This window comes from Papio anubis, chromosome 16 (assembly GCF_008728515.1).
Source record: "Papio anubis isolate 15944 chromosome 16, Panubis1.0, whole genome shotgun sequence".
In the NCBI taxonomy this organism is placed as follows: domain Eukaryota; kingdom Metazoa; phylum Chordata; class Mammalia; order Primates; family Cercopithecidae; genus Papio; species Papio anubis.
The window spans coordinates 54,821,116-55,071,313 of NC_044991.1; the positions used below are offsets into that span (position 1 = coordinate 54,821,116).

General features: G+C 42.1%; 2 protein-coding genes and 2 pseudogenes across 5 annotated transcripts; 3 read left to right on the forward strand and 1 right to left on the reverse strand.

Annotated features, from left to right (window-relative positions):
* The first annotated feature begins 3,077 nt into the window (after window positions 1–3,077).
* Window positions 3,078–5,693, forward strand: GFRA4 (GDNF family receptor alpha 4). Its single transcript, XM_031656024.1, has 7 exons — window positions 3,078–3,214; window positions 3,329–3,379; window positions 3,627–4,022; window positions 4,102–4,211; window positions 4,305–4,439; window positions 4,674–4,765; window positions 4,949–5,693. The coding sequence occupies exons 1-7, from the start codon at window positions 3,078–3,080 to the stop codon at window positions 5,027–5,029; spliced, it is 1,002 nt and encodes a 333-aa protein (XP_031511884.1). The 3' UTR covers window positions 5,030–5,693.
* An 8,287-nt stretch (window positions 5,694–13,980) lies between these two features.
* ATRN (attractin) lies at window positions 13,981–192,413 on the reverse strand. Of its 3 annotated transcripts, XM_031656597.1 has the most exons (29): window positions 191,905–192,413; window positions 138,136–138,219; window positions 132,867–132,980; window positions 127,653–127,781; window positions 126,036–126,241; window positions 124,198–124,366; window positions 114,482–114,572; window positions 113,057–113,300; window positions 111,493–111,676; window positions 110,590–110,744; window positions 108,271–108,355; window positions 100,883–101,103; window positions 97,796–97,917; window positions 96,759–96,897; window positions 94,965–95,155; window positions 91,367–91,586; window positions 89,613–89,798; window positions 88,810–89,043; window positions 82,745–82,882; window positions 79,150–79,243; window positions 76,978–77,030; window positions 75,236–75,330; window positions 72,271–72,349; window positions 68,716–68,873; window positions 46,431–46,492; window positions 30,985–31,063; window positions 26,120–26,227; window positions 20,856–20,970; window positions 13,981–18,427 (listed from the first exon to the last, which is right to left on the reverse strand). In XM_031656597.1, the coding sequence occupies exons 1-29, from the start codon at window positions 192,354–192,356 to the stop codon at window positions 18,303–18,305; spliced, it is 4,332 nt and encodes a 1,443-aa protein (XP_031512457.1). In that variant the 5' UTR covers window positions 192,357–192,413; the 3' UTR covers window positions 13,981–18,302. The 3 variants fall into 3 exon arrangements, with proteins under 3 accessions (XP_031512457.1, XP_031512459.1, XP_031512458.1); XM_031656599.1 differs by lacking the exons at window positions 13,981–18,427; window positions 20,856–20,970; window positions 26,120–26,227; window positions 30,985–31,063 and adding an exon at window positions 41,406–41,919; XM_031656598.1 differs by lacking the exons at window positions 13,981–18,427; window positions 20,856–20,970; window positions 26,120–26,227; window positions 30,985–31,063 and adding an exon at window positions 42,652–42,921.
* Window positions 172,686–174,199, forward strand: LOC101002851 (annotated as a pseudogene). The gene has a single exon (XR_161770.5). The product of XR_161770.5 is annotated as a splicing factor 3A subunit 3 pseudogene (transcript).
* A 5,578-nt stretch (window positions 192,414–197,991) lies between the features above and the next one.
* LOC101006788 lies at window positions 197,992–212,719 on the forward strand (annotated as a pseudogene).
* The last annotated feature ends 37,479 nt before the right edge of the window (window positions 212,720–250,198 follow it).

A 250,198-nucleotide genomic window follows, 5' to 3' on the forward strand; every position in this document is an offset into this window, starting at 1 on the left:
CATGAACAATCCACCCCTGTTTAGCATATAATCAAGAAATAATCATAAAAATGGGCAACCAGCAGCCCTCAGGGCTGCTCTGTCTATGGAGCCATTCTTCTATTCTTTTACTTTCCTAATAAACTTGCTTTCACTTTACGGACTCATTTCGAACTCTTTCTTGCAGGAGATCCAAGCACTCTCTCCGGGAGTCTGAATCTGGACCCCTTTCTGGTAACAGATGTTGTAGAGTGAAGCACAACCACTGCAGGGGCATCTTGGTTTACATTTTGCTTCAGTGGCCGTGGTTAGCACAGTAGAAAGCACATCACAGTCCTCCGATTCATAAAAAAAAATTAGGAAGTGAACCACCACAAACCACAGACAGATGTACTGAGACAGGATAGGTAGTCAAGAAAGTGACCACATTCTAGGCGCGCAGCAGCAACTGTGGTGACCGTACAATCAGCATTGGCACTGCAATTGAGCTCATTCAAGCAAAGCTATCTTCAGCAGGGACTCCCCCTCTAGAGAGCAAGCGCATTTTTATTTTACTTGTCCTCAAACTGATCCTTTGCTCATTATAATAGTAAGAAACACACCCCTGTGTGGAGATTTAAGATGCTAATGAGGCCGAGCACAGTTGCTCATGTCTGTAATTTCAGCACTTTGGGAGGCTGAGGTGGGCGGATCACTTGAGGTTAGAAATTTGAGACCAGCCTGGCCAACATGGTGAAACCTCGTCTCTACAGGTGGCAGGCACCTGTAACCCCAGCTACTCGGGAGGCTGAGGCAGAAGAATTGCTTGAACCCAGGAGGTGGAGGTTGCAGTGAGCCAAGATTGTGCCACTGCACTCCAGCCTGAGTGACAGAGCAAGACATTTCCAAAAAAAAAAAAAAAAAAAAAAAGTCAAGACAAATCATGGGAGGGCTTTTTTGGTCACTTTAAAAATCTCAGTATTGAGACTTTATTTGAGACAGGGCCTTACTCTGTTGCTCAGGTTGGATGAGATTTTTAACCTCAATATTTACTTATAGAATAACTTTTTGGTTAGTCAAAACAACGCTGTGTCTCATTCTGATCAGAAAAAAACATCAGACAACTCAAGAGAAACATTCTACAAAATAACTGGCCAGGATTCTTCAAAAGCGTCAAGGGTAAAGATGAGGAAAGACGAAGGAACTCCCAGACTGAGGAGACTAAGGAGACAACTGTGACATGGGATCCTAGAATGGATCTTGGAACAGAAAAAGGACATTAGTGGAAAAATGGGAAACTGGTCTACAGTTTTGTTAATAGGATTGTACAAAGGTTAGTTTCCTAGCTGTAATGATCGGACTATGATTAAGTAAGATGTACCATTAGGGGAAGGTGGGTGAAGGGTGTAAGGAAAATGCTTACATTTTCCAACTTCTCTGCAAGTCTAAAATTAGTCAACAATAAGAAGTTTAAAATAGGCCAGGCATGGTGGCTCACACCGGTCACCCTAGCACTTTGAGAGGCCGAGGTGGGAGGATCGTTTGAGCCCAGGAGTTCAAGACCAGCCTGGGCAATAGGGTGAGACCCCAACTCTATTCAAAAAAAAAATTTAAGTTTAAAATAAAATTATATTAAAAAGGAAAAGAAAAATGCTGTTTCATAGTGTTCCTAATTTAGCATGGGAGGGACCAGGTCTCCCTGGGTGGTTGTCTGTGTGTTGCTGGGTGTGTGTGGTGGGGCTAGTGTGTTGGGGTCCATCTAGGCACATTCAGGTGTGGAATCCCGTGGCTCCCAGGTTTACCTGAAGGTGCAGCCTGGGGTGGAGACTTAATGAGGGCGGGGAGTTGTTGCAGCAAAGGCTCCTCCCAGGGGTATCAGCACAGACAGCTGGGTTTTCACTGTGCTCCTGCTCCAGAGGCGCTAGGAAGGTGGCGCCTATCAGACTAGGGCTCTGCCAGCCATCCTTCTCTGTTCAAGGTCCAGCATGGTCTGCTGCCTGGGGCTTGTGCTGCTGCTGCTGTTACTGGGTGAGCGCCCCTGTCTTCCTCCGGACTCCGAACCCTGGCTTCTCTGTCCCTGCTCCTCAGTGACAAGGTGGGAGGGCAAGAGATTCCAGAAAAAGCTGAGCCACAAGAAGGGTTGCCAGCGAGAGGCCTGTGCTCAGGGCTTGGGGACACCTGGCAATAGACCCCACTATGTGCTGAGCACCTCGCCTCCCAGCCCAGTCAAGCCACCACCGCCACCCCCGTCCCGAGTCCAGCCTTGGCACCCCTGCCCCAGGAACTTTTGCCTATTGTCTGCCGTCTCCCAACTCTCTCACCCTCCCCTCAGCCTCAGCCCTCCTACTCATTGCACAGATTCCTTGCTGTGAATCTTCGGTGTTGTTCATCTGTTGTTCCACCTTCTTGGACTGCTCCTTCTCTGCGTGGATGTCGCGGAGGGAGGGGTCACTTACTGAGTGTAGTGTGAAAAGTGGAATCTGGTAAAGGTTTAAGGCGGAGATTTTGCAGCTGAGATGAGCTGCTGTGAGGGTGGAGACGGGGTAAGGGTGTTCTGGGCAAGGGTGACAGGTAAGCAACAGGCAGAGGTGGGTCCGAACTCTTAGGCCACATGAGGTGCTGGTGTGTGCAGCCAAGACCTGGGGATGTGCCTGGCAAGGCTGTGAGAGAAGAGCAAAGTGTGCCCTTTGAGGAGGGGAGGAAGGGAGACCCCGCTGCCGTCTATCCCCTCTACTCAGGGACCATTCTAAGCCCTCGACCTATGTTCATCCTTCCTGCAGAGGCCGGTGCTGAAGTCACAGCAGGAATCACTCTCACCACAAGGTCCAATCCACGGCCTGAAAGACACGGCCATTGCCAGAGAGACACCTTGCTCCCAGCCTTGGGGTGGGAGACCACCCCCTAACCCCTGTGCACAAACACACAGGGAGATGGAGGAGGGGCCAGGCTGTGCACATCCACTCAGGCTGGGCACCAGAAAGGCTTCTAGTCTGAATGAGGTGCTCCAGACTGGAGAACTTGTGAAGGCTGGGGGGGATTCGATTAGCCTGGTTTTGGTGACTGAAGTTCTGGGAAGGGGCTGCCAAGTCCCAACTTACAGTTACCCTGGATGGCGCAGGATGACCTCGACTCAAGGGAGCATCAGGAAGGAGGAGCACGAGGTCAGGAAAGAGGGAGAAACAGAAACCAATAGACCCACCCAAAGCGTCTCCATGGTGGGGGATAAGGGACGAGGTGGAGGGGTAGAAGAGGAAAGGTATGGCGTCCCAGCCTGTCATTAAGAGACTAGGAGCAGCCACTGTCTTCTATGCCATCTCTGGTTTTAAAGTCTCCATTGGCCAGATCCCCAGAAAGCCTCATTGTTCCCCAGTCAGGTAGTGCCCGTGAGTGTGGGAGGAGCCCTGGACCCGTCTTTGGACCTGTGAGGCCGTTGTGGGAATGGTGGTGATGCCTGGGAAGGAGGGGCCTAAGCTTCTGGGGAAGGCCTCAGCCTTGATGCTCCCTCTCCATCCCTGACGTGTTGCAGGGCCCTCCAGAGCCCGCCGCTGCCCATCCCCACGATGGAGAGCCTATCAATGCCAGTCGGCCCCGCCTCTGGGCCACACTCTGTGCCTTCTCGGGTTTTCAGTGTCCCCCACCTTCCAGGGGCGTGGACGGGCTGGGTGAAGTGTGCACGCGGGGCGCACGGAAACCTGCAGCCTGCCCGCTCCTTTGCCAGGGTCGGTGAGCTCGGCCGGAGGGAACCGATGTGTGGACGCGGCCGAAGCCTGCACTGCGGACGCGCAGTGCCAGCGGCTGCGCTCGGAGTACGTGGCGCAGTGCCTGAGCCGGGCCGCGCAGGAGGGCTGTCCCCGCGCCCGCTGCCGCCGCGCCCTGCGCCGCTTCTTCGCCCGCGGGCCGCCCGCGCTCACCCACGCACTGCTCTTCTGCCCGTGCGCCGGCTCCGCATGCGCCGAGCGCCGGCGACAGACCTTCGTGCCCTCCTGCGCCTTTTCCGGGCCCGGCCCCGCCCCGCCCTCCTGCCTTGAGCCCTTGAACTTCTGCCAGCGCAGCCGGGTCTGCAGGTGCGCGCGGACGGAGGCGGGGCAGTGACTAGGGTTGGGGCGGAGCCTCTCTCCCGCTCACCGCCCTCCCGCCGCGCAGGCCGCGCCTCCTGGCCTTTCAGGCCTCATGCACTCCCGCGCCCAGCGCCCCCGACGGCTGCCTGCCGGACCAGCGCGCCCTCTGCCTGCGCGCCTACGCGGGCCTCGTGGGTACGCGCGGCTGGGATCTGGGCGTGGGCGGGGGCTCTCTAGGGGATATCTCCGCCTGGGTGGGCCGATGACCTCGCCCTCGGGTCCCCGCAGGCACCGCCATCACCCCCAACTACGTGGACAACGTGAGCGCGCGCGTGGCGCCCTGGTGCGACTGCGGAGCCAGCGGGAACAGGCGTGAGGACTGTGAAGCCTTCCGGGGGCTCTTTACAAGGAACCGCTGCTTGGGTGAGGGGCCCGGGCGGGGGTGGAGGGGGCTGGGAGCCATTTTAGAGGGGAAAATGGAAGACTGTACAGTTAAGTCACTCTGTCACAACTGTCCTTATTTTGTTATTCCTCACCACGCACCTTCCGTCCCAAGAAGCCAGTCTTTGCAGCAGTAGTTCTCTCATTTTGTGCCCTGTGCTGGGCCCTGTGCTAGGGTTTCCCAGCCAAGCCCACCCTGGACCCCTCCCTTCATAGATGGTGCCATTCAGGCCTTTGCCAGAGGGTGGCCCCCAGTCCTGCTGGACCAGCTGAACCCCCAGGGGGACCCGGAGCACAGCCTCCTGCAGGTAGGTGCAGGGAGGGGAGGGTGAGCTGGTGCCTCCCCCACTGTCACCTTCCCCACTGTCACCTTCACACCTTTCCGTGTTGGGTGGACCTGGGTGGAGGCATGAAGGGCTTGGGGTCGGGGTGCAGGCAGAGGGCAGAGCCAGGCTTTTGCCTCAAGTCTGCACTTGGCTCCCACCCCCAAGGTGTCCTCCGCAGTCAGGGCCCTGGAGGGACGCTCTCTGCTCTCCATACTTCCTGTCCTGGCTCTCCCGGCCCTGCTCTGACTAGGACAGCGACCTTGGACAGCACAGCTAGCTACCGCATCCTGCCTGCCTGGGCTGCCTCTCTGGCCTGCTGGCCCCTTGAAAAGGGACTGCCTTACCCCCCAAGCCGGCCCTGGTGCTCTCACCCCGCTGCCCTTTGTAGGTCTGGATACCCTGTGTGCCATCCTCTGGGGCGAGGGATGTAGGCTGGGGCCTGACTGCAAAGCCCCCAGTCTCCCTGTCAGGAGGCATCTTGGTTGTAGCTCCCTTTATCCACAGACCTTGAGACCACTGGCGTCTCTCACAAGGTTGCGTCAGGAGAGGGTCACTTTTGTAGCTGAGACCTCCCTGGAGCCCCAGATCTCCTAGAGAAGGTCAGAGACCATTCAAAAATCCCAGAATTCTAGGAAATTATATCAGCCTCCCAAGCAGATAACCCCTTAAGGAATCCATCGGACAAGACCCCTTCTAACACTGCATCCTCCCAGCTGGGCATTACCCACCATTGTAGCCACCTGTGCACTATGACCATGCTGGCAGAGTCTTCCCTGTTCCCCATATGCTGCTTGATGGGCCCCACCGTGTGCCCTGCCTGGCATTGGCCCTGTGGCCATCTTCCCCCTGGTTTCCTGCAGCTGTAGGAATAACACACAGTGCTTATTAAACCTATGTGTGCTGAGACTGACCTTGCTTTTATGTGATCTGTGTCCTGGAGCCTGGGGACCAGGGTCTGCCGCTGGATGTATCCCTGCTGGCCTGTGTGACCTCCGGTGGCCTCAGAACCTTTCTGGGCCCCATCACCTCACCTAAGGAAGCTGAAATGAATCACCTCTCAGCTCCTCGTGGCAGGGATTTTCATTGCTTTTGTCTCTTCTTTCCTTCTCCCCTCAGATAATGAAACTGCATTTCCCAGCCTCCCTTGCAGCTGGGGGTGGCTGTGTCACACACACTGCCCAATGTGGACACAGCAGATGCTAAGAGCATTGGTTTTTTTTTGGTCTGTTTGTTTTTGAGACAGGGTCTCACTCTGTCACCAGGTGGGAGTGCAGTGGCATGATCACAGTCCACTGCAGCCTTGAACCTCTGGGGTGAAGCGATCCTCCCGCCTCCTGCCTGCCTCCTTCTTTCTCCAAAGCGTGGAGACTCCTGATGAGGAAAGGGTTCCTGTGTCTCTAGCGGCTCCTTCTCAGTCTGCTTGAGGTTTGGCAGGAGGCTGAAGTGGAGATTGTGGGGTGCTTGCTTAGAGACCTCTCTGGGCCAGTGCAGCGCATCCCTCAGCCGCTGGGAATGGTGGCTGGTAACACAGCTCAGAGCTGCCCCCTTCTGTAGGGAATTGCACTCCCAGAAATGCCTGTCTGCTTTTACTCTGCTCCCAGAGGCAACTGCAGCCAGTGACTGCCTCAAGGGACAATGCCGTGTGCTGTTCCTGCTCCAGAGCCCCTGTGGGTTCAAGCTGAGGCTAGACTCCAGCTGGGACCCCCATCTGGCTCAGCTCCTGCCCCTGCCCTACTCCTACTACTCTCCTCACTGGCAGGTTCCCCCAAAAGGCATTCCCTCCATAAACCATGGCATTTGAGAACTCCTGTCTTGAGCTTGGCTTCTAGAGATCCTGACCTAAGACACAGGGATTAGGTACAGACCACACCAAAACTCAGGTCTGGAACTGTCCTGATTGGAAAAAGAGCCACCAGCTCTGAGATCGGGTGTGGACTTAGCAGCTCACATCAGACCCACAAACACTACTTCCTGGTGGCTGGCCACCAGCCTCTCAGCTTCAGTCAGGACTCTCTTTTTTTGAGACAGCCTCGCTTTGTCACCCAGACTGCAGTGCAGTGGCGCGATCTTGGCTCACTGCAACCTCCACCTCCCAGGTTCAAGTGATTCTCCCACCTCAGCCTCCCAAATAACTGGGATTATAGGCACAGGCCACCATGCCTGGCTAATTTTTGTATCTTTAGTAGAAACGGGGTTTCACCATGTTGGCCAGGCTGGTCTTGAACTCTTGACCTCAAGTGATCTGCCTGCCTCAGCCTCCCAAAGTGCTGGGATTACAGGCATGAGCTGCTGTGCCCGGCGAAGGACTCTCTTGACTGTAACAAACAAATCAGAGTGGCTTGAGCATGTGCCTGAGCCATGTGGGCTTCAGGCACAGCTGTCTCTAGGAGTTCAAATGATGTTGCCCCTGCTGGTCTGTGCATTGGTTTTCCCTGCAGCCAGGCAGGCTGTCACCGACAGGGTAAGACTGCCACCAGCAGCCCCAGTTTGCAGTGTCTCCTTTTAGCAGCCTCAGTAGGAAAGTACCTCTCTCTTCCAGCATTCATGGACTGTCCCAGGCAGAACCCTGATGGGCCCAGCATGGGTAATGGGCCTTTTCCTGTAGCTCAGTGAGTGATCTCAGCCCACCATGGTTACATGGAAGGGGAAGGACAGTTTCCCAAAGGAAAAAAAGGAGTCGTTGGGCATTGAAGCTGAGTCCAGCCCATTCTCACTTTACGAAGAAGAGGGAATACTCTAAGGCACCCAGCGCCTGCGTGGGAATGGACACCTGTAAGTGGGTTGGGGAGAGGCAGGGTGTATGTGTTGAGGGAGAACTCATCACCTTGCCCCGCTAACCACAATGGCATGGTAGCCCAAATGCAGAATTAAATATCGGCTAAAGGATTTGCCTTACTTGAAAGTGTGTTCAACTATTCTCCATTTTTGACTCAGTTAATTAGAGTAAAATATAAGCATTTAAAAAAAAAAACAAAAAACTGAAGAAGCTGGCACAGTGGCTCACGCCTGTAATCCCAGCACTTTGGGAGGCTGAGGTGGGCAGATCACAATTGCTTTCTTGTTTCCGGGACACCGGGTGGAAGGGAAATCTTGCTAGGCGTGTTATACAGCCAGTACCTGCAGGGCTGCAGGCTGTGTGTCTGTTCAGATGTGACCCATACAGATGCCAGGAATGACATTGCTGTTGTTGACAGAATTTGTCAAAATGGTGACCAGCTGGTGATAAGTTTTAAGGAAAACGAAGTTCAGTTTTCCCTTGATGTACACAGTAGTTGCATTGCTGGAAAGGTGGCTGTATATTAAACCAGCTTTCAAATACTTTGTGTTCACCAACATGGCGAAACCCCATCTCTACTAAAAATACAAAAATTTAACCAGGCGTGGTGGAGCATGCCTGTAATCCCAGCTACTCAGGAGGCTGAGGCAGGAGAATTGCTTCAAGCTGGAAGGCAGAGGTTGCAGTGAGCCGAGATTGTGCCGCTGCACTCCAGCCTGGTGACAGAGCGTGACTCTGTCTCAAACAAAATGAAACAAAACAAAACTGGAGGCTGGGCAAGGCAGCTTACTCGTATAATCCCAGCACATTGGGAGGCCGAGGCTGGAGGTTTGCTTGGGACCAGGAGTTTGAGACCAGCCTGGGCAACATAGAGCCTGTCTCTAGAAAAAATTAAAAAATAACCAAGCATGATGATGTGCGTCTGTAGTTCCAGCTACTCAGGAGGCTGAGGCTGGAGGATCACTTCAGCCCAGGAGTTGGCTGCAGTGAGCCGTGATTGTGCTAGTGTATTCAAGCCTGAGTGACAGAGTGAGACCCTGTCTCAATAAAAAATAAATGAAAACCAGAAATGAAATGACCTCAAATAAAAATAGAATTGCAGATTAAAAATATAGGCATATGCTTTCCAAAAGATTGGAAAGATAAAAAGGACAGAACCGGCCGGGCGCGGTGGCTCACGCCTGTAATCCCAGCACTTTGGGAGGCCGAGACGGGCGGATCACGAGGTCAGTAGATCGAGACCATCCTGGCTAACACGGTGAAACCCCGTCTCTACTAAAAATACAAAAATTAGCCGGGCATGGTGGCAGGCGCCTGTAGTCCCATCTGTCTAAAAAAAAGACAGAACCTATTTGAAAATTATGAGATTGCTTCATGGCTGTCAGTGGTCCCAGAGATATGCCCACATCCTAATCCCTGGAACCTGTAAATATTACCTTATATGTAGGCAAAAGAGTATTACCTTCTGTGGCAAAGATGTGATTTTTTTTTTTTTTTTTTCGAGACAGTCTCACTCTGTCACTCAAGCTGGAATTCAGTGGTGCAGTCATAGCCCACTGCAGCCTCAAACTCCCAGGCTCAAGCAATCCTCCTACCTCAGCCTCCTGAGTAGCTGGGACCACAGATGTGTGCCACCACGCCTGGCTATTTTTAGTAGAGACAGGGTCTCCGCATGTTGCCCAGGCTGGTCTCCAACTCCTGACCTCAAATGAACCTCCCGCCTTGGCCTCCCAAAGTGCTGGGATTACAGGCGTGAGCCACTGCACCCAGCCAAGTTATAGATCTTGAGAGGAGCTTATCCTGGATTATCTGAGTGGACTCTCAACACCTACATATCGCACATCTGCATCTTATGAGAGCGATGCAGAGGTGTCTAGAGGGAAACTAAGACACTTTGAGCAAAAGACCAGGGGAAGACAGAGATAGGGATGGGGGTGATGTGGCCACAAGCCAAGGAATGTCAGGAGCCACTGGAAGATGGAGGAGGTAGGCACAGATTCCCCTAGAGCCTCTGGAGAGACTACATATCTGCCAACACCTGCATTTCAGACTTCTCATCTCCAGAACTGTGAGAATCAGTTTCTCTTGTTTCAAGACACTGAAGTTGTGGTAATTTGTTCTGGCAGCCCCAGGAGACTAATAGCGCTGTCTAAGATCATTAGAGTTTGGCTTCCATTACTTCTACTTGAAAAGGTCCTGGGTTATACACGGTGTTAAGTCTGGCCAAGCCTCAAGGCTGAGTCCAGGTGTGGCCCCCATGACCAGGAATGGGTCATACCTTGTTCCTCCACGTCTGACTGTCAGCCTCCTTGTCCTGCAGGGAGTTGTCACTTTTGTGCACGGGCTTTGGGAGACTGCAGTCCTGCCCCCACACTACCCTGCTGTGACTGGGTCTCTCTGTTACCTGTTGCCTGGCAGGTGGCTGGGAGTGGGGGTGATGCAAAAAGGCAGGTGCTGGAAGCATCCGTGGATTTATTGCTGGAAACTTCACGGCTCATGAATGCCCATCCTGGTGTGGAGCCCAGTGATTAGGTGCAAGGTTGAAGTGGAAACGACTCACCACCCACCAAGTGAGTCAGGCCGGGCCATGTGCACAGAACCAGCTCATTTTTGCATGAAATGTGGACACAGGTTGGTGAAATTTCTAGAGGGCCAGGAGGACAGGGGCTGTGTGGGCTTTAGAAGCAGTCCCTCAACCAGACAGCAACTTGCCAGTGAACCTGGCATGCTTGCGAGCTGAAGCAGAAATGCACTGGCCTGCCTTGCCGGGCTGCAGGGAAGCCCTGGGTTGGAAGATGTCTTGGGAAGCTGCTCTGCTGGGGACATGTCTCTCCACACCCAAGTGAAACTTCAGTTCAAGGCAGAAGAGAGAGAAAAATTAAGATGAGGATACGCACTAGAAAGTAAAACACACACAAACTCAGAAATGGGGTCTTCAAGGGGCAGGAACCAAACGTGGAAGGAAAGGCTTCAGGGCATGCCAGTGGGCCCTGGCAATTCCGTCCAGCACATTTGAGACAGCCATTGGGATCTTCCGGTCTAATCGCTTTCTTGTTTCTGGGACACAGGGTGGAAGGGAATTCTTGCCAGGCGTGTTATACAGCCAGTACCTGCAGGGCTGTAGGACGTGTGTCTGTTCAGATGTGACCCATACAGATTCCAGGAATGACGTTGCTGTTGTTGATAGAATTTGTCAAAATGATGACCAGCTGGTGATAAATTTTAAGGAAAACGAAGTTCAGTTTTCCCTTGATGTACACAGTAGTTGCATTGCTGGAAAGGTGGCTGTATATTAAACCAGCTCTCAAGTACTTTATGTTTATAACTGGGTTAGGTTCTCCACACAAACAACTGGGAACAGACTTTTTCATTCTCAGAAATATCCAGCAGGCCTACCACGCATGCTGCCCCCTCAGGGCCTCTGCACCTGCCATCCCTGTTTGGAATGCTCTTCTCCCAGACCTCCACATTCCTTCCGGCCCCCTCCACTCATTATTCTGCTCAGCTGTCACCTTAGCAGAATGGCTTTCCCTAGCCACACTATGTTAAGAAGCAATCCCCCCAGCACTTTCTACCCCCAACCCTACTTTTACCTTTCTTCATAGAGCTTATCTGACATTTTATTACCAACTCCCCTGGAGGACATGGATTTTTGTCTGTTTTGTTCATTGCAAAATCTCTGGTCCTGACACAATGCCTAGCCCTGATGTGCTCAATAAAAATTTGTTGAATAGGTGAATAAATCTAGAGAATAATTAATTCACTTAAGCAGGGTAAGAAAATATACCTAATTCTACTACCTTTGGCCTATAGTGCTCTGTTCCACAAAGTCATTCAGGGGCCCAGTCTCCTTCAATCCTGTTGTATTACCATCTTCAACATAAGCTTTCAAGGTTGATGGAGACAGTGGAGGAGACACTGTCACTCTAAATGGCCTTGAAATGACACATCATTGGTGAGGGCTGGTCCCAAAGCTCTACCCAGATGCCATGGGCCCAGGTCATGCAGTCGAAGCTGTGGACTCAGGAAGAGGAAATGTGTGGTAAGCATCTGGCCCAGTTTGCTATTGTGATCACCAAAACCAGTTTTGTGCTTCCTCTCCTACATGGGTCACGGGCACCCTCTCCAAGGGGGACAATACACGGTCACATCCCGCTCAGACCTCCAGGAGATGCAACCTCCCTCAGGTGGCTCTTTAAAATCCACAATCCTCAATTAACAAGACAATCCACCTCACACCCAGCAGGTAGTGATGAGAACAGGCAGGACACCCTCCTAAGCCTTCCTGCCCAGGAAGGAGCGGGTGCAGATACAGCAACTGCTGCTCTGCGGTGTTTTTGCAATCCTGCTGGGCCCTGTCCCGGGCTGCAGGGAGTCCTTGCTCAGGCCCAGTTCTGCTCTTGGGGCCACATCTGAGCTTGTGACATCCTCGCTGGACACAGCTTTCACAACCATCTTCCTGCCTGAAGATGAATATAAGATATCCTGAATCGCCACTGTTTTTTTTTTTTTTTTTTTTAAGGCCTTGCTAATGGTTTCTTAAACTTACTACATCTTTATTTCCAGGCAGGTCCAGGGTCAGTGACTACATTCGTGGTTTGTTCCTGGAAACAGTTCCCATGTCAGCTTTTTCTTTGCTTCCTTAACCACGTGCCCCTCCCTCAAGTTGGCTTTGCAGTTTCCAGGCTCCAGTGGGAAGACCACACCCTTCATTGGATGGTCACCACGAGGCCCAGTCACTGTGTTCAACTAAGTCTCATGGGGCCTTTGTTGCTCACCTGCACCTCTTACTATTGGAGACTAGAAGCAGTTGGCTTTTCCAGAATTGCAAGGCCCTGGTTGACATCTTTCCACCCTTTTCCCTTCTGCTTGTAAACTGGCTAATTCTTTCTTGAAGTAAACTTTTTCTCGTGATGCCTCGCCAAAAGCAGCCGGTAACAATCAACACATAGGATTTGTTGTTGTTGTTGATTCCCCTCAAGTCAAAAAGTCAGCAGACATGGAGTTTGCTTTCCGAGTTACCGAGCGAAACAGCCTTACCAGATGTTTTGCTCCGCCTGGCAGGGACCTCAGTTGTCCTGCCAGCTGCACCTGTCTTCTCACTGCTCGCAACCTGGCCACACGCTGAGCCAGTGCCATGTACCTAAGGTTTTGGTTACAGGGGCACTGCACTTCAAAGTGCTGATTTGTATATTGGTGAGAATAAGAAAAGCTAACTGGTGACAAAGTCCCAAGTCTCAGTGGATCAGTAGAGTGAGTTTTGCTTTCCAGTGATGCAATGGCCAGCAGAGCTCTTACTGATCAGGTGGCCGACCTCTAAGGGGTGACTCAGGGACCCACAGTCTCTCCAGTGTCTTTAACACGTGGCCCCCAGGAGAGTCCCCTGTGGGAGCATTTGTGTGCCGTTTGGAATTGGTGCCCATCGCTTCTTCCAACCTTCCCTTGGCCACGGCTTAGCTTGGTCCCAACCTAACTGCAGGGAGGCTGGGGAAATGATGAGCTGTGGGCCCAGTAGGTTTGGTAAACACAGCATTGCCTCTGCCACAGTATCACCAAATCACAGGGTTTCTATCCTGTTACCGTTGGTGGCTCCCACAGCCCTCCCTGGAAGAGTTTCAAGGTCTTTCTCAACTTGTTTGTGGCCACTAGTCCAGCCATTTCCCTCCCCAAGCCAGACCTGAGCTCTGGTGGGCAGGCCTTCTCCAGGCTCCTGCCCTCACCTCAGGCCCTGGCCCTAGTACCCTGCCACCTTCCCCTATAGGAGTGACCGCCTTGTGTTTCCTTCCTCCTTTCAATGACCTCATCCTTCTGGAAGGAACCCATAGCACTGAGAATCTGCACTCTGCACTGGGGCAATGAAATGCACGACTCTGACCCACTCTGAGGGCAGGAGACAAAGTGAGGTAGGATGCACAGGAGGCCCCCCCCAAACAAGGCCTTGCCAATGGGAGTAACTTCATCAAAAATTCAAGGCCAACGACAACGACAACGCTGTGGCCACGGTTGAGACCTGTCAGCACACTTGAGATTTAGCAGTTTGGAGACAACCTAGAGGGACATTCAGGAGCCCGTGAGGACAGCGCAAAGTGGAAGAATACATTGGAGACAACAGCGTGGTTAGTGGAGGAGTGAGACAGCTGTCCAAACCTCACTGCTCAGATCTGTCCCTGCCCCCATGGGCCCAGCTGCCCTGTAGGCACACAAAGGCTGTTGTGGAAGGTCTGTGGCTCACAAGCTGCCTGGAGGGGTGTCTGAGGTACCTGCCAGGGGTTTTCACTCTTCCCTCCATAACTGCCAAGTGCTTCCTCTGAGGCAGTCTGAAAACTGGTAAATGCTTTTTTTTCCCTTTAGGTTCTAATGAACAAAATGTAAATACAGGCAAAACAATGCAAAATCAAAATGAAACACTCAGAACAAAAGCCACATTTTTACCAGATCTACTTTTATTTCAGAAGGAAGTTTGTATTATAGTATTTACTTTTGTTTATATACAAGTTCTTCACATTTGTGTTTAAAATGCACAGACCTCCCTTAGTTCTCTTGTTCCTGCTTAAATTAGCTGTTATTTTACAATACAAAAAATACCAAAAAATTGCAGTCCTAAATGTATGTATAACACCCACAATCCCCAGCAATGAAATAGTTTACAATACTTACTCCATATTTACATGAGTGTAATAGATGCTAAATTATACATATTAACAAACTAAGCTTGAATCCAAACAAACGAAACCGTAAATAACTATAAAACAAAAACATTTCCAGAGCCAGAATTAGTTCAACGAAACAGGCTTCACTAGTGTTTAGAATGTTTTGTGCACAAATGCAGTTACTGAAAGTCAATTCCATTATTGCCTTTAAAAGAGAAGGCGCCAATTTTCCTCTCCACTTCAAAACATCTCCTTGTAGGCAGAGTGTTTGACTCTCATCAAGGGGCAATGTCTCTTGGTGGGCCGGCTATCTAGAAACCACCGCAGTGGCTGAAGCCAAGTTTGGTCAATGGGGTAAACATTTCAGAAGGTAGGCAGGGCGTGCCCTGAGGACAGGAGGCCTCTGCCATCCTGGCTCTGTCCTCAGGATAGCCAATTCTCACAGAAACCACCACAAGGAAAGATCTCCTGGGTTGACAGGGGTGTGAGGCCTTGGATTTTAATTCTAAAATCTATTTTTACATCTAAGTCACTACCCTAGCATTAGCTTAGGTTAGTGTTTAGCAAATACTTGTTGAATGGATGGGTGAATAAATGAAATGGAAGGATCAAAGATGTTCATGAAAACACCACCATCTCCCAAGGAAGTGAATCAGCCCCTGGCCCCAATACACCCCATTAAATCAAAGGAGTAGGATTTGCACTGGAAGGTAAAATGCCTCTTCCCACCGGCAGTGCCCTGCTCTTTTTATTTCCCAGGTGTCTCCAGTCTTGAATGGCAGGCCTTACCCACGGGTAGTCCAGTACTTTCCTTCTGCTGACAGTCTTCTGTCTAGGACTGCCTTTTCTCCGGGTTAGCTCAGGGGATCTGGGATTGCCTTCTCTCCACACAGGGAGGCGCAGGCTTCTCCCCAGGCTATGCGCAGGGACGGCAGGAGGCACACAGGAGTTCAGGGTATGTCGAATTCTCCACGGGGAAATGGGAACTATTTATCAACAAACTAGCTCCCTTCTCTCACTCCCAGTTTTCAGTATAATAAACTGATTCCAGGAAATGGTCATTAAAAATTTAGACAAAACTACAAAAAATGGAGAACCCTCCTTTGGAAAGTCTGATTGCCACAGGTTTTAGTCTTTGAACTTAAGACTAACAGAAACATTTCTCAGGACAAGACTGCTCATCCCTCACTACCCAGAGTACCAAGAGGCTGCCAGAAAGGGTCATGATGTGCTTGCAGGGCCAAGGGCAGCAGCAGAGATGCCTCTGCCTCCCGAGTCTCCTCAAGCGCTGCCGTTTTGATTCCCTGCCTGATTTTTCATATGACTCTGACAGATGGGTCCTGTTTTAAGAAATACCTAATTGGTGCCAGATGCATCTGAACACATCACACAATGGGGATGCGTTTCTTGGGTTATTCATGTATTGGGGCCTGGCAAGAGGAACTCTCGGAACCTGGATACCCAGCATATGGCACAAAAACATCTTAGATGAAACTCAGACATTGTTATATTTAATAAAAATACATGAAGATTTTTTCTGTTTTATGTACACTCCGAATGTCTGAGCATTCTGGACACTACTGTATAGTTATGTACAAGTGCAAGGTCAGTGTTGTCTTGACTATTTTAATTTATATACAGGCTCTCTTGTGACACGCAACATTGCCAGATGAAAACCCATTCCTTCTTGGTAACAGGCTCCAAGCCCAGCGCCTCTTACTCCCTGCCATTCCCTTTTTCTGCCCTGAGGCCAGAGGAAGCTGTTTGCTGTTGGTTGCAAAGGAGAAGCAGGTGGATTCAGCGGCTTCCCCACTGCTGGAGCAGGATGAAACTTCACTTGCTCCTTCCTTCCTTTTTAAAAATAAACATTATCTTTTAGGAAAAAAAATAAGACATAACCAGATGGCTGTGGGTCATGGTGCATGATATTTCAAGGCATAGGACTAACATGGGGAAGAGACTTCTTTGGCCAAGGAAAACTGGTTCTTTGAACAAACAAAGAGGATCTTCCTTGTGGGAGGACAATGCCCAGGGGCCTCCCTTTTGCCTTGCCAGCGGGGCGGAGTGGGGGGGGCGGGGGCGCTGTGGGAATTGGTGGGCCAGTCCACTGCAGGTGCTATGGGTGCTGTTTTCTGTAGCAGGGATGGGGGAGCTCATGAGAGGAGGGGTCTTTTCTAGAACGTCTGCTCTTCAACAACAATGTGAAAAAGAAGCTTTATGAGAGGTGAGTCTCAAAGTAGAGGTGTTTTGTGCATCAGATAGTGTTTTATGGTTCAACTTCCTTGAAAACATCTTTCCAGGCAATTCTTCATGGGAGTGGAGTTAGTGTTGGGGAAGAGACAATACTCTCTCTCTAGGCATGGCATTTAAAGGTAAAATGCCACAGTTTTGGCTCTTTTGAGTGTTTCTCCAAATTCACAAACTGGAGCATTGCTGTCCAGCGGTCCATCCCAATAGGGTAATGCCAGAGATCCCAGGTTTTGAAGCAGAAGAGAGCTTCTGGGAGGCGGCCGCGTAATGCCAGAACGGAGCACCATAAATCGGGAAAACACAATTTCCAGGCAGTGCCCTCTGGGAGAGGCGCAGGGGACTGTCCCACTCTCTTAAATCGAAATTTGGTCATTTTCCATTTGGCATAGAGTTTTCCCTCCTCATCCATTTTTTTCCCACGTGCTTTTCATCCTTGTCAGCATTTGCTGCCCTCCTCACAGTCACCACCTTGGTCTGAGAGGGAGGGTGGGTGGGGGGGTGGGTCGAGCCCCTCCTGGGGAAAAGAGGGCAAACAGGTCCTTCTCTAGGCTTTGGGCAGCTTCTGCCTGACAATGGGAGGCTGTCTCTCTCCTGGCATCTGAGTCCACCCCAGCCTAAGAATGAACCACAAGTTCAGAGGAGGCTGCAGGACACACAGCTGCTCTCTGATCCAGGGGTCCCAAGTGTTCTCAGTGCTCTTTTCTGCTCAAGGAAACGTGACATGAATGAGTCCCTTCCTCTGATCACTTATCAGGCCTAGGGTGACATGGGGGTGGGGGCAAGGGGCGCCTTCTTGACAGTGTCCTTTTTGATAATAAAAACAGGAGCTTTCACAGTTCATTCATTTCTGCTTTCCTCTCATCCCTGCTGCTAGGTCAGACGTTCCTTGGGGCGAGAAAATTCTTTCCTGGCTGCAAATCAGATTTTAGAAAAAAAGCAGATTGCCAATGGTAGCTATTTAAATTTTACAAGAATGTAGGAATGCAATTATGTAAAAACTTAGGCTTACTAACTTTCCAATTGCTAGATCTATTTAAAGTCTAGGCACTTAGTGTTGTGTGTATGTATTTGTGTGTGTATGTGAGAGAGAGGGAGGGTAAGATGGAGAGGGAGGAGAGGGACAGGCAGAGAGAAAGGAAGAGAGAGTTTCAAATGGATTAAGACTAAATTAATCAAGTTGCTATAGAAAACTACCTGTTATACCAGTTTACATTTGAAGTAACGCTGCTGACCTTGACATTGAAAATAGCCCCCCTTCTATCCTAACTTGATATGATCAAAAGAGATGGACCATTATTAATTCTCAACTAGAAAAAAAGGTACTCCCTGGAAGAGAGAGAATTGCCTAAATCGTGCAAGAATAAACAGCACATCTTTTAAAAAAGATAGCAGGCTTCAGATGAAAACAAGTTAATTCATCTGACTAGTTTTTAAAAGACCATGTTCAAGAACAACTGATGACGAACATCTACTTGTAAACACTCCATCTTTTGTTTTTTGCAGTTGAGACAGTCCCAAGAACAGTTTTCCACAGTGAACCTGAGTGTCATTCCTAGTTCTCTCACTGGCTCTACAGCGGCCTCCTCCAGCAACCATCAGCTCATTCCTGGACCTGTAATTAAATCAAGTATTTCCTATGCAAAAGTAAAAGGTTAGATGCTGGAACACGGATGGGAGAAACCGTCAAAGAAAGCTTGTGGTCATGCAGGTGAGTCAGATGCTTTGAGGGTTTCCAGTCTTCTGCCCCGCACCGCACAGCCGTTTCCCCGCCGCGTCCTTCCCTGCAGACAGCTCTGGTGTGCCACTCACTGGCTCGTGCGCGGGAGAGTCCCTGGTCCCAGCATCAGATGCAGGTCCCAGGCTGTGCAGGGGGCTGCTGCTTCCGGTTTCGCACGGCTCCTGACTTCTCCTTGTACACTATCGGCATCTGCTGAGAAATGTCCACCAGGGCGCTGGCCACAGCAAGACCTTGGGAGAACCACAGAGAGAACACAGGTTGGGAGCAGCTGGCTTTTGTTTTAAAAAATAATTTAAACATTTATTTTGCAATCCCATGATGTAAAACAAACCAAAAAAACACAATAAAAAACCCCAAAAAGGTACACATACACAGGGAAAAGTCTTCCTTCCACCCTGACCCTCCCTCTACCTTCCCCTCCATCTGGGTAAATGTTTTCACTAATTTTTATGTATTCTTTCAGTGTGTATTTATGCAAATACAAATACATATTCTTCTCCTTTCCCTACTTTTTACACAAAAGGTGTAGTTTGCTTTTCAGCACATCAACCAAGCAGAGTGCTCTGCTTGGTGGTGGGAACATATAAATGAGATTGCAGACGTATGCTAAGTGCCCAATTTCTCCTGCCTGCCTCCAAAAGGAGCCAAGAAACAGCAGCACCCTTTATGAGGAGATTTGGATTCACCCACATCATTCAGTCAGCATTAGTCACTTCCATTCCATACCACGATATAGGCAGGGCAGGCTCTGGGGCCAGGCTTTGGAATAAGCAAGGTTCTTTAACCTCCCCGTGCCTTAGTTCCCTCATTTGTAAAATGGGGATAATAATAGCACAGGGCTAATGTGAAGTCAATGAGTGAACTGACATAAAGTCTTAGTACCTGGCAGGCATAAAATCTTAGTATCTGGCACACAGCAACCAACGATCAATAGCAATTACCCTTCATGCTCATCACTGCCCCACCGCCCACTTTGCTTTGGCGACTTGCAATCCTGTTTTCCTTCCTGTATTGGTAACAGAGTAATCTGACATCCATTAGGGAAGGCACGGTTCTGGGGGAGCTGGATTCCTAATACACATGGGAAATGGCCAGTGCAGGCTCGGAGCCCTGCTGAGACCTGCCAGGAGCTGTGTTAGTGGAGCGTGTTACTCACCTTGCTGAGCCTGTGAAGGGGAGTGGGGGTGGGGGTAGACAGCTGTAAGTGCCTGGCACATAGTGGGGAATGCTCTAGGAGTCCAGAAAATGGCACCACTTAAAACAGGGGGTACAGAAAGGGCAGCAAAGACGGCCCCACTGTTGGGTGAGTCTCAGGCAGTGAACAGACCTTTATTAGGTGTTTTGGGTGGTTGGGGCACGTCAGGCAAAGGCTGGAGCAGGAAAGGCTACAGGGCTGCACACCTGTCACCTCGCTGCCCCAGCCACCACCCTGCCTTCAGGGAGCATCAGCCACTGTTTGCTGGGCTGGGTGGTGGCAGGAGACACAAATTGCACTTGAATGACAGATCAGAGAGTTGTCCTGGCCTCAACATGGGAAGGCCGAGTTAGGGGCTCAACTCACAGGAATCCCTAGGTGAGATGAAGACAATGAATCCTGGCCGAGCCATGCAGAAAGGCCTCCCTTGTGAAGATACCACAGATCCTAACCGTTCTAAAGCTGGGCTGGAGGATCTTCTGGGTCTGAGGGTGCACTGAAGGGACAGTGGAGCTCAGGGCCTGGACCAGTATCCTGAGGTAGCCTTTCCACCAGACACAGGGTTCTCTCTGGCTAAGGTAACCCTGACCTCAGAATCATCTCAACTGAAAGTTGTCTAAAATGATTACATTGAGGCATCCTCCAAGCACTCTGTAATTAAGCGAGATACTTTCAAAACTGTATTCCATATTTTCTGTCTTTTTTATATAATTACGATTCATATATTTGATGGAGAAGTGTCACATGCATTGGTAAAATATTATGCAGTAGGCTGTAAAAATGTTTAAGATAGTTATATAAAAAAAGCAGAATAAAAATTAGATCTATACAATCATTTCAACTAAATTGCTGGTCAGGGCTGGAAAGAACACAGAACAATGAAAACTGGAGGGTTGTGGGACAGCTGTGCATGGATTTTCAGACGTTTCCTTTATGTTATCGTTGTGTTTGTACCTTATATTTAAAACAGAGAAAAAGCAAAAGAAATGCAGGAGGGCTAGAAATACCAGTTGAAGAAACACCAGCCCAGGGCAGATGGCTGGAAGTTGTGGAGTGGAGAAGGCGACCGAGGAAGAGCATGCAGAGTGAAGGGAGCACGCCCAGATTCAGGGGTAGGACAGGGCAAAGGAGACAGGGAAAGAGCAGCAGAGGCAAAGGGGGACCAGAAACTCCGACAGCAAAGGAAGGTGTGCTCAGAGGCATCCACGAGCACTGAGAGGCCGGGGAGGCAGGAACGCTGAGGAGGTCCCGGGACGTCCCCCCAGGAAGGGATGATGACCTTGGGAAAACAGTTTTGGGCATATAGATGAAAATGGGATTATCTCACTGAATCCTTGCCATGGCATGGGCAGGCACTGCTGGTTATCACCTTCATAACCTTGTTCTCTAGGAAAGGGAAGTATCCCATGCTTAGCTCCCTCACATGTTTAGAAGGTGTCTGTCGCTGGCCCGTATCTACTCACCTGACTGCCCAGGAGGAGGGATGCCACCCAGGCCTCGAGGGAGCCTCACAAACACAGAGAGGACAGCGGCTTTGTTGCCAAAACATGGCTCCAGTGCAATGGGTTTGGGAACAGTCTGGCGGAAGAAAACAAAATTACCTAAAGTGATAAGCTTTAACGTACACGGACAACTTAACGGTCATTGGTGCTTATAAGAACCATCAATTTTAGGTCTATAAAAAAGGTACATTGCAGTTTTTAAGATAACAAAAAAGGGCAGGTGAGAGCTAACAGTACTCTCTGAGCACCAGTGACAGGGGTGGTACTGCTTGCTACCTTCCACTGAGGTCTCACAGTCTGCTGCCAAAGGGCTGCATGAACTGTAGGGAAGGGGTCATGCCAAGTGGGTTTCTTCTGGATGCTGTACTTTCGCTCGATTTGAAATTCTAACTCAGAATTGTAGGTCACAGGAATGGCAGTGGTGAGTGCTTGGTAGATTTGTCAGATAGTTCTGCATACCTGGCTCAAACACAGATGCAGATATTATGGAGACTTAAAAAACATTCTATTTTGTCTGTCCTTTAGACACTAAGTAGACAAGCCTGCTGGATGTAAAAGCTTGTAAAAGCTGGGTGGCTGACCAAGTGGATTCTTTGTCTATTCTCTGGATGCATTTGGCTCTGGAAAATGTGTCTTCATCTTCTGTGGGAGCCTTTAGATGAGATTTGTCCCCTATATTAGTTTCTTCTCTTTTTCTTTTCTTTCTTTCTTTTATTTTTTAAAGACTAGAAATGGGGTCTCACTATATTGTCCAGGCAGGTCTTGAACTCCTGAGCTCAAGCGGTCCTCCCACCTCAGCCTCCCAAAGTGTTGGGATTAAAGGTGTGACCTACCGCACCCAGCTTATATTAGTGTAACAGACTACTGCAAACTTAGTTGCTTAAAACAACACACACTTATTATCTCACAGGTTTAGAGGTCAGAAGTCCCAGCAAGCTCTGTAGCGTTCTCTGTTCATGTCTTCCATGAGTTCTGGGGAATAATCAGCTGTCTCCTGAGGTCTCCCAGGCTGAAGTCAAGTTGTCAGCTGGGTGGGACTCTCATCTGGAGACTCTGGGGAAGACTCTGTTTTGAAACGCATTCAGGGCTTACGTAGTGGCTCACACCTGTAATCCCAGCACTCTGGGAGACCCAGGAGGGAGGATCCCTTGAGCCCAAGAGCCATGATCTTGCCACTGCACTCCAGTGTGGGTGACATAGCCAGACTCTGTCTCACAAAAACAGAAAAACTTCTGTGGCCCCTCCATCTCTAAACCAGGGATGGTGTATCAAGTCCTTCTCATGTTTCCAATCTCTCTGGCTTCCTCTTCTGCCACCCACCATAGAAACTCTCTGTATCTTAAAGTCACCTCCCTTGTTTCATTACATCTGCAAAATCCCTCTTGTAGTACCTAGAGTAGTATGTGACTGAATAAACATGGGACGGAAATCTTGGGGGCCACCTTTAGAATTCTGCTGATTACATCCACAAATATGTCATCAATTTCTTCAATTTGGTTGAAGAAAATAATTTCCAGTTCCACTCTGCTGTGGCACAAGGAACTGACTAGATGGGTGAATGGCAGAGGCAGGGAGATCAGTTATGAAGTAACTGCAAGAATCTAGGTGAGAGACAGTGGTGGCCTAGATCAGGTGGGAACAGTGGCAGAGGTGGGACACAGTGGCTGGGTAACATTTTTGAAGACGGAGTCAAGATTTGCTGATAGACTGGCTGTCCAATGAGAACATGACATCGAGAACGAGACAAGAACAATTCCATGATTTTGGCTTGAGCAACTAGGGTGATGAAGGTGTTATGAGCTGAATGGTGGAAGGTATGTCAGAGAAGCAAGCCTGAGAAATAAACATCCAAAGCTCAGCATGTTAAGATGTCCAAGTGGGGACACTGAGTAGGCAACTGATGTTTGAGTTGGAGGCTCATGGGAGCAGTCTGGGTGAGAGGATCATGGTGCTTAAACCTGTGATAGTAAAAATCACTGAAGGAGTGGGTATAAAAGACACAAGAAGGGGACAAAGACAGGGCCTGATGCACACCACTGTCAAAAGATGAGGAGCACTGAGCCAAGACCACTGAGCAAGAACAGCTAGAAGGCAAGTGTGTGGTGTCCTGGAAGAAAATCAAGGAAGTGTTTTAAGGAGCAACTAACTGTGTCATATGCTGCTGACATATACTATGTTGTTCAATACTTTAGGCTTGTCTATTTTTTAATCCCACAAATATTATTTTACCAGGACAATGTTTGTTTAGATTTATATACATGATTATACTTTTATTTACTCACTATTCTTTCTTACTAAAACGTTAGTCTATCCTCCTGGGGGTAATTTTCCTTCATTTTAGCACATCCTTTAGACATTTCTTTTGTGCAGGTATGCTGGTGGCAAATTTTCAATTTTTCTTCTAATTTGAAGATACCTTTATTTCATCCTCGTTCTCAGAAGGTACTTACTGGGCACACTACACTATTCTAGGTTGGGAGCTCTCTTTCAGTACTTCGAAGACATTCTCCCACTCTCTTCTAACTTCTGAGAAGTCAGCAGTCAGCTTGTCATTCCTTAGAAGGTGATCTTTTCCCTTTTTTTTTTTTTTTTTGAGATAAGAGGTACTCTGTCACCCAGGCTGGAGTACAGTGGCGTAATCTCAGCTCACTGTGACCTCTGCTTTCTAGGTTCAAATGATTCTCATGCCTCAGCCTCCCAAGTAGCTGGGATTACAGATGCGCGCCACCATGCCTGGCTAATTTTTGTATTTTTAGTAGAGACGGGGTTTCACCATGTTGGCCAGCTGGTCTTGAACTCCTGACCTCAAGTGATCCACCCACCTCGGCCTCCCAAAGTGCTGGGATTACAGGTGTGAGCCACCACACCTGGCCTCTTTTCCCATTTTTAACAAAAATTGTGGTAAAATACACATAACATTTACCATCTTGACCATTTAAAAATGTACAGTTCAGTGGTATTAAGTATATTCACATTGTTGTGCAACCATCATTACCATCCATCTCCAGAACTCTCTTCATCTTGTAAAACTCAAACTTTGTACCTATTAAACACTAACTCCCCATTTCTCCCCGCTCCCAGCCCCTGGGAACCACTGTTTTACTTCCTGTCTTTATGAACTTGACTACTACAAGTGTATCTCTTAAAAGTGTAATCATACAATGTTTATTTTTTTGTTTCTAGCATTATTTAGCATTGTAGCATGGGTCAGTCTGCTCCCTTTGGAAGGCTGGATAACATTCCACTGGATGCTTAGACCACGTTGTGCTTATCCATTCATCCATCCATGGACACTTGGGCTGCTTCCACTTTTTGGCTACTGTGAATAATGCTGCCAAGATATGTCTTTAAGACTCTGCTTTCAGTTCTTCTATGTATAAACCCAGATTGCCAGATCATATATAACTCTATTTTTAATTCTGGGGGGAACAGTGGTACTGTTTTCCACAGAGGCTCCATCACTTTATACTTCCATCAACAGTGCACTAAGGTTCCAGTTTCTCCACGTTGTATGTGATACTTCTCTGGCTGATTTTAAGATGTTCTCTTTGTCTTTGGAGTTATACAATTTCATTATGAGAAATCTAACTAGTTTTCTTTCCTTCCTGCCTTCCCTCTTTCTTTCTTTAATCATGCTTACAATATGTTTTGCTTCTGGAATCTGTATATTCATGTTTTCCATCGGTTCTGGAAAGCTATCATCCCTGAATATTGCCTCTCCTTTGTTCTGGGATTCTGGAAATAGATGAGTTGGATCTTCTCATTCTATCCTCCATATTCTTAGTATCTATCGTACTTTCTATCTCCTTGTCTCTCTGAGCTGCATTCTGTGTACTTTTTTCAGATTCATCTTCCACTTCGTAAATTCTCTCATGTTTCATATGCTGTTTAACATGTAAACTGAGTTTATTTAAAAAATTTCAATGAGTGTATTTTTCATTTCTAGAAGTTCCATTTGGTTCTTCTTCAGCTCCGCTTGGCCATACTTGACTCTCATCTTTTATGATTTCATCTTTTATTTCTCTAAACATTTCATACACAGTTACATTATATTCTTTATATTTCAATTCTAACATTTGGAGTCCTGTCCACATCAATCTTCTGTTGTTTCTGCTATTCTTATTTATGGTGGCTTGCCTCTTCTTGTCCCTGGTGATCTTTAATTACTTCATCTTGGTCTGTGGGACTCCAACAGCGCTGAATTGAAGATGTTTTTCTACAGAGAGGATTTCCATATATTCAGGTGGGCGTCATGGTGTTTACCATCTGGAACCACTTAGGACAAATCATGGTTCTGGTTTTGGTTTATGGTTTGTTCTTTTTAGGGTAGGGAAGGAGACTATTGCCTGATTTTACCTATTTCCTGTGAGCTCAGTAACATTTTAAATAAGTATGTTTTATTCAAGATATATAGCTATTTCTCTAGTGTATCTTAAATATTCCATCATTTTGCCCAAGGAGAAAGTCTTACCATTTTCTTCATCCTTTTGGGGAGGCAGGTGATAAATATTTTCCATACAGTGTTAATACATAGTGTATTATCATTTTTCTGTTTAAAAAATTCCCCCAAATATAAAGAACAATGGGCTGGGCAGAGTGGTTCACGCCTGTAATCCCAGCACTTTGGGAGGCCGAGGCGGGCGGATTGCTGGAAGTTAGGAGTTCGAGACCAGCCTGGCCAAGATGGCGAAACCCCGTCTCTACTAAAAATACAAAAATCAGCTGGGCATGGTTGCGCACGTCTGTAATCCCAGCAACTCAGGAGGCTAGGGCAGGAGAATCGCTTGAACTCGGGAGGTGGACTGCAGTGAGCCGAGACTGCGCCACTGCGCTCCAGCCTGTGTGACACAGCGAGACTCTGTCTCAAAAAAAAAAAAAAAGAAAAAGAAAAAGAAAAAGAAAAAAAAAGAAAAATGATTCAATGTTCAATGTAGTTATTTTCAAATAAAAGTTTTGTATGCCACAGAATACTTAAAAGAAAATCAGACAAATCATTTATATTTTAAAATCCCCTGAACACAAGACTGCTCAGTGACATGAAACAAAGACTGAAAAACAAAAGCAAAAGAATACCCAACAACTTCATTGTTTTAGCTTATTGTTAAAAAGAAAGAGAGGGAAAAAAGGAGGTAATGGAATAAGGCTTTTGCCTCTCTGGTTTCCCAGACTTAGGAGCCTAAGTTTTAAAAAGTCAAGTTATAGGGACTTCTGAGTCACATTCTCACCTTTATACTCCCCCCAATAAGATCAGGAGGCTCCTCATCTGTTTCCAAGGCGACATTTACGGAGGCAAAGGGACGGCTGGCCATCTGTTGCATCTCTCGAAGAAGTTGCTGATAAATAACACGGCAAAGTCATTAATGGAATGAGTACTGAGGGGCTTTTATTAGTGAATGCTACATGTTAAAAACACCTCATCTTCCCTGATTCAAACAAATCAAGTCCAAAATGATACTTTTTAGACTGCATATTAGATAACATTAGGGATTATTAAATTTTGTTGGATGTGATAACACCATTGTTCTTATATTTTTAAAAAGCCCCTGTTAGAGATACTTATTCAAGTACTATGTTTATTGTAGCACTATTTACAATAGCAAAGACTTAGAACCAACCCAAATGCCCATCAATGATAGACTGGATAAAGAAAACATGGCACATATACACCATGAAATACTATGCGGCCTTAAAAAAAATGAGTTCATATCCTTTGCAGAGACATGGATGAAGCTGGAAGTCATCAGTCTCAGCAAATTAACACAGGAACAGAAAACCAAATACTGCATGTCCTCACTCTTAAGTGGGAGCTGAACCATGAGAACACATGGACACAGGGAAGGGAACATCACACACTGGGGCCTGTTGCGGGGGGTGGGGGGGCAAGGGGAGCGAGAGCATTAGGACAAATACCAAATGCATGCAGGGCTTAAAACCTAGATGACAGGTTGATAGGTGCAGCAAACCACCATGGCACATGTATACCTATGTAACAAATCTGCAAGTTCTGCACATGTACACCAGAACTTAAAGTAAAATAAGAAAATAATGATAAAAATAAAAGTACTGTGGATGTAATGCTATGATGTTGACTTGTCAAATACATAAAATGGTATGGCCCTATCTCCTCGTCTTTCTACTACTAAAGTCAGGCTTGCTTTCTTCCTACTGAAACTTACACCAATAACTCACACAACACAAAAACCCATGCCTCATTATATGGCAGATAGGAACGGAGCGAACCCTCCTTTAGAGAGGTGGTATAAGCTAAAAACAAACAAATGTGAAATTTTGCAGAGTAGAGGGACAAACAGGGGCACTGGATTTAGGGAGGCTTGATGTGAACTCCTGCTCCAATAGTCTACAGCTGTGTGACCTTAAGAAAGGTGTTTGAAGTCTCTGGGCATCAGTGTCCTCCCTCTGAAATGTGTTCCTATCCCATAACGTTGTCACTGGGATCAAATGAGATACTATAGCACAGCGCCTAGCACATGGTGAACGGCCTTTCACACATCATTAAGGATATTAGAGATCTTCTGGGCATGATGTTCGCTTTGAGGTTATGCCTTGGGAGACAAGTAGGCCTTACTTCAAATTGCCTCCTTGGAACTACTGTAGGAGACAGAATCTTGGCCTGGATAGATATGGCTCTGTTCTAGAAGGGCATTTTTATGATAAGTATTTTCTTTTTTTTTTTTTTGAGACAGAGTCTTGCTCTGTCGCCCAGGCTGGAGTGCAGTGGCCGGATCTCAGCTCACTGCAAGCTCTGCCTCCCGGGTTTATGCCATTCTCCTGCCTCAGCCTCTCGAGTACCTGGGACTACAGGCGCCCGCCACCTCGCCCGGCTAGTTTTTTGTATTTTTTAGTAGAGACGGGGTTTCACCGTGTTAGCCAGGATGGTCTCAATCTCCTGACCTCGTGATCCGCCCGACTCGGCCTCCCAAAGTGCTGGGATTACAGGCTTGAGCCACCGCGCCCGGCCAAGTATTTTCTTAAAATACCAACATTCTTACATTTTATAAAACTGTAGGTCCATTTACTCAACTAAAAAATGCAGCAATGCTCCTCTGGGGTCTGTGCTATTCTAAGTGCTGGGGTCACAATAAGACAGGGTTCAGGAGGCAACGTGTGTAAAAGCACTTAAAACGGGGGCTGGTGTGTAACAAGGACTAAACAGCGTCAGCCGCTACTATTATTGTTTTTAAAAATAATATCAAATAATTGCTTCTACAATTTTTGAGAGGGAATAAATAATGACTGACATTTTAAAAATGATGAAATATATTCTGAATGGTCAGCTTCACAGTTACAGAGAAATTCCAAATCACAAGGGTAAAAGCATAGTTTATTAGATGATCAACTCCATACTAAACATACATATATATATTTTTTAACCTTTTTCCTATAGGCTGTGCATCTTACCTTCTCTCATGCATGTTACAATTTCCAGTTGATTGTTTAGCTTCTGTGTTATTCATTTATTTCTGACATACTTAAGCCTTCATTTTTATGCAGACAAATCTCTACTATACTGTTTTAATAACTTTATACAAAAATAATAATTTTGTTTCCTTTCCAATAGTAACAATACTTCTTAGTGCCCTTTCACTTAGTGCACAGTCTAGAATATCCAGCACAAAGGTGAGTGACTGCAGGATTACAAGAAGATAACGAACTTGGGCTGTGAAGACAGAAGTCCCTAGTTAAGGCTGTGAAGACAGAAGTCCCAGAAGTCCCTTGTTAAAGCCTCGTACTCCCTCTTAGTTAACTATGTGGTGTTAAGTTACTTCACCTTTCTGAGCCTCAGCTCATCCATAAAACACAGCTAGTGACAATACCTATTTCATAGGTTTGAGAGGAGGATTAATCTATGTAAAACCACTTAGAGCTCAGTGCCTGGAATTTTGAAATGCTCAGATGTCAGCTCTTGTTAAAACTAACTTGTCTGGATACAACCTCTGGTGTTTGTTTTACCATGAGTGATGCTGGTTATCCAGATAGTCTTCATAGTGTTAAAAAGGTATTTTTGATTTTACTGTGAGTTTTGTTTTCAAATTAGGAATGGGTATTGAGTTTTAATAAATGACGAAATGATTACTTGGCCTCTAGGAAGAATTCAGGTGTTATTTTTTCCCCATTGATAGGATATATTCTTTTTTTCACATGATATAATAGGTTTTCTAATATTAAGTGACTCTTCCATTACACTGCAATTAGACTGCTGCACATACATTCACCATGCGGCTGGCCTTTATATTTTGGTGCTGCCTTTGTCAGGTTTTGGTACCAAGATTTCTGTGTATAAAATCATTCAGACTCTTTCGAGCTTTCCATCTGTTCCTTCGCTTTACAGATTTTAGAAACAATTAATTCTCATAAGCACTCAGGGAGGAACAGGCTATCATTATCTCCATAAGCTCATCTCAACCTTGAAACTCCCTGGGTCTAATGTTTTTCTTGGAGAGAGTAGCACTTAGACAAAGTTTTCAACTCCTTTCTTGGTTACTGGTTTACTGTGGCTTCTTACTTCTTACTCCACTGTGAATAAATATACATTTAAATTAAATTGAAAATATAATTTTTTCAGAACATCATGTAATTCATTAGGATTTTAAAGTGTATCAGTAATACAGCTATCTAAAAAACCCTTTGAATATGTTATCCCCTGAATTTAAAACCTAATAATAAAGTGTGTGCAACATTCCCTCTATGATAACATCATCTTTATGTGGGTCAGAAAAGGTGGTACTGTGGCCCACAACAAGAGGCCCTTATCCTGGAGCCTGTCTTAATCCTATTCAGACATGAACGTCCTATAAACAGTGCTGAATGCTTGTGAGCTGTGATTTTAGATACTTCCCTTCTCTTCTAAATCTTATCTATAAATAAATTTTTATGTAGAAAAAGGCATGAGCAGATCCAAAAAAAACCCCAGACAGCTTCTTTGTCTAGCTCTTATATACAGGTGAGCATTTCCATTAGCAACAATGCAACAGGCATGACTAAATGAAAGGCAAAGTAATGATGCAAGTGAAAATTGCCATAAACAAAGTTTTTATGTTGTAATTATTTTAATGGTGGTTATTTTTTTAAAAATATTTATTTATTTATTTATTTATTATTTCAATAGGTTTTTGGGGGAACAGGTGGTGTTTGGTTATATGAATAAGTTCTTTAGTGGTGATTTCTGAGATTCTGGTGCACCTATCACCCGAGCAGTGTACACTGTACCCAATGTGTAGTATTTTATCCCTCACCCCCCTCCCACTCTTTCCCCCGAGTCCCCAAAGTCCATTGTATCATTCTTATGCCTTTGCATCCTCAGGGCTTAGTTCCCACTTGTAAGTGAGAATATATGAAGTTTGATTTTCCATTCCTGAATTACTTCACTTAGAATACTGGTCTCCAATTCCACCCAGGTTGCTGCAAATGTATATAAATATATATATATACACTACACTACCCCCCCATTTTCTTTATCCACTCATTGATTGATGGGCATTTGATATGTTGTAATTTTCAACCAAGTTTATGTATTTAAATTTGTCAACTGTAAATGTCTGCTTGACTTACTACTTTTGGAATGAAGCTCTGGAAACAAATCAAGACTTATTAAAAAATAAAATTCAAGTGGAAAACTTGACTACACACACATTTATCTTTCCTTGAAAAATGAAAAATTTTTGAGATGCTTAAATGGTTGACTTCCCTCTCCCATGAAAAGTTCTTGTGAAGGTGGTGCCTAATCATACGGTGGCTGGGCTGTGCTAATAAGCCCTTGGATCTCTGGCCTCAGTCAGGACTTGGGTTCTGGTCGGAAGGATAAAACTGGCATTTCTAAGTCAACACCAGAGTTTCCTTTTAGGAAGGTAAGACCCTGTGGTGCAACTAATTACACTTTATGTAGCACTCATCTAAGTTTACTGACCATATGCTGCGGAACCATGGATTGCAGAAAGCGCTGCCTTATTCCTGCCGTGGAGATGTCTGTCTGTCCATTATCACTGAATAGCTAAAACCCACTTGCTTAAGAGAAAAATAAAGGAAAAAACCTCTTCCAGAGATTCTTTAATCTTTACTCACTGAGGCTTACCTCTCTACGTCTGGAGGCCCAACAACTTTGTTTGATCTTCCAAACCACAGCAGCCACCAGGAGCAAAGAGAGGAAACAACTGTGAGAAAGCAAAGTACTGAGTTATTATCCCAGCCCCCAGAATCAGCACCCATCGTTGCCCACACCACAGGCCAGGCAGTGAAAACAGCTCCCAAATGCCACCTCTGGGCTCCCTTCTGATGCTTTGTCACAACAATGTGCTGGCTCAGGAGGCAATGAGTGAGACAACTTCGGTGAGCCAGGCTTCCTAGCCAGGCCTCTAGACTGTATTGTTCCCACGTGGTACTCAGAGAGAGCCCTGACCTTCCACTCGGCCTTTATCACAATGGCCCACAGTGGCTTATCCCAAATAAGCAAAATAATTCTAAGATAATTATAACAAATATTAGTCATGCTGTTTATTCAAGTTAGCAAACATTTACTGGTAAAATCTAAGAAGGTGAAAAAGTTAATTATTAAAGTAACAATCAACTTTTCATAAGGAAGAGGCAAACAGAAGAAGAAATGTATATAATTTTTAGTGTATATTCAATATTTTTACAAATACGTATTTTTAAATAAAACACATTTGAAATGATCAAACCCAAGCCAACAACTTTCTTACAAATATTAAGAGAAAATAACTCCTAGTGACCTTAATAGTTGAAGAGGATTTCAATGCTCTCTCATGTATAAACCAGGTGTGGAATGATTTGAAAAGCAACAGTGATGGCAAAGAGAATAGCTGACTTGCGGTTAAAAGGAAGAACGAGCTTAACAAGTAAAAAAAATAGATAACTGCTATAACTGCATTTTTACTCATTAACTTGTAAAAGGGGCTAGCTACAGGGTATTTTTCCAGAGTGCTACATGCAGACGTAAGGCTCTCTGCCAGTGTCATCAAGGTACTCTCTTGCTGGCTGAGCTCTGCGTTTGTAGGATGGGGTCAGCTTCATGAATGGCACCTCAGTGCACCCAAGTGCTGATACCAACACAGCCCTCCTGGGCTGGCTGGATAAAGGGACTCTAAGATGCTAGGATGACTGAACTGCCCTTACCTCAAGGCTCCCTCAAGGCTCACTGCCTCCCTAAGGGGTACAAGGGTGCAGACCCCTCCAATGGGTGCCCTGACAAAAGGCAATTCAACAGGATTGCCTTCCAAACCCCCCAGGATCGTCACTTGGTGGAAAGCCTTCATCTCTGGGTCTCTCTGCTATCAGGACACTGGCAACTCTTCTCTCTGACAGTCTACATTGCCTTTTTTTTTGAGACAGAGTCTTGCTCTGTCACCCAGGCTGGAGTGCAGTGGCATTATCTCAGCTCACTGCAACCTCCGCCTCCCAGGTTCAAGCGATTCTATTCTCCTCTTTTACCCTCCCGAGTAGCTTGGACTACAGGTGTGTGCCATCACGCCCAGCTAATTTTTGTATATTTAGTGGAGACGAGGTTTCACCACGTTGGCCAGTCTGGTCTCGAACTCCTAACCTCAAGTGATCTGCCTACTTTGGCAAAGATTACAGGCCTCACATGACTGGCCTACATTGTCTTTTTAATCAATACTTTAATTGGGTCAGGTCCTGTTCTAGGCTCATGGAAAACACTGATAAACAGAGCAAAGACTACTGTCCCATGGAGTTTACATTCCAGCAGGTGGAGATAAACAGTAAGTAAATAAGCAAATTACAGAGCATGCCAAAAGGTAGGTAAGTGCTACAGAAATAAAAAGATGGTAAGAGCAGGGGGTTCAGGAGTACCAGTGGCACTCCAGAGCAGGAGGGTCAGAGTAGCTGGGCCTTTGTTTCTCAGAAGGTGACATTTGAGCAACAACTTGGAGAAGGTATGGGAGGTGGCTCATGGACGCCTGCAAAAGTGCATCTGGAAAAAGGGGCAGTCAGTGCAAAGCCCGAGGCAAGGCTGTGCCTGGGATGGCTTGGGGAGCCTCAGGAGGCCAGCATGTTTGGAGTGGGGTGTGTAAGGCCAGAGATAAAGGCAGAGAGAAGGGTGAGGGTGAAGGGCAGATCATGTGAGGCACTGCAGGCATTATGAGGGCACTGGGAGAGAAAGCCAGTGCAGGTTTTTAAACAGAAGTGTTGTGATTTAATGTTTGCTGAGAAGACCATTAGGGGTGCAATGGCATTATCAGGGTAACCAGCAGTCTAGGTGAGATGATGGTGGCTCAAACCAGGGCGGTGGAAGCAGAGGTGTGAAAAGCACTTTGGAATCTGGACATATCAGGAGATCCATTTTAGACACGCAGAACCCTGAGACATCTACCGGACAGCAGAACCCTGAGACATCTACCGGACAGCCCGGGGAGATATCCTGGGCAGACATTCTAACCTGGAGGCTGGCTGCCAGGTCTGGGCTGGGCAGGGCATTTGGAAAGCATCAGGATATATATGGTACTTCAAGCAATAAACCTGGCCATGGTCACTAAGAGAGTGAATACAGATAGACGAGAATGTCCTGGGGCTACCCTAACAATGAGAAGTTGGGGAGAACAGGAAGAACCAGTAAAGAGGTCTGAGAATAACCTTCTCAGTCTTTCTTGGCTTCCGTGTGTAATCCTGATTTTTGTCATTTTTATTTTAATAGATAAACATAAGGAAGCAGCAAATTCACAAGGAAGAGCATGAAGCCAACGGGAACAGCTTCTAAGTTGGTCAAGAGCCTGTTGCCGCTGCTGAGAGGCGAGGACCCTGGTGTCACTCAGAAGCCTCTCTTGGGTCCACCTGTAATACAGTCTGTGCCTGCTTCCCTCTCAGAGAGGGTGAGAGGGCCCTTCTGTATTCAATGCAGATCTGTTGACAACACCAGTTACCCAGTTCTTTCTACTTGCTGCTCCAGCTACAAGAAGTGACAGAACAGCAAGCAAGGGAGAGTCTCTTATTTCCCTCTTTATAGAGGCTCCTTCCTGAGGCTGGAAAAGCATCTCATTAGGACACAAAGAGGTCTCAACAGACTGCATCAGGACCTAGAGTTTACTTCTCTGTGCCCTGAGTCTGGAAATACTTTTTCTAACTCACCTTACATTGATTTTCTCATTTGAATCATCGAATTTCCCCCCGACTTTTATTCTCTTTTCCATATATTAGCCATTTTTCAGAGTGCTTAGGATTATCTGGATACCTTTCCCCTTTTCCTTATAGGCTCCATTTTGAATTCTTTTGGACCAGGCTGGGAGCAGTGGCTCACGCTGGTAATCCCAGCACCTTGGGAGGCTGAGATGGGAGGATTGCTTGAGGCCAGAAGTTTAAGACCAGCCTGAGCAATATAGGGAGAACCCAACTCTACAAAAAAGAAAATATTAGCTGGGCATGATGGTGCATGCCTGTAGTCCCAGCTCTACTTGGGAGACTGAGGTGAGGAGGACTGCTTGAGACCAGCCCAGGAGTTTGAGGCTGTAGAGGGCTGGGATTGCACCACTGTGTTCCAGCCTGGGCAACAGAGACCCTATCTCAAAAAAAAAAAAAAAAAAAAAAAAAAGCTAAATAAATTCTTTTAGACATGGTTAACTTGCTCTGGGAAAATATTTTCTTCCCCATGTCATGAAAATAATTCTATTCTTAGCTAAAAGTTTATCATCACTAGTTAGTAAACATCGTCTAGAAAAACCAAAGTTCCGGATTCTTTTCCAGAATTTCAACCCCCACAAGGAAGAAGCAATGAAAATGCCATCTGTCCTTGTTTACTACATGAGAGGCCATGGGCCTGAAAAATACTTCCCCCATGTATTCTGGTAGTGTCATTCGGTCATCCAGGGACTGAATGTCCAGTAGAAGTGGCTGGTCCTCACCGGGCTGGTACTTGGCAGCAGGGCCATCTTATTCCATACACATGCTCTAAGAATTTAAGGATGTCTACTAAGTGGAGCTAGAATACAGCCCCTATATCCCTTAGAAGCAAGCCACTGACACAAGCTTTTTTCCCTGAGAGGTTGGTGCCTATGGTTCCTCCTTACTCTGCACTTATCCTGAAGAGTCTAAGTTTACCTCCCACAAATATCTTACCACATTATGTACTAGATGCTGAAGGCGTGTGTGTATGGGACTGAACGAGAGACAGTGCCCTGCTCCCCTGAAGCTTGGTCTACTGACCCAGATATTAAGCAAGTAAACATATGAATATATTCTTCAAAGTGTGATGAATACCACGATGAAAAATAATATAGTTCTACGGGAGAGAGGAACAAGGGGAGACAATTTAGCTTAGCCCTTAGAATTTTCAGACAGACATGAGTGTCTTTTGTGTGCTAATGAATGACTCATGGGGAGAGGGGCCTAAAGAGCCTCAAATGTGGGCTGGTCACCAGAAAACCCAATTAGCTGGTTAGAGGGTTAGAACTTTCAGCCCCATCTCCCAACCTCCAGGAAGGGGAAAGGGGCTGGAGATGAGTTCAGTCACCAATAGAAAGTGATTGCATCCATCCTGCCTATGTAATGAAACTTCAATTAAAAAAACTCAGAATGATGAGGCTTGGGGGAGCTTCCGGGATAATGAACATATCCACGTGCAGGGAGGAGGCTTGTCCAGAGAGGGCATGAAAGAGCTGTGCTCACCCACCTCCATGCCTTGTGCTATTCATGTCTTCCATTTGGCGGTTCCTGAGTTGTACCCTGTATAATAAGACTGTAATTCTATGTATAGTGCTCTCCTGAGTTCTGTGAGCTGTTCTAACAAATTGTCAAATCTTGGAGTGAGCAGTCACCAGAAGCCCTGAATTTGTAGTTGGCCCAGTAGCAGTGAGGTAGCCTGGGGACCCATGTGTGCTTAGTGTCTGAAGTGAGAACAGTCTTGTGGAACTGAGCCCCTAATCTGCAGGATTTGCTTCAACTATGGGTAGTGTCAAAATGGAACTGAACTGTGGGACACTGGAGAGAGAATTGGAGAATTTGTTATTGTCTGGAAAAATCAAGCAAGGCATGAAAGTATACAGAATGAAGGGTAGTGGGAAGAGTGTTCCAGAAAATGGGATAAGCATGTACAAATGCTCAGTGTAGGGCAAGAGCTTGTGCTTTTGAGGACATAGGAGATGCCCCTGGTAGCAGAAATGTGGAAGAATAGAGTGCAAGCTGAATGTGGAGAAGTAAGCGGAGGCCAGTTCACCCAGGATGCTGAATTTTATTTTAGATACAACAGGAAGGTAAGGTGCTAGACATATGTTATTTAAAGGTCTTCTCTGGACTTTTTGTGGATTCTGGAGGGGCTAAAGTCAACTGAAGGTCCAGGCAAGACTGTGATGCTAGGGTTGGTGGGGTGGGGAATGGAGGTGGAGAGTGCAGTGATGGCTGTAGCTCTGGGGCCTGGTAAGGGAGTGCCTGATGAGTGAAAGCAAGAGAAGTGGCTTGGAACCGGCAGAGCCATGTTGCCAGTTAGTGAGGTGGGGAACGCTGGTGAGGAAGGATGGAACTGGTCACTTCTGGGCATGCTGTGCTGCAGATGGGGAAGGCAGAGTCCAGTCAGAGAACACAGAGTGAGAAGATGGCCAGGGTCAAGGTCTAGGAAAAGATCAACAGTGAGAGGCTGAATAGAAAAGACTGCACAGTAGGGAGGCCAAGAAGCAGTGGTAGGGCAGCATGGGTCACAGACGGCTGGAAGAGTCTCGCTCACAAAGCGGTCAGCTGGTTGATACCACTGAGAAGTCAAGAAGAGGAGAACCAAAAAGTATCCTTTGGATTTGGCAATATAGCGTTCTGCTTAATCTGTGGGGTTACATTCCCAGCCTCCCAGTGGATGCCTGAAATAATGGATAATACTGACCCTTACATATACTATGATTTTTAGATCTGATAACCAAGACACTAGCAGGCAGGTAGCATAGGGGTATGGATACCCTGAATCAAGGGATGATTCCTATCCCAGGTGGGACAAAGCAGGATGGCATGACATTTCATCACACTACTCAGAATGGAGTACAATTTAAAACTTATAAATTATTTCTGGAATTTTCCACTTAATGTTTGGACTACAGCTGACCCTGAGTAACTGAAACTGTGGAAAGTGAAACCACAGATAAGGGAGGTTATATATGCTAGTTACTCTCAACAAAAAACCCAGATGGGGCATAGGGATGGCAGTCTGCAAGCGCAGAACCCATGGATACAAGGGAGAGGGTGGTTTCTGAAAACTGCCAGAGTGTTCATGGGCAGCTGCATTCTGAGTGGCCACACCAGACAGTGTCTTCCCCTCCTCTGCCTGAGCCGAGCGGTGGAGGTAAGGCAGTGAGTGCTGGCCCTGGGCCAGGGAGGCCAAGCAGGATAGGGGCTCTCGTTCAGCACAACCCACCACATGCTGCCCCTGCTCCACACTCACTGCAGGCTGAGGCAAACAGAAACAGTACACATGGGCAATCATGGAATCCTCAACACAACCAAAAATCAGACATTTTGAGAAAAACGAACATTATGCAAGAGAGGTGCCAAACCACAAATCTGAGGAACAGTTATTCACAGCAAAAACTAAGGCTCCAAAAGCAAATCAAATTATTAATCTTGCAAAGGAATATGAAAGGAAATTTCATTCATAAAACCAAAACAGGCTGTTAGAAAAAAGATATTAGAATTAAAATGGAAAATAAAACAACTCATTGCATGGGCTCCAAGAAATGGATCTAACTTTGAGTAAATTAATGGGCTTGAACGTACTGCTGAGGAGCTCACCTAGAGCTCAGAGCAAAAGGAAAACGAGAAAGTGAGAGTCCAGTTAAGAAGTATGGAGGAAAGATGCAGAATCTCCCCCATTCATCTAACAGAAAATTCTAGAACAAGCAAATAGAATTAAAGGAGAGGAAACAATCAAAGAAATACAAGGTAATGTTGCAAAACTGCAGAAAGACTCCAGTCTTCACACTGAAAGGCTCCCCACAAGTATCAAATTCTTTCCAACAATTTCTCTGAGAGAATTACTCTAGGACATAGTTCCACCCAAAAAAAATACCCAAAGAAGGGGAAGACATGAAGCACATAAAAACAAAATGGTAAAACTTATAAAAACTGTCCCTCCATGATGTAAAATACTGTAATTACAATGTAGAATTTAAATGCCAGGTAACTCCTATTTAGGTGGTTATAAGTGATCGTGGGGGAATAAAGATGGGGATCTCTCAGAACCCTAAAGCAGCCAGCCCCTGTAGGAACTGGGATCATGGAGGTACCAAGAGTGGGGGCCATGCTCACGTTCTCTCAGCAGTCTCAGAATATCTGTCTTCTTTTCCATCTGGCCACCTATGCTTTAGCCTGCACATAAATGGGTGCAATACCATCCCAGTCCCTGACTCCATATAACTTGCAACTAACTCAGGGTTTCTCAATGCCAGCTGAACATCAGAACCACTGGAAAGCCTTTAAAATTCAGGGTCTATACCACAACAATTAGACCAGCATTTCTGGGGGGTAAGGCCCAGGCTGCTGCTGCTTTTAAGCCTCCCATTGGTTCTAATGTGTAGCTAGGGCTGAGTCATGGGATAACTGCTCCAAGCTCTCATAATCTAGTTTAAATTTTTGGGAGACCTCTAATTGGCCTTGTTCATCTCTGCAGGTCATATTGTAGGTTAGTCTACACATCAGCTGCCCTTAAGATTTAGACTGTTAAATAACTGCATTACAGGGTAATTAGTGCTGTAACACAAACACGAGTAGAGTGGAGTCCAAGAGGGATGGTCTCTGGAGTAAATGTGACAGAAGACTTTAAAGAGTAGACAATTATGTTGGGTTGTGAAGGAGTAATATGACAGGTCAGCGGGGTTGGGGGTGCATATATCCACTTTTCCTCTCCATTTGCCTCAAAGGCCCTGCTGTTCACATAGCCAAAAAGGAAGGAAATTACAACTTCAAAGGGACTCATAATTTGGTGGAAGTCACAGGACAAAGCTTCATGAAATACCGAATTTGTAGGAACGTAAGATGATTCTTTGGCCCTGGGAGAACCATGGGAGATGGCTGGTGTCAGTGAGTCCGTGCTGTTCAGCACTAAGCAGAAGAAAAACGTGGGGGGAGATTTTAGGATTTTAATTTTTCTATGATAACGGGATAGACAGTGGTTTCCTTTTGGAATCTACATTTCTGTGGAAAGAACAGACTTCCTAGTGAACGGGAGGAGTTTCACCAAGTTTCCAACATTCCACATTACTGGCACTGTGTCAGTTGGGGGAGGTTTCTGCAGTACCCTCGAAGCTCCAATGAGCTGAGCTCGGCATACTCTGAAAAAGGTTACAATAGAGGGTGAGTTCCTGGCTTAGTGGATGGTGCAGCCTTGGAGCTGAGGGAGTGATACTCTGTCTTGATGCACCACAAGTTTGTGGAAGTCTACCCATTTAGAAAATGGATAGATTCCACTTGCGTCAAATGGAGAGGCAAATAGACTAAATTTGCCTAAAATTTAGAAAATAGTAAAACTATACCCAGATAAATTAAAGATGGATAAAAGAGGAACTAAACATTAAAAACAAACAAACAAACAAACAAACAAACAAAAAACAGTAACAGATAAAACACCCATGAAGAAAATATAGGGAAAGACTGACAGATATATCTGGTGAAAAATACCATAAATGGGATTAAAAAACAAACAGCTAATTAGAACAGAGAGACAGAAAGACACACAAACACACATGCTCACACATGTACACACAGGCATGCACAAATATAAAGAGTTCCTAAATTTCAGTAAGAAAAAAAGGCAAACATCGCAATAGAAATACGAGCAAAGGATATGAACAAGAACTATAATATACCAGTAAACATCACTAATAATTAAAAAAATCAAATTAAAACAAGATACCACTGACACCTCCCAGACTGGCAAAATTAAAAACAATGACAACTTCCAGTGTTGCTAAGAGTAACAGAAACAGGCACACTCATTCTTGCCATAGGAGTGAAAATTCATGCCATTGTTGTGAAGGGCCATTTGGCAGTGCTTCTGCATCTTGATACACCCATTATAGGATAAAAAACGATCCCAGAAAGATATTCACAGAAAAATGCAAAGACATATGCAATAAAAAGACAAGACAAAACAAACAAACAAAAAAAACTGAAGACAAGTAAGAGTCAGTTGAAAGAAGAAATGATTTTAAAAATATGCTACATTCAAACTATGGGAAAAGTTGCTTTAAAAAAAACGAGGTAGATCTCCACATGGGAGAAGTAAAACACATAACACTGAGTAAAAAAGCAAGTTGTAGAACAACATGTAAGGAGGTAGCCCATTTTATAAGTCAAAGAAGTCAGAAAAAAACACAATTTATGTGCAGTATACACACATAGAGAAAAACTTTTGGAAATAGAAACAACAAAATGTTAACAGTGGTAGTTTCCAGAGAGTGACTTGGGGAAATTTTGAATTTTACTTTATTTTTATATTACCTAAGTTTTACGATGAATATAAATTACTTTTGGTAGTGTATAATATCAGAATTCTTGTCTTCATGATGGTTTTCTATTTTAAAAAGTCTTAAGATTTAATATTTTTGCTTTAAAATATTTGGATTAGTGTAGCATATTTATTATACCTTTTTGTGCTGTCTTTATACATTCTTTCCCTTTGCATTCTCTACATAATTGCTATCCAATATAAATTTAATGTGAGTCACATATGTAATTTTAAGTGTCATAGTAATCATAGTAAACAATAAAAACAGCTTTTTCTGAACATTATGACATTAAAACATTATGAAATTAACTTTAATAATATATTTTTATTTAACCCAAGACAGGTAAAACATCATTTCAACATGTGATCAACATACAAATTATTAAGTCATTTTACACTCTTATTTTCTACTAAGCCTTCAAAACCTCGTATTTTATACTTCTAAGCCATCTTAATTTGAACACTAAATTTTCATTAAAAATATTTGATGTTTTTCAATTTTATAAAACATTTGAAGAGATTCATATATCCAAGTTATGGTGACCACACTTAAAAGTGTTCCAATGAATGAACTGAATATCAGTTTTTAAATTATATTTAAATTAATTAAAATTAAGTAGGATGAAAATTCAGTTGCTTAGTCAAGGGTCACAAGCCACATGTGACTAGTGGCTTTCAAGTCTGTACTGACCTTGTAGCTTCTTATTTACTACTATCTACTTTGTATTTTCATTTAATTTTTCCTCACTTAAGGCCAATTGGAGTCTTTTAAACTTTGATCCTTGGTTATGTATTATATCCTACTGGTCAATCTCATTTTGTGCCAGTACCACAGTGATCACTGTAGCTTGACAAAATGTTCACTATCTGGGAGGGATAGTGGGCTGTCTCACTCTAGGACCCATTTTTTTCTTGGTCATTCTTTCTTCATCTAATTATGCTGTAAGTTTGAACAATTTTATCTATCAAAGGAATACAAATGTGAATTTATTTTTTGGGGGTGAGATATAGAAATAGAATTGATTTTTCCCTTAGACATACTGAATGCCTTTATTTAAATTTTTAAAAAACATTTTTATTGATATATAATAGTTGTACATATTTTGCAGGTACATGTGATATTTTGATCCCTGTATACAATGTGTAATGATCCAATCAGGGTAATTGGGATATCTATCACCTCAAACATTTATCTTTTTTGTTTATTAAGTTCTTTTATCTTCCTCCAATATTAGATGAACACAACTAGTTGCTTCTTAGTGGAGAGGTCATCACTCAGAAAATAATTAAAGACCATAGAGGAAAGGATCTCTCACACTTTGGAGAACAAAATGCATTAGCAACTGAGGTTAAAAAAAAAAAATTACAAGTGAACTTTATACTGAAAACGGCAAGTTAAGAATTTGTCAGTAACTCTATTTCTCAATCTCATCAGCCCACAGGAGGCAAACACAGGCCTGTCGGGATGTCCATGGATCTTGACAGGAGGCCATCTGCTTCCAGCATCACTCAGGAAAGAACTTCTTTCATGGTAAAGAGGGTAGAGGGCCACCTAATGGCTTTCTATAGGAAATACAATCATACGGTTTTCATGCCACCATCTGTCCTTACTGATAAGAGCTCCAAGAATATGTCTCTGAACAATGTAGAATTGATATTTTACATTTCTCGAGTAGAACAATTTTGTACTTACTATTTCTAATACTTTATCTGCAGATACTTTTGAATTTCTACAAATGCACTCATGTCACAAGTAATAATGATTTTAATTTTTCCTTCCCAATTCTCATATTTTATTTTTCTTGTGTTACTGTACTGGTTAGAGCTTCGAGCACAATGCTGAGTAGAAGTGACAGTGGATCTCTGTCTTGTTCCCAAACTCAAACTTCTAACATTCTACCATTAAGAAAGTGGTTTTCTGTTGACTTTATCAGTGTTCAAGAAGTTTCTCTTTCTAGTTTTCTAAGAAGTTTTAAAAAAATGAATGGGTATTAAATTTTATCAAATGCTTTATCTCCTCCGTTGATTAAGATGATCACAGTATTCTCCTTTTTTTTTTTTTTTGAGATGGAGTCTTGCACTGTCGCCCAGGCTGGAGTGCAGTGGTGTGATCTCGGCTCACTGCAAGCTCTGCCTCCCGGGTTCATGCCACTCTCCTGCCTCAGCCTCCTGAGTAGCTGGGATTACAGGCACCCACCACCACACTCAGCTAAATTTTTTGTATTTTTAGTAGAGACGGGGTTTCACCATATTAGCCAGGATGGTCTCGATCTCCTGACCTCATGATCTGCCCACCTCAGCCTCCCAAAGTGCTGGGATTATAGGTGTGAGCCACTGCACCTGGCCTAAAAAGGTTATGTTACCAGTGAAGCCACCTGGGGCCTAGAGTTTTCACTATGACAAAACTTAAATTAGTATTGTTTTTGAAAATGGATACAGAACTATTCAGGCTTCTTACTTCTTCTGTGTCAATTTTGGCAAGTTGCATATTTTTCTTTTAATGGTCCCATTCCATCTGTTTCATTTTCAAACTCATTCACATAAAGTTGTTCATCAAATATCCTTCTGGAGGAAAAAAATGTCTGCGGGATTTGGAGGAATGCCCCCCTTTTCATTTCTTACATTGGCTACATATTCCTTCTCTCTTTTTTCCTGGTTAATCTTGCCAGGGGTTTGTCAATATTATTCTTACTCTTTTCAAAGATCCAATTCACAGTTTTTAAGATCCTCTCTACTGTACTTCTTCCCTTAGATAATTAATTTTTGCTCTTATTTATATTTTTCTTTCTTCTACTTCTTTAGGTTTAATTAGCAGTTCTTTTTCTGAGTTATTGAGAGGAATGTTTTTTCTTTTCTAATATTGCTTTTAAAGCAGTGATTTTCAACCTTAGTTGCACACTGGAATCACCTGGAGAGTTTTCAAACGTTTGGAGTGCACCCCTAGAGGTTCTGAGTCAAATGGTCTGAAAAGTGGCTTGGATATCAAAAGCTCCCCAAGTGATTCTAGGTGCAGCTAAGATTGAGAACCACGGATTTAAAGCTATAACCTCTAAGTACAACTTTAACTGCATCCCACAAGTTTTCAATATTTTCTTCATCAACTAAATCATCTTAAAATTTATGTTCTGATTTAATTTATATACATTTAGAGTGCGGTGGTTCATGCCTGTAATCCCAGCACTTTGGGAGGCTGAGGCGGGTGGATGACTTGAGGTCAGGAGTTCAAGATCAGCCTGGCCAACATGGTGAAACCCCGTCTCTACTAAAAATACAAAAATTAGCCATGCATGGTGGCACGTGCCTGTAATCTCAGTTACTTGGGAGGCTGAGGCAGGAGAACTGCTTGAATCTAGGAGGCGGAGGTTGCAGTGAGCCAAGATCATGACACTGCACTCTAGCCTGGGCGACAGAGAGAGACTCAGTTTCAAAAAACAGAAATAATAATTTATATGCATTTCAAAAATAGCAAATGCAATGCATGGTTTGAGAAGTCAGGTAAATGGTACCTTTGGGGAAGAGGCAGGGGGTTATGAATGAGGGGAAACACAAGAGGAACTTCTAAAGTATTGGTTAATATTAACTCATGTTTTGAGTGAACAAGAGAATGGAACAGATGGAAAACTATATACAACTTGCCAAAACTGACATAGAAGAAATAAGGAGCCTGAAATGTTCTGGGTGAACAAGAGATAATATTACCAATACTCTAGACACGTTCAATTTGTGATAATTCACTGAGCTACACACATAGGATTTGTAAATGTTTCTGTAACTTTATATTACACTTAAATATACTTTTTTAAGAGAGAAAATGGATCCCATACAAAGAGTGGGAATTATAACAGCACTAGTCTTCTCAATATTATACTGGACACCAGAAAAAACAGTATAATGTCTTTTTTTTTTTTTTTTTTTTTTTTGAGACGGAGTCTCGCTCTGTCGCCCAGGCTGGAGTGCAGTGGCCGGATCTCAGCTCACTGCAAGCTCCGCCTCCTGGGTTCACGCCATTCTCCTGCCTCAGCCTCCGGAGTAGCTGGGACTACAGGCGCCCGCCACCTCGCCCGGCTAATTTTTTGTATTTTTTAGTAGAGACGGGGTTTCACCGTGTTGGCCAGCATGGTCTCGATCTCCTGACCTCGTGATCCGCCCATCTTGGCCTCCCAAAGTGCTGGGATTACAGGCTTGAGCCACCGCGCCCGGCCTATGTCTTCTAAATTCTAATGGAAAATGATTTTGAACCTAGAATTCTGTAGTCGGACTTTTTTTTTTTTTTTTTTTTTTTGATACAGGGTCTCACTCTGTCACCCAGGATGGAGTGCAGTGGTGCAATCTCCACTCACTGCAACCTCCGCCTCCTAGGCTCAAGCCATTCTCCTGCCTCAGCCTCCTTATTAGCTGGGACTACAGACTTGTACCACCAACCCAGCTAATTTTTGTAATTTTTGTAGAGACAGGGTTTTGCCATGTTGTCCAGGCTGGTCTCAAACTCCTGAGCTCAAGTGACCCACCCACTTCAGCCTCCCAAAGTGCTAGAAATACAGGTGTGAGCCATAGCACCTGCCCCCAGAAATTCAATCAAATTGTAAGGATAAAATAAAGATATTTTCAGTCAGGAGAGCACACAGTAAAGTTATCTCCCAGGCATCTTTTCTCATAAATCTGGAGAATGTGCTCCAGTAAAAAGAGGGAATGGATAGGAAGATGAAGACATGGGATCTGGGAAACAAAGACTTCAATATAGGAGGAAGGCAAAGGAAGTTTCCAAATGACAGTTGGGCAGCAGGCCCCAGGAACAAGTGCACTTGGGGGCAGGAGGCGGAAGGGTTCTAGGGTGGGCAACTCCAAAAGAAATTCAAACCAAGAGAACACCTTCCTGTGTGTGACCATTGTGAAATTTCTCAGTTCTGTCACAGTACAGTGATACTTTATTTTATTTTATTTTTTACTGTTCTAAAGGTATATCGGCAAGAGTATAGTGATAAATCAGGGGTAGGCACATAGAAAAATCAAACAATTAAAAAACCAAAACATGGAAAATACTACATGTAGGATAAGCAAAGAATGATCCTTCTACCCAAAAAATGTGGTAGTGTAATCACTGTTCAATGCAGCTGTAAATAAGAGTTTTCTGGCCATAACATAAATAGGGATCACTGATTTAGCCATGCATTGTGATACAATGGTATTAAATGAAAGAGAAGAAGGGGCTTTTGTATGCTTTTGTGGTATGAGGGGAGATGCTAGGGGAGGTCATGTAACACAGTATATTCTCATCCTCTACAGAAGGACAAAAGAGAAAACTGAAAAACCAAGTGTAAATACAGAGAAGTAAAAAACAACTAAAACAATTTAAATTGCGGGACATGGGGTGGGGAAGGTGCAAGGCAGGCTATTGCTGCTTTCTGTTTTAAAAACTGCAGCACTTTTTTTGTCTTTTTCAATTATTCGTACATAGTATTACCATAAAGATAAAATTAGGGAGGCTGAGGCCGGAGAATGGCGTGAACCCGGGAGGCGGAGCTTGCAGTGAGCTGAGATCCGGCCACTGCACTCCAGCCTGGGCGACAGCGCGAGACTCCGTCTCAAAAAAAAAAAAAAGATAAAATTAAACTAAGAAAAAATCTATGGAAATAAAAGAGAAAATCCCAGGGCACTAAAAAATCACTTTCAGCTTTAAAACTTTGGATAATCACCAGAATCATCTCTTGAACAAGAATAAGCATATATGTAGCTCACATCAGTAACCATTATTAATTAAATGTTGTTTTAGTCCCCAATTCTCCCCATATGAAGAGTCAAATTATCTATAGGATACATGCAGAATTAATACAGGATACATGCAAAGCCCCCCGCCGGAAGCCAGAACATACAGAACAAATGTTTTCACTTTATCATGCTAGACTGAGTTTATATTATTGTAACTGACATCTAAATTTTCAGGAACACATATGAAGTAAATTTAATCTGTGGTGGAAACACAGGATTTTTCTTTTCTCTTTTAGAAGCTGATACTCTATTAATGTATCTAGCGCCTAAATCAAAAGAACAGAGAGAGTCTGTATAAGCAAAATTACCTGAAGAAAGTCACGAAGAACTGTACCAGGTCCATAAAATTGCTGTGCTGGGAGAAGGCAATCTGTGACAGAAAAACAGATAGTGTGATTATGCAGGTCATGAAACCACCACGGATTCAGGCTTCTCATTTCAAGAGTTAAGCTGAAAACAGAGTTTACATTTTAAAGAAGTTAAGGAAACTTTTTTCACTTAAGGAAAAGTACCTCACCCTTTTAGTTTTCTTGTTTAGTTGCCAGCCCCATAGCAATATGCTAAGGCTTTAGCACGGCCTCCTGCAACCCCCTCTGAGCTTCATACCAGTTCTGAGGTTCTCTTCGTTTGACCCTGGAGACCCTCGCACGCCTCCATGAAGCCTGGCGCTCCCGCCCTGCGCCTCCACCCACACAAAGCTCTCCTTGTTTGCCTCAGTACCGATTCATGGCTCTGCCTCCAGGTGGGCAGCCCCATTCTGTGCTCTTCATTCTGTCAACATTTATGTACTCAGTGTGTACTGACTGCAAGATATTGTCCTTTTACAAAAAATTGTGCCTCACATTTTGCTACACTGAACATCATCTGACACTACGTCATCAGAACTTAAATAATTTTATTATACAGTTAATAGTCTTCATACCAAGAACATAAAAATACAACATATTTCATCAACTCTAAAATAACATTGGCTGAAAAAGGCATTATTCTGTGTATTATTTAGGAAAAACACTGTCAATTTAACTATGACATAATAATGCTTTTTAAATCACTGACCATAAGACACATCGTGATTTCAGGGATATTAGTCCACGAAAAAATGCATACCTCTGAATTGATAAAATACGAGAATTGCATCCTTACTATCACCTACAATATACGTGCTACTAGCCAGATATTGTGGTGCCTTGCCTGCTTTTTTTAGGGAACTCAGCTCTGTCTGGAGAGACAATGGTACTATCAACCAAACAATCACTGACCAAGGTGACAATCCCAGTACAGACAATTTGCATGACAAATACAGGAAGGTAAATGACCAGGATCTGCTTTCCTAGTCCCACACAACCCCAACCCTTGCACTGTTTTTAGAGCCAGACTCACAGGGGTCAGAAAAGAGACTTCCACTGTTTGCTTTCTTGATGGCCGTATTTTCTTTTTGACATTCCATAAACAAATAAGTTCCAACACTACTCAAGCCATAGTACATTATGGGGCTTGGAATTTGAAGCTTTTGTGTCCTCCCTCTGGCCACCATTTATAATAGGAAATACAAAGTTACATCAATTTCATATAATAAACAGAAACCCACTTTCTTTTCTTGTCCTTCATTTATCACAATAACCATTTCCAGCTCCTCGAGAGAAGCAAAGCTGCGGAATATGAGCCATGGTCCTCACATAAAAGTTTTAAATAAGATTGGAGGACAATTATATAAACAAGGTCAATTGGAGGACAATTATATAAACAATGAAGAGTCCAAGTTATAACACATAAAGAGAGAGAAGGAAACAGATTAGAGAACACCCCAGCCCTGTCTGGATTTCAGTCTTTTAAAACGTGTGTCCTTAGTGTTTACACTTAAAGAATCCATGAGATACTTGTACTCCCTGCTAGATGCCAAAAACCACAGGATGCTAAGGGCACTGTCTGAGGACCTATCTGGTGTTCATGTGCCACACAACACTCCTCAGGGCAGCCCCTGCCTTTCCCCACATTGGATGCTAATGGTTATTAGCCTGATTTCTTGCTGAAGCAGGACAACTCCATGTTCATGTCCAAATTATAATCATAAAGAACCTCATATAAAACAGCTGCCAGTATGGCTGGTACCCAAGACTCTAAAGGGGTCCTCTTATGTTGAATCTTTATCATCTAAGTCTCCATAGTTACAAGATTGTGTGAGGAGGCAAAACTCGTAAGATGAAAATGTTTACGAATGCACTGACCACTTAGAAGCATCTAACTCTGCTGAACACCCCACCCACTGTTGTCAGTCTTTGTTGGTCAATCTTTGACTGATAAGGTGATGAACTTATTGTTTCAAACTGAACACTTCTGAAAATGAAGGGGAGTGCTGTTAAAAATTACACTAGGTAACTAAAAATTACTCAATGTAAAAAGCATAAACTTGATAACAAGCATAAATTGGGCTTTCGCTACTCACAGTCATACAACGCAAACCAACTGTAAAATCAATTTTGCAAAAGACAAGATTTTAGTGGAAGTGCTGTTGGAGAACTGCTCACACAAAACCATTGGCAAAGGAAGACTTGGCAGATTTAGCCCTTCAGTTATCAACTGAAGAAGGGATAAAGGATGAAGGCATAGGAAGTGTTTCATAATTCTCTGAACGAGATTAAGAGAGGACTTTGGGAAAACTGAGGAGTTTCCTGGCTGTTGCTTTTTACATCCTGCTGTGAAATCAGTCTCAAGTGAAGGACTCCATGATGCAGCTATCTGATTTCTGGGCACCTTGTGCACAACTGAAGCCACACCCCCATCTCTTTATCTTGCTCTATTTAATTCATAGCCCGTATCTGCACGCTTACTTATAGCAAATAAGATCTGTGAGGATTGAGGACAGAGGCTTCCCCTTATCCCCACTGACCATATATCTCCAGTGCCTAAAGCAGCCACTGATACATTAATTGACACTTAATAAGCATTTGCTGAATAAATGCCAATACGTTAACAAGAAAAATAATGATCTGTCTCATAGAACTCAGTAAGATCTGATTGATTTTTTTTTCTTTTATGAATTTGGCTCATGAAGCAGGATCATACCTGCTTCATGATTGTAACTATAAATTTTGTTAACTCTAAAATTATTTTCCCATACTTTTTTGTTTCATTTTTAAAGACAATATCACAATCAAATCTTTCTTTCATAATTTATTATGGAAATGATGAAATGGATTTGGGGCCCTTTCTGATACTGAAGGTAACGAAAATTTCCTATATAAAAATCTATTTTAATACAAAGAAGAAATTCTAATTATATTTTATAAATAAAACTCATAATGTCATTCTTCTACATTTCCAAACAGTAGACACCATACTCCACACTCCAAGAAACCTAGAATTCACGTCCTAATCCTTCCACAACCCAATTCCAACTCCACTTTCATCACTATGTCTAAGGTGTATCTGCCCCATGGGCCTTCCGGAATGTGTTCATCAATTCTGAAAAACTCTGAACTCGGAAGCTCAGTGAGCCCCAGGGTTTGGGGTAAGATATTATGGACCTGCACTTCCTCAACCACTAATGTTGCGCTTCAGCCAAAAGTGCTTCTGCTCACTACATTACTATACCTGACAGCAGACGGTCACCAGAGAGCCTCCCTGCCTGTGTGCATGGGGGTCCTTCCTGTCTTTCCTGGCTCAGCACACCACTGCCTCCCTTTTTCAGCACCCCTGGCCCCACTGGAAACTCTGGCAGGCTCTCCTCTACGCTCCCTCACCACTGATCTGCTTCCCTCTCAGGGCGTGTGATAATCACAGTCTATACAGGGGTGTCCAATCTTTTTGGCTTCCCTAGGCCACTGTGGAAGAATTGTCTTTGGCCACACATAAAATATACTAATCCTAACGATAGTGCTGATGAGCTTAAAAAAAAAATTTAAAAACCCTCATATTTTAAGAAAGTTTATGAATTGTGTTGGGCTGCATTCAAAGCCGTCCCGGGCTGCATGTAGCCCGCGGGCCATGGGTTGGACAAACTTGGTTTACCATATACCATGGCTGTGTACAGATAGATATCCTGAGAAGAGGATTCCTGCAATCTTCTGTCTATGAAAATACCGATTCCTAACTTTTAAATTACTGTTGTAGAAGAATGAATGAAAAGGTAACTCCCTACCTCCCATACAAGAACAGATATACTTTTGTATTCCAAGAACTAGGCCATGGCTCTCAAACTCTGGATAGCTTACAACAAAGTCAGAATCCCAGGCCCTATCCCTATCTCTATATCTTTAAGCTCCTCAAGTGATTCTGATACTAGTCTCCATAGGCCACACTTCAGGGAACTCTGAAGTAAGAAATTATTAAACATCAGACTGGACGTAGTGGCTCACGCCTGTAATCCCAGTACTTTGGGAGGCTGAGGTGGGTGGATCACTTGAGGTCAGGAGGTCGAGACCAGCTTGGCTAACATGGCAAAACCCTGTGTCTACTAAAAATACAAAAATTAGTTGGAGTGGTGATGTGCACCTGTGAGCCCAGCTACTTGGGGGGCTGAGGCACAAGAATTGCTCAAACCCAGGAGGCGGAGAGGTTGCGGTAACCCAAGATCGCACCACTGCACTCCAGCCTGGGCAACAGAGCGAGACTGTCTCAAAACAAAACAAAACTCCTCCTGTGCTCCTTTCCCTAGACAATTTCTTTAGCATTTCAGGAACTGCATTGAAAAAAAAATATTCTCACCTTTACTTGGAAGGTTAAAGCCCCATAATTAGTTTGGCTCTTTTGGGGAGTGGGAGGGAGATGGGGAAGGATAAGGGTGAAGGAAGACAGGACAGTGCTTTGAAACAAAAGGAGAGGCCGGACTGAAACCTGGAGGCAGGGAAAGGGAGGGAATGGAGGGGAAGTTTCACATTCTGAAAGTGCCTGGGAATGTGAGGTGTCCTTGTGGCAGGCTAGGGAGGCTCTGGAGCTTAAGTGTCATTCTATGTCCAAGCCTGTGCCACACGAGAGTGAGGATGCTGCCCTCAAGAGTGAGGGGCCAGGGAATCGGGCACAGCAGTCAGCGACTGAAGATCAGACCAGGGGGCCTTCCCCAACCTCTGAGCTCAGTTCAGCCCTGAGGTTTCTGTATGTTCCTGAGGGAAGAGAATAGGTCTGTGCCAAAACAGGCTGAGAATGAATTTCTAATTAAGTACAGCGGGTAGAACCTGAGTCCAAGATTACCATAAAAATAAGGAAATATGGCATTTCTTATATTCCACTACCACATAACAATGTGATATTTTTGCATCTACTATGTGCCATCCACAAAGTAGGTACTCAAAAGCTTGAATAAATGGACGAATGAATGAATACTGAACGACTAGGAAAAGTCACTGCTTAATCAGAAAATTTGAAAAGAGAGAAGAAAGGACCTCTCATTTGCCTCTGGCCTCAGTCAGGACTTGGGTTCTGGTCGGAAGGATAAAACTGGCATTTCTAAGTCAATACCAGAGTTTCCTTTTAGGAAGGTAAGACCCTGTGGTGCAGAACTAATTACACTTTATGTAGCACTCATCTAACTCTACTGACCATATGCTGCGGAACCATGGACTGCAGAAGGGCTGTATTATTCCTACCGTGGAGATGTCTGTCTATCCATTATTATAAGCACGCAACACAGGGAGAGGAAGAGAAAGGACAGCTGGCCACCCTGTGAGGTGAAGTCTTTCTGCTTCAAGGCAGCATCTGTCTGAGAAAACGCAAGGTATGTATGTACTGGGCAGAATCTCCGCAGGCTCCCATGGACCCCTGCAGACCAGTGGCTCCACCAAGGGTGAAAGCCCAGCCCAGAATGAGCCCATGTGCTCCTCTACTCTCCCTGAGGCCAGTGTCTGCAGCCACTGAAGACCTCGTGAGTGTCCACCGCTCACATCAGAACCAGAGAGAGCCTAAGTGCCCATGGCTGCCACGGGGCTCCTGGTCTGACCATGCCAATCTTTCCTTTCTGGACACTGCAAGGCCGGAAGCCAGAAGAGGACTGATTCCTCCCATAAGAGCTTAGCCCTATAAGCCAACAGCCTTTCTACTCAGGCCTTGGCTTTGCAAAGGATGGAAGATTCTGTGAGCCCTGGCTGAGTATATTCTAACCTGGGTCTTGTGCTGTCACCTCCTTGTTTTGCTGTGACATAAAACAACTCTTTCTTTTTTCTTAAAAATGAAACAAAACAACAACCACCAAAGTTCATATATGGAACTCTATGTCAAGACCACAGCTCTGGACCACATCCATATGACCATCACCTGGCCTCACACACCACACACCTAATGCTGGTTTGTGCTGGCACAGAAACTGTATACCCAAGCTCTGGTCAGAGCCCCATGGCTAGTTAATACTATTCAGCCACTCATTCCTGCCATGCAAACGAACACTCACCATCTGTCTGCTCCCAACCTCCCACCTCAATACTGCTCTATGCTTGCTTTCTCTGATTTTCTCCTAGCAATTCCTTTTTACCATTCTCCAGAATTTCTATTCTATCACACCCATTAACAATTTAGAAATCAATAGAGAACTACATGCATAGTTGAAATATCAAAAGGTACTGAAAGGCTAGTCATGAAGCAATGTTCCCTGCTCCTCCTCTGCTCTTCTGAAGGCTTCTCTCCAGGGGCCCCCACCTTTAACTAGGTTACTTTTCAGTTCTTCTGGGAGTTGCCTTTTTATCATTCATGTTTTTATTAGTTCCTGATCTATCCATTTTAGGCATCATTTTAACCAACTTCTTACTGAAACAGAAGGTGATTTTGGTCATCAGCCCTGCCCCCCTCCCTCCAGTATATATCACTGCTCTTAGTGCCTCTGTTAGTTCCTGTGCCATTATCCTGAGGGTGATAGTGATGGAAAGATGCCACTACAGACAGGAAATGGACATAACTCTCTGGGATATGGGGAGACGATGTGCCTGCTACCCACACACAGCTACAAGATCAGGAGACAATGCAGCCATAGCCCACTGAAGGGCAGCTTCCAGGGCCCCACAGGGAGAAGCCCTCAAACCCTAATGCACCTGTGCGTGGGGGTGAAGGCAGGAGGCTTGCTGGGAAGCTCCGTTTTTCATTCTTACCAAGGCAGGTGGGCTGGGTTGAGGGAGAGGGAGTTTTGCCCCTGACCCCTGAGTGTTTTAGAGACTGCCTACTGGTAACTGGTAAAACCCCCGTACAATGCTGTGTGCTTCCTGTAAAGGTGAACAGAACTTCAGCTCCAGGGTGCACTATGCTGCACGCCTGCCCAGCAAAGGCATGCTCCTGGAGTTGTCTTTAGGAGGCCAAATCATATACTCATACCTTTATTTCTTCTTCTACCACCTGTATTATTTTTTTCATTGTGTAATTTTTTTCTTTTTTAGTAGGGATGGGGGTCTCACTATATTGCCCAGGCTGGTCTCAAACTCCTGGGTTCAAGTGATCCTTCTGTCTCAGGCTCTCAAAGTGCTGGGATTACAGGCATAAGCTACCATGCCCAGCTTCTTTTTCATTTTGGAAAATCTTAAACTTTTTAAAAAGTAGAAAGAGCACTATAATGAACCTCACGTGCTCATCATCCTGTTTCAGTAAATTATCAGCTCATGGTCAACCTTGTTTCATCCGCACTCCACTTACTTTCCCTATGATCATATTATTTTGAAGCATATCCCAGACCTCCAATCATTTCCCTTTTTACTATTTCAATATAGACAGGAGCACTTAACTATCTGCTTTGTAAAATTTGGATGTTTATGTCCTCAGCCCTCCCTTTTCTTCTACCTTCTAACTCTCTGGACAAAATTCTAACCAAGAACAATCCAATCTTCTAACTCTACGCTGCATAGACTAAGATAACAAATTCTTGGTTTCCAACCTCAGCCAGCCCACAGCACTGGTCAGCAATTGTTCTGACAATATCAGAAAAAGGTGTTGGCTCCTTTATAAAAGTCATAAAAGTTGTAAAAAAGAAAAAGTTCTGGTACCTACCATAAAGCCCTCTTACTAACAATTATATACTCATATGGCATACATTTAGGGAGTATCTCCAACTGATTAGCACAGGACACTGAGGACACTGAGGTATAAAATACAGTCCTTGCCATTAAGGAATCTTTGTATGGCGAAAACAGACACTCCGCTGTGGAGGTGAAGAGGAGGAAAGGAAGTTGCTATGGGATGTGTGTCATCAGATGGTCCCCTTCCCTGGGTTTCTACACAAGAATTCCACCTGGACTCCCTGACTTAGGCCTGGCTCCTTCCAATCCACACTCCCAACTGCTGCCAGTGGGGTCTTTCTAAACACTGATCTTTGGTGACTTTTCGGCTTAAAACATCTCAACGACTCCCAGTCACATCTGGACTCCAGTTCACAGCCCACAATCTCCAGTCTCTTCATAATGGCCCTCCCCAGCTCTCCACCTCCTTGCTCACAGCACTGTCACCAGCTCTGCTAAACTCCTGGTAGCTCCTGAAAGGGCAGGTCATTCCCTTTCCCCACCATGAACACCCCCTTCCCCCAGCTCCCACGCTCCTTAGGGATCAGCTCTGGTGTGGTCTCTCTTAACTTGGGCTCAGGTGACACAGAGCACTCCGCTCCCCTCTCATGGCTCCCAGGAACGCATGGGCACACCTCTAACACTGAGCTTCTAATGGAGGTGCCTGCTGTCCACTCACAGCTGCTGCTCTGGGCCAGAAAGTCTGCTGGCTGAATGAATTTTAAGGAAGTCTAGTGGGTTCCTGGCTCTGGAGATCACAGGAGAGAAGTCTGCTAGAGACAAAGATTTACCCATCCAGCCACAGGCAATGTTCCCAGATGGTGTGGATGAGATTACCCAGGGAAAAAGTGTCCAGATGAAACCCAAGGGAACAATAGCATTAAAGAGCTGACAAGAGACAAACCAAAGCCAAAGCTGAAAAGCAGGAGATGGGACTTTCGAGACAAAGGAATGACACATTTTTCCTTTATGATGAAACCCACAGGGCTGTACAAGAACCTTAAATATAGTTTGAAACAAAGAAAGACACATACTTTAAGTACAGTTTAATTCTTTTTTTGTTTTGTTTTGTTTTGTTTTGAGACAGAGTCTTGCTCTGTCGCCCAAGCTGGAGTACAGTGGCGCAATCTTGGCTCACTGCAACATCTGCCTCCGGGGTTCAAGTGATTCTCGTGCCTCAGCCTTGCAAGTAGCTGGGACTATAGGAACACTTCACCACAGCCAGCTAATTTTTTGTATTTTAGTAGAGACAGGGTTTTACTATGTTGCCCAGGCTGGTCTCAAACTCCTGAGCTAAAGCGATCTGCCCGCCTTGGCCTCCCTAAGTGCTAGAATTACAGCATGACTTTATAATTCTTAAAACTCTTAAGATACAGATAACTAACACCAGGAGGTACGGATATGCAGTTATTATACAGTAAATATAAACATGAAAAGTATATCTGACACTATTCATAATAGCCAAAGAGTGAAAACCACCCAAGTATCCATCAATAGAAAAATGGATAAACAAAATGTGGTATATACATATAAGGAATATTATTCAGCTATAACAACAAGGAATAAGTACTGAAACATACTAAACACAGGTGAACCTTGAAAACATGATGTGACTCAAATAAGCAAATCCATAGACACAGGAAATACAGACTGGGGGTTGCCAGATGAGGGAGGAATGGGGACTGACTGCTAAGGGGCTTCTTCTGGAAGTGATGAAAATATTCTAAAATTGACTGTGGTGACGGGTGGCTGCACAGTTCTGTGAATATACTGAAAACCACTGAATTGTGTACTTTAAATGAGTGAACTGTATGGTATGTAAATTATATCTCAATAAAGCTGTTATAAGAAAAAAAGCACATCCAAGTGAACAAAAGTTTCACACATCCCTTGCTCAGTATAGCGATCCTGTTAGCACCCATAAACAGAACTCTAAAATCTAAATGAATGCCCAGTTCTCAATACCAATTCTGTGTTGCCTCTACTTGTGAACACTGGCCTCTTACATAAAACAGTAGATGAAACACCCAGCATGCAGACAGCTTCTATATTAGCTTCACATTACAGTAACAACCTCTGTTGTAGAGTCGGGAACAAGCCAGAGCCTCACCACCTCACCTTCCCACCTCACACACACACTGTCTGCCCATCCATCTTTTATCTCGAATACCTACACCCCTAAACTATGAACATAGCTGAAGCCGGCTGAGCCCCGGCTTACTGGGGAGAACTAGGATAGCTTTCAGAAAGCAGGGGCAGAGGGAAGTGTGCTCACCCATAGGAACAACCGATCAAAAAACAGGCACAACCGGCCCCAACACACCCGCCACCCTCCTAGAAACAGGACTTTTCATTCTGTGGGTTTTGTTTGTTTTTTAACTGCATCTACAAAGATTTTTATAGTCAGTTTCAAATTCCCTCAGCAGTTATAGAGTTTGATCTGTTCCTAATTACGGAAAAGAATCCTGGGATTGGTTCAGAGTGAAGGAACTTGAGTTTAGTATCACCATTTTAAAGCCCCAATGCTTACACAAATTTCCAAGTAGAGAATTAGATTTCTTCAGTTACTTTGCTTTAAAAAAATGATAATCTCACAATTTTTAAAATCTCATTTAAAAAATGAGAATCAAAGGCAAAACGGCTTTGCCTGCATTGAAAGCCATACTGAAATTTAACTGAATGGCCTACACTGCACTATTTAGACATTTCCCTACTCTCTTCCTTAAATAAGTCTCTCCATTTTTACTGAATTTGCACAGTTGCTAAATGTGTGTATTTAAGAGCCACGCTACACACCTAGAAAAGCTAAGGCTCTGGGGGAAAAACAGCAATAAAGAAACACGCAGCCCTTGTTGAGAACATGATGTACCTATCCAGGAAGACACCAGCTCAGCCCTCCACATAGCGCACAGCCAGATACGGTTCCCAAAGCAGAGAGAACCAGTATCAACCAGGCTGTCGTGCGAGGACTGAGAACACACGATGATACGGGTCTAGTCACAGTGAATAGTGTGGTCATTTGTACCAAACAGCAAAAAGACACGCTTGCAATAGAACTTACCTGCATTTTCAAGGAAATCTTGGCAAACTAAATGGTGAGCATGCCATCGTTTATTTTCACAAGTGCTCCTGAATGCAGTGTTCATAAGTGCATCTTAATTTAAGTTAGTGATCGAGCCCAGATAAGGAGCACCAAAAAACCAGGAAGAAAATCAACATCTCCTTGATTCTGAAACTTAAAATTATTACTTCTTAGAAGTAAGTGTGGGGAAGAGCTCCCTCTAGAATGAAAGCTCTAAAACCATTTCAGTGACTTTCAGAGGGTGGAGCAATAGGGAACTGGAAGGAAAAAAACTAGAACTCGGCATTGGCAACAAGTATGGCTACCTCCAGCACAAAAGCCTGCTTATACGCACAGACTGGGAAAAGTGTCAGCAGTGTTAAGTCAAGATTTTCACTAAGAATCTAAAAAGTATTAATCATTTGTCAGCTATAAGCAACAAAACATGATGTTCAATTAGATTCAGAATATGGAGAGGTATGTCAGTACAAAAACAATCTCAACGTAAAATGAGTTAATAAAATTTATTTACTAGAACCCTAATCAAGTGTTTTACATGAAAATAACCTACTAAATACACATAACCTATATCTTAATAGTGTCAGGAGATGTTGCCAAAATGAAATTATACTAACTGGAACCTAGAGCTCAACCCCTTTCGGATCGGAGAAACAACTGAAACCCCTGCAAGCTCTATTCCAAATGCAGTCTACGGCAGGGAGAATTCTAAGAATGCCCCCAAGATTTCCACCTCCTGACGGGCACGCTCTGTATCTTCCCTCCTTCTGTGTGGGTAGGCCTGACCTAATCAGGTAAGTTCCCTTAAAACCGGGTCTAGAGATCAGAGTCCTAAGAAGCCAGAGAAATTTGAAGCTTCGGGATACATATTCACTATGTGTGTAGGAATACAAGATCTAAAATTTTCATTTTCAAATGTTATATAAATGCAATCATGCCATATATAAATTTCTAAGATTTTCTTTTTCAATCAGCAAAATTTGCTTTTGATTTATCAAAGTTGTTGTGTTTCTGTATATCAATAGTTCATTTCTTTTTGTTGCTGGGTATTAGGCCATGGTGTGTATGTAGCATCACTTATTTAAGCATTCATTTGTTGAGGAATATTTGGCTTGTTTCCAGTTTTGGGCTATTATAAATAAAGCTGTTAAATATTACTGTCAAGTGCTATAAACACGGGTGTACAGATATTTGTGAGAACACTGGTTTTCATTTCTCTCGGATAAATGCCTAGGAATGCAATTGCTGGGTTATAAGTATAACACTAGTTTTTTAAGAAACAGACAAACTATATTCCAGAGTGACTGTACCATCTTATATTCCCACCAACAATGTATGAGTGATCCAATCTTTCCCCACTCTCTCCAACATTTGGTGTTATTACTATTTTTAATTTTAGTCATTTTGACAGGTGTCTAGTGATATCTCATTGTGCTTTCAATTTGCATTTCTCTAATGGTTATTTTATTTTTATTTTGAGAGGGAGTCTTATTCCGTCGCCCAGGTTGGAGTGCAGTAGCACAATCTCAGCTCACTGTAACCTCTGCCTCCCGGGTTCAAGCAATTCTCCTGCCTCAGCATCCTGAGTAGCTGGGACTACAGGCATGTGCCACCGTGCCTGCCTAATTTTTTATTTTTAGTAGAGACTGGGTTTTGCCATGTTGGCCAGGCTGGTCTTGAACTCCTGACCTCAAGTGGTGATCTGCCTGCCTCTGCCTCCCAAAGTGCTGGGATTACAGGTGTGAGCCACCACACCCGACCTCACTAATGGTTATTGATGCCGATCATCTTTTATGTCATTATTCACCATATGTATATCCTCTTTGGTTAAATGTCTCTTCATGTCTTTTGCCCTTTTTTTTTTTTTTTTTTTTTTTTTTTTTTTTTTTTTTTTTGAGACAGAGTCTCGCTCTGTCGCCCAGGCTGGAGTGCAGTGGCTGGATCTCAGCTCACTGCAAGCTCCGCCTCCCAGGTTTACGCCATTCTCCTGCCTTAGCCTCCCGAGTAGCTGGGACTCCAGGTGCCCGCCACCTTGCCCGGCTAGTTTTTTGTATTTTTTAGTAGAGACGGGGTTTCACCGGGTTAGCCAGGATGGTGTCGATCTCCTGACCTCGTGATCCGCCCGTCTCGGCCTCCCAAAGTGCTGGGATTACAGGCGTGAGCCACCGCGCCCGGTATTTTTTGTATTTTCAGTAGAGAGGAGGTTTCACCATGTTAGCCAGGATGGTCTCGATCTCCTGACCTCATGATCCGCCCGTCTCGGCCTCCCAAAGTGCTGGGATTACAGGCATGAGCCACCCCGCCCAGCCTTTTGCCCATTTTCTAATTGAATTGTTTGTTTACTGTTGAGTTTTGAGAGTTCTTATACTCTAAATTCAAGCGCTTTCCCAGAAATATGGTTTGCAAATATTTTCTCCCAGTCCATAGTTTGCCTTTTCATCTTCATAACAGGGTTTTTCACAGAGAAAAACTTTTGGTTTTATGTGCTCCAGTTTATCAAGTTTTCCTTTTATGAATCATGTTTTTAGTATCAAGTCTAAAAACCTTTTGCTTAGTTCTGGGATTCAAAGATTTTCTCCTCTATTTTTTTCTAAAAGTTTTATAGTTTTATGTTTTACATTTAGATCTGTGATCAATATTGAGTTAATTTTTATAGAAGATGTGAGATTTAGAGATTCCTTTGTTTGCCTATGGTTGTCCAACTGCTCTACACTATTTGTTAAAAGGCTGTCCTTTCTTCACTGAATTGCCTTTGCAGCGCCTTTGTCAAAAATCAGTTGGGTGCAACGGCTCATGTCTGCAATCTTAGCACTTTGGGAGGCCAAGGCGGGATCACTTGAGCCCAGGAATTTGAGACCAGTCTAGGCAACATAGGGAAATCCCATCTCTACCAAAAAAAAAAAAAAAAAAAAGAATTAGCCAGGCATGGTGGTATGCGCCTATAGTCCCAGCTACTTGAGAGGCTGAGGCAGGAGGATCACTTGAGCCAGGGAGGTTGAGGCTGCAGTGTGCTGTGATTGCACCACTGCACTCTGGCCTGGGCAACAACGTAAGACCCTGTCTCCAAAAAAAAAAAAAAAAAAAATCAGCTGGAACTGGTGTGGTGGTGTGCACCTGTAATCCCAGCTACTCAGGAGGCTGAGGTAAGAGGGTTACTTGAGCCCAGGAGTTCAAGACCAGCCTGGACATCATAGTGAGACTCTGCCTCAAAAAAACACCAAAAACAGAATCAAATCCTAATCAGCTGGACGTTCTATTTCTCGGATCTATAGATCAGCTTATCCCATTAATCTATGTGTCTACCCCTCCACCTGAAACAATGTCTTGATTACTGTCCTAATAGTAAGCCTTAACATTGGGTAAATTGATTCTTCCCATTTTATTCTTCTTTTTCTAAATTGTTACAGCTATTCTAGAACTTTTGCCCTTTCATATAAATTTCAGAATAAGCTTGCTGTATCTACAAAAGCATCTTGCTGTGATTTTTAAAGACTTTTTAAAATTGTAGTAAGATATAACATAAAATCACTTTAACCATTTTTAAGTGTACAAATCAGTGGCAATAATTACATTTACAATTTTGTGCAACTGACATCACTACCTACTTTCAACGCTTTTTCATCACCTCAAAGGGAAACTCTATAATAGCCATGAAGCAGTAATTCCCCATTTCCCGCTCCCCTCTAGCTGCTGGTAACCTCCACTCCACTTTCTGTCTCTTAAGAATTTGTGTACTCTATCTCATTGTGGTTTTGATTTGCATTTCACTGATGGCCAGTTATGATGAGCATTTTTTCATGTGTCTGTTGGCTGTATGAATGTCTTCTTTTGAGAAATGTCTGTTCATATCCTTTGCCCACTTTTTGATGGGGTTGTTTGTTTTTTTCTTGTAAATTTGTTTGAGTTCTTTGTAGGTTCTGGATATTAGCCCTTTGTCAGATGAGTAGATTGCAAAAATTTTCTCCCATTCTGTAGGTTGCCTGTTCACTCTGATGGTAGTTTCTTTTGCTGTGCAGAAACTCTTTAGTTTAATTAGATCCCATTTGTCAATTTTGGCTTTTGTTGCCGTTGCTTTTGGTGTTTCAGACATGAAGTCCTTGCCCATGCCTATGTCCTGAATGGTATTACCTAGGTTTTCATCTAGGGTTTTTATGGTATTAGGTATAACATTTAAGTCTCTAATCCATCTTGAATTAATTTTCGTATAAGGAGTAATGAAAGGATCCAGTTTCAGCTTTCTACTTATAGCTATCCAATTTTCCCAGCACCATTTATTAAATAGGGAATCCTTTCCCCATTTCTTGTTTTTGTCAGGTTTGTCAAAGATCAGATGGTTGTAGATGTGTGGTATTATTTCTGAGGACTCTGTTCTGTTCCATTGGTCTATATCTCTGTTTTGGTACCAGTATCATGCTGTTTTGGTTACTGTAGCCTTGTAGTATAGTTTGAAGTCAGGCAGTGTGATGCCTCCAGCTTTGTTCTTTTGACTTAGGATTGTCTTGGCAATGCTCTTTTTTGGTTCCATATGAACTTTAAAGCAGTTTTTTCCAATTCTGTGAAGAAAGTCATTGGTAGCTTGATGGGGATGGCATTGAATCTATAAATTACCTTGGGCAGTATGGCCATTTTCATGATATTGATTCTTCCTATCCATGAGCATGGTATGTTCTTCCATTTATTTGTCCTCTTTTATTTCACTGAGCAGTGGTTTGTATTCTCCTTGAAGAGGTCCTTTACATCCCTTGTAAGTTGGATTCCTAGGTATTTTATTCTCTTTGAAGCAATTGTGAATGGAAGTTCATTCATGATTTGGCTCTCTGTTTGTCTGTTACTGGTGTATAAGAATGCTTGTGAAAGAATGGCAATCATAAAAAAGTCAGGAAACAACAGGTGCTGGAGAGGATGTGGAGAAATAGGAACACTTTTACACTGCTGGTGGGATTGTAAACTAGTTCAACCATTATGGAAAACAGTATGGCGATTCCTCAAGGATCTAGAACTACCATATGACCCAGCCATCCCATTACTGGGTACATACCCAAAGGATTATAAATCATGCTGCTATAAAGACACATGCACACGTATGTTCATTGCGGCACTATTCACAATAGCAAAGACTTGGAATCAACCCAAATGTCCATCAGTGACAGACTGGATTAAGAAAATGTGGCACATATACACCATGGAATACTATGCAGCCATAAAAAAGGATGAGTTTGGGTCCTTTGTAGGGACATGGATGCAGCTGGAAACCATCATTCTTAGCAAACTATCGCAAGAACAGAAAACCAAACACCACATGTTCTCACTCATAGGTGGGAACTGAACAATGAGATCACTTGGACTCGGGAAGGGGAACATCACACACCGGGGCCTATTATGGGGAGGTGGGAGGGGGGAGGGATTGCATTGGGAGTTATACCTGATGTAAATGACGAGTTGATGGGTGCAGCACACCAACATGGCACAAGTATACATATGTAACAAACCTGCACGTTATGCACATGTACCCTAGAACTTAAAGTATAATAATAATAATAATAATAAAAAAGAATTTGTGTACTCTAGACAGTTCATGTAAGTGGAATAATTCAATATCTGTCCTCTTGCAACTAGCTTATTTCACTTAGCATGTTTTCAAGGTTTACTTGTGTTGTTGCATGTATCAGAATTTCATTCCTTTTTAATGCTGAATAACATTTTATATATGTATGTATGTATGTATGTGTGTATGTATATATATACACATACACACACACACACACACACACACACACATACATACCACATTTTGTTTATCCATTCATCCACTGATAGATACTTGGGTTGTTTCCACACTTCGGTTGTGAATAATGCTATCAACATTGGAATACGACAAAGGATTTCATGAACACAGATGCTACGAAGATTAGAGGACAGCATCAACAAATTATCAACATATTTGACCAGAGCAACTAGGCAAAAGAAAGAAATAAAGGGCATCCAAATTCAAAGGAGGAAGTCAAATTGTCCCTATTTGCAGTTGATATAATCTTATATATAGAAAACCCTAAAAGCTCCACCAAAAAACTAAGAACTGATAAACTCAGTAAAGTTGCAGGATACAAAATCAACACACAAAAATCAGAAGCATTTCTATACAGGAGTAACAAATTAGCAGAAGAAGAAATCAAGAAAGCAATCCCATTCTCAATAGATTTTTTTAAAACTTCCAAAAACAACCGTAGGAATAAATTTAACCAAGGAGGTGAAAGTCCTCTTTACAAGGAAAACTATAAAACATTGATGTAAGAAATTGAAGAGATCACAAAAAAATGGAAAGAGACACCATGTTTGTGGACTGAAATAATATATTGTGAAAAAAACCATACTACCAAAAGCTATCTACGGATTCAATGTAATCTCTACACCAATGACATTCTTCACAGAAATAGAAAAAACAATTCTAAAATTTGTATGCAACCACAGAAGACCCCAAATAGCCAAAGCATTTTTTTCTTTTCTTTTTTTTTTTTTGAGACAGAGTCTCGCTCTGTTTGCCCAGGGTAGAGTGTAGTGGCGCAATCTTGGCTCACTGCAGCCTCTTCCTCCTGGGTTCAAGAGACACTTCTGCCCCAGCCTCCCAAGTAGCTGGGATTACAGGCCCCACCACTGCACATGGCTAATTTTTGTATTTTTATTAGAGACAGGGTTTTGCCATGTTGGCCAGGCTGGTCTCAAACTCCTGACCTCAGGTGATCCACCCGCCTTGGCCTCCCAAAGTGCTGGGATTATAGGCATGAGCCACTGTACTCAGCCAACCAAAGCATTTCTGAGCAAAAAGAACGAAACTGGAGGCATCCTATCACCTTACTTCAAAATATGCTACAAAGCTATAGTACCCATAACAGCATGATACCAGCATAAAAACAGATACACAGACCAGTGGAACAAAATAAAGAACCGAGAAATAAATCCACATATTCACAGCCAACTGTTTTTCAGTAATGGAGTCAAGAATATTCAGTGAGGGAAAGGACAGGTTCTTCAATAAATGGTGCTGGGAAAAGTGGATATCCATGTGCAGAAAAACAACACGAGGTCCCTCTCTCTCACCACATACAAAAATCAAATTTAAATGGATTAAAGGCTTAAGTATAAGACCTAAAACCATAAAACTACTAGAAGAAAATATCGGGAAAATCCTTCAGGACATTGGTCTGGGCAAAGATGTTTTGTGTAAGATGCCGAAATCACAGGCAACAAAAGCAAAAATAGACAAAGGGGATTATATCAAGCCAAAAAGCTCTACAAAGCAAAGGAAACAGAGTGAAGAGAAAGCTTATAGAATGGGAGAAAATATTTCGAAACTATCCCTCCAACAAGGGATTTATAACCAGAATACACCAGGAATTCAAACAACTCAATAGAAAAAAAACGTGATTTAAAAATGGGCAAATGATCTGAACAGACATTTCTCAAAAGAAGACATACAAATGGCCAACAGGCATAAGAAAAAAACTCAACATCAATAATTATCAGGCAAACGCAAATCAAAACCATAATAAGAAATCATCTCATCCCCGTTAAAATGGCTATTATTAAAAAGACAAAATAACAGATGCTGGCAAGGATACAGGGAAAGAGGATACTAGTTCACTGCTGGGGGGAATGTAAATTATTTAGTACAGCCACTATAGAAGACAGTATGAACACTGCTCAAAACAGATCCACCACGTGATCCAGCAATCCCACCGCTGGGTATATATCCAAAAGAAAGAAAATCAGTATACTGAAGAGATACTGCATGCTACAAATGTTTATTGCAGCACTATTCACAACAGTGAACATACGAAATCGACCTACGTGTCCATCAACAACCGAATGGACAAATAAAATGTTGTATATATTATACAACGAAATATTATTCATTCACAAAACGAATGAAATCCTGTTCTTTGCAGCAACATGAATGGAACTGGAGGTCATTATGTTAAGTGAAACAAGCCAGGCACAGAAAGACAAATATATTTTCTCATTCACATGTGTGAGCTAAGAAAACTGATCTCATGGAGGTAGAGTGTAGAATGGTGGTTACCAGCGGCTGAGGGGCTGGGGAGATAGAGGTTAATGGGCATAAAAATAGAGTTAGAAGGAAGAAGTTCTAGTGTTCAATGGCACAATACACATCATGATTATAGTTAGCAATAATTTATTCATTATTTCAAAATAGCTAGAAGATGTGAAATGTACTCAACACAAAGAAATGATAAATGTTTGAGGTGATGGATATCCTAATTACTCTTATTTGATCACTATACATTGTATGCATGTATCAAAATACCTCATGTACCTCATAAATATGTACAATTATGTATCAATTTAAAAAGTAAAATTAAAAATACATTTAAAAACATGATATAAATACCTAGAAAAAGGCCGGGCGCGGTGGCTCAAGCCTGTAATCCCAGCACTTTGGGAGGCCGAGACGGGTGGATCACGAGGTCAGGAGATCGAGACCATCCTGGCAAACACGGTGAAACCCCGTCTCTATTAAATACAAAAAAACTAGCCGGGCGAGGTGGCGGGCACCTGTAGTCCCAGCTACTTGGGAGGCTGAGGCCGGAGAATGGCGTGAACCCGGGAGGCGGAGCTTGCAGTGAGCTGAGATCCGGCCACTGCACTCCAGCCTGGGTGACAGAGCGAGACTCCGTCTCAAAAAATAAATAAATAAATAAATAACTAAATAAATAAATACATAAATACCTAGAAAAAATATTAAAAAGTGAATCAAATAAAGAGGAAATTCAAAATATCCTATAACTACTAAACAAGCTGAATCAGCAGCTAAAAAATAACTCCACAAATAAGACACTAGGATCAAATGATTTTACAGGTGAGAGCTACCAAGTACTTGAGGTTCAGTTAACTCTAATCTTACATATTCTCCAGAGATGAGAAAGAGTGAAAACTCCTCAAATTATAATTATTAAAGGTTAGTTTAACATGATACCAAAACCATAACAAGGACAGCAAGAGAAAATTATCGGACATTCTAACTCATGAAATAGATACAAAATTCTAATCAAAAATGTTATAGCAAAACTGAATCCAACAATGTGTAAAGTAAGGCAATAATACGTCATGCCCAAATTGGGTTTATCCCAGGAATGCAAATGATCTGCAGACCCTGGCTTGTGCAACTGGGTGATGGTGGTGTTGTTTACAGAGAAAGGAAGCATGGAAGTCTGGGGCTAAGATCACAACAAGGAATATGCACCAAACAAAGGGAGCTTTGACTACCCAGGTAGGGCTGTCCAGGCAGCAACTGCCAGTGCTGGTCTGGAGACAGCACTGAGAATCACCAGAATAGATGTGGCACCACAAGTCCCACATGCAGGAAACTGAGTAAAGAGAGAAAAGGACGGGGTCTGAATCCTAGACAAGCCCAGTGTTTAAGGAAGAGGAAGAGGATTCTCTAAAAAGACTGAACAGAGAATGAGGGAAAGAAAAATCCAGGAAGACAAGAAAGATGATGATTCAAAGCCATGCAATGAGAGAAAAAGGGGAGTGAAGAATTCCATCATTGGGGCCCACTATGACAGGACGGTTTCAGGATGTGGTAAGGGAAGAGGCCAGACCATTGTGAGCAGATGTGTGACTAGACAAGAGGAAACAGGAAAAGGAAGCGTAGCTGATGCTTACAAGACTGGCTGAGGAGGGACACAGGGAGTATGCAAGGGCAAAGGGAGAAGCCAATGAGAGGATTAACAAATGTTAGACCATGGAGACAGGAAAAGTAGAGAGGGTGGTGAGAAAAAGTACAACATAGTTTTTGTGCTCTATATTTCCAGAATGGAAAGATCAACTGTTCTTTAGTCACAGTCCCAAGGCATCCTAATTGATGAGCGTTAACTTGTTTTTGTTGTTAATTTTTAAGTTCAGGGGTACATGTGCAGGATATACAGGTTTGTTACATAGGTAAACGTGTGCCATAATGTGCCATCATCTCATCACCTAGGTATTAAGCCCAGTATCCATTAGCTATTCTTCCTGATGCTCTCCCTCCTCCCCATCACCCTCCAACAAGCCCCAGTGTGTGTTGTTCCCCACCATGTGTCCATGTGTTCTCAGCTCCCACTTATAAGTGAGAACATGTGGTACCTGGTTTTCTGTTCCTGCATTAGTTTGCTGAGGATAATGGCCTCCAGCTCCATCCATGTCCCTGCAAAGGACATGATCTCATTCCTTTTTATGGCTGCATAGTATTCCATGGTGTATATGTACCACATTTTCTTTATACAGTCTATTGTTGATGGGCATTTAGGTTGATTCCATGTCTTTGCTACTGTGAATAGTGCTTCAATGAACATACATGTGCATGTATCTTTGTAACAGAATAATTTATATTCTTTTGGATATACATCCAGTAATGGGATGGCTGGGTCAAATGGTATTTCTGCCTCTAGGTCTTTGAGGAATTGCCACACTGTCTTCCACAATGGCTGAACTAATTTACACTCTCACCAACAGTGTAAAAGCATTGTTGTTTCTCTACAGCCTTGCCAGCATCTGTTCTTTTTTGACTTTCTAATAACAGACATTCTGACTGGTGTGAGATGGTATCTCACTGTGGTTTTGATTTGCATTTCTCTAATGATCAGTGATGTTGAACTTTTTTCATATGTTTGTAATGACTTGCTTCTTAGGTTGATTATGCTTCTGAACTTTGGCAAACGGCAACAGCCTCCGTCCAGTGACCATGCTTCTGTGGTTAAAGGTGAACCAGTCCCTGAAAGCCCACCTATCCCCAACCTCCACATTCACCTAAATGAAGAAGGTAAGAAGCAGAAGGTATTGAGGAAAGGCCCCAGGGGACATGAGTATAAAAAGCTAAAATGGGGCCATCGGTCTTGGAAAAGTGGGAGTACACTGGCCCCCTCGGAACAGAGGAAAGGAGTAGGCTGACAACAAGACACTGCAGCAGTCATACAGCCGCTGACAACTACCCTTCAGGTCACATGCACAGAGAACTGGAGACTTGGAAAGGCTGCATGATTTGTATAGGAGCCAGGAATCAAACCACCTCTGTCTGACTACAAGGCTGATGTTCTTCAACACAGCCTCCCCAGCTGTCCTCCTTTAAACTTTGATAGCATTTCTGGGATCATCTCATGTCACTTTCCACACTCTGGCTTTCACTCGTTATATGTGGGTTTGTTTCACTTACATCCACCTTACTCTAGAATTGAAGTTCTTTGTGAAGCCCTACAGGTTTTCACATGGCAAGTGCTTACTGAAGAAGTGAATACGATTATAATGACCAAATCTGTTATATGCCAACTTGCTTTCAACAGTGCTTTTGCAAAAGTCCTTCCCGAGTGATACAGTCCATCCCCACTCCAATCTTCTGTGCAGCATGCATGTACTCAGCACTTCTCTGCCATAGACATTACAAAGGCAAGGCCACATTGCACATCTCATTTACCACAAGCTCCAAATTAGCAAATTTAGTCTTACTAAAGAGATTTCACCATCTTTGCAGGTATGAGACCAAAAAGCTCTTCTTACCTGAATTTTGATGGGCCAGGTGAAATTACTGACATAAACAAAGAAAGTGATATTTGGGTGGTTGCGAAAATCAAACTTCTCATTAGAGAAACTATCTTTGTACTCCTTAATGTTGGTTTTTGAAACAACAGGCATCTCTTCTCCAGCCTGGGTTCCAGCTGTTAGAAGAAAAACATGAAAAAGAAGAGACATTTTTGGGGGGGTAGGGGGAGAACAGAATCTGGCCTCATTAATAATAAGGACAACATTTATCAAACATTTCCTGTGTTCCAGTAATAGCCTTTAAGAGCTCAATCTCATTTAATCCTCACAGTTGCCCTATTATTGTCTTCATTTACAGATTGGGAAATTGAGGTTCAGAGAAAGTAACTGACTTCCATCAAGTCACATAGCCAGCAAGAAATGGAGATAAGATTTAAAGCTGGGCAGGCTGATATACAAGCCTATGCCCCTAACCAAAATGGCTTTACCAGCTGGGTGTGGTGGCTCACACCTGTAATCCCAGCACTTTGGGAGACCGAGGTGGGTGGATCACCTGAGCTCGGGAGTTCAAGACCAGCCTGACAAACATGGAGAAACCCTGTCTCTACTAAAAATACACAATTAGGCAGGCGTGGTGGCACATGCCTGTAATCTCAGCTACTCAGCAGGCTGAGGCAGGAGAATCGCTTGAACCCGGGAGGCGGAGGTTGCGGTGAGCCAAGATCGTGCATTGCACTCCAGCTTGGGCAACAAGAGTGAAATGCCCTCCAAAAAAAAAAAAAAAAAAAAAAAAAAAAAGGTTTTACCAGGAATCCATGTAACTCCCTTCCACCTTTGCCCCACCCCCAAACAGGCGACACACATGATCATGAAAATACGACACCAGTAGAATCCTATCAACAAGCACTGGCATTCACTTTGCCCACACCACTTCAATTCCTTTGCATTTCTCCTTTACACCTCCTTGGCAATGTGTCAGACTCCCATGCCAGTAATGCTGATGTACCACTCACTGCCTAACCCACAGTAGCAGGGAGGAGGGGCTCAAGGGGTCACTCGGTCCTCCCTTCTACCGCCAGCTACCATGGTATTTAAGTCCTCCTAATCTGGTATAACTCCATCCTATTCTCAGACAGTCCTTCAATGTTCCACATTCTCCCTCAGCCAGGAGTTCAAGTGCTGATAAAGATTAATGAAATGGACTTTTTTCCATGTCTGAGTTAGACCCTGTGACTAGAGCCCAGATTATCACGTCTTCATTGAGACACTCATTGCAAATTTTTTTTTTTCTTTTTTTGAGATGGAGTTTCGCTCTTGTTGTCCAGACTGGAGTGCAATGACGCAATCTTGGGTCACTGCAACCTCCGCCTCCCAGGTTCAAGCAATTCTCCTGCCTCAGCCTCTTAAGTAGCTGGGATTACAGGCATGTGCCACCACACTCAGCTAATTTTGTATTTTCAGTAGAGACGGGGTTTCACCATGTTGGTCAGGCTGGTCTTGAACTCCTGACCTCAGGTAATCCACCTGCCTCAGCCTCCCAAAGTGCTGGGATTACAGGCATGAGCCACGGCCCAGCTCACTGCAAATCTTTCACATGCCTGGAGATGCTGCCTTTCTCCAAAGACTCTGATAATTCAGACTTTTTCTTAAAAGTCTCTCCTCATTGCGAGTTTCTGAACTTTTCTCGAATTCAACACAATGTTTTAAGACGATAAATGTAAGTGGCGTGCACAAGGTAATACTCTTATTTTGCATCACTCTAATTGGTTTTTTGATTTTAAAAAAACCCAGTATTGTAATAGTAATAATGATGATAAAATATAGTTACCATTTACTGTAACATTTCAAGCACTACACTGACTACTTCATTTATTATCCCATTTAATTCTCACATCACTCTACTTGGGAAGGTGTTTTTTTTTTGTTTTTTTAAATTTTTTTTTTTTTGAGATGGAGTTTCACTTTGTCACCGAGGCTGGAGTGCAGTGGCGTGATCTCGGCTCACAGCAACCTCTACCTTCAAGGTTCAAGCAATTCTTCTACCTCAGCCTCCTGAGTAGCTGCGATTACAGGCACGTACTTCCACGCCTGGCTGATTTTTGTATTTTTAGGAGAGATGGGGTTTCGCCACGTGGGCCAGGCTGGTCTTGAACTCTTGACCTCAAATGATTTGCCCACCTTGGCTTCCCACAGTGCTGGGATTACAGGCAAGAGCTATCACGCCCTGCCAGGACGGCGTTTTTACTATCCTACTTTATACAGGAGGAAACTGGCTCAGAAACCTTAAGTAACTTGCCTAACAGCACGGTGCAAGTAAATTTAATGGACAAATTTCAAACCCGTATCTACTTGTTGAGTTATCAAGTAGTGATTATCCTTTTTTCTTTCTTTCTTTCTTTTTCTTTTTTTTTTTTTTTTAAAGAGATGGGATCTTGCTCTGTTTGCCCACACATGAGTGCAATGGCACGATCATGGCTCAGAGCAGCCTCCAACTCCTGGGCTCAAGTGATCCTCTCATCTCAGCCTCCTGAGTAGTTGGCATTACAGGTATGCATCACCACACCCGGTTTTTTTTTTTTTCTTTTTTTTGTAGAGACAGGGTCTCACTATGTTGCCCAGGCTGGTCTTAAACTCCTGAGCTCAAGCAATCCTCCTGCCTCAGTCTCCCAAAGTGTTGGGATTAAAGGCATGAGTCATAGCACTTGCCCTTCATCCTTTATTTCTTTTCTTTTTTTTTTTTTGAGACGGAGTCTCGCTCTGTCGCCCAGGCTGGAGTGCAGTGGCCGGATCTCAGCTCACTGCAAGCTCCGCCTCCCGGGTTTACGCCATTCTCCTGCCTCAGCCTCCCGAGTAGCTGGGACTACAGGCGCCCGCCACCTCGCCCGGCTAGTTTTTTGTATTTTTAGTAGAGACGGGGTTTCACCATGTTAGCCAGGATGGTCTCGATCTCCCGACCTTGTGATCCGCCCGTCTCGGCCTCCCAAAGTGCTGGGATTACAGGCTTGAGCCACCGCGCCCAGCCCATCCTTTATTTCTTTAGATTTTCTACACAGTAGATCTTCAGTGAATCACAGTAAGACAGACAGTAAGAGCTGCGCTTTTAGAGCTTGATGTAATTCCCAAGTTACATTTCTCTGCACCTACTGAAATCTCATTTTATTTAAAATGTTTTCATTTATTGAAACGATGAGTCATTTGAATTTTTCACTTCTGAAGCATGGATTTAGACAATGATGGTAGTGCCAGTGGCCACAGCAAGAACAGAAATGGTGGTGGTGGGCTAGGGTAGTAACCACACACAGCCTGACACCACAGCAAACTCTGGTAGGTATAACCTCATTTAATCTATACAACAATTCTAAGAGGTAAGTATCATGTTCACTTTACAGATGAATAAAATAATGTTAAGGTTTACAGAGGGATTTAGACACTTGCTCAAGGTCTCATAGTTAATAAGTGGCAAGGGTGGTTTCAAACCAATCTGTCTCCTAAGCTCGCTTTCTCAATTCCTATATTACATTTCTTAATCTATCACACCTCCATTTGGGGGGTCTTCTCTAGGTGTGTCTTTACCTGAGAAGCTGGCAGCCCAGGTGATGTTGAGGTTGAAATTCTTGGAGGCATTGATGAACATGTCCAAATCCCTGTTTTGCTGATGAGAGGTACAAATTATTAGAAAATTAATTAAAACAGTTTCTAGATTTTAAAATAAAGCAATAAAGTTTACTCCTCTAAACGTTCTTAATAACAAATATTTTATGATGTATTTAGAGAAACAGAAGAATTAGCAAAATTTCTAACCAATTTTCCTTAATACAAGCACATATCCCAATAAAATTTCATTCCCTCCCATAAAAAGTATACGTAATTTAATGCTTTATCAAATGCCTAACTGCATGAGAAAGTGCCTTTTAAAAAGACCCCTATCAGAGCACAATGATTTGCATCTTCTGACCTGTCTTGGGGGATCAGTCTCCTAAAGATTCTCTGGGCAGCTGTTTTCAAATGTCTGAAGTTCACTCCTATCAATAAAACACTTGATCAAGTGCCCTAAATTATATTTATTTATAACTGAAACCCATGTAATTCTAAACTCATAGATTATATACAGTGTAAAACTTCTCCAAAACTTGAAACAGCCTTTAAAAAAAGCATATAAAGCTGAAATGTACTTAATTTAAAAATAATTTTATTATATTCATGATTTGAAAAATACTTTTCTCTTACTAAAAATATTATTTCAAGAGAAATATGATTGAGTATGGCTTCTTAGTTATGAAAATCTTGTCGACCACTTTATAGCAGTTCACAGGGCTAATCTAACTTAATTTATTTTGATCCTTGGTCTTAATGACTAATAAAGATATTGCTGAGGAATCTGTTAAGCCAACGGAGGAAGTGTACTGTCGGTGATATTAGGTAAATTATAACATTAATAATTAGTCAAACTGAAATTTTACTAGTACATTTCTTAACTGGAGTCAAATAATTATTTCTGCAAACTAATCAATGTTATATTTCTATCTTTTACAGAAGAATCCAACTGTACTGAAATTATTCATTTTTAAAAGATCTTGAGAGGTTAGAATAAATAAGGGTGTTGTTTTGATCACTTTAATAGCACAAAATCACAACAATGGAAACATTTCCAAACAGCTGTTTTTAAAATGTGATCATTAAACCAGAAATTTCCCTCACAAAGCATTTACCTTCTCATTTACTGATAAGACCTCACCTTCATCTTGAAAGGACAGCTCAAGTGTTTACTTATTTGTATTTAGTATTTGCTGGCAGCACACAACTAACAATTACAGTCATCCCACGTAACTAACAATTACGTGGGTCATTGGTTCCAGGAATCCCTGAGCATGCCCAAATCCACACATACTCAAGTCCGCAGTCTGCCCATAGAACCCTTGCATATGAAAAGTCCACCCTCCGTATACTCAGGTTTCACATCTTGCAAATACTATATTTTCATTACACGTTTGGTTGAAAAAAGTCTGCGTATAAGTGGATCTTCACAGTTTTAACCTGTATTGCTCAAGGGTCAACTATACGTCTTTCCACAGAAAGAATCAATAAACTTAAAATCCTTGTGCTTTTATAGAAGACAGAATATATGCATTTGGATAACTCTAGTAAGTATCCTGTTAAGATAAACTGGGAAATCCAGAAAGGTCCAAATATTTTCATGATCACTTCCCACCTGGTTAAGCAGTATTACAAAGATTCTACTATATTTATTTTTTTAATGAAATTAATAGCATCAAGTACATCCTGAAAGATTTTGAGCACTTCAAACACTTGTTTATGAGGCAGTGAATATATTACATGTGTGGTACTTTTGTTATAATCTTATTCTAAAATCTTTAAGAAAAAAATTCCAGTCAATACAGCCACTCAAATGATATATTAATACCTACAGTTTTTCCATAAAATAATTCACTTAAAGTAATTTATTATTTTTACTTAAAAAGCAATTTACTTTTGAGAATGTATCTTTTCTAGTATATTTTTTCTTAATTTTATCATTGAAATAGAATATTAAAAACAAATCCTATTTTCATTTACTTGTAAACATACCACACTATAGACTTTGTTCTACTTTTAAAATTAAATTTAGTAATGTTTATAGATAACATTTGTTAACAAAGCAATATACTTTGGCTTACTGTCATACTGTTTTCCATGTATTATTTGTCACATTTATTGTCAATGGAATTTTGTAATGGTAAATGGCTTTGTGTATGTTCACGAGAAGTAAGAAATCTCCAAGGAAGTTCCTAAATAATTTACCATTAAGTTTAGCAAAATTTCTTTAAATACTGAAGTGGGTACTGCATGGCTTTATATTTCATTGAAGAAGCTGTACAGGTGCATCTTCGTGTTCTGGATGCTTCAGTTTTAAATGTCACGCAGTGTGGCCTTCCTTCCACCATTAGGTAATACCTTAAGGCAGGTTGGGCTTCATCATTAATGACAGCAGATAAAAAATCCACATTTTACACACATATTTTAACAATTTAAAGTACTCCCGGCTAAATTCTTATTGGACCTCACTAAGCCTTTGCTGTTTTGCCTCCTAATGAGGCTAAGAATTCACTCTAGGAGCAGAAGTGTTCCCTCCTTTGCTGTCTGATTGGGGCTGCATCACTGGCATTTCAATCAGCAGAGTCTTTAAGCTTCTGGTCACTCTTGAGAGAGTAAATCCAGGCTCTGGTGTCTGCCCTCTGATGGTGGAGTCCCCTTTCTGTATCAGGCCGTGATGGGCTGACAGGCACAGTAAGTACGTGTGGAATCAATGTCAGTCTGCGTCTAAGATCCTGGTAAATCTTATTAACACCACTTTTGCCTTTTACGTGGAAAGCAGATAATACAGATTCTAACATTTCTTTCCTATACCTCTAGAGATCATCTCGTATAGTTTGGAGAGCAGTTTGGAGAGCACTGCTAAGGCAGTACTTCTATCCATAATGACCAAGAAAGAGATCCATACAAATTCAAAACAAAATAGGAAGACTTTAAAAAATCTTACTTCATCAGGAGTAGCCACAAAATTGATAGCTGTGTAATAGCGGTCATCTTCCTGGGATAGACTAAAAGTGAACTGATAGTCAATAAGAAGAGTATCTATGGAAAGAAAGAAATGCGTATTTAAAAACTACACACATGCACAAAATAGAACAGGTCTTTAGAGATACAGGCTGCTTTTCTTATAAAGTAATGAGGAAGGCACTTTAACTCACCTGCACCTAGGTTCCTCAAAGAAAATCAAGTCTGTGGGCAGTATCATTTTATTTGGGTTAACCCATCAAACTGCTTTAAAGAAATGACCAGTTGTACAGTTTCAGCATAATATCAAATAACATCCATAATTATCTGAAAAGGCTATTGAAAGGGTATTACTATACCCTTTTCCAACTGCATGTCTGGTAAGGCCAGGTTTTTTTCATGTGTTTAACCAAAAAGATGTTCTGCAACAGACTGAATGCAGAAGCAGACACGAGATTACCACTGTCTTCTATAAAGCCATGGCATTAGCGTTTGATTCTAATCACTTTAGGGTTGTATCTGACTGTGGTTTTAATATCTCCATTCCAAATAACTAATGATGTTAAGTCATTTTTAATGTGCTTATTGGCCACTGTAATATCTTCTTTCATGAAATGTCTTTTCAAATATTTGCCTGTTTTTAACTGGAACTGTCTTCTTATTCAGTTGTAAGAAGAGTTCCTTATGTATTTTGGATACAAACTCTTTATCAAATATATGATAATTTGTCAATATTTTCTCTAGTCTGTGGCTTTTTATGTTTTGGATGGTTTTTTCCTACAAGTTTTAAATTTTTATATAGTTTCATTTTAAATTTTTATATAGTTTCATTAATCTACTTTTTGTTTATGAATTATGCTTTTAGAAACATATCTAACAACTTTTCCCCATGGAAGGTCAAGATATTTTTCTCTTATTTTCTTTTAGAAGTTACATGTGTGTATATACATATATATATAAAGTCACATTCACAGTTTCCAAGCACACATGAATTTTGAAGGGACGTTATTCAACCCAGTACAGCAGGTATATAATTACAATGGATATGCCATAACATTAACTCCTTTTTTCTGGTTCCATACTCTGGTCTACCATGTGCATTCTCCCATAAAGAGAAAACACATTTACCCATAAAAACCTGGTGACCTTGCCAGACTGACCTTTCACCCCAAGGTGGTTAACACAAATCAGTTCCAGACAGAATGACAAAAACTTCAACCATATTTTAAGAATTCTGTTTTTGATCTATATCCTAAAACATGAAATATGATGACCCCAACTAGGTAATGGCAAATAAAGTTTTAAGAGAACATAACATGGAAAGACAGAGATGCATGCCTCTCTACTCTCTCCTGCTATCTGCTATGGACACACTAACGTTAACCCCAAACACAATTAAAACAGGTTAAAATAGTGCTCCTATAAGTAGTAAATGTAATGGCAAATAAAGTTTTAAGAGAACATAACATGGAAAGACAGAGATGCATGCCTCTCTACTCTCTCCTGCTATCTGCTATGGACGTTAACCCCATACACAATTAAAACAGGTTAAAATAGTGCTCCTATAAGTAGTAAACTTAACAGAATGTAAACATATCAAGTTTGGGAACACTTCATTGGTGGTTGCTATAGTCCTATAGCACTTATCATTCTCAAACGAGGTTAAACAATGAAGTTTTACTGAACTACTTTGCTTCTAGAAATAAGAATTGCAAAACCACTTACAATAACATGTTCCTTTGAGAGGGTTTCCCTGGTATCGATTTTCTACCTCACATCTGGGGGAAAAAACAAAGACTATTTATACTTCTATTTAAAACAGAAGCTGAATTCATTTTAAAACCAAGCAGATCCTTTTATATAAAGTACAGACAGTCTGGAGTCATTATAACTGCATCCTTCACCATAACTCAGCTCAGGTAGTCTACGAAGAGCATGCATGTTTCAATACTGACTGCTCAGCAGTTCACACACCAACTATATGAAGACAATTGACAAGCATTTGCCAAAGCAATGAGAAAAATCCAAACACAATACACCTATTTGCTATAATGAAAAACACATTTTCAATTTTGTGTGGACTACATATTCTTCTAAAAGTGCAGTCAAAACATTTTTCAAATACTAATTTCTCACTTCTTTCCTATGTTCCCTGGATAAACTAATTCTCTTCTTTAAACACAAGTGAGGGAAGACTAAATACCAAGAATCACTGTTTTTTTAAAACCCTGGAACAAGTGTTCACCAGTATGTAGAAAAAAAATGTGTTCTCCTCAGAAAACAATTTCCCCATAGATATCATCTATAAACATCAGCAAAACCCAGCCTCCCACTTCACAAAGCCGTTTAGGTAAACACAACAGCTATGCACGAAGAGGAAAGGGCGGGAAGCAGGTGATGGCCTTTCCCAGGCAGGCATGCTGTGTCTCTTCAGCCAGGGTGATGAGCAGCACCTGCCTACATCTGTGATCTTGAAGGAACTTGAAAGTCTTACTTGATGCCACCTCATGTCTTTGTTGCATCAGCTAACTGAGGGTAAGAGTGATTAATTTTGCCTGATCACATTTTTCTGTTTAAAGGAATGTGGACCTAAAAGTTAAATTTAACCTTGGATTAGACTTTTCTTCACATATTGGCTTTAGGGCAACACAAAACTAGTAAGCATATATGCAAATATAAACTAAAAAGGTAGACAGATCAAACCCTGCTGAGTAGCACTGGCGATGACGTCTCAATCACTGGTGGCATTATTACTACTGTTATTTAAGAAATAATGATGTTTGGCTGGGCATGGTGGCTCACGCCTATAATCCCAGCACTTCGGGAGGCTGAGGCAGGCGGATCACGAGGTCAGGAGATCGACACCATCCTGGTTAACACGGTGAAACCCTTTCTCTATTAAAAAACATAAAAAATTAGCTGGGTGTGGTGGTGGGCGCCTATAGTCCCAGCTACTCGGGAGGCTGAGGCAGGAGAATGGCGTGAACCCAGGAGGCAGAGCTTGCAGTGAGCCGAGATCGTGCCACTGCACTCCAGCCTGGGCAACAGAGCAAGCCTCCGTCTCGGAAAAAAAAAAAAAAAGAAATAATGATGTTTACAATGATTAATCGGCTCAGTGTTTTGATACTAAACACTTTTAAGTCTCCTCTTGAGAATGAGTAAATGCGGATGCATGCGTTTTATGAGGTTTCCCCGTGAGACAGCCCGGTATACACTGATTGAGGAACTATCCTTCCTATTTCAACTTAACAGGACATCAAAAACAACTATGGCTAGTCCCACTATTGACAGATGTGGGGAACAGTGATTTGCCTCAAGAGCACCTTGCTCAGTGGAGGCAGGGCCAGGTCTGAAATCTTAAACGTGCCTGATGCTGCTGCACCTGCATCCTCATGGATGGGGACTCCAAACCCTCCCCAGGAAGATGCCTGACATCCTTCAACAAGCAAAATGCTAGAGTAACAGCAAATGTTAAAGGTAAGAGGATCATTTCCACAATCAGACAACCAAACGCCAAATAAATGCCATCACCAAAACACCAGCTCTTCCAACTCTACTCTTTGGGAAAGAGTACAATCTCTTCACATGACAAAAATCAAGTAGTTGCTGAAGTTAAAATGACTAATCTGAATGGACAACCCAGGAAATGTCAGTATCACTTAAACAAAAATGTGAATTCAAGAGCCATTAAGGAATTGCTGCTAACTCGACGACCTCCCCAGTTTGGGGATTGACCTGTCTGAAGTAGAATGGGCAAACTTTCAAACTAATCAACCCAGAGATCCCTCAGAGTCCACAGCAACAAGACACAGGGAAGTGGGTGGCTCTCAGGATGGGGTTCAGGCAGCTGCACAGCCTCTTGGTCCTCCCTGGTGGTCCAGGGAGTGTGGTACTCACAGCTGGCACTCGTCCCCCTTGACGCCCTTGGTGGTGCAGAAGCACTTGCCCGTGTTGGTGTTGCACAGCGACGCGTGCCCATTGCACTTGCATGCTGCAGAGAAGAAAAACGAATGGAGGTCACAACTGGCTTAAAAAATTCTGACTATTGGAGACTTTTTCCAAAACAAGCAATTTTATCTGAATTGAGTTCAGTAGGAAAGACAGATTAAAGTAAGAGCATTCAATGGGCAAGATTCATGATTTTTCAGCTAATGATAATAATGTATAGGTAACATTAAAGGAACCAAAATCAAAGGACAGGAGGAAAGTAAATGCTGGTACCCACTGCCTTCTGAAGCAATGACTATTCTGATCTTTTCAATAGACTCTCTTTTTCACTGCTATGATTCTTTCATTCATTCAATAAATACTTGTGAAGCATCTCTAGAACGCCAGGTGCCGGGTGTGGGGACACAGACATAGCTGCTGCCCCTAGGAAGGTGCTCCGGAGGTGACTATCCTCTGAAGGAGGGCTGGTCTTGGCTGAGGTGCCTTCTCCATGATGGCCACATTTGGAATTACTGCAGGACTCAGAACCAGGATCCAACGCCAAGGTCAGCGCTTTAGGGGCCCTCAGGACGCGCCACCCTTGCTTCACCTTCTTTTTTGCCTTTACAGAAAATAGCTCTTCCCATCTCCCTCCTCTGGCCATCTCAACATCTCTCCTTTTATCATCCAACATAATACAAGCTGTGACAAATATTATACTCCAGTTGAAGAAAATGAAAGGTTTTTTGGTCAACACCTTTTCACTTTATACCCTGTTTTGCTGGTGAATAAATGAAAGGCATTTAGTTGGAGAGAGGTATGCTTTAAAAATAAATCCTTTGGGGAAAAAAATCACCCAAAGAAAACTATAAAACAGAATAGTGCAGAGATTAACAGAATGGATGCTAAAGTCAGAATCCTGAGTGTTTGATGCTTGGCTCTGTTAAGACTGGGGGAAGGTGTGTAATTTATTAGTGAGAAGCAAAGGCCTTATGTCCATCTGCCTGGGTTTGAATCCAGCGTACTCTACTTGGCTCTTCTGTCACTCTGGAAATGCTACTTAACCTTTCTGAGTCTCAGCTTCCTTGTCCATATAATGGGGATAACAACGGTACCTATCTCATAGGGGTGTTTTTGATGATATGTGTATGATGTCTCAAACATAGTAAGCATTCAAGAAACCATGGCTACTATCCTTACCTAAGGACTATACAATTTTAAGAAAAAAACATCAAAGACTTGGTGCCATTTGCAGTATTCTTTTTTGTTTTTGAGACAGGGTCTTGCTATGTTGCCCAGGCTGGAGTGCACTGGCGCAATCTCGGCTCACTGCGAGCTCCGCCTCCTGGGTTCACACCATTCTCCTACCTCAGCCTCTCGAGTAGCTGGGACCACAGGCACCCACCACCATGCCTGGCTAATTTTTGTATTTTTAGTAGAGACGGGGTTTCACCTTGTTAGCCAGGATGGTCTCGATCTCCTGACCTCGTGATCCGCCTACCTCGGCCTCCCAAAGTGCTGGGGTTACAGGCGTGAGCCACCGCGCCCGGCCGATTTGCAGTATTCTAAACACCACGCTTTCTATTGTGGATTAGGACTCTGAAAAATAAGGCAAACTCTAAGTTCTATACAATTGTACTCAGGCCCTGTAGATCTCACAGAGGAAAATGTGATGCTTCCAGATAGTAGCTGCTGATGTGGGGATGATGGCATCTGGAAGTACAACCAGCCCAGTAGTTAAGGTAAGCACAGACTGGACGTGGTTCTCAGCTTGGCCACATCTCACTGTGAGACCCTGGGCAGTGTACTTGATCTTGGGGATAATAAAAGCACCTGTATTTTGAGTGGCTAACAGCACAATGCCTTGTACACTTTACCACTCTGTTAGGTACTCTAGTTACTGTCTAACGGATAAAGACTATTCACAAAGAGTGGGAAAATATTTTTACCAAGTACCTTTTAATCTGAGCAAGAACTTTTACTTAGGAGTAATGGGGAATGGCATTAAGGGTAATAAGAATTGCCCACGTCTACTGAGTATTGACTAGTATCCTGCAGAATGTGTGTCATGTACTGCTCTGCTTTCATCTCAACAACCACCCTATTATTATGAGGAAACTGAACCCCAGGGAGAGTAAGGGACATACAGCTAGAACACTGCCTCTCTCCTGGCTGGTCTTGGATTAGATTCTGAAGGGTCATGCCAAAGTTTGGAGTTGGGATCTGGGAAGTAGGTAGAGATTTCCCTGTTTACTTTTCCTGCTCAGAACTTTGAAGAGTCTTTCAACTATAGTACCCATTATGTTTTTCAGCTGGAAACTAGAATTAAAAAAGCAGTTCATAAGTATTACTTGTCATAATTTTTGATCTCATAATAAAATGTCCTATTGTTTGCAGGCTTCTATTTGACATAAAAGGGGAAACACAGGATTTTCTTTTTTTTTTGAGACTGAGTCTCACTCTGTTGCCCGGGCTAGAGTGCAGTGGCGTGATCTTGGCTCACTGCAACCTCCACCTCCCAGGTTCAAGCAATTCTCATGCCTCAGCCTCCTGAGTAGCTAGGATTACAGGCACCCACCACCACGCCCAGCTAATTTTTCTATTTTTAGTAGAGATGGGGTTTCACTATGTTGGCCAGGCTGGTCTAAAACTCCTGACCTCAAGTGATCCACCCGCCCTGGCCTCCCAAAGTGCTGGGATTACAGGTGTGAGCCACCGTGCCCAGCCAACATGGGACTATTTAAATCTTTAAAATACACTAGAAGTATTGAGGAGTCTGGCTCCTGGTTAAAAAGCCTCTGTGTGATTTTTTAGGCCTGACCATAGGCAATGACATAGGCTTTACCTGGCTGCCCTCGGGGAAGGGGGACCTCCCTACAGGCAGAGCGTGACCTATGAGATGGGCCTGAGTGTGGGGCTCTGAGAGAGGTGCAGTTAAGGACTCAGGTCTACCTCATGGGTCACGCTCCTTCACATGTTTACATTCCTAGCCCTGGAGCCTTCATTCCCAGGCTCCCTATCTGAGGCCTTGGGCTGAGGTCTTCTTCAGGCACCAAGGCCTCCTGATGGGGGGAAGAGGGGGAATTCAGAAGACACTTTCCTAACTGACTCCAACTCAGGACTTTCCTACTCCTAGCCCTTACACCTTGCCCTCCCCACAACCTTAGGGTCCATATACTGCTGGAACCTTTTGTCCGGGGCTCTCTCCTCAGTGAGACGAGCCCCAAGACTCCCATGTCTGAGCTGATCCCTCTGACTATTGACCTGTGCCCTGTTCAATTGGAGGAAAGGAAACAGAAGTTGGCACTTTCTCTGGTTTTGGGCCCTTGTTTATACCACTGCAGAATGTGGTCAGCTTAACTCTAACATTTTTGGCTTGTTGCTTTAACCAGCTACACTGAAACCTTAGTTCTTTCTTCCAGCTCAGCTGAGCCTCTGACCAGTATGATTTAATAAGAAATGTGGTATCCAAAACAAAGTGGCTTTTTTCCTCCTACTCAAGTCAAATAGAAGTACTGTGTTCCACACCGATTTGCCATGAGTAAATCTGACCAATTTGACTTACGCTGACATTTCCCTCCGTTGGTGGGATCACCATAGAAGCCAGATATGCAGGTCTCGCAGTGCTTGCCTGTGGTCAGGTTCTCACATTTCTCACAGATGCTCTGATTGATGCATTTACTGTGGCCATTGCATTGGCAAGCTGGAAGAAAAAGAGTTTCAAGGGGTCTGTACCATGGAAGAACTGCATGGAGTAAGTTCAATAAGATTTATCTGCAACTATCTCTGTAGTTAATTTATCTTTGATAAATCACCCAAACTGGCCCATTAAAAACTAATTTGAGAAATAAGATAAAAAATATCAAAGAAGAGCTAGTCCAGGAAAACTGAAAATGTATCACAGCAAGGTGAAAGCCCATAGTGACACTAAAAAATATTTTTTGTTGTTACTCACTAAAAAATAACATATGCTCATGACAGTATATTTAAAAAATAGAAGGATGGGAAAGATCATATACAATCCAACCACCCAGAGACCACTGTTCACATTTGATATCTTTTCTTCTGGTATTTTTCTATACAGTGTTACACAATTATGTTCATATTAATATTCACCTTTCTTTTTTAACTTAGATCACAATTATTTTACCACATTATTTCATTAATTATAAACAAAACTTTAAATGGCAGAATGATTTTGATGAATCTTAACTGTTATTTTACCATTGCCTTATACTCTAATATTTAGTTTGCTTTACATTTTTCATTATTAGAAAAATAACCATCTTTATGGATAAACATTTCCACAAGTGGGATTACTAAGACTCCTAATGGATATAAGGCTTTACAACTAGAAAGGTATATGAAGCTTGGACCTCTGAGGACTGCTCAGGACAGCTGCACAGGCTGTGCACTGCAGAACTCTAAGGAGGAATGGGATGGGGGAGATATTTACATAGTTGCACAACCTGCTCTGTAAGCAAAATCTGATTCTTCAGATCTGCCTTGGTTGATCAATGTGATGTAGTTTTTCACCATCTTGGCAACCTTCTATAGCCTTGTACCTGTTCTGTTTATGCACCTGTTAGTATTTGAGTGTTTGAAAGAAAACTCAGCTGGGTGTGGTAGCTCACGCCTATAATCCCAGCACTTTGGGAAGCCGAGGTGGGTGGATCACTTGAGGTCAGGAGTTCGAGACCAGCCTGGCCAACATGGTGAAACCCCGTCTCTACTAAAAATACAAAAAATTAGCCAGGGGTGGTGGCAGGTGCCTGTAATCCCAGCTACTTGGGAGGCTGAGGCAGGAGAACCGCTTGAACCTGAGAGGTGAAGGTTGTAGTGAGCTGAGAAAGCACCACTGCACTCAAGCCTGAGCAACAAGAGCAAAACTCCACCTCAAAAATGAAAGAAAAGAAAAGAAAACAGAAAAGAGAAGGAAAGGAAGAGAAAGAGAAAAGAAAGAAAGAAAGAGAAAGGAAGGAAGGAAGGAAGGAAGGAAGGAAGGAAGGAAGGAAGGGAAGGAAGGAAGGAAGGAAGGAAGGAAAGAAAGGAAAGGAAAGGAAAGGAAGGAAGGAAGGAAGGAAGGAAGGAAGGAAGGAAGGAAGGAAGGAAGGAAGGAAGGCAGGAAGGCAGACTCAAGGCAATGTGCCAGCTATCTTTAGGTGGCCCTACCACCCAAGACTGGGAGGCACTTGGCACATCCATGAACATGCTAATTGCACCCAGACACCCAGGTCCATTGCTCCTTCCTTCTTCCAGTGAGGGAGGAGTGCACACCAGTCAACAACAGTCCAAGTGGACCAGAGCTGGAGTGACCTGAGGCTGGCTTGCTAGCTTTTCTAGGAGATCATACCACACCTTCACAACAGCTCAGCACACCCAACCACTCACCAATATTGACAGATCTACACATTTAGTTATTAATAGAAATTAACCTTGAGGATTAACCAGTATAAGAAAATTCTCAATCTCCAAATACCACCAGGATAAACATGCACAGCAACAAATCCTGAAGGAAGGGTTAATGGAAGAAATATGAGAAAATGAAAAATACAAATTTTAGTACATTCAACAAGGCTTAAATTATTGCATCCACAATATAAGAGAGCAAGCTCTTAAAAAAAAAAAAAAAACTCACAATATTTAGAGCCCTCACAAAATGTAAAAGAATGAATAAAACCAAATTAGAAAAAAAAATCCTTAACAGGTTAAATAGGTGACTACGTATTGCTAAAGAGCAACCTGAAAGAAAATGCTATGAACTGGCTGGGCGCGATGGCTCACACCTGGGCGCGGTGGCTCACACCAGCACTTTGGGAGGCCGAGGTGGGCAGATCACAGGTCAGATCGAGACCGTGCTGGTCTACATGGTAAAACCCTGTCTCTACTAAAAACAAAAACAAAAACAAAAAAATTAGATAGGAGTGGTGGCGTGTGCCTGTACTCCCAGCTACTTGGGGCGCTGAGGCAGGAGAATCACTTGAACCTGGAGGCGGAGGTTGCAGTGGGCAGGGATCATGCCACTGCACTCCAGACTGAGTGAAAGAGTGAGACTCTGTCTCAAAAAAAAAAAAAAAAATAATGAACTGCACGTTAACAAATTCGATTACTGACATGAAATAGACAAATTCCTAGAAAAACACAGATTACAAAGAATAATTAATGCTAATCCTTGACGATCTCTTCCAGTAAATAGAGGAGAAGGAGTACGTTCCAACTTACTCTAAGAGTCTAGTACTACCCTGCTATGAAAGCCAGACAGTAATCACAAAAGAAGAAAACCACAAACTTATATCCCCCTCATGAATGCAGACACAAAATCCCCAACTAGCAAATAGAATCCAATAGCAGATTAAAAATATACATCATGATAAAAAAGTATACATCATGACTTTATCCCAGGAATGCAAAACTGGCTTAACATTCTTAATTAGTGTAATACATAGTATTAACAGAATAAAGAACAAAACTGCATGATCATCTAAGTAGACACAGAAAAAGTGTTTGACGAAATCTAGCACTCATTCATTACAAAACCCTCAAAAAACTAGAATAGAAGGAAACTCTCAACCCAATAAAGGGTATGTATTAAAAAAAATCTAAACCAATATCATATTTAATAAAGACTGAATTATTTTCCCCTAAAAAAGGGAACAAGACAATGATGTACACTGAAAACTACAAAACAATGCCAAAAGAAAGTAAAGAGGTAAACAGACATTCCAGGTTCATAGGCTAGAAGATTTAACCTTGTTAAGATGGCAAAGGCCAGGCGTGGTGGCTCACATCTGCAATCCCAGAACTTTGGGAGGCAGAGGCAGGAGGACTGCTTTGAGCTCAGGAGTTCAAGACCAGCCTGAGCAACATGGCAAAACCTTGTCTCTAAAAAAATACAAAAATTAGCTGGGTGTTGGTGGCTCACGCCTATAGTACCAGCTACTGTAGAGGCCGAGGCTGGAGAATCACTTGAGCCTGGGAAAGTGGAGGTTGCAGTGAGCCAAGATAGCACCACTGCACTCCACCCTGGGTGACAGAGTGAGACCCTGTCTCAACAAACAAACAAACAAACAAACTGGCAGTACACCACAAATTGGCCAATAGATTCAATGCAAACCTTATCAAACCAGTTGGCTTTTTGTTGTTGCAGAAAATGGCAAGCTCTTCCTAAAATTAATATGGACATGCAAGAAACCCAGAATAGCTATAACAGTCTTATAAAATAAGAACAAAGGTGGAGGAATTAGATTTCCCAATCTCAAAACTTATACAAAGTATCAAAACAGTAATCAAAACAGTGTAATACTGGCAAAAGGAGAAATGTAGGTCAACAGCACAGAAATGAGAGCTTAGAAATAAGTTCCTAGATTCACAGCCAACTGATTTGCAACAAATGTGCCAAGAAAATTCAATGGTTAAAAAAAAAAAAGTCTTTTCAACAAATGGTGCAGGGACCACATCCACAGGCAAAAAGAGAGTTTGGACCCCTACCTCACACCATAGACAAAAATTAACTCAAAATGGATAAAGGACCTAACGTAAGACATAAATCTACGAAACTTTTCAAAGAAAACTTAGGAGCAAATCTATGTGATTTGCTCTGGGCACTGATTTTCTAGATACAATACCAAAAAGCACATGGGATAAAATAAAATATTGATACATGGAACTTAATCAAAACTGAAAACTTCTGATTTCAAAAGGCATATTAAGAAAGTGAAAAGAAACCCATATAATGGGAGAAAGTATTTGCAAATAATATCCAATAGGGACTTCAGAATTCATAAAGAACTCTTACAATTCAATAATAAAAAAGACAACATAACTGAAAAATGGGCAAAGAATTTGAATATATATTTCTCTAAAGAAGATATACAAAAGGCTAACTAATGAAGTTGATGTTCAATTTCATTAGTTATCAGGAAAATACAAATCCAAACAACAGTGAGATGCCATTTCTCATCCACTAGAACAGTTTTAGTTAAAAAGATGGTCAGTAACAAGTATTGGCAAGCACGTGGAAAAATATGAACCTTCATATGATGCTGGTGAGAGCATAAAATGCTGCAGCTACTCCAGAAAACTTCATGCCTATTATTCTTCATTTCCATGCCCAGTCTTAGGAAACCACTAAACATCTACTGTCTTTGGACATTTCATATAAATGGCATCATGCAATGCATCATCTTTTACACCTGGCTTCTTTTACACAGCATGCTTTTTTAAGGTAATCCACATCAGAAAATATGTCTGTACTTCATTCCTTTTTATTGCCAAATAATATTACACTGTATGAACATACAACACTTTGTTCATCCATTCGCCAGCTATTTGGCTTGTTTTCACTTTTGCTTATTATGAATAATGTTGCTATGAGCATGAGGCTATGAGAATGATGCTATAAGCATGAGCATTTATATACAAGTTTTTGGGTAACATATGTTTTCAATTTTCTTGGGTATGTACCTAGGAGTAAAACTGCTGGGCCATAAGATAACTCTATATTTAACTTTCTGAGGACCTGCCAACCTGCATGGGAGTTCCAATTTCTACATATCCTTGCCAATACTTGTTACTAACTGATTTATTGATTATAGCCATCTCAGCAGGTGTAAAGTGGTATCTAATTGTGGCTTTGACTTGCATTTTTCTAATGATGAATGATACTGAGTATCTTTTCGTATGCTTATTGGCCATTTGTATTTCTTCTCTGGACATATGTCTATTTAAATCCTTTACCCATTTCTTAATTGGGTTGTCTTTCTATTGTTGAGTTTTAAGAGTTATGTGTTTTGGACATTAGATTCTTATTAGATACATAATTTGCAAATATTTTCTCCCATTCTCTGGGTTGTCATTTTACTAGATACATTCTTGATATTAATGAAAAAGCAGAGATTTAAATATTTCATTAAAAAGTTAACTCCTAGTAGATTAAAAATAAAATTGCAGATCCCCCAAATCTTAGTATGGAAAAAAGGGAACATGGAAAATTTGATCCAGTTTAGTAGACAAAAAATTGGTTCCTGGTGTTAGTTTACATTTTCCTCTTCTATTTCTTTTTCTGATAATGGTTTCTTTATCTCCAATAACCACTTTTTCGGTTGGGTTCACATTTAGCTTTTTTCTGGAGGGTGGGAGTTTATATATTTTGGATGATCATCAGTTGTTACATACAGTGCAGGTATTTTCTCCCAGTCTGTCTCTGGCCTTTTACCTTTGTTTACAGTGAACTTCCCCTTATAAAGTCCTCACAAAGAGCCCTGTTGTCAACAGCACTGTCTGACAGGCTCTTAGAGAAGTTCTTGACCGCTAATCTCTGAGCAGTCTTTGCACCAGCCCAGCCTCTCCCAGTTGTTCTAGAAGCAGACAGACACATTGCTGAGTGGTCACTTCAAGTCTGAATCAAAGGTCAATTTCTTAGAATTGGTTTCTTAGAAACCCACCACCACTCCCAGCAGGTCCAGGTCAGGCCTTGGATCATCTTCTCATCTATTCCTTCTTGTACCAATCATTAGGAAGAAGGAAGGGGCTGAGGGGAGGGAGTTACATACACACAACGTAGCTTCCAAGGTTTTATTCTTCATAAATCGGTAATGAAACACTTGAATTTGGATATGCAAAGCATCTTACCTGGACAGTGAATGAAAGACCAGTTGTATCTGCTGTCCTCCAGACACATGCTGGAATTGAGCAGGGGCTGTGGATAGAAATTTCCTGTAGGGGCCTGCGAAGGCATCTTCACTGGTCCTTTATAGGAACCCTCTATGCATTTCCCTTTGCCAGTATTGCTGGGATCAGTACACCAGCCACAGCCTGGTTGCTCCAAGCAATGACTACAGGTACAGTAGCCTGAACAATTTTCAGCTATTAAAAAAAAAAAGTTGCAATTGACTATCACAGGTAGATCTGAATTCACTGTATTTAAATTACATTTTTCTTTAACAGACTATTCAACTGGCATGAGTCAAAAATACTATTCTGTCTTGATTATTTAAAAGAGATAACGAATGTAAAGAACCCAGTATTTTGCCCAATACATAACAGAGATGACCCTTCCCTCCTTTCTCAATTCCAGGATATTGAAGGCAAAAGGGGCCTTAGAGGTTATCTATTGGAAAGCATTTACTTTACAAATTAGGACATTCAGATATGGAGCTATTACATGGATTGCGCAATATGCCATTGAGGATGGACAAGTTATTTCTGTACTCTGTGATCTGTCCTACATTTATTTACTGTCAATGTGCCTGATTCTGTATGAAGGTTGTCATCAGGCAGCAATGTCTCGATGGTAGTCTCTGGTCAGGTTTGAGCAGAGGTCATGTCTAGTCTTGTTTCTAAAATGTTAAGAGGCTGAGAGCACAGCCCCATGTCTGAGTTGTTGCCTATACAGAGGGCATGCATAAGTGCCTAGGGCTCCCTTTTTCACTTACGGGGACAGGTGCTCATTGTATACCACTCCATACACTGGCCAAAAGGGAAAGAGGCCACGTAGGCATTGGAGTCCACACACTGCTTCATGTTGCTGCACCACATGCACTCAGAGCTGCCACTGGTGCACTCTCCACATGCTGTCCTCAAGGCACACGGTGTCCGGCACTGCTTGGCACTGTGGTTTGCTGGGAATGAAACCCAAGAGAGACACTTAGAGCCCCCACCATGTCTGCTAGGGTTAAAGACTTTTCTTTCTTTCTTTTATTTTTTTTTTTGTTTGTTTTTTTGAGACAGAGTCTCACTGTGTCTCCAGGCTAGAGTGCAGTGGCATAATCTTGGCTCACTGCAACCTCCACCTCCTCAGTTCAAGTGATTCTCCTGCCTTGGCCTCCCGAGTAGCTGGGACTGCAGGCGCATGCCATCACGTCCGGCTAATTTTTTGTATTTTTAGTAGAAATGGGATTTCACCATGTTAGCTAGGATGGTCTCGATATCCTGACCTCGTGATCCACCCACCTTGGCCTCCCAAAGTGCTGGGATTATAGGCGTGAGCCACTGTGCCCGGTCAAGACTTTTCAAATGTGGGTGATGACCCATTAATGTGCCATGCAATCAATTAAATGAGAGAAAACAGAAAACAATAAAAGTCATCAAGTGCTGTTTAGTCAAGTGTATTTACATACTTGTGGAAAAAAAAATTTTATTTTCAAAGAGCATCAAGGACAAAGATGAGCAAACAGTGAATCTTTCCATAAAAGTAGGGCTGTAAGCCCCTTAGAGTTTGGGGACCCAGGATGAACTTTAGGGTTTTACAACCCACTTGAGTATGTAAAATCTCATGTTTGCAATTTTGGAGGGAAGAAGGACCAAGGCATTCATTAAATTCACCAAAGGATTCAGAATTCTGAAAGGCTGCTTGGCAGCTCCCCTAGAGAAGTTTAAAAATCATATTTTAAGGTGACTTCTACAATGCTATGAATTCTCTTCTACACCTCTGTAATTCCTCACAAATTATCTTCCCAAAACTGGACACAATGCAAATGGAGGCCAGCCTCCCAAAATAACCCACAATTCCACCAACTGCTTGTGAGTTCCTCTGCAGGAGGAGGCGGCTCGTTTTGGGTTGTCTTCATGCCACAGCAGCTACCCCTGGGCCTGCCTTTAGTTAGGCGAAATGTAGCCCAGAGAGACTGAAAGCTGGGAAGCAACTCTGAGTGTCTGTTCGCTCAGTACTCTCCCACAGCTCTCGCGCAGTTCTGGGTTGCCTCTGTCCTCGGTTACAGAACTGCTCTCATCACTTTTCTCCCTGTTGACACTACCTTTCTGAACACTGTCCCTGTAGTGACTTGCTTTACTAATCTTTTCCTTGTTTTTATTTCCCTTCTTTGTTTGTTCTTCCACTGCATTTCTCTGCCAACACCAGTATATTTGCCTTTCAGAGCAATTCTCAATACTTTTTCTGGTCAATAAGCCTATCAATCTCATTGTTAATTAAAATATCAGTTTCTTTGAGTAGGTTATTATTACTTTGAATAGTTAGTTATTTTTGGTTTTCTTTATAATTAAAACTATTCAGGGTCCCAGAATATTTCCTTCTGCTTCTGAAATCTGGGTTATACTCTGCTTTGCATGCTTGAAATCAATACTTCATCTGTTTTCATCACTACTTCACACATCTCAGCAATTAACTATGCCTCCTATGGTTTCTCTCACATTAAACTCTGAATACCACCTAATTCACCCGTGAACTTACCAGGCCTTTCACAGACGCTACCATTGAGTGGGTTGATGCAGGTTGCAGCCTTCAGTCCCCGAGTACTGGGTTCTGATAAAATTCCACAGAATCCAGCATCACTGGGCTCAGATGGCATCCACTGTAGTAAACTATTTGTAAATGGGGACATATCTTCCCAGCACCAGTAGGACACATTGATCTTCCGAAGGCCGACCCATGGGGTTAAAGTGAGCTTGGACTAAAGGCAAAAGAGACACAAGTATGAATACAACTAACATTTTTTTTTTTTTTTAAATTTTGGAGATGGAGTCTTGCCATGTTGCCCTGGCTGGTTTCAAACTCCTGAGCTCAAGCGATCCTCCCACCTCGGCCCCCCGAAGTGTTGAGATTACAGGCATGAGCCACCATGCCTGGCCTGAATATAACCAACATCTTGACCAAAACAAGCTTCTAGATAAAAACCACCAAGTTAAGTATACCCCATAGACATAGGAAAACCTCTCTATCCCTTGACTCAGCCATGGTAGATTAGGACAGATCATCACTTCAATATGGCCATTTTATAAAGGATAAAAATGTAGCTCAGAGAAGACAATATATCGTAAAATTCACAGAAATTATAGCAAAGCAGTATTTAAGTTCTGAAATACCTATATGAAGAGATGGCTATCCCCAAACACAAGTTGAGTATCCCTAAACTGAAATCCAAAACACTCCAAAATCTAAAACTTTTTGAGTGCCAACATGATGCTGAAGGAAAATGTTCACTAGAGCATTTTGGATTTCCAGATTAGGGATGCTGAACTGGTTAGTATAATGCAAATATTCTAAAATTCGAAATGTTCCTCGTCCAAAGCATTTTAGATAAGGGATATTCAACTTACACCACATTTGCTTTATCCATTCATCCATCCTGGCACTGGATTTTATAGGGAATAACAGGACAGTGACACCTGGGATAGTCTGTCTTCTGCTCTCCTGAAATTTCCTTCTCATTGCAATTTTAAAAAAGTTTTAAAAATCAAAATAAAAAGTTTAGCCAAGAAATAGTAAGTATTCCTAATTTTGGTAGTTATAAAACAAAAGATATACTGTATTTCCCTCCCTTTGTTTTCTTTTGAGACAGGGTCTCGCTCTGTTGCCCATGCTGGAGTGCAGTGACATGATCATGGCTCACTGCAGCCTCAAATCCCTGGGCTCAAGCAACCCTCTTGCCTCAGCCTCCCAAGTAGCTGGAACTACAAGTATGTGCCGCCACCATGCCAGGCTAATTTTTTTAAAAAAACTTTTTGTAGAGACGGGGCCTCCCTATGTTGCTCAGGCTAGTCTTGAACTTCTGGGCTCAAGCAATTCTCCCTCACTGGCCTTCCAAAGTGCTGGGATTACAGGCATAAGCCACCATACCCGGCCTATTTCCATTTTAGAGAGGAAAAAATACACATGCCTACTAAAAGACCTAAAAAATAAATAGATCCAAAAGAAAGAAAGAAAGTTAAAAATACTTTTTAAAGGCCCTTCAAGAATTTCTTTGCCTTCATGATAAAACTCAGATCCATTACTACAGTAGCCACAGCCTCGCAGGGTCTGGCCTTGGTTCCTTCTTGAAGCTCAACTATAAAAATCCCCTCCCATCCAGCCTGCAGTCAACCATGCAAACTTACCTGCAGCTCACTCAAAGAGCCATTCCCTTAATCATCTCCCTCTATATCTCACACATGGGGGTACTAATTAATACACAGGAAGCCCTTCCCTCTTCGACATCCTAATTCACTCCTTTTCACCTTCAGGGGTCACCTCCTTCCAGCTTTCTACCAGCCAGTCTCTGTCCTAAAGGCTAGGCTGGGTGCCCTTTCTTGTTTTTCCATAAAAATCTGGGCTCTACCAACTGGGCTACATCTAGAGGTATAGCTGTGGAAGGTCATTACACTTCAGTTGTCTCTCATCTGTCAGTCTTATCATTAAGACTGTGAATTTCTGTTCATAAACATGGCCACAGCAGATTAAAATACCTAGAAACGTTTAGAGTTAGAAAACCTAAGGAAGAGAGAAAGGGTACCAGAAGTATATCTGTGGCCACCTGGTTGAACCCTTTTAACTTCTGTGGACTTGAGAGTCATTGTTAGAGATGCCAGGGTAATCAACAAAGCTGGGAGCCATCCATTTTCTGAGGGAACGAATGACTATGGGAAAGGTCAGCTACCAGCCAAAGATGGAATGCTGGAAGAGACCCACATTTGGACATGGGAAGAGAAACAACAGAGACAGTTGCCAATGGAGATTCTGAAATCTGAAAAAGCTATCAAAATATTATGAAATGCCAAATGTTGTCACAGTAGCCTGAGGTAAACACACTAAGAATATGTCGCCAATGTTTGAGTGTCTATACCCTATCTAAGTTGCACTGAAAAAAGGGACTAATTGGAGAAAAGTAAATACAGGGCACCTCCCACCAGTCTCAGAATGGCCCTATAGGTGGTACACAGAGGCCACATGCAGCCAAGACCCAGGCCACATTTCCATACCTTCACATGAAGAAGGCTGTACCCAAAGAAGCGTTGCCCTCAACTCCTCCCTGCTTGATAAGAACATTTCCACTAAATGTTTCTGTACCACAGCTGAAACTGCTGAAAGAACTTTGTTTTATGAGTCTACTTAACTGAGGGTAGCATCACAATTTATGACTCTGGACTAAAAATGACAAAATGTGATCATGCAATATTGACTATAAGCCCCCTGAGAGCACTGGGTGGACAGGCAGAGAACTGAGCCTTTCTGGGCTTAGAAACTCTTGACAAAAAGGTACTCTCTTCTTTTGAGATGGTTGGGCTGTGAAAGACCCAAGCAGATGTACATTTCTTTTGTTTTGTTTTGTTTTTTTGTTTTGAGATGGAGTATCGCTCTGTCGCCCAGGCTGGAGTGCAGTGGCGCGATCTTGGCTCACTGCAACCTCCACCTCCTGGGTTCAAGCAATTCTCCTGCCTCGGCCTCCTGAGTAGGTGGGACCACAGGCGCACGCCACCATGCCTGGCTGATTTTTGTATTTTTACTAGAGACGGAGTTTTACCATATTGGTCAGGTTGGTCTCGAACTCCTGACCTCAGGTGATCCACCCGTCTCAGCCTCCCAAAGTGCTGGGATTACAGGAGTAAACCACCGCGTCCAGCTGAGATGTACATTTCTTAATGGTAATTATACAGTATTATGCACTATTATAATACCTTAACTTCAAGGAACTCAGGTGATTTAATCCAACCTAGCTAATTATCAGTGACCGAGAATCTCCTTCTCCCCTAGCAGAATCCAGAGGTAAAACAGATATGAAATCACCTACTGATGTCACCAGAGTATGTACACATATACATGTTGCAATTCATCCCCCACATAATTATTCATAGATCTTATATATACAAAGTATTAAAAATTTTAAGATAAACAAGGCATATGAGGAAGTGACTCTGACAGCACAAACCCACAGTCCCTCAGGCTGCGTTTACCAGCACTCCCCCTCTTGCCAAGCACATCACACATATCCACAGCCTTCCACATTCAAATTGCAGTCATGGCCTTGATAGAAAGGTGGATACCAGAAACTTAAGTTTTGAGGATTTTAACTCACCATGCTCTGAGATGACTGCATTATTCGCAGCTGCTTAAGGACAAATTCTACCTTCTTCTGGGTTGTAAGAGAAGCCAAAACGGCATTGTGGTTCCTACAGAACAATTTAGCATTGTCATAATTCTCCTTGGCAGTAGTAATTTTCAAACATGAGTTTCCAACCAAATGCCAGCCAATGCCACAGATATTTTCTTTCATTAAGGGGAAAAGAGAAAAAAAAGAGTTTTAGAAATCAGACAAAACTACTATATTATTCGTTCAAATTACTGAATAGCGAAATGGGTTTCTAATTTAAATTCTAGGCACTTCATTAGGATGTGGGAGCCTCTGACACATTATTAAGGGCCAAATGCAGAATACAATAATTTAAAAATGTTTACTAGTGATATCTCCCGGATCCTAAAAAGCATATTCTGAAGTCACTTCTCCTATGTCTTAGAGGAAAACACCAGTTTTGTGCCAATATTAGATTGGTACACTTCCTTCTGAAGAATAATTAGAAAGAAAACTAAAATTCTAAGTGAAGAGCAGACAAATGAATATGCATATTGGACGGCTGGGGTAAAAACTGCAAGAATGGAAACGAATCAAGGAATTAACAAATCTATAGTCTCCAAAAGCTGCACTATATTTTCATATTATCAGGTGGAAGGTACAATCAAGTATACACAGCATCCCAAAAGCAAGATGAGAAGGTCCTTCTTGGGAAACAACCCAAGTGATATGGCTATAGCATACACGGCAAGCTTGTAATCTGCTACCTGTGATCATCCTGAACCCACACAAGGTACTGCACAGAAGCTATGAATGCTTCTTGGAAGACAATGAAAGAACAAAGTAACTTCACCAGAACCAAAGTACTCTGGAGACATCAACAATGTTCATTAACAGTAACAGTCACTGAGATAAAAGAAAGGTACCATGGGAAAGAGATCATTTAAGAACAGACAAAGACTTGCTCCTCACAGTGTAGCAGTCGATCAGATAAAATGCACACTCCAGGTCCCACCCCACATTTGCACCAGAATATGCCTTTCGCAAAATTCCCAGGTCTTTTGCTGTACCTTAAAATTTGGGACACACTGAGATAAAGAAAAGAATCCCACTCTGCAAGCTGAATCAAAAATTTCCAAGGGACATTCAAAAAGGGCCTGGTCCAAACCAACTTCCCTGAACAAGCTCAGATGTTATGCAGAGCCAAGGAAGTTCCCCTTCCTGGATCATCCTGGTTGAACAAATATATCACAGTGGTTGAATCATGGCTGGCTGGTCTCAGGCCCTGAATTCATCATCCTGAACCTCAGAAGTAGCATATATTGAGGTTTTCAGGGCTGGAGATCACCCATAAAAGTGCTGCTGACAGAAATATCCATCCTCTCCTTCTCAGAGAAGGCCCATTAGCACGTGCCGACAAATAAATCCCAGTGGTTAACAAGAAGTACTCTCCATAAAGTGCTCAGCAGACTGGCTGCTGAGACGTCGTGTTCTAGTCCCAGGTTATTGAAGGTGGATGGGAAAGAGACAAGGAGCAGGCTCAGTGATACAGAACCAAGCTGTTACTCAATTCTCCAGAGCAGTGAAGGACATTTCACTTTATTTCAAAGGACAGTAGGAGGAAATACTTAAGAACCGTATTTTAGTTAAAAACAAAATACCTCATAATACTGGTGTGGGGGATGAATGGACAGAATTAGCTTTTCCCCTCTGCTAGGTTCAAGCTAGGCTGCACAGTGTTGGGTGAAATGGGGTGAAGTCTTGGACCCACACACACCAAGATGACCCTGCAAGGCCTACCGGGCAGGGCAATGCACTCCTGATTCCGGGGCTCCCACTGGCAATTCTGGTCCAGGGCACAGCTCCTGCAGCTGGTCTTCTTGTTACAGTAGTACATGGGGTTATCCTTGGGGCAATTCTCATACCTAAAAATGGAGATCTAGAACACAGTGGACAAAAGCTTTTCTCCTGTATCCACAGAGAGAACTTATGGTGAGGACCAACAGGACACTGTAGACAATAAAATCTAATTGAGGAAGCAAACTGCAAATAAATAGATAGATAAACAGATAGATAGATAGATAGATAGATAGATAGATAGATAGACAGACAAAGTTGCAGTAGCTCTGCAGTGGGAACACTACAATGTAATGTTCTACTCAAGGACATGCTTTTAACTGGCAAGGAAGCAGCCCACTCTTTTAAACACCATGCCTCAACCTGCTCATCTGTAAAATGGGAATGTTGAACTTGCTGCTTTTCAAATGCTCACTTCAAAAGTCTGAAAGTTTTCTATTTTATGAACTGCATGAGACTGACAAAAAAAAAAGTCTTATAAGCTGTCAAAAACTATAAAAGCCTGGGTCATCTTATAACTTAAATTTAAAAATCTATATATGATGAGCAGTGAGATTATGCCAAACCAAGATATAAAACAAGGAGATTTTGCAAAGTCTGTCATTTCCACAGTTCAATATGGGCCACTATACACCTGACTCACTCTCAGTCTCAAACCCTAACTTGCTATCAAAACCTGGCACTGGTAAAGTGAGGTGACTATTAGATGCCTCAAACTAAGGATCCAGTGCTTAGTCACGGCCATGCCCACGGACAACAGTCCTACCTTCTTCTAAAACACAACAAATTCCCGGGGCTAGTAGCACCCTTGGAATATAAAGAACATCTCTTCCTGAAGGAAAACCTTAGGGATAATAAAATCCAAATAGAAACCCATTTGAAAAGTAACTCTGGGCCATTATTTATATCATATACACTATAAAAGCTAAACCTATGACAAATTAGGATTTTTCTGAAATCTTTGAGAAACAGCCTCTGACCTGGCCTTCCGTGCAGCTGTGGTTCCTGGGGACACAATGGTCATTGCACCAGTGGCAGTCATTGGTGTTGGCTGTGCAGCTGTAACAATCCGTGTGCTGGTCACATCTGTCATGGTCAAGAGCTACAAAGAAAAGAAAATCTCATCAACTGGGACAACTTCAGTTGAGCACAATCTGAGACTGAAGTTAAAAAAAATCGTAACAATGATTAAGAAGTAAAATGAAGAATGAAACTGGCAGGAAAACATATTTGGTATGTTCTGGTTAAAATAATATTTAGAGATAGACAATCTAAAGAAACGCTGCTTTGTACCCCAAAGAAAGAAGTACACAGAAAGTGAAAACAAGGATAGGTTAATTTAACTACTATAAGATATAATGAAAGTAAATTCTGGCTCTTTGAATACTTTTCTTTCCAAGAAAAAAAAATCAACTAGTAATAGAACGAACATCAAAGAAGCCCAGGAGCCAAAATATTGTAGGAGATCAAGTCATTCCTCCTAGTTATAAATGCAAGGCTAATTTGGGCACAGGAAGTAGGCAGCACCACAGAACTGTGCAGGAGGCATTAGGCTGAGCTGCATTTTGTATGTACATGTAAATTCAAGAGTGCAAGTTTGAGAACTTCTGGGCTACTACAGACCTGCTGCATCTCCTGTTGACTCTAGAAAAGAGAAGCTGCATGGCTGGGCGCAATGGCTCATGCTTGTAATCCCAGCACTTTGGGAGGCCAAGGCGGGCGGATCACGAGGTCAGGAATTCAAGACCAGCCTGGCCAACATGGTGAAATCCTGTCTCTACTAAAAATAGACAAATTAGCTGGGCATAGTGGTGCGTTCTTATAATCCCAGCTACTCAGGAGGCTGAGGTAGGAGAATTGCTTGAATCAGGACCTGGGAGGCAGAGGTTGCAGTGAGCTGAAATTGCGCCACTGCACTCCAGCCTGGGCTACAGAGTGAGACTCTGTCCTCCCCGCCCAAAAAAAAAAAGAGAAGCTGCACAACCATGTGGTCTCATCTGTTCAACCATCTCGTGTACAATGCAGTACAGTGAAGCGATATATTAAAAAGTTCTTTTTTATTTTGTTTTTATTTATTTATTTTTTGAGACGGAATCTCAAAAACTCCGCACATGGGGGAATTCACAAACAAGAAAAGCAGGTCCCACCCTCACAAAGACCCCAGCAGTCAGCTCCTTAGGCTGCTCTTGCTGTCCTGGTCATTATCCCAAGGATTGGGATCACCCAGAAAGTGGCCTGAAACAGGGAACTGAAGTCTCAGATGAGATGACAGCAAATAGGTTGATATGAACACCTAAGGTAATTCAACACTATTTCCTATAAACATGCACATGTAATTTGAACTTTTAAAATTTCGTTTAAAAATGAACTATTTCACTGATTTTATCCCTTTCAAGAGACGAACTAACCCTGCTAAGCTCTGGTAATCTTGGTTCTCCAGCACCCGCCAGCCCACCAATGAACCTGGGTGAGTTGCCTGGGTGGCCTGTTTTTTTTTTTTTTTTTGAGACAGAATCTCATTCTGTCACCCAGGCTGGAGTGCAGTGGCATAATCATGCCTCACTGCAGCCTCAACATCCTGGGCTCAAGCGTTCTCGCCTCAGCCATCCTAATAGCTGGGACTACAGGCGTGCACCACCAGGCCCACATCTGGCTAATTTTTGTGTTTTTGGTAGAGACAGGGTCTCACTATGTTGCCCAGGCTAGTCTTGAACTCCTGGGCTCAAGCAATCCCTGTGCCTCAGCCTCCCAAAGTGCTGGGATTACAGGCGTGAGCCCCTGTGGCCAGCCCAGGGTGTTCTTACTGAGAATTTATGTTCGTGAAAGTTTAACTTGGAGCAGCATTCCAGGAATGAAAGCTGCTTCTATCCATCATAACTCTCAAGTTAACTGCAACACCAATCCTACTAGTAAGAAATTCAGCCAACATACTTTAATTGATGTAAATAAATATCTTGTAGAGACAACATTCTTCCTTTTAAAGAACTTTCTGGCCATGCACAGTAGCTCATGCCTGTAATCCCAACACTTTGGGAGGCTGAGGGGGGCAGATCACTTGAGGTCAGGAGTTCCAGACCAGCCTGGCCAACATGGTAAAACCCTGTCTCTACTAAAAATACAAAAACTAGCCGGGCATGGTGGCAGGTGACTGTAATCCCAGCTACTTGAGTATTACAGGCTGAGGCATGAGAATCACTTGAACCTGGGAGGTGGAGGTTGTAGTGAGCTGAGATCGTGCTGCTGTACTCCTGCCTGAGCGACAGAGACTCCGTCTCAAAAAATAAATAAATAAAAATAAAATAAAAAAGAATTTTTAAATATATCGCTTCACTGTACTGCATTGTGCTCTATGTCACAGCAATACAGGACAAGCAGCAAAGCAGGTAGAAGGAAGAAAACAGCTTGGAAAACATGAGGGGAGGTTCTAGAAGCAGGGATCATTGCCCATCCTCAGTAACTGTCTGTCTTGATATCACTGTTGTATCCAACTAGAGAAGCCAGACAAAAATACTTTGCAAGGACAGCAGCTCTCCCTCTCTCCACCAAAATAATTTACTTCAACATGGCTTTTCCGGGCTGACTCTCCTAATTTCATCCTTAATGTTAGATCTGCATCCAATATGGTAGCCAGTAACCACAAATGTATTTTAAATTAAAATTAAATTAACATTTCAAGTATTTGATAGCCCACGTGGCTAGTGGCTACCATATCGGGACAGTCCAGACACAGAACATTTCCGTCATCAAAAATAAAGTTCTACTGGATGGCACTGCCTCAGAGCAACCACAGCCAGGATCTGGGGTCAGTATGCAAAGTCTACGCAATGCCAAGAAGGTTATGTCTCTATCACCCGCAGACAGCCTCTACGAGCCACATGGCATGTCCCCATTCGAGATGTTTACAAACCAATTTTCAAATATCCAAAAACACTTTCTACAAGTTATTACTGAATAATCTTGGATAATAAGGTGAACATAAAAAGTATACATATGCTAAGTTCCTTCACAATTCAGATAAAATGAGGTCTCAAATTCATTAAAATCTAAGCAGGGAAAAAAAAACATACTTCTTTTGGAAAAACATTCTGATTTTAACTTTTCTTCTTGTTCATCAGTTGCCAGCGCCCACGAGATACACTGAGATGACCCTGTGTCCCACACACACCGGATACCAGGTCCTGCTGCTAAACAAGCGGCTTCACTCCGATGCCCATCACACTGTTCCGAGGTGAATACCAGGATGTCACTGAGAAGGAGACTATTGAAACCACCGAACACATACATGGTGCTAAGAGGAAAAAGGGAGAGAATAAATTTACCAGAGACTTAGATAACAATTGCATGCTATACTTTTTTTTTTTTTTTTTTTTTTTTGGAGACAGGGTCTTACTCTGTTGCCTAGGCTGGTCTCAAACTCCTGGGCTCAAGAGATCCTCTCGCCTCAGCCTCCTGAGTAGCTGGGACTACAGGCACACGCCACCACATCCAGCTACCATGATACACTTTTTACAGACAATCTTCAAACAAATCTTACATATCATAAGTCTTCTAAGAAACTATTTTTCAAGGTCTTAAAAAATATTCTTGTTCCCTTCCTTTCCAAATTCATCCTTTCATCCTGGCCTATAACCACCCAGAATAGTTCCAATAAGCTGCCTCCTCATCATAGCTACTGTATTAAAAAGTTCTCATGATAGCCTGGTGACTTTTAACCATGAGTCACTGGAAAATTTCAGTGTCAGGATATGCTCACATCTTTTAACACTAAACAGCAATTCTATATCTTCATTTTTTAAATATTAAAAATAAAAATGTACAAATTTAAAGCACAGGTAAAAGCCTCTGTAATTAAAGTTGTATACTGGTACAATTAAAGTTGTGTACTGGTACATGGATATGAGCCCAATCATAAACAGATAAAAGCACACATGTACATTTAGTAGACAGTAAAAGCGGCATCTTACATTAGTGGGAAAAGGTGGTCTTTTTAGTAAATGGTATCAAGATAACTAAACATATGGAAAAAAATAAAATTGAATCTATTTCTCTATATTCCAGGATAAATTCCACACCTTCTGAAAAAAACAAAACACACAAGTACTAGAATAATGGGTGTATTTCTCTATAACCTGAGAGTGGAAAAAAAAAAAAAAAGACTTAAAATCCAGAAGGTAGGGGAAAAAAAGATTGAAAAATCTGGTTATATGAATTAAAAAGACGTTTTACATGGAAATAATGCTATAAGCAAAGTAAAATAACAAATGATATGCTATGAAAAAAAGATTTACAAGTTATGTTATAGGAAAAGGACTATCCCTAACATAGAGGGGGGCTTCAGCCAGTTTGCAGAGAAAAAATGCAAATGATCTTAAACATATGAGGAGATGCTCTAATTTCAGTGCAAGAAAAATGCAAATTAAAACTATACTGAGGTAGCATTTCTCACCTGTAAGACTAGCAAAACAAAAACAGCACAAACAATTGACAATATATGGATTGGTGAGACTATGGGGCAACAGTCATTCTCACACACTACTGCTGGGCATGTAAAATGGTGCAGTACAGAGAGATTTGGCAAGCTCTAACAAAACTTTGCATTTACTTTTTGAATCTGAAATCACATTTCTAGAAGTCTATCACAAAGACAGAACAGTAAAAATACAAGAAGAAGTACATGAGGCTATTCAGTACAGCACTAACCACTTATGCCAGAGGGCACATTTTTTTTGTGAAAAATCAGACCTCGGGGATGACCTTGAGCAGTAGGATATAAATAACTCCCACAAGCTTAGCTTTCCAATAATGGAACACTAGGCATAAATGGGTTAATGATAATAGCAAAAGACTCAAATAGCCCCAAATGTCCATCAATTGGGGATGTGACAAACTATAATACATCCACATAATGAAATATTAGGCAGATGTAAAAGGAATGAGGAAAATTTCTACATACTTCTACGGAGTGAGCTCCAGTACATACTGTTATGTGGGGGGAAAATGGAATGCAGAGAAAAGTATTTAAACAATGTAGCCATTTATCTACTGAGGGAACAAGAAGGTCAAACACACAAACATGCAGACATAATTCATTTTCCTTTTAAAAAAGGACACTACAGTTTCTCTTTAACCTGCCTTCTTAAAAAACCTAGAAACAATAGCCAACCCAGTAGCAATGAATATAACTAGTGCTTAGATTGCGCCTATCTAAAAACCATTCTTTCTCCCTCCTGTCACCCCTTAAATACTAGAACTTTTTAGCGAAAAACCTAATTTCATGTCTGGATGAAGAAATGTTCACAATGAGTCCAGCAGATCTTGTTATATTGGAAAGAAAAGAAGACTAGGGTAGTATCAGATAAACTCAAAAGCTAATGTAAAGATGCCCTCATCGGCTAAAGATGGAAAATGTTTGAAATTTAATAAAAACACAAACTACAATAGATTAAAACACATGAAATATTTTTAAATCCATGAGTTCATAATGATACACATCTCTCATCCCTGGAAAAAAAAAAAAAAACCTAATTTGTCATCTTTGGACAATGCTAAGAAATCAGTACATTATTTTGAAAACTGGTAAACAAAGGGAAAGAAACCTATGAAGTGATCTTGCCAAAATACTGAAGAGAATCTGATCAAGTTAATTTGCAGCAATTTTAGGAGAGAGAACAATATGTTATATGAAAGCCCAGAATACAACAATCAAAATCTGGACTATGGGAAACTCTACAAGACAAACAACCCAGTCTCTTTAACAAGTAAGGGGGAAAATGATGGATGGGGTCCCTACAGATTAAGAGAAACTACAGAGACATTTTAACCAATTGTAACATATGGATCTCATTTGGATTCTGAGTTGAATGAACTAAACTTAAAAAAAAATTGAGACAATTAGGAGATGTAAACACTGAATGGACACTGAGAGATATTAAAGAACAACTTTTTTCTTTTTTTTTTTCGAGTTGGAGTCTTGCTCTGTTACCCAGGCTGGAGTGCAATGGCACCATCATAGCTCAGTGCAACCTCAAATTCGTGGGCTCAAGTAATCCTCCCACCTCAACCTCCTGAGTAGTTGGGACAACAGGCGCGCACCACCATGCCCAGCTAATTTTTGTATTTCTAGTAGAAATGAGGTGTTGCTGTGCTGCCCAGGCTGGTGTTGAACTCCTGGACTCAAGCAATCCTCCTGCCTTGGCCTCCCGAAGTGCTGGGATTACAGGCGTCAGCCACCACCCCTGGCTTAAAGAATTAACTTTAAAAGTGTGATAACTGTATAGGGGCTGTGTTTTTAAAATTAAGTCTTCATCTTTAAAAGACAGCCAATCCTCATTATAGTCACGTGGTGCTGGATAATGGTGTTTTCATCAATGATGGATGGCATGTACAATGGCTGTCATCTAGTAAGCTAAGGTTAATTTATTATTGAAAAAAACAATTTTTAAATAAATTTAGTGTAGTCTAAGTGTACAGTGTTTACAAAGTATACAGTAGTGTTGAGTCCACTCACTCACGGACCTCCCCAGAACAACTTCCAGTCCTGCATGCTCCCTCCCTTACAGGCCATGGTAAGTGGCCTGTACAGGTGTACATTTTTTTATCTTTCATATTGCATTTTTACTGTACTTCTCTACATTTAGATATGCTTGGACACACAAATACTTACCACTGCATTACAATGACCTACAGTATTCAGTATAGTAACATGCTGCACAGGCTTGTAGCTAGGAGCAACAAGCCATACCATATAGCCTAGATGTGTAGCCTAGGTTTATGTAAGTACACTCTGTGATGTTGGCACAATGATGAAATTGCCTACGGATGCATTTCTCAGAACGTATCCCTAACATTCAGCGACGCATGACCATTATCTGCAGATTGTAGATTCCATATTTGCAAATTCACCTACTTACAAAATTTATTTCTAACTCCAAAATCAACACTTGCAGTAGTTTCACGGTCATTTACCAGCATGTGTGTGCAAAGAATGGCAAAAAATTGGACTTGACACACATGCATATTCCCGGCTAAGGTCAAACAAGGAGATGCTCTCCCTTCTTGTTTCAACTCTCACACTACAAACAAGTGTCCCTTCCATGATCTATCTAGTGCCATATTTTATGTATTTTTGTACCTTGTGTTAGTGCTTTCACTGTTGAAAATGGCCCCCTATGCAGTGCTGAAGTGCTGTCTAGTGTTCCTAAGTGTAAGAAGGCTGTGATGAGCCTTACTGAGAAAGTACATGTGTTACATAAGCTTTGTTCAGGCATGAGTTAAAGTGCTGTTGGCTGTGAGCTCAATGTTAATAAATCAAGAATATATATTAAATAAGATGTTTTTAAATAGAAACACACAAAAAAGAAAGTTACGTATGCTGACTGGTTGATGAAAATGTTGTCATCAGAGGCTTACAGAAACATAACCCTGTATTTCCCCAGCAGAAAAAATTCAATATTCAAGAATTCAGTGTGTATAGTTACTTTATAGAGTTGTGAATAATGAAAATAAATTGCAATCTGAAATATATATTTTTTGAGTTAGGGTCTCACTCTGTCACCCAGGCTGGAGTGCAGTGGCGCCATCACAGCTCACTGCAGCCTCAAACTCCTGGGCTCAAGCGATCCTCTGGCCTTGGCCTCCCAAACTGCTGGGATAACAGGCTCGCGGCATGATCTCGGCTCACTGCAAGCTTCGCCTCCTGGGTTCACACCATTCTCCTGCCTCAGATTCCCGAGAAGCTGGGACTACAGGTGCCTGCCACCACGCCCGGCTAATTTTTTTGTATTTTTAGTAGAGACGGGGTTTCATCGTGTTAGCCAGGATGGTCTCAATCTCCTGACCTCATGATCCGCCCGTCTCGGCCTCCCAAAGTGCCGGGATTACAAGCTTGAGCCACCGTGCCCGCCAGGTTTCATTTTTAACCTTGCTATCGGCTTACTCAGTACCACATTAAGCAGGCTAGATTCAACTAGTTAATTTGTTGCTTAAACCAAATAAGCAACCTCCTTTTCCCAGTACAGTTGGTGTTCTCAGCAATTGTGAATCCATCTGGTTGCACAGGGGCTCTGCAAAGTTAGGGAGAGTCCCTCAGAGACACATGGAGCAGGCAACTGAGAGGCACAGTTGCATCTCCTGCCACCCTAGTGCGTCACAGCTATCTCTCCTCCTCCTTCCTGCCTCCCTCAAAACCTCAATGACAACTAAGGAAGGCACAGCTCACTCAATGCTGTTGACTCACTTAAAGCATGAAGAAATGATGTGAATCAAAGTTTCTTTTTCAGTAAATTATTTCATAAAATTAAACCAAAACTATGGCCTTTTAGTAGCTGGCCTCCCTCAGGGTCCCCTGCCACCTACCCAATCGTATCTTAACACACAGATACTTACATATCAGGGTTCAAACATACCACTGGAATCACATTAAAAAAAAAATTACAACTCAGGCAAGGTATTCCCAATTTTGACTCATGGTTAAATTATATTTTATGGTAAAGTCTCAACTTACTCTGAGTTTGAATAAAACCTAAGAATGTTTTATAAAAGATTCATTTGTTTGCTAGTTATTACTGTACTAATACCTGCAATTTAGCAAATGTCTATTACGTGCCAAATCCTGTGCTAGGAGAACTAGGAACACAAACGAAGACAGTTGAGGCCAGGCTCCCGCAGGCATAATGACAAAATGGTCCCACTGCATTCCAGATGAAAATCTCAAGAGGCACTTGCTAGAAAGGTTTAAGGGTCTTCTGTACTGAGGAAATCCCAGATTATGATTTATAATAACACATCAAATTAGCAAGGTGGCCAGAAATCCTTCCATTTTAGTCTCTGTCAAATGTTCTCACAGTAAAACCATACACATTGCTAAAAAACTAAATAATTACCTTATAAAAGATAGCACCTTTTCCTAGTAGCTAGTTCCTAAATTGTGTCAACTATTCCTTCACAACATCTCCAAAATATGTCACTTTCTCACCTTTCCTTTTTTTTTTTTTTGAGACAGTCTTGCTGTCACGCAGGCTGGAATGCAGTGGCATAATCTCGGCTCACTGCAATCTCCACCTCCTGGGTTCAAGTGATTCTCCTGCCTCAGCCTCCCGAGTAGTTGGGACTACAGGCACCTGCCACCATGCCTGGCTAATTTTTTTGTATTTTTAGTAGAGACAGGGGTTTTGCCATGCTGTTGCTAGGGTGGTCTTGAACTCCTGGGCTCCAGTGATCTGCCCTCCTTGGCCTCCCAAAGTGCTGGGATTACAGGCATGAGCCACCGTGCCTGGCCTCTCATCTTTCCTAATCTAAGTTAAATTACATTCCTCATCTGTCTTTCATCATTACAACAGAAATTTCAAAAGCCAAAGGAATTCTAACATGATACAGGCATTCTAACACTTAAACATCCTTAGGATTTATATGGCTTAGAATTTTAAAAGGGAAAGCAAACAGCAGTAATAACAGCAGAAACTGAATGAGAAAAATTAATAACATGATTAGGCTGTTTAACTTCTTAAAAATCTCTAAAGCACACTGTAAGGAGCAAGTAGAGTGGCCACTCTGAATCTCCCTTATTTGACTGAGACTTCTCCAAGGGCCGATTTTTTTAAGAGCTCTGGTAGTTTGGGCCAGGCATTTTTGAGCAATACAATGCAATGAACTGCAGACTTCTGATTATCCAGAGCTTACAGACTTGATCTATATTAAGCTTCACAATCTCCCCACCTCTGTTCTCCTATCTTATCCCCCATCTGAAGTGCCCTCTCTCCCCTTTTCCAAACTCCTTACAATTCAGATACAACTACTAGAAACTTGAGTACCACAAATGATAACAAAGGACATAAGACAAGGACATGCACGTAACTTTTGTTGCCCAGGCACTCAGACCACACCAAAAAGCGTGCTCTTGCGTGCTAACAAAACCAGATCAACAAACATGGCATTCAACGTAATTCACCTCCACATCAAATATTTTAAACATCAATCAGAATATTTATACCCACATAATCCTGTAAAAAAACTACTGGGATGAGGGAATCTTGTGAATAATATGTTAAGTCCAATTCCACTTTACTTTTCTTTTTTCTTTTCTTTTTTTTTTTTTGAGATGTAGTCTTGCCCTGTTGCCAGGCTAGAGTGCTGTGGTGTGATCTCGTCTCACTGGAACCTCTGACTCCCTGGTTCAAGCGATTCTTCTGCCTCAGGATTCCTGGTTCAAGTGATCTCCTGCCTCAGCCTCCCAAGTAGGGGGGATTACAGACACGTACTACCAAGCCCAGCTAATTTTTGTATTTTTAGTAAAGATAGGGTTTAACCATGTTGGCCAGGACGGTCTCGATCTCCTGATCTCGTATTCCTACTCGCCTCGGCCTCCCAAAGTGTTGGAATTACAGGCGTGAGCCACTGTGCCCTGCCCTTTATTTTCATTTTAAACACAAAAGAAAAGGAGCAATACTTCTCCAAGTACCTGTTGTGTAAGACTGCTGAATGGCCAAATCTGTTGACATCATGGTGGAGATCAGGTCTGGGAAGCACTGACCAGCGGTCACAGGCTAGGAGAAAGAAAAATATATTTTAAAAGGGACTACCATTTCTAATCAATAGGACCTGACATTTTCTTTGGGAAGAATACTACAACAAAGAGAACCTCATAAAACATGCCTCTCAATTTTCTCAGTTACATCATTTCTGGGTTAAAATGCAGCAGCAGCAGAGCAACGAGGCATGGAAGAAAGGCGGGATCACACCGCAATTCTGACTAGCAAACGCACCCAAAACCCATGACACATGGATCACTCACCCGATTGCCTATCAGTTTGATCCACTAGAATGTTGTTGTTGTTTATTTTTTATTTATTTATTTTTTTAGACAGAGTCTTGCTCTGTTGCCCAGGCTGGAATGCAGTTGTGTGATCTCGGCTCACTGCAAGCTCCACCTCCCAGGTTCACGCCATTCTCCTGCCTCAGCCTCCCAAATAGCTGGGACTACAGGTGCCTGCCACCATGCCTGGCAAATTTTTTGTATTTTTAGTAGAGACGGGGTTTCACCGTGTTAGCCAGGATGGTCTCAATCTCCCGACCTCGTGATCTGCCCACCTTGGCCTCCCAAAGTGCTGGGATTACAGACGTGAGCCACCACGCCCGGCCAAGAATGTTTTTTAAAGCAAGTAAACTTTACATTCTACAAAGCTTGTATCAGCAAAACATATGGGTTTCATAACTATTTTCCACTCTTTTCTATATTGATTTGCCCAAATTTAGTAAATAAAATGGAAAAATACAGGTGGAAAACGAAATTTCAAAAAATTTAAATGTTATCTAATTTTTAATAGTCCTTTCCTAGATGCCCTAGATTGATTAATTTTCCTCTGTTGTGACCCATACTAGCAACATCTCTTCTGGATCTAATACCAACTGGTGCTGCTATACCATGCCAACCTCACACTCAGTGTCTCACTCTCTGAGCCCTAAATATGTGCCGGTCTTTTCTATCTCTGTGTCTCTGCAAAGTGGGTTTCCTCTGACCGGCGAGTGCTGCCTAACTTCACCTACTTGACACCTAGTGTCCCCAAGGATCCAGAGGGGATGGCCCCTCTTCAAGAAAGTGTTCCCTGTTTATCATCACTCTTACCCTCCATGACTTAAAGGGTACTCAGAGGTGCTCTCATACATTCTTTTCAGCCAGAAATACCCTGAAGTGCAATTCTATTGTCTGTTCATTTCTCTACCTCTTCCACTTTGAGGCTAAGGGCTTTAAGTTATTCATCTGATCTTCTCAATGTACAAACTGAGTGGCTGGCACACAAATGTCTGTTAAAAACAAATGTCTAACTTGGAATAGTCAAAATCACAGAGACAGACTGTAGAATAGTGGTTGCCAGGCATTGTGGGGAGGAAGAAATGGGACATTATTGTTTAATGGGTATAGAGCTTCAGTCTTACAAGATGAAGAAAAGTTCTGAAGATGGACGGCAGTGATGGATTTATAACATTATGAATGTGTTTAATATCACTAAACTAGACATTTAAATATAGTTAGGATGGTAAATTTTATGTGTATTTTACCACAAGCAAAAAAATAATGGTTTAAAATGAACATCTGATGATTTTTATGAAAGAAATCATCCAGTATGCATTTGCTTTGCATGAACAAATACTGCCCTCTTCCGGTCTAGTATATTGCTACACCAAGACCATGTCAGAAACCAGTTTTCTAGGGAATGAGATAAAGCTAATAAGTGAACCAATTTTAACACAATGCTGGTGGTTGCAACTATGTAACATTACCAGGTAGGCATAACATTACAAAGGAGAGACTAGACACCTTAATTCAGCCTCAAAAATTAGCATTCAAGCAATTAACAGGAGTTATTTCAAAAAGAATTTAATGTAGAAATAATTTTTATCAGATATGTAACATTAGTCAAAGGAATATAAAAAATACCATTTGGACCTCTTTCAAATGGCCTGACCTTTTTTTTTTTTTTTTGAGACGGAGTCTCGCTTTGTCGCCCAGGCTGGAGTGCAGTGGCCGGATCTCATCTCGGCTCACTGCAAGCTCCGCCTCCCAAGTTTACGCCATTCTCCTGCCTCAGCCTCCCGAGTAGCTGGGACTACAGGCGCCCGCCACCTCGCCCGGCAAGTTTTTTGTATTTTTTAGTAGAGACGGGGTTTCACCGGGTTAGCCAGGCCTGACCATTTTTAACTGGCAATATTTTCAGTCTCCTTTTAAATGTTGCTTATAGACAAAAAGATGCCGAAGCTAAAATGGTTTTGGGAAACTTACCAATGTCATAGGCCATGAAATCTGAAGAGAAGCATTTGGCACCATGGCTCATAGATGTGTCATTGTGTGTGTTTCCTCCAAATACTAGCATGGTTCCACTCACTATCACAGCTGTGTGCAAGTAACGGAAAAATCGGCTGTCCTTAAGAATGGTCCTTTTGAGTTTATTTAGAAATAATAAATACAAGGTTAGTTTTTAAAGAATATTTATGTATCTGCTAATGCAAGCACAACCACTTTATTAACCTCAGACTCAAAGGTACAAATCCTTCCAGATTTTTCCCTACATATAAGTAACTTTTTCAACAATAAATATATATAATTTTAAAGACCTGTAAGAATTTTGGCAAATATTAAGAACCTTAAACTCTTCATACTCTGTAGCTATATAATTCTAGTTTCTGGGCAGAAATCATGTGAAATATTGACAGAAGCTTAATGCATAATGGTTTCTTAATAACATAAAAACTAGAAGGAAACCAAAACTTTCACCTGCACAGTCTCAGCATACCCACAAAATGGAGTATTCCACAGCTACTCAAAATGATAATTTTTATGACAGAATATAAAACAGTATCCATAGCAGGGTATCAAGTAGGTGAGGAAAAAGAAGAGAAACCATCGCTTTATAATTATATTATTTCATAACTCAAATTTGCTTTATATTTGTTAAAAAAAACCCTAAGCATTTTCTAACCAACCTACTACAGAATTACAGAATAATGCAACAAAACAAATACTAGCTACTTTATTACCCTCTGTTTATTTCCCAATTTCTCTATATACAATGCTGAACAGAATTAACTGCCAGGCATAAAAACAAAAAGATAGCACAATATTTTCTCAACAACTGCCTCTACAGAATTTACACCTTAAAGTGAAAGCTCAAGAAAAAGTACCCACCACATCTGGGTATCCACATGATATCGGTAGAGATCATCTGCAAGCCGGTACTTATTGGCACTGAAAGCCTTGTAGCCACCATGAACATACAGGGCCCTGGTCCTGTGGTCATAAACACTGCTATGGCCGTAACCCCCTTGCACAAGGGCACCCTGGGTGTGTAATATACTCCACGTGTTCTTATCTGGAAAGGAAAAACAGTTAAAGGCAAGCATGGCAGGCTCCTCCTCTCTACTACTGAAAATGTCCAAAGTGCTTAGGGCATGAGAAGGGATTTCAGGAGACCTGATACATATACTTTTTTATCTTTATATTTTAAAGAAAGTCACCTAAACTTGTAACAAAGCCATGTGGCCTAATTCCAGTCTGTTCTATGTTCTGATGTTCTAATATGCCATGTAAGAAAAGAATTAACTAAATTTAAAACACTCAGGGCCAGGCGAAGTGGCTCACATGTATAATCCCAGCACTTTGGGAGGCTAAGGTGGGAGGATCACTTGAAGCCTGCTATGTTGGCCAGCCTGGGCAACATAGTAAGATCCCATCTCTACTAAAATTAAAAAATTAGCCAGGAGTGGTGGCACGCACCTGTAGTCCCAGCTACTAGGGAGGCTAAGGTGGGAGGATCACTTGAGGACAGGGCATCAAGGCTGCAGTGAGCTATGATTGTGCCACTGCACTCCAGCCTGTGTGAGAGAGTGAGGTCTTGTCTCAATACATAAAATAAAAAGATCAGATTCCACTCAAATGAACATTTAATTCCCTATAACCTTTGGTGACCAATATACAGATATATTTTATAGGCCTACTTTTCAGAAAATGTTAATTATACCTGGTATTCCTACTGCACAACAACAGATACAATGAAATTTAACCAAAGGAAATATTTTATATTAAGGGTAAATCATACTCTGCTAAACCAATCTCTAAAAGGCTAGGCAAATACTTTTTTTCTTCAATATTTGTTGTTTTGAACCATTTTCTTTTTATTTATTTTAAATACCCAGAGTACTTTGGGTCATCTTTGGCTCCTTACCAAACTGACAGTAAAAAACACATACTACATAGGAGTATCAATAATCTGTATTTCACTGGTAATACATCAATGTTAACTATATTGGTTTTTGTTTGTTTGTTTGTTTGTTTTGAGACAGAGGCTCACTCTCTCCCTAAGGCTGGAGTGCAGTGGTGCAATCTTGGCTCACTGCAACCTCCACTTCCCGGGTTCAAGCGATTCTCCTGCCTCATCCTCCTGAGTAGCTGGGATTATAGGTGCCTGCCACCATGCTGGGCTAAATTTTGTATTTTTAGTACAGACGGGGTTTCACCATGTTGGTGCCAGGCTGGTCTTGAACTCCTGACCTTAGGTGATCCGCCCACCTCAGCCTCCCAAAGTGCTGGGATTACAGGCATGAGTTACCACGCCCGGGCCCAGTGTTAACTATGTTTCAAGATAAAGTACTGAATCAATATGAGGTTGAACCTTTCTAAACAGTCAAAATAATAAGCTTAGAGGTTTTGAATCTGATGTTCAAAAGGCATCTACTAGAAAAAATATACCTACCCAAATCATATTCCTGCACATTACTTATATATCCATAGAGAGGGCAGTGACCAAAGATGACCAGCATGACCACTCGGCCATTCTTCAGCGTAACAATGTGTGAGGAGTGCCCAACCACTGCATACTGCTCCTTTGCCTTAGGAGTCAACAATACCCATGACTCATTATGAATGTGAAAAACTCTCAACTCATTGGTCACATTCCCAGTTGAATCAATTTTTCCTCCATACATGTAAATTTTATCCTAGGAAAAAAATGCAAACAAAATTTTAAAAAACACTGAAAAGATTAAATCTGAGAACAGAGAAGAACAAAAGCTCAATATTACTTTCAGCTTAAAAAAGGTTAGTAAAGAAACTAAAAATAGAACTACCCTATGATCCAACAATTTCAATATTGGGTATATATCCAAAAGAATGGAAATGAACATACCTAAGAGATATCTGCACTCCTATGTTAACTGTAGCGCAATTCATAATAGCAAAACATGGAATCAATGTAAGTGTCTATCAATGGATAATTAGATAAAGAAAATGTGGTGTATATATACACAATGGAGCATTATTCAGCCGTTAAAAAGAATGACATCCAGTCATTCTGTAGCAACATGGATTGAACTGGAGGTCATTATGTTAAGTAAAATAAGCCAAGCACAGAGAGACAAATATCACATTATTAATCATATGTGGGAGCTAAAAAAGTGGATCTCATGAAGATGGAGAATAGATTGGTGGTTACCAGAGGCTGGCAGGCTGGCGGGGGAGAATGAAGAAGGAAAAAAAGAATGTAAATGTATTTATTACCACCAAACTGTACACTTAAAAATGGTAAAGATGGTACCATTATATATGTATATTTTACCTCAATAAAAAATAAATTAAAAAAATTTTAAGGGTTAGTAAAGGCACCTTTCAGTGAATTACTAGGAAAAGGATAAAAAAAGGAAAAAGGGAAATAAAACTAATCATATTTTACATCTCTAATACTTCACCAGTTTTCTTGGACTTCCTCACATGAATCTTTTACAGTCTAAAAGGACTTGGAAAAATAAAGTTGCCTCATTCTACCATCTATCTACAAAAATGAGGAAATGAAAATGTTTATTCAGCCACATTACAATGTAGCTATTCTTGGCTAACTTGCTTATGAGAATAAAAGCTAATTTACACTTTTTAATCTACATCTTTAACCATTTAGTGCCATAATTATAATACCCCATTACAGTTTGAAACCATTAGAATCTCTTGAGTTAAAAAAGTTTCCATTTTAATTTCTACTTATAACTTAGGCAATTTTATAATGCCCCCAAACAAAAAGTTGTCTCCAATTAAAAACCAAAACTGAGGTAGCTTTTCAACTATGTAATACATGAAGTAACTGAGGAAAACTTAGTTTCTTGGTTAGCACAGAGTGGAAATACTTTACCTTGTATAATGCCAAAGAATGACCATATCTAACAACCACATTGTTCACAGAACGGTTTAGTGGAAGCCACTCCCTAGAAGCAAGGTCATACCTATAAAACAAACAGATCATATTTTCACCCAACTAATAAGACAGAACATCTTATACTATTTTATTTGTGATATAATCCACTTTGGAGATGCTCACTAAATCTACCATGGATATAGGGGGGCACCTGTCACCTTCACAAATAAACCTGACACCTGGGCCCACTGGACAAGTGATAACTCGGGAAAAGGAGCTGGACTATGAAATCCTGGGAAAAGAAAGGAACAGAAACCTACTGGAAGGTTCTAGCACTTCCTGAAAACCTCTTCTATAAACAGTCTAAATCATTTAAAGGTTGCACTGTACTCAAGGGACTCAAAATTTTATTACAATAACTTTTATTTAATCATGAGAAACTGAAGATAGGTACCAAAAAAGGAATGATAAGTAAAAGAAAATTACTAATCTTTCCTTTTCTTTATATAATTGACTAAAAATACATTTTCAAAAGCCAGAATACCATTATAGCATTTCACCTGTACTATGAATATAAAGACCTTAAAATACAAAAATGCCAAAAAGAAAATAATTTATAATCCTGCCATGCAATTTATACTTATTCATGCATTATTGAATAATCACATTCAATATCTTAAAGCACTCACTTTTGAGTTTTTGCTTTTGAGAAAAACTCTACTGTTTTTATAAAAAGCATACATGTTCATTATAAAGAATGTAACCAATACAAAGAATAAAGAGCCAAAAGTTTTTTAAAAAGTTCCCACATTCCATGATCTAGAAATAAATATCATTAATATTAAGTAAACATCATTCCAGACATCTTTCTATGCATATAAGAGGATAATGTTAATAAAGTGTTAATTTTAATTATTTTCATAAAATAGAAAAAAATAAACCAAAAAGAAACAAATGATATTGCTATACCTTAAGTAAATATTTCTTTTCTATAAAAGTTTACCTGGATATTCCAAGTACTTAAAACATTTTGAAAAACATTATCATATATATGCACAAAGGTATAAGAAAGTTTGTCACAATAGCAAAAAAGGAATACAAATAAATGTCCATCCATTGAAAATCAACAAATAAATGGTAATATACACAGATAGATAACATAAAGAATAAGTATACAGAATGAAAAATATACTCCAGCAACATATGTCAACATAAATCTCAAAACAATGTTAAGCTGAAATAGCACACTGCAAAACATTGTTTCTATAAAGACTAAAAACAGAAAATTTATTAATTATACTATACTTTCATATATATATAATGTATAACATATATGTAAAGTATAACATACGTATGGAAGTATGAACAACTGATACCAAAATCAGGATACAGGTTATCTCTGGGACTTTGGAGGGACATGCAAGGGACTTCAACTGTGTTAGCAGTGTTTTATTTTCTAACCTGGTGGTGAATCCATTGGTGTTAATTTTCTCTAAGCCTTTTTTTATCTTAAATATTTTATACACGATCTGAAGCAAATATAACAAATGGTGACAACTATTAAATATGAATTGCATATAAATTGGCACCAACTATTTTACATATGTTTGGAATATTACACACTTAAAAATACATGAAAAATTATTTAGAGGTTGAATTTAAAGTTATATGCAATTTATTTTTGTACAGAATTCACTAACTTCTTGCTTTAAAAGTTGAAAAATCTTAGCACTCACATTTCCTCTCATTTCTTCTTCAAATTTTTATTATAAAATTTTTATAATGTCCAGGTCCTTAACATTTGCACTACAATCAGTAAAAGTAATTCCACAGTTACTTAGTCCTGAATTTTAGCTGAATCAATCTCCTCACAGTCCCTTTACCACAACCTCTCTTTCTTGAGCTCTTCAATTCTCCTCTGGATTTCACTGTCAAGTGGGTTTTTGTTTTGTTTTGTTTAAGTAGAGCTCATAGTACTCTTTCCCTGAATTCACTCCTGTTTGAGAATATCCACCTTCCAGGTTTACAGCAGAATGACACCTTGGCTGGGTATACTATTCTTGGACCATCCTTTTTTTCCTCCAGAACCTTGCAGATGTTGCTCCCTTGAACACTGCTGGTATTGAAAATGTTGCTATGGAGAAGTCTGTGGTCAGCTTATTTCCCTCTTTTTTCATGGTGTGCTTTTCTGCCTGGAAGCCTGAAGAAGTGTGAATCATTCTCATTCTCTCTTCTTCTCTGCCTACCCGCAACCTCTATTTTTTTATGACATGATATTGTATTTTACTTCAAATAGAAATAAATCCATCCAGGAATATGTTTTTATAAAATGGACTGCATACCACTGCAAAGCTTCTGTGGAATTCTGACTATGAAAGGTGATTCCCGAGGACTCATATAGCTTCCAACTACACATATAGACCTTACGTTCAAGCCAGAGGCTTATTTCTGTAAGTTTAAAAGAAAGGAAAGAAACAGAGGAAGCACAGAAACAGGTCTCCACATTTCTGTCAAACGGCACAGAGAGTGCCCAATCTGTCTCTTAATGTATTTTGTTCCTCTTCTGTCAACAAGTCAGACCAAGAGCTTGTCAGAGACACTTAGGTGCTGACAGGTCCCCAAAATCTGGCTAAGGTGAACTGCCAAAAGACACTTAAACAACATGTTAATCATCTCTTAACACTGAGAAAAAAAAATAAGACAAGAACAATAATACTGATGCAATAAAACATAAATTCCAAGTACCAGATAAATGCTCCTTCTGGGAACTGAATCCAAGATAACAAAGACAGACTCAGGAATTCAGAAAAAGATGTCTTCCATAGAGTGACAGCACCTCCCTCGACCCCTCTAGGATGGGTGGCAAGCCAATGACCATCATGTACCACAGGGTACAGGTTTCAAACTCCATAACAGACTGGAAACCCAATTGGGCCACCTAAAGACCAAGGCAAAGGCTCTGTGAAGACTAGACATGACCCCAGCCAGCAGACGGCACAAAACTACCTGAGGCTTCCCAAATAATAATTTGTCCTTTATCCCAAAAGTTCAATGACTTTATTTTTCTTGGATACACTCCAAGCACAAAAAGTTCAATAACTTGATCAAATCAGGTTTTGTCATTGAGAAACTATAGAATTTTTCTGAAACGCCTTGTGCTGTTTCAACCCATCTGTTACGTGTGCTAGGTTCTTTTCTTCAGTGACAGCAATTACAGTTCTATTTGATCACCTTCTGTCCTTCATGTGTTTTTGCTTTTCTGTTTTTTTTTTTCCAATGTATTACACAATTATCTCAATCTGTCAGTAATTAAATTTTCATTCTAATTTTTGCTATATCTAATTTATTCGTATTTCTTTAGGCCTACAACCTCCCAATTCTTCTGTTACTATCATCTTCTTGTCTTCTAGCTTGTTTTTCTGAATTCAAATTCTCATTAAGTTGATCTGCAGCACGAAGCAGTTGGAAGGAATCTCCTTCTACTCCTTGAAGCTGCTTTTCTTCCATGATGGGTTCTTGTTAGATTTTACAGGCTGCAGTCTTTCTTCCTCTTTATTTTTTCATCATAGAATATTTGCACTAGCTATGATGCCACTTCTTTCATCTTGTTTGAGGTTAGACATAGCTCTCCAGACATTTTATTTGCAAAGTGTGGGTGATTTCTTAATTCTGTTCCCACTGTATCTAAGATAAGTTTATCGAATTTCCATCCTTTCCATAGCTTTAGTGTGAGGGCTGGTATTTTATGTTCTATCTATTCTTCTGAAGTCTAAGGAAATGTTGGGGCTCAGATGAGAGGGTGTGCAGCCAGTTAGAATAAAATACCCAGACTCTCCTCTCCTCTCCTCTGAAATTTTGTTTGTGATCTACCACAGTGCTCAGATCATATTCTAATTATAATAGAAGCCCTGAGTTCTGGGTAGGGAATCAGCCACTTGGTCAATTTCTCCCCTTTTCACCTGATGCTCCCCAGCAACTATGTCTCCTACTCTTTAGTTACAGTCAAAAACAGTAATGCTCACTCAGTTTGCTCCCTTCTAGATTTTGGGCTATCACTGAGAATTATCAGAATCTCCCCCAGTGTGGTTTCCGTGGGGTATGTAAGAGGTCAGGTCACACTTGGTGTTCCATGAGTCTGCTTTCACATTTATTGGATTCGGTGATGTTATTTTGCTTATTTGGTTGACCGCTGATCGATTTATTATTATTTTTTTAAACTTAAGAAAAAAAAAAAACTCTCTTCTGCTCAAGAGAAAGAAATTTGGTAATAAAGTTTCAACTGCCAATCTTAATCCAGGGGACCAAGACCACTTATTTCACAAGAGGACCATTGGGTAACAAAATGGGAACTGCTTTTTAATGCAACTAAAAAGTTTTGCATTAACAGGACTGTGAGGAAAATGGACAGTAACAGCAATTCCTAAAATACTTTCATGTAAGAGTATAAATGACTATAAAATCTGTAATCTGGCCGGGCACAGTGGCTCACGACTGTAATCCCGGCACTTTGGGAGGCCGAGGCAGGCGGATCACGAGGTCAGGAGATTGAGACCATCCTGGCTAACACGACAAAACACCAACTCTACTAAAAATACAAAAAATTAGCCAGGCGTGGTGACAGGTGCCTGCGGTCTGAGCTACTCAGGAGGCTGAGGCAGGAGAATGGTGTGAACCCAGGAGGCAGAGCTTGCAGTGAGCCGAGATTGTGCCACACAATCTGTCGTCCAGCCTGGGCTTCAGAGCAAGACTCCGTCTCAAAAAAAAAAAAATAAATAAAAATCTGTTATCTAAGTTCCACAAACACTACTTCTAAAATGAATCACTAAATTAACTTTTCATGAAAGTTCATTATTTGGAACTATGCTAATATTTACATGAAACCAATAAAGCTGTAGAAAATCATGTTTTGATCAAGTAGGAAAAAAAATTTATGATCCAAAAAACAATGTGGCTCATGAAGTATGTCAGTCAAAAAAAAGTAATAGATGATATTAATATTTCCAGGAACAGATGTTTGTGAAGGAAATAAATCATTTACTCTCCCGTTTATTTGATAAATACTTATCTGAGTACCTTCTATGAGCTAAGCTCTGAGTGCAGTGAGTAAACAAGGTCCCTAACCTTGAAGAACTTCACAAAGGCAGACAATGAGCAAGTACAACAGCGTGCACTGACATAACTAAAAATCACGAACAATGCCATAAAGAAAATGAGGACTATAAAAAAGAACAAAAGGGAGAAATGTCTGAACTGGATGGTCAGAGATGATCTCTCTGTGGGATAACCACACTGAGATCTAAAGGGTGAGAAGACACCAGCCCTGAGGCGCAATAGCAGGAACAGTCTAGACCAAGGGAATGGCAAACGCACAGGCTCTTAAGGTAATGATGTACACTGTACGTTTCGGGTAAGAAAGTAGGCTGGTGGAGCAGAAGTGCTGTGAATGATGGCAGGATAGGAAAAGACTGAGTCTGGGAAGGTAAACAGTGGTCACATCATGCAGGGCCATTAAGTCCAAAGGTAAGACACTGATGGGTTTTAAGAAGGTAGTAAATGATACTATTTACGTTGTTAAATGGCACCCCAGTTCATGTTTAGCAATTTGATTAATAGGAATAAATGGAAATGAACAGATTTGATAGAAATCTACTGCTGAAGACTAAGAGATAATAACAGGCTGTACATAAAGATAAAAGAATAAATATGACATGTATTTGGTGACAGAGTTGAGGGCACTTAATATGAAATTATGGTATGAGGAGGAGAACATACGGAAATATCTAAAGACTCCCAGATTTCTTGCGTCAAGAGAGAAGGAGGATGTTAGGGTAAAATCACGTAATGGCAAATATGCGCCTTTCATAACATCTAGTATAACAGCAGAAGGCATAATCACTTTCATGCCTTTAATTTCACCTTCTCTTCTCATGGTGGCAGCACTAGAGGTGATCAGATTTGGGATAGATTCTAAAGGTAGAGCTAACAAGATTTGACCTATCGTGTCAGACAGACACTGGGGTAGTCCTCATGATCTCCACCTCCTGGTATTCATACCCATGTATAATCCCCTCCCCTAGGAGGCAAACAGGATCTATGACTTGCTTTTAACCAACAGAATATGGCAAAGATGATAGGATATCATTTCTGTGACATCCATCCTGCTAGCAGACTCAGTCTAGAGACTCTCCTTGCAGCCTGATGAAGTAAGCAGCTATACTGGTGAAGTCCAGCTGACAAGAAACTAGGTGGCCTCTAGGAACTCAGGTAAGCTCTAGGAGCTGAAGGCAGCCTCCGTAAATTGAGGACAGCCTCAAGTCAATAGCCAGCAGAAAGCTGGGACCCTCAGTTTTATAACCACAAGGAAATTGACTCTGCCAGCAACCTGAGCGAGCTTGGAAATGAATTCTTCCTCACTCAGGCCTCTAGATGAGAATGCAGACCAGCTGACACCTTGACTACAGAGGACTCCTAATCAACCAAAATGGTGATAATAAATGCAAATGGTTTTAAGCTGCTAAGTTTGTGGTAATTTGTTATGTAGCGAGAGATAACTAATAAATATACTAATATGGGGTGTGAAGAAACAAGACGGCGCAGATGACCCAAGATTTCTGCCTTAAGTAAACAGAAGGATGGAGTGGCCATTAACTGAGATAGGGACATCTGGGGGAAGAGCAGCCTTGAGAAAAAGATAAGTGTGGGACATGCTGAGCATAAGATGCCTAGTACACAGACAGAAGGTTGAGACATCAATTAAAGAGTTGGAGATAGGGGCTCAGGTAAAAAGTCTAGGCTGCAAATACAAATTTGGGAGTCACCAAGTATAAAAGGCCAAGATACCATATGAGGTCACCAAAAGAGTGAATAAACAGACAGCAATGGACCAAGGGTTAAGCCCTGGCCTGACATCATTCAGAAGTCAGTCAGTTGAAGAGAAACCAGCTAAAGAGGCTGAGAAGGAATATGGAATTAAAAAAATTATCAAGGGAACGTGGCATCCTGGAAGTCAACTAAAGAAAGTGTTTAAAAGAGGAGGGAAGGATTAACTACATCAAATGTTGGTGCCAGATCAAGTAAGATGAGAACAAACAATGGAAAATAAAAAATTCAGCTCCTAAGTCACACTAGCCATATTTCAGGTGTGAAATAACTACATGTGGCCAGTGACACGACAGGGTAATACAGAACCTTTGCATCATGCCTGAAACTTCTATGAGACAGCACTGATCTACAGAAGACGATAAAGGGGCACAGATGTAGGTGAAGGGGAAATGTGGTGGCAGGAGTTTGTGGAAATAGTTTTCTGACCTTTATGTTTCAAAAGAGAAGCAGGAAGCAAGGCTATTAACTGAGAATGAAAACAGAAGAAAAGGTGGTAGGAATTTGAAAATGAAAAGATATTAGAGTTAAGAAGGAGAACAGGAGAGGGAAAGAGAAAGAATCAATGAACTATGGACCCATGTGGAGATCAAAGACTATTAGGGTATTAGAGAGAAAGATGTGAAAAGATTGGAAAGTGTCTCAGGTAAGATCCCCTGCAAGCAGAGCTGGAGATGGGGATTCCTGTAGAAGTGATTTACTGAGGGAATGCTCTCTTGACAAACATCAGGAAGTGAGACAAGCAAGGCAGCAGGAAGAAGGAGAGGATAAGCAAAAAGGTGGTCTCAGCTGAAGTATAGCTTTTGCCTGATCCCAAGGGGAGCCCTGGAACATGAATTTTCCCATGTAGAAGCAGGGTCAGACTCATGTACCTCCATCCAGCCAGTCAGCAGCTGGGGGCCAGGGTGACCATCCCATTTCATCCAGTACTGAGGGGTTTCTTAGGACACAAGACTCAGTGCTAAAACTGGAAGAGTTCCAGTTAAACTGGTTGGTCACTGTACTAGGGGCTATCCTGGGGGTAGAGCATAGTATGCTAGGTGTTCCTGGGTAAGACAGCTCCAGTCTGCTGAGAGAATTCTTCAGAGAAAGGGTCAGCTATGAACTGACAACAGCCAAATTGCACAGCATCAGGTAACTGTGTGCACCAGCCAGGCAAAAATAAAGAGATTTGGGCAAGGCACCAACAGTGTCCACCACAGAAGGGGGGTAGAATGTGGAACATTTAGAAATGAGATTATAGAGGGGCTGCAGTTATTGATAATGACACAGTCTAGGAGGTGCCCACACAAATGACTTGCTGAGGTAGAGTCTGGAAAGACAGCATGAGCGCCTGAACAACTCTGGGGCTTCCTCTGGGTTGTCCAGCCAAGAAAGAATAGAGACTGACAGCTGTCTTTCCCCCAGAGGGAAGGGGGATGTGTAAGAAAAGCTCTGTAGAGATCTAATCTCCTATGAGATCTCTGGGTGCCACCTGTGCCACTCCCACTGCTGGCAAACAGTTCTTCTGATGAAAACCATGAAAATACCTAAAATCTGTATACCTAAAAACTATAATAATATGTGACTTTAAATTCATATTCAGGAAAGCATTTGTGTTCCAGGCAAAGAAAATAGTTTGAATCTATGTATGGGGAAAGAAAAGAATCTGGAGGAAGACTACTAACCTGACCTGACCATTGCAGAAATTAAAGGGCTTGAACTAAGGCAGCAGCAATGGGAACAGAGATTGGGCCAGTTCAATCCTACACAAAAAGAACAAAGCTGGAGGTATCAGGTTACCAGACTTCAAACTATACTACTGGGCTACAGTAACAATAACAGCATGGCACTAATACAAAAACAGATACACAGACCAATGGAACAGAATAGAGTCCAGAAATAAGGCTTCACACCTACAACCATCTGATCTTCAACCTCTGTCTCCCAGGTTCAAGCAATTCTCCTGCCTCAGCCTCCTGAGCAGCTGGGACTACAGGTGCCCGCCACCATGCCTGGCTAATTTTTGTATTTTTAGTAGGGATGGGGTTTTATCATGTTGGCCAGGCTGATCTCAAACTCCTGATCTCAAGTGATCCACCCACCTCAGCCTCTGAAAGTGCTGGGGTTATAGGCATGAGCCACTGTGCCCAGTCTGACCAAGTTTTATTACAGAATTTGCCTGTGTTTCTTTGATTTTGCTAGACTAGTTGTGCAATGTGTTTTAACGACTATGGGGGGATGCAGAAACTAGGCCACCGCTGCCATATTTCCAGAATCCCTTAATGAACAGATGCTGGTTTTTTGGACAATCTTCATTAATAGAAAATGCCTAGAAAAAAGTTCCAGGTAATAAAATCAGCAAGATTAAATTTATAAATTTTTTTCTACAAGTCCACCTCCACAGCTAATTCCACTATGACAACACATATTCTCCCTTCAAAATGAGCAGCATGGGATCAGCAAATAGACTTTGAACCCTGGGACGTATTAGACGATGGTATAATTTCCACTAGCAAACTATAAATTCAAACCATTTGACCTTGGAACTATTAATTAAATTAAAAGATAAAGTAATCCCCTACTTATATAGAACTTACTACAAAACTTAAAGCAAAACATCAGAGACAGTATTTGAAAAACATGAATGCGTATCATGACAATGAATTTTTTGTAGCATTCAATTTTAAAAACTCAACATATGTTAAAACAATTTGAAAGACTACTACCAAAATATTAACAGGGATTTTCCTTAGGTAGTAGAATTACTGGTGATTTATTTTTGCTTATCTGTGCTTTATAAATTTTCAAAATAAAAAACTAAGCTTCTTGCAAAAATGTTTAAAATAACTTACGCTAGAACCATGTTGTAATCTGAGTGGTTGAACATATATCCTCCAACAACCCACATAATGTTTCCACTGACCACAGCTTTATGAGATGCTCTGGGGAGCTTTAAGTTAGAATATTCCTCTCGAGTCCAAAATGACTGGTTAGCTGGTACAGGAACTGAACATCCAGGACCTAATAAAAACATAATGAATTAGCTTCACAAAATACAGCTTTAAAGCTTACTGCATTTCAAGTTTTCATCATCTAAATGTAACAAATACTTAAATAATAGTCTTTCCTTTAGCATTTAAATATCAGACAAATCCTTTAATTTGTTATTTTAATTTATTCAGGGCATTGACCAAGGGTAAATCACATACTTTCTAATGATGACTTGACTATATCCAGGTTAGAGTTTTTTTGGTAATGAAATACCTGCTTAAGCAACTCTCAGGAGAAAGCCCAGATAAATAAATAATTAATTCACATGAAAAATCTTAAGGATAAAATATATAGTTATCCCTCAATATCCACAGGGGATTGGTTCCAGGACCCCCTTGGTACCAAAATCCACAGATGCTCAAAGTCCCTAATTTAAACTAGTGGTGTAGCACTTGCATATAACCTACACACATCCTGCCATATACTCTAACTCACGTCTAGATTACTTATAATACTTAACACAATGTAAATGCTATGTAAATGGTTTTCGTATGTGTATCTTTTATTTGTATTATCTTTTTTTTTGAGACGGAATCTCACTCACTCTGTTACCCATGTTGGAGTGCAGTGGTATGATCTCGGCCCACTGCAACCTGGGCCTCCAGGGTTCAAGATATTTTCCTGCCTCAGCCTCCTGAGTAGCTGGGATTACAGGTGCCTGCCACCATGCCCAGCTAAATTTTTGTATTTTTTAGTAGAGACAGGGTTTCACCATGTTGGCCAAGCTGGTCTCGAACTCCTGACCTCAGGTGAGCTGCCTGCCTTGGCCTCCCAAAGTGCTGGGATTATAGGCGTGAGCCACCATGCCCAGCCCATATTATCTTTCATTGTGTTTTTTTCTGAATATTTTCTACACACGGTTGTTTGAAATTGCAGATGCAGAATTTGTGGATATGGACGAATAAGTGTGATAACTAGACCTGGGAGCAATCATACAAACTATCCATCTTCTGGTAAATCAAGAAACTTAAACAAACTGAAGAGACAGGCTCCATTCTTGGGAGGTTTGGCTTCTGCTGCAATATTTGCACAATGGTAGATACTGAAATGCTTCAATTATTAACTCTACAATGTCAGCCAAACCCAACAAACTAAATTTAAACAAGCATATTTCCTTTCAAAATAAAAAGGTTCTGAGGAAGGGGTAAGTTTACAAGGAAAATCACCAAATTAATAACAGTTATTATCACTCACCCCTTAAAGAATTCCCTAAAGCTTCTTTAATTATTTCTGTAGATAATACTATTCGCTAACTCCTTTTAAGATTCTAATATATAACTGATTCCAATTTTCTCTGAACTTAGAGTGTGTTTCTGAGGAAATATCATTATTGTCAGCTCTTGTCCGATCTCCCAGCTTGGCTCTCTGCTACATCCTTTTATGACCGAGTCCAAGTTCTTCAACTTTCACAAACAGGTTACAAAAAACGGCCTACCCTCCATAATTCTAGAGACCACGACCACACATCTATGAAATGGAAATTCATAAGCAGCTGGATAGAGGGATGTTTCAAGCTTAAATGCTACCTGGTATTTGATTAATATAAACTATATAGGTGCTAAGAATAAAGTCAATCTATTTATTTAGCTGGGAATGTTCTATAAATGGAAGAAAAAATAAAAATGAAAGAAGCTCCTACCCTGCCAGCCTGAGAAGCAGGAGCATCCTCTGACATCACTTGAATTGCAGATGCCTCGACGAGGAGAACCACAGTTGTCTGTACAGTAAGGAATGTCACATGCTTCACCTTTCCAGTTTTCAGAACATTCACATTCAACAGTATTGCTGTTATTACTGATCTTACACTCTCCTCGGCCTGAGCAGTTATTCGGACACATGTCAAAACTGTGAAAATAGCAGGGTAAATTACATTAACAGAACACAACACAACACTTCGATTAACTTAGCAGAACTTTCTCCCACACAGGTTTAAGAATCTCACTGTCTCAGTTCATTCACAAGTATAACTTCAGTACTTAAAGATTCAGTCCAAATGGGTTTGCTCAACACTGCATAGCTAGAGCCTGAGGTACAAGTAATGAAATCAAATCAACCCTGCTGGATTCTCATAATAAGAGGATAAGAATAAATAACTCATAAAGTCAAAGAAATTACAAGGAGGGAGGAGATTTTTGCAGAACTGTCAGCTCCTCAAGGGTGGGAGGATTATCCTATTCTTCTTAGTAGCCTGCTAATGATAAGCTTTACAGAATTGCTGAGTTCATGGTTGCAAGTTTGGAAAGGAAAAGAATAAAACAAACTGCCAACAATAAACCACCATCCTCATGGTACATATTCCTCTGTATAGTCTCTGAAAATTTGTATATAATAGAATTTAAGGTTACTGCCCAGATTGGTATATTTAAAATTCCTTAGTAATTTTATCTACTCATTTCAGAAGGAAGAAGGCAGGCTACTTTAACTTAATGTAAGAATTGAACTATGGCCAGGCGCAGTGGCTCACAACTATAATCTCAACACTTTGGGAGGCAGAGGCAGAAGAATCACGGTCAGGAGTTCGAGACCAGCCTGGCCAACATGGTGAAACCCCGTCTTTACTAAATACACAAAAAAATTATCTGGGCATAGTGGCGGGTGCCTGTAATCCCAGTTACTCAGGAGGCTGAGGCAGGAGAATTGCTTGAACCCAGGAGGTGGAGGTTGCAGTGAGCCGAGATCGTGCCACTGCACTCCAACACGGATGACAGTTAGACTCTGTCTCAAAAAAAAAAAAAAAGAATTCAACTATAATGCATCCCATAATAACATAAGATACTTGTACTGACAGTGCTTTGAAACAATGTAATTCAGAATTTAAAAGAGGGGGATAAATGAGCTATCAAGGTACTTTAATGATATAGATTTCTCCTACTATTGAGTACATGACAACTACTAATATTTGTTGAGCTGTACTTTGTAAAATTCCAATGTTTTTGTCCATTAGCAGAAAAGTCCCCCTCTTCTAGGAGAAGTTCAACAGCAGCAACACCTGGGTTTAAATTGTGTTCCCACCACTTACTTTGACAATCTACTTAACCTTTTCCTGTCAGTTTCCTCAATTATAAACGAGTAGAAAAACAGAGCCCAGACCTCAATGAATTTATAGAAAAATTTAAAATGAGAAAATCCATGTAAACTGCCTGATGCTATGCCTGGCACACTGTAAGCTCTCAATCTATGTTAGCCATTATTGTTGTTAAAACATAGTAGATAGTCTCCTGAATGAAACCACAAATACTAGACTTAAGAATCTTACCTGTAAGTAATATTAAATCCAGTCAAATTATAAGCAGCATCACTAAAAAAATGCAGCAGGGCATAACCTGATGTGGCAACAACCTCAGGGACAGTCTCATTGCCATCTCTCTCAGGAACAATGAGGCCACTGAAATGAAAACACACTTCTTATAGAGGGAAGCACAAGCACAGACATGTCAAATTGTAGCAGACACAAATTTAAAACAAATCCGTCCTTATAATTTAAAAACCACATCCAGGAAGAGAGGCAAATTCCTGTGATAAATACATAGTGCTACCCTACTAGTTCTGGATCCTTGAGGAACAGATCTGAATCTTTTGCTAGGCTTCCTTTATTCTGAGTTGTATTTCTAATGAGATTTGAAATCAATGACCCTATTCTTTTTCTTATAAAACTTTTTATAGTGCTTCTTTGAAAAAATAAACTTCCACAATCACGTAAAGTAACAAATTTTATGAGTGATGAATACTACACGTATATTGCTGAAAGACATGAGTTCTTTTTGTTTGTTTGTTTGTTTGTTTGTTTTGAGACAGAGTTTTGCTCTTGTTGCCCGGGCTACAGTGCAGTGGCGCAATCTCAGCGCAACCTCTGTGTGCCAGGGTTCAAGTGATTCTCCTGCATCAGTCTCCTGAGTAGCTGGGATTACAGGTGCCCGCCACCATGCCCAGCTAATTTTTTAATATTTTTAGTAGAGACAGCGTTTCATCATGTAGGTCAGGCTGGTCTCGAACTCCTGACCTCAGGTGATCCACCCACCTCAGCCTCCCAAAACGTAGGGATTACGGGCGTGAGCCACAGCGCCCAAGATATTTTATATAAAATATTTATATAAGAATATGAAGAAGCTAAACAAACACCCATAACTCCAACACTGTTAGCATTCTAATGCATTTTCTTAGCCTAATTGATGTTATTTACATTGTATATTCTATTTTACAAATAAAACATATGCATTTTCTATATCATTAAAAGCTCCCTAGGTTGTCCTTAGGACCTCACTCACAACCCAGCACATAATAGATTCTAAATGTTTGTTGTGTGACTGGTATAAAACAAACAAACAAACAAAAAAACACTTACTGAGTAAAAAGGTCTAAATGATGCCTTTAAGACTCTAGAGCCATAATACCAACTTGCTTTCCAGAAGAGATATGTAACTTGAAATCATATCAATACAGAATGAAGGGTCCATCCCACTTCACTCTGCCAACAGCAAGGACTACTAGGTTCTATTTTAATTTTGCTAATTTAATAAGTAAAAAGCAATATTTAAATTGTTGTTCTGAGTTCTTTTTACTCCTGAGGTTAATCGTTTTTCTTATGTCTACCTGCTGTTGCATTTCTTCATATGTCCGTGATTTTTGCCTCATTATTGATTCGCGACCACCACCACTACCATCATATTTGGTAAAAACCGAGATCCTTGCCAAGCCCTACGCAATCTGTCCCAGACATACAACCTCATGCTCATTCACTCTGACCTAGCAATTCTATTTCTTTGTAGAAAAAATACTTGCTCATGTACACAATGACCAATATACAAGAATCCTAACCACAGCACTGTTCAGATGGCAACAGGTTGGAACCCATCTAAATGCTCATGCCCAGAAATCTGACTGCATAAGTCACTGCATATTACATAGGTCTGCGGGACTAAAAAGAAGCTCATCAGGCATTCTGATAAGGGCATAGGGGAGAAGCAAGCTGCAAAACAATGGGCCTAGTACATGTGTACACTTACATGTACCTATATAAATGCATACAAAAATGACTGGAAGAGTCCATAAGCAAGGAATCAAAATGAAGAGGGAAAGGATTTTCATTTCATTTGTTTTGCTTTGTTTTGTTTTGAGACAAGGTCTTACTCTGTTGCCCAAGCTAGAGTACAGTGGCACGATCACAGTTCACTGCAGTCTTGACCTCCTGAGCTCAAGCAATCCTCCCACCTCAGCCTCCTGAGTGACTGGGACTACAGGCACACACCACCACGGCTGGTTAATTTTTAAAATTTTTTGTACAGATGAGGTCTCACCCTGTTGCCCAGGCTGGTCTTGAACTCCTGGGATCAAGTAATCCTCCTGCCTCAGCCTCACGAAGTGTTGCGGTTACAGGCCTGAGCCACTGTGCCTGGCCCTTTATTCAATATATATATATATTTTTTTCTTGAGACAGAGTCTCCCTCTGTCGCCCAGACTGGAGCACAGTGGCGCAATCTCGGCTCATCGCAACCTCCACCTCCCTGGTTCAAGCAATTCCCCTGCCTCAGTCTCCTGAGTAGCTAGGATTACAGGCATACACCACCAAGCCCAGATGATTTTTCTTTTTTTGTATTTTTAGTAGAGATGGGGTTTCACCATGTTGGCCAGACTGGTCTTGAACTCCTGACCTCAGGCAATCTGCCCACCTTGGCCTCCCAAAGTGCTGGGATTACAGGTGTGAGCCACCACGCCTGGCCCTTCAATTTTTAATATGAAGACAGAACTCTAGGAACTCTGAAACTCTGGTGCTCCAGGAGTTACAAAATAGTGATGCATTTTCTACTATGTATTCAACTAACAAATATTTACTAAGCATTTACTACCTGTGAGACACTGTTCTAGGTACCAGGAATACAACAGTGAATAAGACTATGTCCCTGCCTTCATGTAGTTCACATTAGAAAAACAACAAATAAGCCCAGATACTCCCCACATACATAATGCCAGGTAGAGACAAACGCTATGAAGGGAAGGAGAGCAGAGGGAAAGAACAGAAGGTGCTACTTTAGAAAGGGTGAAAGGAAGGCCTCTTGGAAGAGGTGACATTTGATTGGAGATGTAAATGAAGGATTAACCATCATCATGCTTTCACTGGTTATATACACCAGAATCCCTTGAAATGCTGAAGGAATAAGTACTGACAAGACCAGGGCCACCTGGAAACAGGTATGTCAAAAGCAATCTTCGGCTGGATGCAGTGGCTCACACCTGTAATCCCAACACTTTGGAGAGGCCAAGGCGGGAGGACTGCTTGAGCCCAGGAGTTCAAGACCAGCCTGGGCAACATTGTTAGACTCCATCTCCACAAAAAAAAAAAAAAAAAAAAATTAGCTGGGCATAGTGTTGCATTCTTGTGGTCCCAGCTACTAGGGAGGCTGAGGTGGGAGTATCTCTTGAGCCCAGGAGGTTGAGGCTGCAGTGAGCTACGTTCCTGCCTCTACACTCCAGCCTGGGGGAGAAAGAAAAGGAAAAGGGAAGGGGAAGAGGAAGGGGAAAGGGAAGGGAAGGAAAAGGGGAAGGGGAAGTGGGAAGGAGAAGGGGAAAGGGGAAAAGGGAAGGGGGAAAGGGAAGGGTTCCTCTAGATCACACAGTCTAACAACTGCCCCACCAGCGCATAACTTTCTTTAAAAAAAAAAAAACAACTCTAAAAGGAATAATGTTCTTTTGAAGAATTTTCTCAATCACTGTCTCTGCTCTACCACTGCTACCACTGTTTATCAAATATACCGTCCAGGTGAACCACAGAGTGATGTACACCTGCTTGGCTCATGTTCCTACAAGGCTCCTGATAAGCTGATTCAAAGTGCCTGGCATACAACAAGAGCTCCATGAATTCTGATTAACAAACACAGTAACAAGTGAATCCCCAACAAGTACTATTATGATAACATCACACTTAGTTTTTGGGCCTATGTTAAAGTTTGGGGTGCTTCTTGCTACAAGTTACATTTCAAATGCTGGCATAAAGATACACACTCCAACACTTGGCCAATGCCACTTTAAATGTTCAGCACAGCCATCCACCCTGCTCTTTGGCCTTGTAAATGAACCTTTAAAACCCAGAAAATGGCCTTGGTTCTCAGTTCAAAGATACGTCCGAGAGATTTCTAAGCCAAAGCGGGTAGAAAAACACGAGGACACAACAGTCACCTGATCTCCTGTCCTTGTGTACTGTTTGCCTCCTGTTAACTCCCTCACCCACACGGGACATCAGCCAGACAAGCCCCACGTGAGAAACACAAAAATATTTGTTGAACTGATTTCTTTTTAAAGTAAAGGAAATAAAACGTTTGAGACAAAGAAATTTAGAAAGCCAGTTGCAGGTGGTTTCCTAAGGGGATATGCATTTTAGAAAAATATACAGTCATACACCACATAATGACACTTGGTCAACAATGGACCACATATATGACAGAGGTTGTATAAGATTATAATACTGTATTTTTTCTGTACCTTTCCATGTATAGATATGTTTAAATATACAAATACTATTGGGTTACAATTACCTACAGTATTCAGTACAGTAAGATGCTGTACAGATTTGTGGCCTAGGTACAATAGGCTGTACCATATCAGCAGGATGTACAGTAGGCTATACCATCTATTGGTGTAAATACACCCTATGATGTTTACACAATGATGAAATCATCTAATAACACATTTCTCAAAACGTATTCCTGTTGTCAAGTGACACATGACTGTATTTTAAAATCCTCTATCAAGTAAAAGGAAGAAAATTAGAGACAGTTTTGAATTCCCATGTGGCCAAAAACATAACAAACAACACAGCTACTTGTTGCTAATCAAAAGTAAAACACCCTAACAATTCAGAACACTCCATATATTTGGTGTTAAATTGCTTCTGTTTAACTACTAATGTAAATGTACTTACTGAAAAAAATATATATAATAAGTATGTTCCTGATTTCTCCACAGGTAGCCACTGTTCATTTTATGTGTACTGTTCCAAAAAGTTTCCCTCACTCATGATGCACATACATATACACACACAGTTATATTTGAACTCAACAAATAACTCCTGAAGGCCTATGCAATGGGCACTACACAAGGAACGTGATGTATGTTATTCCTGATTTAAATTTTTCACAGAAATAGTTTCATTCAATATATTACTCTCAAAATATTTTGTAACGATAAACTTCACCACCACCACAAGAAGCAGGTGAACTTAATAGAACTATCACAATTTTACAGATCAGGAAACTGAAGAGAGAAGTCACGTACTATGCCTAGAAACTTACCCAGGGCTACAGAAACCAAGTTAGCACTAACACACAAGTGATGGTGGGACTCAAGAACTAGTATTTTTTCCATAAAATAAATGTGTTAAGTGATAATAAAGGTGAACCCAGTAAGAATGCAATCCAGAAGATATGCTTAAATTTAGAATCAAACAATGATGAAAGAACACTTATATGACTGAGCTTACCTAAATGCAGCAACTAGCGGTGCATAAATTGAGTCCCCATCATAAACGTATAAATGGTCCCAACTACACTCTGTAGCAAAATGATTGAAACGAAGTCTCATTATTCTATTTGGCCTGAAAAGAATAAAAAAAAGGAATTTATAATAAAATTATTGTAACTATCAGACATTTGAGAATATAAAAATTCAGATTTTTAAATTAATAATATGTAACACAGTCTAACAACTGCCCCATCAGTACTCCTTCATTTGTCAAAGATTTATTTAGTACTCTCCATGTGCAAGACTACTAAACATGCAATGGGAAACAAAATTGATGTGGTCCATGATTCTGGGCCTTACAGTCCATTCAGTGGCCACTCTTTAATGGCCTCTGAACCAACCAATTAGCCTTACCATTTCTGCACTTCCTTATTCAACTTCAGATTCCACACTACGTCATTTCATAAACATGCCTGCCAATCCTCTAAATTTGCCAGCCCCTCTGATTTTTCATGACACTGGCTGGCAAAAGCTCTGTTCTACAGGAAACCAGTTATCTGCTCTAAGATTGAATCAGGAAAAAAAAAAGACGGGGGGCGGTGGAGGTAAAAAAAAAAAAAACAACCTAAGCTGTATTGGAGAAAGCCATACCTCTACACCACACCACTGGATAGATTGGTTTCGGCATTGGTCTCTGCTCTCCAACTGCAAATGGCACTTAGATTCTACCAGCAATCCTACCAATTCTCTCTCACTCTCCACAACTGCTACTCTCAACGACTATTTCAAATCACCCAGTCCCACCTCCCTGCTTATGCTCAGCAATCAGACAAAAAACCCTAAAATTCCCATTTTCCAAAATTCTATACCTATCTGCCTCTCTTTCTGTTTCTCAAATATTTTACATCTCTCTCTCATCTGGAACTTTTGCATCCACATTTAAATCTGCTTAAGTATCACATATTTTACAAAAATAAAAACAGGCCGGGCGCGATGGCTCACGCCTGTAATCCCAGCACTATGGGAGGCCAAGGTGGGCGGATCACGAGGTCAGGAGATCGAGACCATCCTGGCTAACACAGGGAAATCCCGTCTCCACTAAAAAAGACAAAAAAATTAGCCAGGCGTGGTGGTGGTTACCTGTAGTCCCAGCTACTCGGGAGGCTGAGGCAGGAGAATGGCGTGAACCCAGGAGGCGGAGCTTGCAGTGAGCCGAGATTGTGCCACTGCATTCCAGCCTGGGCAACAGAGCAAGACTCCATTTCAAAAATAAAAAAAATTAAAAAAATAAAAATAAAAATAAAAACAAAAAGCCTCAAATCCCGACTCTCCCTCTACCAAATACCTGCCCTACCGTTTCTCCTCCTAATAAGGTAAAACTTTGCAGAAAACTTTGCTTTCTCCAGTGCCTCTATCTCACTCACCCCTTCACTCTCTAGCCTGGCTTCAGTCCAACACTCCACTCAGAAAGCTCTGGGAATATCAACATCATTATATCTTGCTGATGCCTAATTCTATTTCTCCAGTTTAGATCTGTCCTCTACCCCACACTTATCTAACATCCCTAGGTTAACAACTAAATAAATACATAAACAAGTAAACTCAGATGGTGATGAATACTGTGAAGAATTATTAAAAGAAGGTGATGTGGCAGCACAAAAAGCAGTAGGGAGATAGCCCAGTAAGCTTTGGCAACATGAGAATGACAAGAGACAAGCCATGTGAAAAGCCCAGGGAGGGAACAGCATGGTCTTAAGGGAGAAAGAGGCTGACATGTCCAAGCAACATGAAGAAAATCAGCGTGCCTGAAACACAGCAAACAGAAAATCTTAAGAGATGAGAAGCGGGAGGTGGGCAAGGGGCAAAAGCAGGAGGCCAATTTCAAGGCTACTGTGTGGCCCAGGAGAGAGAGGATGGTGGGTCTCCCAGTTGTAGAGATGGAGGTGAAAAGGAGTCTGGTGATGGATTGGGGAGACATTCTTTTTTCTTCGAGACGGAGTCTCGCTCTGTCACCCAGGCTGGAGTGCAGTGGCTGGATCTCAGCTCACTGCAAGCTCCGCCTCCCAGGTTCACGCCAATCTCCTGCCTCAGCCTCCTGAGTAGCTGGGACTACAGGCGCCCGCCACCTCGCCCGGCTAGTTTTTTGTATTTTTTTTTTTAGTAGAGACGGGGTTTCACCGTGTTAGCCAGGATGGTCTCGATCTCCTGACCTCGTGATCTGCCCGTCTCGGCCTCCCAAAGTGCTGGGATTACAGGCTTGAGCCACCGTGCCTGGCCGACATTCTAAAGGGAAAACTGACAGAACTTACTGACAGGCTAAATGTGGGGAATAAGGAAAAGGAGGAATGAAAGTTTCTTTGCTTCGTTTTTCGCTTACACTGAGGAAGAACAACCATTGAGAGCATATTCAGAAAAACAAGTGGAAGAGGGCGTCAGGTGGTTATGAACTGATAGGACAGAGCAGAGCTCCTTAGAGCAGCACTTCTCAAAATGAAGTCCACAAAATGCTACAGGTCCTGAGACCCTTATGGGAAGTCCCAGGAGGTCAAAACTATATTCACAGTAAAACTAAGATAGCATATATTTTATCGCCATGCTGGCATTTACTAATGGTTCAAAGAGCAATGGTGGGTGAAACTGTGGGCATCTTAGAACAAATTGAGACAACAGCAGCAAATGGTACTAGTGATCACTGCTGTTCTTCACCACCAATTGCTCACAGGAAAAAGAAAAACTGCCAGTTTCATTTAAGGATATCTTGATTAAGCAGTTTAAAACTTCTAATTTTATTAAATCCTGACCAATTAGTAGACATCTCTTTAATATTCTGACAAGATGGAAAGTAAATATAAAACACTTCTCTTGCCTAATAGAAGCGCCATGGTTTTCTCAATGAAAACCACTTTTGCTACTGTTTAAGTTGCAAGCTGAATTAGCTACTTTTTTCTTACAACACCATTTACCATGCTTACTTGAAAGAACAATAAACAAATTATGGTTATTCAGAGTTGGATATCTGGCAGACATTTTCTTAAAAATTAGGAAAGCAAGCCTGTCACTTCAAAGAAAACAACTGACAGTATTTGCTGCCAAAGATAAAATACAAGCTTTCAAGTAGTAATCAGGATTTTGGAAAATTTGTTATCTGCCATACTTAGAACTTTTTGAGGAGACTGATGGTGATATTAACCAATGTGATTTTTTAAATATTATGTAAGGGAATAAATATATCAACATATGGAAGATCTGCATAATTCAATGACCTATTGTTTTCCAAATGACCTATATATCATGTTACCAAATCATAGATGGGCAAAAGATCCACTCAGTGCAAGAAAACCAATGGATTTTAATTTAACAAGTACCAGAAGTTCCTTCACATAGTTTCAGATTCCAAACTGCAATTTACTTTTAAGAAATTACTACTTAAGTTTTGATATGGTATCAAAGAAGGCTATATACAATTATTTTATAATACTGTACTATTAATATCTTTTTTCCTACTTCATATTCAAGTGAGGCCTCATCTTCTTGACACGTTTCAATCACAATAACATACTGCAACAAAGTGAATGCAGAAGATATGATAATTCAGCTCTTTTATCAAGCTAGACATTAAAGAGATTTGCAAAAATGTAAAACAATGTCATTCTTTTCACTACAATTTTTTAAATATAAGGTTCTTTTTCATTAAAATATCATTTGTACTAACATGTAGTGGGCTTACAATTGTTGCTTTTAAATGAATAAATAATATTTGTTGGTTATAAGTTCTAATATGGTGAACACAGACAAACATAAACTTATTTGGGGCCGGGGGCGGTGGCTCACGCCTGTAATCCCAGCACTTTGTGAGGCCAAGGCAGGACGATCACTTGAGGTCAGGAGTTCGAGACCAGCCTGGCCAACATGGTGACACCCTGTCTCTACTACAAAATACAAAAACTTAGCTGGGCATGGTGGCACATGCCTGTAATCCCAGCTACTCGGAAGGCTGAGGCAGGAGAATCGCTTGAACCCAGGAGGTGGAGGTTGCAGAGAGCCAAGATCACACCACTGTACTCCAGCCTGGGCCACAGAGTGACACGCCATCTCAAAATAAATAAATAAATAAATAATAAACAAACTTATTTAGAATCCTCAAAGTTTAGAGTGTAAAGAAGTCCTGAGACCAAAAAAGTTTGAGAAATACTGCTTTAAAAGTCTCCCATGAAGACAAGGAGAAAAAAAGCAACAGCTAGAGGGACACAGTGGGTCCAGAGAAGGGATCACTTAAGCAATAACAGTTATTACAATTTTCTTATCCACAACAAAAATAGATACTTAGAAAAATAACACAATATTGTAATTTTCTTTCTTTTTTTTTTTGTTTTTTGTTTTTTGTTTTTTGTTTTTTGAGACGGAGTCTCGCTCTGTCGCCCAGGCTGGAGTGCAGTGGCCGGATCTCAGCTCACTGCAAGCTCCGCCTCCCGGGTTCCCGCCATTCTCCTGCCTCAGCCTCCCGAGTAGCTGGGACTACAGGCGCCCACAACCGCACCCGGCTAATTTTTTGTATTTTTAGTAGAGACGAGGTTTCACCGTGGTCTCGATCTCCTGACCTTGTGATCCGCCCGCCTCGGCCTCCCAAAGTGCTGGGATTACAGGCGTGAGCCACCGCGCCCGGCAATATTGTAATTTTCTAATGCTTTAAGCAAACCATTAAAAATATGTAACTGTGGCTGGGTGCAGCGACTCACGCCTGTAATCCCAGCACTTTGGGAGGCCAAGGTGGGCGGATCACTTGAGGTCAGGAGTTCCAGACCATCCTGGTTAACATGGTGAAACCCCATCTCTACTAAAAATACAAAATTAGCCGGGCGTGGTGGCACGCACCTGTAATCCCAGCTACTCAGGAGGCTGAGTCAGGAGAATCGTTTGAACCTGGGAGGTGGAGGTTGCAGTGAGCCGAGATCACGCCACTGCACTCCAGCCTGGGTGACAAGAGCAAAACGCTGTCCCATAAAAAAAATATATATATATATTAAAAAAAATAACCATTTCTGAACTATTACAGTTGGAAATACACAAATTTGTGGTGTGTACAATTCATTTGCAGCATTAAATCAACATGAAACTTTTAAATTAATGAAGGCTAAGAAAAATAAAATTCACTTGTCAAATGAAAGGTTATCAAGTAAATGTTTTAAGTACTTTATGCTACAGATCGTTAATTTTATTTGTGGGAAAACTAATGCCACACTGACCTCTATGCTAAAAAAACAAAAATTAAGTCAGCCATTTCTACTTACTGTCCTTCAATGAGCCAGGTGCACTTCGTTTTATATTTATAATTTCCAGGTCCATCTGTTACAAACCCAGAAGATCCAGTTAGTCTGTAATTTAAATCAAAAAAGAAAACTTAAGTCTATGATATTAATTTCATATATTTTTATATATTTTAATATATTAGTATTTTTAAATTCTTAATATAATACAAATTAAACATAATGGGCACATTAACACATACTGTAACCAGTAGAAAATGACTAGTTATATTCAGATTGCATAAATTTAGATGAAACAAATACTTATCACATACATGAAAAAAGAAGACAGCAAAATATAAAAAGCAACAGGAATGAACAAAACATACCTAAATCTTAATTTTATGTCATCCTTTTTCCTTTTGGTAAAGATGGGTCTCGCTATGTGGCCCACGCTGGTCTCAAACTCCTAGCTTCAAGAGATCCTCCCACCTCGGCTTCCCAAAGCACCAGAATTACAGGCTTGAGCCTTCACACCCAGCCATAAATTTCTTAAATTTGTTTTTTATTTTTTGTAGAGATAGAGTCTCACGAAGTTGCCAGGCTTGAACTTATGGCCTCAAGCAATCCTCCTCTCTTGGCCTCCCAAAATGCTGGGATTACAGGCATGAGCCACTGCGACCAGCAAGTATCTGCTGCTATATAAAAATTTTTAATATTTAAGAAGGACGCTATTTCCTTCATCATGGCTATTTCCAGATCATTTTTCTTCCCTCTTTCTTCAACAACATCAGCCACTCGGAACACAAGCTCGCTTCTGGATCTGCCTCCCTTACCTTCTGAGTCATCTCCCAGCTACTCCTAATGCACTACAGATATTAATAAATCGTTCACTCTATTCCACTATCTGCATCAACATCTAAGATGTTCCATCCAAAACCCAGCCTCTCCATTTCTTAACCTCACCATTAACTATCTTTTCCTCCACCCCTCTTTAGCCATCCCCTTCTCTGGCCCTTGCTATTACCAGTAACAACATTACCCACAAAAAAAGCACCCTAACCTCTGACTACTGTCTCATGTCTCCAGTTCATTTAGCCTATTTCCCCCTTTCCAATGAGTCTTCAGCCCCATGGAGATCACCAATACACGGAACTATCATTTCTTCACTGTTCACCACCTACCATCCACACATGTCACTTTCTCACATACCTAGTTAAGACCCCATAGCCCATCACAAGAATCATACCCTGCAAACCCCTTGATGTTCTTGCCTTTCTCTCCCTCTGCTGTACTCGCCTGATAGAGATGTATCCATGCCTTACTCCCCAAAATCCATTCCACCCCAAAATGTTAGTTGAAGCCAATCATGTTTTCCCATGCCCCTTATCATTGACTGATTAGAAATGTGTATCAATTAAAATTAGGTGTGGGCTGGGTGTGGTGGCTCTTGCCTGTAATCACAGCAGTTTGGAGGCTGAGGCAGGAGGACTGCTTGAGGTCAGGAGTTCAAGATCAGCCTGGCCAACACAGCAACACCCTCATCTCTATTTTAAAAAAAGAATATATATCTATATAGACACATATATATATATACACACATATAGAGAGAGAGAGAGAAAAAAAAATTAGGCTTTAATGCAACTGACGGAAAAACCTAAATAGTAATGGACTAACCACCAAGATAAAAAAATCCAAAGGTAAGCAATCCAGAGCATGGAAATCCAAGGCATTTCCATGATCATCAGGGACCTAATGCTGTTCTATACTATTGCTCTGTCATCCCCAACATGTGGTTTCTACCTCATAATCCAAGATAGTGGCTCAAGCTCCAGCTATTATACCCAAATTCTACCCAGCAGGAAGGAGGAAAAGAAAATGGAGGGTACACCCTCTCTCCCCTTGTTAAGTCACACATGAAAATTCAACTTACATTCGATTAGCCAGAAGTTACTGACATGTCTACAAGTAGAGGGAGGCTGAAAAATGTAGCCGTTATCCCAGATAATCATGTACCCATCACAAAATCAGAATTCTTTTTACTAGAGAAGTACGAAAAGGCTATGATGTGTAACCATGAACCTCTGACACAGCATGTAATCTAATACTTAGATGTGAGGGCACATCTGATGGATGACTTCCAGGAAATATTTTCTCATTCTTAAGAAAGTGTGTGGACAGGGAGACACGCCACCTAGATCTCCTCTTCAAGGAAGGACTTGCTGCCAGCAGCAGCAGGGAAGGTGGTCAGCAGAACATCAATTCCTTCAGGGGCTGCCTTGCTGCAGGTTTTGCCCTTCCCATGGCAGCCCATACCATAAAGAGTATAAAGGCCCAGGCATTTCAATCCAACATGGGGCAACTCAAATAAGCAACCCTGACCCAGAGTTCCCCTTTGTCAGGACTGCATTGGAGCTCAACTTCTTCCTTTGCCTAATTCTGCCTAATTCCTAAAACACCTTCCTCTACAACACTAAAATCAAGTTGTAACCCAGACTCAGCCTTAGCAAATGCTTTTAAAAAAACAGCCTATGACAAACATCCAAGAAGAGACCGTCTCATTCTTCTCTCTCTGGACTTGGCTATGGCTGGATTTTACAGCTGGAAGTACTACAGCCTGAACACAAAGCCTGTGCTATGCCTAAACACAAAGCCAACACCAAAAATGACAAATCAAAGGAATGCAAAGTCCCTGAAAAAATAGTATCAACCACCCACAAAAACCACCTTACTCTAGGCTTCGAGTTTCTTAGTTAATTTCCCACTGGTTATTGTTTTATTGCATGTGTGTGTGTGTACACACTTCCTTGATTCTTTGTTTTAGGGCCTAACATAAAAGGTTTTATGGCTCTCCACTATGCCTCTCCTACTCCTAAGAGTTTCAGTGGACTTCACATGAACACTTAGGTTTGCAAATCAACATCAGTTTTAGAAAAGAAATAATTGTGGTTTTTGTTTTTTTTTGTTTTTGAGACAGAATCTCACTCTGACACCCAGGCTGGAGTGCAGTGGCACGCTCAATGGCTCACTGCAGCCTCAAACTCCTGGGCTCAGGTGATTCTCCTACCTCAGCCTCTGGAGTAGCTGGGACTACAGGCACACACCACTATGCCTAGCTAATTTATTTTAATTAATATTTTTTCTTAGAGATGAGTCTTGCTATGTTGCCCAGGCTGGGAAACAGGTCAGTTTTATTTTAAATGTTTACTTAGTATCTTTAAATATACATATTTATATAATTTTACAGATAATGCACAGATATGATCACAGACAATTTTTTTTTTAACCTACTTCCCCAGTTACTCTGACCCACCCTTGACCAAGGTAAACATTTAACCACTTAGCAGGAATTCCTAAATACTTTTCTTCATACTCATGAGCCTATGATATAGGCATGGTTCTCTTAAATTATTTTTTGGTTACGCAAATTATTACATACTTTTCTGCATCTTTCTTTGCTCACTCAACAAAACCTTACGGAAATTTCTCAAACTAATCTGGTATTAGTCTAATTTATTTTTTCTTTATGTAGCATAATATCCCATCTATGGAGGTATCATTTTTCCTGCCTTTCCCTACTAATGTTCATTTTGTTTCCAGTTGGCTGACAATATGCACATCACTGCAATAAATATCCCTATACATATGGCCTTACTTGGGCTTTTATTTCTAAGATTAGAAATCTTAGGAGGAGGTATACTAGGCCAAAAGGAATATGAATTTTAATTGTTAACCAAGCTGTCAAATTATTTTCCAAAAGGCTGTAACAATTCACATTTGCACCAGTAATGTATGAGAATATGCTATTCTCCACATCCTCTCAGCATTAGGTGTTCCTGTTTCTTTTAAATTATGTGTTTTTAATTCAAAATTCCCTGTGTTCTAATAAATGGCCCACAAGTGGTTACTGAAAGTTTAAAGGAATTTGAAAGAGAAAGGCCAGGAATATCAACCTAAAATTTCAGGTCAAGTTTTACAGTATCGTTGATAATCTAGGTGTGGGCATGGGCAACACCTGTATGCTAGGAAAACCTAGTTCACTGGCAGTCACACAAAGGCATCAAACTGAAAGGCATTTCAATAATGTAAGGCTACAAATATAAAGAATAAAGATCTTGCCACTACCAATTTCTCAGTTCAAGAATACTGAGGCAATTCTGCAGTGGAAACAAATATAGGGAGAATAGGGGAACAGGAGGCAGGTTTCAAAGGAGTCATCTCATAGTTATTTCTTTCTACTTTACCTGTATTATTACCAGACAACATAGCCTATAAAATCTCAACTTTTCTCATCTGTTAAGATTTTCTTTATGGTCAAGTACCTTGGACATTAAACTTTGACCACAGTTCCCTGGACATTAAAAAAAGATCTATTCCAGGAATTTAAAACACTATTTCTACACACATATAATCAGGTTTATTAAATGCACTATTCAATTCCTTATACTCGTATTTTCATCTACTAGACCTAATTCTGATAAACACGTACTGAAATCCTGGCCAGGTGCAGTGGCTCACACCTGTAATACCAGCACTTTGGGAGGCTGAGGTGGGTGGATCATGAGGTCAGGAGTTCGAACCCAGTCTGGCCAACATGGCAAAACCCCGTCTCTACTAAAAAAACAACAACAACAAAATTAGCCAGGCATGGTGGCAAGCGCCTATAATCCCAGCTACTTGGGAGGCTGAGGTAGGAGAATCGCTTGAACCTGGTGGAGGCAGAGGCTGCAGTAAGCTGAGATCTCACCACTTCACTCCAGCCTGGGTGAAAGAGCAAAACTCTGTCTCAAAAAAAAAAAAAAAATTATATATATATATTTTATATATATATATAGTTCATAAACTATGTCTTTTACGATAGTAACAATTCATTTACCTAGTTTGATATTTAAATTTCGCCTTGTCTAATATTATTATAATTACTGATCTTTTGGATATTTTCCTGTATCTTAGATCTTTATTCAACTCTTTTATTTTCAGCTTTGTCTATCAAGTTTTCAATAGTTTGCTTCTTCGAAACAGGACTTGGTTAGGTTTTGTTTCTTAAACTAATCTCACAGTATTTTACTGGCGCAATATATTGACAGTATTTTACTGGGACAATATATAATCTGACGGTATTTTACTGGCACAATATATAATCTATTTGCATTTAGTTTAATGACTGCTATACCTATTTGATTCCTTCCAACCAAATGTTTAATCAATCTTAGTGAAAAGTAATTTATATATAATAAGATGCAGCCACTTAAGTGTACAATTTGATAAGCTTTGACAAATATATACATGAAGTGTAATCTCCTCAAACAGGATATAAAACAGTTCCCTCACCCCCAAAGCTCTTTTATATCCCTCTCCAGGTAATCCCTACCAACCTCTGCCTCAAACATTGATCTTATCTTTCCCACTATAAATCAGTTTTACAAAATTTGATTTAATGGAATTAAAGACACTTTTGTGTCTTGCTCCTTTTTATAAACATAACTTTTCTAAGCATTGTATCAATAGTTTGCTCCTTCACACTGCTGAGTAGTATTCTCTTGTATGAAAATACACAACTTGTTTATTGGTGGACACTTGGATTATGTAATTAGTCTTTTATAAATGAAGCTAAGACATCTACAAATCTTTCTGTGGACAGGTATATACACTTCTCTTGAATAAATATACAAAATGAAATCACTGGATCAAAGTATAGATATGCACTTAAATTTTTAGGAAACTGCCAAACTGTTTCCACCTTACAATCACATCTTCAAGGTATGAGAGCTCTACTTATTCCTCATCAGTTCCCACCTTTGGTATAATCAGACCTTTTATTGGTTATTCCAGTAAGTATGCATTATCCTATCTCATTATGACATAAATTTGTATTTTTCTGATATTTAAAGATTTTCAGAGGCTGGGCATGGTGGCTTATGTCCATAATCTCAGCACTTTGGGATGCCAAACCAGGTGGATCACTTAAGCCCAGGAGCTCAAGACTAGCCTAAGCAACATAGTGAAACCTCGTCTCTACAAAAAACTTAGCCAAGTGTGGTGGTATGACCTTTAGTCCCTTTGGAGGCTAAGGTAGAGGATTGCTTGAGCCCAGGAAGCAGGTTGCAGTGAGCCAAGATGGTGCCACTACACTGCAGCCTGGACGACAGAGGGAGAAACTGTCTCAAAAAAATAAAATAAAAAAGATTTTGAGTACACTTTCTGTGTGTTTACTGATCATTTGCACATATTATTTTGTAATGCGTTTGTTCTTACTTTCGCCCTTCTTTTTCTTTCCAACTTTTATCTTAGGTTCAAGGGGTACATGTGCAGGTTTCGCAGGGGTTTGATGTACAGATAATTCCATCACCCAAGTAATCAGCGTAATACCTGAAAGGCAGTTTTTCAGTCCTCACTCTCCTCCCACCCTCCACCCTCAAATAGATCCGGTGTCTGTTGCTCCCTTCTTTGTGTCCATGTGTACTCAACGGTTAGTTCCCACTTGTAAGTGAGAGCATGTGGTATTTGGTTTTCTGTTCCTGCATTAATTCACTTAGAATAATGGCATCCCTGCATCCACGTTGCTGCAAAGGACACAACTGCTTTCATTTTTACAGGTGGTAGTATTCCATGGAGTGTATGTACCACATCTTCTTTTTTCTTTTTCTTTTTTGAGAGGGAGGTTCACCCTGTCACCCAGGCTGGAGTGCAATGGCACAATCTCAGCTCAACTGCAACCTCCGCCTCCTGGGTTCAAGCAATTCTCTGCCTCAGCCTCCCAAGTAGCTGGGATTACAGGCGTCCACCACCATGCCCGGCTAATTTTTCTATTTTTAGTAGAGACGGGGTTTCACCATCTTGGCCAGGCAGGTCTTGAACTCCTGATCTTGTGATCTACCCACCTCAGCATCCCAAAGTGCTGGGATTACAGGCGTGAGTCACCACGCCCAGCCTTCTGGTTGTTTTTCTATTTGTTTGTTTTTATACCTTAAGTCCTGGGATACATGCGCAGAACATGCAGGTCTGTTACACAGGTATACGCGTGCCTCAGTGGTTTGCTGCACCCATCAACCTGTCACCTACATTAGGTATTTCTCCTAATGCTGTCCCTCCCTAACTCCCCACCCCCCAACAGGCCCACACCAGTGTGTGATATTCTCCTCCCTGTGTCCATGTGTTCTAATTGTTCAGCTCCCACTAATGAGTGAAAACATGCGATGTTTAGTTTTGTTCCTGTGTTAGTTTGCTGAGAATGGTGGTTTCCAGCTTCATCCATGTCCCTGCAAAGGACATGAACTCATTTGTTTTTATGACTGCACAGTATTCCATGGTGTACATGTGCCACATTTCCTTTATCCAGGCTATCAATGATGGGCATATGGGCTGGTTTCAAGTCTTTGCTATTATGAACAGTGATGCAATAAACATATGTGTGCATGTGTCTTTATAGTAGAATGATTTATAATCCTTTGGGTATACACCCAGTAACGGGATTGCTGGGTCAAATGGCTATTTCTGGTTCTAGAACCTGGAGGAATCGCCATACTGTCTTCCACAATGGTTGAACTTATTTACACTCCCACCAACAGTGTAAAAGCGTTCCTATTTCTCCACATCCTCTCCAGCATCTGTTGTTTCCTGACTTTTTAATGATCGTCATTCTAACTGGTGTGAGATGGTATCTCATTGTGGCTTTGATTTGCATTTCTCTAATGATCCGTGATGATGAGCTTTTTTTCATCTTTGTTGGCTGCATAAATGTCTTCTTTTCAGAAGTGGGTGTTCATATCCTTTGCCCACTTTTTGATGGGGTTATTTGCTTTTTTCCTTGTAAATTTGATCTTTGTAGATTCTGGATATTAGTCCTTTGTCAGATGGACAGTTTGCAAAAACTTTCTCCCATTCTGTAGGTTTTTCTGTTCACTCTGATGATAGTTTCTTTTGCTGTGCAGAAGCTCTTCAGTTTAATTAGATCCCATTTGTCAATTTTGCTTTTGTTGCCTTTGCCTTTGGTGTTTTAGTCAAGAAGTCTTTGCCATGTCTTTGCCATGGGATTGCCTAGGTTTTCTTCTAGGGTTTTTATGGTTTTAGGTCTTACGTTTAAGTCTTTAATCCATCTTAAATTAATTATTGTATTAGGTGTAAGGAAGGGGTCCAGTTTCAGTTTTCTGCATATGGCTAGCCAGTTTTCCCAACACCATTTATTAAATAGGGAATCCTTTCTCCATTGCTTGTTTTTGTCAGGTTTCCCAAAGATTAGATGGTTGTAGATGTGTGGCGTTATTTCTGAGGCCTCTGTTCTATTCCATTGATCTATATGTGTTTTGGTACCAGTACCAAGCTGTTTTGGTTACCATAGCCTTGTAGTATAGTTTGAAGTTAGACAGCATGATGCCTCCAGCTTTCTTCTTTTTGCTTGGGATTGTCTTGGCTATACGGGCTTTTTGGTTCCATATGAAATTTAAAGAAGTGTTTTCTAATTATGTGAAGAAACTCAATGGTAGCTTGATGGGGATAGTATTGAATCTATAAATTACTTTGGGCAGTATGGCCATTTTCACTATATTGACTCTTCCTATCCATGAGCATGGAATGTTTTCCATTTGTGTCCTCTCTCATTTCCTTGAGCAGTGGTTTGTAGTTCTCCTTGAAGAGATCCTTCACATCCCTTGTAAGTTGGATTCCTAGGTATTTTATTCTCTTTGTAGCAATTGTGAATGGGAGTTCACTCATGATTTGGCTCTCATGAGTTTGTCTATTATTGGTGTATAGGAATGCTTGTGATTTTTCACACTGATTTCCTATCCTGAGACTTTGCTGAAGTTGCTTATCAGCTAAAGGAGATTTGGGGCTGAGACAATGCGGTTTTCTAAATATACAATCATGTCATCTGCAAACAGAGATAATCTGACTTCCTCTCTTCCTACCTGAATACCCTTTATTTCTTTCTCTTGCCTGATTGCCCTGGCCAGAACTTCCAATACTACGTTGAATAGGAGTGGTGAGAGAGGGCATCCTTGTCTTCTACCGGTTTTCAAAGGGAATGCTTCCAGCTTTTGTCTATTCAGTATGATATGGGTCTGTCATAAATAGCTCTTATTATTTTGAGATAAGTTCCATCAGTATCTAGTTTATTTGGAGTTTTTAGCATGAAGGGCTGAATTTTATTGAAGGCCTTTTCTGCATCTATTGAGATAATCATGTGTTTTTGTCACTGGTTCTGTTTATGTGATGGATTATGTTTACTGATTTCCGTCATGTTGAACCAGTCTTGCATCCTAGGGATGAAGCCAACTTGATTGTGGTGGATAAGCTTTTAGATGTGCTGCTGGATTCGGTTTGCTAGTATTTTATTGAGGATTTTCGCACTGATGTTCATCAAGGATATTGGCCTGAAATTTTCTTTTTTTGTTGTGTCTCTGACAGGTTTTGGTATCAGGATGATGCTGGCCTCATAAAATGAGTTAGGGGGGAGTCCATCTTTTTCAATTGTTTGGAATTGTTTCAGAAGGAATGGTACCAGTTCCTCTTTGCACCTCTCATAGAATTCGGCTGTGAATCTGTCTGGGTCTGGCCTTTTTTGGTTGGTAGGTTATTAATTACTGCCTCAATTTCACAACTTGTTATTGGTCTATTCAGGGATTCAACTTCTTCCTGGTTTAGTCTTGGGAGGGTGTATGTGTCCAGGAATTTATCCATTTCTTCTAGATTTTCTAGTTTCTTTGTATAGAGGTGTTTATAGTATTCTCTGATGGCAGTTTGTATTTCTGTGGCATCAGTGGTGATATCCCCTTTATCATTTTTTATTGTGTGTATTTGATTCTTCTGTCTTTTCTTCTTTGTTAGTCTAGCTAGCAGGATTTACTGATTTTTTGAAGGGTTTTTCATGTCTCTATCTCCTTCAGTTCTGCTCTGATCTTAATTATTTCTTGTCTTCTAGCTTTTGAATTTGTTTGCTCTTACTTCTCTAGTTCTTTTAATTGTGATATTAGGGTGTCAATTTTAGATCTTCCCTGCTTTCTCCTGTGGGCATTTAGTGCTATAAATTTCCCTTTAAACACTGCTTTAGCTGTGTCCCACAGATTCTGGTACATCGTGTCTTTGTTCTCATCGGTTTCAAAGAACTTATTTATTTCTGCCTTAATTTCATTATTTATCCAGTAGTCATTCAGGAGCAGGTGGTTCAGTTTCCATGTAGTTGTGCAGTTCTGAGTTTCTTAATCCTGAGTTCTAATTTGAATGCACTATGGTCTGAGGGACTACTATGATTTCCATTCTTTTGCATTTGCTGAGGAGTGTTTTAATACCAATTATGTGGTGAATTTTAGAATAAGTGCTATGTGGTGCTGAGAAGAATGTATATTCTGTTGCTTGGGGGTGGAGAGTTCGGTAGATGTCTATTAGGTCCTCTTAGTCCAGAGCTGAGTTCAAGTCCTGAATATCCTTGTTAATTTTCTGTCTCGTTGATCTGTCTAATATTGACAGTGGGGTGTTAAAGTCTCCCACTATTATTGTGTGGGAGTCTAAGTTTCTTTGTAGGTCTCTAAGGACTTGCTTTACGAATCTGGGTGCTCCTGTATTGGGTGTATATATATTTAAGATAGCTCTTCTTGTTGCATTGATCCCTTTACCGTTATGTAATGCTCTTCTTTGTCTTTTTTGATCTTCATTGGTTTAAAGTCTGTTTTATCAGAGACTAGGATTGCAATCCCTGTTTTGTTGTTGTTGTTGTTGTTGTTTTGCCTTCCATTTGCTTGGTAAATATTCCTCCATTCCTTTATTTTGAGCCTATGTGTGTCTCTGCACATGAGATGAGTCTCCTGAATACAGAACACCGATGGGTCTTGACTCTTTATCCAATCTGCCAGTCTGTGTCTTTTAATTGGGGCATTTACACTTAAGGCTAATATTGTTAAGTGTGAATCTGATCCTGTCATTATGATGCTAGCTGGTTATTTTGCCCGTTAGTTGATGCAGTTTCTTCATAGTGTCAATGGTCTTTACAATTTGGTATGTTTTTACAGTGGCTGGTACTGGTTTTCCTTTCCATATTTAGTGCTTCCTTCAGGAGCCCTTGTAAGGCAGGCCTGGTGGTGACAAAATCTCTCAGCATTTGTTTGTCTGTAAAGAATTTGACTTCTCCTTCGCTTAAGCAGCTTAGTTTGGCTGGATATGAAATTTCGGGATGAAAATTCTTTTCTTTAAGAATGCTGAATAGGGGGAGCTTGCAGTGAGCCGAGATCACGCCACTGCACTCCAGCCTGGGCGACAGAGCGAGACTCCATCTCAAAAAAAAAAAAAAAAGAATGCTGAATATTGGCACCACTCTCTTCTGGCTTGTAGGCTTTCTGCTGAGAGATCTGCTGTTAGTCTGATAGGTTTCCCTTTGTGGGTAACTTGACCTTTCTCTCTGGCTGCCCTTAACCCTTTTTCCTTCATTTCAACCTTGGTGAATCTGATGATTATGTGTCTTGGGTTGCTCTTCTCGAGGAGTATCTTTGTGGTGTTCTCTGTATTTCCTGAATTTGAACATTGGCCTGTCTTGCTAGGTTGGGGAAGTTCTCCTGGATAATATCCCGAAGAGTGTTTTCCAACTTGGTTCCATTCTCCCCAACACTTTCAGGCACACCAATCAAATGTAGGTTTGGTCTTTTCACATAGTCCCATATTTCTTGGAGGCTTTGTTTGTTCCTTTTCATTCTTTTTTCTCTAATCTTGTCTTCACGCTTTATTTCATTAAGTTGATCTTCAATCTCTGATATCCTTTCTTTTGCTTGATTGATTCGCCTATTGATACTTGTGTATGCTTCACAAAGTTCTTGTGCTTTGTTTTTCAGCTCTATCAGCTCATTTATGTTCTTCTCTAAACTGGTTATTCTAGTTAGCAATTCCTCTAACTTTTTTTCAAGGTTCTTAGATTCCTTGCATTGGGTTAGAACATGCTCCTTTAGCTTAGAGGAGTTTGTTATTACCCACCTTCTGAAGCCTACTTCTGTTAATTCATCAAACTCATTCTTTGTCCAGATTTGTTCCCTTGCTGGCGAGGAGTTGTGATCCTTTGGAGGAGAAGAGGCGTTCTGGTTTTTGGAATTTTCAGCCTTTTTGCGCTGGTTTTTCCTCATCTTCGTGGATTTATCTACCTTTGGTGACCTTCAGGTGGGGTTTCTGTGTGGACGTCCTTTTTGTTGATGGTGATATTATTCCTTTCTGTTTGTTAGTTTTTGTTCTAACAGGCCCCTCTGCTGCAGGTCGGCTGGAGTTTGCTGGAGGTCCTCTCCAGACCCTGTTTGCCTGGGTATCACCACTGGAGGCTGCAGAACAGCAAAGATTACTGCCTGTTCCTTCCTCTGGGAGCTTCTTCCCAGAGGGGCACCTGCCAGATGCCAGCTGGAGCTCTCCTGTATGAGCTGTCTGTTGACCCCTACTGGGAGGTGTCTCCCAGTCAGAAGGCATGGGGGTCAGGGACCCACTTGAGGAGTCTGTCCCTTAGCAGAGCTCGAGTGCTGTACTGGGAGATCTGCTGCTCTCTTCAGAGCCGGCAGGCAGCAACGTTTAAATTCTGCTGAAGCTGTGCCCACAGCCACCCATTCCCCTAGGTGCTCTGTCCCAGGGAGATGGGAGTTTTATCTATAAGCCCCTGACTGGGGCTGCTGCCTTTCTTTCAGAGATGCCCTGCCCAGAGAGGAGGAATCTAGAAAGGCAGTCTGGCTACAGAAGTTTAGATCATTTATATCTTTTTTCTTTTCTAATAAAAACATTTGCAGGTACAAATTCCTCTCTATATACTGCGTTAGCTGCATTCCACAAATGTAACAGACTGTGTTTACACCTTCATTCATTCCAAAATGTTTTTCTAATTTCCCTTATTTCTCCTTTGACCTATGTGTAATTTAGATGTTGCTTAATTTCCAAATGTTTGGGGAATTTTTCTAGTTATCTTTTTGTTAATGATTTCTATTGCAATTCCACAGAAACTATGGCTCATGCCTATAACAGCATTTTGGGGGACCAAGGTGGAAGAATCACTTGAGGCCAGGAATTTGAGACCAGCCTGCACAACATAGTAAGACCTCATCTCTATTAAAAATTAAAAAAAAAAAAAAATAGCTGAATTTGGTAGAGTGTACCTGTAGTCCCAGCTACTCAGGAGGCTGAGGTGAGAGAATCATTTGACCCTGGAGATAGAGGATGCAGTGAGTTATAATCGCAACACTTCAGCCTGGATGACAGAGCAAGCGAGACCCTGTCTTCAAAAAAGAACACACATGATGTACGGTTTCAGTCCTTTTAAATGTATTGATATTTGTTCTATTATCCAGGATATAGTCTATTTTACTGAATGTTCTAAAGGCACTTGAATGTGTAATCTGCAGTTGATACGTATCATATTCTCTAAGTGCCATTTATGTCAAGTTAATTGACAATGTTATTCAAGTCTTCTATATCCGCCCTATTTTTCTGTATACTTGGTTTTATCAATATTGAAAGGCAAAGGTTGAAATCTACAACTATAATTGTGGACTTGCACATTTCTCATTTTAGTTCTGACCATTTGTACTTCATGTATTTTAGAACTCTGTTATTAAACACCTACAAATGTAGGACTGTTTTGTCTTCTTGATGAACTTACACGTTTGTCTTTACAAAATATTTCTATCTCTGTTAATATTCCTTGTTTGTGTGAAGTCTACCTTGTTTTTGGGTTTTTTTTTCTCTTGACTTTTATTTTAGATTCAGGAGTATGTGTGCAGGTTTGTTGCATGGGTAAATTGCCCGTTGCCGAGGTTCAATGTACAAAGAATCCTTTCACCCAGTCGTACGCATAGTACCTAATAGGTAGTTTTTCAACCCACCCCTGGCTCCCAACCTCCCCTCTCAAGTAGTCCCCAGTGTCTACTGTTCCCATCTTTGTGTCCATGTGTATTCACTGTTTAGCTTCCACTTACAAGAACATGCGGCATTTCATTTTCTGTTTCTGTGTTAATTCACATGAAGTTGACTTCGATCTTAATATAGCTACTCCAGTTTTCTTTTTATGAGACTACATAATTTATTCACATTTAGTAGATGACCTAAATATTAATTTTGTTCTTTCCATCTATATTTTGTTTGTTGCTTATTTGACATTGCTATCTTTTTCCTTTTTCCTTATTTTATTAGTGTGATAAAGTTGGCGTGCAGGCTGGGTACACACTGGCTCATGCCTGTAATCCCAGCACTTTGGGAGGCTGAAGAAGGCAGATCACTTGAGGCCAGGGGTTCGAGACCAGCCTGGCCAAAATGGCGAAACTCCATCTCTACTAAAAATACCAAAAAACTATCTGGGCATGGTGGCACATGCCTACAATCCCAAGTACTCTGGAGTCCGAGGTACAAGAATCATTTGAACCCAGGAGGCAGAGGTAACAGTGAGCCAAGATCCCACCACTGCACTCAAGCCTGGGTGACAGAGCAAGATTCTGTCTCAAAAAGAAAAAAAAAAAAAAGTTGTCATTCATTTCATTTCCCCCTTTACCTAAATACTACTGAACTTTTCCATCTTATCAATGGTTATCTTCCCTTTCCTGCCTTTCACTGTTGAAAGCATATGTCTTTACTATAATTTATAAACAAGATGTCAAACATTTCCCCTACAAAAATACTCCACACTTATCCACTCCTTTCCCATTCCCAACCCCAAAAATGAGACTCCTAAAATACATCTACCTTTTCTTCTTTTCCCTTCCCTCCCTACTCTATGACACCTTTGGCACATTTCTTCTGCAGAGCACCCTAATTCCTATACTCTGCAGAGAGAGCTCAATACTCGTTCAAAACTTTTCCTTATGTCCATTCTATTAAAGAGGTCTAATGTAGCACTTACATATTTCCAGTCCAACTTCATCCATTAAGATATAATTTTAAATATAAAACCAAGTTCATTGTTCACTGCTCTTCACTCTCTTCTTCACCTTTCCCAGTCTTATAGTCTCTGTTCTGCTTCATTTATTTGCCTAGTATTTTCCTCAAATAGGATACTTGAGTGGTATGCTCTGAATTTATATAGACCCCCTAAACATCTTTCTTTTACCTGTACAGATAAATACCTTGGCTGGATATGGTATTCTTGGATTGCAGTCATTTTTCTCTCAGTAGCTCTAGATGGTAATCCACTGCTTTTTAGCTATAGTTTTCAAATTTGAAATGTGATGCCTGTCTTTTTTTTTCTCCTGTGGCTTACTGCCACTCCTCCATCCATTTCCTTTTTCAGTTCTTTTCTTTTGATTTCAATAGTTTTGGGAGTACAGATAGTTTCTGATTACATAGATGGGTTCTTTAGCAGTGACTTTTGAGATTTTAGTGCACTCATCATCCGAGCAGCGCACACTGTACACAATATGTAGTCTTTTCTTCCATCTGTTTCTTTCTCTCCTTCTGGAAGTCATATTATCCACATTTTGGACATCTCAAATTTCTCCTCCAAGTTTCTTTGCTTTCATGATTTCTCTTTATATATTTGCTCTTCAAAATTTTCTTACACTGCCCCTCTTTTAATTCATTTACTGAATTGTTTAATAAGGAAATCATAGATTTCAGTTCCAGAAAGTTATCTGTTGGAAAAAGTACATTTAACTCTCTTTAAATGTTCTAGATTTTTAATTTAAAATTTGGAAAGCCAGCCTCACATGGATGTGTTCAAGCAGACAGGCTGTGAGTACACTGTGTGTTAACCTGTAGTAATCTCTGTTCTCAGATCTCCCAGTACTGCTTCAGCCTTAAGCACAGGTTAAGACTCTGCCCATCCATTCAGCAATACATTTGCCTTGTAGAGATCAAGAAGGCCAACTATACTACATACATGGGTGCTATGTCCCATCTTCCAGGATCTGCAGCTTCATGGTCCTTGCCCCTGGCTACAATGGCCAGCTACACACCAGTTCTCTCTGCTTAGAAGGATCACTACAGAACCAGATCCTGCAGTTCTCTGTAGGGCACCACAGCAGGCTGGCTCAAGAGAACCAGACAGGGGGTAGGTAACTTAGGGAGCCAAGGAAGCAGGCCTCATTCAGGCTGCCATTTTCTTCATATCCCCCTTGGCTCCTCCTTATTATTAAAGCGCATCTGAGTTTGGGTTTTCTGTTGTTTCCAATCAAAAGTATCCCAACTACTTATTTTACCAATTCTAAAATGAACACTTTTAAAACTAATAGCTCAGAAATCAGGATATATTATAAAATCTATGGTATGTCACATACCATAAGTGACAGTGTTTTTTCTCAGTTCACAAAATAAAAGTGTATTTTGCACTCAATGGCACCTTGGTAAGGTGCGGTTATATATATGGCAACTCCAAACCTGGAGGAGCCCAACTCTCTGCTTACTGTTATATACCAACAAGCAGCTAGACATGGCTAGAGACAAAATATTATGCTGTTTGGTCTCTCTTCACACTTATAAACACACATCTCATATAGACTCACCACACTGTGGGTCAACCAATAATTCATTTCCCCGGTCAATTCACTTTTTACACCTTATTTTCTCTCAATTTCCTAAACCTTCTTCCCTCTCTTCAATTTTAGCTGATAATTAGTAGATTATCCTACTTGTTTCATATCTATTGTCTTCCAGTGGAATGTAAACTTCACAACAGCATGGATTTTTGTCTGTTCTGTTGACTATTTACATTTAAAGAGAGTACACTTTTAAATGTTCTAGATTTTTAATTTAAAATTTGGAAAGCCAGTCTCACATGGATGTGTTCAAGCAGACAGGCTGTGAGTACACTGTGTGTTAACCTGTAGGAATCTTCTCTGTTCTCAGATCTTCCAGCACTGCTTCAGCCTCAAGCACAGGTTAAGACTCTGCCCATCCATTCAGCAAAGTATGCCCGGCATTCTAATGGCACTCAGTGAATAGTTGTAGAAAGAATAACTAATGAGGAGAGAACTATATATATTTTTCCCCACTACTAAATGCACATACTATGCCTCTCCTCTAGTTACAAAGGATAAATGGTGTGAGCCCATTCAGAGTTGCATCGTCTACCTGGGTCCAGAATTTTTAAACTCCACCAAATCAAGGGCATTACCAGAGCAAATCTAATTCCAACTTCCACCCAATACTTTTACCCTCTGCTGGATCAGCTTACAGACAAGCTGTTGCATTCTCTTCTTAAAAAACAAACCCCCTTCTGCTCATATTCTTCAGGCTACTGCCTACTTCTCTTCTCACTTTTATATAAAAAATCTTATTGAAAGTTGTCTACTTTGACTAACGCTCTCACCAAATACCTTAACCAACTCCAACTGGACTTTAACCCTTACCCTCCTCTGAAATCCCTTTGTTTAGGTACATAAGGTAAATCTCATAGCATTCAAAAAGCTAGTAACTCTCTTCTTAAAACCCTCTTCACTTGGTCCCCAAAACTCTCCACTCTGGATTCCCTGGCAGCTTCTTCTCAGTTCACTTTACTAAATCTGCCTGCCTTCCCAATCTCTAAAAAGTAGCCCCGCTTCTCTATCTAAAGCCTGTTTCTCTACCTAATTCACTGGGTAGGTGATCTCACACTATCTCAAAGCTTTACATACCATCTACATACATTTTTAACAACCAAATTTTCATCTCCAGAATAGTATCACCATTCTCCTGATTATTCCAAGTAAAAACTAGGAATAATGCAAGCATAACATCTGTTTAAAAAATTCTATTTTTCCTTTCTAACATTTATCACTTATATTACTTTTCTTGCCTTATTGCAGCTGTTTTAGACCTTCATTACAATACTGAAAATGAAAAGAACTTCTGATAGAAGTATCCTGTCTTATTCCCAATCTCAGGGAAAAGCTTTCAGTATTTCATCATACAGTGTAATTGTTATCCTAAATTCTTTGTACAAGCTCTTAATATATTAAGGAAGTATCTTTTTTTTCTTTTATCTTTTTAAGACAAGGTCTTGCTCTGTCACCAAGGCTGGAATGCAGTGGTGGGATCATGACTCACTGCAGCCTCAACCTCCCAGGCTCAAGCGATCCTCCCACTTCAGCCTCCCAAACAGCTAGGACTACAGGCACACACCACCATGCCTGGATAATTTTGTTATTTTTGTAGAGACAGAGTCTCACTATGTTGCCCAGGATGGCCTCAAACTCCTGGCCTCAAGCAATCCTCCCACATCAGCCTCCCAAAGTATTAGGATTACAGGCATGAATCACCTCACCCAGTCAAGGAAGTATTTTCCATTCCTAGTTTGTTAAAGGTTTTTATCATTAATGTATTGAACTCCATTTTTTAAAATTATGTATCTACTAAAATAATCATTTATACGTAAATGTTGTGAGTCATACTGATTTTCAAGTATTAAATCAACCTTAAATTTCTCAAATAAACCCATTTGGTCATGATTATTTAGGTATTTCACTAAATACAGTCTGCAAATATTCTGTTTACATTTTTTCCATCTATGTTCATAACACAGACTGACTTGCTGTTTTCCTTTTCTTTCAGGTTTTCATAACAAAATGATGCTGGCTGTATAAAAACAAGAATAGAATTTCACCTCTTTTCCTATGCTCTGGAAGAGTCTGTGTAAGACTGGTGAAATGCCTATAAAAGTTGGGAAGAACTGACTGGTGAAGTTATCTGGACCTGGAGTTTTCTTTTTAGTAAGTCGGCTTTCCTAGATATTTGCCATTTCATCTAAAATTTTCAATGTACTGGAATAGTCATTAAAAATATCCTCCTGATTTTGTCAGCATCTATAAGATCTACCGTGATCTCCCCTTTCCTATTACTGATATCAGTCATTTGTTTGCTTTTTGCCTTTATCAATCTCTCCAGCAGTTGATCAATTTCATTAGTCTTTTCTAATGTTTGTCTTTGTTAATTCTTGCTACTGTACCTGTTTTATATTCAACTAATTTATATTTATTGTTTTCTTCCCTTTGGAGCACATTGTATAGTGCTTTTTCTACTTGGAGTTGAAAACTTAGATCTTCACCTTTCTTTTTTAATGTATGCATTTAAAGCTATAATTTTCATTCTCAGAATGCCATTAACTGTATCTCAAAGTTTTGACAGATAATACTTTCACTGCCATTCCGCTTAAAACATTTTCAAATTTCCAAAGTGATTTCTTCTTTGATTCATGAATATTTAGAAGTATACAGAAACTATATGGTACAATGTTCTATATAAGTCAATTAGGCCAAGTGTTTTCAAATCTTTCTGTTCTATGAACTATTGAGAGAGTATTAAAATTACTTTTGCCATTAGCAGTGGATGCTAAAAAGTAGAAGGAAATTCTGACGAGCAGCAGGGCATGTGCATGGTCTTAAAGCATCTCCCCAAAGACTGCTTATTGATTGCAAATAGGAAAAAAATAGTAATTATATAGTGGAAAAATAAGACAGCACCTCAAACAGGAGAATAAAATCAACATTAAAAAATATCAGACAGATAGATGGTCATCGTATGCCTCCAGATCGAAGAACACCCCCTCACCTATGTAGTATTCTGGCCAAGGATTCGTAATTTGAATCTAATGATGGGAATGCAAAATAAGGAACTGGATTAAAAGAGGGGGAATGTATTAATCAATTTAATGATATTGACATTCTATCAATATCATTAAAAAACAAAAAAGAAAGAAAAAGAAATGCGGTACAAATATTCTAAATCAGGGACCGGCAAACTACAATTGCCAAGCCAAATCAGGCCTGCTGTTTGCTTATGTAGATAAAGTTTTCCTGAAACACAGCTGTATCTTTTCACATACTTATAGTCAATGGCTGCTTCTCTCTACAACAGCAGAGGTGACTAGATGTGACAGAGATCTATGACACAAATCCAAAAATATTTACTATCAGACCCTGTAGAGAAAATGTTTGTTGATCTCTGTTCTAGATGAAAGCGTGGCAATCAGATGTAATACCTAACCCTAGACTGCATCCTGTACTGCAGGTTGAAAATTACACAAAGAACATTGCAGGTCAACTGACAGAATGAAGCACAAACAGTAGATTAAAGCATTGTATAATGTCAAATATATTGAAGGTAAAAACTGTACCTTAAGACTCTTAAGACTATCACTAGTCTCAGAAAACACATACTAAAGTATTTTGGGTCAAGGGCCATGATATATATAGTTTACCCTTGAAAGTTTCAGAGGGAAAAATTATGTATACACACACATATCTGTGTATGTGTGCTTATGTGGAGGGAGGGGTGAGGAATGATAAAGCAAATGTAGCGAGATGTTCAATGAATTTGGGTAGAATACAAAGTTATGCTTTGCACTGTTTTTATTCTTGCACTTTTCTGTGAGCTTAAAATTATTTACAAATAAAATATTTGTGGCCAGGCATGGTGACTCACACCTGTAATCCCAGCACTTCGGGAGGCCAAGACAGGTGGATAGCTTGAGGTCAGGAGTTCAAGACCAGCCTGGCCAACATGGCAAAACGCCATCTCTACTAAAAATACAAAAATTAGCCAGGCATGGTGGTACACACCTGTGGTCCCAGCTATTTGGGAGGCTGAGGCTGAGGCAGACGAATCACTTGAACCTGGGAGCCGGAGGCTGCAGCGAGCCGAGATCACACCACTGCATTCCAGCCTGGGCGACAGAGCAAGGCTCTGTCTCCAAAAAAAAATTGTTAACATTTACCTCTGACATCTTTCACTTTATATATCATACGGTTTCAATTTTAGGTAAACACACATTTAGAATCATTCTTTCTGGTAGACTGTGCTTTGACCATTATGATAAATTCCTATTTTGCCTCTAGCAATCCTTCTTAAGTCTATTTTGTCAGATATAGACATAAACCAGCTGTCTTTGGGTTAGCGTGTGATATACCTTTTTCCCTATCCTTTTACTTTCAATATTTGACTCACTACAGTTAAGTACAGTTTTGTATCATAGTTCATTGGTTTTCTTAAACTCACTTAGACAAATCTGTCATTGAACTGGTATCGTGAGTCAGTTTTCATTCCAGTACTGACATAACTGGAATTAAATTTACTGTCTTGCTATTTGTTTTCTATTTGCCCAGTTACTCTATGTTCCTTTTCCTATCTTGCTTTACCTTTTTTTGGATTAAATATTCTTATTACTGCATTTTTTCTTTATAAACTACTATGTTATGCATCCTTTTACTATTCACTTTTATTTTGCTATTACCTTTACTTTTACTACTATTAGTGATTACCCTAGAAATAATAACTTGCATCCCTGATTTATCAAGGCCTAATATAAATTAGTACTTATACCATTTCCTGGGCAATTCAAGGATCTTAAGTTTCACTTCTCCCATCCACCTATACCAGCTGCTTGGGCTTTGTTGGTGTATATTTTAATTCTATATTCTAAATCCCAGAGGACATTATTATTGCATACAATTAACATTCAGTTAAGTTGACCCACACTTTATTCTTTCCACTGCTCCTCATTCCTCTTACAATCTCTGTATTTCCTTCTGCAATCATTCTCCTCTGCTTATGGAACTCCCTTTACTGTAAGGCTGCCGGTGAATAATCCCCTCTGTTTTTGTTCATCTGAAAACACCTTTAGTTCTTCATTTTTGAAGTACATTTGCTACTGGATATAGAAGGGTAGAGAACTACAGCCCATGGACTAGCAGCCTGTTTCTGTAAGTAAGGTTTTACTGGAACACAGTCATGCCCATTTGCTTATGATTATTTATGACTGCTTTCATGCAACAATACAGAATAGTTGTGGCAGAGATCTCACATGGCCCAGGAGTCTAAGATATGTACCACCTGGCCCTTTAAAAAGAAAGTTGGTCAACTCTTGGTATACAATTCTATGCTGGCATTTATTTTCTTTTTAGCACTTTAAAACTGTCATCCCATTGTTTGGGCTTCCATTGTTTATATTAAGAAGGTAGCTTTCAGTCTTGTCCTTGCTTTTTTTTTTAAATAAGAAAATAAATTTTTAAAACAGAGACAAGATCTCACTGTGTTACCCAGGCTGGTCTCAAACTCCTAGGATCAAGGAATCATCCCGCCTCAGCCTCCCAAAGTACTGGGATTACAGGTATGAGCCATCATGCTCAGCCTTGTTCTTGCTTGTGTAAAGATAATGTGTCTCAACCCATTGGTTGCTTTAAGATTTTTAACTTTGGCCGGGAGCGGTGGCTCACGCCTGTAATCCTAGCACTTTGGGAGGCCAAGCCAGGTGGATCACGAGGTCAAGAGATCGAGACCATCCTGGCCAACATAGTGAAAACCAGTTTCTACTAAAAATACAAAACTTAGCTGAGCGTGGTGGCACGTGCCTGTAGTTCCAGCTATTCGGGAAGCTGAGGCAGGAGAATCGCTTGAACTGGGAGGCGGAAGTTGCAGTGAGCCAAGATCCAGCCTGGGGACAGAGCAAGACTTGGTCTCAAGAAAAAAAAAAAAAAAAAGATTTTTAACTTTCTTAGCAAAAATGCTGAGTATGCTTTTCTTTCCTTACCCCATTTGGTGTTTGTTGCATTTCCTAAATCAGCAGCTTTAAGCATACTATCACTTTGTGAACATTCTAGGACATTATCTCATGAAGGCTTCTGCTCCACTCTTTTTCACCTTTTGGAGTTCTAATTACAACTGTGTCCCACATCATTCACACTCTTTCTGGTATGTGCAAAAGTAATTGCAGTTTTTGCTTTTAACTCCTTTTTTTTTTTTTTTTTTTTTTTTTTGAGACAGAGTTTCAGCCTCTGTTGTCTAGGGCTGGAGTGCAGGGCTTAACTGCTCACTGCATTCTCCGCCACCGTTTGGCAATTTCGCCTCAGTCTCCCAAGTAGCTGGGATTACAGGCACCCACCACCAGGCCCGGCTAAATTTTTTTTTAATTTTTTTAGTAGAGACACGGTTTCACCATCTTGGCCAGGCTGATCTTGAACTCCTGACCTCATGATCCACCCGCCTTGGACTCCCAAAGTGCTGGGATTACAGGCATGAGTCACCACACCCAGCCTTTAACGCCAATTTTTAAATATTAGGTTGGTGCAAAAGTAATTGTGGTTTTTGCCATTAAAAAAAAAAAACTGGCAAAAACCACAATTACTCTTGCACCAACCTAGTATTTTTCATTCCTTTGTCTTTGGGCTTCTATACAGGTATTTCTTCCCAACATATCTTATAATTAACTAATTCTCTTCTCATCTAAGGCTCTTAAAATCAATTACTGTATTTCTAGTTTCCAGTGCTTCTTTTTATACTTTCTATTACTCTACTGAAATTACGGATCTTGTTATATAAATTCTTAAAGATACTAATCATTTATTTTAAAGTCTATTTCTAATCATTCTAAAAACTGATTTGTGTATGTATGTGTGTGTGTCCACTAATGGCCTTTTTTGGTCTGTTCCAAAATCCAATCCAGAATCCCACAGGGCATTTACTTTTTTTTTTTTTTTTTTGAGATGTAGTCTCGCTGCGTCACCCAGGCTAGAGTGCAGTGGCGTGATCTCAGCTCACTGCAACCTCCGCCTCCCAGGTTCAAACTATTCTCCTGTCTCGGCCTCCTAATTAGCTGGCATTATAGGCACCTGCCACCAGGCCCAGTTAATTTTTGTATTTTTGGTAGAGACAGGGTTTCACCATGTTGGCCAGGCTGGTCTCCAACTCCTGACCTCAGGTGATCCACCTGCCTCGGCCTCCCAAAGTGCTGAGATTACCAGCATGAGCCACCATGCCAGGCCACTACATTTACTTTTAATGTCTTCTTGGTCTCCTTGAGTCTGTTTCTTAGATAACTGAAATTTTAATTGAGATAACAGCAGATTCACATGTAGTTATAAGAAGAAATACAGACAGATTTCTTGTATACTTTGACGAGTTTCCCCAAATGGCAACATTTTTTAAAATTACAGTACAATATCACAACCAGAATATTGGCATTAATAAGTCAACTGCATTCAGGTTTCTACAGTTTTACTAGTACTCATTAGTGTGTGTGCGAGTGTATGTGTATGTGTCAGTGTGTCAAGTCTATACAATTCTGTCACCTATGTATAGATTCAAGGATCTACCTTCGCAGTCAAGATACTGAACAGTTTCAACACTATAAGGATTCCCTGTGTTGCCCTTTTACAATCAGCATACCTCCTATCCCTGTGTTCTTAATGTAGCATTTTATCATTATGCCCATCTTTGTCTCTGGTAATTGTCTTTGCTCTGAAGTCTAATTTATCAAATATTAATACAGCCATTTCTGTTTTTTTATTAAATCAATGTTTGCATGGTATAATTTTGCATCCTTTTCTGTCTACCTACATTATTCAATTTGAAGTGACTTTCCTATAAGCAGTATATAGTTGGGTCATGTTTCTTCATCCACTCTACCAGTCTCTGTCTTTTGATTGGTATATTTAGTCCATCTATATTTAAGGTAATTATTAATACATCAAGGCTTAAGTTCTTGATCTTTTGTTCTCCTCTTCTTGCCTTCCTACAGGTCACTTGAACATTTTTTAGAGTCCTATATTAGGGTTCTCCAGAGAAACAGAACAAACTGGATATACGAGAGAGGATTTATTAGGGAAACTGGCTCACACAATTACAGGAGCTGAGAAGTCCCACGATAGGCTGTCTGCAAGCTGGAGAGCCAGGGAAGCCGATGGCGCAGTGCAGGACAAGCCCAAAGCCTGAGAACCAAGGGAGCTGATGGTATAACTCAGTCTGAGGCCAAAGGCCCAAGAACCTGGGAGACTGCTTGTGCTAGTCTTGAAGTCTTGATGGCCAGAGAGCCTGGAGTTCTGAAGTCCAAGGAGAGGAGAAGACAGGTGTCCCAGCTCCAGAAGAGAAATGAGATTTGCCTTTTTGTTCTATCTACGCCCTCAAACAACTGGATGGTGGCCACCCACATTAGACAGGGGTAATCTTTACTCTCAGTTCACTGATTCCAGTGCCAACCTCTTCTGGAAACACCCTCACAGACACACACAGAGAGAATACTTTACCAGTTATCTAAGTCCCCCTTAACCCAGTCAATTTGATACCTAAAATTAATCATCACGGATTCCAGCTTGATTTGTTTATATTTTTTTGAGTTTATATTTTTGTATAGCTTTTAAGTGATTACTTCAATTACTACAATATAAACATGCGACTTATAATAATCTGCTTATTAGTAACAATATTTTACCACTCTGAACAAAGTATGGAAACCTCACTTCCATTTACGTCCTTTATCTTGATTTAAATATCATCATCTTTAGTGTTAGATGGTTTTATATTTTTTATTCTATCATCAAATAAGACTGATAAAACTTGGGAGGAAAGGAACAGTCTATTATTATTATTATTAGAAGACAGTGTTTCACTCTTATTGCCCAGGCTGGAGTGCAATTGCGCAATCTAGGCTCACTGCAACCTCCGCCTCCCAGCTTCAAGCGATTCTCCTGCCTCAGTCTCCCAAGTAGCTGGGGTTACAGGCGTCTGCCACCACACCTAATTTTTTTTTTTTTTTTTTTTTTGTATTTAGTAGAGACGAGGTTTCACCACGTTGGTCAGGCTGGTGTTGAACTTCTGATCACAGGTGATCCACCCACCTCGGACTCCCAAAGTGTTGGGATCACAGGCATGAGCCACTGCACCCAGCCTGGGACAGTCTATTAATTTAAGTACACATATTTCTGTCTCTCCATTGTTCCTTCTTTCTAATGCTCCAAGATTCCTTCTACTATCATTTCCTTTCGGCTTAAAGAACCTCCTTTAGTCCTTTTTTTTTTTTTTTTTTTTTGAGATGCAGTCTCGCTCTGTCACCCAGGCTGGAGTGCAGTGGCGCAATCTCGGCTCACTGCAAGCTCCGCCTCCCGGGTTCACGCCATTCTCCTGCCTCAGCCTCCTGAGCAGCTGGGACTACAGGCGCCCACCACCACACCCAGCTAATTTTTTTGTATTTTTAGTAGAGACGGGGTTTCACCATGTTAGCCAGGATGGTCTCGATCTCCTGACCCTGTGATCTGCCTGCCCCAGCCTCCCAAAGTGCTGGGATTACAGGCGTGAGCCACCGCCCCAGCCCCCTTTCGCCAATTTTTAAGGGTTGTTCTGCTAGCAACAAATTCTTTAGGTATCCATTATCTGAGAATGTTTCTATTTTCCTCTAGTTCCTGAGGCACAATTTCACCAGATACAGAATTCACGATTGACAGTCCTTTTATTTCAGCACTTGAAAAACATCATGTCTTGTCCTTCTTCGTGTTTTCATACAAGAAATCGACTGTCATTTGAACTGGTGTTCCCTATAGGTAACGCAACATTTCAGATGGCCTCCATGTTTTCAGACGAGAAATCTACTGCCATTTGAATTGGTATTTCCTTTAGGTAATGCATCATTTCTCTCTGGCTGCTTTCAAGACTTTCTCTTTGCCTTTAGGTTTCAAGAGTTTAATTATAATGTATCTTGGTGTTTCACTGGGTTCATTCTGTATGAAGTTTGCATAGCTTCTTGGGTCCTTAGGTTTTTCTTTTGCCAAATGTGGTAAGATTTCCACTATTAGTTCTTTCAAACACTCTTTTAGTCCTACTTACTCTCCTTTCCTCTGGAAATCCAATTACGTGAATGTTAAGTCTTTTGTTATTGTGCCACAAGTCAATTTTTTTTTTTTTTTTTGCAGTTTGTTTTCTTCTTATTAAGTGAATCCTATAGTTCCTTCTTCAAGTTTACTGATTCTGTCATTGCCACTCTATAGAGCCTGTCCAGTAAGTGGTTTTTCTCTATTGTTTTTCAGTTCTAAAATTTCTATTTTGGTGCTTTTTGATTTCATTTATTTAGTTTTAATTAATTTTATATGGCTTTTTGCTGAGATTTTTATATTTTTTATTTGTTTCAGGAGAATTTTAATTGATTTTGAAGAGCTTTTATGATGGATGCTTCAAAATCCTTGTCAGAAAATTCTAACATCTGATTCATCTTGTATTGGTGTCTGTTGATTGTCTTTTCTGATTCAAATTGTGGTTTCCTTTGTTGGTGGTATGACAAGTGATTTGCTATTATATCATAAACATTTTGTCTATTACGTTAGAAGTATCTAACATAGGCTTCCATTAAATCTTTTAGTTTAACAGTTAGCCACCCTGTTTAGTTTTAGCACGAGTATCTTGGTCTACTTTTCTAGGCTATCGTTCCAATGGCAGACTAATTTTCAGAGCCTTTGCAGTGTTATTTAGCCTGCTTTGTTTATCTAGTGCCGTTGAGCTCCCACTGGTCTCTGCTGGCGCTGCCTGAGACGGTAAAGAAGTTTCCCCGAGCCAGGCTGCCAGTTGTCTCTTGGTAGAAGAGGGTGGGGTAGTCCTAGGTTACTCCTAGCTTCCTCAGTATCGCTGGTGTGAAAAAGGCAAGCTTTGAACCCACAGAGACAAAGAGGTCTTCTGTAATGGACCACTTGCTCTTGTCAGTTCCACCCACCTGCCCATATCTCTGGGTAAGGGAGAAAAGGCTCAGGCCCACATGGCCAGAGATTTCTCAGACTGGGCCATTTGCTGTGGCTATGTCCTTTTTGCAGGTAGTGCCCACCCTTGTGTCTCTGGGCTGAAGAGGAAAATCTCACATCCACAGGGAAGAAGAGTCTTCTCAAACTGGACTGCGTGCTAAAGTTAGGTCTCTCTTACCCGTTCTGCCAACCTGCCTCAGTGAAAAAGGGACATCTCAGGACAGGCAAAGAAGGAATGTGCTTCCTCTCACCACTTACAGGGTTAAGATTAGGGCTAGAGTTCCAACTGATCCCCTTTGTCAATGCTGTCAGGATTGCCAGATGTTTTCAGAGGGGACTTTCATTTGATTCAGGGGAAGAATGAGCCTACCCACCTAGCCTGCATTCTGTTGCTGGGTGGGAGGGTCAGGAAACACCAGGTCTAGGTGGCCTTGTAATGGATGGGAGGATGCAAGATGCTCTATTACTATGTTGTTCTTGAATCCTGTGATCCCAAGTCAGTTCACTTTCTTCTTATAAACTTCAAGAATTCTCCTTTGTGTGTCTTTTGTACCAACTCCAAGATTTAGAGTTGTATTCAGCAGGGAAGTGCAGGGAAGACGGAGTCTATACTATTTCATTTGTAATGAAAGCCTCCCTATAAGTCTGTTTCAATTATCTGTTTTCTCTCCTGATTTTCAGTCAATTTTTAAATTTTCAGGTCTTATTTTTTTTATTGAATGCCAGACTAAGTTTCACAATTATTTATTACATTATAAAATATTATACATAGTAATTATAATAATAACTTGAGGCAATGCTTGATGCTATCTTCCTCCACAGATTTACATTTGCTTCTAGCAAACAATAAAGCTAGGAGCAGATTCTTTAATCCAATCAGGGATTGAGGTAATGTGAAAGCTGGGCTTCAGCCTTTGTAAGAGCTGATCTATTCTGAGTTCACCCTTAAGCACAGGGTGTAGCCCATCCTTCAGGGTTCCCAACTAAAAGCCTGAGGTATTTTCCAGTGCCCCTTCTTTCTTTGCAGCCCCTGAAATCCAACTGTGTCCCCTGGTGCTCCATAACCACCAAAACTCTGCTTAGAACCTCAGTCTCTCTGCCATTACTTTGTGCTCAATCTCTTAGCTGCACATCTCAAATCGGCCAATCACCCCAAGGGAAAAGCTGTACCAAAAGTTGGCCCTCGCCCCTGAGTTTACCTTCTCTCCAAAATTTTGGTCTCTGTGGTCCCTTCTTTGCCTTGCTCACTTTCCAAAGCCTTCAAGTATAGATTTTTAAAACAATATTTCCCATCTTCTCTAATAGTTGGTCTCAGTTGGAGCACTGGCTTAGAAAAAGCTATTCTACCACTGATAGAAATGAAAATCCCCCTAGTGGCCTGTTTTGTGATATAAAGAGATGTCACAGGATCACCTTATAGCATTCTTGACCCCAACATGAAATAAGCCATTTTTCTAAGGTACCCTAAGTTCCTTGTAGTGGGAATTAGTATTTACAGAACAGAATCTGGCATTAGAAGTGCTCAATGCTACCTAGGTTGCTTTCTGGGATTTTCCAGCAGAGAAAATCAGACAATACATTTTCAAAAAAGAAAAAAGATCGTGAGTTCATACTGACATCTCCAACTCAAATTTATGATCCCAAGATTCTTAATCAACAACTTCTCTGTTTCTACCTTTGTATCTCTCTTTTCCACACCAAAATCCAGGGCCCCAATCCAATAAAATTATGCACTTGTTTTCCTTAACAACGCATACTTCCAGAACAATACCAGTAATTCCAGCTATACAATTACTAAAAACAGTTTACAATATTTTTGCAGTTGTTTGTCCTTGAGGATATGTCCCTCTAGAAATGTATAATCAAATTACTATGTTTCAAAGTCATTTGAAAGACCATGTGCTTCAGCCTCAAACTTAATATACATTTAGGTTCACTTACTCCATTTTGCACTTGATTCTTAGTGATTGCCTTTTTTCTCTCATTTTAATTTATTTTTATTTTATAATATGGTAAAGCATTGGCATGGCTCTAAATGTAATCCACAAAATAAAGAACATTCAGAAGTCTAGCCTCCATCCCTGTTTCATCCACCCCATTCCCTCTCTCTCCTTAATCATTTTTATTAGTTTTTGGTTTATCATTCCATTGGTGTGTTTATATGTATGCACAATATACATTTATAGATTTATAGATCCCCTTTCTTTAAAAAATGATAGCGTACAATACTACTGTTCTGCTACAGTGGGTTTTTTTTTTCATTTAACAATATATTCTCCCCAACAGCAGTATATAGCTATTTCTCCTTCCCTTTTATAGCTACATAGTACTCTGCTCTGTGAACATGTCATACTTTATTTAACCAGCCCTCTAATGATACAAGCCCAGACTGAACTGCTATTGAATTTTGTTTTACAGTTTAAATTCACATGAAAATTCAAATGGTCTCACTGTGGTGACCAAATTGCTAACCTGCTGGTATTCTGGCCTTTGCTTTAACAGCTTTCAACAAAAAAGTTAACCATATAGACAAGACACAAAATATGCTCACAAAGCCCCTACCCAGACCCCTGATAATAGGGTTCTCAGATTAACATCGAAATATCCGCAGAGCTTTAAAAAACACAGATGATGTGGCCCTAACACACACCCCTCTTGGGTGGAATTCAGCATTGCACTGGTCTTTTTTTTTTTTTTTTTTTTTTTGAGACGGAGTCTCGCTCTGTCGCCCAGGCTGGAGTGCAGTGGCCGGATCTCAGCTCACTGCAAGCTCCGCCTCCCCGGTTCACGCTATTCTCCTGCCTCAGCCTCCCGAGTAGCTGGGACTACAGGCGCCCGCCACCTCGCCCGGCTAGTTTTTTTTTTTTGTATTTTTTAGTAGAGACGGGGTTTCACCGTGTTAGCCAGGATGGTCTCGATCTCCTGACCTCGTGATCCACCCGTCTCGGCCTTGCACTGGTGTCTTTAAAAGCTTCACAAATGATTCTAATACACCAAATCAATAACACACTTTCTATATATGATCTTGTAATGTCTAAGTGTTAAAGTAACTGACTTAAATTTTTGGCACCAATACCAAAAATATTTCTGCATTCCAAAGTTTCATCTCTAATCACAAAATTTTGATCTAATTTCTTAAATCCAAAAGACAAAGATTCATCATTAATATTTACTCATACTAGTGATCTAAAATGTAAAATATTAAGCATTTGTCCTAATTATTAAAAATAATAATAAAGCTACAATCATTATAAATGATATAACATTATAAATGAATGCTATATGTTTTAATATTTAGGACATTCTACTACACCCATCCACAATAATTAAAACAACCATAAAATAATATGGCTCCCTCGTATTTTTAAATAATAATAAATCATCAACCTTGAAAGACTCATTAAAAGCAACGGACCAGTCCTTTGCTCAAATCCTGGGCTGTCCCTGGAATTGTCCTGGCTGGATCAAGGTCTCCACGATACTCCTACAGGTAATTCCATCTGCATCCATGGCTTCATCTATCACCTCTGTGTTGCTAACTGCCCAAGCTGTATTTCCAGCTCAAGGCTAGACCCATGTTTCAAACTTATATTCCTTATATCAAAAATTTAAGTCATTAAATCCCCTCCTTTTATGTTTTCTTTAAACAACTTTGTCATCTACCCTATCTTCCAAAAAATTATTGACTCTTTCTTCACCTTCACCTCCATTCATTCAGCCTACAAACCAATCTCATCTTTTTCCCTCTTTGATCCCACTGCCAACGCCAATGCTCTAATTTGAATTCTCCTCCTCCCTGTCTAGTCTACTGCAACAGTCTCTTAACTGTGGCTCAGCCCAGTTCCCCAGTCTGGACAGTTCTTGGCAGAGCCACCTGTCATCTTCTTTATAATGTTATAAAGGGCAATCTGATCAGGTCAAAACCTGCCTGGAAACCTTTGCATGCCTTAGCACAACATGCAAGGTCTGTGACAATCCAACCCCAACTTACCCAGCCTGCTCCATCACTAGCCACTGCTCCCCAGACTGAGCAGACCATATTGTGGCAATATTGACTAGTATTTCTTCCTCAACTAACCTGCATTAAGTCTTTGTGGCTTAGCACAGCCTGACTTCTCTGGCTAGAATAACTTATTTTCTCCTAACCAACCTTTCAGATCCCACTTCAAATGTCCCTTGGAGCTCTGAGAACCTGTGCCCCAAGTTTTCTGTGCTGAGCTGATTAATGCCTTCTCCATCATGTGGTTTGATTATTACTGTTATAGAGAATAATCTCTGCCCACGATACTGCCAAGATTTTCTCAAGAACATATCTCATTCACCTCTTTTTCGCCAGTGCCTAAAACATCCTAGATATTCATGTAACATTTGTTGCCTAATAAATAACAGCATCAACTCTAACACAGTTTTGCAACAACAAAAATGTTCAAGCTCTTATTAAGAGCAAAGTTTACTATAAAGGAAGTCCAGAAGAATCTTATGTGTATCCATTACAGTATGGGGAAAAAAAAAATTTCAAAAGTTAGAGAACTGCAGGTGGACCTTTCTTTCAAAGTCATCTGAACACTGACTCTATTCCCTCAGATGAATAGGTGCTGTGTGGATGCCTAGTTCGGTTCAAGAACAAAGAAAGTTCAATGGTTTACAGCAGCTATAAAGAGGTTGTTCATGTTTTTTTAAAACGGAAATAAAAACTCAGGCTAGCCAGACTGGTTCATGCCTGTAATCCCAGCACTTTGGGAGGCTGAGCTGGGAGGATCGCTTGAGGTCAGGAGCTTGAGACCAGCCTAGACAACACAGCAAGACCCTATCTCTACAAAAAAATAAAAACAGGTTGGCCACAGTGACTCATGCCTATAATCCCAAACACTATGGGAGGTCAAGGCAGATGGATCGCTTGAGCCTAATAGTTCAAAACTAGCCTAGGCAACATCATGAGACCCAATCTCTACCAAAAAAAAAAAAAAAAAATTAGCCAGGTGTGGTATGGCACACACCTGCAGTCCTAGCTACTCAGGAGGCTGAGGTGGAAGGATGGCCTGAGTTCAGGAAGTCAAGGCTGCAGTGAGCTATGATAATGCCACTGCACTCCGGCCTGGAGGCAGAGTGAGACTCTGTCTCTAAAAAAAAGTTTCTTTTAATTACACACACACACACACACACACACACACAAACATACCTACATATGTATATGTATTTATTATATATATTAAATTATATATTATTTATAATACACATATAATTATACATTTTATATAATTATAGATAATTATATTATATACTTTATATTTTATATAATTATAAACAAACATATATACCCACTATGCATATGTATTTTTATATATTAGTTATTTGTGTGTGTGTGTGTGTGTGTGTGCATCTCTCTCTTTCTCTCTCTCTCTCTGGACAGTACAGCAGCAAAAACTGAGTTCCAGAACCAACAAAACTCAATCCTGATCTTATGGCAGAATTATCTCTTCCCATTCAGCTCAGTCCACCTGAAATGATAAAACAGCCCCATTCTCCAATGCTCAAAACGTTGATGTGAGTTTCGTTAGTTTCTTCCTGTGCTTGATATCCCATTCATCACATGTATGAACAATTTATGACATAACTGCCATCAAAGACTTCCTTAGATGTATTCCCTCATCTCCATTCCCACTCTACCCCAAGCTCAAAAATAATTCATGGTAATCTTATTGCCAACACCGCTGGCTACCTTCAGCAGCTTCTGAGACCAGTCCACAAAGTCTACTAAGCACCTTACAGCAGAACAACATTCCTAAAGCACCAATGTCACCATGTCACTACCCTTGTCAATATTTAGAATAACTCTGTACAGACTGTAGAATGAAGTCTGAACTCCTCCTGTTCCTGACATTCTAACTATTAAGAATGTCCATCCTTCTCCTCTCACCTGCCAAGCCAATTCTCATGGTCCCCCAGACACTCGGTGCCCACTCTTACCTCTCCTGTGCTTTTGCTCCTACCGTATTCCCCCTCCTTCCCGGAGAACACGCACACACGCACACACACACATTCCCCTATCTAGAATATGCTTTCAACCCTTTTTGTATATTCAACAACCAGAATCTCTCACAGGGCCCTGAATATTAGGCAAAAATAAGCATAAATAAGGGTTACATTCAACCTGTTGGCTATCAGGTCTCTGTAACTATAATCTCTTTGAAAGAGTCCATGTAAATATATAGCAATGAAAGAAAAGAAAAGGCAACGGGCAAAGATAAAGAAAAGAAGTTTAAGGATCCTGATATTTAACTGCACTCCTCTTAGTCATCTGATATCTTTCATTTACATTCAACCTTACACTTTCCAGAAATTTTTTATGGTTATTTAAGACTACAAAGACCTACACAATCTTGCTTCTACCCATAAATGAAGAAAAAAGAATACCAGCAGATACTTAGATAAGTTTTAGGGGTTGAACAGACAAGATTTCACAATAGTTTGCAAGTGAGTAAATGGGAATAAAGAAAACACCCAGGTTTCTAGCCTGCGTGGTCTCATACAAGTGCTAAGAAAACTGACGGTCAAACAGGCTTGGAGTAAAAATTGAAAGTTCAGTGTTACAGTATTCGAAGTCCCCAGACTGAGAAGAATATCTGAGTTTCAGGTACATATACAGAAGACGATTGAGTGCAGATGCATAGCAAGTGCCCAGAAGAACTCTGACTTTTACAAGCCAGAAGAAGACAAAGTCTGCAAATGAGCAGTCAGTCAAGCATGGCAAAAAAGAAACAGAGCACGGAGTCCCAGAAATCCAGAAGCAAGTTTGCAAAAAGGAAGCAGTGAAATGTTATGAAGTTTTGTAAGACAAGGCCAGAGAATTAACCACTGGATTTGACAAGCTATGGACACGGCTGCTCCTATGATCTCTGACAGTCACAAGTTACAGAGAAAATTGGAAGTGAGGAAGTAGGACAAGAGAACAATTTCATTTGCAGGAGTTTTGTTGTAAAATGAAACATAGAAATGAGGCCACATTTGGAGAAGTCATGGGAGATAAAAGAAGGGTTGTTTTTTTTCCACCCAGAGAGCTAATAATCTACAGATAATTATTAGAATAAATAAAATACTTTAGGAAAGGTGCAAAAAGTCCATTGCATTTCCTTTAACCAGCAGCAAACAACTAATTATAAACATTTTAAGAGAGGCTGCGGCTAAGAAAAGATGGAGACAATACTGGTGCAGCAGCAGCGCAATCATGAGAAGGAAAGGCTCATGGACGTCATGGCCAAAGAGATGCTGACTAAGAAGTCCACGCTCCGGGACCAGATCAATTCTGATCACCGCACTCAGGTCATACAAGACAGGTATATGGAGGTCAGTGGGAACCCAAGGGATTTGTATGATGATAAAGATGGATTACGAAAGGAGGAGCTCAATGCCATTTCAGGACCCAATGAGTTTGCTGAATTCTATAATAGACTCAAGCAAATAAAGGAATTCCACCGGAAGCCCCCAAATGAGATCTGTGTGCCAATGTCAGTGGAATTTGAGGAGCTCCTGAAGACTTCGAGAGAATCCAAGTTAAGAGGCACAAAACTTGGTGGAGTTCACAGACGAAGAGGGATGTGGTCGTTACCTCGATCTCCATGACTGTTACCTCAAGTACATTAACCTGAAGGCATCTGAGAAGATGGATTATATCACATACCCGTCCATCTTTGACCAATTATTTGACATTCCTAAAGAAAGGAAGAATGCAGAGTGTAAGACATACCTAGAGATGCTGCTTGAGTACCTTCAGGATTACACAGATAGAGTGAAGCCTCTCCAAGACCAGAATGAACTTTTTGGGAAGATTCAGGCTGAGTCTGAGAAGAAATGGGAGAATGGGACCTTTCCTGGATGGCCGAAAGAGACAAGCGGTGCTCTGACCCATGCTGGAGCCCATCTTGACCTCTCCGCATTCTCCTCCAGGGAGGAGTTGGCCTCTCTGGGTTTGGACAGATTGAAATCTGCTCTCTTAGCTTTAGGCTTGAAATGTGGCGGGACCCTAGAACAGCGAGTCCAGAGACTATTCAGCACCAAAGGAAAGTCCCTGGAGTCACCTGATAACTCTTTGTCTGCCAAAAATCCCAAGTCAAAGAGCACCAAGCGAGACACTGAGAGGAACAAAGACACTGCTTTTCTAGAAGCCCAGATCTATGTATACTCTGACTCATGGGGGACAGCGACATCTCACTCATGAAAATGTACAGCGCAAGCAAGCAAGGACAGGAGAAGAGCAAGAAGAGGAAGAAGAGCAGATCAGTGAGAGTGAGAGTGAACATGAAAAGAACGAGATCATTTACAACCCCAAAAACCTGCCACTTGGCTGGGATGGCAAACCCATTCCCTACTGGCTGTATAAGTTTCATGGCCTAAATATCAACTATAACTGTGAGATTTGTGGAAACTACACCTACCAAGGGCCCAAAGCCTTCCAGCAACACTTTGCTGAATGGCATCATGTTCATGGCATGAGGTGTTTGGGCATCCCGAGCACTGCTCACTTTGCTAATGTGACACAGATTGAAGATGCTGTCTCCTTGTGGGCCAAACTCAAATTGCAGAAGGCTTCAGAATGATGGCAGCCTGACACTGAGGAAGAATATGAAGACTCAAGTGGGAATGTTGTGAAGAAGAAGACATATGAGGATCTGAAAAGACAAGGACTGCTCTAGTGTTCAGGGATTTAGCTCAGCTTTTGGGCTAGCCCAGGCTTCCCTGAGATCTGCTTTTTCTTTTTCTCCCAACCAAATCCTCTTAAAGACCCTTTGTTACATAGTCTCATGGTCTAGCATGCATCCTGCAGAAACAAGGCATGCTGGCAGATTGCAGGGTTGAGATGTGTTTTATATTTTAAAAGATTCTGCCAGAAATAAAATCAGACCTTGTTAAAAAAAAAAAAAAAAAACTTAAAGATACAATTTACAAAAGCATAAAAAACATCAAATATCTGTGGTTCACACCTGTAACGCCAGCACTTTGGGAGGCCGAGGCAAGCAGATCACTTGAGGTCAGGAGTTCGAGATCAACCTGGCCAACATGGTGAAACCCCATCTCTACTAAAAATACAAAAATTAGCCTAGCATGGTGGCGCACACCTGTAATCCCAGCTACCTGGGAGGTTGAGGCAGGAGAATTGCTTGAACCTAGGAGGCGGAGGTTGCAGTGAGCCAAGATCACGCCACTTCACTCCAGCCTGGGCAACAGACCAAGACTCCGTCTCAAAAAAAAAAAAAAAAAAAATCAAATATCTTGGAAAGAGATATACAAAACCTCTGCATAGAAAATTATAAAGCATTAAGGCAAATTAGAAAAGATTTAAATAAATAAAGGTATACACCATGTTTGGGGTTCAGAAGACTCAACATTATAAAAGCTGTCAATTCACTTAAAACTGAGTTATAGGTTCAGTACCAACCTAATCATATTCTCAAGATATTCTTCTTGTCAAAAATAAACAAGGTGACTCTAAAATCTATATGGAAATGCCATGGACCAAGAATAGCCAAAACAAACTTGGAAAAGAACAAGAAAAATAAGTTAAGGAGACTTGACATAAATCTATACTAATTAAGACAGTGCAGTATTACTGGCATAAGGATAGACAAACAGACCAAAGGAATAGAATAGAAAGTCCAGAAACAGATCATATATACATAAACACCTGATTGATAACAGAGACAGCACTACAGAGCACTGGGAAAAGAAAGGTCTTCTCAAAAAATGGGACTGGATATGCATAAAGCAAATAAATGTGACTCTAATAAATATGAATCTGAATATGCATAAAGCAAATAAATGTGACTCTAACCTCACACCACACACACACACCCCTCTTTCTCCAGGTGGACTGTAGATTTAAGTGTGAAAGACAAAACAATGAAATGTCCAGAAGACAATATAGAAGAGTATCTTCACAATCTTGGGATAGGGAAAGATTTCAACAAGACACAAAAAGCATTCTCCAAAGGGAAAAAAAATCAATACATTTCACTACGTTAAAATCAAGAAGTAAATGCAATCTGCAATATAACATCATTTTAACTGCCAGCTGAACCTGAAAAAAAGTAAGAGAAATCACTAAAGGCCAAAATTAGAGACCTGAAAATCAGAGCAGGGAACATGTTAGCCAACTCCACAGTGTCCTGTGAGAGGCTGTCAATCTCCATGATCCAAGAGCACATCACCCTCTATAAAAAAATCTGGATCTAAATGCTCAAAAGGAAAACACTGAGGCCTAGGTCAATGTAAGGCAGGGAGTTGGAACCGAGAGCCCTTCAAGAAGGATGGAACCCTTAAAGAGCTTTTAAAAACCAAACCTAGCTCTTAGGCACAGAAAAGCAACAAGAAAGCAGTTTCAGCATGGATCAAGGCAGGGGAAAATCCCTCCCAATTACTTCATAATGAGTCCCACACCCACTTGAGTTCTAATATATACTACCCTCACTTGGGTTCTAGCTACCCATAAGAAAATAAAATTAACATAGAAAGTAGCCCCAGGTCAGAATACCCCCAAATATATCTAGTAAAAATAATTACAAACTCTCTCTGGAGACATCTGTCTATTGATAAAGTCTCACTGAAGAGAAACTCAAATTTTCAACAAAATTGAAGCAATGCACCATGAACAAAAATCAGCAAATTAACAACAGGATTAGACCCTATAAAGTTCAATTACTAGAACAATCCAATAAAGAACACAAAATAAATTTAATTTTGGAGGCCGACATGGGTGGATCACGAGATCAGGAGTTCAAGACCAGCCTGGCCAAGATGGTGAAACCCTGTCTCTACTAAAAATACAAAAATTAGCTGGGTGTGGTGGTACGCACCTGTAATCCCAGCTACTCGGGAGGCTGAGGTAGAGAACTGCTTAAACCTGGGGGGCAGAGGTTGCAATGAGCCGAGATCACACCACTGCACTCCAGCCTGGACAACAAGACTTGGTCTCAAAAAATTAATTAATTAATTAATTTAAATTGCTTAAAGGCACAATAGGATCAAAAGCATCAAAAAAAAAAAAAATAACACTATGAAAATAAGTGACCAGTTTTATTAATAAAAGGTAAAACCTCTAGATATTAAATTAAAAATATAATCACTGAAAATGAAAAGTTAACAAGTTACACCACAAATTAGATACAGTTAAAGTGAGAATTTGTGAACTAGAGAACAGATCTGAGGAAATTATTCTGAGTGCAACAGAGGGAAATAAAGAGATAAAAATTATGAGAAGTAGAAAGTAAAGAGAATGAAAAGAATAGGCAATACATGTCTAAAAGTCATACTAAGAGAAAATAACAAAATGTAAAGGAAGCTTTAAAAAGATAATACCTGAGAATTTCCCAGACATGATGACAGACTTGAATCCTCAGATAAAGAATGCACATACATTGAGCAAAATAAAAATAAATCCACATTTGGGCACATCATAGTAATACTACATTAATACAATCAACCAAAGAGAAAGGGAAAAAAAAAATTGTTGTAACAGATAGATAGACTATGAGTAAAAGCAAGAGCACGTATAAAAAACCAGAATGGTTGGGTATGGTGGCTCACACCTGTAATCCCAGCACTTTGGGAGGCCAAGGTGGACAGATCACTTGAGGCCAGGAGTTCGAGACCAGCCTGGCCAACACAGTGAAACCCCACATCTACTAAAAATAAAAAAATGGCTGGTCATGGTGGCATACACTGTAACCCCAACTACTCAGGAAGGTGAGGCACCAGAATCGCTTGAACCCAGAAAGCAGAGGTTGCAGTGAGTCAAGATTGCACCACTGCAATCCAGCATGGGTGACAGAGCAAGACTCTGTCTCAAAAAAAAAAAAGAAAAGAAAAGGAAACAAAATGGCACCTGAGATATGCTTCAAAATAATCTACGCTAGCTGGCAGGAGGAGGGGAGGGCATGGGAATGGGGCAGTGGTAAAAGTGAAAAAGACTGGCTACGAGCTGCAAATGTTGAAGCTGGTGACAGACACATCAGACTCGTTATACTTTCCATTTTTGTTTATTTGAAATTTTCCAGAAGAAGCTGCTAAAAAAGAGAAAGAAAAAAAAATTACCTATGAATGAATTAGACTGACAGCTGACTTTGAAATACCAGTAATAAAAATCAGAAGACATTGAAAAAAATATTCAAATTGCTCAAACAAAACACTGATCAATCTTAAATTCCAGCCCCAGCTATATGAGCATTCAAGGGTGAAGACAAAATAAAACAATAGACAAAATCTGACATGCTTGCCAAAAGAAAAGCTCACAAGCACAGTTCAAAAATTCAGGCCAGGTGCAGTGGCTCATGCCTGTAATCCCAGCACTTTGAGAGGCCGAGGCAGGGGGATCATGAGGTCACGAGTTCCAGACCAGCCTGACCAACATGGTGAAACCCCGTCTCTACTAAAAATACAAAAACACCCAGGCACGGTGGTGGGCGCCTGTAATCCCAACTACTTGGGAGGCTGAGGCAGGAGAATCACTTGAACCCAGGAGGCAGAGGTTGCAGTGAGCCAAGATCGCATCATTGCACTCCAGCCTGGACAACAGGGCAAGACTCTGTCTAAAAAAAAAAAAAAAAACACTCGAGGCCGGGCGCGGGGGCTCAAGCCTGTAATTCCAGCACTTTAGGAGGCTGAGACGGGCGGATCACGAGGTCAGGAGATCGAGACCATCCTGGCTAATACAGTGAAACCCCGTCTCTACTAAAAAATACAAAAAACTAGCCGGGCGAGGTGGCGGGCGCCTGTAGTCCCAGCTACTCGGGAGGCTGAGGCAGGAGAATGGCATAAACCTGGGAGGCGGAGCTTGCAGTGAGCTGAGATCCCGGCCCAGCACACTCCAGCCTGGGCGACAGAGCCAGACTCCGTCTCAAAAAAAAAAAAAAAAGACTCAAAGTATTGGCAAATCAAATCTAAAAATCTGTATTAAAAAACATATCATGACCAAAATGCGTTCAACTCAGGAATACAAACATGGTCTAACAATTAAAAACTGTATCAGTGTAATTTACCACATTAACAGATGAAAGACAAACATCAATATGATCACAGGTCACGTTCTATGTGCAGGGAACTATTTCATAGGATTCCTTTTAAAGTCAAGATCAAGACCGTTCAACAATGTCCTACAATGATAATATTCAACAACATGAACTAGCTCATTAATTAGACAAGAAAGAAGGTGTATATGGATTAGAAATAAACTGTCACAACTTACTGGCAGCATGACTATCAACATGGGAAACAGGAGAATCCACACACAAACTACCAGTACTACAAGAGCTTAGGAAGGATTCATAGATATACAAATTCAAAATACAAGGAAATCAATTCTGCCTTTGCACTTCTGCCATCACCATGATGGTGAGGCTCAGCCAGCCTCTGATACAGAGATGTGACAGCTGTGACACCCTCATCCCCACCAGCTGAGCCCAGTCAACCTCCTGCCTAGATCCAGACAGGTGAATAAGTTTACTAGACATCAGAGAAGTGACCAGATAAATACAGATACTCATGAGCTACATATTACTCAGTGCAATAATAATTTTAAAATCCATTCCTAGGTACTATAGTAATCAATTAGTTTCTAGTAATAACAAAATTCTCTATCTAGTAGTAAATCTAATAAAAGTGTGTCAGATAATTTGAAAAAAGCTATAAGAATTTACTGAAAGATATAAGAGACCTAAATAACTGGAAATATAAAGCATCTTTCCAGAAGGATGCGAAGGATGGAAAAGCCCTCTATTATAAAGATGACAGATTTCCCCAGGCTTATCTCAACATCAAGTGAAATTCCAAACAAAATATCAACAGGGATTTTTGTTGAAATTAGAGGAGCCAAGAGTTAAAAACAATCAAGACAAATCTGAAGTTTTAAATGATCATAGCACAATTCAATTCAAATGGGGAGCAGGGGCAAAACTGTTCTATAAATGGAACTGCAACAATTGCTTACCATATAAACATAATTAAATTAGGTCAGTATATAACAAATCATTCACAGAAGTAAGTTACAGGTAGATAAAAGATCAGAATGAAATAAAGCAAAATGTTTAAATTCTGAGGAAGTGAAATATAGAAGAGTATATTTACAAGGTTAGTACAGGAATTTTAAAATATAACACAAAAAGGACAAGCCATAAAGGAAAAGAATTATAACATTTACTACATATGGGTTTTGGTTTTTTGGGGCTTTTTAAGAGACAAGGTCTCTCTCTATCACCCAGGCTAGAATGCAGTAGTGTGATCTTAGCTCACTGCAGCCTCAAACTGCTGGGCTCAAGTGACCCTCCCACCTCAGCTTCCCAAGTAGCTAAGACTACAGTTATGTGCTATTATACCCTGCAAATTTTTAAAATTTTTTATAGAGATGGGGTCTCACTGTGTTGCTCAGACTGTTCTCAAACTCCTGGGCTTAAGCAATCCTCTCACCTCAGACTCCCAAAGTGCTGGGATTACGGTGTGAGTCATCATGCCTGGCCTCATATATTTTTTAAAATGAGGATGGTTATTAAACTGCTATGGAATTGGATTCTATTCAAAATATATTTTTAAGGTAATACTGTATAATGGGTTTTTTTTTCAGCAGCTCTATTTATACTATACAGAAATTGTATCTTTGCAACTCTATAAATTCATTTTTTTTTTTTAAATAATGTGTCAACTGCATGTCAACCTAAAAGCAAGGAAGTAAAAAGAATTTCAGTTATTTTCGAGGTGTTTCAAAAGACTGAAGATCACTACCCTAGAGAAAAATCACACATGTATATGCATAAAGAGATAGGTAAAGAATGTTAATTGGGCCGGGCAGAGTGGCTCACACCTATAATCCCAGCACTCTGAGAGCCCCAGGCAGGCAAACTGCTTAGGCCAGGAGTTCAAGATCAGCCCGGGCAACATAGTGAAGCCTGGTCTCTACTAAAAACACAAAAAATTAGCTGGGTGCGGTGGCACATGCATGTAGTCTCAGCTATTCCAGAGGCTGAGGTAGGAGGATCACCTAAGTGTGTGGTGATTGCACCACTGCACTCCAGCCTGGGTGATAGAGTGAGACCCTGTCACACACACAAAAAAAGGAATGTAATTGTAGCACTATTTGTAACAGCCAATGTTGAAAAATTCTAAATGCCCATCAGCAGGAAAACGGGTCAGTAAATTGGAATCCTTCTGTAATTAATATTAACTATGAATCTGCTAGAACTACATTTATCAACAGATAAATCTCCAGCATATCTCATCTCAATATTAAAAAATGCTACATGTTTTTGGGAACAAGATATTGTTCGCAGAAATATCTCTGTACTTTCTCTCTGGTATCTGTAATAAGAGTAGAAACACGCAAGAGAAATAATAAATATCAACTTCACCATACTAGTTACCTCTGGGGAAAGGGCATGGTGAACAGGGATTAAGAAGGGGTGGTAACATGGGGACCCTGGTCAGTATCTGCAACATTTTGTTACTTAGAATAACATTAATATGAAGAAAATTCAGAAAAACCAGGTTGCAAGTACAAAGAGATATTCCTTGCATCTCTTCCATAGGCTTCGAATATTTCATATTAATAGGAAGTTATAGTTAGTTCAGAGACTGAACCAGCACTAAACATATTATCACTTTAAAGAAATGAGTTATACATTTTGTCAGTATTGGTCAGTGTTTCTCAAAGAGTTGGCCAAATACTGCTCCCATTAAAAGACAGTCATGGCATCTATCAAAAGAGAAGCATAAGACACAATGATATTTATATATAAGTTATGAGAAGGCATAAAATGAATCTAATTCTGCAGATCTCAAGATCATCTTTGCCAAACCTTCTGATCAAAATCCTTGACAAGATATCTTCAGTACTTCAATAACAAGTGTTCAAAAGGGAAAACTGAGTGACAATTACAGCCAGGTTGGCCTTTTCATTCAATTTAGAGAAAAACTATCCAAACAGGAAGTGTGATATTTGTAGAGAAATGCTTACAAATAGCTGAAAATCGCTATCATTTTATCATTTAGAATCAAAACATGCAAAAAAAATTCTAAAAAATAATTGTGAAAGCACAAATTTATGAATATAAAACGTTAGGACAGGTAAACTATTTTTAATAGCACAAAACACAGTTAAATTCAATCTCTATTTTAATATACATTTTATACCAAAATTTAATGTCTTTTTTTTTGTCTACAACTCACGCTTTTCCTTACATAATTAAAGCACATAAAACAACATATGCACCATGTTTTAAATAGAGTAAGGTCAAATTTTCCTTTGAATATCATTATAAATTATATTTAAAATATACCTTATAATCTTTATTAACAAACTACTTTTACTTTATTTAAAATTATCTTAAAAACAGGATACATTTTTTAAAGGATTATTATTTTTTAATTCCTACGAGAATCCATAAGATTATACATTTTTGTGAAAGAATCTGTGAATTCAAAAATTGAGAAAACACAGGTCAAGGGAGGTTACTTATGTGACTCTTAACAGCAGCGGACAGAATTCCAAACCCTAATGTTTACTGGCTTCTTAGTAAACCAATCAAAAAATTATTCGAATACAAAAAGGACCAAGAGAAATTAATTGGAAAATTCATTCATTTAATAATTGTATACTTTTAATGTCAAATTCTAAAAAAAAAAAAAAAAAAAGGAAATTCACCCATTACTAAAATTAACTTCTCTAAGTGAAAACCAGAAAATTCTAAATAGGTAAACATGTAAATAAATAGCTAGAACTGAAGTCCACCCAAAACATAAACAGAAAAACTGAAAACTTAAGAATTAAAAATTTAAAGGGTCCAAGCATGGTGGCTCTCATCTGTAATCCCAGTACTTTGGCAGGGTAAGATGAGAGGATTGCTTGAGTCCAGGAGTTCGAGATCAGCCTGGGTGACATAGTGAGACCTCATCTCTACAAAATTAAAAAATTAGCCAGGCATGGTGGTGCGCACCTGCAGTTCTAGCTACTCAAGAGGCTGAGGTGGAAGGATCACTTGAGCCCAGAGGCTCAACGTGGTTGAGGCTGCAGTGAGCAGTGAATGCACCACTGCACTTCAGCATGGGTGACAGGGTAAGACCCTGTCTCAAACACTCGAAGATCAATCCACTAGCAGAAAAAGAAAAAAAATTTTTTTTAATGTTTTAATTGAAAGGATGATATCAAACCATGGTCTCAGTGATAAAAGAAAAGCAGTTAAAGAGATATGACATAAAGAAAATGAAAAGTGGGAAAAAAAAGCAAGACAAATATAAGAAAGCCATCATAAGAAGGAAGTCACGTTAATAATAACAGACCAGTTTTAAAGTATAGAAAGAAAAGGGAAAATGGATGGAACAAAGTAATGAAATGAAAGATGAGAATAGTATATAATATATAGATGGAAGTCACTTGCCAAAATGCATGTGGGAATTCACAGAAAATAGTACAATATTATTTAAGTGGGAAACAAGTTTCATAGTAAGTTAATGGCCAATTTCCAGACACAAGTATTTCAAAAAGTACAACTACAGTTTCATTTCAGTTTTGGAAATATGATTGTGTTAAACAGAAAAACCAGTGTAAGATTTCTGTTCAGTCATAACACTAGGTACCCACTTCTGTATTTCTTAAGATAAAAATATCCTACAAATATATTAAATCACTTAATCACATTTATATGGTCAAAACTGTTTTGATCATAAACATACTCTCCTTTTTATCCTATGTACATACCTGTTCTCTATACTGTGGTAAATAAAAAGCATCTGCCCATCTTGGGAACCTTTCATAGAGATAAAGTCTATGGTAATTTGTTACAGAAGCCCTAACTGACTAACCCTAGTCAGCTGACCCTCCCTCCCTCCCTCTGTATGTTAGGAATTGTTCTACTGTAAGTGGCAGGAAATCCAACTCTAACCGGCTTAAGAAAAACACAGACTGCAGTAATTCAAACCAAAAATTACACCTTCAGGCAAGTTTTGATGCAGAGATTCAGAAAGTTATCAGGTCTCCGGCTCCATTTCTCTGTCATCCTCCATCTTCTGGGAGTTGCTCTGACCTGAGGTGAATTCCTTACAACAGCAATGGTAACTCTAACAGTTCTAGGCATTATGGCCTCGCCACACAGAAAAGAAGGCAACATATGTCCTTCTAAATGCCCACAGAGGAAAGGGATCTCCGACAAAAGTCCTGAGATTCACTCTGATTGAGTCCATTAAAATCAATCATAAGCCCATTTCCAAACAATCAGCACGGCCAGAAACTGGAATGCCCTGAGGGCTTATCCTAGGTCAAGCATGCACGTGAAGCTGCAGATTGTCAGGAAGGGATGAAGAGTCCATTACAACCTTATAATCTCACCCCCTTCCTTCCATTACACCCCTCACAAGTTATGTTCCAACAACATGCATCCACATTCAGTTCTCCACACGCTGTGGGTTGGACTGTGTTCCCCAAAAAGATATGTCAAAGTCCTAACCCTGGATCCCTGTGAATGTGACCTTATTTGGAAACAGGGCCTTGGCAGATGCAACAAAGTTAAGATGACGTCATACTCGTACATCCAATATGACTGGTACTCTTAAGAGAAAAGATAGAGACACAAAGGGAGGGAGAGTAGCACGTGAGATTGAAAGGACGGAGGCAGAGACTGAAGTGATGCATCTACAAGCCAAAATGCCAAGGACTGCTGGCAACTCCAGAAGCGAAGAGAAAAGCATGAAACAGATCCTCCCTCAGAGTCTTCAGAGAGATCGTGGCCCTGTCAGCACCTTGATTTCAGGCTTCTAGCCCCCAGAACTATGAGAGAATAAATTTCTGTTGTTTTATGCCATGAGTTTGTGGTACTTCACTGTAACAGCCCTAGGAAATTAATACACTAAGTATGACAATCCATAATTCTTTGCCTTTGCAGATCAGCTCTTCATTCCTTCTGGAATGCCTTTCTCCCCAAGATGGTCTACTCATACTAAACCTCTCGGACCTGCCCAAATGTCCTCTCTTCTGTGATGTCTTCCACCAGAACCCCCAAAAGAGTTAGTTGATCACATCTTAGTCCAGCAACACATATTGCCTGTATTTTTATTATGAAGTTCTAATTGCTGTGCACGTAGCTGTCTTCCCTTCACAGTTATAAGTTCTCTGAGGGGAAAGCAAGGCCTGATTCTTACACACCTTCATATCCTCAAGGAACAGCACAGTATCTAACACTTAATATTCAGCAGATATTTATGAAGTGAATTAGCTGATGACTTATTTCAAAAGAAGATAATGGGGTCAGGTGCAGTGGCTCATGCCTGTAATTCCAGCACTTTGGGAGGTCAAGGCGAGATGATCTCTTGGGGACAGGAGTTCCAGACTGGCCTGGGCAACAAAGTGAGACCTCATCTCTACAAAAAAACTTAAAAATTGGCTGGGCACACTGAGGTGGGAGGACCACTTGAGCCCAGGAGCACTGCCCTCCAGCCTGGATGACAGAACAAGATCTTGTCTCTCAAAAAAAAAAAAAAAAAAGGTATGATTTGGGAAAATTAACTATTATAGATTAGAGAGAACTGAAGATGGGCCTTGGTAAGTAGAGACGAAAAGAAAGAATGGGAGAGCAGTGAGGAGGGAGGTGCTGAATTTAGCAAACATAGAAAAACCATGAAGTGGAAAGATTTGGTTAGGAAAAAAAGGGATGTGAAGGGAATAGGAGCCTTCTGCTGAGGATCATTTTAGAGGTAATAAAAGAAGTAAAATAAGAGATACGTTTTTGCTTTTTATTACACTTTAAGTTCTGGGATACATGTGCAGAATGTGCAGATTTGTTACATAGGTATACACATGTCAAGGTGGTTTGCTGTACCCATCAACCCATATTCTACAGTAGGTATTTCTCCTAACGCTATCCCTCCCCTAGCCCCCCACCCACCGAAAGCCCCAGTGTGTGATGTTCCCCTCCCTGCTCCCATTTATGAGTGAGAACAGGTGTTTGGTTTTCTGTTCCTATGTTAGTTTGCTAAGAATGATGGTTTCCAGCTTCATCCATGTCCCTGCAAAGAACATGAACTCACCCTTTTTTACGGCTGCACAGTATTCCACGGTATCTATGTGCCACATTTTCTTTATACAGTCTATCACTGTTTTTAGAAGACTGATATGACAAAGTGTGAAACAGACTCTGCAGGTGTAAGAGAACAGTTAAAGTGCAACAGAAGCAGGTCAGCAATGAGGTGAAGGACTAGGTGCACTAGAATGGCAACAGAAGAAATGAAAAGAAACAAATTTATACAGTGTAAGAGCAGAAAAAACAAACAGGTAGAAAGAGCCAAAGATTACTCCTAAGTTTTGACCTTTGGTTAGCTAAATTTGGATTTAGCTAAACCAAATAAGGAAGTACAAAGAAAAAGACTATTTTTTTCAATGAGGATAAGAAGTTTGGTGTTACACATGGTTCAGTATGAGGTGACAATAAAACATCCCAGCAAAGATGCCCACCAAACAGTGGAAGACAGAGAAGTTCAGGAGCAATATAAGGACAGAAGACATATATGGCAGGCACGTGGGTAAAGATGACTTTTCAAAAAGTCATAAGAAGTAAATTACAGAATTTCATTCCTTTATTCAACAGATATTTACTGCTCACTATGCTCCAGGCCCCTGCCCTCATGGAACTTATAATGTACTGGGGAAAACAGATGAGCCTAAATTTGTGAACATAAATTTAGGGCTTGAAGTTAACATTACTTAGTAATTACTATAAGAAAAAAAATTTTTTAACTTTTTACTTCTTCACATTTTATTTTCGAGAATTTTCTTTCTTTCTTTTGAGACAGAGTTTTGCTTTTGCTATCCAGGCTGGAGTGCAATTGGCGCAGTCTCGGCTCACTGCAACCTCTGCCTCCTGGATTTGAGCGATTCTCCTGTCTCAGCCTCCTGAGTAGCTGGGATTATAAGCACTCGCCACCATGCCTGGCTAATTTTTTGAATTTTTAGTAGAGAAGGGGTTTCACCATGTTGTTCAGGCTAGTCTCGAACTCCTGACCTCAGGCTATCCACCCGCCTCGGCCTCCCAAAGTGCTGGGATTACAGGCATGAGCCACTGCACCCAGGCAAGAATTTTCATTTCACTAGTTAAAAAGGCATTTAGGTCCTCAGATCGGCAGCCAGAGAGATTCAAGTGAATTTAAGATTTTAAAATGTTAGCTTTCCTACTGTAAAAATCTATTTTCCTTCCTTTGTTTCTCAAAGTGTTTGTTGGAATTAGGTCAGTTCTTTAAAGAACGTTCATAAAGAGTGATTGGACTCAGAAAAAAATGAGACGCCAAATGGTACAATAAAAAGAACACAGGTTTGGGCATTAGACAACCCTGAGTTCAAATCCCAATTGTGCACAACTTCTGTGACCTTGGACAAGTTATTCAGTACATCCAAGTTTACTCATCTGTGAAATGGGAATAACTTCACTCTAAGGACTAAAGGGAGTTATTTCTAATAGGCAGTTGACATGATATATATATATACACACGCATACACACACACACATATATACACCTATATATGTGTATATATGTGTATATACATATAAGTGTGTGTGTGTGTGTGTGTGTGTATATATATGTCAACTGCCTATTAGAAATAATATGCAATTGACATGATATGACATGACGTCATTTTTTTCTAAATAAAAGATGACATAGAAATGACTAATTTTAAAGGATAAGTTAAAGGATGTCAGTTTAATAAAAATACCTATAGAATCTTTGGTGAGTGATTTCTAAGGCAGTACCACTTTCATTCATTCTTATGTGAATCTTCATAATTCAGTGATCATTTTCTTCTACTTGTAATGTCACCAGTGTAATTTTTCTTCAAAAGATAAATATGCCCATAGGATAAATTAAGCTCGTTTTTGAATTTTGAATTTAATGTGCATTCAATTATTTTAAGTTCCTGCTATAGAAAATGTTTGGGAGAATTGAATAGAATAATCTGGTGAATTGGACTGAGCCTGATAATGTTAGGATGTACCTTCTGTAGGAAAAAAAAGAAAGGAAATAAGCATTTATCAGACATCTGTTTTGTGCCCAGCACATACAGTAATAATAGTAGTGGCTGGGTGTGGTAGCTCACACCTATAATCCCGACACTTTGCAGGGCAGAGGCAGTAGGATCACTTGAGCCCAGGAGTTTGAGATCAACCTGGGCAACAAAGTGAGAGCTCCTCACTACCACACACACAAAAAAAAGTTAGCTGGGTATGTTGGCATGTGCCTGTGGTCCCAGCTACATGGGAGGCTGACGGAGGAGGACTGCTTGAGCCCAGGAGGTTGAGGCTGCAGTGAGCCATAATCATGCCACTGCATTCCATCCTGGGCAACAAAGGGAGACCCTTGACTCCAAAAAAATAAATATATATACACATACATATATATATGTGTATATATATACATGACATGATATATATACACACACACATACATATATACACCTATATGTCATCTTTTATTTAGAAAAAAATGTTACTAATGACAATAATTCAATAATCTAAATTTTATATAACACCCTGAGAGTTGTCCTGAGGATTAAATAATACAATGTACATGAAAATGCTCTGTGGCACACAGTATGCACTCAGTGATAACCTTAGGGAAATCCACTCCTTGTTAGCCTATGTTCCCTTCAATTAATGAAAAAACCCTATAACGGCAATTATAACACAGGATTTACAGGACTAAAAAGCTCAGAAAACACTCCAACTTGATGCCATTCTAAATCAGAAAGGTATTCACTTAATGTCTTTTAATAACAAAGAAGTTTGTAAGTTAAATCAAAATACAAACCACTGTAATCAAAACCAACATTTCACTCTTGCCCCCAAAAGAATACTTTGACTAAAAATTTTTTTTTTTTTTTGAGATGGAGTCTCACACCATCGCCCGGTCTGGAGTGCAATGTCACAACCTCGGCGCTCTGCAACCTCCGCTTCCCAGTTTTAAGTGATTCTCCTGCCTCAGCCTCCTGAGTAGCTGGGATTACAGGCGCCCGCCACCACGCCCAGGTAATTTTTTGTATTTTCAGTAGAGACAGGATTTCACTATGTTGACCAAGCTGATCTCAACTCCTGACCTCTTGATCCGCCCGCCTCAGCCTCCAAAGTGCTGGGATTACAGGCATGAGCTACCATGCCCAGCCTTGACTAAAATTTTATTGTTTTTTTTTTTTGTTTTTTTGGGTTTTTTTTGAGACGGAGTCTCGCTCTGTCGCCCAGGCTGGAGTGCAGTGGTGCGACCTCAGCTCACTGCAAGCTCTGCCTCCTGGGTTCACGCCATTCCCCTGCCTCAGCCTCCAGAGTAGCTGGGACGACAGGCACCCGCCACCACGCCCGGCTAATTTTTTGTATTTTTAGTAGAGACGGGGTTTCACCGTGTTAGCCAGGATGGTCTTGATCTCCTGACCTCATGATCCGCCTGCCTCAGCCTCCCAAAGTGCTGGGATTACAGGTGTGAGCCACCGTGCCCGGCCTATTGAGTTTTTTTAAAAGATCAGAGTCATAAGTTCCTCCTACTTTCATTTTTAAAAATGCAAAATCCCGAAGCCCACAAAATATAATGGTATCATCAGGACCAAAGTCATAATTGTCTACCCAGGAAACAGCACTGACATCACCTAGAATCACCTCAAAGGGAATGTCCACAATAAGCAGGGGAGTCCCTTCACTCATCTGTGACACCATTTGAGACAACCATTGTCAGGACTGCCTGTTCCCTGCAACAAGTAGCTCTTCTCCAATCCTCTGGGCTTTCCATGTGGACTCTCAGAGAGAGCTCCCTGGCAATCTCCCTCATAGGTCAACGACTCCAAACTTAACATCTGCCAGGTGTGTACTCTGAGAGCACCCCAAACTCGGCATGTGTGCAATTAAATGTCTAACACCTGCTCCTGTGTCCCTGTGTCTGTTAAAGGTATCATTGTCCAATCTATTACCCAAGATAGGATCTAGTTTTCTTTCCCTCACCATCCCCCACCTTTCCAAGAGCAAACCAATTCACAGGGAAGACTTGTCCATTTCACCTCTACAATACCACAAGCTCTCATTACCACTGCTCTGACCCATGCCAACAGATTCCACCTAGCTACCCACTATTTCTCATGCCCAAAGTGAATCAACCTACTCTGAACATTACAGATTGATCTTGCTATGAAGTCCCCTTCCCACATTGTGGGTCCCCACTGCCTACTACTGTGTCCCAGACTTTCAGAACTTGAAAGATCCTCATCTGACTCAACCATCCACTCACCTGAACTTGGAAGCTTCTCAAATTGAAAATGCCCTGGCCTCCCTTCAAGGCCATTTGTATTCTGGCTCCAATCTAAAAGCCTATAATGTCATGAAAATAGGAGTGAACTACGCCATTTCACAGCTCTTGGGCTAAAGGTCAAAATTCTCAGTCCAACCTACAGATCTCCACTTGGCCTGGCTTCTGCCTTTCTCTCCAGTCTTGTCAAGCTCCCCTTTGCTCTCTCTGCTCCTGCCACCTGGTCTTCCATCCAGGCTGCCATCATCCCCTTCATCCCCAAGCCTCTGTACCTGCTGGCCCCTCAGCACCCCACCCCTCACGTAGGTAGTACCATCTCACCCCTTAGACTTCACATCACTTCCTCAGTGACTTACATTACCCCCAGACTAAGTCAAGACCCCTGTTTGTTTCCTGTTCTTTACCTCCACAGCCTTAAACAAAATTACAATAAAATTTTTGTTGGATTTTTTTACTCCCAAGCTGGAATGTGAGCTCCATAAGAGCAGGACTGTGCCTGTCTTGTATACCACTGTATCTCACAACTTAAAACACAGGAGCCCTCAACAAATACATGTAGATTAATGAAATTCATAAATCGGAACACCCTAAGTTACAAAAGCAGCTTCACTGCATAGTGATCCTGAAGTCACTTGGTTTCTCCATCCATAAAACTAAAGAGCTCATCTGCTCAACGTTCTCTGAGTTCCTTAGAAGACCTAACATTACCTAAGTCCACGATTTTGTTATTCCAAACTCCTCTCTCACAACTCTCTTCCATATAGGCAGCAGCAAAACTTTACTTTCCAGCTTCCACAACTTTGTTTGCACCCTTCTTTCCATCTGTAATTTTTTTCTAGCTCCACATTTCCAAATCCTACTTAATCTTAAATGCTCAAATCTAATGTTATCACCTCCTCAAAGTCCTCCTTGCATCCCTCCAGCTAGCCACAACCTCTCCATCCCTGAATTCCCACAGGCTCCCCATTGCCTCATTCAGGTCTCAGATCAAATGTCATTTCAAATGAGAACCTTCTCCAAAAGTCACCACTGGTTATAATTCTCTATCAGACCATGCTGTTTTTATTTTCTTGATAGCATTTACCATTACCTGAAATTAGCATGTTCATTTCTCTCATTTACTTGTTAAGTGCCTGTTGCTCCCACTAGAATGTTAAGATGGATGAGAGCAGGGACCCTGTCTGTCTTGTTCACATTTCCCCACTCCCCCACATCAGACATGTGTCCAGTAAACTAGACACCTGCCAAACGCGTGAATGACTCTATAACCCTTATGACTAGGGTTATGTGCGTAAGTTATCTTTCTCTTGCTATATTCCAAACTCCCTGTGGACAAGGCCAAAGTCTGGCTAATCTATTTGTCTGTATTATCTGGAAAATCCTTGCACAACTGAAGCAAATAACAGGTAACTGCTAATTAATTTATTGATTTCTCCAAGAGGAACTGCCCCAAACCAGGCCAATTCAGAACTTCATATTGTCCAGAAACCAAGGCAAATAGGAATCTCCTTCCATTCCCTCTTCACCACAGACCCTGTTCCAATCTGCCACCTCCAGTGAGCTTTTGCCAAAAGACTAGTTCCCTCACTTTCCTTTAGAAGGACCATAGGTCCTTACATCTCTAATATTTTACAATGCTACCCTTTCCCTTTTATCTCCAGCCAACAAAGCATTTCCAGGGCCCTGTTTCTTCAGAGCACCCCACATCTCCAGTGCATCGGGGAACTCATCGGGTCCTAGGGCACATGTGGATGTTAAAAGGAAGTGTTTAAGCAAACCTGGCTAGCTCACCTTTCCTTGGATACCTCATTTAGTTGAAACAGGCCGAGTTTTAGAGCGATCGGCTTTGATGCTCTTTGGGTCCCTCAGCACTCTTCCAATCTAACCCAAGCACCCAAATACCGTCGGGGTGCCCCGACCCTTGCCCCACACCTTTTCACCTTCCAACAGAGAAAGACCCCAGGCCAGAGACGATGATCTCCCCGGAAGCAAATGGCCCTCAAACCCCATGGGGCGGCCCTACCCTCTCCACTTTCTGTCCAGCATCTGCCTCTGGCCTGGAGCTGTCTCGAACGCCCCTTAGCCCCAGCCTCCCACACCACCCGCCACTCACCTGAAGCGGCCCCCGCAGTGCTGGCATTGCTCGCCCACCCAGCCGGCGAGGCAGACGCACTGGCCGGTGCCAGGGTTGCAGCGGCCGCCGTTGACACAAGGCCGGTCACATTCCTTGGCCTCGGCTGCTGCTGAGCCCGACACCGCCGCCGCCGCCGCCGCGGCCTCGGCCTCGCAGGGCAGCAGCAGCAGCAGGAGCAGCGGCGGCGAGAGCAACAACAGCAGTAGCAGCAGCCGCGGCCGCAGCGGCGGCGACAGCAGCCGCGCAAGGCGCAGCCCGGCCCCCAGTCCCGGCCTCCCAGCCCTGGTCACGTCCCAGTCCCGATGCGGCCCGCCGCTCCTGCCCGCGAGCGCTGCCGTAGCCGCCGTCCTCCTCCTCAGCCTTGCCTCAGTTGCCGCCGCCGCAGCCACCATCTTCCCGGGGCTGAGACGGCGCCCCGCGAACACATACATACACACCGCACGGCCGGCTCCGCTTCGCCTGGCCGTGCGGGGCGGGGCTGTGCGGACGGTGGCTCGCGCGGTCCACACGGGGACCACAGCGGGGCGGTGGGCGGGGCCGGCGCGCGCGTGCGCGAGTCCGTGCGTGCCGGGGCGCAGACAGTGATCTCCGGCGCGCGCGGCGCCGGGGGCGGTCTTCTGACGTGGACTCTAGAACCAGCTGAAACTCGGCTGCGCTGTCCTAGCTCTAGCTTTTCACCTTCGCCTGTCGCCCCCGGCGGCGGGGTTGCAGCCCCACTGGATGCCTAGGAGCCGACCGCGTTGAGTGTTGCCCTCCAAGAGACCCGGCACTTTACCCCAACTGCAGCTGCCGGACAGAAAGAGCACAGGAGGCTACGTCGCGGTGTGGTGCTGGGTGCGGTACTGTAGAAGTCAGGCCTCATTCGAGCCTCTGTAACACAGGAGTAAAGAAAGAACACATGTAGAACTGGGCATAGGCCGGGCGCGGAGGCTTACGCCTGTAATTCCAGCACTTTGGGAAACCGAGGCAGGCGGATCACTTGAGCTCTGGGATCCGAGACCAGCCTGGCCAACAGGGTGAGACCCTGTCTCTACCAAAAACAGAAAAATTATCCGAGCGTGGTGGTGCGCGCCTGTAGCCCCAGCTACTCGAGAGGCTGAGGCAGGAGGATCGCTTGAGCTTGGAGAGGTCAAGGCTGCAGTGGGCTGCAGTCGCAGCACTGCACTCCAGCCTGGGCAACAAAACAAGACCCTGTGTCAGAAAATGAAGAACCTGGTATGTAGGCTGTGCTCAGTAAATGCCTAATAGACTGAAGACACACAGCCAGGCCTCTTGATAACAGACGGACTGTAGCTGACCAGACCCCCTACCTTTAATTCTGTAAAAGTTTGGAGTTACCTTGCTCCCCACAATTTGCCCTCCAACCATCTTCTCTGAAGAGAGGGCAACATAGAATTAGGAACTGGGGCTCCCATAGACCTGCCCCTTCTTGTCTGGTAGTTGTTACTCTGGCGTCCCTCAATGAGACATGTCTTCCATCAATGTAGCCTTTTATGGTCTTTGACCCTGGAATCTGGACTGGGTCATGATTGAGACCATGAGAAACCGTGATTCAGCTTCACCAACAGAAGAAGGTGGTAGGAGTGGCAATGTCTTGGTTCTAACTCTCAGCTTAAAAAAGATCTGGCGCCGGGCGCGGTAGCTCAAGCCTGTAATCCCAGCACTTTGGGAGGCCGAGGCGGGTGGATCACGAGGTCAGGAGATCGAGACTATCCTGGCTAACATGGTGAAACCCCGTCTCTACCAAACATACAAAAAAACTAGCTGGGCGTGGTGGCGGGCGCCTGTAGTCCCAGCTACTTGGGAGGCTGAGGCGGGAGAATGGCGTGAACCCGGGAGGCGGAGCTTTCAGTGAGCCCAGATCATGCCACTGCACTCTAGCCTGGGAGACACAGCGAGACTCCATCTCAAAAAAAAAAAAGACCTGGCATAATGATCTGGCAAACTTGGCGGGGCACGGTGGCTCACGTCTGTAATCCCAGCACCTTGGGAGGCTGAGGTGGGCAGATCACGAGGTCAGGAGTTCGAGACCACCCTGACCAACATGGTGAACTCCTGTCTCTACTAAAAATACAAAATTAGCCGGGCGTGGTGGCACGCACCTGTAATCCCAGCTACTCAGGAGAGTCGCTTGAATCCGGGAGGTAGAGGTTGCAGTGAGCCGAGATCACGCCACTGCACTCCAGCCTGGGGGACAGAGCGAGACTCCATCTCAAAAAAAAAAAAAGACCTGGCATCGTTGATTTTGAGCTGTTGGTGGTCATGAGCTGCTGCCCTTTAGCCACCCTGCTGTAGAGAAACCACGTGCAGAGACCACTTGGACTTGGAGAGGGAGAGCTGGGCCACTAGGCTGGTGGAGCCATCCTAGCTAAGGGATCAGTCATTGAGTGAAGAAGCTGTCTGGGTTGGGTTATTCCAACCATCTGGGCCGTTCCATGTTACCCACAACAGTAACAGGTCTTTCCTAAGTGTGACTTATCCAAAATGAGAAATAACTCATTTATCATTTAACCCTTAAATGATGAATTATTTATAATTTTTCATAAATTATGATTTATGTTATTTTAAGCCTCTAAGTTTTAGAGAGGTTTGTTACTCACTAATAGATAAGCAGAGCATTGTCTGACATAACGCTTGTGCTATGAGGAATATTCCTATGGCACCTACCTCAGAATTTGAGCACCTTACAGTCCCTGAGAAACAAAGAAAAACCCTCGTAGACCTGTGGAGCCTCTCAGCTTTACCTCAGAGCATTGAATTCTAAGGTTCTAAGGTGGACTTCCACACTCATACCCAGGTCCCACTCTCATACTCAAGTCCTGACTGTCCTCACTGCATCTTCTTCAAGCCTGGTGAAGCTGAATTGCACAAAAGCCTCACCCCCTGCTATACATCCACACATACTCCCCATTCCTACAGGAAAACTATTGTTTGGCCTAGGCCCTAGCACTGACATTCTGGTTTGCAGATTATGTTTTTGCCATGTAGGGTAAGGCAGAGAAATTGAAGACATGGCCCTACCCTCTGGCAGGACCCCATCAGATGGGGGAGGCTGGCATAGGCCATGCCCTAGCTATAGAAGACATTGCTCCCCCTACTCTTCCAGGCTGGAAGTGAACCAGCCCTTTCTTTCCCTTCCCTCCCCACAGCAAGACTGAACCCAGACTGTGAAGTTTCACATGATTTTACCGACATTCAGGGATAACAGAAAAGGTGTGCATCTGAAGAACAGCAATCCCTAGACTAGATATTGCTACTCTGAAGCCTTAGAATCTTGCTGCAGCAAACATTCTTTCTTACTTCCTTAATCTACTCCCTTCTCTGGTTCTTTTTCCATAGCTTTCGAACATGCTGAAATTATTTTGTCCTTGAAAAACAAACACGCTGGGTGCAGTGGCTCATGCCTGTAATCCCAGTGCTTTGGGAGGCCAAAGTGGGAGGATCACCTGAGGCCAGGAGTTTGAGACCAGCCTGGGCAACATAGTGAGACCTTGTCTCTACAAAAAGTTTTTTTAAAAAGTAGTCAGATGTGGTCGTGTGCACATGTAGTCCTAGCTACTTGGGAGGCTGGGGCAGGAGGATCACTTGAGCCCAGGAGTTTGAGGCTGCAGTAAGCTATGTTTGGACCATTGCACTCCAGTCTGGGCAACAGATCAAGACCCTGTCTCTAAAAACAATTAAAGAAACAAAATCTTACCTGCTATCTTCTTTTTCCTTTACTGCGTTTATCAAAGAGTCCCCTACACATTCTACGTCTGTGTGACAGATTAAAGATGGCTGCAAATTCTCTTACATTCCTTCTATGGAGAGATCAGGTCTAATCCTTGGCCCCACCCCCACCCCCAGCCCTACCCTACTTTTTGAATCTAGCCTGGCCTTAATGATTTGCTTGACTGATAGACTATGGTGGAAGTGATGTACTGGGATTTGTGAGGTCCCAGAAATGGGACCTTGTGCTAGGTCATAAGAAGTCTTGCAGCTTCCTCCTGAAGTGTCTTGGAACACTTGCTCTGGGAAAGCCAGCTTCCATAAAAGATGTCCAGCTACCCTGAGACCACCAGGCTGTGAGGAAGCCAGCCCCCAGCCATTCAAGTCTTCCCAGTTGGGACCTCATACAATCATGAAGCAGGGGGGGTGCTGTTCCTGCTGAACCCACCCCAAACTGCAGATACGTAAGCAAAATAAATGAGTGTACTTGTTTAAGCCATGAGCCAACTGGGGACAGTTTGTTACACAACAATAAATTACCAGAATACTCTGTATCCTGGTTCCTCCAAGGACAAGAATAAGTCTCGTGATGGGGACTTGATTAAGAATTAAGAATGACAGTATAATTGTATATAAATATATAATCTACAACTAGTCATCTATATGTAATACACTAGTATTGTCCAGTTGCTTCTCATAGAGGAGGTTGCCGTAGTCATCGTAGCTTCAGAAGTGCTTCTGTTGGACCCCACGTGCCTTATCACAAAGATTATGCAGCTCTTCTGCCTGAAATCCCTTTTTTTCCACTGGTCCTTATCATGGTGGTCATTTCCAGGTCCCAGAAACTGTAATGCCAGTGGCAAAGAACACCCAGGCTTTGATACAAATTGCTCTAAGTCCAGACACTAAAATAACAGTTCTTGCCAACTGCAAGAGCAAAAGGGTTTGTATCCACTTGGTTAGTGCAGGCTGGTTTGAAGGTGCCTGTGCCTATTCTTTTTCACTCAAGTAAGGCATCTTACTCACCTTGGCCCTTTTTCTGATTTCCTGCCATCCCTTCCTGTATCTTTGCTTGCATTGTCTCCGAGTCATGGACATAGATAGATTGTATAATTTTTGACTTTTACTCATGCAGTGTCTTTGGTCAGATTCCCTAGAGTCAGAATCCTGAAACAGGATCTGAGTGCATAGTTTATTGGAAGATTGCTCTCGGAAGAAACACAGTGAAGGAAGTAAGATACAGCCCAGGAGGAAGTTGAGAAAGGATGTGGTCTGGTCTTATCTAGAGTTAAGTTGCAGCCTGATCCTATGGAGAGCCCTAGAGCATGAATTGTACCATAGGATTGATTCCACTTTGAGGTAAGGGAGCAGCATTTTGTAGACACATCTCTTTCAGCAGACAACATTCACAGCAGTAAGAAGGATCCTATAAAGGAAATTTGGGAGGGGTACCAATAGATACAAATAGATAGCTCCATGTGTATGTAATACATATAACAAATGTTTGTTTATCAAATATCTACTAGATAGCAAAGATTGAATACTGCTCAAATAAGATCTGATTGACCATCTGACTTTCCCCCAAACATCACCGGTCCTCATTCTGCACGGTTTGAAACATCGATATATTTTATTGTCCCAAAGTTCTCCTTATACTTTTAGTCAATGTGAGACCAAGCAATTCTCTGATTATAGATGTTAAAATCTCACCTAGAATGTAAGGTACTATGTTGCCTGTGAAAGAGGTTGATCCTGAAGGTTTGGAACAAACACAACTGAGAGGATTCTAGGTAGGAATAAAGTGCCATCGAAAGTTCCAATGGATATCCCACTGTCAACCAACAAGCATAAGATTCCGATAGTCGTTGGCAGACTGTAAGGGAAAGTGTTTAGGAGTCCCTGATCTGGGAGCATAAAGTTATACCTCTGAGCTGTGGGCAGAGCTCCTGGTGGCCTCCTCATACAAGTCCTACAAGTTCAGGAGTTGACCTGTATATCAGCTCAAGGGACACGACCCTGCATTGGGATGAGTGCATCAATTTAAAGGCAAAAGACTTGAAATTTCTATTGAATGAGCTAGATTCATGCCCCCTCCCCCAAATTTCTACAACAGAGAACAAAAAGTTTCTCTTGTGTACAGATATTATGAAAACAGTACTACTGTTAAAAGACAAATGACTTTGCTAAATATGGCCACGAAGGACTTCAAATTAGAAGTTCCCAAACTGAAGCCATCCTTTCAGATTAAAATCCATTAGAATTTCTCCTAATTACAGATAACATATTAGTTTCCTGTGACCGCTATAATAAATTTCCACAAACTTGGTGGCATGAAACTATAGAAATTTAAGAGTTGACATGTGCAGAAGTCCTACTAGTCTGGTTCTTGTTCCCCCCTGGGTACCAGCTTCCTTCAGCAGTGTAGGCGAAGGTGCTGGGGGCCAACAAAGGGAGGAATCAACTTGTGGAAATTTTGCAGGCCTGTTATTCTTAGCACTATCCAAGACTAGACAAAGAGGAGAAAGAAACTTACCTGATCAGTGCCAGAAGTTATTGCACTCAAAGGGGAATAAGCAGGAAAAAAGAAAGGAAAGAAGGAAGGAGGGAAAAGAAAGGAAAGAAGGAAGGAAGGAAAAAGAAGGAATGGAAGGAAGAAAGAGAAACCCCACAGACATAAGATGAAACCCTGTCCAACAATGGAAGGAAGGCCAGAAAATAGTGAACCAAATTTTGAGGAAAAGTCAGAGGAAAACGCAGAAGGAACTTTTAGAGAAAAGTTAATTCCATCTCTCCAGAATATAAAGATGTACATAAGAGGCATTTAAGCAATAAAGATATGTTTGGAGAAGTGGATGAAATAGGCGAGATAAGGAGAGTAAGAAACAAACTTGTAGGGATGTACTGGAAGGTTGATCATAACCATCATTGCCCCTATTTAATGCAATTTCCTTTATTTTTATTTTATGTGATATTAACAATGCCATATAACTTTCTTTTTATCAGCATTTTCCTGATATACCTTTGTCCATCTTTCTACTTTTAACCTGTTGTTGTTAGTGGTTTTAGGTACATCACTTATCTTCATCTCATTATTTACCGTATTTGGACCAATCTTCAAATCTCTTTTATAGAAGAGCTTTACTCATTTGTAAAAAAAGAAAAAAAAAAAAAAAAAAAGAGGTTCCTGACAGCATATAAAATGAAAAAAGGGTTACTAAGTGATATGTGAATATCATTTTAATTTTTAGTTTTTACGGACAGGGTCCTGCTCCATTGCCCAGGTTAGAGTGCAGTGTCAATTCACAGATGTGATAATCGCACACTACAACCTTAAACTCCTGGGCTGAAACTCCTCCTGCCTCAGCCTTCCAGTAGCTGGGACTACAGGCACGCACCACCACGCCCAGTTGTGAATGACATTTTTGAAAGGTAAGAGTACATTTGGATATTACATACATGCACATAAAAACTTGTGAAGGTGTAATCCCAGCACTTTGGGAGGCCGAGACGGGCGGATCACGAGGTCAGGAGATCAAGACCATCCTGGCTAACACGGTGAAACCCCGTCTCTACTAAAAAATACAAAACCTGGCCAGGCGAGGTGGCGGGCGCCTGTAGTCCCAGCTACTCTGGAGGCTGAGGCAGGAGAATGGCGTGAACCCGGGAGGCGGAGCTTGCAGTGAGCTGAAATCCAGCCACTGCACTCCAGCCCGGGCAACAGAGCAAGACTCCATCTCAAAAAAAAAAAAAAAAAACTTGTGAAGGGTGAAAGACAAAAGTTACAATCTCTCCACAGAGGATTATAAAAGATTTTTTTTTTCATCTGCTTACTTGTGTATTCCATATTCCTAAAATGAGCACACATGATTACTGCTAAAAACAATAAAAGTTTTAAAACAACAACAAAAACAAACCTACAGAAACGTATTCTCTCACAGTTCCGGAGACCGGAAGTCTGAAATCAGGGTATCAGCAGGCTAGGCTCCTGGAGACTTTAGGGAAGAACACTTCCCTGCCTGTTCCAGCTCCTGGTGGCTGTCCACATTCCTTGGCTTCCTTGGCTCGCGGCCACAAATCCCCTATCTGCCTCCATCTTAACATCACCTACCCCTCTATGTCCGTCTTCTGTGTGTATGTCCTATAAGGACATTTATTGGATTTAGGGCCCACCTGGATGATCCAGGATGAACTCACCTCAAGATCCTTAATTAATTACACTTGCAAAGACCTTTTTTTTTTTAAGACGGAGTCTCACTCTGTTGCCCAGACTGGAGTGCAATGGCACCATCTTGGCTCACTATAGCCTCTACCTCCTGGGTTCAAGTGATTTTCCTGCCTCCCAAGTAGCTGGGACTACAGGTAACCGTCACCACACCCAGCTAATTTTTGTACTTTTTAGTAGAGACGGGGTTTCACCATGTTGGCCAGGCTGGTCTGGAACTCCTGACCTCAGGTGATTCTACCGCCTTGGCCTCCAAAGTGCTGGGATTACAGGCATGAGCCAACGTGCCTGGCAACATTTGCAAAGACCTTTATTTCCAAATACAGTAACATCCAGAGGTTCCAAGGATTAGAACATGGACGTATCTTTTGGGGGAGCCACCATTCAGCCCACTTCACACACTACACAGGCAGTCAATTCATTCAGTGTATTCATTTAAGCAACTTACATTTTTTGAGTGATTGCTGTGTACCAAACACTGATCTATGCTCCAGGATGCAGAAATGAAAAAGGGTATCAAAATTCCTCTCTTTCCTCACGCCATTGGAATAGCTTGTATTTAAAAAAAAGAAGAAGAAAAGAAAAAGAAAAAAAAAAAAAACAGGCTGGGTATGGTGGCTCACCTGTAATCACTTTTTTTTTTTTTTTTTTGAGATGGATTCTCGCTGTCGCCCAGGCTGGAGTGCAGCGGCGTGATCTCGGCTTACTGCAAGCTCCGCCTCCCAGGTTCATGCCATTCTCCTGCCTCAGCCTCCCAAGTAGCTGGGACTACAGGCGCCCGCCACCACACCCGGCTAATTTTTATATTTTTAATAGAGATGGGATTTCACCGTGTTAGCCAGGATGGTCTCGATCTCCTGACCTCATGATCCGCCCACCTCGGCCTCCCAAAGTGCTGGGATTACAGGCGTGAGCCACCCCGCCCAGCTAATCCCAGCACTTTGAGAGGCCAAGGTGGGTGGATTTCTGGAGCCTAGGAGATCGAGGCTGCAGTGAGCCATGATCGTACCACTGTACTCTAGCCTGAGCAACAGAGCAAGAAGCTGTCTCAAAAATAAAAATAAAAATTAGCAGAGCATGGTGGCATACACCTGTAGTCCAAGCTACTTGACAGGCTGAGCCAGGAGGATCACTTGAGACCAGGAGTTTGAGGCTGCAGTGATCACACCACTGCACTCCAGCCTGAGTGACAGAGGGAAACCCTGTCTAAAAAAATAAAATAAAATAGAAATTTATATACAAACATCATGATGTAACAATTTATTGATTAATTCTGCTGCTGATGGACATTTGGGTAGTTTCCAGTTTGAGATTACTATGAATCATGGTGCTATGATCATCTGGAAATCAAATACAGGTATTTTGGTGAGTATACGTATACATTTCTATTGGGTAGATACCAGAGGTTTGCTGATAAATGTTTAGGAACCAGCTCACTGGGAAGAAAAAGCCTTCATGCGTAGCACTAGTTGATTTCTATGGTGTAAATACTCCCACCATGACCTATTTCGAGCTCCCATGATGATGTCACTGAGTGTGGAATTGGAAAGAGAGACATAGGCTCAGCCCTCACAAGCCAATGGGAACCAGCTCCAGCACCATGTACGCCTGGGAGGTCTACTGAGAAGCAGATGCCAAAACCAAATTAGACATACAAGGGATTTATTGGGGGAAACGTCTGTGAAGGATAAAGGGGAAGGAAACAGGAAATGGCAAGAGAGGATTCAGACAGGAATAAAAATCTGACAGCTGTGAAGGAAAGTGGGAAGAAAAGATTGGTTAAGAAGGGTGTCAGATCTCAGTGCAGTTTCAATGAAGGGTCTCCCAGGCCAGTGGGGAGTCCTGGAGCCAGAGTTGTCTGTCAGAGCAGCAGCATCTTGTAGGAATCAGCCTGCATTAGCACAAATGCAGTGGGGGACCCGGAGGGGGAGCAGCTGGGGCTGCCAGTCAACTCCGCTCCCCACAGCAGGAGAGCTGAACAATGAATTTTCACGGTTGCCACAGCTGGCAACATTCCTTTGTGCCATCTCCATGTAGATGTGGGGTGGCTCTCAGACAGTGTCCGCTCCAGGTGACCTGTTTTTCACAAGTTAGATGCACAACCCTGGCTTGGCTGACTCGTTTGGAAGCTGAACTGGCTGTTTTAGACTGAATAAGCCCCAGATTTCTTGGGTTTATTCAGTGGAAAGGAGAGGGTCTCAAGAGGAAGACATTTGTTTTTTTCTTAATAAGAGCAGATAAGTATTCTAATTGTTAACTAAAGAAATTGGCTGGGCACAGTGGTTCACGCCTGTAATCCCAGCACTTTGGGAAGCCGAGGCGGGCGGATCACCTGAGCTCAGGAGTTTGAGACCAGCCTGCCCAACATGGCAAAACCCTGACTATACTAAAGATACAAAAAATTAGCCGGGTGTGGCATGTGCACCTATAAGCCCAGCTCCTAGGGAGGCTGAGGCACAAGAATTGCTTGAACCCAGGAGGTCGAGGTTGCAGTGAGCCAAGATCATGCCACTGCACTCCAGCCTGGACGACAAGAGTAAAACTCCATCTCAAAAAAAGGAAGAAACAAGTACATTGTCCTGGCACCACCAGAAGCACCATCTCGTGCTTACTCAAGGCCCTGATACAGACCACTGCCAAGGTCATGATCAAGGCCTCTGATGCCTGTACAGAGGTCCCTATCTCATGTTGCTGCCAAAGCCACTGGCACCAACTCCCATTATCTGAGAAGCCACTGGCAGTGAGGCAGCCTTTTTTTTTTTTTTTTTTTTTTTGAGACAGAGTCTCCCTCTGTTACCCAGGCTGGAGTGCAGTGGCCGGATCTCAGCTCACTGCAAGCTCCGCCTCCCAGGTTCACGCCATTCTCCGGCCTCAGCCTCCCAAGTAGCTAGGACTACAGGCGCCCGCCACCTCGCCCGGCTAGTTTTTTGTATTTCTTAATAGAGACGGGGTTTCACCGTGTTAGCCAGGATGGTCTCGATCTCCTGACCTCGTGATCCGCCTGTCTCGGCCTCCCAAAGTGCTGGGATTACAGGCTTGAGCCACCGCGCCCGGCCGAGGCAGCCTTTTTTATGGTGAAGTGGTTCTTGCATTCACTTGCGCTGTGACTGTGGCAGGAACCCCAAAATGGGGGATAGGTGACACATAACCCTGTCTGTGGAACTGGCTGACCAAAAGCCTGTGACTAGAGATATGGCCCAGATTGCAGTGTTTACCATGTTAAACAGACTGCAGTCAGATCCGCGTATCAAAAATGGCTCAAGGAACAGGGAGAGTTTAGCTATGAACCCTAGCAAGGCAGGGCCAAGGGCACTGATTATGGACAAGGTTCAAAGAGGACAGAAAGAAAGCAGACCTGCAGAATGTCCACGAGCTGGAGTCCCAGGCTTGAGGCAGCTTTGAAGTCTGTGACTGTGGCCATAGTCTGGGCCTCCAGCCAACAGGCCCTGTCTCCCATATGCATTTTAAGGGAGGCTGTCATTTTTTGTTTTTTGGTGTTTTTTTAATGTGGAAAGTTCCCACAGAGCTGCTAGGGACTCAGAATCTGTTTGATTCAGGCAAGGAAGCTTGAACAATTTTATGTTAGTTTAGGTTCCCCCAGAAGAAAGCCCTGAGGCAGGGATTCAAGGTTAATGTGGGACATCATCTGAGGAAGCAGGTAGGGGTGGAAGGAAGTGAGGCAAGGAAGGAGGAAAGGCGGTCAGTACAGGGTGCAGTATCAAGCCAGTTATTATCGTGAGCAATTAGAGCTCAATTTCAAGGAAAAACTCTGGAAAATGAGAGAGGGAAGGTGGCTGGCATATTTGGGGTTTTTATACACCAACGCCAGTCAGCCATTGTTGAGGGTCACTAGGGGAGAGGATGTTAATTACTCTGCCAACAGAGAGATTCAGATCCTGGTTGATCAATCTGTTATTTGTTTATTGGCCATTTGAGTCTCTCTTCTGTGAATTATATATTCATAGTCTTTCCCCATTTTTCTATTGGGTTGTTTATCTTTTTCATATTGATTCATAAGTGTTACTTATATATCCAATATCCAGTTACTAATCTTTTCTTCATTATATGTATGGCTATTTTTCCAGGTTGTGATTCACCTTTTAACTTTCTCTGTGGTATTGTTTAATAAATATTTATTTTCTTCTCTTTTTTTTTTTTTTTTTTTTGAGACAGAGTCTCAGTCTGTCACCCAGGCTGGAGTGCAGAGTCGTTGGCTTACTGCAACCTTCACCTCCTGGGTTCAAGTAATTCTTCTGCCTCAGCCACCTGAGTAGCTGGGATTACAGGTACTCACTACTACATCCAGCTAATTTTTGTATTTTTAGTAGAAACGGGGTTTCACCATGTTGGCCAGGCTGGTTTCAAACTCCTGACCCCAAGTGATCTGCCCACCTCGGCCTCCCGAAGTGTTGGGATTATAGGCGTGAGCCACCACACCTGGCCAGTATTTCCATTTTTAATATAGACAAATTTATCAATCTATTCTTTATAGTCTCTGCTTTTTGTGTCTTATTTAAGAAATTCTTATCTTGGCCAGGCACAGTGGCTCACACCTATAATCCCAGCACGTTGGGAGGCAAAGGTGGGCAATTACAAGGTCAAGAGATGGAGACCATCCTGGCCAACATGGTGAAATCCCGTCTCTACTAAAAGTACAAAAATTAACTGGGCATGGTGGAACGCACCTGTAGTCCCAGCTACTTGGGAGGGTGGCACAGGAGGATCGCTTGAACCCGGGAGGCTGAGGTTGCAGTGAGCCAAGATGGCGCCACTGCACTCCAGCCTGGCGACCGAGTGAGACTCCTTCTCAAAAAAAAAAAAAAAAGAAAGAAAGAAAAGAAAAGAAAGAAGAAATCTTTATCTTGTGCTAACAAAAATGATAGTTAGGCATCTTAAACTTTTACTTTTTAGAGATAGTCTTTAGTCCACCTGGACATTGTTATATAATGATGCAATATAGGAATCCAATATTTAAGTTTTAATCATAGAAAATGCCAAACATACACAAAAGTAGAGAGAATAGTACAATGAATGCAATACCTGGGTCACTTCAACAATTAATTTATTTTAGCAAATTAAAGCAGGAATAAACACTTATTATCTCACACAATTTCTGTGAATCAGAACTTCAGGAGTGGCTTATCTGGGTGTCCTGGTCTGAGGTCTTTCAGTCAAATTGTCAGCTTGGGCTACAGTCATCTGAAGCCTCAACAGAGGCTAAAGGATCTGTTCTAAGGTGGCTCACACCTATGGCTCTTAAATTGTTGGCAGGAGGCACCAGTTTCTGGCTCTATGAATCTCTCCACAGAGCTGCTGGAGTGACCTTCTCCCAGTGCCACTGATCTGAAACAGAGCAAGGAGAAAGTTGCAAAGCCTCTTATGACCTAGTCTTGGGGGACATACTTCTGTATTCATTAGGAGTGAGTCATTAAGTCCTACCACACTCAAGAGAGGGAAATCAGGTTCCACCATTTTTTTTTTTTTTTTGAGACAGAATTTGCACTTGTTGCCTAGGCTGGCATGCAATGGCACAATCTCGGCTCACTACAACCTTCACCTCCCGGGTTCAAGCCATCCTCCTGCCTCACCCTCCCGAGTAGCTGGGATTATAGGCATGAGCCACTACGCCCGGCTAATTTTGTGTTTTTAGTAGAGATGGGAGTTTTACCATGTTGGCCAAGCTAGTCTCAAACTCCTGACCTCAGGTGATCCACCCACCTCAGTCTTCCAAAGTGCCGGGATTACAGCTGTGAGCCATTGTGCCTGGCAAGCCTCCACCTTTTAAAGAGAGAAATGTCAAAGAGCTAGTGAACATTTTTAAACCGGCACATAACATGGCCAATCTTTTGTCATTTGAGCACAGTTTGTATCAGTGCATAACTTCTGCGCATTACTCCAGAACCTCTCGAGCTCACTTGTGTCTTAATCCAGCCATTGCTGCCTCAATTCTGTATAGACTCTCACCAGCTTCACACAGCTATAGCCTGACACTTCCTCAGGACTTCTCTTTAATGCTGCAGAATGGGATACAGTGGAAATCAGCTCTGTACCCAGGCATGCCCATGGTGTTAGCACTCCTAGAGGCAAACTTTGACCAATGGGAAATAAGAACCCTCCTTAACTGCTTCCCCCTTTCCTTCCTAGATCAACAGTCCTAAAACACACCACATGCAGCTTGTCAGAGGTCCTTTGGGATTAAAGAATCACTCTTAGTGGTGGCCAACGTAATCATGCTTCCTTGCATTGGTTTTCCCAGCTTCCCTATTTAAATCACCACCCTGCTCTCCTGTTCCCTGAGATCTCCTTCATAAAACCTTCCCACATAGCCTTTGTATCAGATTATGCTTTCTGGAGAACCCAGGCTAAGATACAGTTGGTTACAAACAAGGTCCACACTTTGAATTTGATTTGGTCAGTGTTTTCTTTTTATTATGTGTATTATGTGTGCATATATCTATATATATATAGATATATATAGATATATATAGATTTTTTTTTTTGGAGACAGGGTCTTGCTCTGTCTCCCAGGCTGGAGGGCAGTGGTGCAATCTCGGCTCACTGCAACCTCTGCCTCCCGGGTTCAAGCGATTCTCCTGCCTCAGCTTCCTGAGTAGGTGAGATTACAGGCCCCTGCCACCACGCCCCCAGCTAATCTTTTTTGTACTTTTTTTTGTTTTTTTTTTTTTTGTTTTTTTTTTTTGGTAGAGATGGGGTTACACCATGTTGACCAGGCTGGTCTTGAACTCCTGACCTCAAGTGATCTGCCCACCTCAGACTCCCAAAGTGTTGGGATTATAGGCATGAGCCACTGTGCCTAGCCTGGCCTATTAGATCTCCCTGATTTGTAGATTGTAAGGCAAGAGAAGGGAGAAGGCGCTTCCTTTGCATTTGAGCAATGCAAATACAGAGCATTTCCATCACTACAGACAGTTCTATTAGAGCTGGCCTAAAACTATCATTTCATTTCAGTTCTAGTATTTGTAATTTCTAGTATTTAATTCTTTTTGTTTTGGAGGCAGAGTCTTGCTCTGTCCCCCAGATTGGAGTGCAGTGGTACAATCTCGGCTCACTTCGCCTCCCAGGTTCAAGCGATTCTCCTGCCTCAGTCTCCTGAGTAGCTGGGATTACAGGTGTGTGCCACCACGCCCGGCTAATTTTTGTATTTTTAGTAGAGACAGGGTTTTGCCATGTTGGCCAGGCTGGTCTCGAACTCCCGACCTCAGGTGATCTGCCCGCCTCAGCCTACCAAAGTGCTGGGATTACAGGCGTGAGCCACCACGCCTGGCCACAACAAGCTATGTTTTCTTGTGCAGCTGTGGTCAGCTCAGTAATACACCATCTTGCATTTCCCTGCCTTCCTTCCCCTGGTCCCTAAGTTTTGTTACCCTAGGATTGCGCCTCCCATTAAGGCTCTCCCACGAAACGTTTGCCTCTTGCTCTATTTTCTAGGGAATCCAGGCAAAGACAATTTCCCAGGATCTTCTCCTTCATTAGGGTAAAAATCAGTGCTGGGAATTAAAGTATTAATGAGCACTCCAAATGAGTCTTATGACTAGCAAGTATGGCTGGCATAACCTTAAGGCATCCTCAGCTCTCAGATCTTGCATCAACAGGAAATGAGCTGCTAAAGCTGTGCAGAATTCAGAAGGGGAATCCATCCCAGAAACACTTTAGATGTGATCACGGAGGACAATGGACAAAGAGGATGGGCAAAGGGAGCAGCCCAGAGACAATGAAGCGGGCTAACTGAAGAACAGTGTCTGCTGCCCAAGCCAAGAGCACTTGTGCTTGCTGCTCCTGTGTTGCAGGGAGGTAATGTGTGCTGTGAACTGGTGACCACCTTTTGATGTTCTCCTTCTCTCCTGTTACAGTGTTATTTTTTATTGAGGTTCTTCCATCCTTCTTTCAACAACTGGATTTTTTTCTTTTTTTGAGAGTGTTATTTATCTGTCGTACCATTGGTAGTCACATCTGGACCTAAATTAGAAGAATGCAGCTGACTTCCTGCCCCTCCACCCCGCTCTTCTTCCCCTCTTCCAGCCTCTCCTCCTTCCCCAGTCTTCTGGTCTCCTCCACCGTGCAGCCTCTGTGCCAGTTCTTCCCCAGCAGACCCCTTCTCTAGGATTCCCTTCTGGGGCTCCCAGCCCCCTGGTTCTCCTGCCCCTGCCAAGCACATATTCCGCAGGCACCTGGGGAAGGGACGTCCTGGGCAGGGCCTGGCAGGGGAAGACGTCTGGGGCACTGCCCAGTGTTAACAGAGGGAGCTACCAAGAACCAAGTAGGGTGGAGCAACCGCAGCCTCTGTAGCCCAGAGTGCAGGGAGCAAGGACAGAGCTGGTTTTGCAGAGCCCTGCAGCCAGCAGTCCTGAGAAAAGCAGTGAATGTCATGGAGCCCATCTGAAATGAACTGGTCCCCTTGAGCCTGACCCAAGCCCTGGTGCCAGAGTTCTGTCCCAGAGCTGAGATGTTTTTGATCATCTTGAGAAAAATAAGCCTTGGCCTCCAGGCCAAATAAAGCGAACTTTTCTCCCATAGAGAATAGTGCTAGTTCCTAGCCAGGCGTGGTGGCTCAGCCTGTAATCCCAGCACTTTGGGAGGCCGAGGCGGGCGGATCACGAGGTCAGGAGCTCGAGACTATCCTGGCTAACACGGTGAAACCCCGTCTCTACTAAAAATACAAAAAAATTAGCCGGGCGCTGTGTCGGGGGCCTATAGTCCCAGCTACTCAGGAGGCTGAGGCAGGAGAATGGCGTGAACCCGGGAGGCGGAGCTTGCAGTGAGCCATGATCGTGGGGCTGCACTCCAGCCTGGGCGACAAGTGAAACTCCGTCTCAAAAAAAAAAAAAAAAAAGAGAGAGAATAGTGCTAGTTCCTGAGGACCTGGAGGGCCCACAGCCCTGGGGCACTAGCCAGAATCTTCCCTGCTTTCTTTCTCAGAACGAAGTGGCTTACCTGAACACATCTTCCTCCTGGCTCACACCAACCTGCAGAAAACTTCAGCTGCTCTGTCCTGGCCTTTCTCCTGTTTGCGGTCATCTGTGTGTGAAGGAAAAAGAAGAAAGGGAATTACTATGATTCCCTTAAATTTCAAACCAAGAAATTCCAGATGTTGAAGAGTCTGGGGAAAGTGGCCATGAGGTCTTATTACCAATCTGCATCCTCAAGCAGCACCCAAGACCCCCACAGGGGCAGTGAGGCCCTCAGCAACCCCAGAGGCCCAGCCAAGGCTATCCAGAGGCCTCCTTCCAGGTGTGGAACAATGACAGCTTTTCCAAAAACCTTATCCCCAGGCTGCAAACCACCTGGAAGAATTATTTAAGCATGAAAAAGTACAACGTGTCCTACAAGGGGCCAGGGCCCACCATTAAGTTCAGTGCAGAGGCCCTGCGCTGCCACCTCCTGGACCATGTGAACGTATCCACAGTGGAGACCGCAGATTTTCTCTTCAGTACCTCTGCATAGAAGGGTTACCTGCCCGAGGGCAGCATTAGGACCCAGGCCACGTCTTGGGGCAAGTGTGCTGTTTTCTTGTCAGCAGGATCTCTGAAGTCCTCGCAACTGGGCAGAGATCTAGATGATCATGATGCAGTCTTGAGGTTTAATGAGGCACCCACAGCCAACTTCCATCAAGATGTAGCCACAAAACTACCATTCGCCTGCTGAACTCTCAGTTGGTCACCACAAAAAGACATTTCCTCAAAGACAGTCTGTACAATGAAGGAATCCTAATTGTATGGGACGCATCTATATATCATTCAGATATTTCAAAGTGGTACCAGAATCCAGACTATAATTTCTTTAATAACTACAAGAGCTATCATAAGCTGCACCCCAATCTGCCCTTTTACATCCTCAAGTCCCAGGTTGTGGGACATCCTGCAAGAAATCTCCCTAGAAGAGATTCAGTGATGCCTCCATCCTCTGGGATACTTGGTGTCATTATCATGATGACGCTGTGTGACCAGGTGGATATTTACCAGTTCCTACCATCCAAGCACGAGACAGACTTGGGCTGCTATCACCAGCAGTTCTTCAACAGCGCCTGCACGATGGGCGCCCACCACCCGCTGCTGTATTTGGTGAAGTGCCTCAATGAGGGCACAGGTGAGGACATTTACCTGCTTGGAAAAGCTACACTGCCTGGCTTCTGGGCCATTCACTGCTAAGCACGGGCTCCCTGGTTTTTTATGAATGGTCTCTTGGCCACCCCAGCCTGGGAAGCCCATTTTCCTGAACAATCCCAGCTTGCTCTTGCACTCTAGGGACCTCTGTCAGCAAGATCTCTGGGAATTCAGGAGCCTGAGGGCAGGAAGTCAGGCCCAGCCTCCCCTATAGTCACAAAGAGTGTATGAGCCGAGAGCCTTCTGCCACACACACACACACACACACACACACGCACACACGCATACACCCACACCAGCATTCTCTCCAGACCCCATCCTCCCCACTTTCCCAACAGGGCTGCCAAAGCTGGACTTTGTTCCAACTGAATGATGTCGTTCTCACAAACTGATTCTCTATATTGCTTGAAATCTGCACCTAGATATTGATTTCATGTTGTAGGTCAGGCGCAGTGGCTCACACCTATAATCCCAGCACTTTGAGAGGCTGAGGCAGGCAGATCACTTGAGGTCAGGAGCTCAAGACCAGCCTGGCCAACATGATGAAACCCCATCTCTACTCAAAATACAAAAATTAGCTGGGTGTGGTGGTGATTAGTCCACCTTCTCTCTTGTTATTGACAGTTCAGTGTGAGAGATTGACATCTAAATAGGCAGTTAGGATTCAGAGTGCTCACTGCACGGGGACTTGTAGAGAGATGGGCTTGCTGTCAGTGCACCCAGGAAGGCCACACCTTACTGTGTCTGTGGGTCAGACAAGGCTTCATAGCACTGGGACATTTGAGTGTGTCTTAGAGGAAGAGGAGAAACATGGCAAGCAGATTATGTCTGAGTAATGTGAGTTGTGTTTTTCTTTCTTCCCATATTTATTCTCTAAGACCTGCCTGAACTTAGAGGCTCAAGAGAGATATATGTATGTATGTATGAATGGATATGGATATACCTATGTACCTATATATATAATTTTTTGAGACAGGGTCTCACTGTGTCACCCAGGCTAGAGTGCAATCACAGCTTACTGCAGCCTCGACCTCGCGGACTCAATTGATCCTCCCACCTCCGCCTCCCAAGTAGCTGGAATGACACGCATGCACCACGAAGTCTGGCTATTTTGTTGTTGTTGTTGTTGTTGTTGTTGTTGTTGTTGCTGCTGTTGTTATTTGTAGAGATGCAGTCTCCCTATATTGCCCAGGCTGCAGTGATCCTCCTACCTCAGCCTCCCAAAGTGCTGGGATTACAGAGCCACTGCACCCAGCCTCAAGACTTTTTTGACAAAGCCCCCTACCCACACCTGAGATAGTGAGCGCAACCTCACAGCAGACAACAGAGAAGCCAGGTCCCTAAAACCTGATTTCTCTAGGCTCGGCCTGGCCTCACCCTATCCTACCAGCTGGGTTTGCACACCATACTCCAACTCTTCCTTTTTAATACCCATTCCCAAACCTCCTCCTAACTATCACCTTTCTTTTCCTTTTTAAACCCTTTTTAAACCCATCTTCCCCTCCCAAATTACTTTTAAGCATTTTTGGCTTTAAAGTATCCTGAACCCAATGTCTTTGACCTCATGGGCCTTCTGCAAAAGGTGTCTCAGGGAATGGGGTGGGGGTTGTGCTTCCCCAGAACTTATGTCACTCTCAGAGGTCAGAACCTTGGAGATCAAAACTGATTCTCACCAGGTATGAGGGGTGTGATATCAGATTGCTATGCCAATCTGATAGTGGAGTATGGCACCCCATTTCCTCCCTGCAAGGGAACAACATCAGAGTCTGTGGGCAGAGGCTGGCTCCCTGTGGTTAGCAAACATACTCCCCCGATGGTTTTGCTGAATCCCCTCTCCCTGGTAGGGAACCCCACTGGATTATTCTGGCCCTGGTGTAGAGAAGTTAAAGGGCTCACTCAAGATCATGAAGTCATGCTGTAGAGCCAGGGTTCCTGGACTCAGGCCTCTGGACTCTCAGGGCTGGCCCCATGCACTCAAGGGGATCTAATGTTTGAGCTCCAAAGCAACCACCTTGGAGCTGGGATCCTCATTTCCTGCCAAACCCTCAGCTTATACAGGCAGGAGAAAGAGCCCTGGAGTGAGAAGACCTGGGTTTTCAAATTGATGCTCCCCTACTTACTAGCTGTGCCATTTTGGGCAAATTCCCTTCCCTGGCCTCTGTTTCCACATCTGTAAAGAAGGGATGATGATCCCACCCCCAGTGCTGTTGTGAGGATTACCTGAACGCACCTGTCCTATCCTCAGAGAGTTACCTTTCCTATTGAGAAACAACTACCCCACTTGGAACACTCAAGAAACCACCCAAGGCTACGGACAAAGAAGAACGTGCTCTCCTCCTCACTGCCTGCCTGCCACTCGGGTCTGATTCTGCTTGGGAATGGGCAGAGAACTTGGGCTTCTTACCTGCTGGATGGGACGAGTTCTTTACCCTTCTCTGGGCCCATGAATTCCTGGTTTGTTTTATGTTCTGATTTGACACACTCATTGTAATCTTTGAATCATGATCATTGAGTGCAGAAGAAGGTGGCATTCTGTCAGTGGTAAATACATGTTGGTGTGGAGACTGAGACTACACGGAGTGGAATCTAGTTTTTAATTTTTATTATTAATATAAGAGATCAGATTAATTTAAATGTGATTCTGAAGTGTATAAAACTTTTAACTCGGCCGGGCGCAGTGGCTCAAGCCTGTAATCCCAGCACTTTGGGAGGCCGAGACAGGCGGATCACGAGGTCAGGAGATCGAGACCATCCTGGCTAACACGGTGAAACCCCTTCTCTACTAAAAAATACAAAAAAATTAGCCGGGCACTGTGTCGGGGGCCTGTAATCCCAGCTACGCAGGAGGCTGAGGCAGGAGAATGACATAAACCTGGGAGGCGGAGCTTGCAGTGAGCTGAGATCTGGCCACTGCACTCCAGCCTGGGCAACAGAGCAAGACTCCGTCTCAAAAAAAAAAAAAACTTTTAACTCTGGAACTTCTGTGCTATCAGTATGTGGGAACTTTGGCAAAATACAAATAAGATATAGGTGTTATTGTTGGTCTGGTGAGCTGTTTAATATTTGTGGCAGATAATTTAAAATTAACATCTTTTTTTTTTTTTTTTTTTTTTTTGAGACTCTCTCTGTCACCCAGGCTGGGGAGAAGTAGCGCAATCTCGGCTCACTGCAACCTCCACCTCCTGGGCTCAGGGAATTCTACCTAGGCCTCCTGAGTAGCTGGGATTACAGGCATGCACCACCATGCCTGGCTAATTTTGTATTTTTAGTAGAGATAGGGTTTCACCATGTTGGCCAGGCTGGTCTCAAACTCCTGACCTCAAGTGATCCACCCGCCTCAGCCTCCTGAAGTGCTGGGATTACAGGCGTGAGCCAGCACATTCAGCCTAAAAATTACATCTTAATGTTTCCTTTGTCTATGGGGTGCTGTCTTCTTCAATAGCCATCCATGTGTACTAGATCATGGGGTCCTCTCTAATCCTTCCACAAATCAAATAAGCTATTTCTATTGGTGTCTTCCCTCTTCCTTCCTTCCTTTCTCCTTCTCTGCTTTCTTCCTTCCTTTCTTTCTATCTTCCTTCCTTCCTTCCTTTCTTCCTTTCTTTCTCTTTCTTTCTTTCCCTTTCTTTCTTTCTCTCTCCCTCCCTTTCTTTTTCTCCTTCCCTTTCTCTCTCTCTTTCTCTCTTTCTCTCCTTCCTTTCTTTCTTTCCTTTCTCCCTCTCTCTCTTTCTCTCTCTTTCTTTCTCTCCCTTCCTTCTCTCCTTCCTTCCTTCCTTCCTTTCTTTCTTTCCTTCTTTCTTTCTTTCTTCCCTTCCCTCCCTCCCTCCCTTCCCTCCTTCCTTCTTTCTTTCTTTCTTTCCTCACTCTGTCACCCAGGGTAGAGTACAGTGCTCTGATCTCCACTCACTGCAACCTCCGCCTCCCAGGTTCAAGTGATTCTCCTCCGTTAGCCTCCTGAGTAGCTGGGATTACAGGTGCCTGCCACCACCTCGACTAACTTTTGTATTTTTAGTAGAGACAGGGTTTCGCCATGTTGGCCAGGGTTGTCTTGAACTCCTGACCTCAGGTGATCCACCTGCCTCGGCCACCCAAAGAGTTGAGATTACAGGCATGAGCCACGGCGCCCAGCCTATTGGTGTATTTCGGTCTTTATTTTTAGTAAAAAATGAAAGATTAATATGATCTGAAGAGAAACTAGAGTATGCTATTGCTTTAAAGTTGAGACACCAGTCTCAGAAACTTCTGAAACCTGCCTAAGCTAATTCTGAATTACCCAAAGATTATGTAAAATTTTAAAATAAATGTGTTTTAAAAAAATAAAAAGAATGCAGCTAACACCCAAGTGATGGAAGCCACCCCCTCACACATCCACTTTCCCTCCCACAGCAGACATGGCCTGACGTGAGCTATTTCGGTTTGGGGAGGGGATGTTTTTGTTTGTGTGTCCCCAGAAGCATATTCTGAGACGAGGAATCCATTGCAAGGAGTTTATCTGGAAGGTAAAGGAAAACACTGGTGGGAGAGGGGGAAAGTAAGACAACTAATGTAGGGTGTATTATCAAGCCAGTTACCACTGTGTGCAATTGGAGCACAATCTCATGGGGAACTCTGGGAGCCTGCATAGAACGCGCGCCACAGTGTTATCCCACTACAAGGAGTGAGGGGGCTGCGGTATTTATACATCAACTCCCATTAGTCATTGGTTAAGAGTAGCTCCCAAAGAGGGAGAAACATTCATTCTTCGTACTTCTGGCCTGCTGTGCTGGTGGCAAAGTAGGGAACAGTCAGAGAAAGCCTTCAGGCAAAGAAATGCACATGCTGGCAGCTGGAAATCAGCCCAGAATGCACTAAAGTGGCAAGAACAAGGGTATGGGCAGGGCAATGACAGTGTTTATTGCGAGAAGTGGGAGAGCTTTTCTTCAATTGTGAACTAGCTATATTATCTTAAATAGGGACTTTTTAGCATTTTTGAAATTGGTAGGCACACGTGTGAATACCAGGCAGTTAAAGAAGTGAAATGCAGCAGAGTGTAGTGTGATCCCAACACTTTGGGAGGCCAAGGTGGGAGGAATGCTTAAGCCCAGGAGTTCGAGATTAGCTTGGGCAGCATAGCGAACCCCAGCTTCACAAAAAAATTAAAAAGAAGATCCTGCCATTTGCTATAGCATGGTTGAATCTGGAAGACATTATGCTAAGTAAAATAAACCAGATACAGAAAGAAAAATACTGCATGATCTCACTTATGTGTAGGATCTTAAAAAAAAAAAAATGGCAAGGCCAGGATGGTGGCTCACAACTGTAATCCCAGCCCTTTGGGAGGCTGCAGCAGGAGGCTCGCTTGAGTCTAGGAGCTCGAGACCAGCCCAGGCAACATGGAGAAACTTGGTCTCTACGAAAAAATTAAAAAATTAACTGGATGTGACAGCACAGGCCTATAGTCCCAGCTACTCAGGAGGCTGGGGTGGGAGGACCACTTGAGCCCAGGAGGTCGAGGCTGCAGTGAGCCTTGATTGCATCACTGTCCTCCAGCCTGGGCAACAGAGAGAGACCCTGTCTGGGGGGAAAAAAGTTGAATACATAGAGAATAAAACAGTAAAACCGTGGTTATGGGAGTGAGGAGGAGGAAATAGGGAGATGTAGGTCGAAGAATACAAAGAGTAGGTGTGTAGGACTAAGTAGTCCAGAGACCTGACAAACAACATGAGGTTTACAGTTAGTCATAGTGTATTGTAGTTGAGATTTTTGCTAAAAGAATAGATTTTAGTTGCTTTTGCCACACACACACACACACACACACACAATGGGCAATTATGTGAGGTGATAAATATATGAATTTGCTTGACTATGGTAACCATTTCATGATCTACAGCAAGCTTGTCCAACCCGCGGCCCGCAGGCTGTATGTGACCCAGAACAGCTTTGAATGCAGCCCAACACAAATTCATAAACTTTCTTAAAACATCGTCTATCATTAGTGTTAGTGTATTTCATGTGTGGCCCAAGATAATTCTTCTTCCACTCTTCCAATGTGGCCCAGGAAAGCCAAAAGATCAGACACCCCTGATCTACATGTATGTCAAAATATCATGTTGTACATCTTAAATATATACAATAAAACAAAAAGAACCACGTCCCTGTCACAAAACTGACAAATGTCCCCAGCAGATCAATATCGCTAGTTCACTGTGGTAGGCACCATTGGAGGCCCAGTCAGATCCCTTTTACTCACCCTAGCACTTAGCCCCTAGTTCCCCTAAGTGCTGCCTGTGGCCGCCAGAGGCTCACAGCTGCACCTTTCATCAGAAAATTGCCCTCCGCAGGAGAGGGTCACTCTGCTTGAAAGATTATCCCTCAGGGGGACATTCCACATCCAAAGATAAGGGGTACAAAAGGCAGCCCCCTTTGCCTCACAGGGGGACAAAGATAAGGGCAATTGATACTTCAGAGCTCTTCTAGGGATCAGGCTGAAGCTAGACTTCAGCTGGACTCATCTTCACCCAACTCCTTCCCCTGCCCTATCCTGTGTCTCTCACTCCATCACAGGTTTTTCCTGAGAGCGCTCCCTCCATTAATCAAGGGCAATGAATTTGCTGTCTCAGGCTCTGCTTTTAAGATGCCCAACCAAAGACACCCCTTCAGTAGGACACAATGATGGCTTGACCCAGAGGAAGACACATGACCCTAAAATAGCTACAGCCTTCTGGGGCATTGATACGGACTCTGGGAAGAAGCAGGTATGTCTCTTTCTAAGGTTATGAGCTACATGTAAGAAAATTGTGGTAGGTGTAGGTTAATTTTACTCCCTAACATATATTTCACCCCTGATAACACTACACCCATTGTGCAGGAAAGGGGAGGGAGCTACCTTCCTCTCATTCTCAGTTCCTCTACTTTGGGTGGAGGTGAATTATCTTTGAGCCCATAGTTGGGCATGTAACCCACATCTGATTAATCATGTTCCCGTGGCCACAGAGATTGTTTGCATAGCCTTGCGTCCCAATGAGAGCCATTGAAATATGGGATTGTTAAGAGAGAGAAAAACTCTTTTTCCCTGGACTAAGAGCATCAAGGATGAGAAGAAACTAGGGCTGCTGGAAGGTGACATGAGGGACTGTTCTGAGAATGAAGCCAACAAACACAGCAGCAGGCAGGCTCCTAATGGAGGTCGTGAAACAAGCCCAAACGGTTGATATTGTTGAAGCTCTTGGCTTAAGCTCCCCTACAAGCCAACCCTATCCTAGATTACACGTCTTTGATTATACAGGCTAGTAAGTTCTCTTATTTTGTTTGTTTAGGCTAATTTAGAATGAATTTTATAACACTCACAACCCAAACAGTTCTGATAGACAGCAATGATGGCAAGCCTGAAGCTGCTGGAAAATACATTACTGCCATGTGGAGAGACTGGGTGACAATAAAACCTACTCATGAAAAGGAAAGAATTAGAACCAAGAGAGGAAGAGAGAGCAAGCAATTGCTGTGAGCAGTGTCTAAGAACCAGGATCCTGCTGTTTCTGAAGCATACTGCTCCCCTGGGTTCTCATTCAATTATTGAACCAACAAATGCACTCTCCACCACCTTTTTTTTGTTTGTTTTTCAACTTTAGTTAAGCTTTATCATTCCTAAAGGAAAGAGCTTTGACAGCCACAATACCCTTTTTGTTTTCTCGGCTTTCCTTTGAGTCATCTTATTTTTTCCCTATTGAGTTGGAAGTACTCTATATATCCTGGACACTGATTTTTTTTTTTCTTTTCTTTTTTTGACACAGGGTCTTGCTCTGTTGCTCAGGCTGGAGTGAAGTGACATGAACATGGCTCACTGCAGCCTCCATCTCCCAGGCTCAAGCAATCTTCCTGCCTCAGCCTCTTGAGTAGTGGGAATTACAGCACACGCCACCATGCCTGGCTAATTTTTTAATTTTTTGTAAATATGGGGTCTCCCTATGTTGCCCAGGCTGGTCTCAAACTCCTGGGTTCAAGCAATCTTCCCACCTTGGCCTCCCAAAGTGCTGACATTATAAGTGTGAGCCACTATGCCTAGTCCAGACATTGATCTTTTGTCCATTGTTTGCTGTAAGTAATTTCTTCCACTCCATCTCATACCTTTGACTTTGTTTATTGCTATTTTTCACTGTTGAGAAAGCTGTAGTTTTATGCGGTCTAAATTAACAAGCTAACCAACATCATTTTTGGATTATCAGATGTGGTTCTTTGAGCTGAAGGTAATGGAAACCCAACTCAATCTGATTTGAATAAAAAGACAATTTTTGGTAACAAAATTGAGAATTCTGGAGTTATTTAGTATTAAGCCACAACCAGAATCATAATTCCAACCATATCATTAGAGCTATTTCTCACTGGGCGTGATGGCTCACACCTGTAATCACAGCAGTTTGGAGGCTGAGGCAGGAGGATCATTTGAGGCTAGGAGTTTGAGACCAGCCTGAGCAACAGAGCCAGACCCTGTCTCTTAAAAAAAAAAAAAGAAAAAATTATCTGAGCTTGGTGGGTCTTGTCTATAGTCCCAGCAACTTGGGAGGAAGATCGTTTGAGCCCAGGAGTTTGAGGCTATAGTGAACTATGATCAGTCACTGCACTGCAGCCTGGGCAACAGAGCAAGACTCTGTCTCTAAACAAATAAACAAATAAATAAATAAATACGAAAAACAGGGCCGGGCGTTGTGGCTCACGCCTGTAATCCCAATGCTTTGAGAGGCCGAAGCAGGCAGATCACGAGGTCAGGAGATCGAGACCATCCTGGCCAATATGGTGAAACCTCATCTATACTAAAAATACAAAAATTAGCCGGGCATGGTGGCACACGCCTTTAATCCCAGCTACCTGGGAGCCTGAGGCAGGAGAATTACTTGAACCCTGGAGGTGGAGGTTGCAGTGAGCCGAGATCACACGACTGCACTCCAGCCTGGGTGACAGAGCAAGACTCCATCTCAAAAAAAAAAAAAAAAAAAAAAGGAAAAGGAAAAGAAAAACAGAACTACTTCTCTCTGAATCTCTCAGTTCTCTGGGCTTCTTTTCTGTTGAAGTTCCCTTCACCTTGTTGGAAATATGGCCCATATTCTTATAGTTCATGATTTCAAAGGAAGGGAAACAGAGAGACTCTCATGACAGACTGGGTGTAGGAATTCCAGAAGAGTCTTTGAGCCAGATTGGGCACTCTGACTGACATGTATCGTATATTTTCATTCCTGTGTCTGGATCAGGCAAAGAGTTTTGTCACGGAGGAATGGAAGAAGGAAAAGCCTGTAAGTATTGAACAGCTGTCATATTCATCTCAACCTTTCATGTCTCACTTATGAAAACTTTCCTCCCTCTGAATTTTAATTTTTAATCCTCTCATATACTTGCTTTTAGAATTTTTGATATTTTCATTTTAGATCTATATTTCATCTAGAATTTATTTTTATTGACGGTATGAGGTAGAAACCTAACTTAAATCTTTTCCCATATATAAAACCTGTTGTCCCCAAACCATATATTGAGTACTCTCTTTTTCCCAACAGTTAGAAAGGCTGCATTCATTAAAGCTAAATTCTACATTTCTTGTGGGCCTGTTTCTTGATTATGCAGTTTGCTCCATTCATCTGTTCTTCTATGCATGTAACCATTCCCTGTTGTTTAAATATTGGTTAGCTTTTTTTCTTTTCTTTTCTTTTTTCTTTCTTTCTTTTTTTTTTTTTTTTGAGATGGAGTCTTGCTCTGTCGCCCAGGCTGGAGTGCGGTGGTGCGATCTCGGCTCACTGAAACTTCCTTCTCCCAGGTTCAAGCTATTCTCCTGCCTCAGCTTCCTGATTAGCTAAGATTATAGGCACATGCCACCACAACTGGCTAATTTTTGTATTTTTTTGAAATAGAGACAGGATTTCACCATGTTGGCCAGGCTGGTCTCGAACTCCTGACCTCGGGTGATCCGCCTGCCTTGGCCTCCCAAAGTGCTGGGATTGTCAGTTCACTTCATTGGGAAGCCCTGCTTTTTACTTGATCCTACACTTCTAACAGGTATGTTTTGATTCTCTCTGGTCTTGTGTTTCATTAGTCTGATTCTGCCAATTTTTCTTTATTTTTTCAATAATTTAAAAATTGATTTCTATTTGTTAATTCTTACCAAAGCAACAAATGAAAATGGTTTAAAAAGTAAAATAGTGCTGTGAAGCTCAAAATGAAAAGCAACCCATCTGGGCAACAAAGTGAGACACTGTCTCTACAAAAGAATGACAAATTAGGCAGGTATGGTGGCACCCACGTGTGGTCCCAGCTATTCAGCAGGCTGAGGCAGGAGGATTCTTTCAGTCCAGGAGGTTGGGGCTGCAGTGAGCCCTGATCATACCACTGCATTCCAGCCTGGGCAACAGAGCAAGAGCCTGTCTCAAAAAAGAAAGAAAGAAAGAAAAAGGAAGGAAGGAAGGAAGGAAGGAAGGAAGGAAGGAAGGAAGGAAGGAAGGAAGGAAGGGAGGGAGGACGGGAGGGAGGGAGGGAAGAGGATAGGAGGGAAGGGGAGGGGAGGGAAGAAAAGAACTCCCTTTCCCAGTCGCACCCAAGGTGAGTGCTAAAATTATTTCTCCTTGCATTTACATCCATAGTTCCAAGGAACATACTTATAGCGCCAATTCTTTTTTTTTTTTTTGAGGCAGAGTTTTGCTCTTGTCACCCACGCCTGGCCTATAGTGCCAATTCTTGACTTTAAATACATTAACAAATTGGCTGGGTGCTGTGGCTTATGTCTATAATCCCAGCGCTTTGGGAGGCCAAGGTGGGTGGCTCACTTGAGGTCAGGAGTTCAAGACCAGCCTGGCCAACATGGTGAAACCCTGTCTCTACTAAAAATACAAAAATCAGCTTGGCATGGTGGCATGCGCCTGTAATCCCAGCTACTCGGGAGGCTGAGGCGGGAGAATCGTTTGAACCTGGGAGGCAGAGGTTGCATTGAACCAAGATTGCACCACTGCACTCCAGCCTGGGCAACAGAGCGAGAGTCCATCTCAAAAAATAAATAAATAAATAAATAAATAACAAATCAATTGGACAAAGGCAAATAACTCAATAGAAAAATGGGTAGGTATTCTGGATATAAGTCCTTTCTCAGGTGTACGTATGGCAAATATCTTCCACTCTCTGGCTTACCTCTTTATTCAATGGCATCTTTTGGTGGGCATAAGTTTTTAATTTTCAGGGCCAGACACAGTGCCTCACGCCGTAATCCTAGCACTTTGAGAGGCTGAGGCAGGCAGATTGCTTGAGCCCAGGAGCTCTAGATCAGCCTGGGCAACAGGAGGAGAACACTTCTCTTAAAAAAAAAAAGATAAAAAGAAAAAAAAATGGCTGGCATGGTGGTTCATGCCTGTAATCCCAGCACTCTGGGAGGTCGAGGCAGGCGGATCACCTGAGGTTGGGAGTTCGAGACCAGCCTGACCGACATGGAGAAACCCTGTCTCTACTAAAAATACAAAATTAGCCAGGCATGGTGGCGCATGTCTGTAATCCCAGCTACTCAGGAGGCTGAGGCAGAAGAATTGCTTGAACCCGGGAGGCGGAGGTTGCAGTGAGCCGAGATTGCACCATTGCACTCCAGCCTGGGGGACAAAAGCAAAACACTGTCCCCCCCAAAAAAATTCTTAATTTTTATGTCCTTGAATTTATTGTTTCCTTTATAGTTAGTGGTTTTTGTGACCTGTTTAAGAAATATTCGTCAGGCTGGGCGCCATGGCTCACACATGTAATCCCAGCACTTTGGGAGGCCTAGGCAGGTGGATCACTTGAGGTCAGGAATTCAAGACCAGCCTGGCCAACATGGCGAAACCCCGCCTCCACTAAAAATACAAAATTTAGCCAGGCGTCATGGTGCACCTCTATAATCCCTGCTACTCAGGAGACTGAGGCAGGAGAATCCCTTGAACCCAGGAGGCAGAGGTTGCAGTTAGCCAAGATTGTGCCACTGCACTCTAGCCTAGGTGACAGAGAAAGACTCCATCTAAAAAAAAAAAAAAAAATTGTCTACTCTTTGATAGTGAAACATTTTTCCTACATTTTTTTCTCTGAACATTTCATTGTTTGCCCTTAATATTTAGATGTTATGGTGTCTATGGTATGAGAAAGAAGTCAATTTTCATTTCTCCATGTGGATACTGTGCCGATAATTTACTTTCCATTTTCTGCTTGTGAACGCTGGGACCAAGGGCCTGTGAACTGTGTTTCTCAGGCTTCCTTGTTGATTGTTCCCCATTAGGCTCTCCAGGAAGAGATACACTGGCAGGAGATCAGAAGGCAGCAGAAAGAAGTCTTTCTTCTTTTTCCTCTTTCTTCTCTCTTCTCTTCTTCCTCTTTGAAGTGGAGGCCCCTCCTTCAAAGTTGAAGCTCTGGCAACTTGCTCCTCCTCCCTGGGCCCAGCTCCTTTCTCAGTACTCTTAGAGTCTCGTGGCACCACCTCCCCTACTTTTGTTCCCTAAATGCTAGAAGAGACTGGAGTTACTTTTCACTGGGTTACCTTATCTTCTTTTTGATCTTTCAGATTTCCATCACCTGTCTAACCACTTCTCCATATCAACTTTTCTGTTTCAGCACCATTTAACCGAAAAGGCTGTCCTTTCCCTGCCGCTCTGCAGAGCCATCTTTGTCATAAATCGTTTATATATGGTCTAGTTGTCTATCTTGACACCAATACCATACTGTCTTGAGTACTAACTTTTTTTTTTTTTAAGACGGAGTCTAGTTCTGTCCCCCAGGCTGGAGTGCAGTGACGCGATCTCGGCTCACTGCAAGCTCCACCTCCCGGGTTCACGCCATTCTCCTGGCTCAGCCTCCTGCGTAGCTGGGACTACAGGCGCCCACCACCGCGCCCGGCTAATTTTTTGTATTTTTAGTAGAGACGGGGTTTCACTGTGATCTCGATCTCCTGACCTCGTGATCCGCCCGCCTCGGCCTCCCAAAGTGCTGGGATTACAGGCGTGAGCCACCGCGCCCGGCTGAGTACTAACTTTTTAAAATGTATTTTATTACTATTATTTTTTTAAACAGCGTCTCGCTCTGTCACTCAAGCTGGAGTGCAGTGGCGTGATCATGGCTTATTGCAGCCTCCACCCCCCCAGGCTCACGTGATCCTCCCACCTCAACCTTCCTAATCGCTGGGACCACAGGCACTCACCACCTTGCCCAGCTAATTTTTATGGGTATTTTTGTTTTGTTTTGTTTTGTTTGTAGAGATAAGGTTTCGCTATTTTGCCTAGGCTGGCCTCAAATTCCTGGGCTCAAGCGATTCTTCCTCCTTGGCCTCCCAAAGTGCTGAGATTACAGACATGAGCCACCACACCCAGGTTCTAACTTTTTAGTAAGTCTTAGTACCTGGTAGAACGAGTCCTCCCACCTTGAGCATTGCAATATCACGCTCCATTACTGTAGTGATTAAGGAAATGCTTTTTCTCTATTACCTGAAGGAGTCTGAGTAAGACTGAAATTATTTATTCCTTAAATGTTAATATAACTTGCCAGTAAAGCCATGTGAGCCTTAAATTTTCTTTGAAGAGAAGTTTTAAATTATGAATTCAGGACTTTAAAAGTTATAGGAGTTTTTCAAGTTTTCTATTTTTTCTTGTATCATTTTTGTATCTTCCCTAGGATTTCCACCTTAATTTTTAAATTTACTAGTATAAAATTTGTTCATAATATCCTCTTTTTAGGTTTTAGAATTTATAGGATCAGAAGTGATGGCCCTGTTATATTCCTGAGACTGTTGTCTTTTTTCTTGATGAGGATCTCAAAAGGTTTGTCAATTTCATTAGTCTTTTCAGCGAACCAAGGTGTGGCTTCATTAATCCTCTCTTTTTTTTTTTTTTAATTTATTTATTATTATTATACTTTAAGTTGTAGGGTACATGTGCATAACGTGCAGGTTTGTTACATATGTATACTTGTGCCATGTTGGTCTGCTGCACCCATCAACTCGTCATTTACATCAGGTATAACTCCCAATGCAATCCCTCCCCCCTCCCCCCTCCCCATGATAGGCCCCGGTGTGTGATGTTCCCCTTCCTGAGTCCAAGTGATCTCATTGTTCAGTTCCCACCTATGAGTGAGAACATGCGGTGTTTGGTTTTCTGTTCTTGTGATAGTTTGCTAAGAATGATGGTTTCCAGCTGCATCCATGTCCCTACAAAGGACGCAAACTCATCCTTTTTTATGGCTGCATAGTATTCCATGGTGTATATGTGCCACATTTTCTTAATCCAATCTGTCACTGATGGACATTTGGGTTGATTCCAAGTCTTTGCTATTGTGAATAGTGCTGCAATAAACATACGTGTGCATGTGTCTTTATAGCAGCATAATTTATAATCCTTTGGGTATATCCCCAGTAATGGGATGGCTGGGTCATATGGTACATCTAGTTCTAGATCCTTGAGGAATCGCCATACTGTTTTCCATAATGGTTGAACTATAATCCTCTCTTTTGTATGCTTGTTTTCTAGTTAATTTTTTTTATAGGTGGAAGCTGGGGCTGTGGAGGAAACATACACACACCACTCAAAGTAGACAGAAAATGGTTTTCCCCCCTCTACCTGCCAGTTTTCTGAGAATGCCCCTATCAGCTGAACCAAAGTCTAGGACATGCAATTCCCTGTATTTCAGAGTAGAAAAGGGAAAGGGGATAGGAAAAGAATAGGCAGAAAGAAAGAATGACAAACAACAAACGTGTAGATATATTTTGTCAATTTCTGCAAGAAGTATGTTAAAATGTCTCACCATGATCATAGACATATCTGTTTCTACTTCCAGTTCTGTTGATTTAGCATTTTATTTTGAGGACGATACTAGTAGGTGCCTACAAATTTAGAGTTATTACATCTTCCTGGAAAATTGTCTTTTTTCTGAGATGGAGTCTTTCACTATCACCTAGGCTGGAGTGCAGTGGCGTGATCTCAGCTCACTGCAAACTCTGCCTCCTGGGTTCAAGCAATTCCCATGCCTCAGCCTCCTGAGCAGTTGGGATTACAAGTATGTACTAACACACCCAGCTAACTTTCATATTTTTAGCAGAGACAGGGTTTCGCCATGTGGACCAGGTTGGTTTTGAACTCTTGGCCTCAAGTGATCCACCTGCCTCCCAAAATGCTGGGATTACAGGTGTGAGCCACCACACCCAGCCAAAATGACATTTTATCATTGTGAATTATGAGTCTTATATTTGTCTCAGTTCTTTTTCTTTTTTAATATATAGAGACAGCATCTCGCTATGTTGCCCAGGCAGGTCTCAAACTCCTGGCCTCAAGTGATCCTCCTGCCTCAGCCTCCCAAAGTGTGCTGGGATTACAGCTGTGAGTCACTGTGCTTGGCCTGTCTCAGCTTTTTAACACCTTTTCCTCTCCTTTCTTTCCTTCTGACTGATTAATATAGTTAATTATTCCATTTTTTGTTTCTGCTAATTTGAATGTTAAACAATCTTTGTCTAGTAATTTAGCAGTGACCCTCAAAATTACAATGTTTATCATTGACTTATTCAGTCTAATGTGAATTGATCCATTAACCCTCCTCCTGGGCTATGCAAGGACCTCAAAACACTTTAAGTCCTTTTACACACACCTGACGTATGGCCATTGTTGCACATATACATACAATTTTTTTGTTTTAGTTTTTGGTTTTTTTTGAGACTGAGTCTCGCTTTGTCACCAGGCTGAAGTGCAGTGGTGTGATCTCAGCTCACTGCTGTAACCTCCAACTCCATGGTTCAAGCAATTCTCCTGCCTCAGCCTCCCGAGTAGCTGGGATTACAGGCACGTGCCACCACGCCCAGCTAATTTTTATATCTTTTTTAGTAGAGACAGGGTTTCACCATGTTGGCCAGGATGGCCTCGATCTCCTGACCTTGTGATCCACCTGCCTCGGCCTCCTAAAGTGCTGGAATTAAAGGCATGAGCCACCACACCCGGCCTACATACAGTTTTTATCCAACAAAACATCATGACTATCATTTTAAATGACCAATGTACATTAATATTTACCCACAATTTACACTTATATTTACCCACATATGTTCCATTTTGTTACTCATTATTTCTTTCTGCATTTCTGGTCTTCTATATTAGGATCATTTTCTTTCTACCAGAAACACACCTCTTATACTTTCATTTAGTTATAGTCTATAGATGACAAAGTATCTGTTACTGAATTCTATTTTTTATTTTTTAGAGACCGAGTCTTGCTCTGTCTCCCAAGCTAAAGTCTGTTGGCACAATCATGGCTCACTACAGCCTCCAACTCCTGGGCTGAAACAATCCTCCAACCTCAGCCTCCCAAGTAGCTAAGACTACAGGCATGTGCCACCACGCCTAGCTAGTTTTTTGTTTTGAGATGGAGTCTCACTATATTGCCCAGGCTGGTCTCAAGCTCCTGACCTCAAGGGATCCTCCCACCTTGGCCTCCCAAAGCAATGGGATTACAGGCATGAACCACACCCAGCATACATTGAGCTTTTAACTTCAGTTATTCCAGTTTTTATTTACTAGAAACTCTAATACCTGAATAACTTCAGTTATTCTAGTAAACTAATATTTACTAGAAAATTGTTAGTTATTCTAGTAAATATAATACTATATTACTAGTAAATGTAATGTTTAATATACTAATATAATACTATCAATATTACTATTATAATATTACTATTCTACTACTAGTAAATACAATTTTTAGTAGTTATTCTAGTAAATTCTAAAATTTACTAGAATAACTTATTAGAATAACTTCAGTCATTCTAGTTTTTATTTACTAGAAACTTTAATTGATATTTTTCTAAAACTTGTTGGTCAACTTTTAGCATTTGCTATCCCTTATAAATATTTTTCAGGCTTTTCATTTATTTCTTTAAATATTGTTAGTGTACTTTTTTTTTTTTTTTTTTTTTTTTTGAGACGGAGTCTTGCTGTGCTCCCAGGCTGGAGTGCAGTGGCGTGATCTCGGCTCACTGCAAGCTCCGCCTCCCGGGTTCACGCCATTCTCCCGCCTCAGCCTCCCAAGTAGCTGAGACTACAGGCGCCCGCCACCACGCCCGGCTAGTTTTTTGTATTTTTAGTAGAGACGGGGTTTCACCATGTTAGCCAGGATAGTCTCGATCTCCTGACCTCGTGATCCACCCGCCTCGGCCTCCCAAAGTGCTGGGATAACAGGCGTGAGCCACCGCGCCCGGCCTAGTGTACTTTTTATAATCTGTCTGACAATTCTAAAATCCTAAGTCTGTGTGAATCTGTTTCTAGAGTTGGTTGTTTCTGCTGTTTCTTTCTCATGTTATCTTATTTTCTTGTATATTATCTTTGACCTCCTGCTGGTCATCACCCTTGAAAATTTATTTTAGGCTCCCTAAGGCCCAGAATGGATATATCAAGTTCCAAAGAGACCTTCTATTTACTTCTGTTTCATCACTCGATGACTTCCTCAAACCAAGTTCACAGCTGTCCCCTCCAGGTAGCACAGACTGTTCCGGGTACAAGTCAGGACTGATCGGTAGACAAATTCTCAAAGACAGATTTTTTGTTTGTTTGTTTCTCCTATCTTTTTTTCTCTTTGTTCAGGACCAAGACAGCCTTCTCCAAAGTCTGCTGGGGTAGTGGAAGGGAACAAGTTTAGTTCTGGTTTACCCTTACTCTCAGAGTATAGGCCTTTGGGGGATCCCATCTTGATTTGAACAGGGTCTTTGAGGCTACCCACCTTAAGCAAGCCCTAGGCGTCTATTTTTTTTTTTTTTTTTTTTTTTTTTGAGATAGAGTTTCACTCTTGTTGCTCCATTTTGGCTCACTGCAACCTCCACCTCCTGAGTTCAAGTGATTTTCCTGCCTCAGCCTCCCAAGTAGCTGGGATTACAGGCGGCCATCACCACACCCAACTAATTTTTGTATTTTTAGTAGAGACGGGGTTTCACCATGTTGGCCAGGCTGGTCCCAAACTCCTGACCTCAGGTGGTCCACCCGCCTCAGCCTCCCAAAGTGCTGGGATTACAGGCGTGAGCCACTGTGCCCAGCCTAAGTCTCTACTTTCATCAGTTTGCCCTGCCTCCCAACACCACTGAACAAAAGCCCAAGTATGCAGTATTAGCAAGACAGAAGCAGCTTTGGTACTTTGATATTGCGCTCAAAACAGAAAAATTTGGCCTCAGTATTTCCCCTTACATTTTTAGCTCAATGTTTTCAGGGATATAAATAGATAGATAGATTTTGATAGATAAATGGAGAACTAGAGACAAATAGATAGCTACTTAAGCATTCTTAAATGTTTCATTATAAAATTGATTCAATTACCTATGTTTTCTACGACATAGGGAAGTCCTATTTTTTTATTTTTCATTCTTAAATATTATCTGACTCCCTACCATATAAACTTAATTTGCACTATCTTGTTCCCTATCACACGGACACATTCACATACTCACGTACTTTTACTCCTACAAGCACATTCTCAGTAAATAATAGTTATAATATATACTTATTAAACCGGTATTTAGCATTTATGTTATTATCATTATGCAAACATAGTTCACACAGGGCCGCCCTAATGTCGAAGTCCAGGGTGACCTCTGGGGCTAAGCAGTACGTGACCTATGCAGTGACAGGGTTGCCCTGCTCAAGGCTGAGGCATGTAGGTGACTGTAATTTCTCCCAGATTGTGGGGGATTGCTTCAGGGTTCCTGATGGGCAATCTGATGCCATTTTGTTTCCTGGTGGTTTTAATGTGACCTACTCTTTTTTTCTTCTCTGGAAGCTCATACAATACATTATTTCTAATATTCTGAAATTTTATGTGTTGTGCCACTAAATGTTTATGTGAATAAACATTTTGCTTTGGAATAATTTAAGATTTACAGCTGGGTGCGGTGATTCACATCTATAACCCCAGCACTTTGGGAGGCCAAGATGGGAGGATCACTTGAGCTCAGGAATTCAAGACTAGCCTGGGCGACATAGTGAGACTCTGTCTCTACAAAAAATAAAATTAAAAAAAATTAGCCAGGTGTAGTAGCACAAGTCTGTTGTCCCACCTAGTTGGGAAACTGAGGCAGGAGGATCACGTGAGTTCAGGAGATGGAGGCTGCAGTGAGCTGTGATGGCACCACTGCACTCCAAAAAATTTACAGAGAATTTGCAAAGATAATATAGAGAATTCCTGTGTACCCCTCACCTAGTTTTCCCTAATGTTAACATATGAGATTACCACGATACACTTGTGAAAATTTAAAAAACCAGTATTGGTGTGTTACTATTCACTAAACTCCAGACCTCATTCAAATTTCACCAGTTTTTCTACTCATGCCCCTTTTTTGTTCCAAGATCCAATCCAGGACACCACATTGCATTTATTAATCATGTCCCTTTAGTCTCCTCTGGTCTGTGATAGTTTCCCAGTTTTATTTTGTATTCATAGCCCTGACAGTTTTGAGGAGCACTATCCAGCACTCTGTCGAATGTTTCTGAGTTTGCATTTGTCTGGTTCTTTTCTCAGGACTAGGCTGGGCTTATGGGATTTCGAGAAGAATAGCACAAGTGATATACTCTTATTAAGGATGACGTTAACCATGATCACTTGGTTAAGGTGGCATTTGCCAGGTTTCTCCATCATACAGTTACCATTTTTCCTACTTCCATATTCTGTTATTTGGAAGTGGGCCACAAAGTCCAGTCTACCCTCAAAGGGGTAGGGGAGAAGAAGCAAACTACTTTTTGCAAGGTGGAGAGCATAGCTACTTATGTTATTTGAAATTCTTCTATAAGGAAATGTGTCCCTTTTCTGTCATTTATTTATTCAATCATTTTCTCTATATAAATATGGCCTCATATATATTTATTTACACTTTAGGTTATAATCCAATACCACATTATTTATTTTGGTTCCCAAATTGGTCTGGCTTTGAAAACTCCTCACAGTTGGCCCTGGTATTCCTCTGACTTTTTTTTTTTTCTCTTGAGTACTTCTTTGCCTTCCGGTACTGTAAGGTGCTCTGGGCTCATCCTGTATTTTCCTTGCCTTGAAATAACTTCAGTCATTTTTTCAAGAAGCCCTGGTTTTTTAAAATCGGAAAATGGTATTTAGAAACCATTCTTGGTTTAGAAACCAAGATCTGGGCACTGTTTTATTGTTTTATTGGGTGTCACTGCTCCCAGGATATCTTAGCAGAGAGTTAGAATAATATGTATGTGTATACTAATCCATTTAGACACACATTTATTTCTAATGTTATTTCTGTATTTACCCATCTGTGGGTGTGTGTATATGCACACACACACACATAAATATGAGTTCATACTAATTTCTGTGTGTGTGTATGTGTATATATATATATGTATTTTGAGACAGAGTCATACTCTGTCACCAGACTGGAGTACAATGGCGCAATCATAGCTCACTGCAGCCTCAAACTCCTGGGCTAAATCAATCCTCCTGCCTAAGCCTCCCAAGTAGCTAGGACTACAGGTACATGCCACAACGCCTAGCTAATGTTTTAAATTTTTTGTAGAGATGAGGTCTCTCTATGTTGCCTAGGCTGGTCTCAAACTCCTGGCCTCATGGGATCCTCCCATCTCAGCCTTCCAAAGTGCTGAGATTACAGGCGTGAGCCACTGCGCCCAGCCTGTGTGGATATTTTTTAATTAATTCATTGTTCTGGGTTCCTGGTAAGACCTTTCAGTTCAGAAACTTGTGACCTTGTGTTAGGGAAGCAGGAGCCTAGAAGAGCCAGAGTGAAAGTTCAGCTCCATCTGGAGACTAACAGGGCACATTCCTTGCCAGTCATTACCCATGATCACAGATGTTTATAGTTGAGGAAACACCATAAAGACACCTACGAGGACACACTCCTCCATCAGTGAGTTCAGATGTCCCAGTACCCATAAAAATACACGCTTTCAAGACAATAACAGTTATGGTGGGCTACGGTGGCTCACGCCTGTAATCCCAGCACTTTCGGAGGCTGAGGCGGGCAGATCATTTGAGATCAGGAGTTTGAGACCAGCTTAGCCAACATGGTGAAACCCCCCTCTACTAAAAAAACAAAAATTAGCCAGGCGTGGTGGTGCACATCTGTAGTCCCAGCTACTCTGGTGGCTGAGGCAGGAGAATTGCTTGAATCTGGGAGGCGGAGTTTGCAGTGAGCCGAGACCGCACCACTGCATTCCAGCCTGGGCGACAGAGCAGGACTCCATCTCAAAGATTAAAAAAGAGAAGAAAGATAATAACAGTTATGCTCTGATGGACTCACACACTGAAATGTCAAGGAGGCCGGGCATGGTGGCTCATGCCTGTAATCCCAGCACTTTGGGAGGTCGAGGCAGGCAGATCTCTTGAGGTCAGGAGTTTGAGACCAGCCTGGACAACATGGGGAAACCCAGCCTCTACTAAAAATACAAAAATTAGCTGGGTGTGATGGTGGGAGACTGTAATCTCAGCTACTCCAGGGGCTGAGGCAGGAGAATCACTTGAACCCAGGAGGTGAAAGTTGCAGTGAGCTGAGATTGTGCCACTGCACTCCAACCTGGGCGACAAAGCAAGACTTTGTCTCAATAAAATAAAATAAAAGAAAACATCAAAAGAGTTTTCTTTAAATCAACAGAATAATAAATGTTGTCATGCTGTCAGCCTACCTGCATGTAGTCACCTTAGTTTAGTATTTAAACAGACAAGACCCTTGTATAAGAAAAGCTTAAAACAAACATGGTATGTTCCTCCACTTGCTATCTGAGGATGCCCTACTCTGTAACTGAACAGCTGTCAATAAACTCTCTCTTCTCAGTGCGCTCTGCAACTCACCTTGAGTTCCTTACTATGTGAGATTGAAGAACCCTCTCTTGAATTGAGATCTTTGATCCAGACCCCTTTTTCTGGTAACACTAGGATTCTGGGAAATTGGGATTATCTTATTGGCAATTTCCTCCCTCATTTTCTCCTCTCTCTCTGACTCTCTTTCTCTCCCTCCCTCTGTCTGACCATAGCTGGCATGTCAAGTGTGGGCTTCCTCACAGTCCACACTCTGCCTGCCCCTTTTGTGTTCACAGGGGTCTGACTCAAGCTTCTCAGGTTCTCTTGGCCTCTGGGAGGCACTGGCAGGAGAATGAAAGGCAGAAAGAGTGGAAGCAAGTGTCTTTCTATCTGCTTTGGATGGTGTCCGTGGCAGGGGGTATATCTCCTGCTGGGTAGCCCCCCACCGTGATTTCAGTTAGCTATTTTTCTGTACCCCTTTTCTCTGGGCTGGTCGACTTCTCTGGATAAGGCTCTTCCTATCATCTGCCTGGTGGGAGGAGGTTTAAGCATAAGTAGAAGTGGCTAGGTAGTGGACAATGATGGAATTTTCCTGGCTCTGGCAGGGGATAATGCCAGGGGCTCTGTTCAGAATGCAGACTTCACTCAGTCTCCCAATGTCTGCTTCAGCACCCTCACCTTTAGCTATATCTGACCTCCCTAAGCCTAGAATTCAGGGGTCCAACCTTTACAGAAGGCAAACTCTACTTTTCTGCCCAGGTAGAAGAGGACCAAGACTTTCAGTTATGTCCTTCTGTGCCAGCACCAGCCCTCACCTCTGACATCAGAGCTATGTGGTATCTCCAATCCTATCTTTGAGCCTTTCTGGAGCACCACAGCACAAATTGGTTTTCCTTTTGTAGACTCCCACCCTTGTCTCCTTGACAGAACTGAGAAAACCGAAAGAAATATTAAAGCGAAATTCTGCGATCAAGAGATCCCGAGCATTTATCAAAATTTAATTTAATTAAGGAAGGAACTATCAGGTCGACAAAAGAAGCTGGTTTGCCCAAGCTTGAAAAACTCGTGTATGTATGCCCGGCACGGTGGCTCACGCCTGTAATCCCAGCACTTTGGGATGCCGAGGTGGGCGGATCATGAGGTCAGGAGATCGAGATCATCCTGGCTAACACTGTGAAAACCAGTCTCTACTAAAAATACAAAAAATTAGCCGGGTGTGGTGGTAGGTGCCTGTAGTCCCAGCTACTCGGGAGGCTGAGTCAGGAGAATGGCATGAACCTGGGAGGAGGAGCTTGAAGTGAGCCAAGATTGTCCCACTGCACTCCTGGGTGACAGAGCGAGACTCCGTCTCAAAAAAAAAGGAGAAAAAAAAAAAGAAAACTCGTGTGTGTGTGTGTGTGTGTGTACTCTCACGTGCTTGCACAAATGAACAGAGCTAGAGTTAAAGGAATTCCAAGGACAACTTGCTGGGTAAAATTCAAGACTGATTTATTTTCCACAGGGCAATAAAATCATTGTATTTAACCGCACAACCAGGCTATGAAAACACAGAACCTATTAGTCTCTAAAGTTAAACTGTAACTTTATAGAACCATAAAACTGCCTGTTTCTTCAATCATTATGGATTGATTGCATAAATTGTGGCAATGGAATTTCATTCCCCTGGTATGTCCCACGAGGGTAAATCCCCAGGATGCAGGTTCTGCTTTTATTGAAACAGGGTTTGAAAAAGTGTTCCCCTAAGATCTCAGGAATTAGGCAATCATAATTTTGCCATTTTCCCAAGTGTGGAATCATTTCTTCTTTAATACCTGTGTCAGGTAAGAACGTCTAAACTATGTGTTTTGTTTTGTTTTTTGAGACAGGGTCTCACTCTGTTGCCCAGGCTGGAGTACAGCAGCATGTTTATGGTTCACTGCAGCCTTGACCTCTCAGGCACAAGCCATGTCCCATCTCAGCCTCCTGAGTAGCTGGGACCACAGGTGTGTGCCACCATGCCTGGCTGATTTTTGTAATTTTTTTTTTTGGTAGAGATGGGGTTTCGTCATGTTGTCCAGGCTGGTCTCAAACTCCCAAGCTCAAGCAATCCACCTGCCTCAGCCTCCCAAAATGTTGAGATTACAGGCCTGAGCCACCACACCTGGCCTAGAACATCTGAAATATTTATTCTCAACATCACTAGCTCAATCTTGTTTCAATGCCTGTTCTTTTTGTCCTTGTGAGTTTTGTCCTTTTTATTTTTTGACTATTACTTTAATGAGGTTTGGAGAGGACATAGGCCCAAATGTATGAACTCAATACCCCACTTTTAAAAAACTTTTATTTTATCTTATTTTTTGGTAGAAACAGGGTCTCACTATGTTGCCCAAGCTGGTCTCAAACTTCTGGCCTCAAGCAATCCTTCTTCCTCAGCCTCCCAAAGTGTTAGGATTACAGGCATGAGCCAACAGGCCTGGCCCAATTCTGCTTTTTTGATCTCACATTTCCTCCTGCTCTCTGTTGTCCAGGACTTTCCTCAAATGCCTGGTCTCCTGGCTTTTCAGTTTCCTGATGCTGCTGTAGATGTATTACTTTCCCTCTTTCATGTCTTTTCTGGATTTCACCAGGAGTTTTCAGCAGGAGTGACAGTGTGTACTTGTGTGTTTTATAGACCTTGATCCAGGTCTTTTCCTGACTATATCAACGCTTGGTTCCAAATATCAAAGAGCTCTCCACTTTTCAGGATAGAAGCAAACTGTTCCTATTACTCAGAAAAACCACTGCTGTAATGTTGCAAGAATTAGTACGTGTCGGCCGGGCGCGGTGGCTCAAGCCTGTAATCCCAGCACTTTGGGAGGCCGAGACGGGTGGATCACGAGGTCAGGAGATCGAGACCATCCTGGATAACAGGATGAAACCCCGTCTCTACTAAAAGATACAAAAAACTAGCCGGGCGTGGTGGCGGGCGCCTGTAGTCCCAGCTACTCCGGAGGCTGAGGCAGGAGAATGGCGTGGACCCGGGAGGCGGAGCTTGCAGTGAGCCGAGATCTGGCCACTGCACTCCAGCCTGGGTGACAGAGCTAGACTCCGTCTCAAAAAAAAAAAAAAAAAAAAAAAAGAATTAGTACGTGTCTTGTCTGCTATAGTCTTCCTAAGGTGGGAAAAAACCACAAGCATCTCCTTTCCAGCCCTGACCTCTCCACCTCTTCCTCACCCCCTTCCACCTCCAGAAGACACACCTTCTTTTGCTGGCATTCTGGCCTTCTTTGCCTCAGAGGATGCCCTTGCCAAGTTTTAGCTGTATTGCCTGGTGGATGTGAAACCACTCTTAACATAAACTCCTCAGCTGGTCCTTGGCAAGGGCTTTGCCTCAACTTCTCAGATTTAGTGGGTGTTTCAGATGTTAATTTAGTGTTAGTTATATATGCAAAATCCCAGGCCCCACTGCAAGAGAGGGAGAAGGTGGCTTGGAATCTACGTTTTACAGAGGGCCTCATGTCAAAATCTGGCACAATCTCAGCCTCATATGAATAATGCAGGAATGGATTATTATATATTGAATCAAAAGGAATTCGTGTGTCTGTATTGATATTAACACCAAAAATTTTGGCCAGATGTGGTGGCTCACACCTGTAATCACAGCACTTTGGGAGGCCAAAGCAGGAGTATCATTTGAGCCCGTGAGTTCAAGGTTATAGTGAGCTATGATTATGTCACTGTACTTCAACCTAGGTAACAGAGAGAGACTGTGTCTCAAAACAACCACCACCACAATAAATAAAACAACCAAAAATTGTATTTTATTTTATTATTATTTTTCTTAATAGAGACAAGGTCCTGCTATGTTACCCAGGATGGTCTCGAACTTATGGGCTCAAGCAATCCTCCCACCTCAGCCTCCCAAAATGTTGGGATTACAGGCGTGAGCCACTGCACCCAGCCAACACCAAAAATTTTAAAGGGGGTAGAAAAGAGGGCCAGGCTAGGTGGCTCACACCCATAATCCCAGCACTTTGGGAGGCTGAGGTGGGTGGATCACTTGAGGTCAGGAGTTTGAGACCAGCTTGGCCAACATGGCGAAAACCCATCTCTACTAAAATTACAAAAATTAGCCGGGCGTCCTGATGCCCATCTGTAATCACAGATACTTTGGGGGGCTGAGGCAGGAGAATTGCTTGAATCTGGAAGTCAGAGGTTGCAGTGAACCGAGATGGCACTACTGCACTCAGAGTGAGACTCCATCTCAAAAAAGAAAATAAAAGAAAGCTCTTCCTCATAAAAGAATGCCAAATTGTGAATGTAGATGGAATGATAGAAATGGAAAAATCATCATTTTATGACCAGTCCATTCATAATTGATTTGGGCAGGCATCATCAGTGGAATGTAAAACCATTAGGATGAAAGGGGTTGGGAAAAATGATATTCATAAGGTTTGAGAGTATCACCCTACAGGCTATTTAGTAATTGCAAAAGGGAAAAGATATCTTTACCATGGAGAGAGCTGAAGGTCACCACCTTGACCATCAGATTACACTTAGCATCACCATCAATGTGACAAATTGGTGTGATGCACTGAGAAGACACAACGTCACTTAATGTTTCTACCAATAACCGGAACCCAGATTTATTTTTAAGAAAATCAGGTTGGCCAGGTGCGGTGCCTTATGCCTGTCATCCCAGCACTTTGGGAGGTCAGGAGTTCGAGACCACCGTGGCCAACATAGTGAAAACCTGTCTCTACTAAAAATACAAAAATTAGCCAGGCATGGTGGCGCATACCTGTAATCCCAGCTACTCAGGGGGCTGAGGCAGGAGAACCGCTTGAACCCATGAGGCAGAGGTTGCAGTGAGCCGAGGTTGCACCACTGCACTCCAGTCTAGGCCACAGAGTGAGACTCCGTCTCAAAAAAAAAAAAAAGAAAAGAAAAAGAAAATCAGGTCGTTATGATGTCATCTTGATTTTAAATACAAAGGCTTAGTCGGTGCACCTGATCAACACTGAACTTTCAGTTCCCTTCTACCACAGCCTCCCACATGTTCTAGAAGTGTCTAAGGGAGACTGTTGTGCAGTCCCTCTCAGAATCTTCCATTCTCCGTCTGGAAATGTCACCTGCCAGGCCTCTGTTGTATGAAAAGAGTTAGCATGGCCTCTTACGTTTTTGAAAAGTGCTTCCAATGCCAAGGTTACTCTATGCTGAAATATGCCTTGAAGCCACTTTCTTACATTACGATCTCAAAGGGACCACTTTAGACTTCCAGCATCTCACCAAGATTTTTATGTGACCACCATCCAGTTTATGTCATTAGTCTCTCTCTCCTTAGGACTGAGACGGGGGTCCAGGGTGGCTTGCAGGGGAAAGTGGCTTAGTATTGTCCTGCTGGTCTTTGTTGGGAACAGGCCCCCCAAAATCTGGTTATAAACTGGCCCCAAAACTGGTCACAAACAGAATCTCTGCAGCACTGTAACATGTTCGTAATGGCCCTAACGCCCACACTGGAAGGTTGTGGGTTTACGGGAATGAGGGCAAGGAAAACTTGGCCTGCCCAGGGCGGAAAACCGCTTAAAGGCATTCTTTTTTTTTTTTTTTTGAGACGGAGTCTCACTCTGGCTGGAGTGCAGTGGCCAGATCTCAGCTCACTGCAAGCTCCGCCTCCCGGGTTCACGCCATTCTCCGGCCTCAGCCTCCCGAGTAGCTGGGACTACAGGCGCCCGCCACCTCGCCCGGCTAGTTTTTGTATTTCTTAGTAGAGATTCTTAAGCCACAGACAATAGCATGAACGATCTGTGCCTTAAGGACATGCTCTTGCTGCAGTTAACTAGCCCAACCTATTCCTTTGATTCGGCCCATCCCTTTGTTTCCCATAAGAGATACTTTTAGTTAATTTAACATCTATAGAAACAATGCTAATGACTGGTTTGCTGTTAATAAATATGTGGGTAAATCTTTGTTCGGGGCTCTCAGCTCTGAAGGCTGTGAGACCCCTGATTTGCCACTTCACACCTCTGTATTTCTGTGTGTGTGTCTTTAATTCCTCTGGCGCTGCTGGGTTAGGGTCTGCCCGACCCAGTTGGTCTCAGCAGGTGTTGCTCTCTGGGGCATGGGATTCTTATTCCAAGCACGGGTCCAGTCATCTAGCTCACGCTGGAACTCTCATCAGCCCATTGATATCTCGGAGTTTAACACAAGGAAGTATTGCACAAGACAAGCCAGAGACCCATGGACATAATGGCTGCCAAAGTAGAGAAGGGGAGGTGACAGATTTAGGGGACAGCAGCTGCCCTCACCCTCACTGTCCTCTCTGTTCCTCCAGCAGGAGCTTCTCCTCTTTCCTTGGAAAACAGGCTTTCCTGGGGACCTCCTGCTCCCCTCAGTTATCTAGACTGTACCTCTCTTTTGTTTATACTAATGATAGCATGCTAGGTACAGTGTTCTCCATCTTGCTTTTTTCATTTAATATTTTTTTTGAGACAGGATCTTGTTCTGTCACCTGGGCTGGGGTGCAACGGCACCAACACAACTCAACTGTAGCCTCGACCTCCCAGGCTCAAGTAATTCTCTTGCCTCAACCTCCTGAGCAGCTGGGGTTATAGGCACGCAATACCATGCCTGGCTATTTTTTTTTTTTTTTTTAATTTTTTGTAGAGACGGGGTCTTGTTATGTTGATGAGGCTGGTCTCAAACTCCTGGGCTTAAGCAATCCATGCGCCTTGGCCTCCCAAAGTACTGGGATTACAGGTGTGAGCCACTACACTCAGCTCAACATTTTTTATATGTACACCTTGTTCATATCCTTTATCTTCGTCTTTTATATCGTTAAGAAAACCCTTTAACACCATTTTCGTGAGGTTTCTGGAGAGTGTAGAAATGAGTATTTTCTATCCACCACGAGGTTTTCTTGGAGTTTACAAGTATATGTTGATATCACCTGAAAATCTAGATAGTTTTGTCTCCTCTTTTCCAATTCTGTACTTCAAAGCTTTAAAAATTTAAAGGCTAGGTGTAGTGGCTCATGCCTGTAATTCCAACACTATGGGAGGATCACTTGAGCCCAGGAGGTAGAGGTTGCACTGAGCCATGATCATACCACTGCATTCCAGCCTGGATGACAGAACGACACCTTGTCTCAAAAAGCAAGCAAGCAAACAAACCAACAAAACACACTTATGGAAAAGAAGGGGGCAGAAGCCAAACTGGGAAGAGGAAGAAGTTAAACTGTGATGCAGGCCTAACAAAGCCTCAGCCGACATGGCAGGAAGTTTTGAGTGAGAATTGCCCGTTAAAGTGTCCCATGTTGACCCCAAAGAGGGAGGCTTTTATGCCTCCACCCGCCTCAGTCATTGTACACAGGCTACCATCGGAGGGACTGACCACATTCTCTGCAGCTAGGCAGCAAGTTCTTCCCTGAACGGAGATCTGGGCTGCACATCTCTATGTCTATCACAACTTATCCATTCTGTCAGGGTGGTGGGGAGGATTTGATATATTGCAGGAGATAAGCAAAGAGGAATTTTTTTTTGCAGTTTTGGACATTCACAATGGAGTTTTGTTGCAAATCAATAGGCTCCAAAGCAAGATGTTGTCAAGAGGAAAATCGTTTTCTAAATTCCTTTAGTTCTCATTTGACATATGAAGACTCTCAGGTTGGAGCATTTCTTCCACAGTGTGCTTTCAAAACCTAGGCCTAGGCCTGAGGGTATTACAGAGAAGAAAATGAGGGAGAGGTAGCAGAGAATGACCATGGAATACATGGGCCCCAGTCTCTCTGTTCTAGACTGAATCATGAAGAAGCAGAGGTAGTTTGATAATTCAACTGGGCTTCAAGGGCAGGAGGCATTTGTTCTATTCCAAATTTGGGATTCTGGAAGGAGGCCACCATACAGAATGGCCCTGCTTGAATCCAGTTAAGAGTAATGTGCAGAGTGGCTAAGCAGGGCTATAGCCTCGACTGGACTCCTGCCATGATCCTTGGTAGAGCAAATGCTGAGAGTCAGTAGGTCTGTCCTGGGGCCACAGACGGTGCTTAGTGGACTGATCACATGGACGGGAACAGAGGGGGCAGAACCAGGACTCAGAGGTGTCCACTGGGCAAACAAAAGCCAGTGAGAGGCTAAGTCATCAGACCCAGCTCAAACAGAAAAAGATGGATCTCCTCAGTGACAGACGTCAGCAAGTAGGAGCTAGACACGTAAACCCACCTCTGCTTGTTCATCCGGATACCCTCTGAAAACGGGACAAGTACAAAAACCCAAAGATCTGAGTGTTTATTTTTAAAAGACTCTATTAGTCATGCTTTTCCTGCATAACGACCTTGAAATAAAAGGACTTACAATAAGCTTTGATTCTCTACTCATAGGTTACAGGTTCAGCTGCAGCTCTCTGGCTTCAACTAGAATCAGCTAGGCTTGGATCAAGGCTGTGCGCAGGATTCAAGTCCACTCCACAAGTCTCCTCATTCTGGGACCAGCTGTGACTGTGACGTGCTCTTTATATGACAGAGGATGGGATTACAAGATCTAAACCAAACCACAAGGCGGATTTTTAGCCTCGGCTCAGATCACATCCGCTAACATTCCACGGGCCGAAGACAGTTTTAGGGCTAAGTTCAAAGTCAATGGGATGGAAATGAATAATGTATATCAGGGAGGGAGTGAAGAATTGGAAACAATAATCCAATCTACCGCAGAGACTAGGCATTATCTAAAGGACTGACCAAAGTATCGTATTAGACTACAGTCATTGGACAGGACTGAAACTTCCTTTTTTTCCCCTGCTACCCAGTAACTGGGGGCTTGTCTTGGGTCATGTTCTCTAGAAGCAGAGCCCAAGATGGGGACTCTTGTGCACATAATTTATGAAGAGTGTGTTCTCAAGAGGAACATGTCAAGAAGTGAGACAAGTATAGAAAATAGGAAGGAAAGGAGCAGGAATGAATCATATATATCAGGGAGGGAGTGAAGAGTATAGTTTCAGCTGGAATCTAGTCTGATCACACAGGAAATTGGAATAAGAATTGTACACTAGAGTTGTCCCACTTGAGTCGAGAGCTGGGCTTTTTGACCTTGTGTTGGTAAGTCGTTGGCTGTCTTCCTCTCCCACAGAACAGGTATAACCTCCCTGACATTTCTTGGTAAGGTGACAGACAGCTGTAGACCAAGAACAGTTCTCTGGAGAAAGGGGAAGCTGTGATTTGAGTGTAACTAAAATTCACCACAGCTGGGTGTTGTCACACTGGCTGGTTAAGGCCATCTGGACAGGATGGCCTTAACATCAACAGACCAGTACCAGTCTGTGGCCTGTTAGGAAACGGCCCACACAGCAGGAGGTGAGTGTCAGGCGAGCCAGCATTACCACCCGAGCTCTACCTCCTGTTGGCAGCATAGATTCTCATAGGAGAGCAAACCCTATTGGGAACTGCACATGAGAGAGATCTAGGTTGCATGCTCTTTATGAGAATCTGATACCTGATGATCTGTCACTGTCTCCCATCACCCCCAGATGGGATCATCTAGTTGCAGGAAAACAAGCTCAGGCTCCCACTGATTCTACATTATGATGGGTTGTATACTTATTTCATTATATATTGCAATGTAATAATAATAGAAATAAAGTGGCCAATAAATGTAATGTCTTTGGATCATCCTAAAACCATGCCCCCACCCTGGTCTATGGAAAAACTGTCCTCCAGGAAACCGGTCCCTGGTGCCAAAAAGGTTAGGGACCTCTGTGCTATATATATGGCTCGTGAAAGACCAGACCAAAATTAAAGTACACACCCACAGCAAATACTGCTATTTATTTCTTAATATCAATTCTCTCCTACTTTTTTTTTTAAATTTGTTTTTTGAGAAGGAGTCTTGCTCTGTCACCCAGGCTGGTATGCAGTGATGCTATCTCCACTCACTACAACCTCCACCTCCCAGGTTCAAGCGATTTTCCTGCCTCAGCCTCCCAAGTAGCTGGAATTACAGGCGCCTACCACCACACCCAGCTAATTTTTGTATTTTTAGTAGAGATGGGGTTTTGCCATGTTGGCCAGGTTGGTCACAAACTCCTCGAGTGATCCGCCCATCTCTGCCTTCCAAAGTGCAGAGATTACAGGCGCCCGCCACCACACCTCGCTAATTTTTGTATTGTTAGTAGAGATGGGGGTTTTGCCACGTTGGCCAGGCTGGTCTCGAACTCCTGACCTCGAGTGATCCACCTGTCTCAGCATCCCAAAGTGCCGGGATTACAGGCTTGAGCCACTGCACCCGGTGAATTCTCTCCTACTTCTTGTACCCAGAATAAAAACGAACAAGATAGTTTAGCTGTCCAGAATCAAAACTACCTTTCTCGGACTCCCTTCTAACTAAGCAGGGCCATACATTTAGGTTCTAGATGCCAGATGAAGGCAGACATATCACATGGAAGCTTCCGGGAACCTTCCTTAAGAGACAGCTGGTGTTACTCTTTGCCCTTTCTTTTCCCTTTCCTTCATCCTGCCGGCTTGAATGCATGTGTGATGGCTGGAGCGGGAACAGAACCGTCAGGTGATCTGGAGAGTGAAGGCCAAAAGGGCCACAGTTCAAAGGGGGTCTGGTTCTGAGATCAGTGTGAACCCCAGTCTCCATGCCTTCAACATGGAAAGTTATATCTTCTACCTGTGTCAAATTACTGTTAATTAACTCTTACAAGGTAAAACTTATTCACAGAATAATGTAATCCTAACCAATCCAACATTTAAGACAGATTGTAAATGAGTTTAAGAACCTGCTGCATATATTTTACCAAAACACCCTCTTGCAAAATTGTACCCATTTATACTCCATTTAGCAGATATCAGTGTTCATTTCTCCACATTAGTTATTATTATTTTTGGGTTGGGCCAATTTTTTTTTTTTTTTTTTTGTGAGATGGAGTCTCACTCTGTTGCCCAGGTTAGAGTGCTGTGGCGTGATCTCGGCTCACTGCAACCTCCGCCTCCTGGTTTCAAGCAGTTCTCCTGCCTCAGCCTTCTAAGTAGCTGGGACTACAGGCACGAGTCCCCATGCCCAGGTAATTTTTTTTTTTTTTTTTTTTTTTGTATTTTTAGTACAGACAGGGTTTCACCTTTTGGCCAGGCTGGTGTTGAACTCCTGACCTCAGGTGATCCACCCGCCTCAGCCAAAATGCTGGGATTAGAGGCGTAAGCCACCGCGCCCAGGCTGGTTGGGTCAACTTAATAAGTAAAAAGGCACTTCACTGCTGTTTCCATTTTCTTTCTCCTGGTGTCTACTCAGGTTGAATGTATTTTCCTGTCTTCCTGAGCCATCTGTATTTCTTCCTCTACAAATCTGTTAGGGAAACAGGAGCATAGGGGAGCCAGGGTGACACCGTTTAAAAATCAACTCCATCTTAAAACTAGCAAGGAATGGCTGTAATCCCAGCACTTTGGGAGGCTGAGGCGGGCGGATCACCTGAAGTCAGTTGTTCAACATCAGCCTGGCCGGCATGATGAAGCCCCTTCTCTACTAGCCAGACGCGGCGGCGCATGCCCATAATCGCAGTTACTTGTGACCAGCCTGGCTAACATGGCAAAACCCCATCTCTACTGAAAATACAAACATTAGCCGGGTGTGGTGGTAGGCACCCAGCCGGTGGTCATAAGATGTTTACAGTTGAGGAAACAGCTTAAAAATGCTTTAAAATGGGCTGGGTAAAGTGGCTCACACCTGTAATCCCAGCACTTTGGGAGGCCAGGGTGGGCAGATCACAAGCTCAATAGATCGAGACCATCCTGTGCAACATAGTGAAACACCGTCTCTACTAAAAATACAAAAATTAGCTGGGCGTGGTGGCGTGTGCCTATAGTCCCAGCTACTCAGGAGGCTGAGGCAGGAGAATCGCTTGAACCCAGGAGGCATAGGTTGCAGTGAGCTGAGATTGCACTACTGCACTCCAGCCTGCTGACAAAGCGAGACTCCGTCTCAAAAAAGAAAAAAAATGCTTTAAAACTCCTACAACTGCAGAATGTACACATGTCCCAATATCACATAACAATATATATTTTTAAGGTGATGCACTAAAATGCCAAGGACAGTCTTCTTTAAATCAGCAAAGTACTAAATTTTGTCATGCTGTCAGCCCACCTGCATGTAACCATAATTTAGTTTACCTTTTACATAGACAAGACTCCTATATAAGAAGAGTTTAAAAGAAAGCGCGTTCCTCCTTTTTCCTGAGAATTCCCAGTTCTGTAACAGAGTAGCTTTTAACAAATGATCTTTTCTGACGATCCTCTACAACTCACCCTGAATTCTTTCCTGCGAGAGAGCCAAGAACCCTCTCTTGGGGTCTGAATCAAGACCCTTTTTCTAGCAATAAATCAGCTTTTTGTATCATTTGGCCATTTTTGATGGGGGTATTTATATTTTTGTAGTGATTCAGAAGTACTTCTTTATTTGAAAAGGTTTAAATATGCTGATAAGAAAAAAGGTGAAATAACAAACACTTAGATACTAATCATCCAAATGAACAAATGTTGATATTTTTGTCATATTTGTATCAAACCTGTTTTTAAAGAAATAAAAATTGAGGACAGACATGGTGGCTCACGTCTATAATCCCAGCATGTTGGGAGGCTGATGTGGGAGGACTGCTGGAGCCCAGGAGTTCAAGACCAGCCTGGGCAACATAGCAAGACTCCATCTCTACAAAAATTTAAAAAACTAGCCAGGTGTGGTGGTGCACACATGTAGTCCCAGCTACTTGGAAGGCTGAGGTGAGAGGATTGCTTGAGCCTGGGAGGTTGCAGCTTCGGTGAGCTATGATTATACCACTGCACTCCAGCCTGGGCAACAGAGTAAGACCCTGTCTCTTAAAAAAAATTAATAAATAAAATTTAAATAATAAAAAATTGCAGATGAAGATGTACTTATTGAGTTCACCTTCCCAGTCTGAACAACCACTCATGGTTTTTATACCTTTGGTATGTACATAGTATTGTTTTGGTTATGTTTATTTTAATTTATATTAATGGTGTCATATTATAAATATTCTTTTGTAGTTCATTAAACCCTGTGTTTCTAAGATTCAACCATATTCATTCATTTTAATTGTATAATATTACATTATATAACTCTTCCATGTTTGATTTATGTTTCACATTTGAGACCCCCTTGATGGATATTAAATCCCCCCCCGCCCAGTTTCACTATTACAAAGAACGTGGATAAACATCTTTGGTTTTACTTCACATGTTCCCATATGCAAGAGCTTCTTTTTTTTTTTTTTTTTTTTTTTTTGAGACAGCATCTCAATCTGTTGCCCAGGCTAGAGTGCAGTGGCATAATCGCGGATCACTGCAGCTTCGAACTCCTAGGCTCCGATTATCCTCCTGAGCACCTGGGACCACAGGCACATGCCACCACGCCAAGTTAATTTAGTATTTTTTTGCAGAGATAAGGTGTCATGATGTTGCCCAGGCTGGTCTCAGACTCCTGACTTCAAGCAATCTGCCCGCCTTGGCCTCCCAAAAGTGCTGGGGTTACAAGCATGAGCCACCACGCCCAGCCGAGAGTTTCTTTGGAAATGGAATTTCTGGGTTTTAGGGACATATATGCATCTTTTTTATATTTTTTGAGACAGGGTCTTGCTATGTTTCCCAGGCTGCTCTCTAGCAGCTCTCTAACTCTGGGCTCAAGCAATCCTCCTGCTTCATGATCCCAAAATGCTGGGATTACGGGCATGAGCCACCACATCCAGCCAATGTGTCTTCTACTTCAGATATTATAAAATTGCTGTCCAAAGTGGTTATACCAATTCATACTTCCCATAGAAGTGTATGGAAGTTCCCATTCCACATCCTGGCAATATTAAATAATATCAAGCTTCAAATTCTTTTCTCAAATTAATGGGTATAATGGTATCTCTTTTTTTTTTTAGTTTTGTTTTTTGAGACAAAGTCTCGCTCTGTCACCCAGGCTGGAGTGCAGTGGCTCAATCTCAGCTCATTGCAACCTCTGCCTCCCGGATTCAAGCGATTCCCCTGCCTCAGCCTCCCAAGTAGCTGGGATTACAGGCATGCGCCACTACACTCAGCTAATTTTGTATTTTTAGTAGAGACAGGGTTTCACCACGTTGGTCAGGCTGGTCCCGAACTCCTGACCTCGTGATCCGCCCGCCTTAACCTCCCAAAGTGCTGGGATTACAGGCACAAGCCACTGCGCCAGGCCAACATCTCATTGTTTTAACTTTTCTTTTCCCTCATTGTTAATGATATTGAGCATATTTACATACCTTGAGTTTATTCATCTGTGAATTGCCTATTCTAATTCATTTTTAAATGAATTTTATTGTGTATATTTAAGATGTCCAGTGTAATGTTATGAGATACCTGTATATATATATAATAAAATATTTATCATAGCGAAACAAATTAACATAGCCATCATCTCACATAGTTACCCATTTTTCCCACAGTGGCAACAGCAACTATACTCTACATATTTAGCAAAAATTCTGATACAATGGACTATTAACTATAGTCCTCAGCTGGGCACAAATGCTCATGCCTGTAAACCTAGCACTTTGGGAGGCCAAGCGGGGAGACTCGCTTAAGCCCAGAATTTCAAGACCAGCCTGGGCAACGTGGTGAAACCCTGTTTCTACTAAAAATACAAAAATTAACTGGGCATAGTGGTGCACACCTGTGGTCCCAGCTACTTGGGAGGCTGAAGCAGGAGGATTGCTTGAACCCTGGAGACAGAGGTTGCAGTGCTGAGATTGCTTCATTGCACTCCAGTGTGCGTGACAGAGCGAGAACTCTGTCTCAAAAAACCCCCAAAACCAAAAAACTATATTCCTTATGGAATCACACATTGGACCTTGAAATTTGTTCATTTTACATATTTGCTACTCTGGATCCTTTGACATCTCTCTCAATTTCTTCCTCATCACCCTATCCCTGGTAGCCACTTTTTTTTTTTTTTTTTTTTTTTTTTTTTTTTGAGGCGGGTCTCGCTCTGCGCCCAGGCTGGAGTACAGTGGCCAGATCTCGGCTCACCGCAGCTCCGCCTCCCGGGTTCACGCCGTCTGCCTCCAGCTTCCAGTATGGGACTGGCGCTCCCTTCATCTCGCCCGGCTAGTTTGTATTTTTTTAGTAGAAACGGGGAGTTTCACCCGTCGATGCACTCAGGGTCTTGATCTCCCAACCTCGTGATCACCGTCTCGGCCTCCCAAAGTGCTGGGATTACAGGCTTGAGCCACCTTCCCGGCCAACCCTTTATTCTCTATCTCACCAGCATATTTGACTTTTTTTTTTTTTTTTCGCGGGGCAGGTTTTGGCTCTTGTCGCCCAGGCTGGAGATGCAATGGCGTGATTTCGGCTCACCTGAGCCTCCCAGGTTCCAGCTGATTCTCCTGCCTCAACCCCTCCCAGGTAGCTGGGATTACAGGTGCCCACCACCACACCCAGCTAATTTTTTATTTTCCAGTAGAGAGGGTTTCACCATGTTGGCCAGGCTGGTCTCCTGGCAATATTAAATAATATCAAGCTTAAAATTCTTTTTTTTTTTTTTTTTTTTTTTTTGAGATGGAGTCTCACTCTGTTGCCCAGGCTGGAGTACAGTGGCCGGATCCCAGCTCACTGCAAGCTCCGCCTCCTGGGTTTACGCCATTCTCCTGCCTCAGCCTCCCGAGTAGCTGGAACTACAGGCACCCGCCACCACGCCTGGCTGGTTTTTTGTATTTTTTAGTAGAGATGGGGTTTCACCGTGTTAGCCAGGATGGTCTCGATCTCCTGACCTCGTGATCCGCCTGTCTCAGCCTCCCAAAGTGCTGGGATTACAGGCTTGAGCCATGGCGCCCGGCCTCAAGCTTAAAATTCTCTTCTCAAATTAATGGGTATAATGGTATCTCTTTTTTATTTATTTATTTGTTTTGAGACAAAGTCTTGCTCTGTTGCCCAGGCTGGAGTGCAGTGGCACGATCTCGGCTCACTGTAACCTCCACCTCCTGGGTTCAAGTGATTCTCGTGCCTCAGCCTCCTGAGTAGGTGGGATTACAGGTGCCTGCCACCACGCCCAGCTAGTTTTTTTATTTTTGGTAGAGACGGGGTTTCACCAGGTTGGCCAGGCTGGTCTCGAACTCCTGACCTCAGGTGATCCACCTGCCTCCACGAAGTGCTGGGATTACAGGTGTGAGCTACCGCACCCGGCCTATAGCAAATCTTAATTGCTAATGGCTTTGTAGTAAATCCTGTTATCTGATAGGGCAAGTTCTCTCTCCTTGTTCATCTTTTTCACAAATTACTTTGCTATGAATGACTTTAGGGAGCAGGGATTTTTTTTTTCTTTCTTTCTTTTTTTTGAGACGGAGTTTTGCTCTGTGGCCCGGGCTGGAGTGCAATGGCACGATCTCGGCTCACCGCAACCTCTGCCTTTGGGGTTGAAGCGATTCTGCTGCTTCAGCCTCCCGAGTAACTGGGATTACAGGCATGCGCCACCATGCCCAGCTTATTTTGTATTTTTGGAAGAGACAGGGTTTCTCCGTGTTGGTCAGGCTGGTGTCAAACTCCCGACCTCAGGTGGTCCGCCCACCTCAGCCGCCCAAAGTGCTGGGATTACAGGCATGAGCCACCATGCCCTGCCAGGGAGCAGTTTTTAAAGTTCCTTTAAAAATATTCTGTTGGGATTTTGTTAGAAATTGCATTTAACTCAGAGTAACTTGGAAAGAATCGACATCGTAATGAGCATTCTAATAACCATGGTGTATATCACTTCTTATTCTATCTGTTTTAGTTCATAGTCCCCCTCCTCCTGCTGCTCCATAGTGGACCTAAGGTAAGGATTTGAGTGCAAGTACCTTGTGTGGGAGGTAATCCCAGGAAAACCAGCAGGAGACTGGGAAAGAGATTTAAGGAGGGGAAAGCAGTCGATTGCACATTATCAAGCAAATGGGCAAATGGAGCTTAACCCTGCTGGGAAACCCTTAGAATAGCTACAGAATGTGTGTCTCAGAGTTATCCTACCTGACAAGTGAGAAGCTGGGGTATTTACACAATTTCCTTCAGTCATTGACTGAGAGCTCCTAGAAGGCATTAATTCTCCAGCTCTTCCAGCCTCCTGACCCAGCATGCAAGGAAATGGTAAGTGCCAAGGAGCACTAACAGTGTGTGCTAAGCTACCAAACAGTCTTAAAACATATATATGTAATATATATAAGTATATATTTATATAAAATAATAAATATATAGTATATATTAATACATAATTATATAAAATGTATTATATGTGAAATATATTTTAGGGAAACAAATTATATAAAAATATATTAATAATGTATTAAAATATATGTTATATATACGACATGTTATATATAACATATACAATATTATATATGTTTAATATATTATACATTTTTAATATATAATACATTTTACTATCTATTATATATACATGGAGTACAAGTGCAGCTTTCTTACATGCATATCTTGCATAGCGGTGAAGTCTCAGCTCTTAGTGTACCCATCGTCTGAATAGTGAATATTGTACCCAGTAGGTAATTTTTCAGTCCTCACCCTCTCCCACCCTCTCACCTTTTGTGGTCTTCAATGTCTATTATCCCATTCTGTGTGTCTATATGTACACATTGTTTAGTTCCCACCAATAAGTGAGAACATGTGGTATTTGACTTTCTGTTGCTGAGTTATTTCACTTGGGATCGTGGCCTCCAGTTCCATCCGTGTTGCTGCAAAAGATTTGACTTCATACTTTTCTGTGGCTAAGTATTACAGTGTTCCATGGTATATGCACATACCACATTTTATCCAATTCTCCTTTGATGAACACTTAGGTTGATCCCTGTCTTTGTGATTATTGTGAATATTGCTGTGATAAATATTCCAGTGCAAGTCTCTTTTTAATACAATGATTTCTTTCTCCAAAGAGTCTTTTGGAAATTCAGATATAAGCAACTTTCTCCCCTGCCTAAAATTTTTTGATGTAGAGAAATCCAAAATTGTTGGCATGGCCTATGGGTTTCTTCACTCTGGCTACGAACTCCTTTCCTGCCTCACCCTGCTGCCTCCTTTCCCAGGAAGTTTGCTGTCTAGCCCCACTGAACCACCGTCCCTCTGCTCCCTCAGAGGCAGCCAGATTCTGTCAAACCCTCGCTTCTTTGCATTTGTTGTTTTCTCTGCTTCTAATGCCCTTCCCTTATTTTTCCTCCTAGAAAAACCCTTCTGGGAACCAGAGTGGTTAGGAACATGGACATTGAAGTTAGAGCTGGAATCGAAACTTAGTTCAAATGCAGCCACCTTTTTGCTTTGCTTAGTGGGAAATGTTAGAGGTAGGCTAGAGGTAAAGCTGGGCAGGCTTGAGAGTTTTTTGAGAGAAATGTTGGAATGCTGGGGAGGAAAAAGAGGTTCAGGAAGGGCTGAGGAGGTTTGCCATCTGAGTTTTGATGTTTCTCTTTATTGTTTCTCCATGGAAATAAATGTATTTATTTATTATTTATTTATTTATTTAATATTTTGAGACAG

Coding starts and splice junctions, on each gene's coding strand:
- ATRN (XM_031656597.1), bottom strand. CDS start 192,356: ATGTATGTGTTCGCGGGGCGCCGTCTCAGCCCCGGGAAGATGGTGGCT. Junction 75,331..76,977: donor TCTCAAAGGAACATGTTATT/GTAAGTGGTTTT, acceptor TTCTTTCCATAG/ATACTCTTCTTATTGACTAT. Junction 46,493..68,715: donor CCTGGCCCATCAAAATTCAG/GTAAGAAGAGCT, acceptor TTTCTGTCACAG/ATTGCCTTCTCCCAGCACAG.
- GFRA4 (XM_031656024.1), top strand. CDS start 3,078: ATGACCTCGACTCAAGGGAGCATCAGGAAGGAGGAGCACGAGGTCAGG. Junction 4,023..4,101: donor CAGCGCAGCCGGGTCTGCAG/GTGCGCGCGGAC, acceptor CCCGCCGCGCAG/GCCGCGCCTCCTGGCCTTTC. Junction 4,212..4,304: donor CGCCTACGCGGGCCTCGTGG/GTACGCGCGGCT, acceptor GGGTCCCCGCAG/GCACCGCCATCACCCCCAAC.